Source organism: Passer montanus, unplaced genomic scaffold (genome assembly GCF_014805655.1).
Source record: "Passer montanus isolate IOZ18808 unplaced genomic scaffold, ASM1480565v1 scaffold3, whole genome shotgun sequence".
In the NCBI taxonomy this organism is placed as follows: domain Eukaryota; kingdom Metazoa; phylum Chordata; class Aves; order Passeriformes; family Passeridae; genus Passer; species Passer montanus.
The window spans coordinates 21,142,449-21,383,163 of record NW_024367707.1 but is presented as its reverse complement, the minus strand read 5'-3'; the positions used below and the strand labels follow the sequence as shown (position 1 = coordinate 21,383,163).

The 240,715-nt window shown below is 40.9% G+C and overlaps 10 protein-coding genes across 25 annotated transcripts in view; 3 read left to right on the top strand and 7 right to left on the bottom strand.

Moving 5' to 3' along the window:
* The first annotated feature begins 5,673 nt into the window (after window positions 1-5,673).
* Window positions 5,674-7,418, top strand: LIPT1 (lipoyltransferase 1). The gene is made up of 2 exons (XM_039714244.1): window positions 5,674-5,770; window positions 5,972-7,418. The coding sequence occupies exon 2, from the start codon at window positions 6,189-6,191 to the stop codon at window positions 7,305-7,307; it is 1,119 nt and encodes a 372-aa protein (XP_039570178.1). The 5' UTR covers window positions 5,674-5,770; window positions 5,972-6,188; the 3' UTR covers window positions 7,308-7,418.
* Window positions 7,419-8,840: 1,422 nt separating this feature from the next.
* On the bottom strand, window positions 8,841-13,057 carry MITD1 (microtubule interacting and trafficking domain containing 1). Of its 3 annotated transcripts, none has more exons than XM_039714247.1 (7): window positions 12,872-13,057; window positions 12,588-12,683; window positions 12,005-12,141; window positions 11,836-11,922; window positions 11,117-11,232; window positions 10,755-10,815; window positions 8,841-10,667 (listed from the first exon to the last, which is right to left on the bottom strand). In XM_039714247.1, exons 1-7 carry the CDS (start codon window positions 13,023-13,025, stop codon window positions 10,572-10,574), a joined length of 747 nt encoding a protein of 248 aa, XP_039570181.1. In that variant the 5' UTR covers window positions 13,026-13,057; the 3' UTR covers window positions 8,841-10,571. The 3 variants fall into 3 exon arrangements, with proteins under 3 accessions (XP_039570181.1, XP_039570179.1, XP_039570180.1); XM_039714245.1 differs by having other exon boundaries at window positions 12,918-13,051; XM_039714246.1 differs by having other exon boundaries at window positions 12,882-13,006.
* Window positions 13,058-13,170: 113 nt separating this feature from the next.
* MRPL30 (mitochondrial ribosomal protein L30) lies at window positions 13,171-15,265 on the top strand. The gene is made up of 5 exons (XM_039714248.1): window positions 13,171-13,232; window positions 13,441-13,521; window positions 13,977-14,123; window positions 14,907-14,980; window positions 15,080-15,265. Exons 1-5 carry the CDS (start codon window positions 13,182-13,184, stop codon window positions 15,210-15,212), a joined length of 486 nt encoding a protein of 161 aa, XP_039570182.1. The 5' UTR covers window positions 13,171-13,181; the 3' UTR covers window positions 15,213-15,265.
* Window positions 15,266-18,106: 2,841 nt separating this feature from the next.
* Window positions 18,107-29,602, bottom strand: LOC120504692 (lysozyme g-like). Its single transcript, XM_039714433.1, is given in 7 exon segments — window positions 18,107-18,237; window positions 18,721-18,731; window positions 18,843-18,907; window positions 19,698-19,880; window positions 20,487-20,594; window positions 24,550-24,628; window positions 29,433-29,602. Coding segments are annotated over 7 exon segments (747 nt in total).
* On the bottom strand, window positions 28,750-41,178 carry LOC120504720 (lysozyme g-like). 5 transcript variants are annotated; one of them, XM_039714505.1, is made up of 8 exons: window positions 39,895-41,178; window positions 37,078-37,395; window positions 34,235-34,455; window positions 32,953-33,027; window positions 32,065-32,154; window positions 30,937-31,136; window positions 30,572-30,710; window positions 28,750-29,855 (listed from the first exon to the last, which is right to left on the bottom strand). In XM_039714505.1, the coding sequence occupies exons 4-8, from the start codon at window positions 32,993-32,995 to the stop codon at window positions 29,725-29,727; spliced, it is 603 nt and encodes a 200-aa protein (XP_039570439.1). In that variant the 5' UTR covers window positions 32,996-33,027; window positions 34,235-34,455; window positions 37,078-37,395; window positions 39,895-41,178; the 3' UTR covers window positions 28,750-29,724. The 5 variants fall into 5 exon arrangements, with proteins under 5 accessions (XP_039570439.1, XP_039570438.1, XP_039570437.1 ...); XM_039714504.1 differs by having other exon boundaries at window positions 34,235-34,474; window positions 37,078-41,178; XM_039714503.1 differs by having other exon boundaries at window positions 37,078-41,178.
* Window positions 41,179-41,967: 789 nt separating this feature from the next.
* On the bottom strand, window positions 41,968-52,050 carry TXNDC9 (thioredoxin domain containing 9). The gene is made up of 5 exons (XM_039714161.1): window positions 51,623-52,050; window positions 50,315-50,531; window positions 48,065-48,183; window positions 45,713-45,967; window positions 41,968-43,510 (listed from the first exon to the last, which is right to left on the bottom strand). The coding sequence occupies exons 2-5, from the start codon at window positions 50,501-50,503 to the stop codon at window positions 43,393-43,395; spliced, it is 681 nt and encodes a 226-aa protein (XP_039570095.1). The 5' UTR covers window positions 50,504-50,531; window positions 51,623-52,050; the 3' UTR covers window positions 41,968-43,392.
* Window positions 51,973-53,030, bottom strand: LOC120504691 (mucin-1-like). Its single transcript, XM_039714432.1, has 2 exons — window positions 52,658-53,030; window positions 51,973-52,396 (listed from the first exon to the last, which is right to left on the bottom strand). Exons 1-2 carry the CDS (start codon window positions 52,798-52,800, stop codon window positions 51,973-51,975), a joined length of 567 nt encoding a protein of 188 aa, XP_039570366.1. The 5' UTR covers window positions 52,801-53,030.
* An 854-nt stretch (window positions 53,031-53,884) lies between these two features.
* EIF5B (eukaryotic translation initiation factor 5B) lies at window positions 53,885-89,487 on the top strand. Its single transcript, XM_039714160.1, has 24 exons — window positions 53,885-54,016; window positions 66,316-66,441; window positions 66,532-66,619; window positions 66,988-67,639; window positions 68,101-68,321; window positions 68,498-68,648; window positions 70,223-70,318; window positions 71,238-71,324; window positions 72,728-72,811; window positions 74,989-75,284; window positions 75,890-75,997; window positions 76,142-76,252; window positions 77,115-77,182; window positions 78,324-78,465; window positions 80,023-80,154; window positions 80,783-80,965; window positions 81,088-81,249; window positions 82,841-82,972; window positions 84,285-84,416; window positions 84,514-84,590; window positions 84,697-84,861; window positions 86,113-86,251; window positions 86,753-86,914; window positions 87,739-89,487. Exons 1-24 carry the CDS (start codon window positions 53,982-53,984, stop codon window positions 87,844-87,846), a joined length of 3,657 nt encoding a protein of 1,218 aa, XP_039570094.1. The 5' UTR covers window positions 53,885-53,981; the 3' UTR covers window positions 87,847-89,487.
* Window positions 89,488-91,559: 2,072 nt separating this feature from the next.
* REV1 (REV1 DNA directed polymerase) lies at window positions 91,560-145,473 on the bottom strand. 7 transcript variants are annotated; one of them, XM_039714152.1, is made up of 23 exons: window positions 145,237-145,473; window positions 131,444-131,510; window positions 130,518-130,650; window positions 128,585-128,753; window positions 122,937-123,086; window positions 119,713-120,425; window positions 117,825-117,932; window positions 116,152-116,268; window positions 111,411-111,543; window positions 110,813-110,941; window positions 109,990-110,144; window positions 108,956-109,075; window positions 107,319-107,539; window positions 106,172-106,344; window positions 103,297-103,399; window positions 101,610-101,766; window positions 101,027-101,229; window positions 99,091-99,324; window positions 96,080-96,188; window positions 94,827-95,038; window positions 94,500-94,692; window positions 93,517-93,619; window positions 91,560-91,982 (listed from the first exon to the last, which is right to left on the bottom strand). In XM_039714152.1, the coding sequence occupies exons 2-23, from the start codon at window positions 131,498-131,500 to the stop codon at window positions 91,871-91,873; spliced, it is 3,804 nt and encodes a 1,267-aa protein (XP_039570086.1). In that variant the 5' UTR covers window positions 131,501-131,510; window positions 145,237-145,473; the 3' UTR covers window positions 91,560-91,870. The 7 variants fall into 7 exon arrangements, with proteins under 7 accessions (XP_039570086.1, XP_039570088.1, XP_039570087.1 ...); XM_039714154.1 differs by having other exon boundaries at window positions 94,500-94,659; XM_039714153.1 differs by having other exon boundaries at window positions 111,411-111,540.
* An 18,409-nt stretch (window positions 145,474-163,882) lies between these two features.
* The window catches only part of AFF3 (AF4/FMR2 family member 3), a 323,532-nt gene continuing 246,699 nt past the window's right edge, over window positions 163,883-240,715 (bottom strand). For 2 of the 4 annotated variants that reach the window (XM_039714376.1, XM_039714377.1), the window contains exons 10-21: window positions 215,729-215,894; window positions 207,544-208,584; window positions 206,193-206,317; window positions 202,343-202,544; window positions 199,679-199,806; window positions 187,690-187,753; window positions 184,956-185,092; window positions 182,803-182,874; window positions 180,317-180,410; window positions 176,487-176,536; window positions 176,142-176,356; window positions 163,883-174,715 (exon numbers count right to left, since the gene is read on the bottom strand). In XM_039714376.1, the coding sequence (XP_039570310.1) occupies window positions 174,594-174,715; window positions 176,142-176,356; window positions 176,487-176,536; window positions 180,317-180,410; window positions 182,803-182,874; window positions 184,956-185,092; window positions 187,690-187,753; window positions 199,679-199,806; window positions 202,343-202,544; window positions 206,193-206,317; window positions 207,544-208,584; window positions 215,729-215,894 (2,416 nt within the window). In that variant the 3' untranslated portion in view covers window positions 163,883-174,593. Of the gene's footprint in view, window positions 174,716-176,141; window positions 176,357-176,486; window positions 176,537-180,316; window positions 180,411-182,802; window positions 182,875-184,955; window positions 185,093-187,689; window positions 187,754-198,425; window positions 198,565-199,678; window positions 199,807-202,342; window positions 202,545-206,192; window positions 206,318-207,543; window positions 208,585-215,728; window positions 215,895-240,715 lie in introns of those variants that run through there. The other 2 variants (XM_039714378.1, XM_039714379.1) reach the window with 2 other exon arrangements.

The following is a 240,715-nucleotide window of genomic DNA, read 5'->3' as shown; positions in this document are numbered from 1 at the left end:
ATATCTCTGTTCAAAACTAAGGGTAGATTTGTACTGGAATATTTAATGAATTTTTAAATATGATAGAAAGTAGGCCACCATGTTTGTTTAAGGTCCACAAAAGGTGAAATTTTGCAATGGAAATAATGTGCAAGTAAGTATTGTTGAAATCCAGAAAGTCACATAAGAGCCTAAAACAGATTCTGAAGATAAACTGCAATTCTGAAATTCAAAATTGCACATCAAATCCCATTTGTTAAATAGTAAATTAATGTAATTTTGAGTCACTACAAAGAGTAATTTCTAGAAAGTGATTCTTACAATTGATTTTGGCATTCATACTAAAATTAATCATGTCCTAGGAGTACCTCTAATGAAAAAGACAGCCTCGATATCTGTTACAGTCATCATCACTGTTGACATATCATGTAGATAAGGTGAATCCCATCCAAACATACTGTTCTCTCTGAAAGAGGAACTCTCAAGTTCTGCAGTTATATGCATTTCCCTAATCCTAGGAAAGGGAACAGATCACAGCAATCAAGAATTGGCACCTTCAGTACCCCACTGAACATTGAAGACTCAAATTTACACACAGAATTTACACACAGTATTTGCTCACTCACAATACTTTTAGCAACTAGTGAAAGAGCACTTTTTGGAAAACATTATACTATTTATATGTCCTAAAATAAATACTTATACTACACTTACCATACAGTGGTAAGAAATTACTGCTGTGACACATTTCACCACTGATTTGGACAGAAATATGGAAGACCCAGGGAAATACAGGTCAGTAATTCTTGCCTCAGTACCTGTCAAGATCATGGAGCAGATCCCCCTGGAAACTATCTTATGGCATATGGGAAATAAGGAGATAATTAGGGGCAGTCAACATGATTTCACCATGGCAAATCATGCCTGACAAATCTGGTGGCCTTCTACAAGGGGGTTACAGCAGTGGTGTAAAGTGGTGAGGAAAAAGCAACTGCTATCATCGACCTGGGCTCGTGCAAGGCATTTGACACTGTCCTGCACAACGTCCTTGTCTCTAATCAGGAGAGACATGGACTTCACAGATGGACCATTCTGTGGATAAAGAATTAGATGGATGGTTGCACTCAAACTGGCCAATGACTCCACGTCCAGGTGGAGACCAGGGGTTGATACTGGGCTGGTGCTGTTTGACATCTGTCAGTGACATGGACACAAGTTGGGAGGAGAATGGATGGACAGCAGCCGTGGGGAGAAGGACTTCAGGGTGCTGGTGGACAAGAAGTTCAACATGGGCGGGCAATGTGGCCTTGCAGAGCAGAAGGCCAACCACATCCTGGGCTGCAGCAAAGAAGGCATGCCCAGCAGGGTGAAGGAGGTGATGATCCCTCTCTACTCTGCCCTCATGAGACCCCACCTGGAGTGCTGCATCCAGCTCCAGAGCCCCCAGTTCAAGAAAGACACTGATCTGTTGGAGTAAGTCCAGAGGAGGGCCACTAAGGTAATCAGAGGGCTGGAGCCCTCTCCCTTCTCCTATGAAGACAGGCTGAGAGAGCTGGGATTGTTCAGCTGGAGAAGAGAAGGCTCCAGGGAGACTCCAGTACCTAAACGGAGCTTACAAGAAGGCTGGCAAGGGACTTTTCATAAGGGACTTTTCATAAGGACTTTGAATCAAGCATGACATCTCTGCACTTTTCTTTACTCTTGCTTTCCAAGATGATCATAGTATCTGTTGTCCCTACAGGTGTATATGACTGAAATTCTATAGGCAAAACAAAATGAGAGTTAGAAATATTCCTAAAAATAGTTTTTAAAAAGATGGATTGTAAATATTATACAAAATTATCAGTAAACCCCTTTTCCCATTAATGCTGATATAAATATTTATGACCACTGCTTTCATAGAAATTTTAATTATTTCTCTACTTGGTTACATCTTGGAAGGTTTTTGAATAACTCTTATCTATGAAAATTCAACTTTCTCTATCAGGCTTATGATGTAGAGCATAGTTTCTCAATAAACATTACTAAAGTCAAGGAAAGGTGCTCATATTTATTTCTGATTTTAAGTACAAATGAATACCGAGTGACCAGTTGCTGCTACATCTTTTTGAAGAGCTTTTCTGCTGGGGGAGGGAGTTAAGCCAAGCTTCTCCTCAAGTGACACAACACTTTCTCCACACCTTGACTGATAAAAAGATTACTTCCTCAGAAAATAGTTAAATTCTTCATAGTTATTTGGGGATGTAAAGAGGACGATGGATCATAAATTGGCACACTCAGACACATGCAATACTTCCATCCACTGTTGTTTTGAGTGAAATTCTTTTAAAGAATTCCTTTAAAGCACCTTTAACCCAAACCTCCTGGGCCCACACATGGAGCATAGGCCTTGGCTGTGATTAATGCAAAAGCTTCAGCAAAAGGCAGGGAAAAGCAGTATGAGCAATGCTTACAGGTCACAAGATTTCAGAGACAAAGCCAAGCAGCCAAGTCAAGTCAATCCAGCCCCAGGAGAGAGATGGGTATCCTGAAACTGCCACAGCTGATCAGGCAGGAGTGACAGTGAACTCAGGGAGCTCTGCTGAACACCTCTACTCTAATTAGGTTCATCTCTTCCAGAAACTAACATCCAAGGAGACACTTTCACAGATGAAAACTCCAGCAATTGCCACACAATCTCTCAGGCCCGACAAGAACAAAGCAAGTGTTAGATAAGACTGACTTAATCTTGTGATAATAGCTTCCTTTAATTAAACCTTATCTTCTCTCCAAAACTCATCTAATTTATGTATCTATTTGTAAGACCATGTGCCAGTTGTATCATCCAGAATAAATATTATTCTTTGCACTATACTTGTTCCTTGACAGCGTCAAACATTAGCTTCACACATATGATAAACTCCAGCCTGAACTCACTCCTGATTTTTAATGCCAGGACTAACATATTACTGGTTTACAAACATCATGAAGTTAAAACATCAGAGTATTACGAGGCTAATTAAGCTTTACTTTATTGCACCAACAAAATCATTTCAGAGAAATTACATCTTATGTTTCCTTATATCCCAAGATAGGAGTTCTTATTTACAGTACCACTGGCTGCACATATCTTCTTCTTGGAACAGCACAGACAGGGACAAGCAGACTGGTGCCTTCCAAGAAAGTGATGCAAAAAGGGTAAGGAGGCCATGTGAACCCTGTGACTCCTATTGCCTGCTCACGGCAAGGATATGAACAGCCCTTGTAAGAGGCTGCTTTAGGTAGCCCCAAAGTCAAGCAGAGAAAATAGACAAAATGCCCTCTCTTCCCTGCTAGCCACTAGCACAGGTTTTATATTCTGGAGACAGTGCAGGGTCAGTAACGGGGTTTTTTGGCAAGCAGCCACTATTAAGCACTCATGGATACAGTTCACATTTTCAGACATCAGGAGTGAGTAACACCTCTGAAGTACAATCCCCACCTAAAGCCAGAAAAGAAATTGGAAGATTTTAATTTCCAGAAACAGAGCTAGGGAAACAAGCCTTATTCTTTTCCCTTTCCCCATCCTGGCTTTCTTGTAAATCTAACTTTCAGATTTTGGCATGGTGGAAGTGGAGATTCTGTATTATCATATTTATCTCCAAAAAATATATGAAAAGGGCATTTCATGTTTTCACAACTTTAACAAAATTATTCTTCATGAAAATTCATTTTAGGAGTGAAATGGTTTTGTTCTGATATGTCTAAGGTATCCTCTAAGGGACATATGGCGAGTTGTTTTTTATATCTTAATTCTGGTTAATGTTGTGCAGAGCAGTTGCACTGCTTTTTTAATATCAAACAATGCTTTGTTGATCAAAAAAATAAATCAATATATAGGGTTGTTTTCAAAAGTGAAAATAATATTTGGTGTATTTTACAGGTATGTGATTTATACAATGGTAGTTGACACATAAAAAATTTTAAACGTCCAATCCAGAAGAGATAAATAAATAATGGTGTGCATTTACAAATTCATACTTTTTGCTCATTGTCAGAATATTTCTAATTCTCTAGCTGGATTTATCTTCAACAATAGGAAGGCATTTATTGTTGCATGTGTTATTTCCTCCTTCAGCTTATCAGAAACAGACCCATGACATTTTTATCTGTCCACCTACTACTCTGCACACTTTATGTTTTTCAGCAAATAATGGTTCTAACTATGAAAACAGTTTTTGAGTAGAAAAACACTGCAACATCTCACAGTAGGTTTTTAGGGACACCCCGTGGCAAAATGACACACTGCAAACATTCAAGAATCAAGCGCCAAAATGGAGACAAGTGGTCCCACATTTTTTTGAGGTTTTAGTAACATCAGTTGTCTCACAAGATGCATTTCCATACTTCTGACCAGCGCTAGAATGCACAGGTTTGTGTTCGCATTTTGTCAACTGCCTTCAACATTGAATTCCAGCACATTTTTATGGGCAAAGTCCACATGCTTTTTACCTTTTTTTACCTGTGCATTATAGAATAGTTCACCGCAGTAAAAAATTGTTACCAGTCTAATTCAGCAAAAAGTTATGTCCATTTCAAACTGCCTAAAAAAACTCCTTTTATTTTTTTTAATGTGACAGTACAACATTAAAGGTGCTGGCACACACATCACATCAAGCTCCTTTTAGAGTCTGTTTCTCTCACTAATCACCACCAGCACACATGTTGTGATGGTTTCTTACTTGCCCTACTACACCCACACAGTTCTTTTACGGCAGAATGGAAGACAAAGGTGTGTAATGTACCTTTTAGAAATACACATCCAGGAACAAGAGAAATACAGCACGTATTTGCCCATAGGGATACTACTGTGGATAAAAAACTTCAGCTAGCACTGAACATTGTCCCACGGTGTAAGCTTAAGCACAGACAATAGCTTTTGATGGAGAATTATAGCTAAGGTCGGCTAGACTTTAAGAATGGCTTAAATGCAAATCTGAAGACAATCTGCTGCCGGCAATACATCTAGTCTTTGATCACTTTCCAGCTTGTTAATGAATTATGCTACTGACATTTAGCTTCTGTATCTTCATGAGCACCATAGAGAGTGTATTTCACAAGTCTCAGCATTTGCATGAACTCTGTCTCCTTGTGAACTCATAAAAGCTTCTAGCATCCAGAATATCCTGCAGAGAGGAACTGCACATCTGGGTCTCGCAAGAAAAATCATCCATTTTATGCATTGTGCACTGGCCCTATGTTGCCCTGTAAATATTGTGGGAAATGCTCAAAATTATCTGAAGCGAAGGTGTGAAGAGGATGAAGTCAGGCTCTTCTTGGAGGTGCCAAACAATAGGATGAGAAGCAACAGCCAGAAATTGAGGCACAGGAAATTCTTCCTGAACATGAGGAAGGCCTTTACCATGCAGGTGACCGAGCACTGGAACAGGTTGCCCAGAGAGGGCGTGGAGTCCCCCTCACTGGGGATATTCAAGAACCGCCTGGACACAATCCTGTGCCATGTGCTCTGGGATGACCATGCTTGAGCAGGAATGTCCCACTGTGGTCCCTTCCAACCCGACCGGCTCTATGTGACCTGGTCGTTCCCGCTCTCCCCAGCTCCATCCCCCGCCAGTGCCGTGGCTGCGCTGGGACAGGCGGGACCCGGCGCCCACCGAGCACCAGGCCGCGCTCAGCCCTCCCCGGCGCACGGCAGGCGCAGCGCCCGCCCCCAGCACCTCTCACCCGGGAAGCGGAAGGCGCTCCCGATGCCGCCGGTTCCAAGGAGTCCACGGGAGCACGGACGAGCGCTGGAATCGCTCCGCTCCCCGCCGTGAGTAGCGCGGGGCGCCCGGCGGGGCTGTGCGGGCGGAGACGCGGCGCCGGGGGCTGAGGGGACGCCGCGCCGGGAGCCCCATGGAAAAGAAGGCAGAAAACCCTGACAAAGCTGGACTGCGCAAAGTGAAACCCAGTTAGCAAGGCGGCGTTGAGTGAGGGGAAAGTACGCGTTCCGTTTCTTCCTTTGGTCTTTCAGGCACCAGGGAGTGCGAGGAGCAGCTGCTGTGACGCCCCCGATGTCCCGGGAGGCTCCCGCCGTGCCTGGGACCGGCCGTGCTGCTGCGGGAAGAGCATGACTGCATCACGCCCGCCACTGGCATTTCTGCTCTGTCACAGGAGCCGGCTGCGCTCCTGCCGCATTCAGCATTAGCAGAGCAGGCATTCCTTCCATCCGCTGTGCAGTTATTAAAAACATGGTGCTCCAGCCATTTAAAAACTGCCTTTGGCTGGCCTGTGTCCTCAGGACTCCAAAAGCTTGCTTCTGGAGCACAGCCGGTGGAGGCCTCATTATCCAGTCTGTTTCTAATGATGTTTACCAAAACCTAGCTGTGGAAGATTGGATCCATGACCACATGGATTTAGAGAAGCAACAGGTCCTTTTCCTTTGGAGAAATTCCCCTGCCGTGGTAATAGGCAGACATCAGAATCCCTGGCAGGAATGCAACCTCAGGCTGTTGAGGCAAAAAAATATAAAACTAGCCAGGAGAAGAAGTGGAGGAGGGACAGTTTACCACGACTTAGGTAATATCAATTTGACTTTCTTCACAACCAGAAAAAAATATGAACGAATGGAAAACCTGAAGCTCGTTGTGAAGGCACTGAAAGCCTTGCGACCCCAGTTGGATGTACATGTCACTGACAGATATGACATCTTGCTGGACAGGAAATACAAAATCTCAGGCACTGCTGCAAAGCTGGGAAGGACAAGTGCTTATCACCACTGTACCTTACTCTGTAATGCAGATAAGTTTGTTTTATCTTCTGTGCTAAAAAGTCCTTTTCAAGGGATAAAGAGCAATGCCACTCCTAGTGTGCCTGCCTTGGTGAAAAATCTCTTTGAAGAGGATCCTAGTTTAACTTCTGAGATGCTCCTGGATGCCATTGCTAAAGAATATGCTGTGCAACACCAGATAGATCACCATATCACCTTAATAAATCCAGCTGATGAGACTCTGCTTCCTGGAATTAGCGACAAAACTAAAGAACTACAAACCTGGGAATGGGTGTATGGAAAGACACCAAAGTTCAGCGTTAGCACATGTCTTAACATGGCCTATAAAGATTCTGTTCTTGACGTTAAAGTAAATATGGATGTAAAGCATGGAAGAATTGAAGTCTGTAACATTGATCTGCCAGAGCAGTGGCTGCCACCAGGACTGCACAGTGAACTGGTCAAGAGTCTTACAGGCAGTAAGTTTTGCCCAAATGAGACCACTACGCTTGTGACAACATTGCTAAGAGTGTGTCCACAAGACAATGAGTTGCACAGTAGGTGGAGTCTGCTGTGTGAGAATATGATAAGATTAATGTGACTTGCATTTTGAAAGTGTAAGTTAAACTTCTGCTGCTTTTTTATTTAATGTATTGAAAACAAAATTAAAACAATCACTAGTAAGAGAAAAATTCAGCTTGTAGAAAACAAACTGTTCAATCTTGTGCTTTTATTTAATGTTACAATTAAATTTCACACTGCCTGCACCTGATGTTCCCAAAATAGAGAATTGAAACCACTGCTGACAAGACATCATTCCTGCTTGAACAAGGGAAAATGCTGGGAATATCCCAAACTGGCTCTGTAGCAGAGAAGGTACAAATGGCTGACACAGATGGAATGGGGTAGGTGTAAAACTGGTGGTGTGCTGCTGCACTGGATGCCCCAGCCTGCATCCTTCTCCTTGTGGACAGTAGCCTAAAGGCTGTGTCACACCTCCTGAGCTGTGTGGAGAGGGATGTTCCCTGGTTTCTGATTCAGAGTCCCTTCTTGCAGAGTGCTGCTGCCCCTGTGCCTCTGCTGTAAGCTCAGCTCACTGCTGGGTGGTGAATCACTGTAGGTCCAGCCTGGGTTAGGGCTTTTGTCCATGCATGTGCAAGAGCAGAGGAAGATAGGAGTTCAGTGTGGGGGTTTATGTGATGAGGACAGAAGAGGCTAACTGGGAGGCCACATGTGCCTCCTCTGTTCTTGTGCCTGGCACAAAGCTGCGAGTCCCTCCTGCCATGGGTAATGGTATCAAAGCTAAACACTCGTAAATGCAAATACAGATCTAGGATAAAGAGGTTCCTTATGTTACCACCTAGCAGATTTTCCCCTAAAAGGCAACAATAAACTGTAAGTACCAGTTTTATTGTTAAATAATACCTGTATATATAGTAAAATTATGAAAGAAAGGTGTATTTCACTGTTGTTGAAGAAAAAGTGTAATGCAATTTTGATTAGGTCAGATACAAGCACTGCAGTGAGTTCAGCTCACTGTACTCAGTACCAGTTTTATTGTTAAATAATACCTGTATATATAGTAAAATTATGAAAGAAAGGTGTATTTCACTGTTGTTGAAGAAAAAGTGTAATGCAATTTTGATTAGGTCAGAACAGGTACCTGAAAGGAGGCTGTGGCCAGGTGAAGTTTGGGCTCTTCTCCCAGGTAACCAGTGACAGGGCAAGAGGACGGAGCCTCAAGCAGCACCAGGGAAAGTTTAGGCTGGGCATTAGGAAATAATTGTTCACAGAAAGAGTGATTGGGCATTGGAAAGGCTGCCCAGGGAGGTGGTGGAGTCACCTTCCCTGGAGATGTTTAAGAAGACTGGATGTGGCACTCAGTGCCATGCTCTAGTTGATGCTAAGTCATAGGTTGGACTCGATGATCTCAAAGGTCTTCTCCAGCCTAGTTAATTCTGTGATTCTCTATGTTTGAAACTGCTGGATTAGGTGAAAAGACACAAAACTTCACATTTGGGAAATCACTGTATTTACAGTGAGGCTCCTTCAAAACATGACTGGATCTCTGAGGCATTACACAGCTTCCGTGAATTTCCTGATGTTGTGAAGAAATCAAACAGATGACTGAAGCTACAAATAATAAAAAATAACCTTTATTCCCATTAAAAATAGGCATATATTATACACAACTGAATAAAATTCACAAGTGACTAGAAACTTTTTATCACAGCAGCAAACCAGGGAGCTCCTATGGAATGTTTGGGGGAATGACTAATAGCATACAGCTCTGTGGCTTATTCATTTTGCTGATGCAGCAGTGCAAAGCTGAAACATTATTATGAGAAAGGATAAAGAATGCACACCACTGGCAAATTGTGACCCAGAAAACAAGGCAAAGACCAGCTCCATTTCTTATTGATTGTTGTGGAACAGATTTTTTGTTAGAAATCTATTTAGATTTAGAAATAAGAGGAAAAGAATAGCAGCATTCATTAGATGGCAGAAGATGAAAATAAAGTACATTAAGGGAAAAAAAAAAGATAATGGAATACAACAACCATCAGGAAAAATAAATATAGGAAATAAAAAAAGTTCTCACAATAAACATGATACTAGAACACAGAGGCCTATTGTGTTACAAGGCAGAAAGTGTAAGGCACGTGTCAGTCCTGAGGCTGAAAAGTTTTTCATGGGACCTGAAAAAGAGGCCACTGCCTGTTTTTTATGTCAGACTGTATGACTTAGGCAGATCCTTGCTAACAGAACTCTTGTATAAGACTAAAAAAAAAATTTAAAAAGCAGTACCTCTGGTAATACCTTCTGGTTTCCAAAGGCTGCAGGAATGACAAGGGAAGACTTTTGTCTTTATTCTAAATAGCATATTGCTTAGAATTGCAGAATATTTTGAGTTGCAAGGACCCACAAGAATCAAGTCCAGCTCTTAAGTGAATGGCCCTTACAGGGATAAAACACATAACCTTGGCATCACTCACACCATGCTCTGACCAACTGAGATACTCAGGGCACCCAACTTCTGACAAAACTTACATTTATTCATTTTAGGGGACTACCTTAGTAGTAGCAAAATACTGAAGTTGAGAGTGGCATGAAAAGCCAGTCTTTGGGCTTGAAAGGCAGAGAGTAGGACTGGGAGAGGATCATACATCCTTTCCACACTTAATGCAAAGGATGGATGTGGTCATGTATCATGGAATAAAAGAACACACAGGAGTGCCAAGGAAGATTGCAGCTGTTTGCAAATAAAACAACCCTAAAATGACTGTGTACTGAACACTACCACATTCCTAGGCAAAGAGTTTGGAAAATGGAATGTGAAAATTGGGATTACTAGTAAAGTCTGGGAAATAAAGTATTACAGGAATGACAAAAACCCAGCAAAATAGTAGTCATGACTACAATACAGGAATTAAAGGAAATAAATAAGACTGCTTATAAAAGAGGACATGTGTCAGCCCAGCTTCCAATGATTTTGAGGTGATCAGTTAAAGACAAAAAATCCAAAACAGGCTCAAGATGAAATCAGCAATAAAAATACAAATGGCAGTAAAGAGGCTTTTGAAAGACACTACTGAGGGTCTGTTACAAAATCAAGATAAAATTTAGACATGGATTGTAAGATCCATGTCTGAAGATTACAGAAGAAGTCCAATGAAGGAATCATGCAGTTTTGTTTTCTCAGACTGGAAAACAAACATTCTAAAACACACAGATTATAAAAGCTGTGCTGCACTAAATACTTAGAAGAGTTGCTTCTGTGGGCAACCAGCTGGACTCAAGCAACATCTTTCAGTCTTACATTTTTATGCTTATGAAAACACTTATTAAAAGCAGACATTTCTGATCACATTTTCTTTGTGTGCTTAGCATGAAAGACATCCACTGTTGTTTCACGACAAGGTCTCAAGTCAAAGTCACAGTATCCAATGCTGAAACAACCCTGCAGAAATGAACAAAACTGACATGGTGAGCATATCCTGTAGAAGAGCTCATTTTAACTTTATTAAAGAAGTCAAAGCATCCTTACCCGTGGCTTCTTAAAATAATCAAGACCCCTTCCAATCTTAATTATCCAGCCATTGTCGAATCTGTTTTAAAAATGCACAATAAAAAGGTTACATCCACATGATGCACAAACTCCTTGTTTCAATCACAGTTATTTCCTAGCATCACCAATACCTGTGTGAACCACAGAAGACACCATTCTGTATAGAGACAACTAATATTATATTCACAATTAGAAAATATAGACCTAGAGAAAGCTGATTTCATCCAGTGAGGGCCAGTGCCTTTTACTTTGTTAACCACAGCTGTAATTATCTCAAAAGTTAGGGTTAAATAGTTCTGAGTTCAAATAACTGCTGTTTGGTAATTTTTCATATCACCCACCTGATTTCTCGATCATGTATTGAAGACGAGAAGTCAATACTCAGTGTTACTCCATAATTACTCAATGACTGTTTTATTTCTTCCAAGGCAGTCATCTGCTGGCTCCTCCCACCACCCTATCGAAAGTAAAAGTAATCTCATGGGGTTTCATTTTCTTTTTTTGACTATATATTCTATTTCTGGTCACCACTTCTTAAACTCACACACCTTTAAACTCAAAATCTTTTCAGTATCAAAGCAAACCGAAAGAAAGTAACTTGGATGAAGGCAAATTTACAGTTTCAAGGACAGGATAAAAAGCATACAGAATACAGGTATATTTGCTGAGGGATGTGGAGGAGGAGCTCACTCTCAGCCCTTTAAAACTAGATAGGTACTATTTGAGCCAAAATAAGTGCAGTAATAATTTAATAAGCACAGTGGTAGTTTGGGAAATTTCAGCTCATGAAAGCCTCTAAAATGACAAATACAGCTGCTGGAAGAGCAAAAAACCCCTTGTCTCAACAGATGCTTGGTTTTTATGACATTTTCCACAACAAAACTTTCAGAGAAATTTCAATTTAAGATTCTGCTTACTCAAATTTGTTAACCAGAAAAATCTAAACTTACAAAATTACTTATGTTCAACTACCTAGGAACAAGTCTGTATTTTTATATTTTGTTTTGCATGTGGCATCATCTGAGTACAGGGAAAGAGAACTCAAAATCTAGATCCTTACCTCATCATAGGAAGTGAGGAGGTGGATTGTTTTCACCTTGCACGGCCCCTTAACTAGCATCTCGCAGAATCGTAGGAAGTTATACAACTGAAAAAGTTTTATTTACTTTAGTAGCTTGGAATTTCTCTAGTGGCTACATCTGTAGCAGTTACAGCAAATATCTACTTGCCTGATGAACCTGCCGAATGTAGGGGTCCTGCACCCAAACTTCAGAAACACTCTCAGTGAGGTACTCGTGGAAAAGCTTTTCATAACCAAAACCTGTTGCATTTTCCTCTATCCTGATTTGCTTATGGTATTTGCCATCTGAAAGGAAAGTTAATCTCTGTTTAAGTAAAGGTCAGGACATAATTTTCATGTTAAACCACCTCATCCATCAAACATTTATGTAACAACAGACATTTTAAAGTAAACGGGTACGTCGGGTACATCCCAGCTCATGGAATCACAGAGTGGGTCAGGCTGGAAGGGACCACAGTGGGACATCTGATCCAACCCCCTGCTCAAGCAGCGTCATCCCAGAGCACATGGACAGGGTTGTGTCCAGACAGTGCTTGAGTATCTCCAGAGAGAGAGATTCCAGAGCCTTTCAGGAAAATCTGTTCCAGTGCTCGGTGACCCCACGGTGAAGAAGTTCTTCCTCATGAACTTCCTGTGATCAGTCTCTGCTCCTCGCCTCGTGTCCTGGCGATTGGCACCACCGGGCAGGGCCTGACTCCCTCCCCCCGGTACCCCCATTTAGCTGCTTATACCTTGTCTCTTAATGTGTTCTTTAATGTCCTCGGCTCTGGTCATGTACTCGGATATCTTCTGCCGGTAGCGGAGCTTTTTGGCCTCATCGGTGGTGGCTGTGAATCACAGAAAGTCACGGAACACAGCACAGGGCCGGCCCTCCCCGCCCTGCCCGGCCCGGCCCGGCTCTCCCGGGAGGAGACCTCCGGCTCCCCCTCCCTGCCTCCCTGCCTCCCCGGGCTCCAGCACTGCTCGCGTGTCCCCGGGGCCACACCGAGCCCGGCGGCCGTGCCCAGCCCGGTACCTTTCACCACCTGCAGCAGGAGGTCGATGCCCTCCTGGTAACACACCAGCGACTCCTGGAACCGGGACGCCACGTCCAGCTGCACCGCCCGCTTCATCGCCTCCGCCCCGGCCCGCTCCAGCGCGGCGATGCCATCGTTCCCCGCCCGCGACATGGACAGGGACGGGGACGGGGACACGAACCGGGAAGGCGACGGGAGCGGGACGGGGCGGGGAGCGGAGGAGAGGTGTCGCACCGTTGTCCTTCCGCCCGCCCGGAACTGAAGTGCTGCGGCACCGCTGTCCGCCCGGGACGAAGGGCGCACACGGAGATGGCGATGGCGGCGGGCCGGGCGGGCCTGGGGCTTGCGGGCCCCGGGAAGGTGGGGATTGGGATTGGGGGTGTTGGGCAACCCAGGGGGAACCGGGGAACGGGAACCTAGCTGGGGATCTGGGCTGCGGCTGAGACTTGCAGCCTCCGGGAGAATGGGGGTGCGGCTGGGGCTGGGACTCGCACCTGTGTCGTGTGTTCGCAGGTGGTTCCTCGCTGTAAGGAAAGTGCACACAAGTTATGCCCTCCTCTCCCTGCAGGTGCTGGGGAAGAGGATGGAGGGGATGGCGTCCCCGCTGTGGGTTCGTTGTCTCTTTACCAGGTCGAATATTCCAGACTCGGTATGTGCTTGACTTGCACTTTACATGTTTTACATTCATCGTTTTAGTTTATTTTTGCGAGATACCATCTGGTGTCAGTTGACTCTTTCCCCTAAAAGCATTCCTAAAGCCTGTGGAAAAACGTGCCGTCCAGAGGCTGAGCCCAGGCTCCCTGATGAAATGCACGTGAATTAGGTGTTGTGCTGGTACAGGGTGTTGTCTGTGTATTTCTGTGCCATTCTGTGGCTAAACTCAAGAGTTACTACACTTATCAGCAAACCACTATAGAAATATGTTTGACTTCATGTTGTAAAAGCTCAGTTTGAGGTCATTTGGTTGGTGCTTTGACTGCCTGAAAAGAAAAATATGTAAGAATTTTTAGCAAGGTTGAAGTATGTTTTGGGCAGTAGTTAACTGCAGCACTGATGACCAAATATTTAGGGAAAAAACCTGGTTTTGTGAACTTTTTATTCTAGGTATTTCAGCCACAGCCTGGAGATCATGAAAAGTATGGAGGGAACCCTGAGGAGCCCCACAAAATCCACGTTATTACTAGAATAAAAAGTGTCATTGGTCGCCCCTATTGGGAGAAGAAGATAATACGTGACCTGGGACTGGATAAAGTATGGTTGTTGTTTTTTTTATACTTGTGTTTGTCAGAAATGTAGCGCCAAGTTGGGTTTTATAAAGATCTCCATTTTGCAGTCACAAACCAGAATTACATTTATATCAGCCATAAAGCAATCTGAGAAGGTGATGATGATGTGCTCAGGAGCTGAGGGGAATGTTTGTGGCAAATGGGAATAGTGGGAATTCAGAGAATCTCTGTATGGTATTGTGTTGCATTGCCTGAGGAGAACTTTACCTTGAGAATTCTTCTAAAATAATAGAAATAAGTTTGTAAATACTTTGGATTCAGGTCTCTGTGGGTCATATTATTCAGAAATTGTAGCAAGGCAAATAAAACTCATCAGTGAAAAACTTCCAAATTCAAGACTTTAAAAGTTTGTGTCAAAGATATGTTTTTCTGAGTTTTTTTTACACATTATGCAAAGATTTGTCTAGTCAGTGTTATATTACAGAGAAAAAATGTGTGCTTGATCAATTTAAGATACAACCGAAGAAAGCAGTTTTGCCCCTAGACTCTTGTACTTTCATTTACAATATTTTTAACAGTTGGAAGAAAAATGCATTTACAGTGAAGTAGGAATAAAGCTGAAATTGTCTTTTTACTGGAATCCAGTTGTGATTGCATATTTTTATGTCTGTTCTTGATGCATGGCACTTCTCTAAATCTTACATTTGCAAATGTGGTTTATTTTCGTACTGGTAGCGTGCAAAGTTTAGAGAACAAAGATTTGGGATTTGGCAACACATTTGTAAAACTTGTTTTATCCCTTATGTAGGCACATCAGCCAAGACTGCACAAAAATATCCCTTCTGTGAATTCCAGACTGAAAGTTGTTAAACATCTGATAAGGTTTGTTAACTATTTGTTTATTTATTTGTTTATTTGGAACATTTAGTGTAACTCCCTTCTAGTCACAGGATTTCACTAAGCAAACTCTTTTGCCTGTAGAATCCAGCCACTGAAACTGCCCCACGGGCTGCCAACAGAAGAGGAAGTGTCCAGCACTGTTCTGACAACCAGGGGAGAGCTTATCATTAAAAAGCGCCTGAAACCTGTGGAGCAGAAAGAAATTAAGGCATAAGGTGTGCTGGTTGGATTTAGATTTTATAAAATAAATACTTTAAATCCCCAGTTGAGAGTTGGTGTATGAAAAGTAAAAATTCTTACTCTGGTATGAATGGCAAAGGTGATACTGATGCTTAAAGCAGGTGTACAGATACAGAATTGAATGTTGTTAATAGTTATCTGAAATATTAAATTACTTGTACGCTCTCTGTCTTTGTGCTTTAATTTTGTGGCTAGATTGCTGAAGTTTTTGGCTAACTGTAAGTTCTCCTACAGTTTGACTTTATTGGTAAAGTCAAGCAGAGAAGTGAGTAGAATAGTTCTAGCTAATGATGGTGGGGACATGTCACAGATAGCAGTAAAGATTTACAGCAATACTGCAGGACTTTGTCTGCACAGAGGAAGGAATTGGAATTGAAAAGCCCTCAGTTTAGTTGTCCCATGAGAATTGACTGGCTGTCCACAGAGGGTGATTACCATGGTTATCCAGATCTCACACTTCTTCCCTAGCAAACAGTCTGTCCTCTGACTTGTGTGCCATGAGAATTGACTGCCTGTCCAGAGGGTGATTACCATGGCTATCCAGATCTCACACTTCTTCCCTAGCAAACAGTCTGTCCTCTGACTTGTGTAGCTTACAAAGCATGTAAATCTCCATTTGGGAGTCACAGGAGTACTCACCTCTTGATTGGTTGTCTAATTTGTCTTTCAGGAAACCTGCTGTGTCTTCTGTAGCTTACAAAGCATGTGAACTCTCCATTTGGGAGTTATTCACCTCTTGATTGGTTGTCTAATTTGTCTTTCAGGAAACCTGCTGTGTTCATATGTATCCCTTGATCCTAAGTATTCAGTAAGAACAGCTTAAGAGCTGCAGTTTATGTGAAAGTTAATGCTTTTCCTTCTCTAAAATGGCAGATGTTAGAAATGTGGAGGCCCTGAAGCAAACCTCTGATGTGAGTTAGAATTATAGGCTGCAAGCTTATAAAATACTATTGTGTGTGTAATTTTATTTACAGTCTTAAGAACTGTGGCCAAAGTTAGCAAGCTGCTGCTGTATCAAATGATAAAGTAGTTTGCACTCCAGTCAGGATAAATTCTGTAATTTAACACGCTGTGAGCTACTCCCACAGCAGACACAGTGAAGAGGAGTTAATCTTAATGACTGCATGTTGTGAGAACATCAGAGTGATGCAGTCCCTGAGAATTAGTGTTTATCCTTTCTGCCTGCTTGCAGAGAAGAGTAAACACCTGTAGGAGTTCAAAGGAAGAGATTTATCAGGACAGGGACATAAGAGCTGGAGCACCGTGCAGAGGGAAAAGGACAGGCTGTGGTAGTGGCACTGAGGAGTGTGATGACCCCTATGGGCAGGCTGAAGGCAGAAATTTGAGCTGAAATAAAATAGCATGGGAAAAGTGATGAATTAATCACTTTTTAGATTAATAATTTTTCAGATAAATAAATGTTGCTTTTCTCACCTCCCTCCTTTCTTCCAGCATCTGCACAGCATCTTGTGTTGCAGTGTGTTATAACTGCAGTCTCTGCAAGGTGTTGGTCATATTCCCACAGGGAGGTACAAGCTGGAATTTGAGCCCTTTTAAAGGACATGTATAGTGCATCCAAGGCACAGGGCATTTTTAAAAGAGATGGTACAAGTACTAGGACACAAAAAATGAGGCGAATGGATCTTGCTGCTGGTGGATAGCAAATAATAAGACTTGTGGCTGGATGGGTGTCCCAGAGCACCAGGGCCAGGCTGGCTCAGCCTTGCCCGGGATGTTTGGGATTCACATCGGTGGCACTGCAGCCCGGGGAGCTTCCAGCAGAGGGCTCTGCCAGCTCCATCCCACACTCTCAGTATGGATCTCTGGCACTGCAGCCTACAGAAGTGCTGCAGGGTATCCCGGAGGGCCTGTGTTAATGAAAAGGTTTGGTACCGTTCACAGTTAAAGAAGTGTCTGATAAACTATCAACACTGCAGGCTCCCACACAGAGAGAAGGGGAAATACATAGTACCTGTTATTTCTAAGTAAGATGCAGCTGCAAGAGATGTTTGATTGACAAGCTGATAGTTCCAATGAAAAAGAGAATTGTTTTGTTTTTTTTTAACTTTTTAATATATGTGGTTGTTTGGGTGTTGCTGTAATGGTATTTCCCCCAAGGGCCCCCACTCTCACACAGTCTGCTATCCCAAACCTTCTCTGTATGAGCATACATTCTCTCAAGATTTGCTCTCAAACCCTAAAATCTGAACCAGCAGTGTGCACAAACACAGTGTGTGTCCACACCCTTTCAGTAATGGAGCTTTGTAATGCTCCATGTAGATCTTTGTGAAGCACAGGTAAGAGACATTGCCTTTTTGTGTAGGGAGCAAACAGACTGATGCTGCAAAATTCAGATTGGAAAGTACATTTCTGGTCTCCAGTCCAACCTTCTGCTCAACACAGGCCCAGTACTGAGGCCAGATGAGGTTGCTCAGTGGGTCTTGAAAGCCTCTGACAGGGACAACTCAGCCTCTCTCCACAGCTGGCACTGCAGTTTTGTACAGCTGTTAGATGTGTATTGACAGATAAAACATAAAGTGGGTAAAATCTTATTAAGGAGTGTTACAACTTCCTTGCAGCATTAATCTGCTGCTTGAGAAACTGCAGGCACAGATGAAATCTCTGGATATTCTCATGATGTGAGATGAAAATTAAAAGCAAAAGGTTAGTTACATTTTGGACTATTAGCTGTGTTTTAAGTTATTTTTTTAGCCTTAGCTGGAAAAAACCCTATTGTAAGTTTGTTCTTGTTCCTGGCTTCATTGTCCTGCCCCAATCTTATTGTTTCTGGAGGAAAAATTCAGAATGTTTTTAGTTAGAAGCAAAGTATGCAATCAGGGCCTCAAGTCTAATCATTATTCAGAGATCTCAATATCCATTTTTCTTATAAAACCTGGCTCTCGCATCCACATTATTGGCATAGTTGTGTGTTTTGCCAGTATCCATTTTGTCCTAAGTCTGGATGGTGTTCACTCCTGCATTATAGGCTGAGATCCCACCTGGAAAGAGGTGAAAGAAACATGTAAACAGAGGTGCTACTTCATCTGTAAATGATACTGCAGCTTTGCCAGGATAGGTAACCAGGAAAGGTTACTTTTTGTAGGTGGGTATAGAACCACAAAACAAATGGAATGGAGAGGAAGGGGAGTGCCCACCCTTACTCCTTGCAACTGGAAATGTCATGGTATTTGCCAGGTTTCAAAAGAATCCTGCTGGAAGACTAATCTTATTCCTCTATTCCTTTTAGTGCATACTAAGGAATATTATTCCACATGAGCATAGGGACTGGGATGTCTTTGGCTTTCTGCAGTGCTTACAGCATTATCATGCTTGAGTTTTTATATGTGAAGTGTTTCAAAGCTGACAAAACTCAACCTCTGAGTCCAAGATGGAGATTTTTTTCTGGATTTATCATAATGTGTAAAATCTCAGTGTTTTATGTTAAGTGCTTTTCAGTGTCCCATGGCTCACCAATTCAGTACTGTTTGCCAGCCTGAAAGTGAGACAGCAACATCACCACACCACATACCCCACTACTTATCCAGAGCTCTTTGTTGCCTACAGGCTGCTTGTGTTCATTTTGATCCTTAATCTCAGGATTTACCTCTTTTGTGACTGTATGGAGAGGACACAAGCACTTCTCATGGCACAGGCAAAGCCAGCCAGTGTCTGAAGGGCAGACATTTGGACACAGAAGAGGAATGCCAGGCCTACTTCCTTGTTTGTCAGAGCCTTAAAAAACAGCCCAGCTGCTGTTGTAAAGGTGACAGTATGCAGAAAGCAGGATTGCTGCTGCTTCACAGGGTTACCAGGTGCAAGGTGACTGCCCCTCTCCTCCCCAGCTGAATCAAGGCTGGGAAAATCCATTTCCTATAGGGATCTCTCCTTAATCCTTTACTTGTAGTAAAGCACAAGTCTGAGGGGGCTGGAGCTGTTACAAAAGCAGATCCCATGCAAGCAGCAAATGTTTAGGATTTTACAGATAAGGCTACAACTTGGCAAACAAGCTAGGCACAAATGTAGGCATGAATAATGAAGCAAGATCCCCCACAACCCAGGCCGCTGTGGTGCATAAAGTGTAATTAACCTGATGATAGTAGCTGCAGCCCACAGCATGCTCAGTTTTAAAAGGTGCTTTTTGAAACAAGACTTCTTATCTGAATGTGAAATAAGAACAATTAATCTCTTCAATCCCACGGGAGTGCTGGAAAACAATCATGAGTTTCACAGTGTAAAAGCAGTCTGCTCATGCGCTGATGCTCACCCAGGTCCTTCCCTGGTGCTGGGAGCTGACAGCCTGGTCAGCATTGGCTTTAGCCTTGTCAGCATCAGCTTTAGCCTGGCCAAAGATTTAGTTGAAAAGGTTTATTTGGTTGCCTTTGGAAAAGGTTCCTGCCACTTTTCTAACTCTGCTTCAAAGGAAGGATGAAATTTATGATTTTAAGAAGGTTGCCCATACCTGCATTGAGCCAAATGCATTCTCATGGTCACCCAGGCCCTCCTTCACTTCTGTCCCTGCCCTTGAAAGATAATACCAGCAATCAATCACAGCTGCAGCAAGACCCTCACCATTGCCACCTTTTGCCATCTTGGCCTGGTATTTCTCCATGTTCTTCTGCTGTCTTCTCTGGGGCAGGGACTTCTACAGCATGACGTGCATGACTTTGCCTTTCATTTTAGAATCCAAACCCTGTTTTTCTAAAGGTCATTATGGCTGAACTGACATTTTGAATCCTTTTGAATCTGTTTAGAGTGAAACAAAGATAGAATTGACTAATTTTACTGAAGGGTACCTTAGAAATCAATACACAGATTATATAAAATACTTTGTTCTTCAGATTCAAAGGGTATTGTCTGGCATGCAGATTGAAAGTGAGGTGAGTCTTGTTTTAAATTTAAGCCTTTGTGTGGATTAGTCCCAGATTTAGTCCCTTTTAATTTAGGACTATAGTAGAGAAATGTTCAGAAGTTCAGGTTTTCAGGGAAATTCTCAGTGGAGAGAGAAAAGTAGGTTCAGAGGTTGGATGCATCAGCAGACTTTCATTTTTTCTGTGATGGTCTTAAATGTTCCCTTAAAGTCAACCCTATTCCCAACATAAACTTACGTGCCTAAGTAGGATCTTTGTTGGTTGTGAAAATATCTGCTTGCTTGGGAACAACTGAGAGTCAGCGACCAGGATCCATAACAGGCATGAGCTTGTGGATGGCTGCAGGGGGGGAATGAACAGCTGAATTAGTGCCTACCTGCCCAGCTCAGACCGTCTGGTTTCACAGCTGCCCCCAAAGCTCCAGTTGTGTCAACATTCAGTGTATTCCCACAACGCCCTGAACAGCCTGAGAACACGTGCTGGTTCAGCTGAAGCCAGCACAGAGCAGTCTTTACAACCAGATGTCAGGCCACTGCAATGTGTGACTCATGCTTTTAAAACGCTTTCAGATCCCTGACTGAAACCCATGGCATCCTTTTGATTCTAGTGCAGGTGTTTGTGCTAGCAGGTGCAGCCATGGCCTGCTCTGGAGGGGATTACCTCTTAGTCATGCTAGCTCATGAACCTTGTGAACTGGTGCTTTGTGCCCAGTTCATCTCCCCTAATTACCTAAAACTTAGCTGTCTTAGTCTAAGCTTGTGACTTGGGCTGCCTGCATGGCCAGTGGAAGAAGGCATCTCAAAAAGAGGCATCTCAAAATCTCTTTTCTATTCCAAAATTGTTTTAAAAGTAAAGAAAATAAGATGAGAGTCAATTGAAATAATACACTATTTATTGGCTCCAGCTTGCTTTTCCATAGCTCCAAGAAAATCAAACAGAAACATCCTTCAATTACACCCATTACGATTTATCTGACTTGCAGATTGTTTGACTTGCAATTTATCTGCATTTATCTGTTGTCTTAACACACCATTGCAGGAGGGAAAACACACAAACATCAGCTGAGAGGAACAATTCACCTAATGGAATACAAACTTTGGTACAGTGAATCATTTACAAGAATATTAGACAAAGACCACAGACCTGACATGTTTGCTGTAGGATGTCTCCCCATATTCTCAATGCACTTCCTGGAGACAAATGGGCTTTGTGTCTGCTGGCAGTGTTCTGGAACAGCTGGCTCAGTGCCCTTCCCACCCCCGCTGGTCTTACAAGAAACAGAAACACCTAACAACTTGTGCATCCTCCCAGACACAACAGGGATTCTGTTCTTCAGCAAAAACACAATTAGAATTTAAAAAAAAAGAAATAGCTTTTAATTTAATTTTAAGTCCCATTGCTAGGAACTGTGGAGGAGCCTTGTCTGAAAACGGCTGCTCCCCCTCAGTTCTTGGAAGCAGTAACATGCTGACAATGGGAAAATGCGCTTCTGGATTTAATGACATTTTTGCAGGCAAAGATCCAGGAACAACAACATGACCAGAGCTGCAACTGCTCAGCACTCGGATATGCAGAGGCTACGCCAGGCCCCTGTTGTTATCCCCTCTTGCAGAGGAACAACAAAGGTCAACAACCCCAAATTAGCAGGCGGTGCGGATTTCAAAGCTACTGCAGCAGTGAGGAAAGCAGCCACTGGATGGCAGAACTCCCGCGGCACAACCTGTCCTGGCCCCCCTCTCCCCCGCGGAAGATTTTTGGGTGTGAAATGCCGTTTTGCTCTTTCAGCAGCTCTTTTACATTTTTATCGGGGGAATTCGTCCCGTGTCATTGCACTGAGAGATTCTGTAAGTTTTTTGCTGTACTGTTGATACTTTCCATAAAGAACCAGCTGCAAAAAGTCACAGCAGCTCATGCATGGAGCTCTTCATGTTCGCAATTATGACTGAGTGTAAAGAAGGTTGAAACAGGAGAGGAGAAGACAGGAAGGAGAATAGAACAGATGTGGCTCAAAACAAGTGACATTTTAAAAATTTAAAAAACTCCAAAAGTGATTCACAAGCAAGTAATCTCCAAATGGTCTGTGCTACCTTTATTTCTGGGGCAGAAACATAAAGGATGCACTAGTTTGCTTCTGCTAATCACAGTACTTGAGACACTCCTACCATAAATAACTTTATTCCCTGCACATATTCTCTATAAAAACCTCCTTTGCCACACCTGGACAGTTTCATCTGAATTCCCTGGAACTTTATTTATATTCAGCTAGCTCTTCAGGCTCCAGCTAGAGCAACCTGACAGCTCTGCTACTGAAATATTTTGTGCATGTGGTAAATGTAGGACATCCACCTGTAGTACATATAACAAGAGCCACAGTAATCTGTTCAGTATCAGTATCCATGATTGATTAACAACCAGCTCTTTATTGATCACAAGAGTTGCAGGGGAGGGACAATTTGGTTTACCCAGAAGCCAGGCTGCAGGGCACTGGACCAGATCTAGTACCAGCTACTCTTCACTCTTCTTTCATGTGTCTGGCAGGAAGGAAGAATTGCCTCTGGCAATTAAATGGTTCAGGGCAAACATCTGTGGGCTAATCTGGTCCTGTATTATGGCATTTATGGCTTAGGCATGCAGCTGTGCCTTTTTAGAGTTTGTCTTAATTTCTAGAGGAAAGGTACAAAAATATGCTGCCAGGATTTTTATTATTATGACAGGAATCTATAAACCTGGTTTCTGTAACTATGAACACATCCAACACATCCTTTTAAAACTTTGTGAGTTTCTTGATCTGGATCAGGGGTGGCTGAATAAGCAGGGAATTAATAAAATAAAACCTGATTTAAAGGACAAAAATGAGTCAAATTTCTCCTTGCCTGTTTTGGAACAAGAAACCTTTCCAGTTCTTGGAAACTGAGTGTTTGTGGAAGACTGAGGGCTGCAGCAGTAGAGTCTCAGGTCAGCCACATCCTCCCCGCGTGGGGTTTTCATGCTTTGGAACATTTCTTCTAATTGCTAATTAGCTTAATAAGAGGTGGGTAAGAAATGAGTGATCCTAGTTATGCTTTCAGGGGAGAGACTAGGCTGACACAAGCTTCCCAAGGCAATCAAGCCCATTTAAGCTGTGGGAGGTTACCCAGCCCCTGTTGGGAAGGCACGGTGCTCTGGATGCTGGGGGAAAGTCTCTGTCCCAAGGCTGCAAGATGGCCTCATGGGGAAATGCAGGGATTTGTAGATGGGTGAGACGTGAGGAACTGGCAGAACATGGATGAGAGGTGCAGCATAGAAGGGACAGGCTGCACCTGAGCTGTAGCATAGACAGCCAGTGTCACTGGAAACTGAAGAGCTTAAAGAGGAACATTTCCACTAGAAGCTGGGGAAAGCTGACAAATACAGAGGAGTATCTCGCTTGAACTCATGTGATCTGCTAGGTGGACAGATTTAGTTTGTTCAGTTTACCTCTGAAAAAAACATGAGGGAAATAAACAGCACGATCACAGTACGTGAGAAAGACAAAGTAAAATGCAGTGGCAAGGATTTGGCCCATGCAGTGTTAACCAACAAGGCAAAGACAAACTTGCAAGTGTTTTTGTATGGTTGCTAGAGACTTCAAAATCAAGCCAGAACCCAAATGCCTGGACCAAATGACAGCCCTCACAGGGAAGGTGTCTCAGAGACTTGGAGGAGGCTAGAAAACCAGTGAGCACTGCCAGCCTCACAGGAACCACTGAGGAGGATGTGGAGGTGTGATGCTGTATGTGGAGCGATGCTGTATGTGAAGAATAAAAGTGTTACAGCATAAAAATATTACAGAAAAAGAAAAGCACCCTAAAAACCTGTGGGTGGAAATCCCAGTTGCTACTGATAAAAATGCTGTATGCTTGAACTCATGTGATCTGCTAAGTGGACAAGGCTGATGTTCAGTTTACCTCTGAAAAAAACATGAGGGAAATAAACAGCACGATCACAGTACATGAGAAAGACAAAGTAGAATGCAGTGGCAAGGATTTGGCACATGCAGTGTTAACCAACAAAGCAAAGACAAACTTGCAAGTGTTTTTGTATGGTTGCTAGAGACTTCAAAATCAAGCCAGAACCCAAATGCCTGGACCAAATGACAGCCCTCACAGGGAAGGTGTCTCAGAGACTTGGAGGAGGCTAGAAAACCAGTGAGCACTGCCAGCCTCACAGGAACCACTGAGGAGGATGTGGAGGTGTGATGCTGTATGTGGAGCGATGCTGTATGTGAAGAATAAAAGTGTTACAGCATAAAAATATTACAGAAAAAGAAAAGCACCCTAAAAACCTGTGGGTGGAAATCCCAGTTGCTACTGATAAAAATGCTGTAGTAGGACTGTACTCTCCTTTTTGAGTTCTGTGAGAGTGGTCAGTGAGGCCAGAGGAGCAGTAAATGTGGGATGGTGGCATGAGTGGGAGCCTGCATACTGGCTGGATCAGTGCCTCATCAGCATGAGGTGCAGAAGCAGAATTCTTGGTTGTAATGAATCCCTGCTTCCAGGACGACCTGGTTGAGGAACCCAAGGAAACAAATGCTAGAGAGGCACAAGGATTTTGTTTGAGGGATGATGGTGGGAAACTTCTCTGAGGTTGCAATCCTGCAACGTGATCTCTTTTAATGCTGAAGTGGGAAAAAGCAGGCTGTGTGCATCCAATATGGGAGTATTCAGTTTCAAAGAAGGCAGTTAAATAAACTGAGGCAAACAGAAACAGTTACCCCCAGCTGCATCCTCAGCTCCATAGGGGTCCCTGGGACCACAGGCTGGTGCCTGTCCTGGTCAGTGTAAGAGGCATCGTCCTGGGGACAAATTGCTGGCTAGGAAATCCCAGCCCGGTTTTGCAATGAGTAACAAAGCAGAATAAACACAGTTATTCAGCACTGCACTGATGTGCTGGTGTTTCTCTTTGTTTTCTGCATATCTCAGGGAGACAGACATGGACATGTGGCTCAAACAGACCCAGCTGCAGCATTCGGAATCAGCCATCGGAACAATCTGTTCTCCCATGTAGCTTAGGGCTCTGACCCAACAGGGACTTGGTTTTGACAGTGTTTTCCTGCTGCTTCAGTTACTGCTGAGGGAAGTTGTTTAATTGGTCCCTCTGCCTGGTTTCTATGAAAGCCAGTCATTGCAGCTCCAGTCTCCAGACAGATCCCTGCCTGAGCCACGGAGGGATCAGCCGATGCCACCTGCAGCTTAACAAGTTGATGAGAGAGAAAGACTCCACCTCACACTTACTCTCTGCTGTAGGAAGCACATTTAAATAAATTTCCCAGTAGTAACTTCAGTTGTGAAACCAAATCACAGGACCCCAACAGAGAAGGTTTTTCTTCCCTATCTGCAATTTGTTTTCCATTTACTGACTGCTGATTCTGATTCAGCAGCGTTAGCTTGGAAAGGTCCTTAAACAACACCTATTGCATTTCCCCTCTCTACAAAACATGACTGCAAAGAAAGCAGGTTTAGATTAGATATTAGGAAGAAATTCTTTACTGTGAGTGTGGTGAGGCCCTGGAACAGGTTGCGCAGAGAAGTTGTGGATGCCCCATCCCTGGAAGTGTTCAAGGCCAGGTTGGATAGAGCTCTAAGCAACCTGGTCTAGTGGAAGATGTTCCTACCTATGGCATGGGAGCTGGAATTTGGTGGTCTTTTAGGTGATCTTAGGTCCTTTGAAGCTCAAACCATGTTGTGATTATATATGATGTACAGCTACTTTTACATGTTGGTCTTGAATGTTGTTTAAAACACCCAGGAAATGTTGCATTGCTTCATTATCCTAAAAGTTTTTTAAGTATCCAACAAATCTGCTGCTAAACTCACTGCTATTTGTCTTACCCTCAAGGGGAATGGAAGCATGTAGGTCCTTGTCCTTAATTTCTTTTGCATTTTAGAAAATCATAACTGTGTGCTTTCTCTCTCTCCTTTTTTTTTTTTTTAATTTGTGGGAGAATCTAAGATGTTCCTACCTATGTCATGGGAGCTAGAATTTGGTGGTCTTTTAGATGATCTTAGGTCCTTTGAAGCTCAAACCATGTTGTGATTATATATGATGTACAGCTACTTTTACATGTTGGTCTTGAATGTTGTTTAAAACACCCAGGAAATGTTGCATTGCTTCATTATCCTAAAAGTTTTTTAAGTATCCAACAAATCTGCTGCTAAACTCACTGCTATTTGTCTTACCCTCAAGGGGAATGGAAGCATGTAGGTCCTTGTCCTTAATTTCTTTTGCATTTTAGAAAATCATAACTGTGTGCTTTCTCTCTCTCCTTTTTTTTTTTTTTTAATTTGAGGGAGAATCGGGGTAAGATCTAATTCCTTGTTTCCACAGGCTGTACTTTTCAGCAGGGTTATGATTGTCCTGAGCATATTGTGTGTAACACCTGGGAAGTTACCCCAGGTGCTTCACACAATGTGCTGTAACAAAGATAACCCCCCAAATGAGATATTCCTTTTTTGCCCCCAGCCCTTTCCGTGGGATGGTTGCCCACCTGCTACACTGCTGCTTGACCTCATCGAATGTTTTGTGTTTAATTGATTCCTGTGCTTTGGTTCCTGACAGGTTTTCACAGTTCCTAACCACAATGGAAGTGCTCATGTTCCCTTTCCATGTAGCCCACGGTTTGATAGCTCACATCCTTAGTTCATTTTCTAACTGCAAATTTTAGAGAAACTGCTGTAGGACAGATTTGTGTATCTGCACCTGAAAATCTCACCAGTTTGGCCAGAAGCTGCTGCTTTTTGCACTTATTTTAAAGCCCTTCACATAGGAGGGCACTTTATATTTCTGCTCAAAATGTTATCAACCTCATGATATGGCACAACCATGGCTTCTCTCTTACCCAGTTAGATAAAGGTTTTAATTGATCTGAGATGGTTTTTCCCTGCCAAGCCAGGCTGCCAGCACCCTCCTGACAGTTTCATGCTGCTTTGTTGTCCCACAGGATCTCTCGAAGAACCATTCAATCCTTTACTCTAGCACCTTCCTCAACCTTTCAGGCAGGTGTCTTGATCTTTAATTCCCTGGAACTTTCTTTCCCCTCTGGTTTGGTTTTTTTTCTTTCCTTGCCTGTACTCCTGCTTTTTCTGATATGTTACTTGGTATTAGATAATTTGCTTTGCAAGATGTCTGTTGTTTTTGGATTTTTTTCAATAGGCCATGGGTCAAAAGGGTGACCAAGAGTGCAACTGCAGCTGCTCTGTCTACATCAGGCAGAAAAGGAACTTCCAGTAAAATGGACAGAGGTGACCAGAAAAAGATCAGAGAGGACAACAATCTGAACTCATTATTTGTCAGGAAACCTTTAGCTCAAATCTTAAGGCAGCATGCTACTCTTAAACTTTCCTTGTATATTTGCTCCTTCTTACCAATTTATCAAGCTTCAAATCATTTTCTGCAGAGATTTTCTGTATTTGCTGCAAAGTGATGATACCCTAAAACAAAATTTGGAACAAAATATGGAATTTCCATAACCTGGAATTTTAAATAGACTTTAAAATATAAATAATTCTTTGTGGTGATGCTGCACAGCTCAGCAGACAGGTCTGCAGGCCCTTGGGTGTTGCTACCACAACATGAAGCAGCAGCTTCATAGCTTCAAATTGGACTCCTGAGGAGCTCAGAGATCTGCAGGGCTGGCAGCACCAATAGTGGTTACAAGGAGCTTGCTGGCAGCAAGTGAGGATGACATGAAGGCAACCAGAGAGCTCCACTCTTGTTCACCCTTGGAACTCAAGCCCCAACTTTGTACACACAGGCAGCAGTGAGATTCCCTGCCCCATGAGAAGTTTATACTGATCTACCAAAAATTCATTCATAGGCTTTATATAAGAGGTTTATGTAATGCAGTTTTACATAACATAATGCACCAAAGGCTTCATCCTATGAATTTTACATAAGTAATGTTAAGTAGACAACCATGTGATGCATTTCATAAGTTTGTATTACAAGGTAATTATTTTAGTAAAATTATATTAATATAGTGAAGAATTCATTAAAGATAATATCAATATCTGTGGTTGCTCAACACTGAATTGTTTATGGTAGTCTTAAGAAAAAAATCAGTCACATTTGAGACAACCTAGGGTTCCTCTGGTCTCCAGAGGTGATAAAATTAGTTTGCTTGTAACATATGTTAATCATGCAGAGTCTTTGCCATGATGGTAAGCAGATGAGTGACTGGCAAGACAAGGGGCACAGTGTTAGAAGTCTGCTTTTGCTCTGTTGGCAAAAGCTGTCTCCAACCCAGCTCTCATGCTGCCTGTGTTGACCCTGCCTGGCAGCCCAGGCACGTGCACAGCACTGCTCTTTCCTGCCAGGCAAGGACTGCCAGGAACATCAGCAATGGTGGCAGCTGGAAGAAAAGTACCCTGACACCTCCAAAATGGTTGTTTGAAAGGCTAAATGTGAACATTCCTATTACCATGTTCACAAGTTTGGGTCAGCAGCCAGGCTCAGGCCCAGCTCTTCTGACATACCCAGTCTGCAGCTCCATTATCCTCTGTTCTCAAACTGAGTTTTAGACCCCTTCCAAGAGTACTGAATGGGGTTATTTACTCAAGCTGTAGATTGCTACCCACTGAACCCCATGAAAAAAAAACAAAAACAAAAACAAAAAGACCATTGGGATTTAACTTTTTCTTTATTTCTATGTTATTTTCATTATTGTTCTCTAATTAATAAATTGGCACCAAGAGACCCATCCCTTTCAAACAGACCAGAGCTCATTTACTTCTATCAGAAACTGGGATTCCTGGCAGAGAGACTGATGCTGAAATGCTTTTGAATTTGGAGGAAACTCAGCATAAATGTGCCAAAGCTAAAGCAGGAAAAGTTGTGGGTTTTTTTACCAAAACTATTGCTGTGATACAGCTCCCGGCGTGGGTACGTGTGGGGCTGACTCCTGCTCCAAGGGCTGCTCTCTGATGGAAAGGCATTTTGCCTGCTGTGGCACTTGCAGTATTTTCCATATAGATGCCCTGATGAGGTCCCCAGTTGCACCATGGCCATGGATTCAGGAGACCAACCAAAGCAAGTTTAGTGTTGTTCCCCTGAAGGCTGGCTACAGAACACTCAGCTACTGCAGAGACCAAAGGCTCACTGAGAAGTCTCTTCATTGCTCCTTAGCCAGCAGAACCAAGGCAAGGAAAACAGGGCATTCATCCCCTGCATTGGCCATGGAGAGGAAAGAAGATGGATGCAGATGGGAAGAGCACAGCTGATGCCCAGGGAGAGCTGTTTGTGTCCATGTCTGGGAGATGCACAAACAGCCCCGGGGTGCAGCTTTGAACAGGAAGCGTCACCTTCCTCACTCAAAATTTAGGCATTGCTGGTCTGTCCCCATCTGCCTGTCAAAGGCTCGAGCTTGTGGGATCTCATCCCTGGGGATCTCTTGGAAGTCAGTGCTGAGCTTGCCCATCAGCGAGCGGGGGGCTGGGATTTGCTGGAGCGAGCAAGGTGGCATTGGCAACGCCACCAGCATCGGTCCTGCCAGGAGACCTGAGGAACTGCTCTGGGTACTACAGCACTGGGCTGTGGTGGGTACTACATCACTGCTGGGCCAGTCTGCAGAGGGGAGGCTCCATGGTGGGGTGGGTTTAAGACCTAGAACCCATTTCTCTTAAAGAACTGGGCTCGCCTAATCACGCTGTTGACGTAGTTGTAGTCTCTGCTGCATGGGTCCGCCTCGTAGACCTGGACATTGCCCATTTTTGCATGGTAGGTGCAGATTCCCCCTGGAAAGAGTTAAGAATAAGTTGTTAAGGGCTTGTAAGTAAGAAATAGAGATTGAAGAGCAAAAATTTGTAGCAAAAAATGCCATGCATGTCACCTAACAGGAACTGCTTGACAAAGTGCCAATTGTGCATGATTGTTGAAAAGTGACTGATTTTGTAAAATCTTTGTTGCTGTAGTGAAGGACACCACGACTCTCCCCAAATGCAGGTGGAAATGGAACACTGTTACCAGAAAAGGGTGTAATCACAGCAAAGGAAGGGCAGTAGCAGAGTAAGGAAGGGAGAGTAGAAAATAGCATAGGGTGAACAAACCAGCACACAGATAGCACAGGCTACAAGGAAACCTGGATCGCAGTCTTCCTGGATGAAACCTAACAGGCTGCCACAATAATCCTGTTGTGTTGTGATGCCTCAGTTTCTGCATTCTCCAGTGACTTTTCTTTAGATGCTTTCTGATTTATTTATCCACCTAACAGTCATTGCTAGTCTGCTGATCTAGTACTGCTTCTGTTAAACTAGAAAACTCTGGTTCTGGCTGTTATTTCAGGGCTTTGGGGTTTCTTTTGTTTGTTTGGCGTTTTTGGTGGGGTTTTTTGTAAGAGGTCCTGTAAAATCTGCCAGACTGATGATTTTTTTCCCTTAAAAGTGACACCAACAAGCACACAGCATTCCCATCAGTCAGTCTGTCCCTCCCTAGCACAAAGCCCATGCCGTACCTCTCAGCTGCCGGTCCCAGGTCCAGGTAGGATGTCTTGCCCGTACTTCATTAATGGAAAGAACCAGGATATTTGAGCACTGATTTATGTGTTCTTCACTATCCCACGTCACAGAAGGTTCCAGTTGCTGCCTGCTGATCTAGGAAAGACAAACAAGAAAATGGGGTTCCCTCTGAATGCCACTCCCTCTTCATTGCACTCCCAGGCTTTGACTCATTGAAGTGACCTTATTGAGGACTGCCTTTGATACAGAGGCATTGCAATAAAGCTCTCTCTCAAACACAGAACAGTCATTTGCTAAGATAAAGCCCTGGGGCAGGCACTACATGACTGTGCTGTTGGTCTTGCTTATCACCCTGGAGTACCTGCATCAGGCCGTACTTCTGCTGCCCGCGGTCCCAGCCGTTGTCCAGGAGCAGGCCCACACGGCTCTCCTGGGATATGATGGCGCCGATGAGCGCTGGGTCCAAGCACAGGTTTCTGGCTACTCTCTTGATTGGGATCTCGTATCTTCTCAGGCGTGGGAGGTCTGCCTCAGCAGTCCTTCGTATCATGGCATACCCTGCTGTATAGGAAAAGGGAGACTTACACACAGCCCCGTCCAAACCCCTTGCTTCCCCCTTGAGCGGGTGTATCAAAGGAGTAACTCAAGTTTTTAAGAAATTGGGCAGTGGGGTTTGAGGAACAAGCACAGCTCTATTGGCTCTGACCATGGCCAGGGAGCTGCTTTTCCACTACCCGAGGATGACCAGGGGAACAGGGAGGCTTCTTAGGAGGTGGAATACATGGTCCTTATCTTCTGCTGCACTTCTGGAGTAAGAAAAGTGAAGTTTCAAAATGGATTTGAAAAAATTGAGGGGTATGTTACTACAGATTGTCCACACTGCAATAACAGCTATGTTCCATTTCTAGAGAGTGGGGGTTTTTTGAAAGCAAATTTGGAACATTTTGGAAACAAGCAAGCAGGTTCAGATCTTGAACACTCACAGTCAGGTGTCTGCCCTGGAAGAGCCTACATCCCAGGAACATGGTAAAATCCCTGGAGATATCAGCAGTATGAATGTGACACAGTCAGCTGTGTGCTCACACCAGGCAAGAAAGAGAGAGACATGAAGCACTGGCCAGCTCAGCCAACATGGAGGCACTCAGGACCTGTCTGTGTGTATCTTACCCTGGGAGCAGACAAGCCCTGGGGCTCAGTGAGGAAGCTGATGCTGAAGTCCTGGCTGATGAAGAGGCTGTTTTAACTGAAAAGAGGTGGTACTATTTCCTTTTGCTTTGAGGCCAAAGATCCTGACTATGGGACATGAAGTTTGTCCTTCCACTTCCCATCAGGTCTAGAGGCTTCACCTGCTATTTTGAGAGAAGTGTTGCTTTCTCCCCTTTAGCTGATTGGGTAGCTGCACCACATTTAATTTGGCAATGACAGGAGGCAAGGCATCTCTCTGTCAGGTACAAACATGTTGACAAATCAAGCAACAAATGATACATACCACAGTCAGAGGCTCTTGCAGGTGTACAGGACATCGTGGGGGCTTGAAGAGCACTTATATCTCCATAGCAACTGTAACTCACGGATGGAGCTGAAATATTAAACGGAGCTGTTTGAGCACATAAGATCTCAGAGCAGTATTGTTCAAGTCCTGCAAGTGCATACAAGTCAAGCATGAGGGAGTCCAGACCTGCAATCCACATCCCCTTGTGCTGGCCCTGCTTGTACAGTGGCCACTGGTCTCCATCAGTAATGTTATCAAAGAAAGGTAGAGAACGGGTTCTTTTTCCAACTTTTCTGACTATTGAAGCAAATGGATGTAATGACTGTTTAGATGAATGTGCACCTGCCCTGTTAGGTCTAAAGGCTGGTGTGGGAGAGGAGAACCAAAGGTGTGGAGGGCAGTTCCCATCCAATGCCCCCCAGTGTTTGGAAGCACTCAGATGATGGCTGGCAGTAGCTGCACACCCTGTCTGGGATTGTCTGCTGTGTCCCTCGATAACTTGGTGAGGAATTAATTCAGGAGAATGCTTGCCTCAGTCTGGGAAAATTACCCTGTTTCCCCAGTAACTGAAGAACAAGTAGCCTCCATCAAATAGATTGCTACATTTGTGAGACCATTTCTGAGAAGACAGGGGTGACTGGATAAGGTTAGCTGGGAAAACCAAGAGGAAACATGGCTGTGACTCCCTTGGTTTCAGTCCCGTCCTCCAGACGAGCTGGTTTAAAAAGCAGCAAGCAGCCTCATCCAGCAGTGAGGACCTGCAGCCACACAGGACCTTACAGAGCCATGCAGGAAGGGAACCTCAGGCCTACTGCACACTTCCTCTCCAAGGTCCTTCTGCAAACAAACCCATGTGCTTTTGACAGCAACTCAAGCCTGTCTTACCAACAAGGGCGGAAAGGCCCAGCAACAGCAGTGCGGGGATCATGGTGACGGCTCTCCTCAGCTGTCCTGGGAGACCTGGAAACACAGTGGTTTGCAAAACATGAAGAAATTACTGCTGACTTTCAACAACACTCTAGCAAAGTTGGCATGCCAAAAGCTTCCACCCTGAGGCACCAGACAGGGATGGCATTAGCTGAAGAGGGGTTGGGTGACAGAGGAACTCTCTCCCCTTAGGGAGGTTGGGGCCAGGGAGGTCCCTGTTGGCAGCCTGGACTAGCAGGGGCCTTTTTAGCCCCAGTCAGTTGTCATTGCTTGCTCACACGGCCCCTCCTGAAGGCCCATAGTGTGTCTTTATGGTGAACAGGTCCACTAGCTTTGCTTTAGTTTTATAGGTGTTCGAAGTCTAATGTGCTATAAAGTGCACACAACCCCTCCCTCCCTGCTCAAAAAGGGTTTTTCCTTGGCTCTTGGAAAAACTTGTTTTCAAAAATCAAGAACTCTGATCCTTAATACTCTGCTAAGAGCATGCAAGGCAACTCCAACATATGTTTGGTGAAATAATACTTCTCTGTGTGATACTGGCAGATAACCACTTTAATAATAAATGTGTGTTGTGCCTATTAATAAAATTCCAAAATATCATCAGATGATAGCTATCAAATGCAAAAAAAAAGACTGTATTTACCTTGCTGATGAACACATTTAAACTGAGCAGCTTTTATGTCTTACAATTTTTTTTCCCAAGCAGATTTCAAACACAAAATACACCATGAGTCTTGTAGACAATTAACACTAATGCTGTTAACACTTGAAAACACATTATCAGTTTTAATAGCATGTGGCCATTTCTCTAGCCTGCATTTCTACTGCAAACCAGATTATATGGATGCAGAAACACAAATAATCCACCAGTATCATTGGAAAGGCTCTGTTGTCCTGACTGAGCTTTTTCAGACCAGCAGTGCCCATGGCCAGATCAGGGTACACCCAGCAGCTCTGTTTGAGCTCTAACGCTGAGACTAAGTATTCACAAGCCCAGATCAATACAGCTTGACCCAACACCTATGAATTTAATGGCAAATCTACCTGTATCCCTATTGAAAGCTACAGGATGTAGCTCTTTCCATCTGCAGGAATTTTTTTTCTCTCCACTCCATCACAAAAACCTCACAGGCCTTATATAGAAACACCATAGCAATCACAATATTGGCAAAATGCTAAATCAAAACAAATCAAGGCTTCTGGTTCTAAATAAATATTCTGTAAGTGAATTCAGACTCACCTGTATTCAGTTGTCCTTCCTCTGAGGCAGGTCACTTGATGACTTTATATATATATGTAGGAAAAGGTATCCACCCCATGGGGTTTGGAATGTTAATTCCTACCTATTGTGATGACTGTTTTAAAGAACACTAAGTAATATATATTAAGAGCTTATAACTCCAATGATTTCTTTCATCCAAAGATCTGCACAAAGAGTGGTTAGTCAGACTCAGGACAACTCTGTGAAAGGAAATAAACACTGTTTTTCCTCCATCAATAAGCACATTGATGCACAGTAAATGACTTGCAGAAATTATTGAAATGAATCAGTGGCAGAGGCCAGGCAAAAACCAGATCCCTGGGTAACCCTCTCCTTGCTTTGCATCTGGACATATTTCTGGAAGGATTGTTTTTGTCTTGTTTCCTCAATGGTTTCAGATAGGCAAGCTTTTAATTAAGTATCATACTTAATTAAGTATCACACTTTAATTAAGTACTATATTAATTTTAACAAGGACAATTAAAGAAAATCATCCCACTGCTTCATTGTTTACAACAAACCTAATTCAGGATGAGCACTTGAGTACCTTGAGAGCAGAGGCAGAATCTGAGTTTAAAATGTGGGGAGGCAAAGGTTGCAGCAGAAATTAGGAGGAAGAAACTGATCTCTCAGCAACTGGAGTCAGTGGGGACACACAGAGGGGCTCTGAAAGACTTGCACTTTGCAGCCAAGATACTTTTCACATATCTAAAACAACTGAGTCATTTGGAGAAGGAAAGACAGTCTGGGAGGCCAGTGCCCTTCAATCCTGCTTGTTTGCCACATTTTTCTCTTCCCTAGACTGTGCCCAGCATGCATGGAGGTAAGGAAGGCCAAGATTTTGTTCTGGTGGCTTTCTCTTCATTATTTAATGCATCAAAAATCCATCTAGTCCCATTGCTCTTTTGGGAGTGATGTGGCAGGTAGGAAATGCTGTTTTGGCAAGTTACTAATTAACCAGGCATTGTTACAGGAGGTTTAGTATAAGGGTTATGGTGAGTCTTAAATACAGAACTCCTACTGAAACCTTCCCAGAGATTACAACAAAGCTAGGCAATTATTCTTCATGCTCAAACCTGATATCTTCTGTGGTATCTCAGACTAGACTACCATGTTATCCTTTTACTGGGTTTTAACATTTAGAGCAGCAGAAGGTAAAGTTTGACATAATGTAAGGGGCACATCTTTGTGGTGTTGTTATGGTCTAAAACTTAGAAAATAGGAACATCACATGTGCAGTGTGCTTTAGTCTTTTCAAAGGCAATAGCTACTGATGAAATGCTGGAGGGAAGGACAACAAGAAGAAATGATCTGGGAAAAGCTCATAGTGCACAGCTTGATGGCAGCAAAGCCAGTAGGTGTATTCATTTATCCACAGAACAAGACAATAATTTTGTATTAGAAAGAGATGTATTCTCTAAAATAGACTGTAACAATTTAGTATTAACATCTGGGTATCCTTTATAAAAACAGCATCATGCTAGTGACAAAAAACTAATGTTCCTCTGTCACTGAGCCTGTGTTCATGCTGAAGACTTGGGACCTTCCTTGAGCAGCAGCCTATAACCTTAGATAAGATTTGTTTCCTAGTATGTTGTCCACTTGCTGATGGTCCTTAAGATAAAATTTTGAATTGAAATACTGTTTGTCTTTGCTACATATTTTTCTCTTTCATTTGTTACCATGTAATCACATTTTTCTATATTTCACAATAGTCATATGAATTCGTAATGCCTATTCTGCATTGCATTGCTCCTTATATACTCATTGAGTAGTGGATGTTATGTTTTAAATGCAAGGTTTTTTATCTATGCTGCTATAAGCTCTTAGGTCCCTGGGACAGATTCCTTGTATTCATACAAATTCCACTGTAAGCCCAAATAAGAGGATACTTTTTCAGCAGGGTTATGGATTTTTTCTTGCTCAAACTCTATCCACACAAATTTTTCCAACTGCCTTTTAGAGTAAAAGCCAAAAGCAAGCACCCTCTATGGAAACATGATCATATACACTGAAAGGAGCAGGGCTCTCAGCGAGTGCATTTGTTCAAGGCACCACCACCTAATGAGAGCTGCACAATGTTAAAAAACACCATCTTCTGCTAAAAGGTCTTTGTGGGGCTGTGTAAACACAGAGCATTGAGTGTAGGTGAGCCACTTAATGAGAGTGGGCTGCATCTGGCACAAGTACAGCACATTTTTTTCATTTTTATGATAGATTTAATTTGGAAATTTTCATCAGGAGGAGTGTCAATACCTATTGTCCTTGTGCTGGGTTTGCTCAGCACAGCATGTGACTGGGAGGGAAGGGATGGGAAGTCAAGGAAAGAGGAGGAGTTCACTCATCAAATAGTATCTGCATCTTCTTAAATTTAAGAAGTAGGAAAGATTCCTGGTATTCATGGGCATCCTGGCATTAAGCTGCAGTCAGTGACCACAGACACGCTTTCTCCGTGATCTGTCAGTGACACTGTTGGTTACATTCAGGTAAAGGGAGAGCAGTGTGGACAAAAATGTTACCTGACACAACAGCATTCTCCACTTGTCTTACACAAACTAGAAGGGACCACTCCCGAGATCTAAAGCACGCCAATGTTCAGTACCAATAGCTCTTTCCTATTCACAGATTTTCACTTTATATTTTTTGCCTCTCATGCCAAGGGAAGTTTTTTACATTCTGCTTGATGGAGAAGGGATGAAAATGGAGCATCATTTTGAAAAGGACTACATGCTGTACATGTTCTCCTTCAGGTTGCAGGTTTTAGCATCACATGTCACTGGGTGGTGAGAATACCATCTAAAATTACTTGGAATGATACTCACATTAATTATTGTCTCCACTGTGAGTTTCAACTTGTTTCATAACATCGACAGGCAGATGAATTTCTCATGTTGTTCCTTTTGTCTCAGATGTAATTACAGGTAACACCAGGTATTCTCAGACTTTGTAACTGCTTTATAGGGAAGCTGCCCATCACTGCTGACGTAGGTTGGATACCTACCACTAGCTGACCACTTAAAGATGTATCTGCAGCATCATCTCAGACAAATTCTCTACAGTTGTCCTTCCCAGCTTTTAAAGGGACACACCCAATTTAATGATTGATTTCCATAGTTTTTTCTTTCTAACATCTCGAATACCTGGAAGTAATCACAGAATCATTTAGGTTGGAAAACACCTCTAAGATCATCGAGTCCAGCCATTAATACAGCACTGTTAACACAATTCCATCACTAAACCACACCCCTAAGCACCACATCTACACATCTTCAAAAGTCCTCAAACTTGTAAGACATGAGGCTGTCAGTTTTCACTCTATTCAGAAGTGAACAATCTTTTCCTTTACCTTGCCTTTTTAAAGAATGAAGATGAGCATTGAAGTAACATTGCACTCTGCATCTCTCTGGCCTTCACATAAAGTGTCTAAGGCCAGAGGTGTTTATGAGGGAGGGAAACAAGTATTTTCCTTCTGTTCTCTAAAATGAAGTTTTTAATTTCACTGTAGGAAAGGTGTCCTAGCAAAAAGGTCATTGGATTGGATTCTATAGAGCTTGTTCACATCCCATCTTAAACACAGATCTATCACCTAAAGCAAGTAATTCAAAGTTTGAGGCAAGTTAGGGTCTTGCTCATGGGTCAGGGCAATCCCAAGCACAGATACAGGCAGGGGGATGAATGGATTGAGAGCAGCCCTGAGAAGGACTTGGGGCGTTGGTTGACAAGAAGTTCAATATCACCCAGCCATGTGCACTCACAGACCAGAAAGGCAACTGTGTCTGGGCTGCAGCAAAGGCAGCTGTGGCCAGCAGGCCGAGGGAGGGGATTCTGCCCCTCCACTACAGTCTCATAGGATCTGGGCTCCCAAAGAAAGAAGGATGTACAAATGCTGGAGCAAGTCCAGAGGAGGGTCACCAAGGTGATCAGAAGGCTGGAGCACCTCTGCTATGAAGACAAGCTAGAATTAGGAAAAGGAAATACTCTGAGGATACCTCATAGCACATTCCACTACCTAGAGGGGCCAAACAAGAGAGTTGTGGAGGAACTTTGTACAAGGGCATGTAGTGATAGGACAAGGGGGAATGGCTTCAAACTGACAGAGGGTAGGTTTGGATTTGATACAAGGAAGAAAGTCTTTGTGTGAGGCACTGAAACAGGTTGCCCAGAGACGTTGTGGGTGCCCCATCCCTGGAAGTGTTGAAGGCCACACTGTATAGGGCTTTGAGCAACCTGGTTTCATGGAAGATGTCCCTTTCCATTGGGCTTGGAACTCAATGATGTTTAAGGTCGTTTCAACCCAAACCATTCTGTGTTTTCATGATAACTATTAAGGACATTTCTGTGTGCTTGGACTTAATGATACAAAGAATTGAGGACTGTTAACATTCTAGAAAACAAACAGGAAAGCATTTCAGGCTTTTTTCTAGGGTGGTGCACAACAAAAGCAATAATTAGCAAGGAGGAAGTAGATCAGGAAGGTAATTAATGTCATTCTATGTATTACAATCATCTGATTTTCACACAATGTCATCTTGGGAAAAGCCAATCATTACTGGATATCGCATGGTTTGCAAAGAAGGTAAGTTAATTTTTAACCCTTTTTTATAAGAGTCACATGTTGAAGTCATACCACCAGGTGGGTGATGCTTGAACAGGCTGTGGTCCAAAATGCAAATTATATTAACACAGATTCAACATTGAGCTGACATAGCTTTGTGGCTACTAGACCAGTATTGGCTTAGTTTAGGCAGCTCAAGCCATGGCTGTAACAATTAATCAAAACCCAAAAAGTAGCTTTAGATTATGCATCTTATGAGCTCTCTAAAAGTAAGTTTTCTTGACTACTTCCTTTCCATCAGCAAGCACCCAGTATTTCTCAGTGTACATGCACTTAAAATTAATTAACCAAATTTGAACAAGGTATTTTTGGGTGATGCTCTGGGGTGTTATGTACTGCTTTAGCCAGTCTGATACATTACCTTAAATTGATGAAGAAGGTATGAGCATAAGTTCCCTTCTTTAGCATATGATACAAGAATGATGCTCTGCAGAGGGACAGGGAACAAGGAGCATCTGGCAGACCACAATGTCGTGGATCACCACAGTCATACTGGACTGGCTGAACGCTGAAGGCTCCCAAGCATGATCCAAGAGCAAAAGGTCAGAGTAGACCTTTTTTGTGTCAATTGTGGTGGAACCTGCCTCTATTTATCCTTTAAATGTGGCTCAGGAGCAACATACCCCTCAGAGGAGTTCTCAAGCAGTCTACTGTAACATCAAGCACCTTCTGACTCTTAGAGGCTTTTCTTCAGAGCATAACTCTCACTCTCAAACTGTCACATACAGCTGTTCTAAAGAGACAGATCAGTCACTACTGACAGAAATTTCCTTTCAAAAAGTGGGTTACACAGCTATTGTATATGCAATGAGTAAAAAAGCCATGTTATTTCTGCATCAGCTAGTGCTTGTTTGTGTATATGTGAAGATTCTCACACTAATTTGAGAACAGGTTTACTCATGGGGAAGACAAAGGCTTGTCTTAGAAACTGTACTGGTCAAAGCCCAAATTTCTACAGGAATTTCTGTAGAAAAGCCTTCATTTTAGTATTTCTAGGCGGGGAATATAAAAAAAAGGGGATTACTTGTAACATAGGATTGACAGCACCAATTCATTTTTTGAGTTGGCCTCCCTCCACTCCTGTGACACTTGCAGGTAATCCAGCCTTAGTGGGGTCTGAGAGCAGCTACTCAGTTGATGCCCTCTCCAGAATTTGTTTCTCATCCTGCCTCTTTCTTGGACCAGACTTCTTTACACTCTCAGATCCCAAAGCTCAGCTCAGCACTTTGGGGTAGATTTCTAGAAACAGAGCAAAACCCAGGATCAGTCAGTGATCAAGGAATGTCCAGTTGTGTCCACATAATTCAGCATCAAGAGATCTTTGGTTATTATTACTGCATTTATCTTTTTTTTGTTATTTCATACCAAGCATCAGGCACAGACTTAAGCACTAATCATTACTAAAGTTATACGCTGAGTTCAGGCATCAGCCCCATCACTTGCAAAGCTATACCTGAACATTTCTCATCTCTTGGTTGTCTAACAACCTTTCATGGCTGACACATGCCAGACCAGGTACCATTTTGTGATTGGTCTAGGCTCAGGAACCTTAGTCAGTCATGTCCTGACATATCTCATCCATCTGTAGTAAGCAATTAATCACATAAAACCTGCGTGTCTTCTGCATATTGCACATCATCATCATCATCTCATCTATCAGCCAAGTGGTCACTAGATTGTTGTTGACAAAGTTAATCTTTCTGCTTTTCAAGTCTGTACAGCTGACATTTATTTGAGCTGGTGTTCTCTGTATTGTGACACTTCTAGCTTGCTGTCCCAGGTTTTGTATCACGGACAATTCATTAATTTAACCTGCACAGCAAAATCATTAAACTCTACCACAGAGGAGTAATTTGTTCCTCACTACTCAAACTAGATGAATTTCCCATTTCTTAAAGAACTTCTAGGTTTCAGCAAAAATAAATTTTTTGGGTTTGAATTGTTCATCTCAAAGTAATATGCAGGATGGAGGTGTAACCAAGAGGACTGTTCAGTAACAGTTTTAATGTTCATTCAAGACAGAATATGCAGAAACCAGAAAAGTTTCCATGAAAGCAAGGACTTGAAGGAGCAAATCTGTGAGATTGCTACTTTCAAAATAAATCTGAATTTATAGTATGAACAGTCTCAACTTCCCTTGTTACCCATGTCCACGGCAGGGGCATTGGAACTGATGATTTCTAGGGTCCCTTGCAACCCAGGCAATTCCCTGAGCCTCATTCTACCCAAGCCACACATTCCTGCAAACTCCTTACATCAGCATTAGAGTATGTGTGGTCATGTTACAAGCCTGATGAAGGAAGAGGTCCCAGGAAGATTAACCCAGAAAAAAAAATCATCAGCTTAAAGTGACATGAAAACAGTGGGGTTGGAACTGATGATCTCTAGGGTCCCTTGCAACCCAGGCAATTCCCTGAGCCTCATTCTACCCAAGCCACACATTCCTGCAAACTCCTTACATCAGCATTAGAGTATGTGTGGTCATGTTACAAGCCTGATGAAGGAAGAGGTCCCAGGAAGATTAACCCAGAAAAAAAAATCATCAGCTTAAAGTGACATGAAAGCACAGACTCCAAGTAGGATTTGCACTGAGTGTGTAATGAGGCTATTCACGTGTGGAACTGAGTAACCTCCAACAACGCACCGTGCTGGAATCCTGACAAGCCCACGTGTTTCCACACAGCACGCAACTACATTAGAGGTGATTTTATATTTACACAGCTTCTTCCCCACAATTAGAGCTCAGTGATGAGTCCTGCTAAGATACTTGTAAAAATACTCTTGGAACATTGGTTTCCTGAATTTCATGTAACTGGATGCAGGGGAAAAAAAGGAGCACTTTCTAATGCATTTAAAGAGTTTGTGCATTAAAAAAGGATCAATGCAAAGCAAGTCTCCTTTATGCTTCCCCTAGATCAAGAGGCAGCTGTGTACATCTTGATTGTGTTCTCAAAGTGATCCTGTACGTTAGGACAGAACTGTATATCACCTATTAGAAATCTAGAAAGGGCTCAAACAAACTTTCTGATGGACTTTATTAATAGAGAAATTATTCCACAGCACCTAGATCTTCTTTGAAAGGATACAGTAGTCAACATTAGAATTAAAATAATTTTATTTCAATGTACATGAACAGAAATAAAATATAATTTTTTTAACTTAAAGAGATATATTGCTGGGCTGGCCCAATCACAAGTGTTGTCTACTACAAGGCAGCAAGACTGGCTAGACCCACTTCACTGCTATTTGGACCAACTGGGTTCAAAGTACCACCTCAAAAGGGTCCCTCAGCACAAAGCAAACAATTTTTCTGAAAATGAAAAGAAAACTCATCAATGGTTCACCTAGCCAGGAATTTTACATTGTGTCCAAGGAAGATCTCTCAAAAATTCTGTCCATCACTGAAGAACAGTACACAGTATGCGGCACTATATCTAAACTTAACGATCAAGGTTTCTCCCAAATACTTTTCTCTATTCTACTCTCTTGTACAAAGCATCTGCTATAAAATCCACACATTCACAACCACAGAAAGATACAAACCCGTGAACAAGGCTGTTTTCAATAGCTTCAATTGCTATGTGCTATTGCCTGCTGTATCAGCTCTGACATGCAGCATTCATAGATGGTAAAAGGGCATTTCTCTTGGCCATCTATTTCAGAATTCACAGAAGTTATGACTGTTTTTACAACTTACAGTGCAATGCAGTTAATTTATTCAATGGCATGATATGGCACCATAAGAAAAGCAATTATTTGTTAAAATGCACAATTTCTTTACTAATAATTTTGTGGTGCTTTACTGATAATGTAAGTAATAATAAATATAAAAAGACAATTGGAAAAGGAACTTATAAAGAACAATCTTTTTTAGAAGTGTATGTTAACTCCTTTAATAATGAAAAACAGGAAAAAAAACCTTTTCAGATTCAATGAAAAAAATAGGAAGTAGCTCCTCACACAGCACAGTTAAACTGTGACCTCCTTGCCACATGATGAGGATGTCTGGGTACCATGAGGATTTAAAGAGATTTTTCTTCTATTGTTTTAAGCAGCAAATGCTCTCAGATACGGTGTTCCCCAAGCCACAGATTGCTTAAAGTAGACTGTGGGGAAGCATTGCCATCTGGTCACCCTGTTTTCATTCTTCCTTGTGCATCTCCTTTTAGCCACTGAGACCGGATCCTGGGCCAGAGGGACCTTTGGTCTGACTTCATACAGCTGTTTCTAAGTTACTTCAAAACATTTCATAAACTTATACTTAAGACAAAGGGCTCAAGTTCATCATTTGCCATGTCATTTAGTTAGAAGGACTAAGATTTTCAAATTACAAATGACTTCCAAAAGAGAAAAAAAAAATCCTTAAGCTTTTTTCCTGCTGTGACTCAGTTGTATAAAATTGTATAGAAAAATGAGAATTATGTGCAGATGTAATGAAAAGCAGTAAGCTTTATAAAAAACATTCTTAGAAATGTACCACGCATAAACAAAAGATGATTTACAAATATATTTAGCGGCTCTTCTAGTCATCATCAGAATCTGAATCATATAGCTTTCCTCTGATGGTCTTCTTGTCCAGCTTTGTAAAGCTTGTTCCGTATTTCTTTTGACTTTGAAAAGGTGGCTCCATCAAGTTTCCACTACAGAAAAAGGGTAAGACAAGTTGATTAAAGCCTTATTCATACAGACAGTATCATCTCTAATGACCTGTTTCTCCAGAAAAACACATTCTAAGAGAACACAATGCCTACTTGCTACAGCCACCCTAAGCAGCACTGCGGTGTTGCTAGCATAGCACATCCTGGTCAAAATGGCCTGGAGAGCTGGAGTTAAGACAGGAGTGTGAAAGTAAACAGCACCTGTAAGTGGAGCCCTAAACTGAAAAGGCTTTTCCTGCAAACTCATCATGCTAAAGACAACAATCTGTCAGATCAAACTGTAACTAGGGAATTAGAGAGACTTTTCAAAACAGGTGAGCAACCACCTACACAAAAGAAACTAAAATGTTGTTAACAGGGACTTTGGAGTCAGAACTGGGGTTTGCCAGAAGCCACCTTGTGCTGTCTCTGCTATCTCTTCCCTGCAGGACTGCACATCTTCTACAGGACCGCGGGGGAACGCGCACCTCAGAGTGCCCCCATGATCCTGCAGGGGCTCTCTCACCACCATGTGCATCCATGGGAATTGGTTTAGGCAGCTTTAGGAACAGCAGGTTTCCACATAAAGCTGGAGCACCTGCGTCTCTTCCAGCAGGGTTGTGCAAGGAAGGGAATTCCCTGTGGCTGCTCAGAAAAGGGTGTGCCCTGCTTTTGCTCACATGACTTGTGAGGGGTTTGCATCCAAGTGGCAGTGAGTGAGTGAGCAATTACAACAGTTACAACCTTCTGGTGTTAGCTATAAATGGCTGTTTAGAAATTTGTAGTTCTTTATAAAATGTTAATACTATTTTACTGGTATTAATCCTAAATACACAGTTCACTGATTGCGATTTAATGTTACGTTAACATACCATTTGAATCCTGATTTTGGCCAAATCATCTGACCTGAACAGTTTTTCCCCTAAATAAAGTATACCCTTTTACCATCTGCTATCCCACAGGCTGAAGGAAAAGAACTATTTCTAAGCTCTGAGGAGGCCTATGCCCTTTTCAGGAACTCCAGAGAGTGGGAGGTTATTTTCAGAGCAGTGAGGAAATGTGGCTTGCATTGCAAACCCAGGGTCTGCAAAAAAGAATGAAGAACAAAATTCCCCCACTCCACGAGGAGCTAAGAACAACTACACAGTACTAGTAGAGCCAAGTAGAAGCAAAACTATGCCATAAGCCAATGTATCAATGTTTAGCAAATTCAGTGGTGCTTGATACAACTCCAGTGAAGGATTTTTCCCATGAAAGGCTGTTGCTGTCTAGAATATGCATCCAAGCTGTCTCTGCATATTTGCTTTTTACTGAACTGGGAAATACCAGTTGTTTTAAAATTGTAAGTTTCAGTCATTTCACTCAAAGTTCAACAGCTAATAAGACAAATTGAGTAATAGTTTTTTTGGCTTTAAGATACAATACTTCTTGACAAAATTTTACCTCATTAGACATTTAAATAAATTCAGGTAATGAAATTTAAAATTTAAAGTGCACTAAAGACATTCAAACCAAAAGAGCAAAATCAACCTAAAAAGAAAAATCACATTTGAACCACATTGGAAAGAAAAGCAGAATTTTGGTAAATAATTCTCCTGTAAAGTCAGGCTATTGTGGTGACAGGTATGTTCTACTGCCTTTTGTTCTGTAGTCTTTAACAAGGTACTTACAATGATTATATTGTACTGTTACACAGTTTATTTACACTTATTCTAATAATTTTCCATTTTCAGTACAGAAATTTGAAGAAAAAAGTATATTCATGTATGCAATACTGATTTAGATGCAGTTAAGGATGACTTGCTGAGTTTTCTCTGAAGTGGATGAAAAATGCTCAGACTTTACTGCATTGCAACTGTGACATGAAGCATCTATAGATGCTATAGGATTACATGAGATGCATAACACTGAAGCCATATCAGAGCATCACTGCTACTCCATACACCTCATGACAAGAACTGGGTTTATTTTTATTGCTCTACAAAAAGAACAACTCAACACTCATTACAAAGACTCAATACTTTGCCAAAGAGATTATCTTCTTTCCCTTGATGAAGCACACAGATTAAGTAACTAGATTAAACTCTTACATGTCTTTTTTAGCATACAACATATTAAAGTTACAACCTTTCACATTCTCCTGTCTGCAAGCTCATTCTCTCTGTACTTAATCTGAAATTAAAGAATCACAAAATACTTAATTACCTGTAATTAATTACATCTGCGCAGCCTAATCTCCATTCCAAGGTTTCTGTAGTGAAGTCATCAGTGTTACCGAGGTCAGTAAAGCCCACGACGTAGTCTTGTGTTTTTCCATCTTTTATTAGTGCTAGAGTGGGAATTACTTTGATGCGCAGTCTCTCGCACAAGAAAGGAGATTTTTCAGCATTTAATTTCAAGAATTTTGTCTCAATGTGCTTTTTTGCCAATACAGTCAAATGTTTGTCCATTATTTGGCACCTGTGGAAAAATTAACCCAAAATACATAAAGTGTTAGAAATAATAAGTTGACAAATATGTATTTGAGAGGAAGTTTAAAAGGACCAGTAAAGAGCTAGATCTATCATGTTAATACTTAGACATTACCTCTGTAATAGAGAATTTAGTTTCAAGAGAAACTATGTTTCAGAGGTAGCTGGATTTAATGACTAATAGTGGAGCAGCTGTATAATTATACCATCCCTTTCTCTAATTTATTCCTAATTACCTTCCATAGACCTGGAAGCCTTGCGCTCATTTCTGGAGGCCTGCACTTACTGATGACATTTCTTTCTATTCTTCCAGCTCTAGCTCACTACCTGTCAGCTGGAAAAATTTCTTTATGGAAGATTTCTTCAGAGAAGTACTCTCAACGTGTTACAGTGCTCTGGGGATTTTTGCAGTCACTACCTTCACAGCTGAGATGCAGTAACTCAGTGTAAGCAAAAAACAAGTGATTTGGACAGACTGCTTTGCACAGTAGTGCAACAGGCAAAAATACTTTGCTTCTCTGTTGCCACGGAATAGGAGTGAGCATATAACTACTGTTTCTTAGCCACGGGACAGTGATGTGAACTGTCCAAAATACTTGTCAGATCACAGAGATTTGTGGACTCGTCACCTGCAATCTCCAGCTTTCTGTATTGTCTTCCATAAGTGGTTTGTCTTAGCTGCATGAACTCTGTGATGTGACTGTCCTTAAACTCAAGAGCAGAGCTGAACAGATCAAAAAATGCTGGACTGGGCAAAGATGAAAGCAACCTGATATGGTGGTTGGTAAACCCAACACACAAGCTTCAACCTGTCTGTCAGCATGACGCACTTTACAAAGCCCTTTCTTGGAAATTCCTTCTCCTGTCTCAGCCTACAGACTTTGCAGATTCAGGAAACAAGAACCCAAACCTGTCCTAAGCTACTTCATTTGCAGTGATAGCCTTTCACCCTCTTTAGTGAAAGCTAGCCAAACACAACTGCTTTAAACACTTAGAAAATGTAGGACACGGATATCTCACCACAAAATCCAGCCTTGACTTTTTCAATTTCTCACATGGAGGCTGTTTCAGTTTATATTCTACAAGCCAGGGAGAACATAACACCTTTGGGGGGGAAAAAAAAACCCCAAAGAACCAAAACCAGGACAACTGGCTCCTCCTTCAATAAACTACTCTAGTTTGAGACTGCATTTTAACAGAACACATTGAGAGAGACCCAGTGAGGAACAGCCTACAACCCAGAACTTCTGAAATTCTTCCAAGGAAGTGGGACATCTTAGTTTGGGTTCCTATTCTGAGTCACCACATATTCTCAGAACTAGGTGTCTCACACTCTAAAAAAAGTGACAGAATCACAAAGGCACAGGCACAAAGGGAAAGCAGCTGCAACTGACCCTTTCAAAGTAAAAGGTTAAATTCTCAAGATGCCTATACAAGATTCTGTTGGTTTTTTTGTGGGTTTTTTTTTCCTGTTTGCCAGAACCACCCAGATTATCTCCATCTGGACTAACCAAGTTTTTTTTTTTCCCTGTTTGCCAGAACCACCCAGATTATCTCTATCTGGACTAACCAAAGCATCCTTTTGAAACACTGCTCTTGTATGGTTTACATTTACAGACCTAACTGCCTCAAACTAAATCAATAATGAAACACAACAGTCTCTCAAATATTGTCAAAGAAGTTATACATCTATGTTCTAATCAACGATCATCTGGACTAACCAAAGCATCCTTTTCATACACTGCTCTTGTATGTTCTACATTTACTAGACCTAACTACCTCAAACTAAATCCATAATGAAACACAGCAATCTCTCAAATATTGTCAAAGAAGTTATACATCTATGTTCTAATCAACGATGTAGCAGAATATTAATTGTTGTCCAATCATGTTCAGATTAACTGTAGTGGAAAAATACATTAAAAAAAATCAAATGTCTTGAAAAGTGACTGAGATTTATAATGAAGCAATGTGAATACTTCTAAAAGTGTCTGTTCATGAGTGGGATTTGAAAGAAAAAAAAACACACCAGTTTTTGTAGACATCTTTAAACAAAAGTTTCTTCAGCACAGCTTAGTTACTATACCTGAACGTTGTATCTCTATAGAAATGGCAAACCACATTTTTACTTTCTTTGACTTCTTGGAAAAAGTCTCTCTCACTTGGGATTTCTCTGTATTCTCCATGTCCTTTTGAAAGCCACTCCTTGAAAAACATAAAAGCAAATAATTAGTATGGAGGTTGTTAGTCTCTCTGTTGTGCAAACTCTGCAGCTTTTAGAAAATGGAAGAGGAGGCCTGCAGTGAAAACCCATTTCATACAGTAGTGGAGAAACAAATTACTTCCTTCCCTTTAGTTTTATTTTAAAAATACATAGGTAAGATCACCTTACTTATTTGGAAATACAAATCTTCTACAGAGCTACATAAAATTCTGCAATGCAGCTTCTCAGTAAGACAAAAGTAGTTCAAAGAATACAAAAAAAACTCTTGGCATTTGAAAATTTTTATGTACACTCAAAGAACTCATCTAAACTAAACCAAGTAATTAAATGAATTAAATAAATTTATTTTAATTTTTTACTCCATGGAAAAAATCAGTGAGAGAAAAGCCTACTAACTCATCTGCAATAGATGTTTACGTGTCAAATATACACTGCAGGGATCTTAATATGAACCAGGCTCACAGAAAATCATGCAGAAAACACATGTGCACCACTGTCATAACATCAGTGGTAGAGGTAACTTCAAAAACTGATTAAGTGTGCAAACAGTTTCCAAAGAGCTGATCTTCCACATTTTCAACAAACGCACTTAAAGGAAAAAACCCACCACCTCTACATTACTAAAAGATAATTGCAGTGTATTTAAACAAGTACAGACTAGTCTAAATGATTAGAAGTAGTGCAGTATGACAAAATTTGAAAAAAACCCTTGATTTTCCAATGGGGGAAAAAAAATTCAGATAAATCACTGTTCTTAATCTTGCAGTTTTGTGTTTGGAGGGTGAAAGAAAATAAAGGTTTCCAAGCACACCAAAGATATCCTGTAAGCTAAATTAGGATAGAACAAAGACTCTCCTGAACAGAGTATACATTAAAAATTCATGGAAGTATGAGCATATGAAGAAGTCATCATGATGCAAATCAAGAACTCACTTATCCCTCAACCATGATTATGCATTAATTCCCCTCTCCACAGATTTATTCTGGAAGAGTGTGACAGCACACTCCTTTTCCTGAGCAGTATCCTATTTCACATTTACATTTGAAAGTGTGTGAGAACAGTGACTAAAGACCAAATGACATGAAAAAGTTTTTGCATGAGACCTATCACATGTTCACATCCAAGGACATCTAAGTGTTATGACTTCTGAAAAAGGAAGACACGAGAATCAAATTTAAACTGAACTTCTGGAGACAAGTGACCAGTGTGCCCCTTTCTCTACTTCTGTGTTTACAGAACCAAAGCTGCTGGTGCTGCCTGTCCTCCAGCATCCCAGCCATGCCATGAAATTTCACTGCATTCCTATTTCAAAGTCTGGCATCGGCTTTTAAGGACTCCATCACAGCCAGGAATCTCCTTTCAGCCAAGCCACTTCTCCCCCACCACAATAAATTTTTTTTGTTTAGGTTAGCTCAGATGGAATAAGCTGAGAAACCTACAGCTTCCTTACTTATAATTCAGGTCTCACACCATATGTTACCAAAATTATGGTGTAAACTATTGCTCAAAAAGAGCTCTGAGGGATCATAAAGACCTCATTTGACATGAGGTGTCAGGTCCCAAGGGAGTATTTCCTTCCTGTGAGAGGAAATGAGCAGTCATACAAAGACAACATTTCTTTGGCTCAGAAGGAGTGTGACAAATGATTCCAGCCTAGGAACAAGGAGAAATCCTGTTTCACCCTTCTACAAAACACTTTAACAGGAGGGCACATATCACATGCTGTAAGTAAAAATCCAGAAGCTTCAGAAGGAAGACACTTCAGAAGGAGCCCAAAGCCTTATGGTTAGGTTGCCTACAGGACTTATGTTTCCAGATAGCAATGTTCAGCAATGTTTGACACACTCAAATCTCTGTATGAGACTCTTATCCTATCCATATTGTAACAATCACAGAGGTGCTTCTCTCCTCCTGTTAAAAAACACAAAGCATGCACACGTGGACAGACACTAACTTTCCTGGATAATTTAAAACTAATAAACACAGAAGGGAGAGAAAGAGGGGAAATGCACAAAACCAACAAAAGCACCCCAAAACACTCAGTTCACACATACAATTCCCAAAAAGTCTGTTACACTCCACACATAAAGAGTCTGTACTACAGAAATTACTTGTTTCTGCTGCTGGCTCTTTTTTAGGGCCTCAAGCCTCCTCTGTTTAAGGCGTTCCAATTCATCTTCATCCATCTGGTCCAGCTTCTGTATTTCAGCATCCAGATGTTCTTCCACAACCTTGGTTGTCTGAAGTATTTCATTCTCCAGAACCTTTTGAAGGATATCAACAGGAGTATCAGCAGCCATCTTTAGCTGGAAAGTGGTCTCTTCAGAGCTGTGGAAACAGTGATACAAGGAATTAACATTAACACAAACAATTAAAACTTTGATCTCTCTTTGCTTGCAGTTCACACCATAGAAAAACAAAGTTCTCTGCTATTTGAAGACAGGAGTAGTTAGCATACAGTTATTTTCTTTACTGCAACCCACTTTGGAGAATGCCATCTGTGTTCATCATGAAAGTAAAGACACAAATCAAGTCCTATTGTTTCAGCCCCAAAGGCAGCTATTGAAAGTGCACAGGAACCTAAAACTGCTTGTTTATATAAAGAAGAAAAATGCATCCATTCCAAAAGGACACTCATCCTGAGCCAGATGTACCTACTTTAACAAATACTCTGAAACAAGAAGATTCAGTTGGAAAGCTCCAAGCTGCTGGGAGGAGGTATAAGATGCCTCAGAACAAGTCTAAGCAACGCTCAATATGTAAGTTTGTGCCAGTAGTTTAAATGCAATTACTTTAAGCCCCTCAGGCACACTAACATATATAAATCTGAATTAACACTCCTCTCCTCAGCTACAAGAAAGACAAGGTGCTCAACAACAAATGCTCTAGGCCAATACACTGCTTTAATTAGTTCCAGAAAATTGTTATTGCAAGCAGCAACCTATGGCAGCCAGCAAGAGGATTTAAAAGCCACTACCTAATTGCTGTGTGAAGAAACACAGCCAAAATAATTTTCTGTAAAGTTCTCCCTGCCCAAACACATCAAAAGACACAGAACACTAACCAGAGTGCATGAAGAGTTGTAACAACAGAACCGACTGCTCTCCCCGATAAACTTACACTACAGCAAATTATCAGCGCAGTGACTGACAGCTCTGAAACAGCGACAGTGCACAGTCACCCTGACTCTCACCCTGCTGACCACGGATCTGAGGTGCTGAATTCGCGTTCCAGGGCACTCCTGGCTGTATTTCAAAGCAGGCGAGCTGCCAGCGCCACTGGCTCTGCGAACACCTTGCACACACACCCAGGCAAGAGAAACATTTTAAGCATGGACGGAAAAGCAGATGCGGGCAGCGGCCACCGAGTCACTGCCAGGCCGCTGTGCCCCGCTCTGCCGGCCCTTCCCGAGCGCTCACCCCACAGCCTGCTCGCCCCCGCCTCGCCTCTACTTCCACAGGGAACATGACCCTGCCGGCGGAGCTCGGAGGCCAGCAGGTCTGCCGGCGGCGGAGCGGCCCCGCTCTGCTGCTCCAGGCGATGGGGCACCCCGCCAGTCCCCACTGCAACCCCAGGTGCCCAGCGGCATCCCGGCTCCCCACTCGCGGAACCCCGCCTGCCAAGAGGCTTTTCCTGCGCAGCCCGGGCGCCGCCGGCGGGGTCGCGGTTCGGGCCCTGGGCCGGGCAGCGGCGCCGGGGTCCGGGGCGAGCGGGGCGGCACACGGCGGGGGCACTGCGCAGGCGCCGCGCGCCTCCCCCCGCGGCATCGCTACACACGGACCATCCACGCACCCGGCTCGGGAGGGCTCCCCAGGGGCGCCGCGGCGCCCGCCCTGCCCGGGCTCGGTGCTGCAGGCGGCGCCGCCCGCGGCCGCAACCGCAACCGCAACCGCACCCCGGACCCGGGGGCCTGCCCGCGGTGGCCGCCCCGCCTCCGCCAGCGCCCGCCCGCTGGGGCGCTGCGGATCCCGCTCCAGCCGTGCCTGCAAGGGGCAGGGCTTGGCCGCGAGGGGCGGGGCAGGGCACGCCCCCTGCTTCCAAAGCGGGCTCCCGCCGCGCAGGCGGCGCTGGCGGCTGCGGAGGGGTCGGGCAGCGCCCGCCGCCGCTCTTTGGGGCATTCCTGCTCGGGGTTGGGCGTGAGCCGAGGCCAGTCCCGGCGGGGGTGTGGCGGTGGGGAGCGGCGGGGCCGTGAGGTAAGTCGGGCTGCGGGAGCCCCAGAACCGGCCGTGTCGAGCCGCCGCGGGCTCGCCGGCTCTTTGCTTCTTCCACTAAGTGCGCTGGAAGAGCCGCTCATATAATTCATGGGATAATAAAGCGTGGGGTTTTTTTAGAAAAGCAAGCAGCAACAACAAAAAAAACACCAACCCCCCCCCCCCAAAAAAAAAAAAAAAAAAACAAACCAAAAACCCAAACCCCAACACACGTGTTCTGCTTTCTCCTTTCTCGGAAATCTGGCTCCCCGGTACCGAAGCGTGCTGACGGGGAAGGCGCGGTGGGAAGATAAACTCCTTATCTGCAGTGGGCTGGGAGCCCGGGTGGGAGAGACTGATAAGGGGCTACAGCTGTGTAAAGGCAAAGGGCAGTAAGAAGTCGGCATGCTGGGAGCGAGGTGATATGGAGGTGGTGATGCTGAGGCTGAAAAGTGTAGTGAACAGCGAGCCTTGCTCCGTCGACCGAAGGAGTTACTGTGGCAGCGTGATGACAACAACAGACCACGAGCAGCTCTCAAAGCCTGTTAAATAAATACATGAAATGATGTCTGTGCTGCTGTGAGCGTTGTTATTTCTGCTCCATCTTGCTGTGCTCCGGAGGAGAGTGGGACAAGAAGGTGAGGTCGCACCTGAGAGCCCCCGTGCTTGCTGCCTCGCTGCCTCCTCCTGCCCGCAGCAGCAACTGCTCCCTGGGCTCCTGGGAGGGGAGTGGGAGGGAGAGCTTTTACACTGAGAAGGTGCTTGCTGCCTCTCCTCGGGTCGGCTGCCTCCTCCTGCCCGCAGCAGCACCTGCTCCCTGGGCTCCTGGGAGGGGAGTGGGAGGGAGAGCTTTTACACTGAGAAAATCTGGCAGCGGGCAGGGAATTGCCGTGCTTTAAATGCCTCCCCCTCCTGGAGCTCCATTAGGTCACTGCCATAAACTCAGTGCTGCCTCCCCCGTGTGAGGCCCCCGTGTGAGGAAGAGGGCCCGTCACCTCGGGGGAGGTGGTGCACTGGTCACACTTCGCCTACAAGGTAGGCGGGGAGGCGCTGCGGGTGACGAGCAGAGCCCCGGAAGGGCTGCGGGGGTGTCCCGGGCATGTCCCGCACCAAAATGACTTCATGGTCACTGTACTGCTGCCCCGCTCCGTAAAAACTTCCCCCGCAGCCTCTTCACCCCCCCACTTTGGCTTAGCTATCCCATTTGCCTCCGGGTAAAACTTTGCAAACGTGTTTATTTTGACTACCAGGCAGGTTTCATGGCCAAACGGGCCACAATCCTGCCAGGACATCCTGGGGCCCCTGGAAAGGCAGGAGGGCTGGAGGGAAACTACAGACTGGGGGCGTCATTTAGACATTTCCCGGGGCTGCCTGCGGAGGGAAGCTGCAAGGTTCGGGGCGTCCCTTGTACGTTTCCCGGGGCTGCCCAAACCGAGCCGGGCAACGCCGGTTCCGTGAGGCCGCTCGGGCCCCTTCCCCCTCCGGCCGGCAGGGGGCGCTCGCCCCGCGGGGCGGGGCCGGGGGCGGGGCGGNGCGCGGGGCGGCGCGCGGTCAGCGCTGAGGGGTCGCGCGCGCCGGTGCCGCCGCCATGGGCAAGAAGCAGAAGAACCGGAGCGAGGAGAGGTGAGGGATGCAGGGAACCCCCTCCCATTCCCTCGTCTCGCCGCAGGGACCCCCGCGCCGGGCCGCCCGCGGCGGCGTGACACGGCCCACACGGCGCTGAGTCAGGCGCCGGGCCCGGCCGGGGCTCGCGGCCTCATCGCAGGCGGGGCGCGCCCGGCCCGGCTCGGCCTGGCCGTGCGTGTGTTTGGCCGTGAAGGGGCAGGCAGCTCGATTTCCAGCTGAAAAATAGCTGCTTAGTGCAATTGAAGTGATTCAAATGTGGGTTTTTGAATTATTTTTTATCTCTTACTGGGCCTTAGTGCTATAGATCGTGCTCTGACACTGATATCTTCGTGCGCTTGCCTAATAAATGCAAACGTTGGATATTTTAGTGGTTGGGCGATAAGAGAGTCTCCTCTGTCGCTATATTCATATCGTCGTAGACAATGCCCCATCTGCGAACTTTTTTGTGTGGAAGGGTTTCTTGTAAAGGCAGCTGTATTAACCATATGGAATGCTGACCGAATGACACTAGCAGGAGAGAATGTATTTTTACTTGTCACTATAAAGTAATAATACAAAGAAACAACCAATTCAAAGAGTGTTTTTGGTTTTTAATAGTGCAGGTGAAATGAAAACTGATGTCTTGAAACGTGTATGGACTAGAAACTACAACATTTTTTCCTTGAGCCATTAAGTGTTTCTCCTCTGGAAGTTCTCCCCATGACAGCTATGTCACAAAATACTATTTCATTTCTAAGAACTTATTGCTTAAGTATGTATTGATGCTTACTTAAGACTATTAATCTGTATCAGGTTAAGGTATGAACTGTTTCAGTTTCACCGGTCCTTTCTGGGCAAGGAGTGTTTTCTCAGTGAGGTATTTTCCTGGTCTGTCTGTTTTTCCTGATGCCTTTTGCCATGCCATGTGTGCTGCTTTTTAATGTCACTATCAACTTTTTTTCATGGGCTGTATTTCACAGGAATAGCTTGGGAGCAGCTCTGGTGAGGAGGTGAGTTGAGTGTGACTTGAGAAAGAAGAGTGAAGGGTTGGACATCAGTGCTCTGAAGGAGAGAAGACCTAGGGCCCGTCTTTGTACACAGTGTGGTACATGCCAAATGCATGGACAAGCCTTTGAGTACTGAAACTCTGCTTCTTGGGGCTCTTTCGGGGTAGTGGCTGCTGTGCAGGAAACACTTTGAGAGTCCTGGATACTTTGTTCCCTCTGTGTATCTTTGCACATATATCTCTGTAAATTACTGAACCCAGGCCTCTGGTGTGCTACTCACAAAGTGTTGTCTGTGTCTAAAAATGGAAGCTTACCTTAAAGGAAAGGTCAAGAATTTCTTGTTAGAATAGTTGAAATTTTGAGAGCCTAATTATTATTACATCAGATCTTCATGTTGCAAAAAAAAAAAGAAAGAATAATAGTGCAGTTACAGTAGTTGTGCTCCCTGTTGCCAAGTCCTAAGGTCAGTGGTTTCATCCTGGTGTGAGCTGATACTGAGAGCTGTCAGCATCAGGTGTCCTTCACCGGGTGTGTGAGATTGCTCATGGTTGTGGTTTCATCTTCCTCGCTCTGGGATCCACTTGAGATCGTTTTTGTGTGCTTGGTAATGTGACTGCTCTTCACTGATTCTTCCATGGAGCTCTGTGGTTGGCTGCCTCCACTGGTTAGCTCCACAGTGCATCCAAATAAGAAAAGGCACTGTGTATTAAATACTATTTCTTTCTTGTTTATTGCCCCGAAAACCAATTTTGTTCAGGTCTGTGTTTCTTTTAGCCAGCGTCTCTCAAGTTGTGGGCATCCTGAGCCGAGTCTGTAGAAGCCATCCCTGTTTATGCCATGTGCCTGTGCCCTGCTGTGTCCTGTCCCTTCCCTTCCCAAGGGCCCTGCTCCCGCACCAGGCCTGTATTCCTCTGCACTGCATTATTGTTGTGGACTTGTGATTATCTCCTTCTGTGCAGTGACTGTTTGTCACTGATTATGTATGAACCCATGCTTGCAGCGTGCCCAGGTAAACAGAAGCAGAACCAAAGAGGCATAGGCACCTGGCTAACTAGAGAAATTGCTGTCCCAGCTAAATCAAGGAGCAGTTGCAGGAGGTCAGGAGTTCAGCCAGAGTAAGCCTTGACAGGCTTTAGTCCCGAGGTCTTGCCAGTGTGGTACCGAGCTTAGTGCTTGCTCCTAGCAGTGACAGTGCTGTCACAGGGCTGCACAGTTGTATGGCAGGGAGAGGGATGATGTGGAAGAAGAATACAAGCAGGCATGTGTTTGAGAAAGGAGGAACAGGATGGGTACAGTGGCTGTATTTTGTAGCAGGGGCTTTAAGGGATGGAAGTGAGGATGACCTGGAAGGCTAGTCATGTTTTGGAACAGGTGTTACCTGTAGAGGTAACTTTCATTTTCTGATGGTCTTGGTTCTAGGTGACATCCTTGTGAATGTCATGTTCCCTGAGAGAGAGGATGCACTGCATGTTTGCATCTGTGGCTTGAATTTGGAGTTCCAAAATCCCCCATCAGTCTCCCCTCCATTTCCAGTAAAGTGAGAGAGGAATGGCACTGTGTAATCAAAGGCTTCCAGTTGGATTTGCTTGCTGCATCTTCAGTTCTGTGCCATATAGTGCTGTACTATTTATTCCCTCCTTTTCCCTTCTTTTTTTCCCCAACAGTTATGTTACAGGTACAATCCCTTATATCCTTTTTGGCTGTAGCTCCCAAAGCATGTGCCAGCTCACGGGCACAACTTGTAGTGCAGAGGAAGCATGTGGGAAGGTGCAGGTGGTTATGTTTATGCTGTGTATATTTGTTTGAGAATTGGTGTGGTGACATGAAGGAGGTTTTCTGCTTGACACACTGAGACAAATTATGTAAGGTACAAGTAATCTTTACTCTGCTTTTCTCTCCTCAGCCCCATAGCTTTGACTTCTGTAGTGGAGTTTCCTCCTCCCGACTGATGTGTGTGGGGAAATGAGGATGAATTTTGTCCCTGTGTACATATACCATGTTTGTATCATAAGACCCTGAGTGAGGTGTTAGCTGTGATGAGCAGGAAAAGAATGAAAATGCAAGACTGTAGCCTGTTATGAAAACACTACAAATCTATACCAGCACCTCTGTTATGCTCTTCTGGAACTCTGTTAGTGACTCCTGCTGCTGTGCATCTGCCAGTGAAGAACATATTTATCTAGAATGGTCCAATACATGGTGACTTTGTAGTGTGTTAGGTACTTCAAAAAGGAGGAGAGTGTTTTGGGTAAAAATAGCTCCTAAGCCTGAATAGGGAAGTTGCTTTAATTGTTTCTTCTTCAAAATGTTTGTGTTTGTGGTGATCACTCATTTTCAAATGAAATTTCCTGGCAAATATTTTAATAAAAATATGAGAGATCTGAGTTTTCAAGCTTTTCTAATTGAAGAGCAAGTTCTTTGATGTATAGTCTAGCTCCTTTTGGGAGGAGTGTTATGCTTTGGTTCTTTGATATGCTTGTAATGGCAGAAGGTATGTCAAGGTTCTATCCTACTATCTTTGGAATTTAGTTAGGAATTTTTTTAATGTTTGTGAAGAAAGGCTGTTGTAAACTACAGAACTCTGCTTTGAATCTGAGCCTCAAATTGCTGCTGTAGACTTGCTAGTGAGTGTGCTATGTACTCTGTTACAGCTTATTGCTTGCCTAGAATATGGATCTTTCCCTTTGAAGGTGTTAGCTTTTCATGTGTTTGTCCTCTTCTTCCAGCTTTGTCACCTTCTTTTTCTCTTAATAGGTTTTCTTAGCTTCCAGTAGGTAGTATTTAGCTGTGTTTATTCTTCTGCCCTTTAATAATGTGACCTGTTGCCTAGGCATTCCACTCTGATCATTCATGCTTATTGCTTTGGAAATTACAGGTGCTGGCTGTGATTCTGCAGCCAAGAGTGAACACAGCTGCTAAAATAAGACTTACTGACATCTTACTGATGCTGTGTATTGCTTTTTATCTGGTATTGTCTACTAGTCAGTCTCTTTCATTCCTTCTCTATTAGTGTGTGAAGTGAAATCTTCTCAGTGTTGTGTAGGAAAGTTCTGTGAAGGTTAGAACAGAGTTTGGAAACATTCTGTACACCAGAGTGTCATTGTAAGTTATCTGCTTCCCAAAAATATTTCCACAAGGAAAGGTTTCTGCAGCTCCATCAAGGACAATAGCTGATAAACCCTTGAAATCCCTGTTTTTCCAAGCTCATCTGGAAGATGGAAGATTTTGTACTGAAAGATGGAGTAAAATAACGCAAAATAAATTCACCATTACAGAAATTTGTTGTGCTGTTCTATGCGTATGTATATTTCTGTTCCCCCAAACTTACAGTTTTTCATATGTACAAGAAAGCTATATACACTTGTTGGATTTTATTTTACAGCAAAGCATCATTGTAAAAAGTCTATAAAGATCATGTAATATTTACAGTAAGGGCAGCATAAACAAAAAAAACCACTGCACTACACTAGGGAGATTTTAAGAAGAAACTTTTTTGTGGAAATCTTTATTCTTTTCGTTATCTTCATGGTGGCATCTAAATCTCATGTGTGACTACTGTTCATGAAAAGTATGACAACAGTATAATGCAAGCCTTTGGAATTGCAGAACCTGTTGTTTCAGTTCTCTGAAGACTTCTGAAAGCCTGAAATATGCTTCTTTAAATGCATGCTGTAAGAAGTATTGGCTTTAATTACAGTTCATGTAGGTGGGCGTCATTTGCTCTTCAGGATTATGGCCAATGTAAAGTGTAGTTCTGAAGTTGTGTTAAATGGTGCTTTTGTGATGTATTTTGATTTTATACAAGATATGTAGGATATGGAAGTGAAACACTGAACTTGATAGTAGTTTCTGTTGTCTTTGCACTTTTCTTAAACAAAAGAAAGCCCCAAAAAACTTGTTTAGGGAAGACTGAATACTAGTTTTTTACTTAATGTTTCATATTCCATGCTTTTAGTCATCTTAGACTCTTGAGATGAAAACACATAAATGGAACCATGAAGAGAAGCTTTTTATCTTGGAGTCTTGCTATATCTTTGTTTAAATGGGAATTTTAGGTTGTAGGGTTATGGTTTATGGTTTTTTTTTTTTCCTTTGGTGATTTTTTTTCTTCCTTTTTTGGTTGATTGCTCATTTGGTTTGGTGTTTTTTCTTTTTTTAAATCTAGGTTATACAAAGGAGACTTATTATTTTTCTAGAATCTGTTTGGGTTAAAGGTGTAATTCTCTCAGAAGGTTGTGCTTAGCTGATAGTTATGCCACTCTTTTTCCCCAGCCAAACTTGAAAGAGAAGGCATGACTCTTGAATATTAATAATGGAATCATTGTCTTGGGAGCTTGAATGAAAAGCAATTGCCCTTTTAGTCAGATTTTACTTCCTTGCTCTCTCATGTAATCAGGCAGCTTCACCAGCTTCCTTCATCTATGAAAAACCACCAAGGTGTAGTTCCGAGTAAAACTCATTTCAGCTGAGCTGCTGGACATTTGGAGCCCTGTGCTGTTCCTCTTGCTGTCCCCAGCTGCACCTGCTTCCATTGCAGTGCTCAGTGCTCATGGGCCCGCAGTGCAAACCAGGTGTGTGTTTTCATCTGCTGCCCAAAAAGGGTTTTCTGCATGGACTTGTGGCCACAGGCTTGCCTGAGCTGATAAGAGGGGAAAATGTGGCTGGGAAGGGGCAAGGAAGTCAATTCTTCCCTCCCCTACAGTTTGAGGAAAAGGCAAGAGGAAGGTGCCCTATTTCTGGGGCTGAGATTTTATTTTTATTCTTTACGCAGCAGTGGTGGGTTGCATAGCTGGCACTCACGTGGGCACCCCTTCATTTTCTGGGCTGAGAATGGAGCACAGTTCTTTCTTTCCTGAATTTCAAACTGTCTCAGTCATGTGTAAGTTAAATGTTTTCAGTGGAGGAAAAAACAAAACCAAAAAAAGAAGCTTGTGGTGTTGATGTACTTTGATAGGCCAAAATGAGAAAAAGGCTAGGGCTTTGTTTTCATGTTTTGAATAGCCTTGCTGAGCCAGCAAATGCCTGCATTTCTCATTTCATAACCCACTTAAAGATCAAGTTGGTGATGTGGGGTTTTGAACAATTAAAGGATTACTTCCAAAATGGCTCATGTTTTGGCACTGTTTAAGCCAGTTGCTCTAGAAGAACTTGAACTAGCATTCTGTCTTTCAAACAATCTTAATACTACAGGTGAAAACAACTACAAGTATGTCATTCAGCATTGGTAACTTGCTGGTTTTGGATAATCTTTTATTTAGAAATGCATTTTATTACTGGGTTTACAACTCGCATATGTGGAGGATGGATAAGGTGCTCTAGGGAAACAATGATAAAGATCTGTCTAGAGGTATTCGTTTTACTTGGTCTAAAACTACTGCAAAACCAAACACAGGGAAAGAGGTGGTTCAGCTTCTCTTCAGTCTTTTTGAAGGTCAAGGACTTTTTTTTCTTAAGCAAAGAAAATTACTTAATGACCGTGACGTTCTTTTGAAGGTGGTTAGAAGAGCTGGTGTAATGTAACTGATGAAATATCTCCAAGGTTGCCTCAGCAAAAATGAGTCGTCTGATTATGCAGGAATGTGGGCAGTGAGCTCAACAGTGATGCAACTTTCCTGCTGTGTCAACTTGCTGACTCTTCTGCCCCTTGCACATGAAAGTTTAGTTTCTTTGTTTCAGTCTGTTTTTAATTGTACAGTGGTTTCTTGTGTTTCAGCTTCACCTTAAAAAAGACGGCTGAAAACCAATCCCAAGATTTTTAGCATGATTTGAGTTAGCCTGTTCACTGTAAGATGAAGGCAAACATAAGTAATCATATTTGTGTTGCTCAGTGCAGTGGATCAAAAAGTGCTTGTAATATTTTAGTCTGTGTGTACACTTTAGTTTTGGTTTCAGCAGGACAATGTTATCCTGTCAACTTTGATTGCAGAACTGGAAGTTGTATTTCCAGTAGTTTAGGACTTGTCTCATTTTAAGGTGAATTCTTCAATTTATTTTCTGCAGTTTCATTTACCTAATTTCAACAGAGTCCAATTGATATGAATGAAGGCAACTCAACTCCTTTGTATAATCTGTTGCTCCACTTTTTCCATCCTTGAATGGATTAGTAGCTTTTCTTTGCCCTTTATCTCTCTGCTGCCTAGTCAGGATGCCATCTCTGTCACGTGCAGCTGCATGGTGCCTGTTTGTAGGGAAGTTTTTCCTCTGTTTGGGGATATGCATTGTAGGTACTGTAATAAGTGTACTGCAAGTCCTAATTGTGTGTGGCTTTTAGAAAGCATAGGAGGAAAACATGCGTGTTTGCTGGTGGTCTTGCTATTGTAATGAGCTTGTGTGTTATTAGAGTCTGTGAAGTGCTCTTGGTCAGGCTTTCCTTCACTAGAACCAGCAGGGAAAGCTGGAGGAGCTTGTTTGGCAAGGAAAGGCAATTACTCCTTTTAGCTGCAAAAGTTCACTGAGCAAAGAAAAATGATAAAAGCTTATTGACTCTTATTTCAATAGCTGTAGTACTGTCTTCCTGCATTTGGCTTTGTTTTCCTGGGCAATGCTGAGGAAGTCTTTCAAATTTCCATGCCTACATTTGTTTGTTAGAGAGATTCTATTGTGGACAATATCTGTCCTTAGTATGGCAGGTTCACACTATGAAATCCCTTAATGATGAATATATTAACTATGTCAGTACTTGAAGTAAGTTTTTAACCTTCCATGGAAGAGAGAAGTGATAAATAGTTGAAGTGTACTTGTAATTGTTCTGATGTACTTTATTAGGGAGCATTGATACTTTTTCTTATTTGAGAATTGTGGGTTTAAATCTTCATTTGGAGCATGACAGCTTCTGTTCTGGTGAGTGGTGCACTGACCATCACCTGTAATATTGTTGACTGAAAGAAACGGTGGAACTTCAGAACTGAAAAATAAATCTTGCTAGTTGTGAAAGTATTAGAAACTGTCAGCTTCACTGTGTGAGGGGGTTTTTAACCAAAATGGGAAGGCATGCCTGTAAAAGGCTAGAGTAAACCCTAGAATGCAAAAACTAGGATTAACGTTAATTTCAGTATCTGTAAATCAGAGTTTGAGTTAAGGTCAACTCTGGTATCCAGATGGCTTCCCCAGGGAATTTCTAGGTTCTGGTTGTTGCAGGCTATTGCATCAGAAAAAGAACTTCATCCAAAACTGTGCTTGTTTCTCAAGTTTGGAAAAAAACCACATCCCCTCAAATAAAATAAACCAAACACCTTAAGGTGTTTTTAGTATTTTTTGGCAGATGTGATGTATTAGCTGAGGGGTTGGTTGGTTTGTTTTTAAAGTGTTCCTAGTGTTTAATACTGTTTCCTTGCTGTAACAGCAAGAGAAACAGCAGAGGTTTTTGGGTTTTTTTCTACAGATTGTGCATCTATCAGTCACAAGATTTTTTTTTTCCCTTTTCTGACTCAATAGCTTGCAACTGTGTGGGATCTTATAAATAGCAGAGCTACTGGATGTCTTTGGACATCTGACTGAGCAGCGGTAGGTGACAGCTCTTTTATTTCCTAGCTCTTTTAATCTTTCCACTGAAAGAAATTTAATACTTTCTCTTATAGGCAGGATTTGGAATTGTAGCTTTATTTGTTGTTGAACGTTTTTGTTTAACATGAGCAACTCAGGCTGTGTTTTGGGTATCAGTTTCTGTTACTGGTCTGATCTGATGCTTTGTTTGTGTAAGTGAGGTTACTGAACTTCTTTTGTTGCCTATGTCCATCTTAAAAATCTCCAAGACTTGGGATGGTCTGGGGATATTTGATCCTGGCTCTGTACAGAATGTTGTTTTAGCACAGCTTTTAACTTGTGAGCCAGTGAATATTCAGGAATCTATCCTTACGTGGCTTCTCCCATGTAATACAGGTGTTCATTAGTCTGTGCAGACAACTCGTACTGAAACCCTTTTGGGAAACAGTAGAGTTCTTAATGTAACTTCTAGGGCATTAAGGTAAATGTTTTTTCAGTATAAAGTATGTAAATGTTTCTATGTGCTATTTTAAAGATTTACATTACTGTACTGTTGCTTAAATGGCAAAAGGCAGTGAAATTGTGTAGGGAAAATGACTAGCACTTTTTTTGATTAATGATTTTAATTAATTCTAAAGAAAAAATATTTTGCTTGATATATGAAATATAGTGATCTCTGTGTACATGTTATTGATTACTGCACTCTCCTTTAATTAACGTGACTTGTCTTTTCCCACTGCAGAGTTTTTCCCTATCTTAGGCAAAGACCTCTGTGGACAAATGTCTGCAGCCATTTTTTTGAAACCTGCCTGTTTAGGTTTGAGTGAAGTACACACACCTAATTCCTGCTGTAACTTAATGCATTGAGACACTATTTTAGCAGTATCAAAACTTCTTATATCTGGTAGCAAAAATAGAAGCTGAAATCAAAGTGTGTGAATAACAGAGGTGGCTTAGGCTTCACCTGTGAAACAAAGACAAAGGAAAATCAGGGAAGTAACTCCATCTCTGAAGTGCAGTAGTACTTTGTTTTCCAGATCTCCTTGAGCCTCTTGTTTTGGGGGAAGTGTGAGGGTTTTTTCAAGTGCCAAAGCATTATGGCTTGACTGGTCTGAGGTAGTGAGGCTGAGAAATCTGTTTATAAAGTCTTCATGCAAAAGCAGTTTGAGGTCAAAATTGAAAACCTCATGAGTATTCCAGTCCTTTCAGGTTCCTGTATCAAACCCTCTTAGGGTTGGACCCTGGTAAAGGGTGAATGGAGACCTTTTGGAGATCTTGGAGAAGGAGGCTCCTGAAAGAATGTTTGGGTTTCTGAAATGTGTGTTGGGGGACTGGTTAAAAACCTTTACAAGAAAAAGTTCCATGGTGTATGTAACAATGCCCTTAGGAAATGTGATACGTGTTCTGTGTCTGAGTGCAGTGGGTTCCTTATAAAAAGGAATAAGAATCTCCCAGGAGTGAAGGGGGGCACGTTCTTAATTTTCTTTTCAGCTTTCTTATGAAATCCTAGTGGAATATTATTAGAGTTTTAAAAGCTAAGGAAATTCAAGATCAGTATGGGAATAAACTTATAGTAATGGAAACCAATGTTTGAATTCCTTGGGTTTCCAATGATATTCTTACTTGTTAGTTCTTATGAATTATAACTGTATGTATAATTGCATGCAGCCTTAATTTTACTTCTTACTTCACTGAGGCTCAAATACTTGAGGCTTGCTCTGTCACTTCTTAGCAAATGAAAGTGTACAGGATTTTTTGTTGGTTTGTTTGTTTGCTTGGTTTTTTTTTTTGTCAGAAACCATTGACCATTTTTTCAGAAACTGAACAGTGAAAGACAAGTTTAGAAAGGCTTTTGTATTGATGCTGCTATTGTGACAGCTGGGCAATCTTTATTATTATTATTATTCCTCCTAAACTGTTCTTGCTGGTGGATGTTAAATCTTCATGTCTGTCAAATAGATTTTTCAGTGTTTGAGGTTTTTTTTCCCCTAAAGTTCTTCTTCAAAGTTCGGCTGAAGTGAGTTGATTTAACAGCAAATAAAACCTTACCCTCTTAAAGCCTATACCCTGGAAACATGAGATACCACTGACATCTTTGCTTGTAGCAAAAAACCCATCTGCTTTATGGTTGGACATAACTTTCTGCTGAACTGCATTGTGCAAAGTCAGCCTTGGTAATATCCATGTAAACTATGAGCTGTTTAAAGGCCTGGTGCTTTGGTATCTGAACAACCACATGGCTTAGATCCTGTAGTAAGGGGAGCAGTACAGCCTTGGAAGAAGTAGTAGTAGAGCTTTGTGTGTTTTGGTGTTTTCAATCTACTTCAAGCTTGGATATGACTCAGTCTCCTCCGTTAACTCCTAGAGGAAAAGAAGGTAAGCAAGTGTGCTTAATAAACTTGATATTCAACAATTAATGCAAAAACATGTTCGAAGGCCTATGTGTAGGCCTGAATATGATGTAGTTAGCCTGACATCAGGGCTTTAATTCTAGATATGGAAGTGAGTGGCATTTTTATTTCAGCTGTTACCCCTGATATACAGCCAGTTAAACTGCTTATAAAAACGGCACTTTAATTGCTGAAACATCAAATCATCTTAGAGTGAGAATGGCCAAAAGGTGTATTTTCTCTTGAGGGAGGTGAGGTTTACTTTAGAGATCTTGCATTGACTATTTGAGAGATACATTTCTTTTGGCAAATGTATTACAAATCAGCACATGAGGAAGTGTTACTAGGTGTATTTTAGATGCATTTTTTCTTATCTTGAGTAAAAGTACCTCTGGCAGTACAGGTGCTGTACTGTGAGGTACTTTGTTGTGCTGCTTTTTATTTGGTTTGTCCAGTCTACCCAGCAGAGAAGATCCTAAAAATATAAATAATGAATCTTGGCCTTTAAAGAAATTACATACTTTGTTGCTTAATTGTGCTGTTGTCATATATAGACAGTTTTTGGTGACTTGCATATTCCCAATATATTGGATAAAATGTTTGTTAATGTCAGCATTCACTGGCAGAAGAACCCAGCCCTTTCCTTTTTGCAAAGAGAATTGCAACTTAGACTTACTGCATTTTAGAATCTGTAGCTGAATAATTAAATACTTTGTTTTCTTTATTAAGATTCAACTTCTGGATTTCTAAATTGGCACAACTGATGCTCTGGTAGTTTAGAATTTGCTGATATCTTGAAAGTCCTGAATCTGGAAGAAATTTATTTCCTTTATTTTCTGGATATAGTTTTGGGTATTTGGTGAGTCAGCCTTTGGCTGATTTGTCTTGAGTGGGTGCTAATAAATGAGACAGTGAAATTGTAACTTTCACTTTTTTGCTGAATAAAAATACAGCAGTTTTGTTTGTTTGCTAAAGGGTGTTTGAAGAAGCAGATAAATATCTCTTAGTAGGATCCCCTGGTTGTGAATTTGTGCTTCATTTTTACACTTTGATTGTGGTGGCTGCTTTTTTATCAATGACACCTGTGAATTCAAGGGCCTAACAACTTATCTTTTATCAAACAGTCTAGTTACATTCTTCCAAGAAGCTACATCAAATTGCACAACTAAACTTTTAAATCTGGGGTTGCAAGAACTGAATGTGTTTTATTGTTCCATCTCCCTTCAAGCAGACCAAACATGTGAAGGTTTTTTTCTTCCCTTCCTACTGAGTGGAGTAAGGTAACAGGGCATAATCGTTTGTTAAACATGGAGCATTTTTTCCTGCATTGAAGATGTTTTGGGACTGATTTTGCATTTCGAAACTTTTTTTTTTATTCAAATGGCTTCTACTTATGTGAACTTAATGTTTGAACTAGTACTTTCCTTCTTCATTTTAGTGCAAAAGATGATATTGATATTGATGCCCTTGCTGCTGAGATAGAAGGTGCAGGAGCTGCGAAGGATCAAGAGCCTCAAAAATCCAAAGGCAAAAAGAAAAAAGAGAAGAAGAAACAAGATTTTGAGTAAGCTAGGGGTTTTTTCCACCTGCCTGATCATATTCCATTGTCCAAAAACTCAGTTATTTAAGTGCCCTAACTTCTTTCTTATTTTAGTGAAGATGATATCCTGAAGGAGCTGGAGGAACTGTCAATAGAGGCGCAAGGAGGGAAAGTTGACAGGGAACAACCTTCTACAGGAAAGGTGAACACTGAGAGGGAAGTGGGCTTTTTAATAGGAAATAATTAAAATATGAGACACTTCTGTCCCAGAGAACTTCTAGTGTTGTAGTGTAGTGGAAATCCAGCTAGCATGTTCTTCTAATTATATTTGATCATATTTTCATAGTAAAAATTCAATCACGAAAAAACCATATATTCATGCTGATAATTATTCAAAGCCAATCAGAATAAATCTTGCTTCTGGGCTGAAGTATGGTACACTCAGCAGGAGTAGGTATTGCTTTCAAACTTTGTGTTCAATAAGAGAGGTTTTTCTTGATGTATCTCAATGCTTAGCTCATGATGGCAAGTAATTTTTCATGGCTGACTATTGAATTGTTTAATTACCAGGTTGAAAATGACAATGAAGAAAGCATATCAAAGCAAGATAAAAAAAGAAAAGGAAAGAATAAAAAAGCCAATCTGGAAAATGACTATGACAGTGAGGAAGTGGAAGATAAGGATAAAAAATCTAAAAAAACTCAGAAAGCAAAACAAGACATACTTTCTGGCAGTGATGATGATGATCATGAGACACAGCTTAAGAAAAGCAAAGGGAAAACTCAGAAGTCAAATAAAAAACGCGATTTGTCAGAAGAAGATGAAAGTAACATTAAGAAAAGCAAAGAACATGGGGGAGGAGTGTCTGCAGGCGAGAGTGGTGATGAATCAGATGAGGTTTCCCAGTCTAGAAAAGGACAGAAGAAAAACCAAAAGCCAAAGTCTGCTCCTGCTGCAGAGAGTGGGGATGATGAAGAAGAGCCTTCATTCAAAGTAAAAACAGTGGCTCAGAAGAAGGCAGAAAAAAAAGAACGTGAAAGAAAAAAACGTGAAGAAGAAAAAGCCAAATTGAGGAAGCAGAAAGAGAAGGAAGAATTAGAAGGTGGTAAAGAACCAGCAAAGCCAAAGGAATCTCTAAAAAAAACTGAAGAGAAGGCTTCTTCTGAAGTTACAGCAATCCCTGGCCCTGGGGAGAAGGGAGAGACTGCTGCAGGAACAGAAGGTTTGTAACATGGTTTCTTAAACTTTAATTTAAATACTGTAGGTTTTATAAGGCCAGAGAGGTGCCAGGCAGTGAGGATAGTGTGTTGGTTTATTTTGAATTGTGAGTACTAGAAATTTGGTACCTTGTCTGCCTCTGTGTTGGCTCACAGGTGGCTGTGTTTTCTGGGCTGCAGTTTATTCAGGTATACGAGAAAACAAGCTAAATAGTGAGTTCTCATTACAGTATATGATTACAGTTCTGTATTGAGAGTACTTTTTCACTTCCCTGTTATTCTGACACTTTAAGACTTCAGGCCATGACTTAAGAGAGTTTAATTGTTTTTATTATGAAGTGCTTGTATAGTAGCCAGTGAAAATATTCCTCATTTGATGTTATTTATCATATTTGAAAAATAAACTGTACTTAGAGTATCTTTGAAATTTCTGGGGTCTTTGAAAACATGCCTCTTCTTTCTATAGCTGATGACAATGAGGGGGACAAAAAGAAAAAAGACAAGAAAAAAAAGAAAGGTGAGAAAGAAGAAAAAGAGAAAGAGAAGAAGAAGGGTCCCAGTAAAGCCACAGTTAAAGCCATGCAAGAGGCCTTGGCTAAAATGAAAGAGGAGGAGGAAAGGGCAAAAAGAGAGGAGGAAGAACGCATAAGACGACTGGAAGAACTTGAAGCAAAACGCAAAGAGGAGGTACTGTATATCTCACTCCAAGGATAAGTAAAGAAGAGAACAACTTTAATCTGTCTGCTTGCTGGTGCAGTTAGTGAATTAATCCTTAATATGTTTCTCGTAAATAGAATATACTTGGGCAGCTTTTGTGTAAAGCATGCTTTAGAGTTTCTGCATGTTTATTTATCTTTTTCTAGGAACGATTAGAGCAAGAGAGGAAAGAAAGGAAGAAACAGAAGGAAAAAGAGAGGAAGGAGCGTTTGAAGAAAGAGGGAAAGCTTTTAACAAAAGCTCAGCGAGAAGCCAGAGCCAGAGCAGAGGCTACTCTTAAACTACTCCAAGCTCAGGGTAAGCAGTAATAATTAAAACCAAACCAAAAAATGAAACTTTATATCCATTATGGCTCTGTGTTTATTTTTTTTCCCTATCTGGAGCTAGGAGAGCAAGTAGTGAGTGATTCCATGTAAAGCTGCTCTGTTGTCAAGGGAGGCAGTGTGTGCCCTCCCTTCCCCTTTATTTAAGTAGATTTAAGTGCCTGTATTTTTATCTTAGACTTTGAATGTCCAGCTTTTTAATACAGTCTACTTGCAGTTTAAAGATGTTACTTGTGGAACTTAGGAAAAAGCTGTTAAGGAAGTGGTGTAGTCTAAAGGCCAGGAAAAGCACATGGGCTGTGCTGAAGGTCTTGTAAGACAGGTGATCTGGGTCTTGTTGAATTAATTCACATGCTTAGTTAGGCAAGTGCACTGTTTTGCTTCAAAAACAATGGGAAAGTCCCTGGAGAGATATGTTTTTCTCTGGGATTCGCCAGGAGTACGTAAGAGCTTTCCTGCTTTTCTGTGAAATATAATCTGTCTCCATTGGAATGAAGTAAAATTGTCCAATATGTTGTAAGTAAAATGGCCTAAATTGTTCTTGTTGACTGGTTTGTGACTAAAAAAAGAAAGTAATTTGTGGGAGCTGAGTGTATTTGTCGAGCACACTATGTGACACTTCACAGGCAGGTGGATGTATAAATGTAGGAATCTTTGTAGCTAGTAAAATGTTTGGAGCTCTTAAGCATATTGAAGGCTGTTTCTCCTTGGTTGTTGCTGTAGCTATTAGAATCTTTCTATTTATGTGCCCCTACAACTGGATTTTTATCAAATCTGCAACATAAATCTCTTGGTACTTAAAAAAATTTGAATGTGCAGGAGTAATTCAGTTTTTAGTTTGTCTTTGCACCAAATTTCTGGTTTTGATGGAATCCCTTCATGTGTTACAGCACCCACTTCCTGGTGAGGCAAAGATGAAGGTTGTGAATTGAACCTGGCATTTTTTTCATACCTGAAACTGTCAGTATTGTAAAATTAAAAAAAACCCACTTGAAACAGCAACAAACCAAAACCGAAAATCCAGAACAAACAAAATGAAACAAAAACCACAAGCCTTCCCACACAGAGGAAGAGGGAAAATGTTATCTGCTGAACAACCTTAAGCATTTAAAAGAGGTCTGCCTGTGAACTACTCCAAATTGTCTGAAACTAGGACAGGTTTTAAGCGATTTTTTGCATAGCAGACCTTAAATTGTTAATCACGATGTATGTGTTCGTGGTGTTTTATGCAGTTTTGTGATAACTTCAAGCCTGCAGTTGTAGAATCCGATTGTTTTGTTTGTATTTTGTTTCATTGCCATCACCTTCCTCCAGTTATCTGACTTCTTTTTGAGAGCAGGCAGGAACATCTGAGGAACTATACTTCTCTTAGGTTTTTTAGCTTTTGAATTTAGACTTTTAAAACAGATAAAATATGCATTGAACCTACTTTCTGCTCTTTCTTCCTCCATCTTCCAATTTTGGAAAACATATTCTCATTTAAACCAAAGCTTATGTTTATTAATTACCTGGCTTTTCTTTTCAACAGTTTTTTTGTTTGTTTTGCAGGTGTTGAAGTGCCATCAAAAGACTCTGTGCCAAAGAAGAGGCCAATATATGAAGACAAAAAGAGAAAGAAGCAGCAGCAGCCAGAAAATAAAGAAGGTGTAGTTTGCATATAGGGATACCTAATTGATCAGTCACATTTCTGGAAGTATTTCTAAAATAAATCAGCTAATCTTAAGCGAATTTCATTTTGGGGTTTAGATTTTCTAAATGTTGGGGATGTACAGGGTTTAAAGGCCTTTTACAAATGTGATGTTGAATGCTTTGTGTGCATATGTACATCAAATACAAAGTAGTTTAAGTAATAGTGACTTATAATTAAGTCTGAGTTTGTCCCAGGGTGAAAGTACATTGATCCTAGTTTTAGCGCTTTTAAATTGGAGACAGTTTGTTTATTTGCTTTCTGGTATATACAACAAATTTTCAGCTCCTGGGTGCAAGTTGTTCAGAGCAGTTCAAAGAGCTTGCATTTTTGAAACCTTAGAATTCATTGCAATGGTAGATGTAGGTTGAATGCGTCAGTTTTTTATTTTTGTGGTTTGTTAGTTTCCTCCAGGGGATTACTGTGGCTTTTCTCAAGACCACCCCTTAGTTTAAAAATTTCAGATGTATTTCTTACTTAGCTGTTTTTTCTTTTTCTTTCATTCTTTCTTTCTTTCTTTTTTTTTTTTTTGACATTAGTTATATGCCTGCTTATCATTTGTGGAGTGTGTATAAAGAATTGAAAATGTTGCTTGTCTGAATTGTATCAGTATTTTTTTTCTTTTTTTGTAGTTTTCATTTTTAATGGAACAGTAGGGGAGGTGTGAATAGTTCACTAGTATTGCTTCATTTTCTTTTGTCTTTTAAAGAAAGTGAGAAGTTTTTAATGTCAGTAACTGACCTATCTTATAAATGTGTTTAACTGCTTAGAAAGCCAAGTGTTTTGCAAATAAGATGGGGTGGAGCTGTATGTCTTAGTTTGTCAGTTTGCACTTTGAAAGTATGTAGCAACAAACTTCCTGTCTTGCAATTTCAGAAAGTGTGGAAGTAACTTCACCAGCTGAAGATGCTGTAGAACTGGAAGCACCAGTGAAAGAAGAGGCTCCTCTTGCCGTAGATCCAGGTTGGTGGTAATGCTCATAAATTTCAATCATTTAAGCTTGTGTGTCAGTGCTGCATGATACCTTGCTGGATGGGGCTGAACGGCCATTCTTTCTTGAGGTAGTTGTCTTTTTTATTCCTCTCCTTTCTTAAGGGAGGAACTGATGAAATTTTATGGAGTAAAAGGCATGAAGCTTCAAAATGAGTGTGTAAAGGTTCCTTATTCTGGGTGGACTCCAGTGTTCACCTGGCTTGGTCAGTTATCTCAAATGAGCACGTTCAGTGTCTTATTCGCTCCTTTGACTTTTCACTTGCTTTTACAAGTCTATTTTGTCAACAGTTGGGTGGAGGTAAGGAGGAAATATGCTGCTTCTAGAATTGATAATGCAATATTCATAGTGCTTGTATTCTTTATGCCAGATGTTTTGCTTTCACAAGTGCTGAATGAAGAGGATACGTGTTAGCTTGTGAAACTGAGTTATCAGCACATTTGCTGATCAGATTGTTGCCCTCATCTTTGCCTACACACAGTACTTGCTTGGTCAAAATCACATTGTACTGGACTTCTTTCTCTGCAAGGAGACTGTTTCAGTTTTTACTCTTCTTAAGTCAGACAAACACTGACAAAATGTGCAGCTTTTGAAAACAAAGCTGAATGTCCTGCATTTCTAGCTTGACTTATCTCATGATTGCCATTCCAATGCCTTAGGAGAAGGCCTCACTGGCAGAACATTAGTTCCTAGCTAATATTTAGCAGTGTGGAACTTAGTCTTCCTTTCATAGAGCTGAAATTTATGACACATGTGCTGCAGCAAATATATATTGTGTAATGCCTCTTTTGGAGAGGGTTGTATGTTTGCATTTTTCCATTCGTCTCTTACTAAGAGCTGCAGTCTTTTCATAAATCTAACTGAATTCCTGCTGAATTAATAGGTTTAATGCTTCTGGAATATGTGGTATATTTATGTTAAGGCACCTGGTGTCCTTTTTACAGACAATTTTTATATTCTCACTAGTTAAAATTCTACTGTAACTTGTTCTTGTTTCTCTGCCACTTTGTTACACGTGGTGACTGTTAATTGCGCAGCTCTGTGCAAGGATCATGATTGTGTTACAGGTTTGTGTGGCAGGCATTATGCATGATATGCAGACAGGAACTAGATGAGTAGATTTTCTGTGTCTTCCACAAAAGTTTCTCTAGGCAAAGATGCTAGCACTACATGATTTTTGTGGTGAGAATCGGAAATTATTTTTAAAGTATGCAGCATCTTCTTTTTATGGAACATGGAGATACTTCAATAGAATTATGGTAACAGCAAACTTGCAAGTTGCAGCTGTCAGTATGTCAAAAAGAGGGGCATCTAAAAATGTTATATGTTGCTGGACTGACTTTTTTAACTTCAGTGTTGGGTTTCTTGGTTTCAGAAGAAAAGGAGGAAGAAGATGAAACAGAAGATGCAGGTCTGGATGACTGGGAAGCTATGGTTAGTGATGAAGATGGAGAGAAAGGTGGGCATGTAAATACTACGTGTATGTTTTTTCTGGTTAAGAGGCTTTGGGCTAAGTTTTCTCTTTCTACAGAAAACAATATTTTGCTTAGGTTTTTCCTCTGCTCTGTCAGATAAATTGGGAGGTAAGTATGATGATAAATACATACAAGAATCTCTTCTTAAAAGCAGAGCTTTCAGAAGCCATGCAAATACTGTTTAAGACAGCCCTTTGGAAATACTCTTATATGGAGGTACCATCTAAAATTGGTTGTATTTTTTTTGTCCTTTGTTATGGGAGTAAAAATCCTAATATGTACATCTCTGTGAGTTTAGGGAAACCTTTTACCTGGTATTGTATTTCTCTAGTAATCATTTCAAAGCTGTAGTATTTTTATTACGTGAATCTGGCAGCATCTAGCACAGTACCCTTGTGAGAAGTTTTCAAAGAAGTGGGGGAATAAAATGGTGTGAAGGTTAAGTGTGCATGTGTTATAGTAAGCTCTGCTCTACAAGGAGAGGCTGAAAGAATTGGCATTGCTCAGCCTGGAATAGAGAAGGCTTTGGGGTGACCTAATTGCAGACTTCCAGTACCTGAAGGGAGCCTACAGGAAAGATGGAGAGAGACTATTTACAAGACCATGTAGTGACAGGACAAGGAGAAATTGATTCAAACTGAGAGTATGCTTAGTTGAGATAGTAGGAAGAGCTTCTTTACTGTGAGGGTGGTGAGACACTGGAAGAGGTTGCCCAGAGAAGCTGTGGATCCCCATCCCTGGAAGTGTTCAAGGCACGGTTGGATGGGGCTTTGAGCAATCTGCTCTAGTGGAAGGTGTCCCTGTCCTTGGCAGGGAGGCTGTAACTAGATGGTCTTTGAGGTCCCATTCAGCCCAAACCATTCTGTGATTCTATGATATACTTCTTTGAGAGGCAGATTTAGAAGAAAGCAAAGAAATGCCAGAACATAAATATTCCTGTGCATGTATGCTGAGGCCGTATTCTGTTTGTATTCAACAGCAATGTTTATGGGAAACTTAGGGCTGTGCTACAGTGCAGGGATACTCACATCCCCTTGTAACTTCTCAGATACTTTCTTCCAGTGGTGGAATAAAGTGTATTTCTGTGAGCCGTCCTGAACAGGAGTTGATTACTGGACTTGGGCTTTCTTAATGTCTTGTTTCTTATGCTTAAAGACTATTTATTCATCAAATGCACTTCTGACACCTGTACTTTTGAGTGTAATACTTGGCATTCAGATGCATCCACCAGAATGGATTTAATTCCAGCACAGGCGTGTTCCTCTGGTGCTTTTGAGTTCTAAGGGCTGCTCACCTTCTTGAGTGTTTGTTTTAATCTGGCACCACTGTCCAGGAGAGGACATAGCACTTCTTACTGTTTGGATTTGAAGGCTGTGCCAATGGGATACAGAAAAAGAGCCTTCCTTGGAATTAGATATAGTGTATTGCTAAGCTGTTGGACTGTGAGTGTAGCAAGGAAACATTACTAATCTCTAAGGGCAATTAGCCTGCCAGCAGTGTTGTAAGGAGAAGAATCCATGGTTTTAAAGTCATCATCACTTGCCTTTTATAATTTTACAGGTGATTATAAGTGGGAAGCTTTCAAAGAAAGAAAAATACTTATTGATAATTCTTTTTGTTTGTTTATTGAAGAATTCCTATGAAAAATGCTAATCTTCTCTGAACCATCTAAGAAAACCTGAAGATGAATTTTTCTTTTTAATGGGTGTAAAAGAGTGTTCTGATTATTATGTCTGCTTAAATGTGCCTTCTTGATCAGTTGTGTACACAATCCATATAGCAATGATTTGGAGTATTTTGGCTTTATTAAAAAGGTGTTGGTGAATTATTCCTTTATGAACTGCACATGACTTTAAAGAATGTCTGAATGTTTGCAAATAATGTTAAACATAAATTTGCTGATAATATCATTCTTCACTCCACCCTAAACTTGCTTTCTTTCTGGATTTGGAACACAAGCCAACAACTCTGAACATGAAACACTTTTTTCCCCTCTTTTTTTACATTGGAAGTTGAAAAATGATCTTGACAAGCACTTATTGTAGAACCTACTCTCAGTCCTCATTCTTCTCTGGTAGTCTCTTTTGCTTTTTGTTGCCATCTCCCCCAGAAGTGTGAAATTTAATAGAAACTTTTTACTTTACTCTTTTTTGTTTTTTAGAGAGCAAACCTGTCCATATTGAAGTCAAAGAACAAAATGAAGTGGATGATGAAGAGGAGGAGGAAGAGGAAGAGGAGGAAGAGGAAGAAGAGAGTGAAGAATCTGAAGACAGTGAAGGCAGTGAAGATGAGGATGAAAAGACTTCAGATGAGAGAGAGCCAGACTCCCAAGCTATTGGAAAACAATCTATGGAAAAAAAGCCTAGCAAGGAAATCAGCTCTGATTCTGAGTATGACTCTGACGATGACCGCACCAAGGAGGAGCGTGCTTATGACAAAGCTAAACGGAGAATTGAGGTATTGACATACACTTGGATTCTTGTGGTGTATAACAACAGATTAATTTGCAGTTAATTTTGTCAAATTTGTCAAAATGGTGGTTGTGTCAGGGCTAATATTTAAGCAGGTTCAGAAATTGTATTAATTAAGAAGAAATCCCCTTGGTTTTGTGTGCAGATAAAGTATTTGTTTTTAGGTAACTTGACTATAAAGATGGCAACTTCAGTGTTGTTCCCCTCCACCTCTATATCCCTTCTGGAAAAGAGTTTTACAGATAGATATTTTCAGGTTCTAAAAGATGTGTCTAAACTGTTCAGTGCTTTCATGGCTGCTAACATTCTTGATTTCCTCACCCAAGGTGCTTGTTCAGAATGCACCTTCAGCAAAGCTACTGTAAGTGGATATAACAACTTAGCCTACTAGACTGTTAGAAGAACCAACCAAACAAAAAAGTAACTGTTAATCAAAAATTTTTGATTTACATAAAGAGGGATGACAGACTTTAAATTGCCTTGAAAATATAAGTCCCACAGCTAACTCTGTTTGTATGTATGTCATCAAGTCAAGAGGTGAGCTGTGCTTTTTGGTTTATACTCACCAATTTTTACATGTCTTTTACATAGAAACGACGAGCTGAAAACAGCAAAAATATGAACACTGAAAAGCTCAGAGCACCAGTTATCTGTGTCCTGGGGCATGTAGACACAGGCAAGACCAAAATTTTAGATAAGGTAAGGTTTGGAGTGTGAAAGCACTGCCTGTGCCTCATGTTTTTAAGTATTTATTTTCTTGGTTGAAGACAAAAAGAATTAGAGTGTGCTCAGACATGGCTTTAGTTTCTTCTGTGTAAGTATTTCTGGTTTTTTTGCCTTTAGCTCCGCCATACTCATGTGCAGGACAGTGAAGCTGGTGGTATCACTCAGCAGATTGGTGCAACTAATGTTCCTCTTGAAGCTATTAATGAACAAACCAAGATGGTGAAAAATGTAAGTTACAGTACTTCAGTGACTGCATCTTAAAAAATGTGGACTGTAGAGTAATGAAGGCCTTGTGAGATTTCCTGACAGGGACAGATGTGCTTCACCCCTCCTCCTCCAATGTTGTGGTCAATTGTTTTTTAATTCCTATCATTCCCCCAAGAAAGGGGAGGTTGTCTCATTTTTCATGCATTTGACTTCAGTTAATGCATTGCTATTTCTGTTTCTTCAGAAAAATATGCAGATACTGTTTGCTCTGTTCTGGACAGTGCACATATGTACACAGACTGCTTACTTGTCAGTGTTTTGATTGTAAATTGAGACTCTCGAAACCTCTTGAGTATATTTGTGTTAAAAGCTTACCCTTTGCTGTGTGTGCTGAAATTTGGCCAGTTTCTGGGTGATGAATTTTATCATGTTACAGAAATTGTAAGGTAACTGTATCATTTCTTTTGGAAACTGTATACTATTTTGCTTGTGGAAGCAGCTGGCTGAAAAGCCTTGGTGTGGTAATGGCTTTTTCCAAGATTTAACTCAACTTTGTAAACCTGTAAACTTAGGGGAGAGGAGAAAATGATCAAGACAAGGATGGTACATCTCACTGCCCTGAAATGGTTTTTCTTCTGTGGGCTGCCTTGTCTTACAGATTTTAGCTTATCTTGTGGTCAGTTAGCACCTGGAGGAATGTGCTGCATGATTTCTTTTAATGTTGAAGTGATTGTAGATTGATTTGGTTGATAGGGGGTGCTGGCCTTAAAACATGTATCTGGATTTTTGAAGTGCAGACTGTCAGTAATGTTGCCAGCTCTTATTTTGTTCTTTTTTCTTCTTGTGTAATCTCTACAAGATGGCTAATATTTTGAAATGTTAGTTTGACAGAGAGAACATAAAAATTCCAGGCATGCTGATAATCGACACTCCAGGACATGAGTCTTTCAGGTAACATTTTCTCACAATGTTGTACTTTTCAGAACTGATGGCAAAAGCATCTGGAGATATTCTTAGCAATGTGGTCTTTGCTTAATTCATTGTTTTAGTTCTCACTTCAAAAAAAAGTCCGACAAAACCAACTTAAAGTAGAGGAATTAAGTGGATTTGCTTCATTTGCAGGTGCTTTTTATATCTGGTTAATTGCTGGCCTTTTATAGCTGATTATTTTTCTGTCTTCGTGCCAATTGAGCCATGAATATCTGAAAAAGCATGTAAATAAATAGTTAGTGTAAGAGGAAAGATGGAAGCAGGAAGCTAGCTGGAGGAAAAAAGGTGAGGATTTCAGGTGACCTAAGTACTCGAAAAATTAAAACTTTTTCCCTAGTCTCTCATTCATAGTGTCCCAGTTAAGGTAACTGAGTTTGTAAGACTGGAAGTTACTAATTACACAAATCATCTGAGTCTTAGCAGAGATCAAATGCATTCTAGGAGCACCAGTGGCTTACAGGCAAGCCACTAAATCTGCTCTTAAGAGTAAAACATGACAAGCATAACTAAACTCACTGAGGTGAGATCTTGGATGAAATCTTAAAACAGAAGGATTAAGACTTGGATGTGACATTTTTCAGTAAAAACCTTTGTAAGCATTGAAATGCTGTGTTGTGGAGCACTTGGTAATGTTCAGATCAGTACCTTGGTATGGTACCTCTTACAGCTCTCCATCTTCTAGCCAGGTTTTGTTTGCCAACAATGATGTGATAGTCTCTTTACCTTGTAATGTATAAAATCATGATAGTTTTAGTGTTTTTGCAGTATATAAAAAAAGTCTTGTTCAGGTTCTACACTCCTGCATTTCACTTTAATTTGCTCAGAAAATGATCAGAACATATCTTGCATTGTAAAAATATAAAATAATGTGAAAACTTTCAGGATAATAATAATTTCTTAGTTTTGCTTAATACATTCTTTAATGTATTTTATTAAATGAAAATTACAAAGTGTCATTTGAACGGTTTACATTTTTGAGGGAAATAACTGATGAGCTTCAGCTTTTTGTTTGTCAGTGTAAGTTTGACATTGTACTTGGTGTTTTTATAAAGGTTCTGTTGCTAAATGACTGATTTTTTTTTTCTGTCTTCTAATGTCACAGCAATCTAAGAAATAGAGGAAGCTCACTTTGTGATATTGCTATACTTGTAGTTGACATCATGCATGGTTTGGAACCACAGACAATTGAATCAATAAATCTGTTGAAATCAAAGAAATGCCCCTTTATAGTAGCTCTCAATAAGGTAGGCTAGATTTTTATTCTAATAGTATATTTCTCCACTCTAATATTGCATTTGGCAATTGTCTGTTTTCTTCCTTGAACTGGAATTGTTTTGTGTAAAATCTGAAGGGGTGGTTCTTGGGTCCTGTGTGTTGCATTTTTCTGTGTCCTTGATACCACAATGGCTCTACAGGAGCTTTGCAGAGCAATCAGTTCTTGGAGTCCTGACTGGTGAATTTTGTTGCCTTATGTAACTTCTCTATATTCACACTTCTGGAAGTTGTACTTCTGTTATGGGTTTTTTTTCCTTGTGCCTACTTACATGGATTTCTGTGCACTTTCTGATAAAATTCCAACACAAGCTTCATGTTGATGAGTCATACTTTAGCCACTGATACTGGTCAGTTTGACTTGAAGACAAGCTGACTTTAGGCCATGGAGCAGTAATGTTGATGACTGGTGGGAAAGTGTTTTGGGCTTTACAATATTAGATGGAAAATCAGCCAGTTATTTTCTGCCCAGTTTTTAGAAATACTGTGCATGAGAAATTATGCTGCCTGTTTGTGACTCAATGAATTATTTTATATGTATGGAAGTTACTCATGTCCAATGGCTTTGGAAGCCATCTGATATGCTGAGGGAGAGCTGTCAGAAGGCTATTCATGTGCAGTGTAAAAATTGCAATATACTTCAAAAATGAAAGGAGCATTAAGATTGAAAGTGGTTGGAAGTGAGGAGGCCATTATCTCATTGCCAAAACCAGCAAGAGAGAGGTGTCCAGGCCTTATGGCAGAGTAGTAAAGAGTTCCCTCTAGGTGAGACCCTAAGACCTGACTGACATTGTTGGCATCAAAGGCCCACAGTGAGCCTGAAATTAAATAGTTAAGAGTTCTTGCATTTTAAGTTATATTTGACCAGGTTATAATATACATTTGTATTATTGTTATAATGTATATTTATATTATTTGACCAGGTTATAATAATTTTTTTTAAGATGTAATTTTGATTTTTGGACTAAGTCTGATTTTTGTAGATTTTTGGGCTAAGTTTGTCCTGTTTTGGCAGCTATTGTGGGGAAGTGTTTCTGAAATACAGCTGTGTCTTGTGAACAATCCCACTCTGGTCCTTTCTGTGTAGCATCATGGGAAAGGGTCCATATTTACCAGCAAATTTTAGAAGTGCTTTGTAAAACTAATGTAGTTTCTTTTCAGGAAAAATCACAAACACCTCTGTGGTTTCGGGGTTTTTTGTGTGTATGTGAATCTATAAACAGGTCTCTTCTAATGTTTTATTTTAACCCTGGTGTAACTTATGTGCATAAATCTTTTCCATATTAGAAATATTACTATAGCTTGAATTCTTAAAATCCAAAGTAATATTGCTATCCTGTAATACTGCCTGATATAAACAGAGCTAAATATAGCAGCCAAAGCAAATAAGAACACCTTAATTTGATTACTGGAGCAGATAGATGGCTGGCTAAGTTGGTTGATAAAGTATTTCTCACTGATGATGTGGCAGAAGCATAAAGACACCCTTTAGTAAGCTGCATAAGATGACATACTGTTGTATTTTCAAGATTGATAGGTTATATGACTGGAAAAAAAGTCCAGATACAGATGTAGCTGTCACCTTAAAGAAGCAGAAAAAGAATACAAAAGATGAATTCGAAGAACGTGCAAAAGCTATCATAGTGGAATTTGCAAAACAGGTGGGTTGGAATAAAAGTGGTAGGTTGCTTAAAAGTGGTAATGAAGAGGGGTGGGTGTGTGATGTGGTTTGTTTTGGATTAGTGGATGGTTGTTTTGTTTTTTCGCCTTTCTTCAAAATAACTTGGAATATCAAGGAAATTGTTGCACCTTACACATTGGTGTTAACCTCTTGTAAAACAAATTTTGCATAATTTTAACTGCTCCATCTTTACTGCTGGGTTGGAGAAAAATAGCTGTATTCTGTGCTAATGGTCAGTGGAGTCATGAATAGCAGTTGAAGTTTTCTGTCACTTTCTCTTTCTCTTTGGGAACAGCCTGAGAGATTCTGTCTTTTTCTCTTGGATGCTGGCAGGGTATGAATCACCTCAGTTCTGGGAACTTCTTCTGTTGGTGACATACAATGATGTCTAGGAGCTAGATGGGGTAATTAGCTTTCTAGAATTATCCCACACTGCTTCCAAGTGTGGATTGAGGCTTCCTGTTCCATAGCACACTGTCAGTAACAGTGTTGGCTTTTTAAATTGGGCTTTTAAAAAATGCAGTGGTACTTGCCTGGGGTTGAATGTTACTGTCAATACTGATGTGTATATGTGCTTTTCCCTATGTAACTGTTAATCCTGATTGCAGGGCTTGAACGCTGCCTTGTTTTATGAGAATAAGGATCCCCGCACTTTTGTTTCTCTTGTACCTACCTCTGCTCACACAGGGGATGGCATGGGAAGTCTGATAGCTCTTCTTGTTGAGCTCACACAAACCATGCTGACCAAGAGACTGGCTGAGTGTCAGGAGCTGAGAGCTCAAGTCATGGAGGTAATACAGAACTCTTTCTTGAAATTCATATCGAAATTTTGCCCTTCCCTGCATCCTTCCTTCTGGTAAAAAATGTTTGCAGTGCTTAAATAGGAAGTGAATTTTTTTCCCCTTTCATTCAGGTTAAAGCACTGCCAGGCATGGGCACTACCATAGATGTTATTCTGATTAATGGACGTCTGAGAGAAGGAGACACCATTATTGTTCCTGGGGTAGAAGGTCCTATCGTGACTCAGATCAGAGGTCTGCTGCTGCCTCCTCCTATGAAGGAGCTACGAGTTAAGGTATGGCAGCTGCTTACTGACATTTAGAGCCAGGAAAAAATAAATCAGGCTTTATAAAAAGAGAATGTAGTAGAATGTCATTATATTGATGGTATCTAAAGGGGGCTTCAAGGGGAATGCAGGGGAGATCTGGTGTCTTTTTTGAAAATGTACTTGTATGTTCATGTTGGGGTCTGTGTTGTCACAGCAGTGGCAAAGAGAATGATCAAGGAATTACCTTGCAGTGAGGATTTGGGTGTGTATACTTTAACAAGGGATTCAAGTATGTGATTACATGTAAGAGGGAGATACCCATCTCAAATGGAAACTGGAGTGTACTGGTACAGTAACTTCTGAGTTAAAGTTATGATATTTGTAGAAGTGGTTTTTAAGTAACAAAAAACATACACACATTTGAGAAAAATGAACACATGAGTTTCTAGGGCTGGTTGGTGAGTGACAGTGACCAGGACTTCTGCAGAATCTGCAGCCTCTTGGCATTTTCAAGGGTGGTAGGTTCTGCTGCCCTAGTCTTATTAGCCTGAGGAGAGGCCCTGAATTTGAAATCCTTCCTTCATGGCTTTCCTTGAAATGAGGAGGAGACGCAGAATCAAAAGGCTGTAAATAAATACATATATTAAGATTAATGCATGCAGTTCAAAGATGATGAAAATAACTGCTTTGATGTTTCCTGTTTAAAAGGGAGGGAAGAAATGTCTGCACAGACTTGTTTTAAGGCAAAGAAAACCATGTAGATAACCTAGGTGAATGTAATAGGATAGGCCTTTCAGGTTTGGGAACCTTGAGCTGGGGAAGGAAACCTAGGGTAGCTGTTGGGCTTTTTTGACACAGACAGTGAGGGTGCATTTTAATTCAGATTCTTCATGTGGAATTGTCATCCTTGAAATAAGACCCAGATTCTTGGTGTGGAGGGCTAAAGGATAGAGGTTTGCAGGAACATAGTGCTTATTGAGGAAGGAAGCTGCTTTGCAGTTCTAAGAAAAGGATGGGACATCTAAATAAAAGAAACTGGGAAACGAACCAGAAAATCCTTCCAACATAAATTTAAAGATCTTCAGAAATAACTGGTTTTGTTATGTCTTAGAGCCAAGCCCTGAATGTGACATCTTCTGAGGGTTTCCCTGGATGGGGAGAGAACCTGGAAAATTGTACATGGAATTAAGTAAATGAGAAGGCTGGATGGCCTCCAGTGGGAGAGTGAGGCAGCCCCTCCTGCAGAGAGGCTTGGGCTGTGTGTCAGCTAAGCTTTAGTGTTTTTGTTAAGCTGTTGGCATCTTCCCATCACTTGCCTGTGGGGCTGAATTTGTGGGTTTTATTAGTGAGTAGATGCCTATTGTTGGTTGCTTTTTTTTACTATCGATTCCTTTTGGCCCTCTTCTTTGCTTTTGGAAGATTGCCCTGTGCCCTGCCCACCTTGGCAGGGGTGCAGGGGGTATCTGAAGGGAGAGGAGCAGGAGGACTGGAAGGTGCAAGTGCAAAGCAAAGACAATCATGATGAAACTTGGGAGCTGCTGCACTTCACTGCTCCCCGCTGTGTTCTTCAGCTGCTCAGCACAGAACTCTTTGCTAGTGTGTATATTCTCTTTTTCAGAACCAGTATGAAAAGCACAAAGAGGTTGTTGCTGCTCAAGGTGTGAAGATTCTTGGGAAAGACTTGGAAAAAACATTGGCTGGTTTGCCATTGCTTGTAGCTCATAAAGAGGATGAAGTCCCAGTCCTGAAGGTGAGGTGGCTGATGCTGAAGTAAAACACACTGAGGTGACTTTAGCTCTCTGAGGATGAAACTCAAATGTTGAGAGCCCAGTTTGCAAATAACTGGGATTTTGGTTGTTTTAAAAACTGTTCCAGTGACATGTTTTAGCCTTGTGCCCATGTGAAACTTCGGTGATATGATGTTTTTAGTATCTTGACCATTAGTTTTTTCCCCTGATATTTTGCTGGGGTGTCTCTGCTGCTAGAATAAGGTTTGAAAACAAATATGTCATAGTTTGACTCTGTTAATTACTGATTTGGTATTTGTAGTAATTTATGGATATATTCTAATCAAATTATATTAGGTACATATCTACTAGTGGAGTTCTGCAAACTCTCATAATTGCAAAATTAATTTAAGGCTTTCACAACAAATTTCTTTTGTGACTTACATGTTAAGAATGGTAGAGGAAAGGATGTAGCTATCCTAAACACAAAACTGCTCTGTTTTGCCTTCTCCAAAAGCAGGAAGTTAGTTTGCTAACTTAAGTTACATGTTCCAATTTACACATTGCTAAATTACTTTTAATCATAGTCTTCCTTTAGTCTTCTGTCTACTTCTTTGTGCCTTTGAAGGGAGGTTAAACTTTTGGGATGTCCAAACACAGACCTTGTTGCTGGGTCTGTTATGAGTATTTACTTCAAGTGTACTACTGGTAGTAGATACACAATGGCTACAAGTCAATGGCAAAACCCATTCATCTGCCAGAGGAAGAGACTTAAGTGTTTGAGATTAGAAGGCATAGGCTCTAAAAAAATGTGGTTTTTTCACTTCTCTAAAAGCAACAAATTGGCTTTGCTGCTCTTGCATCTTGTTTGGTACCCAGGCCTAAAGAGTGTTCAGGATCCTTTCCAGCTCATGTTTTAGTTATCAGCTTTTGTCATTGATCCCCAGGCAGCTGAGGCCATGGCCACAACAATGTGGGCCATGTGTTTGCTCAGCCCTGCCAGCAGAAACTTGAACTGCTGGGGAAAGTGATGTGTAGTCTGCAGAGAAATGTTACCAGCTCTGAAGGTGGGCATCTGCTCAGTTTTATTTCATCATCTTCCCACAAGATCCTCAGGTCTAGTTCAGCTCAGGCGTTTCTAATGCCATAAACAGTCAGTATCTCACAGGCTGTGTATGATTTACACTGCAGCTCTGTCTCTTGGGACCTATCACCATGGCTGTTGCCTGTTTTCAGCAGCTCATGAACAGGAAGATTTTGTACCCTGAGGCATAAATAGCAAGAGAACTAAAACTTGCTTTTTTCTCTCCTGTTTTGTTTTTTTTTTTCCTAAAGGATGAACTAATACATGAACTGAAGCAAACACTGAATGCAATCAAATTAGAAGAGAAAGGTGTTTATGTCCAGGCTTCTACTTTAGGCTCTTTAGAGGCATTACTTGAATTTCTTAAAACATCAGAAGTGCCAGTAAGTACTACTGTGCCATTGATTCCGTGTTTAGTCAGTAAATGTTTCCTTTTCCCTCAGAGATTAGTGACTTGATTTTTGTGTCTTTCTTCGACAGTATTCAGGAATTAATATAGGTCCTGTCCATAAAAAAGATGTTATGAAGGCCTCGGTTATGTTGGAGCATGACCCACAGTGAGTACCTTGCTGGCTGCGCCGCTGGGCGCGCGGCGGTGCTGCGGCGGGCCCGGCCCGCGCTGGTGCTGCCGAGCTGCTGAACCGCTGGGCTCGCTGTTCCCAGGTACGCCGTCATCCTGGCCTTCGACGTGAGGATCGAACGGGACGCGCAGGAGATGGCCGACAGCCTCGGAGTGCGCATCTTCAGTGCTGAAATAATTTATCACTTGTTCGATGCCTTCACAAAATACAGACAAGATTACAAAAAACAGAAACAAGAGGAATTCAAGTAAGTATGAGCAGTTGTATTCTGGGTGTTTCCCAAATAAATGTCTCTCTGATTTTAGTATAAACGAAGCTGTATTTAACTACGTGTTTCCTTATTACTTAGCTTATGGTTCTGATGGAATGGGAGGAGAGGAGGAAGATGGTAGGACAATAAATTGATAGTTTTCAAGAATTCAGGGCTCCAGTCTAATTGTTTGGATCTGGATTAGGCCTAGTAGGGTGAGAGCTGTGAAAGCTGTGCAGTAGATGCAGGATTCAGCTGGAACAGTTGTGTAATATGGAGTGTTTTTATTATAGTTTGCTTTCTATACTTGGCTTCTCTTCCTAGATTGTGGCAGATGGGTTAGTCTTGCAGAGTTAAAAAAACAAAACTAAAAGGATTTGGATTCTATTGTTTCATATTCATGTGATCCCAGTGTAGAGGGCTTAATTCCAACTGCAGTAACAGGAATATGTAATCATTCAAGGATTTATAGGGACCCAAAATTAATTTTTGGAATCATGTCATTGGGTGGCCTTCAGTAAAATAAGGACAGTGAAAATAAATGAAAATGTATTTAGTTTCATATTGACCCCTGCTTGAGTTTGTTTAGGTCAGCTTTTAAATGTATTTGTTCACTTGATAAAAAAAAACGCTTGAAATTCTGGAGGCAGCAATATTTCTATTTTGTGTTCTTGTGAGGCTGTAATTACACTGTAAAAGTACTACTCCTTTGGTCTTGGTCAAAGTTGAGCTCTCAAGCCTGTCAAATTAAAATCCATGCCAGGCATGAATGATTATTACTCCCTGTAGTTCTTGAAGAACAGGTATGGACTAGAAGTGGCAAATTGGAAAAGAGGTTTTTCCCTGCTTGAGTTTGTTTAGGTCAGCTTTTAAATGTATTTGTTCACTTGATAAACAAAAAAAAACCCTTGAAATTCTGGAGTTCAGGCAGCAATATTTCTATTCCGTGTTCTTGTGAGGCTGTAATTACACTGTAAAATTACTACTCCTTTGGTCTTGGTCAAAGTTGAGCTCTCAAGCCTGTCAAATTAAAATCCATGCCAGGCATGAATGATTATTACTCCCTGTAGTTCTTGAAGAACAGGTATGGACTAGAAGTGGCAAATTGGAAAAGAGGTTTTTCCCTGCTTTCCTCCAAGTAACACTCCTAGAATGAATGCCCATGAAGTGTGGGAGAAGGCAGAACTGTTAATGTTACATCCACTGTTCAGTGTATCTTTCTAAGTGCCTTTTCTTGTCATCTTCCAGGCATATAGCAGTGTTTCCATGCAAGTTGAAAATACTCCCTCAGTTCATTTTCAACTCTCGTGACCCAATAGTGATGGGTGTTGTGGTGGAGGCTGGCCAGGTGAAGCAGGGGACTCCCATGTGTGTACCTAGCAAAAATGTAAGTAAGGGTCTCCTACACTGCATGTCTGATCCAGCTGGTAGTTCCTGGGATGATGCACCATGGAGTGCTTGCATGCTTTTCCTCAGTGCACAGATTACTGGTGGGAGGTGAGGGTCAAACTTGCAGATCAAGTCTTCTGGTGCTTAAATATCTCACTGCTGTCTGCCAGAAGAGTTGAGCTCTGGAGCAGGGCACAGGAAGTGTGGCTGGGGGGCACCTGCCAGTTCTGTGCTGCGGTATTGAGTAACGGGCAAAATTGTCCTACCTGGAAGGTAAAAAGGGGAGAACCAAGGGCTAACAGCTGATATCCCAGATGAGCTGTGGGAGGTTGGTGTCCCAGCACTTGCTGTGCTGTACATTTTGCCTGCCTGTGCTGAGGCAGCAGCTCTGCCAGTGCCGCTCTTCCTGCAGCAAGTCTGTGCCTACAAACAGGACTTTAGAGAAGGGTGCATGCACAGAGGTTTGGTGGATGTGTTACAGCTGCTTCATTTATTACAGTTTGTTGAAATTGGAATAGTTACAAGTATTGAAATAAACCACAAACCAGTGGATGTTGCAAAGAAAGGCCAAGAAGTTTGTGTTAAAATAGAACCTATTCCTGGGGAATCACCTAAAATGTATGGACGACATTTTGAAGCAACAGATATCCTCGTCAGCAAGGTAAGAGCAGTCTGCATTTGTGGAGAGGGCTTAGGACAGACTGGCAGCTTGCTTGAAGTGGAAATGTAGCATGAAGCCTCAAAACCAGGGGAGGAGCCTTCTGTCACAGGGAGCCCAGGTCTCTGGAGCCATGGTTTGAGGATGGAGTGGTGCCCCTGCAGAGGCCTAAAGGAAGGAGGTGCTGTGGGCTGCAAAGACCTTGGAGCTCGGAGCACCTGAGAGGGCAAAATGCCACCCTCACACTTTGCCAACTGCTTGTACACAGAGCTCAGCAGTCCCCCAGGGCACCACAGCCTGTGCTTGAAATTGCACAATGAATAGCAATCCTTCAGTTGCTCTGGCTGTGGGACACTGGGTTTGAATGAGGACGTGATCCTTTGCTCCATCTTTTGCTGTTGGAAGTAAAGCCCCAGCTCTCGACCTTCCCAACTGCTTTATTCACCATGCCATAGGACACTCCTGCCACACACGTGCCGGGGCGTGTGCCCACAAGTGAAGGGCGAGTAGGGCCTGGGATAGGGACAGGCTGGGCTGCTGGTCCTGTAGGCCCTGGTGGCAGGAGACCTCTCCAGTCCTTGCCTTTTGCATAAGGAGTGGGATGGTCTGTCCAGCTGCAGCCCCTCTAGACCAGATAGGGGACATGGTGTGAGGAGAAATGAAGGGAAAAAACCAGGATGGGTCATTCAGCTGATCAGCAGCAACTGGGGGCTTAGAATGAGTTCAGCTGGCGTGCAGACTGCCCTTTCTTCAGAATAATTTTCCAGTGTGCTGAAAGCTGCTGCTATTTCCTGTGTGTTTCTGATGGTTTGTGTTGTGTGTTGCAGATCAGCCGTCAGTCCATCGATGCTCTGAAGGACTGGTTCAGGGATGAGATGCAGAAGTCTGACTGGCAGCTTATAGTAGAACTGAAGAAAGTGTTTGAAATCATCTAGATAACTTTTACAGCAATGGGGAGGCAGGAATAAACGCACTCTTCCTGTTACTAAAAAAGTTACCAACAAAGTCCTATATTGAAGACAGTGTTGGATATATGTTTGGGAGGAAAATATGTGGATAAAATGTTTTCCATGAGAAACCAAGAAATTTACACTGGTTTGACAGTGCTCAATTTACATGTTCCCATGGTTCCAATGTGCCTGTTCACCTCTCCTGCTACCCTTCCTAATACTGGCTGCTGTTTTAAAGTTTGCCCTTCCTTCTCTTACACCTTCTTTCCACCCTTTTTCCCTCCTTCTCTCCAAAATAAAATAAATTGAATTTTTATTACAGAACTAAAGCTCTTTCACTTTTATACTGATGAGAGCAGTACTGCAGTATTTGATTAACCAAGCTTCTGCAGACTTTGTGATTCTCGGGACATTTTTGATGTAAGAAATACTTCTTTATTTATGCATACCTCTTTCCTTGACTTTCTTTTCCAACATTCTTCTGCTTTGTGCCTATAGTTTTTTTAAATAGAAAATTAGGCAATTGGGTATCTCTGTATTTGCTTTGTGTGAAACAATGTTGTAAAAGCATAGCTGCCCACCTTTTACTGCTTGTACAGTTCATGGAAGTCAACCTGTAATCATTATAATGCAGAGCCACAAATAAAGGAGATGGACATAGCAGCCCATTTGTTTTACAGTTGCTTCAGTAATCACAATTTCACTTCATGGGCTGTGGCAAATGTGGAAAGGCCAGGCAGGGGCCTCTTGCCTCCCTCTGCTTGGCAGAAGGGTGGAGGCTGTTCCAGAAAAGGCGTTTCCTCCTCAGAATGCACTTCTTGTGTGCTCAGGGTGGTGACGCCAGCGTTCCCGAGGCACGGGAGGGGCAGGCCGGGTGTTCAGCAGGCACAGCTCCGGAGGAGGTGAGGATCTCTTCTCCAGCTGCTGCTCAGGGCTGGGAGCACCTGCCAACAGCTGCCGGCTGGGAGCTGTGACTTTGGATGCTGCATCACAGCTGTGGAGTCACCTGGCAGCGAGGGACTGAACCAGCTCCAGCGTGGATGTTTGTGATGACCAGGAGTCAGTCTGTAATCCCAGCATTCTCCTTCCCCCCGTTACCTTCTGCCTCCCTGCCTGGGATGACAGCTTGATGTATTCTTTCTGAAGCTGTAACTCACAGCTCATGCTGCTGGGAGCAAGACAAACATTCTTCAAAAGCACAAGCTGAAACAAAATCAAGGATTGTTTATGCAGCTGAGATTTTTAGCATTTGAGATCCTTACAAGAGTTTAACATTCAACACACAGTTTGATCAGATTTCTTCTGTCACTTGAATTACTTTTTTTTTGTTGGAAAAATCTGAATGTTAGGATTGAGACTATGTGGACTCAATTACAAAGGAACATTTAGTAACTCGCCTCCTTTGCAAATGGAATTTAATTTGCTGGATTTTTTTTGTTAGACTTTAAACTTGCCATTGGAAAGGACCTTTTCACTATGGTTAGTGTGTGGTGCAACTTCCCATCAGTGGGTGAACACAATGAGCAGAGGGAGGAGACTGACTTTAATTGTTAAAATTTTCTTTTGCAAACTATGCAATCATGAAAATTACACTAATAAAAAGTTCTTAAGAACACAGATGTCAAAGAGTGTGGTCAACGTATTTTTTGTTCTCTCAAATGTGTAAGGGTGTTTTTCCCATAGGTAAAAACCCCAGGAAACAGATACACTGTTGTGGAACTTACAGTTCATTAATGCTGAGTCCTTTTGAAGATGTCAATTGTTCATCTGTCTGTTGTCAGTTCCAAAAGCAGGGCTGTACCTGAAACCTCACTGGTAAAACACCTGCTTGAGTTTCAGCAATGCCTGCCTGGCTGTGAGCAGCTGAGGTGCTGGCTTATCTAAACCAAGGCGAAGAGAAAAAGGCAGGAACTGAAGGGGCTCCAAAAGACCCAACCTACAACCCAAGAGGTCTTGTTCAGACAATGTCCATCTCTCTAGAGATGCTGGATCACTAGAGGGAAGGAAATGAGCACTGTCAGGAGTTAATCCACATGGCTCAGACTCCCCCAGCCTGCTCAAGCTCTGGCTGTCTCAGCCCTGGTGCTCACTCCCCTTGGCACCGCTGGGCCTGTGTCTGGGAGTTGCCCTGTGCCTCTCTCGTAGGGATGGGCCCAGCAGTGCAGCTGCCCCTCACCAGGGCTGAGCAGAGGGAACAAGCTCCTGCCTTGACTCCTGGGGATCTTCCTCCTGCCCTGGCCTTACTGCAGAGCTGGCCCCTCCCTCCCTGGGAGCAGAACCGAACCTGGCACCTCTGTGCTCCAGGGAGTTCCCAGCACCGGCTGGGTCCCTGGAAGCAGCACCCCCAGCCTCTCAGCCCCCCTATGCCATCAGAAACGTGCTGAGGCTGCACCAGCCCTCGCCCAGGTCCATCCAAAGGGATGAATGGGACTGGACCTGGTACTGGCTCTGGGTTCCACTTGGGCCTGGCCCCTAACAGCACTTTGTACCACTGACCACCAGGGCCTGCCTGCCCAGTTTTCAGTGAACTTCTGTCTCCAGCCTGTACTTCATCAGCTTCTCCGTGAGGATGGCACAGGTTTAATGAGAAGCCATACTGAAGTCAAGGGAAGTGACATCTCCTGCCCTTTCCTCATCCATCCCCTGGCTGTAGAGGTTGGTACCTCTGCCAGTGTGTGGCAGGAGGAAGCCACGGTCACACGTGAAGCTAAAGCCCTGCTGTCACTGCTGCAAGCTGTGCTGCAGATGTACCACGCAGCCTTCTCTGCCCCAGCTGTACTGGCAGCAGCTGCAGCTGCTCTCGGTGCAGCAGCACCTGCCCTATGCTAGGCAAGGTGCTTCCACTTAAGCTAGTGGTGCAAATACTGCTCCAGGGTTCACTCCAGCTTGCATTCCTGCAATTCTATGCCCAGCATTATGTGGGATACTTCTCACCTTCCCCCATCATTTCTTCAGCAGAGATTTTTCTTACCAACTGGGTTTTTGTCAAGTGCTCTTCATTCTCTCCAGGTCCCTGAACAGCCTTGTTCAACATATTGGGCCAAGTACAACTGCGTGAGGCTGGTGCACACCTGCAAAAAGCAGACTTGCCCAGCACATGAACTGCAGGGATGCAAGCTCACCCTCCCAAGCAGGGACACAGTGATGGGATGGTTTATTTTGTCTCAGCTGCTCCCAACAATCTATTTTGTTATGCTGCATGAAGGAAATGCGTGCCACAGGCTGGGGAGAACGGTGGTGTTTTACACGGGGCTCTAGCTTGAGTAGGAGCAATGCAGAGGATGGATGCAGGCTCGACCAGTGCTCCGTGCTGGCTACTCCCCCCTCCTTTGCAGTGCCACTTTGGGGTACTTGCCTTCCTCCAGAAGCAAGTGAGAGGGGACAGGACACCCAAGGTCAGACAGCACCCAGGCTTCAGCTGACATCCTGTGTGCTTCAGGAGCAGCTGGGCCACCCTGGCTTGAATCTTTGAAGGATGAAACTGAAAATGAACTAATATTCTTCCCTCAGCTTAAAATCTGAATAAAGTTAGTGAAGAAGAAACAAAAAGTAGCCAGGTGCCTGTAGCGCAGCCTCCTCCATGTGCTGAGGCAGTGCCACTGTGTAAAACTTTGTGAAATGAATCAAAGCTGCAGCTTTAGTAAAAGGGGTTCACTATATTCAAACTGAAGCATCACAAAATAGAATCAGTACAAAAATATACATACAGTTCTTTATTAAACAACTGTAAACACTTCACTGTAAAAATCCATAAAACTTTATAAACAAACATTTTGTAAATAGATTCTATACTACAATAAAAGAATTTTAACACAATTATTTACATGCAATACTGACAAATTTGGCACTTTCTGAAAAGAAATGTACAAAACACTTTGTTGTTTAAAAAGAAATCTGAAATTATAAAAACTCAGGGCATTACTATCATGCACTTTGCAAATACCTCACAAGCACTTATGGCACAGCTAGCAGAGAGCTCCAGGCTCTCATCAAGCTTTTTACTACATGTTCAGATAACTTTTAATGTGCTTCCGTAAGTTTGTTGTAAAACTACCTGAACATTGTCAAGAATGAAGTCAAATGCCATATTCCAAACTGACTCCACAGATGACTGCATCAACCTGAGGGGGAAAAGGAAGAAGAGGCTGAAAATTACCATTACAGAACCAGTCCTTCTTACAATCACTTTTGGTCTTCACACTGGAAAACAAGATCACAACAGTTCCTCACGAATGGAATTTTGATTCAGTCCTGGTAAAGCCCTCCCTCTCTACTGAAACGCACCAAGCCTTACTTAACAGCACCAATTCCTGGTGTGAGCAGTGTCACAGCAGCTTGTGAATGCTGGCACTGGGCAGTGGTGTGAGCCTGTGAATTAAGTGGTGGGTGACCTTCCACCAACTGCATACTGAAGAACAGAAATAGCAAGCTTCTGAATCCTGATCTTTACTTCCTCATCCCAAGACAGAGATGCTGTTTCTCCATTTCCAATAAATGCCAAGTGCAATCAACACATTTAAGTAATAGGGTTTGGGGCACTATATTATTTTTATATATTCATTATTTTTTTTTATTTATTGCTAAAAACAAAATCCACAGAGAACTAGGAGTTCCCCCTATGATGGGAGTTACTCTTATGATCAGCAGCTACAAGAAGTAAATGAAGGAATTGCCCAAAGAAAACAAAGCAGCTCTGCACTCTCAGTCTCCCTTCTAGATCCCTGTATTGCAGGAGAGCAGAGGGTTCCTACACTCAGAGCTTTGGAAGGTATAACATCATGAGTGAGTGTGAACCCTTTGGACACTGCCATCAACGCAGATCCAACACACAGGGACCAGAAATGGGGCATTCTGACAACTCTGAAGAGTTTTATAAACAATTTACTACACAGATTTCATTAAATAGTTCATTGCACTGTGTATTTTGCATTTTTCAAGACCTTAAGATATCCCATAATACAAAAGCCCAGTGAACTTCCTACACTTCTGTAGTCTTTTTGGTTTTGATTCATTTTGTGAAACTTATTTTGCAGATCTAAAACATAGAAAGCTGAGCCCTCATGCTTAAGCTTTAGTTAGTAAGCAAGTCATAAATGGATTAAAACCTCATAAACCCATGGGAAAACTAATAGGAGCACAATAACAAAGTAACAGGAATGGATTTAAAGGCTGGATGTGAGACAGAACCTGGATACAGCAAGAGAATGAAATTGGTCTAGAGGGGCCATGAAAAAACGAGCAAAAACAGGATGAAGAAAAGGGACAATGCTGATGAAAACTACCATCTTCTTCTAGAAATTGTTGCCCAGAGAAGCTATGAATTCCCCATCCCTGGAAGCGTTCAAGGCCAGGCTGGATGGAGCTCTGAGCAACCTGGTCTAGTGGAAGAAGTCCCTGCCCATGACAGGGGATTTGGGCCTGGGTGATCTTTAGGCTCCCTTTCAACCCAAACCATGAATTACTACTAAATATTACTCTTAATTTTTCCCAAATTACCTATTTTAACACTCCAACTCCTTCCCTCAACCCCAGTTTTCAAGCTTAAAACCACTCATCAGTGAAATGTCTAATGGGTTAAAGGGCTCACAATGCAGCATCTAGTGTATAAATTCTAACAAAAACAATCTAAAGTTCACAATACAGCAATTAAGTTACCTTTTCATGTACTTAACAACCAGATCTAACTTTTCCAAGTCTTTTTCTTCTATTAGATCAGTACAGTATTTCACAACCTGTAGAATGTCTTCTTCCATAGGATCTGTAATAAAAAAAAAATAAAATGAGGTCTTTTCTTTAAGTATACTTAGACTATAATCACAGAACAATGGGAATACAATAGAAGAAATTCTGCAGTGTCAGCATATCAGGGGCCACCTTGACAATTTCTGTACTCTCATACATCTTCCTGACATCAGAAGCTGTGCACATAACAGGACTGCAGGGTCCTGACATACCTGTCTTGTAGCCATCTTTTTTTTCAGTAAGAACAACAGACAGCAAAGCTAGCAGTAACCAAAGGGCAAAGAACCTGGGTTTTAGAATGCAATGGCTGTTTTGAAACTCGTAGGAGAATAATAATGTCTAGGGCAGGCAGGTCAAATTTCCCAAGGTTTTAAGGAGTTGCTATTTGTTTGACCTAAATCAAATCACAATTTAGCAAGAGTGTCAGAGTTGCACAATTCGGGTTTTAGTTTTTTTTTAATCTAGTGCTCTTCCCAGCATTTATTTTGACAAAACCCCCAAACCCTGCACTCCTTTGCCTCTAAGAAGAGATCTTCAGAGAAGAAATTAATTCCCTTTCAAGAACTTTCATCTTAGGGGTTGCAATATGTTGGAAAAAGGCAGTAAACCTCAGACAGAAGTAACATCAAGGTACAGGACAATGGCCAGACACATGGCTTGAAGAAGATCATGTTACTTTTCATGATGTTAAGCAAGAGGAGCTGGCAAAGCCACAGAGTAACAACTGGCAGAAAGAATCAAGTTCTTGCAAGACTGCCAAAGCAGTAAGACTTCAAGAGTACTGTGAAAAATAAGCAGCAAAAGGAAGAGTGAAGGAGAAAGGAAGTACAAAAAGCCTACTGAAAGCAGTTTTCTTTGTGATGCACTGCAGGATCACCCAGTGTGACATCCCTCACCTGAGATAGTTGTGATCCACTCTTTCAACAATGTCTTCACATCGTTGAATTCCACAGCTCCAGCGAGGTTTGGGGCCTGTGGCCTGAAGGAGCCCGGCTGCTGCTCCGCCTGCACAGCTGATGGGCCTGGGGAACCCGAAGTTGATGGAACTGCTTCTGCCTGTTCCAGACATGGAAGTGGGAAATGCTCAGTCTGACAAACATGGGAACACCATATACATATAGAGGTAGGTGTCAGTGAAGAATCTTGTAAAGAAGAATAGCAACCTGAACTCAGTCTAAAGAAGCAGACACAGCTTTACCAAAAACTGTTCATGTTAAAAGTACCTGAGCAGCTGTTCCTTCTTGTTTCAAAAAGCCATCTATTAGCTTCTGTGGGCTTCCAGATGCAGCTGGCATGTTTTTCACAGGACTACCAATAAGTTTGTTTTTTAAAGGACTCTGAATCTTTTTTGCAGGACTGACTGGATTTTTTTTCCGTATTTTTTTCTTGTTTTTCATAGTTGTATGCTTCAGGTGTAGGAAAGGATTTTTTGACACTGAAAAACACAGGAATAGTCAGAGGTTGATACATTTAAAATTTAATACTTCTCCATTGAAAGGGGACTCTATCTCTCACAAAAATCTAATGATCACTTAAGAAAACACAGCCTAGATAAAGCAACTTTAACACACACACCATTGCATATTTGAAAAACACTGTTAGATTTTCAGTGTACACCGAGGACACTCAGCTATTCATAATCTTTTTAATGTGAGCATTTCAGTACTTGAATGCTCACATTAAGCAGCTGGTGAAATCTGAATCTCCTGGACAAATTGCCTCACCTCAGTCAGAGCACTGTCCCACCAATGTTAGCAGCAAAGCCAGCAGTGTAAAGCCCCCACAAGGATTTTATCACAGTTTATGAAGGAAATGTGTCTCATTCCATCATTCTAACCTATCTGCATTAGTCCACTGGCTATGAAATCAGGGTGTGATTATAATTACAATGCAGTGTTTAACTGGCAATCAAACCAATAACATTTACAACCTACTTTTATGACAAAGCATGTCCACAGGGAATTAGTCTTATTTCTTTCTGCTGATTATAAAAAGGAGACCTGGGTGATCAGCTCAGAGTGAACCCAGCTGACTGTCAGACATTCAGTGAGGTGTAGTGTATCTTTCTCTAGCTGCCCCAAAACCCTGCCAGTGCTATGGGTTTCAGGGAACCATGAGAAAGCTCCCTGAAAAGAGTTTAATTAACTTAAGAAAGTGCAATACTTTAAATCACAAGACACATCAAGTTTGGATTCCATTTGGCAAACATATGGATGTGGGGAAGCTTAGTGCCACAGTCCCCACGAACTGAATTAATCACTCATTTGAGTAAAGCTGGGCACCTGTTTGCAAACTGAAACCACAGCTGGTTGTAACTGACAATCTGTCAAAAATAAATACAGAAATTCAGTTCAGCACAGCATCTTCAGAGAAGCTTTGGTTGTATTTTCCAGTTTGTTACTTAGGGTTGCATAGCTGTTTGGAGAGCAAACAACCTCCTATACCAGAAGATTACTACACAACTACATGTTCTCACCTAAAGTGTTAGCAGGCTGCTGCTCTGATTGCTTCTGCCTTTGATCATATGCATCTTTCAGCTCTGCTTGTAACTCAGCAGGTAGTGCAGAAAAAACCTCAGGGTCCACCTGAACAGTAACAAAAGATTCATTTGATTATTTTAGCAGTGAGCAGCACCATTTCCTTCTTTCTAGGTCACTCACATGAGAAAGGTATTTACATTTTATGCCAAGCAAAAATAAAGGAGATATAACTGAAATACTGCAAAGCACTTTGTACATTATCTTTGTATATTTTAGTTTGTAAAACCAATAAAATGGACATTTAATATTACTCTGTTTATTAAAATTACTATTATGAGCATATAATGCAGTAACCATCTTTCCCCACCTACTGATACCCAGTACAGCTGCGTTAAGAGCAAGATTAAGCCTAACCCAGAGAGCATTCCCTTCAAATTTCAAAACACAAACATTGTGACCACCACACTTTTGTTCCTCCTTTTCTTTTGACACTTCTATTTCCTGCAAGGTGCTATATAACTCAGAATATTCTTGGAAGTTGTCTCAGTTCTTTAAGGACAGGAAAAGCCAAGTCCAGCTATGTCATATTTTGAATTAGTACAAAAGGGTTTTATCTTTCTCCCACAGTTGTCCACCACTTGCTTGACTGATAAAAACACAGTTCCTTGCAACTGTCCCAGGGACTTGGATACTAGACAGGAAATAATTTGATGCCAATTGCCAGACATGCTCATATGGACAAAATAAAATTTCTTGTATTATCAGTTATTTTTTCTCATTGCATGTCAGAAGTAGCCCAGCAGTGACAGACTCATCTTGTATTTGGAGTTTCCCATTATAACTAGACAGTGTTTTCAGCTCATAATCTTCAAAATCTAATTCAAAGCAAAGCTATCATTTAGTGGATTAAATCTGTCAGTGGGAGAGTGCCCTTCATTTCACTGGTAAAATTCAGAGATGAGCAGAAACAACAAAAAATTGGTCAAAACTACAATTACTATGCTAAGAGTACAATGCAATTTCTATCATTATCTGAGATACTGTATTTATTACATGTCAGTCTGCAAAGGTATTAAAATTTATCTCTTATTTTCAATAGAGGTTTATTTTTTTTAAAACCAAAACATGTATGCTATGACAGGGAGGTACAGCATGCTATTCACACACGATGTCTAAATAATACAGATCATAAACATGACTGTGCTCTTACAGGTTAGAATTCATCAATTTAGCACAAATTTGTTCCTTTTTCAGAACTCCATGAGTCAACTTGAATTTTTCACCACACAGAATATGCACTAATTGAAGGAGGAAACAGGAACAGCTCTGACCTCAACTACCATATGCATTGTGCAGAACAAAGCACTATAGTGAAATGCAGCCAATTACATCACAGGTGTAAGTTATCTTTTTAAGTACAAATTTCACTTCATAAAACTTTTTATAAAAGTTTAGTGCTCTGTGGTAAAGCATTTGACAGTCAAGGATTTGGAATGCTCTGAATTGACACTGTTTTTTGTGTACACCACTTAATTAATGCAGAAATAATGCTGTACATGAACTGGATGCATTTTTTATTATCCGCCCATCGCTGCTCTCTCAGATGTAACATGGAAAAATTCAATTAAAGGAGCCATCAGTTGAATTCACATGAATTGTCCAATATAACTGGAGTTTCAAGTAACTTTTGTACTATGTCCTAACATTGTCATACAGGTATCTGAAAGCTTTCACATTTTGGAGAACCTTGGTTTTACAGAGTTATGGGTGACCTCAGCATATACAGTTACCAGTATTTCTGATGTGCTTGTATCAATTTCCTTAGGAGGAATCTGTACCACGTGAAGGCACTGTAAGGATTAAATGAAAACTTGCCACCACTAATTAACACCATGATTACAAATGTCATGCATTTCTAGGCATCTGTAATTAAAGATTACAGATGTTTTGCATCCTATGCCTCTGCAGGATCCAGGCTACAGAGACATACAGCTATTCTGAATTCTAAGATTACTTCAGCAACTGATGGAAAGGAATGCAACCTATCTGGATTCCTTTCACAGGACGACTTTACCTAACAAAGGAAATTTTCCACGTTTTCTAATGAATAAATCACTGTCAGCCAATTAGCTTTGCACCTGATCATAAAACTCAGCTCAGACAAAAGGAATGAAGAGCTGCAAAACAAACCTTATTAAGCTATGAAAAGATGGCAGGGTGTAATCTATATCTGATGTAGATAAAGTACTCATTCTGGAGTGGTTGGCAGCATTTCTATACCCAAAACCTATTACTACTCATTTCCCTGCTTCATGGGCCACGAGGCAGATTTAAATGTTTGTGTGCAGTCATAGCACATACACTACCACAAAGACTTCAAGAGAAAAAATGCATCAAACTGTATTTAGAGTAAGATGGTATTTTTGAATCAAGTTCATGTTTGATTTTAACACTGAAAAAATTCCTCCTGTATTAACCAACTGAGTTTAGCCTTTTTTTTTCCCACGAAGCTTACAGGGAAGCTTTTCAACCATACTGTTCTAGATATTAAACGAGGACCTAACTCACAAAATAAAAATGGTAAATATTAGACTCTTTTCGCCAGTAAAGAAAGCAGAATGGCTTTCAGAAAAAAAAAATTGAGTATGAGCATAAGGCACTCTCATGTAGATAGTATAGATACCCTTCATAAATAAATAGGAAGTACTCAATTCTTCTTGAACTACATCTTCAAAACAACAAGGCTGCCCTATTAAGTTGCATTTTTGGATCAAGTAACTGGGTCACAAAATACATTAGTAGATAGAGACAAAAAAACAGTGCAAAAAACTAGTGCAAACTAGGTCCTTTGAAGGAAACTTCAAAAAGTAATGCTGTTTTAAAAACAACAATCGATTTTCCACTACCTAATTATTAGACATATAAAGCATACACAAACTAAAAGGAATTCTTCTAACTTCCTACAGATGAAAAGTAATTATTAATTGATGCCATGCAAACATCCTACCTGTGAGAAAGCTGGCAAGGCTATTACATTGATTCCCATGTTGGTATTTGGTTCTTGGAGCTCTGGTATTTGTAGAAGTACTGTTCCAACTGGCTGTGACAGAAGTGCAGTGTTACATCCATTTATTGGCTCTTTTTTGCTCTCTCCATAACTCTCTCCTTGCTGAATGGTGCATATTTGCTCTACTTGCTCTCGGAGATCAGGTGGCAGAGCTTCTAGCACAGACTTATCTAGCTACAAGTACATAAAAACTTTTAGATTTTTCTAAGGAATAGGTAACAGACCTATCTTAGTCAGTACATCAGTTATACAGTTCTGAATTTTACAAAACCCACTACGTATTACCCCGTGTATGCAAACATCATTAGCAACCTGAGAGTTACACTCTGCAGCAGTAAAATATCATTTAAGACTAAGCAGCTCAGTAAATATGAATGCTCAGTTTTATCTTTTCACAATGTTCAGTCTTCTTACCAAAAAACATAGATAGGGTTTCCTCTACAGCTAGCTAATGATAAAGTAAAACCTGAATTCTGAGTTCAAATTATACAGGCAACAGGTTGGTATGAATACTAAATTGGCATCCAGCACAAAGCTGTAAGCAATTGATTTATTTTTTTATAGAGTTCTAGGGTGCATGTTACTGTTTTACTTTACTGGTATTATGTATGTTTGCATACTGTCAGACTTGCCAGAGTTGGATGATGAAATAAGCTTTTACTTACTATCAATTATTCACTTGAAACAACTGAGATAGCCCCTCAGTGTCCAGAAGCTGCTGGGTACAATGACAGCTGCACAAGTGACTGAATGAATGCAACTGACGAGCAGATGTACAGCATCATTTTTCTCACAAGTAAAATTTGAATATGTAGAGAAATGCCAATGTTTGCATCTTAAGTTCTGCTGAGTAAGACTTCAGCTGTGTTAGAATAATTTATCTTTTAAGAAGAAAATTTGGAGCTTATGACCACATTCTGGTTTTACAGAAAAGAACCACAAATATCTATGAAAATTTACTTGGCTTGGTAAGTGAGAGGTTCTGATGAAAGCTGTATGTATTGTTAATCACTTAAGTTACTCTTCCATGTTCTGTTTGTATTCACTCATTCCAAATTTGCTGCATATGTAACTCTAATAAATTCCTGGGAATCCCAGGTGTAAAACACCCAGGATTGCTGTTACTTTCCTAGTACAGTATACAAACAGCAGTGTGGCACTAACTCTCACCACTCCTTCCCAGCACTGAACTTTTTAATTACATTCCATATTATAATATGATTAAAAGCAGAAATAAAGATATTGTGCCATTGTTCCTACCAAAGCAGGAACTCTGCTGAAGAGCTAGTGCATTTTTCACTTGTTTATACATATTAATCCTACGGCAGCATCTGAATGTACAGCGCTTTTGATTGCTCAGTCAAGTTGCTTTTAGATCCTGAGCTGGCTTGGATATTGCATTATAGGAACACATTTCCTGCCAAAAGCATAATTTGCTTCTTAAAATGGATAAATATTTGAGAAAGCTGTTAAAAAAACCACAGAAATGCTTTTACAGATTTAAATTACAGACATTTAAATGACACATTTTTACAGAAGAGCAAGTAAGTCTGCTTATATCTAAAATACCTGCACAAGTCTGTGCAGCTGTTTCATAGCAAACCTTTCTAGCAGAGTCGACTTGAACAGCATGTGGGGCAGAAATAATGAAGGCTGTCCCTTTCATCTAAATAGTGGTGTCCTGTACAAATGTTAAGTGTGCATCCTAACGTCAACATTATTTATTTAAGGCAAAATATTTTTGCATCAATAAGAGTTACTTACTGTGCACTATACTTTACTAGAACTCTTTTTATTTAAAAAGAACTCCTTTTTATAGACAGACAATCCCAAGTTATTACAATATACTGCAGATATTTCACATTCTCAGGTTTACCTGGGAAGCAGATGGAACCTCAATACTCAAATTGAGTCTGGATTTTACACTGATAGGAGAATGCACACCATTCCACTTGACAGCAGGCTCGGTGTTGTTGGCATTAGAATTGACACCAGGTGTGACACTGGTACCACGAGATGGAAGTAAAGTGCAAGTTCTTGAATTAGAGGATATTTCAAGGTCCATAGCAGCCACAAATACTATACATATAGAAACAAAATACAGAATGATCACCTATTAGTAAAAAATACTCTGAAGATTCAAGACACAGTAAAAAGTATTTTCTAGCATTATTTGAAGAATTTACACAATAAATGTAGCACCATCATAACACTTTTTATTTCAAAGTATCCTCTGTTATTATTAACCAAAAAACTACAAAAACACCCTAATTAGACTAATCCTATACAAAGTTTTATTAGTAGCATTTTCATTTACAGCAGCAAAGCCCACTTTCAGAATTTTTACGTTGCACAATTTACACTGGTATAATACTGAAAAAGTCTTCCAAAAGGTGATCTATGTTAGGGTCCTTCAGAACTGATCACTATCACACATGCCAAGTACAATGCTTACTGACCTTCCTTAGGTTCCTCTTCTGAGTGCTTTTTTGCTTTCTGAACATGAAAAAGATCAATAACCGAATGTGATGCACCAGGTAAATGTCCAGATTGTACTGCTGAGAGAGCTGAAGTTGTTTTACTGATGGGAACTAGCTGCTGTACCTGAATTCCAACCTAAATCCAAAACATAAATGCATTAATTCAATGAAGTTCTTTGAAATAAATAAAATTAATTTTAAAATATGTAATTATATAATAATAACATTTCCTTCTTTGGAATTGACTGCCTGTTGTGGGTGGGAGGGAGGACAAATAAAATTATATTGAAATACACATAAACAGTCACTAAAAACAAATCCCAGGATTACCCACCATAATCCAACAACTAAGAAATTACAAAGGTACTCCCATTTTAACTTCTCTGATATAAAAAAGTGCCATCAACAGAATCATGAAGCAATGTGTTTTCTATGAAATTTCTTAGACGCTAACAAATACAGAAATACTGACAAGAATGTGGTTAGTATTAAATGTGGGTACCCAGCAATGCTTTTCCCCAAGGACAATCTGCACTAAATGCATCACTTATGTCTACAATTGAGAGAAGTACTATTGTTTCACTTGTAAACACTGTTTTTACAAAGTCTCAATGGAAGAAAGTACTTTGGTAGAAGTAGTCTTTTTTTAGATTTGTCATTTTTCAAGACATCCTAGATTTTCATTTCACTTTTAAATACCAAATCAGCAGTGGTTCAAAATGTGTCTAATTAACAATGCACTGGTGCACTGTACGAGATTTTTGCCAATCCTCCATAATTTTAAAGGAAAAAACCTGACACTTAGAAAAAGTTGTATATGGGACTCAGGAAGCATGAAGGAGCCACTGTATATATTTCCACCAGGTTTTCTTCCATAATTAATTACATAGTAAGGATTTTGTTTATTAACACCTTCTTAGCTGCAATAATGGAATATGACATATAAATTAAATATTTCCTCAACTCCAAGTCAGGGAGCTAACTCTGAAAGCAACATTGTGAATCAAAACCCTACTTCTATATCCAGATGATGAATTAATGCACGTTTGTTTTAGAAATCCTCTGTGTTCTATTGTAACAAATGGCTGATGTCAAAACAGCAGCATCACGGGGTCACATTGCTATGACAAAACCATTGAGATGAGCAGGAGTTCTAAAATAAGACATGAATCAAAATAGCCAGAAAACCACCTTCAAACAAAGGCCAAAACATGGGCTGGCAACTTTTCTTGCTCTAAGATTTGCATTCTAGAACAAAAGCTCCTTTTATCTCTAATGGTTGGCATTACAAACAGTTATATATTAGTTTATATTAGTTACACAATTATTGTATGGCAAAAGTTTACAGAAAATTCTAAGACAAAATAAAACTTACACATGCTTATAGAACTGTACAAGATACACTCTTACTTTGTCACCTCTGGACGTTTTAAGTTGTGCATTCATTTATATCACAAAAAATAATTTTTTACATTTATGGCTTTGTAACCATATTTTTCAAAGGTTAGAAAATATAATATAATTGCATACACTAATTTACATAAGCTTTGTATTACCTACACTTTTGAATAAGTTTGGTTAACATCTACCATAGGGAACTGAAAATCCACAAAAGACAGAAACAGGTTGATAAAGAGAATGAATTTTAGTTTTCCCATTAACTCACCCCTCGCATATCAGATATGTTCAGTTTCATTGTGTGAAACATGTTCAGAGTTTCCTTCCCAATTATTTTTGCACTGTCTGTTGCATGGTCTAGAGTCACAGTCCTAAAAAGAATAAACAAGTATGGTTAAAAAAAGAAACTGTTTCACAAATCCTGAAGACAAAAATTCTGTATTTATTCCAGAGAGGATATGAAATAAAGACAGATCATAATTCCTTGGCATATAGAAACTGAACACTTTTTATTTGTTCTGTGGTTTCTTTTTAAAGGTAACTAAAACTAAACATGATCTACAGAAAAAGTAAGAAAAGCAGAATACTTACCAACTGAACATTCTCAGTGTGCAGTCCACACACTAAAAGGTCAAGTTTAGGATATATATATATATATGCACACACATGCAATCTATTGAAGCCAGCCAAAAAGTTTCACAAGAAGTTAACAGTTTGCACAAAAACACACTCCTGCATTTTTGTCTTTCACTCAAGCTTGGTTCATAGAAAGTTTGGTCACTATTACTTCAATTGTCAACAGCAAGAGTTTCAAAAGGAACTCAGAGAGGAAGCAGATGTAGGCAATGTGCATGGGATTACAAGCAAAAGGAATTAAAATTAATGGCAATTAACTTTAAACAACATTCCAAATTATCTTAAGCTATGGGCATTTTTTTGCAACAAGACTCACAAAACAATCTGGCTGTGAGTTTTACAGATTACCACTTGAGAGTACGGCAGGGCAGCAGCAGTGCTTGGATAGCTCTCGATTCTCTAATGGCCTAACCTTTGACAAAATTTCAAGTGGCTCATCAAATGCATGTGGGTGATGTGAAGTCTTCTCACTGAAATAAATGATGCAGTTTTAGCTCTGATGGAGTGGGCTCTGTCAAGAAAATGAAGTTTGGTGTTTTTACAGGGTGCCATCCTGACAACTTACTAAACATGATGGTGTTACTCTGCTTTTGAATCTGTCGGAAACCACCATGAACAGCCAAGTGCTCTTTGGAAAGGTCTAGTTCTGCCAATATGAAAACTAAAAATCCTCAGACTGTAAACAACATAAAGATCATTAAGCTTTACATGTTAGTATTCTTAAGAAAAAGGGGATCAGTATCACTAAAGGTACACAACATTTAAGAAAAATATTTTAAAAAGGTCTGTGCTGAACTATCATGACTAGGTTTCAGAAATGCAGTAAAAATACCATTTAATCTCAAAAACTGAGTTTGATTTGAAGTGTGTCTGCAAGTCTGAATCCTTTGTAGTACTATGGTTATCATCCTAGGGGATCTTGACCTGTAGGATAACAAAGCACAGCAAGCCATTCAACTGTGAGGTAAAGGAGCAAGAAATGAGTCATGAGCTATAGGTACAGACAAAATCTTAAACTGAAGAGAGAAACTGGTCACTTGGGGGAACACTGAGATTCTAATCCATTTGCTTGGATTCAACTTTTGGAGTTCACCCTTCCACTGCTAAAAAGCTTTTTACTGGGCTGAACAGAAATGCTCTAACAAAAACAGAAACACACCACGTACAGCATAACCTGGATTGACTGGGGTTGACAAGGTCACTGGAAAGCCAGAAGCAGAAAGAGACACCACCAAACAAAATCCTGGCATCTGAACTGCTTTAGCAATGTGTGAACAATTTTCCATTCTTGGGTGACCCCCGACCTTACTGAAGACTTCAAGAATTAGGGAAATTTCAGGGCATGTGTACATTATGCTTGACCACAGAAAAGGGGTCCAAAGCACTGATATGTTCATGAAAAAGCACTCTGACAAGAGTTAAAATATGGGAGGAATAAAGCTCTATCTCAATGCACATTCAATACTAAGAAATGTTCTTAGGCTGTTAAGAATAAATCTTCAGGTCAAACAATTCAGGATAGCCAGAAGACAAAAGTATAGACTGAGGGATTTTCTTCTTGGTATATATACCAATTCTAGAAAGTGACGAGCTTCTTATAGCGAAACATGAATTTTGTAGTTTCTGCTTTTATTACAGCTGAATTCTATGTAACAAGATCACAAGCATGACAGGCTCTATGCATGCAAGTGCTACTGAACTCTTAACCCACTGAAAGAACTTCTGGGCACGTGGATAGTGCTATGCAGGGCCAGCACCTGGACTTGATGATCCCTGCGGGTCCCTTCCAACTCAGCATATTCTGTGATCTGTGAACTCCACCACCTCTTCTGCTACCAGCAACACCCACCAAATGACCCCCCAGTTCAGGAGGGATTAGTCTGTTACAATCACCTGAGATGGAAGGAAAAGTAGAAAGACCTATCGTCTCTCAAAAGCCAGGATCATCCTGTACTGAAGAACAGCTGCTTTGATGAAGAAGTGTATGCCTGAAGAATATATGTGTATGTAGGTTCCATGACAATCTTGCATGAAACAGCATATGATATTGTATGCCTAGATTACATCCCTGTGTTTTTTGTATGCAAGGACATAAATAATATTCAGATTAAAAAAATATTTAATCAACATCATCCAGTTTATCAATAAGGAACAAAGAACTGGAGTAACAAACAGGAGGCTGGTTACTGAAAGAAATCACTGCTGCTTGCATGTATGTCACAGTGCAGGACACAAATATGTCTTCTTCAAACACTCTAACAAAACCCTCATTTCCAATACTGAGCAAGCTGGAGAAAGGTACACCAACAATACATAAGCATATATGTATTACTGATAACCACCACACATGTACAACCCAAACACAGAGGAGTTTTGATAACAATACTCTACTTATTTTGGTGAAAGATTTATATGTAGACCAAGACGTACCAGGCACTTCAAAATTTCTGTCTTGTCTTCCTATAAATTTTAGGCCCTGCAGAAGTGTGTTCATGCCTAGTACTCACCTGGCAATATTATCACAGATTCCATGACCTCCATACTTTGCAGGCTCTACTGGTGCTCCAGCCTTTCTGACCATAATTTTAAGGGTCAATCGTTTACCCTTCATACCAGCAGCCTCAAGTCTACGCTGGATTTCTTCTGAGAGGCTCAGAAGGAAAGCTTCTGCTTCCTTAGGCTGAAGGGGAAAAACAACATGTTTAGATAATTATTACTTTTCAAATACTGAAAGTAAATCATTAAGGATTAATACAATCCAGATTGCACAAACTGAAAAGAGCAAGCTGACTCACAAGCAATTGTCTCATTTAACTTCAAGTGGTTTGTTTTCACTGTAGGTCACTTAATTTTAGGACACGAAATGGTAGATTCGTGTCCTAATGTTGAAAGAAGTCTTTTAAAAATATATTTAGAAACCCCAACACAGAATTGCAAGTCTAAGCACAAACCTAGAAGATGAAGAGCACAGGACTTAAAATCTTTTTCACTATGAGGAAAGTCAAGCAATGGAACATGTTGCTCAGGAAGTTTGCAGTCTTCATTCTTGGAGATTTCTGATGCCGGACTGGATAAAGTGCTGAGCAACTGGTCTGATTTATTAGCTTCCCGTGCTCTGAGCAAAGGTCTGGACTACAGAACACTGTCAGGTCTCTTCAAACTCCTTTTTTCCCCTATCATTTCTATATATACTCAAGATCTCAAAAAAGTGCTGAGTTACTTTTAAAATACAATTTTGTTAATAACATTCCCCCCCAGACTAAAAATAATTGCAAAAAAATCTAATAAAAATGTTGTACGGGAGCAGCTGGTGATAGTTTCAGGCACTGGCATCTTTGAATAATCAGCATTTAAATGAAAGAGAATGCTAGGTGCTGACAAACCTACTGCAGTTCTCTTTTTCTGTACCAGACTTGTATAACGAATGCAGAATAGCCAGCTAATTTTGTGCAAGCTTCTTTTCAGTCCAATACTTTTGCAGTCTCTCCTCCCATTTTATCGTTTGGTCTCCTACTTCTTCATTTTCCTCATTTCTATTTCGTGGCTAAGATGGTGCTCTAACAGATCAAAGTGTAAGTGAAAATAATCAGAATATGAGAAGATTCTGCTACAGCTGAAAGAAGTCACTGGAAAAAAGAAGCAAGTTTAATTTACCTGTGTAAACCTTATTCCATAGTTGATTTCTGCTGAAACAGATTTTCTTTCTTTTTCTGTACGAACAGGTCGGTCATCCAAACCACGACAAAATCTGTAGAGCATTTGCCCTGTTTTTGGACCAAATTCTTTTTGTAGTTTTGACATTGAAGCACACTGCAGATCTCCACAGGTTTTAATTCCCAAAGAAGCCAGCTTAGATTCCATTGTCCTGCCAACTCCTAACAGCAAAGCAATTAGTTCTGTTAATCTTATACAATTCAAAGCCAGTTAGGTTATGATTACATTAAAAAAAATATTTTTAAACGTATATTAAGGCATATCAAATTAGCAAATAAATATATATAAAATAAATTCTGCTCCATAAAACATGGTTTGAACAGAAACTTTTGCTGTCATCAGCAGTGTATCTTTAATCTGTTTCATATATTTAGTTTAAGATGTCACACTACAGCATGTTTGTTTATTTTTGGGTAAAATATGAATGAATCCTGCTTGGAAATTGTCTGCCTGTTACAGATTATATAGATCTGAATCCCCCCAACAACTCAGTCCAAAATGAGTGTCCAACAAGTAATATGTTTTCCCCTCATATATAAGTGATCTAATCTAAATGAAAACTAACAAATATTTTGACCATTGTTGCACTGCTTCCTAGGTAGAAAAATAATATTTCAGGTAGAAGTGATAGCATACCTGTATCACTTGTGCTTTGAATTACCAAGCACTGGAAATTGTAGGTATCCATGGCAACAGCACATATGTAAGTGTGATAAACTGAAGTATATTTCTGGGTTTTGGAGAGGTGGCCTGTTACCTCCAGAAAATATTAATCCAATGAGTTCACACTACCAAAGTCAGCAAAAATTGGAAATCTTAGGTAATCAGATTCTATTCTTGATAATCTGTTTCTCTGTCTGGGGGTATTATTAACACAAGCATGCTTCTACTATGAACATTCAAATGAGTTCTGAAAACTTTAAAACGTTAAAGTCAAAGCACAGTACTATATGAGTAATATTCTGGAGGAAAAATATTTCCTTTAAGTTATGCCAAAGAGAAATTACAGCACAACTGTGCTGTAAATAGTGTTTGGCCACTCAGTGTTGCATAATGACAATTTCTGGCAAACCTGCACCTGTCTATGGATGCTATTTCTACCACTCTTCTATTTCAGTGTCCATTTTTTAGACACTGCCTGTTTTTTACTGCCCCTCCCTCCTTTTTTAATCTTCAAAAGATAAAGATACTATTTTTTATACCTAACACTAAATATATGTGTATACATGCAGGCTGAGGTCAGCTGATCACTGAGAGCATAAATGAGTGCTTACTCAGCACTTCTTGGACTATGCCTGTGTCACACTACACTATCTATGTGTACTAAGTAACAATACAGAGTTACATGCCAGGAAATACTTTATGTTACAAACCTTTAAAGTATTCTTCTGAAACAATAAAAATATATAATAAAGCCTGTTTTCAATACAGGTGGATGCCATATGTCTTCACTGTCTATCACATTTTGGATCATAAACATGGAATAGCAGCTAATCCTGTTTGATCTAGAAAGCAAATTTGTAGCTGAAACTGGTTTAATATCAGGAGGCAAAATGTCCTCTAAAAGATAGGAATACCTGGAAGACTGGTAACAAGTTGTCCTCTGATGAAATCATCCACTTCTTCAGGTTTTAAGTGATACTGTCCATCTGGTTTTGCTTTGCGAGTTGCCATTCTGGCCAGCAGAATATTGGAACCTGTAAAAACAACAAAATAAAGTATGTCTGTGGTAACTTCTGTTGATCCTCAAGCAGAATGCCACAGTGCAACACTCAAGGAAAAATGCAGAAAGTACAGTCAAATTCTTTAACTTTTACCAAGAATTTAATGAAATCTACGCATATATATTTGCAGTGTCCACCTTCAAATGAGCAGCCAGCACTTATTTGCTATAACAGCAGTGACACTGTAGTGCTAACTGCAATTGCAAAGTTAATAAGGGAAGAATTCTCCTTGGAGTCATGAATTTCAGCTTGTCTCACAAGTGGATTTCACACACTTGTATAGACTCAGTACAGGTATGTACAGATACTCAACTCTAATATTAATTAGGAACAAAAAGAAAGGAGAAAAAAATGAGCTGAGAAGAAACAAATCAAGGAAGTATTTTCAGATGTGTGATTTAATATACAATACCTACTACAAATCAGAAATCTTTGCCCTCAACACCTTCTAAGAACTATGCAAAATCATGTCATACTGTAAACTCTTACTGCTATCTCCATTAAGGAACACAATCTGTGCTCCTCCTTCTATTTACCAGAAACATTTTACTGGAAGCACTTCATAAAAATGAACGCAAGAATGAAATTTTAGCATAGTGTCCAGATAAAGAAGAAGTGATAGCTGGACAGAACACTGATTTAAGAGTTGGACTTGATGATCCTTGCTAGTGTCTTCCAATTCAGCATATTCTGTGATCTCTATTATGGAAATTTTATACATTTTTGCTTACAACTTTCCAGTTATGAAAATTCCCTTGCATTTTTATTCACACTAATTTAATGTATATGGCAGCATATTCCACAAACACGAGTTTTAGCAAACTTACATAGCTTTGATACATTGACAAAAGCAGTCAGTGCTTGTAAACATAAATGCAGATACTTACCCATCCCAACAGAAGCTGTGCATTTAGTTTGATCTTTGATTTCAGTGCGAATAGCGTTTGCAAATTCATCAGGAGTCAGTCTGGTCTCTGTAAGGATGTCAGTGATATCTACTAGTGCTTCATCACAACTGACTGCTTCGATGTTGTGAGTATAGCTATCAACACAAAGTAAAGGAGGTGAAACACCAGCAACAGCTCACCATCTGTTAAAACAAATATGTAGCAAATAAAGTCTTCCTTTTGTGGTGGCATTTCCCTGCCTATTTTGTATCACACATCACTTAGATATCAAAAATGCTGAAACAGCAAATTACAGTAATATTACTAATGTAAGACTAATTTCAACATCCATCTTTGTTTTAAAGGAACAGCTGGAGAGGGAGCTGAATATTTGTTTTTCATTGACAGTAACAAATTTCCAGTTTTATTTCAAGTGAATTTTAGACCAGAAAGTAGTTTCTAATAGATGTTACACTAATAACCCATTCTTAAATTACACAAAAAACATCTCTTGGAAGAATCTCCCTTCTAAGCAGGGATCTGCTTCTCACTATGTGAATCAGTAGAAAAAATTAACAGTAACTCATTTGGAAGTCAGATGTTGATTGTTTACAGCATTTGGCTTCAGGATAAAAGAATGCTCAGAAGCATGGTGCTTAAAGTAACAAAAGTACTACAAAGGAAGTCTTCAAACAGGAATACCTTCACTGAAGCTGAAGAGTGTGAGATGAAAATACAAAATGAGTAATAGCATTCAGTAGTGGCAAAGAAAATATACTTGATAACCTTACCATGAAGATGATGCAAACAAACAGCACATTACCTTGCTAGTATTTCATATACTGTCCGTGCAACTTCTTTGTATGCATCAAAATCATATGAAACTGCTTGAAGATTTGGACACAACTTTTTTGCTTGGCCAAAAAACATTCCATTCTTTATGCCAACTTGTCTAAAATTAAATAATAGAATAAATGCCAAGTAAGCACAGTGCAAACTTTTCCACAAATTATCAGGGAGTACTTTCAATTTAATTATTTGTCTTTTCCTACAAAAATGGGAATAGGAATTCGGTCAACAGGTGGAAATTTAACAGGTTAAAAAAATAACTGCAACTAGAGTATTTGAATTAGCTGTGTATTATTAAGCCATGGCACATGAGAAAGGCACCAGGTTTTTTTTTCACAGGCTTTATTTCAACTTATAAGTAGGTTGGGTTGAGAGCTACTGAGCAGCATCTACCAAGCAGCAGCATCCACAGGGAGGAGCTTCTGTTAAATTCTAACAACCTATATAACTGCAACTTTTGAACAGAAACTTTCTATAGATAAATTTAAATACACTAATAACTAGTATTTTTGGACATCTTATGCCTATCTGTAGGGGATTTTCAAGCAAACTACTGGGTAGCTTTTACCTACCTGGCTTCATAACTGCAAGAAGCTATTTCAGCCATGGACAGAACAGTGAGATTGAAGTCAGCTCCGTTCACATGTGTGGAACCTGTTTGCTCCCAGACAGATGAGTCCAAGTGATCAGGTACTCTAATTTCTGCTTAAAAAAATAAAATTTGTCTACATTACTCTTCCTAAGAGTTCAACAGAATCAATGTCAATAAAATAAAAATTATGGATTTTATATTATACAATTTCTATACTGTTATCTTTTGACAAAGACATTCTTAGTAATACTGATTCATATTGTGGTCCAGAAAAAAACTCAGACCCCTTCTCCAGTAATGTCTCTCTGGATAGGCCTGTACATACTACTGAGAACAATATTAATAGAAAAATGGTGTTTCCCCCAAAATTACTAGACAGCAGCTCACTGGTGACTACATATACCAGACTGAAAAAGAAGAATTATCTTTTTTATGGTCTTTACTGACCATAAAAATTATCAAACACATGTGGCTAACTGTTAGAATCACATCCTGCCAACAAATACAAGACACTAAAAATTATTTAACAACTGCTCAGCTAAACAAGAAGACACTTAGCTATGTTCCTTTTTACAAAATGCACTCCTGATATCAAAACACTGAAATTTTACATAGAATATAAATCTACTTCATATTGTACTTGAAACCATTTTTCTGATAGTCTAGATACCACAAAGTGATTTTTAAGAAGTGAAAACCAGAATGACAATTAGTTGAAATAAAAAACACTAGCAATAAATTTCTATTTTCTTTAACACTCTCACAGGGATATTAATGAAATAACTTCTGCTTTTGCTTAGGAATAATTCTCTTATTAGGATGTGTCCAGTTCTTTCAAATATCACCATAAAATTATCTTGGATCAAAATTATACTATTATAAGTACTGCAACCTCAGACTTAAAATGAGACAGACCTTCTCTAATTCTATAAAACTTTACTACATATTCTTACATAAATTTTAAAGGATCCTCCAGGCCCACTGGGTACTATGTACTAGACAGAATGGAAACAAGCAAAAGATTTCTAGTTCTATTTGGGTTTTCGCAGTATGTAAACCTTGAAATATGTGCTAGACTCTAAATATGAATCAGCTTGAAAAAAATCACTAGATGCAAAAACTACTAGACCTGTCCAAACTCCCATCAGATTCAAAACAACAAGGTATCATATAGATAAAATGCTTCTATTTATTTAAAATGAAATCCACTACCCAGTTCTTTTTCATTACTGTAGTCTATTTAATACCATACACCTTTGTAATATAATGAATGGGAGTTTATTATAGTCCCACAATGAATATAGAGTGCCACAATGCCTAATTATATTCCATAGTACTAACAACTTACACACCAACAATCTGACTGAAAGGAAACCTGGTGCTGTGTGCACATATCAGTAGCTATCAAACCAGAGAAAGTGGTGTAATGAGTGAGTGGAGATACCAGGGGTAGAGCCTAACTCATGTGGAAAACTGCTTTTGTTCAGAATTTCTGCTAAATTTGTGCACTTTTTAATTTCTTAAATATTTTAGTTTATGATGAGCTCAATAAGTTACCTAAGATGTCTGCAATTGAAAACTAGAGCAAAATTATGCCCCAAATAAAGATAAGAATGACAAGAACAACTTCTTTAGTCCATGCCTTCCTGTGCCCTGGCCTGAGATGATGCTGTCATCTTGTCTATCTTCACTGGATTCGTCGACTTTTTCCACATCGCAGCAGAGCAGATCCCCCCATGAGCTGATGGAGTCACTTCATGTGAAATTCAGGGCAATGCAGAACACATTGTCCTCAATGGAAGGCAAGGTAGAGAACCTCTCATCAAAAGCTGGGAAACTAGACAGGCACATGGTGAATGTGGAGCAACGGATGGAGAAATCAGAGGCCAGGACCCAAGTCTGTGAAAAAGAAATCGCTGAGAATAAATCTGTGACTAATATGATGGTTAAAATCTGCTGCTCTTTAGAATGAAAAGGGAGATTCTAGGGTTGAGGGAAAGGAAGTCTAGAAAACATTCACATCTTGGGCATCCTGGCCATGGAAGAGACCCCAAACTATGAATCCTGATTAACATACGTTAATCTTGTATCTTTAGAACATGAATGTTAAAGATGGCATGTATGCAGAGAAGTAATTCTACTATCTAGAAAGCCTATCTCCAATTTGGGGATTTAGGGTGAGAATAGTGTCAAGTTTTTTAATTTAAAAGTTATGCATTTTTAGATGAATTAATACAAGAAAAAGAAAGTATTTCATAAAAGACTGAAGATTCTGTTGACACTAGATTTTGTCTAGCAATGCAGATCAAAGTCAGGAACCAGTATCACTAAAGAAGTAATTAATAAAAAAAAGATGTAAATGAAGCAGCAGAATTCAGTATTTGGTCAGAAGTGATTCACAAGCGTTTGGGGGTTTATGTTTGGTTTTTTTTGGTTGTATTTTTGTTGGGGCTCTTTTTGAGGGGGTGAGGTGCTCTGTTTCCCTGGTTTTGGTTGGTTTGTAATTTAGAATCTTTTTTCAAATAAGCAAGATCTAGAGAAGGCAGTATCAGAGAACAGCCTGGAAAGTATGAAGCACCAAAAAGTGAAGTGGATTCCATGGTGAAGCATGGATGTAAAAATATGCTCATGTTCTAAGCTCCTCCCAACTACCTTTCTATTTCATTTATATAACATGTCCCCATTGTGTCTGTTTTAACAGCCTAATGTACTATTCCGTATTTTTGACGTTTTTGTAAAAGCATTTCTGCATGTAATGCTTGTGCCTACTGCAGTGTTTTTCCCTCTGGCATGGCACAATTAAACACATGCTGTGAAGTGTGTCACTTTCTAAGATACTATGATGTCTGAGAAGCCTAATCAGCAATTCCACCTTTACATCTAAGACCATAACTAACTATAATTTCATTACCCCAAAAGGAAGACAAACCCTGAGAAAAAGCAAGCGAAACAACAGGTTGGGTTTTTTTTTAATTGGCAAAATGATTGCACATGGAGATAAAATAAACAGAGACTCAAAAATATTGTGAACTGCAGCTAATGAAACAGAGACTATAAAAAGAGTGTTTGGAAAACATCCTTTCACCAAAACAATAGGCTGCACAATCAGCCTAAGTGTCAAGAAAGAAAGAGCTAGCTGCCTGCCTGCATGCAAGCCAGTTGAGACTGGATGCTGAAGTTAAAGAAATGAATGTGTGATATCCAGAAAAAAGCTGCCACAGTAAGAAACTGAGCTTGTTATACAATAAGGTTGAAAGCTGCTGTACACTTAAGCAATCAATACAGCACAAGAGATACTACTGCATTTGTGAATCAAAAGAACATGCTAGGTATCAGCTAAACTGTAATTCAACCATCTAACTCTCCAAACCACTCAGTTGTATAGTCACATCCTTACCCAGTTCAAGGCCCTAATAAAAGTTAACAAGTCACTGTATAAACTGAACTACCAATAAATACTTCATACACAAGCCCTACTACAGAAAATCCAACTCCATAAAAACCACAGCTATCTCTGTCTGGAGCATACTGGAAAGTCCTTAAAAGCTTATGGGTTCCACAAACATATATTCTACCTCAGTTTTGAAGTCTTCTTAAACTACAGCAAAAAAGACAAATGAAATAGCATCAGCTCCAGTAATACCTTGGTTCTATAAATGTCTTCAAAAACCCCCAACAACCTGCCAGTTTCCAAAGTACTAATGTTTCATAAACAACCATGGAAGAACAACCTTTTACCCCATCTCGTCCCACCTAAATGAAACACTGACGTGTAAACTTTATAACAACAGCACTTAGGACCACGGATTTGGTAAAAACTGCATATGTAACAGGGCAAAGGAAAAACTCAAATTCCAAGTCAAAACTAAACTTAAATAGCAACTACCCCTTGTATATGCACTTTTTAACAACTTTGTGGCAAGGACTATGCTTCTAGATGATTAAATAAGACTGTTACTGGCTGCTTAAGTTGCCAATGTTTAGCAAAAATAAAGTTCAGGCAGTATAATAAAACCTATTAATAAAACTCCGGTCTATATTAGCACACTACTACTTGAGGACACACAAAATAACACATTTCTAAATTATTGCAGGCAAGTACGGTATTCTCAAACAACAACAGACAACCTGGTTTTCAAAAAACAAAATCTTGAATGAACAGAATCCATGAAAATTGCACAGACTTTCCAGAGACCTAAAATGCTCTATGGACCACCCAAATTAACTCATTGTACAGAGATATTCTACATATGCAACTCAAAAGCCAGCTCCAAACAATCAGTTTCTCACTGGCCATGTGCTGTTGTTACTACTTTTACAGAAAAAAAACAACAAAAACCTCTGTGGTAGACTTTGAAAATTTACTTTGCATAATATACTATACTTGACTTCCTGAGAAAAAAGTGATCCTGGACAACCTGTATTTGTTTTTGATTTTAAATAACTACTAACACTCTATCTTACACTCAACATCAAGAAAGTGAGTAAAACCTAAAATTACTCTAAAATAATTTACCCATACTGAGCAAAGCTATTTAAGAAGAAGCCACAGTGTCCTGCTATTACTGAGCACTGTGCTGTCCAAAAGTATTTATTTTCTGAAATCTCCCACATGCAAGAAATAAATTTATCCATGGTACACTTTCTGAATAATTTTAAAGAAAAAGTCTTCCATAACAACAGTTAAAAACACACATACATACATACAGACTTATCTGTACCTGCTTTGCCATTCAATAGCTTTTTCTGGTAATATTGCTGTTCAAGCTGGGGGTTTGCACCAGGGCGCAGCAGTGCCTTCCCTGTACCTCTGTTACTAGTAACAGCTACTGGCTTTCCTGTGGAGAAAAAATGCATATACTTATAGGTCAATGCCTATAATAGCTTACCTTTTAATAGAAGCACAATTAGGATAAGATCATAAGGATTTATAATTTACTTTCTCTAATTTCTTTCAAGCTTAGGTGCTCTCAAGGCACTAAAGAAGGAACAGCTATGAAATGGCCTTGGAATTGTGACAATGAATCTGTCTTAACTGCAGTCACATGTAAAGAAGAAAAGCTTTTCACAAGTGAGAATACAGCTAACACTAGTTTGTCTTTAATAACAAATATAAATGGAAGCTGTGAAATGTCACCAATAACCTAATCATTCATTAGTTTAAGATACAGCAAACACTGGACTAATTTTACTTCAACATGTTTATTAGCTTAAGTAAATCAGAAAAATATACACATTTGGCCAAAGCACTTAGTTCCACTTAGTTTAACTGTGCAAACCAAAATTTTTAGTAAACTTTTGACTTTTCTGCAATATCAACACTTCCATGGTGTTTCTAAAGCAAGCTAATTTATGCACTGAAAAGTCTGGCAAACTTCCGTGGAACTGAAAAAGCATTTGCAGAAAAGTCCTACATTCTTTATGTTCCAGTCATGGAATTTGAAACTTGACAGGAAATCAAGTTTTAAAGAACCAAACATAGCAGAATAATCTTTGATATAGCTGCTCCTGCCTTTGGACAGAAGAGAGCAATGAAACCACATCTTACTCTTTTCCCAAGGTCTGTGATAGCTGGGAATGAGAGATGGTCACCACTGCAACAGGTCTTCAAACTTGTGCACCCCTGAAGTTCAGTGTTTGCACAGAACTAGGACCTCCACTGCTGAATGGCACACTTGTAGAAAACAAACCCACCAAAGTTTGCTAAGGTGCTCCACTAACTCTCCTGTGTCTAAATGCCAACTGAATTGTTCCTGAATCCTCCAGGTCTTATAATATCTCATAAGTAATAGCTTAGAGAGGAAAAGAAAGGAGAAGCAAACTCCTCTTGAAACTCCTGAATCCTCCAGGTCTTATCTCATATGTAATAGCTTAGAGAGGAAAAGAAAGGAGAAGCAAACTCCTCTTGAAAAATATGGATCAGGTAGAGACAATTAATTCTCAACCCTGACCTTTCCACTCTTCTAGTTAAACATAGCTGCTTAAAATGCTTCAGGAAGAATATTAGGCTATCCCATTTTTTTAATTTATCTCTTTTTCTTTTAATAGACATACCCCACTTCTAGAATAACTGAAATTTGATTTTCCATTTCTAATATGGTAGATTAAAATCTGAGTAAGTTTATGTACAATGCCACAGAGAATAGTTACTACAGATTTAACTTCTGTCTTCTTACTTTAGATACTGAAAGGAGATAGCAAGGAGAATTCCAGTTCTCTCTTCACTTGGTTTTGGATTGTGAGAAAATAAACAGGAATGTGAAGTTGCATGGCCTAACTACTGAAGATGCAAGAAAAAAGATTAATACACCAAATTAATTTTATAACTGTGCAGGTTTGTTTTTTTTAAAAGCTTAACTGAGTAAACTGTAACACACATACTTAAAATACTGACCTTTGAGATCTGGTCTATTTCGGATAGCCACAGACACAAAGAAGCAATCCATATCCACGTGCATTATACAGCTCTGTGGCTTGGCTGAGCTCGCAACAGACACATTACCTAGTATGAAGATACACCAATAGAAAACTTGAACCCTAATTTACACACTTTGGTACTACTCACAGGTCTATTTGGTAATACATCAAGGTCTATTATCAAGTTTTTACCACCTCTAAACAATATTTTTGTTTCCTCTCACCAAGAAGGTATTATTCTGAGAAAGGTAAACATAAGCAGCAGACAAACAGCCTAAACAATTAATTAACCTAAGGGTTTCTGGTTTTTATTTTCTTATAATTACCACCTTTTACCCTAACAAAGTTCCCCAAATCCAAGGAGATTAATGCATGTTGTTGGCACTGGATCTTACTTGTGCTACGTTAACACTGAATCAGAAGAGCATTTTACTCCTTTTTGTTCATCAATCAGAAGACTGCTTCAAAAGATAATAATGTAAGTTTAGCTGCACTATGAGCTATTATTATTCATGAAACACACCACAATTAGTTTTGAAAGTCCCTTGCAACTGGATTTTGTCACTGTTGTACTCAGACGCATGCTAACATTCAGGGAAGATGAGCAAGGTAACTCCTCACTGAAAACCGTACGTGCCTAAAACACTAGAAATGCTTTCTGCAAGTTCAAGTCTGCATGTCTGTGTTGCTGACCTACCAGAAGTGGCAATATTGAACAAAAAAAAATTTACCTTGCATAACGCGTAAAGTGTAACAGGGAAAAAATACTTCAATACATCAAGTGAACTGTTCCACTTAACATCTGAGTTAATCACTGAATAATCAGAAAAATATCCTCTTGGTTTTAATAATTTACATTCTGAGCTCATTTGAAAAATAGGGACTGTCTTATAATGGGCATATTCACAAATCAAGCCATCAAGTTAAGGAGCTGCTACTCACAAGCATTAACTATTTGAATACTCTAGGCCAAATCAAAGAGAAAATAAAAATATATTAGCTTATACCACATTTTGATTTAAAAAATACACATTAAGTAATTCATAAACTAACATGTTTGATAACTGGGGTGTCCTAACACAAACACAGAATCAATAAATTTATTATCTAACAATTTTTTTGATGTAGCAATTTCTCAAGCATATTTTCATGTGATTACAAGTGAATAATTTTACAGCACAGGACTCAGAATCTCTTTAATGGTACAGAGCTAACTTTTTAATTAAAAAAGACTGTAAACAAGAGATTCTAAAGATGCAAAGTATTTTATCTGTAACACTTTGATTCTAATGAATTCTAGATTTTTTCACTTTGGCCCTTGATGCAATTACATTAAATATTTGTCTTCAAGCCAGGTTTAAAAGTCTCTTATAACACTACTACCCACTTTTAACAGATGCAGAGCTATGTAAAACTCTAACTAACAAAAAAAAATTTAGATTTTAACTCACGACCAAATGTTACTCATCTTTTAAATGCTCATGCTGAACAGTAAGGATTTTTTCTTCTCTTTTTTCCCCCTGCAGATTTTCACACAGCAACTACAGATTTGTGTATTAGATATACATAGTATTTTTCTCCCTTATGAATCCATGTATCTCGGTAAAGTCAGAAATACTATTTCTACAAGGAAGAATTGAATATAGACCAGAGCATCACATTAACATTTTAAGTTTAAAAAACCCAACAAAGCCAAAAGCACTTGCATCCATTAGTGTTCACTGCACCAAAGTCATCAAGTTTTTCCAGATAGTCTGACTATAACATCAATACTCAATACTAAACTATGTAGTCTCATTTGGACATTTAATGTATGAAGATATAAGGCATCTTCTTAACATAAACCTTCTTAAACGAGTATCTACCTGTGTCAGTTTTAAGTGCAGACCTGCCTGCTTTCCATTTTTTAATTTTTTCCCTTCCTGGAAACACACCGCTGTTTTTTCTCTGCAGGCTGTTGACAAACTCTGTCAATTCACACTTCCATGTTGATATATGATGCAGTCTTGAATGCGAATAAAAGTCAGAAATAAAACTACAATCTGAAGGTTTGGACACAGTTAAGGAAGCTGCCTTGCTAGGAGCAGGTCCAGAAGTGCTTTTTGTGCTTGAAGGCCCCTGAACAGTTGAGTGGTGAGCACCATTTATTTTAGCATTACTGTGCAAAAATGAAGATGAGGATGAGTTACTCATAGTCCTGTGTGGACTCCATGGAAAGTCTGTATTTTTGTTGCTGTGCTGCAACTGCTGCATTGTGCAGTCTCTAAAGTCAACCATGCCTTTGTCAGTCTTCCCCTCCTCCTGCACAGGGCCTGGAGACAACCTGCCTGCAACACCGTTGCTGGAGGGCACCAAGCAATCCTGTGTCTTTAAGGCACTGGTAGAAGTGTGTGTGTGTCCATTAAAAAGGGCAGTGCTGTCTTTATGAGATTGAATCCCGTTTTGTTTCCGTATGGGAAGAATCTCCTCCAGCTCTGTAAATCCAAAATCGACGCTTTCTTCTTCCTCTTCCTCATTCCAGCTGTTTATTCCATTGGGTGTGATTTCATTTTCCATTTCGCACTTTTTAATATGATTTCTGAAACAGATATAATAATTAAATACCATTTCTTTTATAAATAAAGGCACATTTATATGTAATTTCAAGCTTTTTCTTCTTAACTGTTCTCAATTTATACTGCAGTTACATTCCCAAGACAATTATCTCAAATTCTGAGCCACATCCTCTCAACAGCACAAAATATAATGCCATACCAAAGACTTTACAGATTTCATGTAATATTAACTGGAGTTTACATGGGAGTGACCATGCTCACATTAGAAAAGCTATTTCCAAAGCCTTTAATCTGGCAGGCAGTCTCCCACTGAATTATAGTAATTATTTGTTTGTTAACAGAACTGTACTGCCACACACAGCATGAATGTTGCAGGAATACACAAACCATCAGAAGGAGCTGCCCTTTTATCAAGGACAGCTCCTTAACTAGTTATAAACAAACAAAAAGAAATGAGAAAGCATACAAAGAGAACTATTTTTTAGGAAATTATTTTAGGTTAATGTTAGATCCATTTTATTTTGTCATAATGAAAAAAATCTGTTCAAGCTCCAGAAATCACTTAGCTTTGATAAAAACCACAAACAAACTAATTTTCAGCTTTTAAGCATATAAACCAAAGTATTCTGCCACGAGCACGCTAGCACAAAGACAAAGCTTCCATTCAAAAAATTAACTCTGAAAATGAAAACCAAAGTCTTCAAGAGTTCTACACACCCTTGATCTGCTGCAAAAACCCAACAAACCCAACCATCACTCCCAGCTCCCAAAGCCAGCAATTCAAGTACACAAAAACAGGTGGGGAAAAAATTAGCTATTCAGTATGCTACTGAAACCAGAAACTCAATTAGGCATGAAAACAATTTGGTTAAGACTATCCAAATATGAATTGCAGTAAAGTTAGTATTTTTGAAGAGTTGTGTGGTTGAAAATGGTATATTAAGTGCACATACTTAGTGGATAGGCAGGCTTTTAAAGTCATGTTTTTCAGACCACACTGACATTTTTGGAAGTCTGAATATTCTTCTTATTTAAAAGATCTTCAACAATGCAATAGTAAGAGGTGATGATGATTGTACCAATCATTGTTTAAAATATGGGTATGAAATACTGCTTAAGATATTAATTTTTTGTGACTGGTTTTATTTTCCTAAGTGTAGACAAATCCCACTCATGTGGTGAAGTCTCCTCACCATTATGCATGACTGGTTAGTAAAAAAATCAGCAGACTGTGGAAGAACTCAGATCACCAGTACAAATCAGAAAGTAGAGTATCTTGCACAGTATCCTTGGCCCTGCTAGAGTAGTAATGTTGAACCAGATGACATCCAGGTATCTTTTCCAACCTCAAAAATTCTATAATGTTATTATTCTTGCCTATAAAAAACAAATATGTATTTCTGAAAAATAAGCAGGAACTTATTAAAAAAAAACTAGAAGAGTTCAGGTGGTATGTTTCTTTCCAAATTCCAATTCCTCTGCCAGTTAAAAAGTTTTACAGGTGCTTTCTCTTCAAGTCTCCTCTCAAGGTCTTAGGTGTCTTAGGATACTTTTTCATATTGTAATTTCATTTTTCAACCCATCTTCTCTCTCAAGCATGACTTAAACCTTGGTGTTAGCATACATAATGCATGCCGAGACTTCCTTTTTTTTTTAAGAGGCTAAAGAAAGATTAACAACCAGTATGCATTTATATTCATTCCTAGGCACCTCTAGCAAAAGCAGTCACCAGCTTTTTATTTTTGAATCTGATAGGTCACTTTTCAGTGTGACCTATCAGAATCCTTCAATGCATGTCTGTTGCTTCCATACAGATATATTACATCCTAGGACTCCTAGGTCATATTATCAAACAAACTGTGGTCCAAAGATGAGAGACAAGGCTTGGAGTCAAGGTAACAACTATACCTTGAATTATTGTGTTTTCTGCCGGGCTGTTGGGGTCCACTCTGGCTAGCTACAGACCCTTGCCCACACGATGATAATTCACAGACAAAAGTAAAAGATTTCTCATGTGGAGAAGTGCTCTTCTCCACATGAGAAACATTCTCTCTTTATTCCAAGAGACACACTAGGTGGACAAACCCATGGGAGAGAAGAGGGTGTTCCCTGGTAGCAGGGAACTTTTATACCCTGGGGGAATGGGGACAGAGGAAGAGGTCCACAGCCAATGGGATACCAGGGAGGAGCGGTGAGGGGAGGGTCTCTCCATCCAGGAAGAGACCACCCGGGGTACTGGGGTGGGTGAGGGAAAAGCCATGTGATGGGGGAAGGGATAACAAATGATGTGATATAACATAAGCTACTTCAGTGCAATATAAAGACTACTCTGTACAAATTTCCAATCACTCAGTGCAAAAAAACCAACTAATTAAACCATTTAGTGCAACACAACAATACCTTACTTTTAAATTTCAGCACCTCAGAGCTTGCCTCTTACAAAGCTGAAATGAACTTTAAAAATGATATTTACAAATGCAAACTCATTGTGGGTGAATGATGAGCATCTGCATTACAAAATCAGAAACACTTACACCCTGTTGAGATCTTTAGCTATATTGCTTGGACCTGGCACAGCATCTTCAGGTTTGTGTATGCTGTTAAAGTTGAGACCTTTCTGAACACTTGACTGCTTGGTGTAAAGCTGATAAGGAATGTGCGAAAGGAGACGTCCAGCTTTAATGCTGAAAAAAAAATAAGAAAAACCAGGTTACTGCTTAAGAAATTTTAAAGAAATCCCAACCTTCTATGCTAGAACTACCCCCTTATTTGTACTTGTAGTGCCTTCCACAACCCCTTTCTCACCCTTAACTGGATTGAACTGATAAGTAATTTGTGATGTGGTGACTGGTGCAACAAAAGGTATCTGCAAATATGTGCTGGTCAGTACTTCTACATCCATTTCTCTTTCCAACTGAGACACACAAACCCCAAATATTTAATTTAAACAAAACAGTCAGAAAACCCTTGCTTAGTGGTCCAGGTTATTCTACCTGAACAACAGTGACTGAGCTCTTTATCATGGAACAAACTAGGGTAGAATTTGAAAGAGGTCAGCTAGGATGTGGTTCAACTGTTAAAAATTAACTACTTTTTCCATTTCACAAGGCTAATTACCTCTTCTTGTAAAAAATTCACTGAGACAAGCTAAACAGAAGAATAATTTCCAAACAGACCTACCATAATTATCTACAGCAATCATTCCAGTTATTCCTGTGTTCCAGTCTATCTCCCTCTTCTTTTTCATCTTCCTTTCTTTCATTGCACTGAAACTGCAATTATACTTGAGTAACTGCTAAATTCCTTAGGGAAGCCACACACTTGGAAGTGAAATAGTCTCAAAAATACACCCCAGGATGACTTAATCTCTCCACCCCAACACCTGCTGCTGGCAGCAGAGATAAGAGCCTTCCAAGCCTACACTTCACCTCTTCTTTGTATACAATTCTTCATACTGAACACTGGCTCAGAGACACTGGGACTTCTTCCAGCAGAGGAACCTCTCCCATATCAAAACAAATTAGTATTAGCATTTAGATTTGAAGATAGAACTGGAGTCAGATTTTAAAGATAATTTAGCTCAGTGTTTTTCAGCACCTGAATGCTTTCTCTTGCTCGAATCTGTACTACTATCAAGGGACCTGGACAGCAGAACAAAAGCCCTTGGGAGCTTTCTGGCTGCAATTAGAGAGAATATAGTAGGAGATCACATTTCCCAATTAGATAAATTAAAATTAGTTAAGCATAACCATATACCTGGTAAGGTTTCTATGGAAATGGAATAGCAAAACAACCCCGAAAATATATCAATTAAATACTGTTTGATAAATGAATATATATAATTCATAAAGGAACATTATTTGTATTAAACATTGCCAAACAAAGTTAAAAATACACCAGGGAGAATTCCAAAGCTTTCTTGTACACAAAGTGGTAATGCAGCAACTGAGTTTTTACAATGCCTGACTTGACTGTTTCTCAAAAGGCAGTAATATTGGTAATATTTCAGAATAATTGCTACAATTTCAAGATGATGAAACAAACCCATATTTAAGAATTTGTTCACAATACAGTTTTAGCTGCTGGAGTAGGTGCATTACTAGATAAACAGTTGTTTTTTTCCAAACTGCATTAACACATAGCAATCGGAATCCTAGTTAAGATGCACCATTCAACATCTTTACCCATTTTATCTTCCCTGTGTCACAGAACTCATAATCATTTAAAAAAACAGGTTTTGAAAGGACCTCTGGAGGTCTCTAGTCCAAACACTGATCAAAGCGCTATCTTTAAACTCATATGAGGTTGCCCAGGACTAAAAGTCCACACAAATTTTGAGTATCTCCAAAGAGAGAAATTCTACAACCCTCTCTAGGCACCTGTTGCACTGCTTACTGTGTACTAATTATGAAAAATAGTTTTCTTATAGTCAAACTTTTTTTTGCTGCAACTTTTGGCTATTGCCTCTTGTCCTCTTGCTATACACCCTGAAGAAAAATCTGGCTCCACTTCCTCTGTAACCTCCATACACGTAATGAAAGATAACAATTAGACCCCATCCTAGTCCTCTCTGCAAGCAGAACTGAACCAGCTTCCTCAGTCTCTGAACCAGCTTCCTCAGCGGAAATCTCCCTATCACATGCTCATATTGGTGGTACTCCTCTGAACTGAACACTGCATTTGTCAGTCCTTCTTGTACTGAAAAGCCCAAAATCTGACACACAACTCCAGATTTAACTTCAGAAGTATTGAACATATTGGAAGAATAACTTGCCTTGATCTGGACTCTGGTCTTGCTAACACAACCAGTAGCTGTTAGCCTTTATCTCCACAAGGGCACAAATGCAGCTTCACAGTTACCTTTTAGGGTAAGACTTGAGGGTCCTGGTGGATGACAAGGGTGTGTCCCTGCCAGTGAATCATCCACAAACTTGCTGAAGCTACTTTCCACTGTATCACCAATGTCCGTGTTGTTAGTGAAGACATAAACTGCATCTGCCCCAGTACAAACCCTTCAGAAATGCCCCTTGTGGCTAATTGCTAGTTTGACTCTGAACTGCTGACCACTATGGTGATGGAGGCAGTTGAGCCAGTACTTACATCCCTCAGCCACCAGCCCACTATCCAATTCCTATGTCCCCAATTTGTCTTCAATAATGCAACAGGGGACTGTGTCAGAAGAGCTACTGTAGTCATAGCAAATGGTATCTACTCCTCTCTTTTGCATGTGAAATCCTCATCAGAAAACTAGGTGCCATACCAGAATAGGATTTTTTAAAAATTATTTTAAACTATTTTCTTCATGTTTGTATTAGATTAACACAGTTCATTAGGAAAAATATTCACCTAATTTGAAAATCAAAATAAGGAATCCACAAATACTGGTACCTCATGTTAGTTATCCTCAGTTTCTGAAAAGTGATTATAAATGTCAAAGAATGTTAAAAGAATAGTCAAACTTGAAAGTCAAGCTCTCAGATCATCTGAATTTTGGCTTTCAGTGCACAACAAGCTTTCCATGCTACATAATGGTAGTATGATGTAATGGTGTATTTTTCAAATAAAGGAATGTATTTTCAAAAAAAGGAATACTGACTTAGGAAGGAGGCCTGCCTGTAATCCTATTCATTTGTTGCAAACATGGAGAGGTAGTAAAAACACAGAATAAGAGGCATGCAGAAAGAATGATTTGTCACTACAGCAACCACACTATTACTCTGCAACACTGGATTTTGCAACTACTGTTACAGAAGATCTCCATGGGATGCTAACTAAACCAAAATTCTAGAGCTACTTCCATTTAACAACGGGTTTATAGGAATCTGACTTTAAACCATAGTTCAGAATATGCAAAGCCTTTAATGCAGCAATAAAGTTCTTCATATGCCTTACTATTCTTTGTGCAAGTAACTGCAGAATCTTATATTGTTTCCATGGCATATTCCAAATGGTGAACATTTCTGGTGTTTTACCTCAATGTCCTTTAGTTGGCTCTCAAAAAAATTAAATTAAATAATAGCCATTGTTACGGTGCTATGTTACATTCATTAATCTTTGCAAAGCAGACAGATGCTATAGTGATAAGCACCAATAAAAGACAGGAATTAATTATTCATTTCATTACCAGCAAAGAATTCAAGTCACATGCAATAAGTAAGGAACAGGACACAAAATTGGAAAAGCCATGTCACTGTATTAGCAGTCTGCAACCTGAACTCAATCTTTTCTGTGCAGAGAATGTGGCAGGTGTCATAGTAAAAAAAGATGGCATGTGATCATGTAATTAAGGACTAAATCATAATATATGCACATGAGAAACAAATCAAAGCTCCACAGACAAACAACTTCCTCATTTTGCAATCTTGGATGACAAGACCAAAGATCTAACAACACTGTTTTACCAGCAGTTTGTGACAGCAACATTTTACGGTAGATTCTTAACCAAACTGAAAAAATTGCAAACCCATCAAATTGCCTACAAGGGAACTGCAGAGAGGCTCTTTACAAGACTGTAGTGAAAGGACAAGGGGGAATACCTTGAAGATGACAGAGGGTGGGTTTTGATCAGATATTAGAAAGAAAGTCTACTGTGAGGATCATGAGGCACCAGAACAGATTGCTCAGAGAAGCTGTGAATGCCCCATCCCTGAATGGATGAGGCTTTGAGCAACTTCATCCAAGGTCTAGTAGAAGGTGACCTAATCCATGGCAAGGAGGTTGAAACTAGATTATCTTTAAGGTCCCTTCCAATTCTATGAAATCGGAAACTCTACATCCACTACACCAATTTTCACCAACTGATCTACTGAGAACATAATTTGGTATTCCATATACAGAGAAGGATTATTTAATCAATGACTATTCTTTAATGCTGTTGAGAAGAAGGGAAACAAAAAAAAGATGTGGTTGTGAAATTAGCTTCTATTCCACATTGTGATATGAACCCTGTTCTGTTGTGACAGTGAATGCCCCCATTTCCTTGTGCTCAAACTGTCTACACTTGTAGCTGTCTACACTTGGTTTTTCTAACTTATTCTTCAGTATAAACTTCCAGAGCCACAAGGCAGAATCTGAACACAAGACACCAGAATAAAAAATTCAGGAGATTTGATATATTAGGTTCTATCAAGTCTCTATTGAATGTACACAAATTGATCTTTCCAATCTGGTCAAAATCATAGCAAGCACTAACGGCACCAATAAAAAACAGTCACATCTTCTGAATAAAACCACACTTGCCATTATTTTTCCAAGACCTTAAACACAGGGGTGAGGCCCTAAAAGTGTTGGGGAAAAAAAAAAACTGAGTAACTTAAACTATCTAACTGAGGTTTAAAAACTGACCATAAAGATTCACTATATGAAACAGCTGAATACAAAGGACTGAAAACCAGCAAACTGCAAATAAGATTTCACACATGCATTGCAGAAGAGTTCCTTGCCTGTTTCCACTGGTTATCTAGGAAAGAGGCTACTTAAGAATGGCATGACACTGGCAGGGTAATTTCTAGAACATGTTCCTGCCTGTTCTATTTCCTGTGAGTTCCTCAGATGGAAGAAGAGAGATACAAGCCACATTAACTGCTCTGAGCTTGGCTACTGTCTTTATCAAGGACAACTTCAGTGGATTCTATATATTCCAGAGCATGGAGAAACCAAAGAACATAAATATTTTGTAAATAAAATGTACTTTTATTTTCCTTTAGTTTTTATTATTTTCTTACAAAGTCACAACACAATAAATGTTTAGATGGGTTAGTTCCAATTTTAAGTGAACACTTTTCAATGGATATCCTTCTTTATATACAAATGACGTGAAACTTATGCAAAATACACAATAGGACAGGAGATTTAAAACAATCACACAGAAGTTATTTAACATCCTGAGATGAAGTCTGGTCAATTGGTTACATATTAAATGGAATTAACAGTGTAATGTTCAGTTTTCTAACATGCTTGAGACTTTCTGAATGTTCTTGATGAAGTTTCTTACAGAACAATCCCTTAGAAGCAAATATTCAGTGTAAAAATGGTATTTCTACTCAGGTGTTCTATGACTTAATTATTTTATGCTAAACCATAATCTCAAAATGCAATCTTTAACTTTTGTTCTCCCCAGATTCTTCTGGGTTTCTTTACCCCCAAAAGCGGAAATCTCCAGATGCAGCAGCCATAAACTTACCTCTCCACGATCCACTCTGGCCGAACTACTTTTTCTCCTTTCAATTCTTTTATTTTGGCATTTGGAAGATTGGTGGCAATAATGTGAGTTGTTTTTGATCTGGAATAGTACACATGGTATTGGCCTCCATGTAACATCATCAGCCGTCTTAATTCATCAGCTGAGGGATCTGTAAAATTAAAACCAGGAATATTCCTGTTTAGTGTCAGTAAATACTGTGAGAAAAGTAACTTTAATTGATAAATATGATGCCATGGTCAGAAAGAGTGCAAACCATTGTTTTACTCTGGGGAAAAAAAAACTTACAAGTTCTTCAAAGAACAAATCAGAAAAACATCTTGCAAAAAAATGCAGAAAATGGTGGTTTTGAAAACACTAATTCAAAATGCAAACATTCTACTTGCTTTAGAGGAGCTTCCCACAATATGTATGGCAGAAGGCAGGAAAAAATACTCAAGTAATGTTAAACTATATCAAAAAAATGCATTACATCAACATAATACAAAATTAGATTATCTTTTCACCAGAGTTCAGAAGAATAGTTTATACCCAGAAGCAACAGAAAATAATTAATATCAAAAGGGTTTAGCAACAGCACTCCTACTCCAACAGAACTCCTACTATGTAATTTCTGATGTACTGAAGCAGTTAACTCACTCCTTCCTTACCAGGTTATTCTTGAGTTGTTACAGGGAACAAATACCCTGTAACCTTAAAATACCTTAAAAACCAACAACTTTTCTGATTTCCTCAATCATTTTAAAAAGAGTACTTATTTTGCAAGCAGAGGTAGGAAAAAAAAAAGAAAAAAGTGTTAGCTATGGAAAATGTTTGCAGTGGCATCACACAGGTACAAAAAGATTTGGGTCAACACTAACACAATGTTTGAATAGTGAATCTAGCAAAAGATGTATTTTTAAAAGAAGTTGAACAATACAAGAACGAGGAAACTTTTTTTCAAGGATACAGTTACAATTCCTTTCTGTCAACTCAAAAGATGTCTAACATTTCATTATTTCTCTAACTTTTGACTAAAAATAGCACACACTTTATCCAAGTGTTACCTTTCCTACTCCAGCCTTTTGGACAACCATCTTCTAGAGCTCTTTTAAGGGACTAGCCGCTTGAAGAATACACAAAGGTGGATTTTCACTAAAGAAAATGCCTGCATTAAACAACCAATCCAGATGTATTAATGGTTTAACATATCCACATTAACTTTTTCAATCCATTTGAGCCCTGGCTTAAACCAGCACTAATCTATCCCACAGAAGCTCTATGCATCAGTTACATAATAATCACAACATTCCTGGCAGAGATCCCTGAATAAGGCTTCTGGGGAGCTTCCAAACAGTTATTAAGCTGCTTTACAGAAATAAGAAGCATGAACATAAGCATGGCAGATTAAAAACCTTACTCCAGCTAACATGCACTATCAGTCCATCACAGATGGTCCCTACAATACATAAATGTCTTATCTCTTGCTCCTCCTTCCACAATCAGTGGTACTGTCTCACACATTATGCCACTCTGAGCAAGAAAACTTTGACATTCTCCCAAATGCAAATTTAAGGCATACAATCTAACCATCACTAATTTGAAAAATTAAAATTTAGTAAGTGTAGGAAGATGGAGGAAATGAAAAGGCTTCATTTCAAATAATAAGATCACAGAAACATGGAAAGATCTACTCCTATTTCTACAAGTCATGTTATGTAAATGATACAGTAAAGCAATATTTATATTCTGAATGTAAATCAGATTTTTTAATTGAAAACCTTAATCATGAAAAACATCAGAATATACAAAACATATACAGTAATTTTCATGTATTTACTTAGCTGCAAATTCATGTGTTTTGTAGTTACTTCCACTCAGGATGGTAAACATGAGAACAACACAATACAGATCCTTAAAAAAATTAAAGGTTTACCTGTCAAGCCATTGACGTAGATGGCGACTCCACTAAAGATACTTGATGAATTTCCATCCCTCTGCTGCTGTATGGCTGAATCTGACCGGAACTGCTCCTCCAATTTCTTAACTTTTGCTGACATGTACCCACCCTAGTTTTTAAATTAAAACAAAACACAACACAACCTATGATGCCAGTCCTATTTCCTAATGTTTATATACAGAAAGTGGTCGATTATAAGAATGGAAGATAATGAACATTCCTCCAAACTGTATTTAGTTGACACAAAAGACATTCGTTTTTCAAATTAAAAACAGCAAATGTTCCACCATAAACTTATATCTACAAGATAACTGCATCTTGTTATCAACATGGCAGAATTTATTTCATACTCCTTAACCATCTTCTTATAGGAAAAGATTCTATATATAGAAAAGATTCTATATATATAAAAAACTCTTAGAGAATAAAATGAAATTAGTAGAAAAAATGGGATGATGCAAAATTGAGTGCTAAATTGGTGACACATTGCTTAACAAAACAATGTGTTTCCATATATTTTCAGTTCTTAAATATACTTGGGACAGTAGTATTTTAAACATTGATGTAAATTAGGAGCCTCAGTTACTGTTTGTCCAACTACAGAAAGTGGTGGAGACAACCATAAATAAGTTTTCAGATTACTTAGTTTATTTTTTAAATGGTAATTTAAAACTATTCAAGGGTCTGCACTTACTAATAATGAAATTTAGTGATTATTGTAAACATAGACTTCAAAACCTGGTAATTAAAAAATTTCTTTCAAACTTAAATTATGTGTTTTCAAGTAAAGCAAAAGGGTTTAATTTATAGCGTCCTCTTAGCATGTAAAACAAATTTGTAACCCCTTTTTAACCACAGTGCCATCTACCTGTTTAAAAAAAGCCACTAGGTTTTGAACATACCCATATTCCCCATCCATCGCCATCGGCAGCTCGTTTCCGCCATCCACCCCGCCTCATACTGAAGCTTCTGCAGAGGAAGAACAACGCTTGATCAATTAAATGCTCAGCAGTGGCACCTCAATGATGGCACTACAGGCCATTTACAGATTATCACAAAGATTCATTTTTTTCAATCAACTTCACTGAAGTATTTGAGTTTCACAGCCAATCTAGAAATGCAAGATCACATAAAAACGTGATTCCTCAGTTTTGTAGCAATGTACACTGTGGTTCCTGCAACATACCAAAAACCACACACACACCTTTTGCTTTATTCATCCTGAATATAAAAACTTCCTTACGATGTTCACTGTTCATTACAATTTATTAAATCCTTTCTGTTCATCATACATCTCCTATTAAAAAAAGAGTAATAAAAGGTTCTTAAATACAACTGCTAACATCCATGCAAACTATTGTCTAGGTCATGAACAATCTTTTATTTCCTATTTGATACCATAGACACGGTGTGATGCAGCCACCTCCTGGTATTAGAGACAGGATTAATTTCACCAATGGATTTACAGCTGATTATAAAACATCCAAGCATATGTTGCTGTAATGCAATACATCACAAATACATCAAAGCAAAAAACCAAAGGTGATCTCATGGTCAAAGAAAAGCCAGCTGTTTAAATGACCTAGTATGATCTATGGTTAGGTTTGTGATTTGATTCTTTGAGGCTTTTTCTTTGCATTAAATAAATAAATAAATAAATAAACAAACACAACCAGCCAAATTTCAGTTTTCCTTTATGCAAGACACTTATCCCCGGACCACAAGTTGAACACAGCTGTGTCCCTAGATGAGCTATTAGCTGGCTAGAACAGAACTCCTGGATAGAAAAGCAATGCTTGGAGTGTGGCCAACAGTTCACTGCACCCAAGTGATTCATATTTACTATAGCTGTTGTAAAAACTGATTTTAGAATATTGATTAATGATGTGGTAAGATCATGAGGTCACTGCCTGCTATTACATCGCTCCCTTTCCAACCAAAATAGTTCTCAAAATAAAAAGACGAAATAGTCTTTTAGGTCTATCAGCTCTTAAGAGGATCAGGACAAGTCCCTGAAACAAGTCTCTGAAATGAAAAAAGGTGACTGTCTTAAATTAAATATTTAATGAAATAGAAGGCTTATGTTCCTTTATTATCCCTAAAAACCATGCAAAGCTACAGTAAATACACAGAAGGAAGTAAACTGTTTTTATTTCCATCCTTGCCTGCTTTTGAGTCTCTGGACTATCCACAGCACTGTCCAGTAACAAGAGCACAGAAGCTTCACTCAGTCTCCAGCTTCCCAGAAAGTACATACGGTTGTGGATGGAGATGACAACACATTCTGGTCATTTTCCTATCCAGGCCTTCTACTGCTTTGCTTTGGAGACTGCCTCATTTATTGTATTCCATTTCTTATGAACCTAGCCAAAAGTGAGTTCTAGCTTTTGTCTCTTAATTCCCTTTTGTCCTAGAGGACTAAGCAGGCATACTCTGATAGCCAGTTAAACCACCCTGGACTGCAAAATAAGACACAGCTACGGCAGAAGTTTTCATAAGTACTATAATTTTCATGGACTACTGCAAATATGCCAAGTTAGGCAACCACAGAATTATAGTCAAAGAAGGTAGCAGGTATTTTGAAAAGGTGAGCATCTGTTTTATGTTTCAGGACCTCCACAAACAAAGACAGATCATGATGCACTTGGTTCTATGCTAATGGTTGCTTCTAACTTGATACACAACCAACTGCATGTTGTTGTATGTGCAATTATGAAGATCAATCACATGTCAAGGAGGTGAGCTCTACACCAACATCCAAAACAAAGCAACCCCTTCTCAGGTACCTGCATTTCTTACCCAGAGACTTGTTTCCAAGACATCAGGCCTGCTGAAATGAATTTTTAGTGGTTTGGATTGCATCTAATAGATACCACAGAACTCTTAAAGAACATTGAGGAAAAAGAGGAGATCAGTCAGATGACCACATAAAATACAAAATTGATACTTTTTTCCTGTAGATAGTGTATAATGAAAATGGCTTGATGACATCTTTCATATAGAAAATTTGTATTTTTCCATTGGCTGAAGTGAAATGCATTTCACATCTATCACTTTTGGCTAAGAAATTCTTTGAAAAACAGAAACGCATAAGTTCATGAAAAAAGAAAAACTATTAATGAAAATGTAATCTAGTTGGTTTTTTTTGATACTGCAGATATCAGTGTATGAGCTCATAAGAGACACCAGGATCTTAACTAATGATTACTCTTTCTCCCTATTACTAAAAGATGACAAAGTCTTAAAAGGTGGCTACAAAGATGCCAGTGGCTCTCTCTTCATAATGAGCCACATGGAGAGCACAAGATGCAACAGACACAAGTTGCACCAGGAAGTTTCATCTTGACATAAGAAAAATAGAGTGAGAACCATCAACACTGGAATGCAGGGACCCAGCAGAGTCCCCATCGCTGGAGATTTTCATGTTGCAATTGGACAGTGCACCAGAGAACCTCAACTAGGCTTCCCTGTCCATGCAAGCTTGGACTAGATACTCTTTTGAGGTCATTTCCAATCTGGGTTGTTCTATGATTCTATAAGTATCAAAGAAAAAACCTCATACAAATATAAACTTTTGCTCTGAAAAAAATGAAGACTGCACAAAATGCATACTCTAAGTCATCACAACTCTAATCACTGAGAAGACAGTGATTAACTGACCCCTATAAAACAACCTTCTGCTTAAACTAAAAGATTTAATGCCTGATAAACTGAAGAACTGCCTTCATAAGAGTGAGCTTTGCTGAAACCTTGAAACACGTTTCATTTTTATTCAGGACACTGGAAGGCGAGAAAGAAAAGATCTCTAGTCTGAAAGTGAAGCCAATTAAAATCAGAATCATGCGCCTAGTTTGACTGAAATTAGAAATCAAAGAAAACTACTTAGGTCAAGGTGCTAAAAACAAGACATATCAGTTGCTCAGAAGTTCTCTTCCTAGAGCCTGAAAAACTAGAGAAACTAGGCTGTAATGCCTACTTAAAACATCTGATAGTGATTTACCATTTCCTTAGCAGATGCAATTTGACTCAGTCCACTTAAGCCAGTTCACTTAAATTCTGAACACACAGGTGAGGAACATGGTCCTTCAGTGATTACTAGATGTCTCTGGCTCAAGTCTTCCCTTTCAGGGTCACGGATTATTTTCTTAATGCTGATATGAATACCTGGGAGACTAGTTTCTCCCTTTATAGTTCCAGCAACTGAATGATGAACCAAGGTTTCTGGACTACAGAGAAACCTCTCTGCTAAAGACTTGCCCTTACAGTGTAAATTTTTCCTTGAAAATGAAGGTAACCTCTTACAGCTGCCTTGCTGAAACCTAAGGAACAAATGAGCATGAGAAATATCTTGCCCAAGATATATTAAACCAGAGGAAAAGGAAGATTTTAAACATGCTCACTGGTTCGTGAAGTAAATCTAAGGATGGTATGATACTCCCCCTATAGGAATCATGATGAAGGGATGAGTAAGCAAACACTTGGTTAAAAGCACATGAGGTGGGAAGTAGATGAGGTGTCGATGAGTAGAAATCAAGACAGAGGACTTTAAACAGCCATCATAAACAAGTCAATTTCAGACAAGAGTTCATCTTTCTTGTAGTTCTTTCTTAAAGCATCTAACTTGTTTCAGAGCAGTTTTCTCTGCACAAATTCGTTAACATGGCTAAGGGACCAACCATGACCAAAACCACAGCTATTACGGGGAAAAACAGTTGGGAGCACAGATCTGTATTCTGCAATGACTCTGCAAGAAGTGAACATGGACTGTCATGAGCTTTTTAATTCCAGTGCAGTACTAGTCCCTGCTTCTGTCACACGTTTCAGCAACCTCTCTGCCAAGCATATACACAGTGCAGAGGCATTTTTGCTACCTCTTCAAGTAGCCAACTTGAATCTGGCAGAATATAAACTTCACAGTTCTGCCCTACAAGAAAACTTATGAACTATTTCCAAAGGCAAAATGAGGCTGCTCTGTGACTCAACAAATAACCCTGACAAAGTTGTGTCTAAACACATCACACAAGTAACGTTCAATCCAGATAATCCAATTTTGGTAACTGAAAGCTGTATGGAAGTATAACACACTGTAACAGCTAGTCTGCATTTCTGACCAGAGTAGACATGCTGCCATTGTCCTCTGATGCAAAAGAACTTGATTTATTTAACATATTCACATGCCACAAGCCTATATAAAATGTGTAACTCCAGCAGAAATATGGGTGTCTTGGGCCACTGCTAATGAGTATCAGAATATTTTCCTTGAACTGTAGATTGAACTCATCCCAGCTCAGCAGGGCTTAGAAGCTTTTTCCATCAAGTGGGCATTCTGTGGCTTGAGTTTCATGCCCCTACATTCCAGCTCCCATATCAAACTCACCACTCTGCTTAGCACTAGTCCTCAAGCTCTTTGAGCAAAGAAATCTTATGTGTTTACACAGTTCTAAGCACAAGAGTCCTATTCTTGGCTGAATCTTCTGGAAAAGAGCTGATGTTACAGCGTAGAAAACTATTTTCTACCACATATTAAGAAGTCTAGAATCCAGCAAAAAGAGCATACACAAAAAAGTCAAAAGCTTTTTTAAAGGTACTATATGCTTAAACACCTGTGATTTCAGACAATTCAGGGTTAGCACTACTATTCCATAAACAGCAAAGCAATTGAATTTTATTCTAGGCGAGAAATAAAAGTCTCAGGGTGAAGTTTCATAAGATGTTTGAGTCAACTTGTTGGCTGACTGATATCAAAAGGGATGATTCTGCTCTTCAGCCTCTGCTGGCCTAACAGGCTTTATCCCTTCTTCCCACCCTCTACAGTACTTCCAAGCTCCCATGACCCTATGCTCACATTGATGCTATGTGCAGTTCAGCTCACTAAATCAACAGAAAATTGACAGAATTTTATGGTTTAGCTTCCCACAAGTTTAGCAAGACAAAGTGACTTACAAAAGCATCAGATACAAAGCAAGGCAAAAAAAGAGGAATGGATGGGATCTTAAAATTATCTTAGCAATTTCTAGAAACCAACTTTTGGGTCATGACTGTAACTAATGGCAGTACAAATGTAGACAGAGTCCCAATGAGCTGGCTACTGTTCACTAAGTAGTGCTGCTTATGCTTTTTCCCCTGCAACAAACCAGCGGGATAGGCTACCTTACCACTTCCATAGGGTAAGGGCTTTAAAAAAAAGTTACAATCAAACAACTCCACATCTTATGACACCCATCCCCACAGGCTAAGCACTACTAACTAACTACAAGCACTTGATGTTACAGGACCAGCCAGCAAGTTCTGTTTTGCAGTTCAATCTTTGATGATGTTTTAAACCAAGAGAAATTAAATTAGCTGAAGGATGCTTGAACCAATAGCTACCCCCAAAAACACCCAACACCACCTCCATGTCCTGTGAGTAAAGATAAGAGTGCAAATTAGGAAACAGCAAACTTCAAAATCTTGGGCAGTTTAAATATTAGAAAAAACAGTATAAGAAATTTAGAAATACAATTTGTCTAAAATATGAGCATCCACGGCATTTCCTAGGAAGGCAAAATATCATAAAACTCACATAAAACAGAAAAACCCCCAAGTCCTTGGGAATCAACTCCTCATGAGCAGGTAACTATTCTAAAACTATGTTCTGTGCGTACTTTCATTTGAGCTTGACAGCAAAGAAATTATAATCTGAGAACTTTGAGTTCAATCAGTCTCCCAGAAAGAGTACTCTGCTAAACTAACCCAGTTTCTAAACTATTTCTGCAATTCAAAATGGTCTCTATTTCAGATCAGTTTTTCATGATCAGTACACTCATGGACTAAATACTTCACACACAAGTAACAAGTAATAGATTTCTTTTGCTAGCTAAACAAGCAGCACAAAAGTTGTACAGCAGATAACTGTTTATAGCAGAGCTGTACAAGTCTTTGTATCTTGTTACAAATAACTTGGGAGTCCGGGACAGACAATTGTTTCAACTGTCACAACTTGAAGCATGAGCATGAGGTCCAGAAACCAGGATCACTGCACAATCCACACCAGCTTTGAACAATCTGTTTTCAATATATCATTTTTGCTTTTATACATGGCGTTTGAGATGGTTAATTCAATTCTTTGAAAATTAGGAAGACAGATTTAACTTGAAACCAACTGTCAATTCCCCTCTAGGAATAACACTCAGTAGCAGCTACAGTCCATTTACAGCTTGTCACAAGCAGTGGTTTAACCTGTTTTTTTCTTCTCCTTACAGAAGACTGGCCTTCAGTTTCAACATTTCTGCATTTTTTGGTTAAGTCATGACCTCCCCAGCCCCTTCAGAGTTCTCCAGTGATGAACAGCTTTTCTTCACAGATGTTCATTGCTATATGTAACCAGGTAGTTCAATTGACTTTTTAGTTCAAGTATCACTTCTTTCACACAAGGGTTCTTAGTGCCACAATACAATGATAAGATTCAGCAAACTTCATCAACTGGCTTAATAATTTCTTTTCTGTGCTTAAATTCTTCTGGGGCTTCAAACCCAAGAGGACTTGGCACATTCATAATCTTTATGCCAGCTTCTAAGTGCCTAGAATCCAGAATAAAAACCATTAAGTAAAATCAGAATAAGAAACACAGTTAGTGAAATTAGGACTCTAAATACCAACACAGTGAAGGCACTATAAATCACCAAGAGGAAATGGTCTCTTGCACTTGAGTATCCAAAACAATAAACAAGATGAGCTTATGAGCTGCATAGCCTTCCTCCAATCCCCTCCATTTAGCTATTTATAATATTTGAGAAGGGAGAATTATATCTCTTTTTTCTTTGAAAATGAAGACTGGGATGTTAGTTTTCTACCTAATAAATCAACAGAAGTTGTTTAGAAGGTTCATGGTTTGTGCACTCATTATGACAATCCAGTCCACAACTCCTGTCTTCCTCAAGCAGTCTATGCTAAGGCATAGGCCAGGAAGTCAGCAGGTACCATAAGTAAACCCATGATCACTACTCCCAAACAAGTAGAAGAGTTGCTATTGCTGAATGATTTAGGACTGTCTAAGACTTTCCAGGTACAACTGAAACATCCCTGCAAAGCTAAAGAAAAACTTAACAAGGCAGCGAAAATGGGTAAGTGGAGGTATAATTATTAAAAAATAACTGCAAAATTTTCATGAGGTGATCAAAGCAAGGAACCTGTGGATGCTCTGAATTTATTAACATCAATTTCAGAGGAACTGTGCTTGTGAAAACCTGACACATACTACTTTCAGCTTCCCCAGACTTCAGCCCAGAAGACGGGTGAAATCCTTCAAAAGAGACTACATCTTTTTGACTGAATTTAGGTATTTGACTGCACATGTGTGTATGGGTATCTGCATGTATGTGCACACACAACAAACTGATCTTTGTTGCTGACCAACGTGAGTGCTGGCTACCCAGACTGATCACTTTGGCAGTGAATGGCACAGAAACAAATCCCAGCGCTCTGGGCCAGCGCTGTGCCCAGTGAAATGAGAGGGTACGTGCAGTTTAACCAGGCCGAGCTCAAGGTGCTGCACCAGGAGAGGGCAATCCCCGGAATCAATACCGGCTGCGAATGAGCAGATGGAGACCAGCCCTGAAGGACTTGGGGGTGCTGGTGGATGAGAGGCTGGGCATGACCCAGAAAGCCAATCATACCCTGGGCTGCATCCAAAGAGTGTGGGCAGCAGGGTGAGGGAGGAGATTCTGCCCCTCGGCTCTGCTCTGCTGAGACCCCACCACGAGTGCTGTGTCCAGCTCTGGGGCTCCCAGCACAGGAAGGACATGGACCTGTTGGAACAAGTCCAGACAAGAGGCACCAAAATGATCAGAGAGATGGATCACCTCTGCTGTGAGGAGAAGCTGAGAGAAATGGGATTATTCATCCTGGAGAAGAGAGGGCTTCAGTGTGATGTAATTGTGGCCTTCCAGTATGTAAAGGGAGAATACAAGAAAAAGAGAGAGAGACTATTACAAGAACATGTAGGGACAGAACAAGCAGGAATGGCTTCAAACTGCCCTGAAGGACTTGGGGGTGCTGGTGGATGAGAGGCTGGGCATGACCCAGAAAGCCAATCATACCCTGGGCTGCATCCAAAGAGTGTGGGCAGCAGGGTGAGGGAGGAGATTCTGCCCCTCGGCTCTGCTCTGCTGAGACCCCACCACGAGTGCTGTGTCCAGCTCTGGGGCTCCCAGCACAGGAAGGACATGGATCTGTTGGAACAAGTCCAGACAAGAGGCACCAAATGATCACAGGGATGGAGCACCTCTGCTATGAGGAGAGGCTGAGAGAAATGGGATTATTCATCCTGGAGAAGAGAGGGCTTCAGTGTGATGTAATTGTGGCCTTCCAGTATGTAAAGGGAGAATACAAGAAAAAGGGAGAGACTATTACAAGAGCATGTAGGGACAGAACAAGCGGGAATGGCTTCAAACTGAGAGTAGGTTTAGATCAGATGTTAGGAAGAAATTCTCTCCTGTAAGGGTGGTCAGGCACTGGAACAAGTTGCCCACAGAAGCTGTGGATGCCCCATCCCTGGAAGTCTTCAAGATCAGGCTGAACAGAGCTCTAAGCAACGCGGCCTAGTGGAAGGTGTCTCTGCCCATGACAGGGAAGCTGGAGCTACATGACCTTTAAGGTTCTGCACAACCCTGACTATTCCATGATGACATTGGGGTTTTTTAGGAGATGTGCCCAAGGCAGTTCTGCTTTATGGGCAACCCAATGTTATCACTGAGCACGTTGATCCTGCCAGGCTTTTCAGGAAAAATGAGAAAGAAGGCATCTACTTTACAAATGGTAGATGATGTCAGATACTGAGGAGGACTCTTTACTCATGTATGGGCAGCAAAACTCTAAGAACTCAACAACTTCACCAGAGAAAGAACTGGTAACTACAGATTCAGTATTGAAATAGGTAGATGTTCTGTTCACAGCAGTGTTTGAATGACATTACTTAATTTCAACTGACACTGCATAGTCAACTTCCCAAAAGCTTTTCTGACATTGCCTTTGAAACTCTCAAAGCTGCACAATCTTTTTTGAAGTAAAATCTTCACAACGTAAGGCTTCTATGCTTAGCCTTGAAGCTTCAAGTTTCTACTCAAATTTTCTACATCTTTCTTTAGTCTACACATACTACTTTTTTTCTATTAACTCAGACCAACAAGACTAGAAAGAATCAGATGAAACTAGCAAACAGAGAGATCAAAAGAAATGGAAATATTTTAAAATCTATAGCCTAGTTTATTTGAAGATTATCTGACACTGGACACCAAGGATGCTAAAAGTCCATATCTGTTCAACAGATAAATAGAATAAAAACACAGTCTATTTTTTTAAAGGCAACAAACTACAGAAGTTCAGAACACAAAGGGAAAGTATTTCAGTGTGTTTGCTTACTGTTAACAAAACACACTTCTGATCTGACCCAACATATTATCAAGTTTCCTCCTAGATTCAGATAAAAATAAGAAGAGCACCATGTTTCTGTATTTTCCTGGAAAAATATAGGGAAAAACAAAAAAAATGCTGTAATCCTTCAAGATCCTTTAATTTAAACTCAAATCTGAATTGTGTTCTCGGCCGGTACTGGTCCTAAGCTGGTATTTTAAGCACCCCTGACATAAAACCAGCAATGTTACACTGCTGCTTAGTGAAGACAGATCAATACAAAATGGCTACAGAGCACAAATGGCCTATCCCAAGCAAATGCTACAATTTTAAAACTTGGGTTAAAAATCACTATAGATGATACAGGAAGGGGCAATGCTTAAAACTTCAAACCAGCCAGAAATTACAGGAAGAAGTCATTACAACCTTACCTCTCCCCTACTATTGGTTTATTAAGCGGATTCTTGGAACTGCTTACCAAATAATGCAATTACAGCATGAAAATCAAGGAATTATGACTGAAAAGGCAGCATTAGAGCAGAGTGCTCTAATGTTTCCTGAAAACAACAATCAGATTCAGTATCCTTTCAATATAAACCATTATTTTAGTCCTTTACTTCAACTGGGAGTTGCATTCAATTCCACAGAATGGTAACATACACTCACACTACTTGGGAAACTGCACTATCATTTACCTTACATGCCATGGGGTCAGGGGCGTTCCTGTTTGTAAGAATTAATAGTGATTCCATTACTTCTTTTAAAAAGCAATGGCTCCTAGGTTTCCAAAATGACCTCAGTGGAGCACAACCATTTGTTCAAGATGCTAATGCCCTGAACAAACACCTGATGTGAGTCAGCTCAAAGAGGTGAAGTCATGAACATGGTGGGCAAAACTTTATTTTACTTTGGATATTCACTGACAACTAGAACCTGACAAAACATACTATCAACAGTCCCCAGGATTTTGCCAAAATTCACTAGAGACCCCACCTTACCAGAAGATTGCTAGTCTCTATGTTAATATAGAAAAACTTTAGAGCAGTTCTTGACCCTGCTATGCACAGCTTCTGCACTGCTTTCTTGCTTTGGCATTCAAACCAATCCACCTGCACCTGCAAGGCACCTGAGCAGTGTCTCCTCATAAGAGAAACCACCTTTCTCTTTTCCAGGGTTATTTACTTTCATAAATCAAGACACTGAAGAGATGTGCATTAATTGAGGCAAACCAAATAAGGAGGTTACAGCCAAGAGTTCCATTACACTGGGACTCGGGTAAAGTATTTATATATAGCTGGTAATGGAAAAGCAAAACCAACAGAAGAGTTAACCACAGCATGGCTAAGCTTTACTTCTGCAAGTAACTGGATTTCAAGCCACCAGTTTCAGCACTACCAAACACGCAGAATACCAGCTGGTAAACCTGAAACTTTGAGATGGGAAAGGAGTTCTTTACCCAAGAGCTAACACTGAAATTCAGGGACCACAGTTTGCCTAAGCATTTAAAGCAAGGAATATGGAATATACAACCCTTGCTATGGATATACCAAACCAAAAGTATCTCCTAATGGAATTTCATAGTTGTGGATTCCTTAGCAGCAGTCCTTAAGTCGATTCTGAAATAAAAGCCACAGGAGTGGAAGTTATCATTACAGCCCAGAATTCAGGGGCTCTCCTCTGAACACTCACGTCTCTTCTGCTAACCAGTGAGAAAGAAGCCTTTCCTAATTCTGACTTCTATGTTATGAGCACCAGATATTCCACGTGAAATACAGAGTGAGGGGATCACAGACGTGGCAGGCCCTCTTCCCTAGAGACATCTGTGTGCCCAATTAAATGCTGTCTGGTTTCCACAACAGAGTAAAAAGCTGCTCTCGGGGCAGAGCACTACAAATACCCAAAGACACTCCCACAAGTACACTGTATGACACGTGTCTAAGAATTCCTCATGATTTTTTGCATCCACTTAAAGTTTGCGCTCTTACTTCCAACGTTTTTAGTTAATTCCACAGACACTCTAATTTCTGTTTGTTTCCAATTTTTCCCTCATTTTGCTATGCTTAGGTAAACACGTGGCACTACCACAAAATTAATCTACATTGTGTTCTTGATGAAGGGTTTCAAAATTTGACTATTTAGCTCCCTTGTTATATATACACACCAGGCAAACCTCCTAAGAGCTGACAGAGATCTCAGTGATAACAATATACCCCTTTAATTAAAAGAGAAAAATGTTGAATTAAAAAACCCCATTCTCTATGAAATAAACAACAGCTAATAAATTAAATGGAAAAAGCACATGGCAGGGTCAGGCCAGTTATTTTTTTCCTGCTTGTCCAGGGTTATTAAAAAAAAGTCTGTGTAATCATATTAATTTTTTCTACCTACTCAAAACCAGATTTAATTCTTACTTTTTTAAAAAAAATCTCTCTAGTAAATGAAAGGGATGGTAGAAAGACTGAAAATTTGCCATAAAAATAATTTTGAGTAGTCATGTGGGTCAAGGGATCAGAAACAACTAATGAAAACTGGCACTCTGCTACAACACACTATCACTGCAACAGAACAAGCTGTACAAGTGTATGTACTATTCACTGGAAAAAGGGACTGGTCTTAGGTTTGAAGGGCTCATTGCTAAATAATGTAGTGAAAAAAACACATACTGTACACAGGAAAAAAATTTACAACCATTTTAAAATTGAGGCTTGAAATATACGAATGAATTTTTCCTATTAGCAATTTGCTTTTTAAAAAAAAAAATCTTTCTTCAAGTAGTTAAACATGAGTGAGTCACAAGGTAGGTGTCTGCACTGTGCCTCTACAACACTGTCCTACCAGTGACCTCCAGTGTGACAGCTTGGGATTATTTACTAACAGGGATTTGGTACATTATCCAGCAGAAGAAATGGACTGAATGAAAGACCAATATGGTGGGAATGGGTAATAACTACATGCTTGAGGCAAGATGGCAAGGAATTTGTCAGAGATTTGGATTTCTGTCTGATCTTGGATTTCATTTGTGCTAAACATCATAAACCTGAGTAAGACAGGACTATTCCAGAAACAAATTTTAGTTGTAAAATCTCACAACTAATGGTTATTAGGTAACTGTTTAAAACAGTTCTATTTGAGAAACAATTGTATTTAAATGAATAAAGAATTCAGATTAAAAAATTAAAGTCCTCTGGTTTTGCTTCTTTGGATTAGGGTGTCAAATTTGAGGCAGGACCTGGATTTTAGATTAAGATGCACAACATAAACATAAACTCATCTTTTCATTAAGACAGTTATTAACACAAGCAGAGTATTCACAGCCCTATCATTCTGAAGACTGTGATCTTAATATTAAAGCACCAGAAATAATGGAATATTACAGCACAGAACACACAGATTATGTACCAAAAAACCCAAACGTGCTGGTGATACTATGCTCCTCTTCCTTTTTAAGGTGAACATGCCACTACAGCTCATTTTCCATCAGGGGCTTTTAGCTCAGTATCACAGGTCAAGCCAATGGTAACTGTATAGCAAAAAGCATCAAAATCAGACGGGGAAGGGGTCAAGACGTGAACACAACTGTCCCTCAGTGCTGGTAAGCACGGGCTTACTCACCAAGCACAGTCCTCCCTCTTCCCTTCAGCACACCAGTTATCCCCAGCACTATTGCTCAGCAAATACAACTTGTGACAAACACCACGGGAAACCGCAGACAAGATACACGCTGCTACAGCGCGGGGAGCGCTCCAGAGGGCACGGCCGCGCCGGGGCTCGGGCTCCCGCTCTCCTCCCCCTCCAACCTATTTCCCTGCAGTGACCCCTCCGCGCTGTGGCACAGCCTCGCTCGCCCGGCTCTGCCTGGGGGACCCGTGTTGTGTCTACAGCGCAGGCCCCATGTGACAGACACAGACAGACAGACAGACGCACAGGTGCGGGAGGGGCGGGTGGCCCGGACACGCGCACACCTGGCGCGCCCCCGCGGCGCCTCGCGGGCGCGCGCCGGGGTCTGTCCCCGTGTCCCCCTCCCGCGCGGGCAGCCCAGGCCCTCAGCGCCGCTTACATAACGCGGCGTTCCCCTCTCCCTTCCCCCCGTTCCCGCGCCGGGAAGAGAACGGGGAAGGCCCAGGCCGCGGGCCCAGGGAGGGGCTGGGCGGCAGGGCAGCGGCTGCGGGCCCCGCGGCTGCCTCCCGCTCCCCTCCCTTCCTCCCTGCCTTCCTTCGCCCCGTCCCCGAGCCGCCCCCCGCACGTCCCTCCCGCCACGGGTCCGCCGCGCCGTGGGGGGGAAGGCGCCCGCTCCGCCAGCGCTCACCTTCTGCCGCGTCCCAGACACACATTCCCGGGAGCGCCGCCGCTGCCTCCTGCCCTGCCGGGCCGTGCGTGTGCGTGTGTGTGTGCGTGGTGTGTGTGTGGGGCTTCACATCGCGGCTCCCCCTCCGGCACGGACGGACGGACGGACGCACGCAACCGCCGCCTCCTGCCCGCCTTCTTCCTCCTCCTCCCCAGCGCCGGCCGCTCTCTCTCTCTCTCCTTCTCCCTCCTCTCTCCGCACCTCGCTCGGTGTCCCCGGCACGGCCCCTCCTCCACCCCCACCCCTTCCCTTCCCGCGAGCGCGTCACGGGAGAGTCTCGCGCCACCAACCCGCCGCCGCCGCGCGGTCAACAAACGGCGCGCGCCGGCCCGGGCAGGGCCCCTGGGCCGCGGCGCCCCCTAGCGGCACGCCCGCAGGGAGAGAAGCGCCTGNCCCCTGGCGGCCCGAGGGGCGCGCCGCAAGCAGGGGCGGGCGGGCGGGAATTCGGTACCGGGACGGGACGGGAGCGGAGCCCGGGCCCGGGCATCGCCCTGCCCAGCACTGCCCGGAGCTCCCGCGCTCGGGGACCGCCCTGCAGCCAGGACGCGGGTGGGGAAGGCCCTGGGCTCCCGCTGCGCCCACCTTCTGGCCCGGGAGCCGGGAGCCGGGTGACCCCCCAGCCCTGTCCCTGAGCAGGCTGGGTTCTCCTGGATGAACTGGAGCTCAGCAGGGTCAGACCTCGCCACCCGCGCTGCAGAAGGGATTTCCTCCACAGAAGAAGGGCCTGCTTGTTCCCCTTGCGTGCTGGATACAGGAATAACACCCACTGGCTCTTCCCAGGTGATTCTGCATTTTTAACTGCAGAAGCACAGACTCTTTTATATTGGCAAAGACTCCCAAGATTGTCAAGTCCAACCTTTAGTGTTACCACCTTGTCAACTAAACCTTAGCACTATGTGCCACATCCAGTTGTTTCTTGAACACCTCCAGGGATGGTGACTCGATCATCTCCCTGGGCAGCCCATTCCAACATTTAACAACTCTTTCCATTAAGAAATTCCCCCTGATGTCCAACCCAGACCTACCCTGGCACAGCTTGTCCTGTCAGTAGTTACCTGGGAGAAGAGAGTGAACTCCCACCTGGTTGCAACCTCCTTTCGGTACACTGGGATACTCTGAAGTGTATCCATGGGCAGGCTGAAAGCAACAGAAGGCCAGTTGTGGGGGAAAATATAGGGTATGTGGAGATTTTTGTACAGGAAAGCAGGTGTACCAGTGGTATGGGAATGTAGGGGAAATAAGAGAGAAATACTTAGAAACACCGGTCTTGTTAACTGTGCTACTTTATGCAATTTACATAAAAATTACTATTGACTTCTTCTGATTCTGGTATATGGAATTTGTTATAGAAATAGCAAATAGCCCCAGTCCTACAATTATGTCCACATAAACAGATGTGCTTGGAGTCCCCAGTGATATTAGGCCAAACTCCAATTTGGTTATAACCACGCCAGTTGGATGGACTCAGACCCATACGGATTTAGTTCCAGGGATGAAGCTGTCACTGTAAGACAAGGGATTGTGGGGAACCTTCTTTTCTCCATCTGCATAGCCACAGTTGTCCTGTTCTGTGAAAAATGTTACCATTTCAAATATTATTTTTCTCTGCTTTGTGTGATAACACCAAAAATTTAATGAATGTCCAGCCTCGCACCCATATCTAGTTGTAGGATAAGGAAAACTCGAGTTCAGGTCTGTCTCTCAGCTGAGCACCAGCTATTTTAGCCAGAGTGGTTGCTGCATTTCACTTTGAGAAATATTTATAGGACAACTCTTAGCACCTTCATGAGAAATACTCAAATGCTTGACTTTCACTCAGTATTTTAATTAAACTTGTCTTCACAAGGGAAGCACTGCCAGAGGGAAGCAATAACTAGAGTTTTGACCAGCTTTAAGTAAAATTTTGGAGACATTGTTGCTGACTGCTTTTAGTCTAATTTTTATCAGCAATTATATTACCTGAAAAAAAAAGTTCTGAAAAATACTGTTTAGAAAATATATGTTATCTAGAATATATCCATTTCACTGGGCCAACATTTTCCAGTTTTGCTAGAAAATTACTCTACCAATCCCAGTCCTTGCCAGTTGAGAGTAAACTAACTGTTAAAAGTATTGCATGACTGGATATGTGCATTATTTTTTTCTTACAGAGCTATTTCTCTAGGGGGCTGTTGTGGAGCAGAAAGGCAGAAAGACAAGTGGAATAGGGATTAATTTAAGTTAGCAAGAACAGCTTTAAAATGGTTAGTCAATGATTGTATTTTATTTTTAAATAGAAACTGACATATAAGCAAATTATAAGAGGAACCAACAATTATTTAGAAAGGCATGTGGGGACAGCTATTTTGTTTTGTGAAATATAGCTGGGGTAAGAGTTACCAGTGAAAAAACCTGAAACAGCCATTCTATACTTTCAGCAAAGAATAGATACAGTTAGTTAAAATAGGCCAATATTAGTTTAGGAAGAAACAGAAAACAGAATTAATGTTAAAAAGAGGTTAAAAAAGGTAAGTCTAGGAAAAGAGCTAAAAAACAACAGCAGTGAGTTATCTTCTGTCTTTTAACACCCTCATGCTGTAACTCATCTTCACCAGCAAGCTCCTGAACTGACAGAGAAACATCTTAGGTTATAGTAGCCAGATTGGGAACTGGGTTTATTGCTTAGTCATTGGTAAATATTTACAGGGTGAAGCCTGGTTCAAGCCTGCTGACTTCAGTAAAAGCATTCTTGCTGTCTTCATTGAGTTTGGAATCAAATCTGAGGATGGGGAGAGAGGCACTAGGTGTTCAGTGGGACTGAGGTTTTAGCTTGGCATCTCAATGAGGTGGTATTGTTGAGCAGCTGTTGCCTATAAATCTCATTTTCTGAGTCAAAATCTGCTCCAGTGTACAGAAAGTATGTCTCATGTAATTTCAGTAACTTCAGCACAAAGGCATTTTCCAGGTGAAACTCGAGAGGCTCAGGGTCATGCTACTTGCAGCCTAATATAGGAGGTGTTACCAAGCAGTGGCTGTGGCTGCTACGGCATCTGAAGGCTTCTGTCGTGACATCTCATATTGTCAGAAAGGGTGCCTAAAGCCACCAAGGCAAGATCCCTCCCCATGCTGATATTTCTATGTATTCTTTCTAGTTTCACGTGTTTCCCAGGGTGATGTTGGGCTGTCAACTACACACCAATACAAGGGCCGACAGAACACCAATCTTCTGCCATTCCACAGAGGAAGGAGAAAACTTGGGCTATGCCATTGCCTGCTGTTTGGCTGGTCTGCAGGTAGTTATGTTTGAAGGGCAGAGCACTTCCAATTGCTTGGCTCTACCAGAGCCAAGTTGACTGTATAGCAGAAGATGTCTTTGCCACCTTCATGCATTTCCAGAGAGGGTCCATGGGGTGAAACTGACAACCAGTTGCTGCTCACCGCTTTACCATGGCAGTCACCGGCCTGCAGCTGCTGTGAGCGGCAGTCGTGATGGACAAATAAACTACTGAGTGGGCAGCAGTGGGCCTTTTCCTTGTCACATGGGAGAAAGGTCCTTACTTCTCACTCTGCAGTTCTCCTGGTCCAGGAGCTCTCGGAAGGATCACCTGTGTCGATTCACGCTGGGTGGGTTCAACTCAGGTTCAGTTCTCAGCCACAAATTCGGAGGTGATTTTTATTCGGGCAGCACAGGGACGAGAATAGGGAACACTGAAGACAGACTGAACTCTGTCTCTGGACCCTTTCATACCAGCAGGTTCAGCCCTGTAATTCATCCAGGTGTTTGTCTCCGCCCAAGGCACAGGAGGCTGTTTCAGCAGCGACGCCTTATCCCCAGCACCGCCAGCACGGCCGCTCGCCAGTGGCTCCGGCTGCGGCCGTCAGTGTGGAGCTGCTCTCCGCGCAAACACGGGTTACACACGCACCTCCTGCGGCAGCCGGCCGGCATCAGGGACCGGCACGGCCAGCGCGGCCCCGGCGGGCCGTGGCCCGGGCAGCCGTGTCCCGGGCGGCCGTGGCCCGGGGGGCCGTGTCCCGGGGGACAGCGCAGCAGGGACGAGAATAGGGAACACTGAAGACAGACTGAACTCTGTCTCTGGACCCTTTCATACCAGCAGGTTCAGCCCTGTAATTCATCCAGGTGTTTGTCTCCGCCCAAGGCACAGGAGGCTGTTTCAGCAGCGACGCCTTATCCCCAGCACCGCCAGCACGGCCGCTCGCCAGTGGCTCCGGCTGCGGCCGTCAGTGTGGAGCTGCTCTCCGCGCAAACACGGGTTACACACGCACCTCCTGCGGCAGCCGGCCGGCATCAGGGACCGGCACGGCCAGCGCGGCCCCGGGCGGCCGTGTCCCGGGCGGCCGTGTCCCGGGCAGCCGTGTCCCGGGGGGCCGTGTCCCGGGCAGCCTGTCCCGGGCGGCCGTGCTCGCGGGGCCGTGTCCCGGGGGGCCGTGTCCCGGGGGACAGCGCAGCGGGGAGCACGGCCGGGGCGGCGGCGGCTCCGGTGAGGCGGTGCTGCATTGCGGGCACAGCCCGCCCCGCCCGGCCCCTCTGCCCTCGGGCCGCCCTCCGGAGAGCCCCGCTCCCGGCCCCGCTCCCGGCCCCGCTCCCAGCTCGACTCCCGGCCCCGCTCCCGGCCCCGCTCCCGGCCCCGCTCCCGCTCCCGCCCCTCAGCAGCAGGCCGCAGAGCCCGGGGAGGGGGCGCCTGCTCCTCTGTAGTTCCGCACGTCTCTCGCAGGGCCGAGGTAATTACGAACGACAGAGCCACATTTCACAACTCCTGCAATGCCGTAGTAACACAGCCTGCTGTAGTAATGCCCTAAATATTGACATGTAAAAGCTGCAGGATTATTGCAGTAGTTTCCTGACCGAGCACTATTGTTTCATGTTAACCAGTGAAAGTGCTGTTGTAAAATCTCATCTGCAGCGTTTGGTTGTGGCATTATTACATGTCACTGCCTACACCTACTTTTTAATCATGATGCCTGTTTTTGTTAGCTTCTAAACCACAATGCAGTCAGATATTTTGAAGTGGAATAAATGTTTTATTACAATTATGATAAATTAGTTCTACTAAGCTGAGCTGCTCTTGCTCTTTCCAGAGTGAAAGAACCTAAGGAAGATTTCTAGCCAGGGATAGAAATCCCTGTTCCTCTGGTAAGGCTTTTAAACATAACAGAAAAAAAAAAACCCAAACAAACAACAAAACCCCACCAAACCTCTAGGATAATTTACACTTGCAAACAATCTGTGCCATGCCCCCCGCCTTTGAAAATTTTTCTCAGTATGTAACTAAGAGCAGTTCTGAAAGAATAAAATAGCATAAAATCAAACCTTGCAGAGAGCAGCACTCTACATTTGGGCCTGGCATTAGGGGAAGTGGCTGTGAGGCTCTTTGCACAGAAGGCATTCTTACAGCAAGAATAAAGACCTAGGTAAAAAATGATGGGAAGCAAAGCAATTATGAAAAACAAACAAACTGGGAAAAGCTGTTGGAAAGAATCAGAGCCAACCTTAGCTTCAGGCATTTTGCTAATGATGGAGCAATATGGTTGCTGACTTACTACTGCAGATCACAGGACCAGTGGCTGACAGGAAAGGTGTCACCAGTATATATTTGTCTCATGTCTTCAAACTGCCCAGCTAAGAAGAGTGAAACATGTTGGCATGTGGCTTTATTTTATGAACCTACTTTACCCCCCAGCAGTCATTTTGGAGAAGTGCACTAAAGTCCAGAATGGAGCAATGCATCAGGCCTCTTTTACATAAGTGTGTAAAATAGACTGAAGAGTCTAAAGATCTCTTGGTTCTGTCTTCCTTTTCCTCATTACCACTGGTGGGTGCAACACTCTTTGCTGGTGCAGACCCTGTGGGCACAGCTGAAGAATCCTCCTCCAGTCACACATCAGGGCTGCATCTGCCCTTGCAACTGGGAATAATACTTAAAAATAAGTTTCATTTTGGCTAATTTTGTGCCGAAGCAGTTTAGGACACTGCAGTAGAATTTATTTTAGATGAAAATTGCACATCTGCAAAGATTTCTACATCATCTCAATAGTGCTCTGGTATCTCCATTTCCGCAGTTCCCTCCATGCAAAATTCTTTGTGTGAAGGGCAAAAATACATGATTGGATTGCCACCTGCAGCCCCATTTTTAATAAATCTGAAACTGTGGCTCTATACTCAAAGATATTAAGTAAGAGTATATTATGCATGTATAGATAGAATGTGTGCCTTTATTCTGTTTACCTTTTATTTTCGTAGTCTTCCTAGGCTCATACTCACTGATTACAAGTTTTGCCTCTCTGTTTCAAACTTGAAGTGGAGACCTTGCTCTCATTTGCTGTGGCTCTTACAGTTTCTTGATTGTTCCCAGCTGAGCTTGGAGCATTGCTGGACACAATGTTGGTACAGGGTTCTGCCTAAAGCAGTTGTTTGCTACAACAAAGTCACTGTTAGACAACTGGAAGAAACCTCAAACCAACAACAAAACCCTGGGCAGGCCTATTGGATCACAATAACAAAGGAGCCTAAAGCTGTGTCTCTCACCCAACTGCTCTGTTCTCCATATTCAGAGACGTGGGTCTTTCTTGACAGTGACCCAGCAGATCAGCTCCCTGCTGACTGCAGGACTTTGCAAGGCCCCTTGCTGACCTGTTTACAAGTTGCACAGGAGGAGAGTTCTTACCCTCTGAAGTCTCTTACTCTGTGAACTCTAGGTAGTCTGTGTTAAGGAAGGGGAAGGATTTTTCCCTTATGAGGCCAGTTACCTCCAGTTCTTTCCCCTTCTTCTGCTTGGAGCCAGTGTTTTCCTTCTCAGAATCATTTGAGATCTCAGTTGTGTGGAAGTTCATATATTTTACTTCCTGGCTAGATTTTTTTTTTGGGGTGGGTATTGTGATCAGACAACATTCAAACAGACTTATATATTCTCTTCTCTCTGCACAGAGGGCCAGGAATTATTGCTGGGGTTCTTTCTCTCTAAAGCCATAGGAGAGCTCAGCTTCTCCATGGTAGAAATTAGTCAGTGTGTTTGTCTCTCAGGGTTCCTGAATAACAGTGAATACCAAACAACTTACAGATTCTATCTCTACTTGCAGTTTACAGGCAGAAAGGATCCTGAGGTACTTTGGAAGACAGAGCTGTACTCTGGCATACTTTTTCATGTGATGGCTTGTGTTATTTTTAAGAAGTATTGAAAAATAGTATTTGCATCAGTGAAGTGGATGTAGTGGATTTAGTGAATGCTGATACAGAAGATGCAATTTGAACCAGAAGTGAAGGATTTAATTAATTTCTCCTAATTTAGATACCCACATCTGAGCAAGCCTTGAATGTACCTGACTATACAGACTCTAGGGTGACTAGCTCATATGTAAATGCCTGGGCTTTGGAATGTTTGATATTAGCCAAGATGAATGTTAGTCACAAAAGTCAGTCTTTCATATTCTTCTCACTTCTCTGCCATGCATCACAGTCTTCTTAACACTTTATCCTTTGGCTGTTCTGAGGCACAGGCAAACTGACAGCTCGTGAGAAAACAGCCTCTTGAATGGATCTGGCCTGTGCTGGCTCTCAGCCCAGTGCGGAGTCCCAGAGAGAGTCAGAATTGCCACAACACTAAAGGAAGGGATAAACAAGTAGAATGTGGATAGTAGAATGGGAAAAATAGGAAAAAAGAGGACAGCATGTCAGCAAGGATGAAATGGCATGAGTGTTATGACCATGCTGGTATTAGAAAGTAGTAGAAAATTTAAAAAATCTGTGCTGAGGCTAGAGGCACAAAAATATCCGGAGTATGTTTGTGAGCCAGAGGAGGAGATTGGTCAGTACAGGTTTGGGGTTTTTTTGTTTGCTTGGGTTGCAGGTAGACAGAGGCCTATGCAGTGTTTTTGGAGAGAATTTCAATTGCTTCATGTTATGACATAGAGCAAATCATAGTGTCATTGAGGGACCATTGGAATCCTTCCCTTTTTGCAAGACTCCTGTCCTATTTTCGTTGTATGTAAATTTGCCAGAAGGGAAACCAGGACTGAGGTGCCAGATGGGGTCTAAATTTATGATAGAGGTTTTGAGAAGTTCCAGTGAATCAAATAATCCTAGAGATTCATGGTTCAATCACACTCCTGAATTCCAGGCAGTTCTGTGAGGCTGTGTGCTGCACAAATGATACAGCTGTGATGTACAGGGACAGGTCTAAACCAGCTTGCAGCAGTTTTGCTGTTTAAAAATGCTGAATATTGGCTGTCACTGTTCTCTCAGAATGCTAACTCTTCAGACATGAAACTAACTGAAGTTCAGCTTGGAGCTTCGTTCTTTTATTAGCAACCTAAGACTAAAAGGAAGACTATGAAAAATCTTTCCACCCAAGACTGTGATGAATTCCTCTGATTTACATATTAATAAAGAATGCCATGAATTTGCAAAACTCCTTTTTTCTAGTGCACGGTTTTAGCAGAACAGAGGATGTGAGTGTAGTAAGGAGTAAATGCTAATTTTCCTATGCTCAATTAGAGTTAAAAATTGTTTTTCAAAAATGCCGAGCATCTAGAGCTCCAGCTGATTTTTAAATGTGAAAAATTTGGGATAAAAAGTAGTATCTCCAGTCACAGGCAAGGACAAGTTAGTTTGGCTGGTTATGCTGACTGCCTGCCCGAGAAAGGCATAGCACAAATTATTTCCTGTGACGTTCATAGCTTATTAAAGATTTATCTATGTTTTGCAGTCCTAACTCAAGTCACCATGTAAAAACACTATAAATGGGAGCAGCAAATGTTTGAAATCAAGCTTGGTCTTTCTGAACTTGGGATTCAGAAAATCAATGAACTGGAAAGAAAAAAATAGATCATTTTACACGTGGACCCTAAAACAGCTGCAAAATGTAACCTTCTGAACAAACCATTCTGTGGTCATTTTCCACATAAATAAATTATTGGAAAATTTGCAAGCAATGCACAGATTGTCTAATTCTCTTACCTGAATATAGCTTGGACAGGCAATTGCTAATGCATCAAGTGTGTGCAATGCTTTCAAGGGAAGACCAAAAAATTGTCCTGAAGATTGCTCATTCTGGGTGATCCAAGACAATTTTTTCATTAAATGACAAAATGCGGTAAAGGCAACAGAACAGCAAGTCAGGCTTCCTATTCCTGAGACAGAAAAGAGTTTCCAAATAGCACATGCTTCAGCACAGTATAAGCCTGCCCATAAACCCTGTTTTAAAAGCATCAGTGCTTAGTCCACACTATCCTCGTTCTCAGAGCCTGGAAAAAGTGTGTGTCCCCAGCTGACCCCTGATTCTTACACATACATCTGGCCTTCCTCACAATAGACATTTCCTGAGGTATTTCAGAACAAGTTCATAAAATCATAGAATAGCCTGGGTTGGAAGGGACCTTAAAGATCATCTGCTGCCAACCCCCTTGCCATGGGCAGGGGCATCATCTTCCACTTGACCAGGTTGCTCAGTCCCTCATCTAACTGGTCTTGAGGGCTTCCAGGAATGGGACATCTACAGCTTCTCTGGACAACCACTCCCAGTGCCTCACCACCTTCACAGTAAAGAATTTATTCCTAGTATTTGATCTAAACCTACTCTCTTTCATGAAGTCATTCCCCCTTTTAATGTCACTACATGCCCTTGCAAATAGTATCTGTCTGTCTTTTTGTATTCTCCCTTTATGTCACTACATGCCCTTGCAAATAGTATCTGTCTGTCTTTTTGTATTCTCCCTTCAGGTACCATAAGGCCACAACTGGGTCGCCCACAGTTAGGTCTTTGTGCTGGATTTTCAGAAATTGCCCTGTTGGGCTGAGGGGAAATTGATACTTTTGCCTGTAGGACTATGATGGTGCTGGTTTCTATATGAGTGAAATCTCATCTTGTTTCCATGTTCATCTTTTCCCCTTTCCCCATGTGCAGATGTGTGCAGACACCCGTGCACACACGAACAGGACACGGTGTGAGCAGATGTGGAATGTGCCTCTTCTTCCAGGACACATTATGGGAGCTGTGAGGTGGGCAGTGGAGTACGTGCTGTATCTTGGTGTGGGCACACCAGATGAGGTCTCTGAAAGCTGCATCCTGTCTTGGATCCCTGGTATAAGAGACTGCCTTGCACTGTCCTCCAGCACAGGGTCTGGGGCTTAAAGCCATCCTTTATCTCAAGCAGGCTGAAGCATATGTGAGCCTAATTTTTTCCAAAGGGAACCCTTCTTTCCTATATTAATGCAGCAAGTGGCAAATGCAGGCAGGATTCTCTGCCCTAGGTGTGAGAAGATCATGTTGTTTCCCATTTCTCTGCTACTGTGCCTCAGGTGAGCACTGTGTACAAGGAATCTCCACTGGTTGGATGGTGAAACTGGAAGCACAGAGAAGCGATAAGGAACAATGCAAGCGGATTCAAAAGGGATTTGGATCATTTAGTTGATGAGCCAGCAGATGGCAAATGCTGCTTGGTGTAGAAAATGAAAAGTAATTAGTCTGGGAACAAAGAGCAAATGTAGGGAATGGGTGTTACATTCAATACACTGATCAGAGAGAGAAAGGGGTTACTGTGGAAAAAAAGCACATAGGAAATGTCACTTCAGTGCACAGCTGCAATAAAAAAGGCAAACAAGACACTAGACCGATGGAACAGTGAGCTATAATGCACCACCAAAGAGGCAATACAGTCCCCTGGAAAATGGTTATTAGGCCTCAGACTACTGCATGGAGCATGGGTCACTGTCTCAGGAAGGTTATGTTTGGAGAAAGGTGCATTATAAAGCAACTAAACTCTAAATGGTTTCAATGATTTCAGTTCTGAGGCAAAGTTAAGAGGCTCATTCTGAGGGGTCAAAGAGACCTTAAAGAGATTTTAAAATTGCAGTAATGATCAGTACAGATACCAGAAAATAGTTGTAGTAATACAAGATTATAAAAATTAAGGAAGTGGTACTGAGCAGAGAGCAGAAACTTCACAAACTGCTGCAGGAGAAAAAGACAGTTACCTTCTGACTCCATTGACTTGGCTGTGGTGAAATACAGCTTCAGGAGCACATAACTCAGTCAAGTGAATGAGGCACAATTACAGTACATGGAGGTGTCCTGTGGAACAAGCAGGAGGAGGACAAATAAAGACACAGATAAAAGTAGAAAAATAATTTAAGGGAAGAATCCCTCCCCAGGGTCTCAGGGTTTGTTTTTATTTGGATTCTGTTTGTGCAGACTTCTAAGCTGTACCTATCTACCTGCTGATAGAAAGAACAACCTTTGCACATGAGCCATACTGAATGTGAGTTCCCCCAAACCACATTCAAAGAGGAGAAAAGGGTAGGGGGAAGGTAAATGTTGCCCTGTCTTCCTTCAGGTCTAGTTAAGATAGAGATTGTTCGGCTGCTACTTGTGAAAAGCTGGGACAGCAACAGGCTGAATTAGAGGTCAACAGGTAGTTTACCAGGCTAGGGAAGGAGGGAAAAACTGGAATCAGATATACCTGAAAAAGGGGATGTAAGCACTAAAACTGCAATTAAATAGGTTTCAGGTACCTATGCCTGTCTAGGAAACTATCTAAGCCTAGAAAAATAGTGCATGGTTGGGCAGGCATTAGAGAGGCACTTGAAGCACATTTACTGACCTGTGCTGTGGTCAGCAGATACAGAATACAGAAATACAGAACTGCTGCCACTGCAGCAGGAGTTGGATGGAGCCTGTATATCCTGCTGAGCCCTGAGGTCCTGAAGCTGGTAGACATGGTTTGGAGCATGCAGATTAACTGCATGGACATTGACTGGAAGCCTGGGCTCCTTCCATTTAGCACCATGGCCAGAGAAGACAGTATTTGGGGTATATTGTCAGGAAATTAGAGGTTCATTTGCACAAGCCTCCCAACAGAGAGCTTGCTACTGGATTGAGCTCAGGTCCTGATCAGGTTTTGCCTCTCCTGTTAGAGGGAATGCAAGACAGTGAAAAGGAGCTGACAAGACTGAGCTTGTCTCTGTGGAGAGGTGAGGGAGGTAGCGAATGCTGTCACTCCATGTCTATGAGGCTACAGCTCCACAGTTGTAGCCACACTATGAAAAAGAAAACTGAGATAAAAACACCTTGTGCTGATTAACTACAGGTGGTGCCATGGCTATATCCCTAGTGAAAAAAGGAGGGTTTGAATTTGCTGACATTATTGCAGCTACACAAAGCTATTCAGTGTCTCTAAAGCTTATGTGGAAGTGGGAAAATAGAAATTGTGTAGTTCTTGCAGACTGATGTTCTGGCCTAAAGAGAACAGCATCAACTTCTTGCAAGGACAGAAGGACCTCCAAGAAAGATGTGGGATAATCTACCCTTATAGAAACCTAATTTTAATTCTCCTGGAGTCAGGTACTGGCTTAAATTCTGAAAGCCTGTCTTTTTTACTTTTTCCAAAGTTTAGCATAATTGTTCTGACTGGATATTCCTGTGATCCATATAGCCATGCAATCCTTCTTTGAATCCAGCACAGTTCTTGACCTCTATGCTTCCTGTGGTGATATCTTCCACTGTCCAATTATGCATTATGTGAAAGAGATTTTCATTTGATCGGCTTTGAATGCATGAGGTCTTCATTTCATTGAAAGTTCCTTTATTCTTGTGTTATGCAGCAAGTTAGAGAAAAATGTCAGATATTTCTTCTCTAGAGTATTTAGTATTTTATCTTACTGTGGGCCTTCCTATCTGCCTCTTTTCTGAGATAAACAAATCTCATTCCTTTCAATCTCTTCTGTGATAGTCTCTGCCTCTACCTTTACACCCTCTCACCCCCAACTCGCTCATTCTCATTCTCACTCTCTGACCTCCACTGGTCTCTGCAGATCTCTTCTGCTTGGGGAGGGACATGGACAGTATGCCAGAGGAGAATTCAGTGCTGACTGAGTAGCTGAATATCTTGTTAGCTGTGTGGGTTGCAGCTGCACCCTGGTCAGATGTCTTGGTTGAGCCGTCTGTACTGTTTTGTAGGCATTTGGTGCTGAGCTTAGCACCTCAGACCTTAATTACTGTAACCAGCTCCTCTCTGGCATCTCTAACATTCATGCTGTCTCATTTCATTTGGCAGATATCTTGCCACCCAGAAAGACTGTATTGTCTGATAACCTGACCTTATCTCCCCTTCCTAAACCCTTTTTTCTACCATATAAAGAAGAAAGGTCTTACCCTTAATTGAAAAAGCCTTTTCAATACTTTCTTTTGCTATCGGTCTGGTTTTATGCCATCCTTAAGCTATTTATGACTTTCTTTTCATGTATTAGTAGATTTGACATGCATTTCCCACACTGTCCATGCTGTCTTCACAGTAAGAGCTTTTCCATGCCAATCTACAAGATTTCCTATTATTACCTCTTTGTAGTAATTCAGAGCATCTTAAAAGTCTAGGTTTCTGGTATTACATCCAAGATGCAATGAAAGGTAGTAAGGCAGAGTCATCTGGAATTCCATGCTATGCCTGGGAGATGTACCTAGATCTGGAAGCATGAGCAGCACAATGAAGGTGGAGCTCCCCTTGATATTTAGCAGGAGGTGTATCCCTTCCAACCCACTCAGCCCAGGTTGGTAGGTGGAGTTGTAGATCTATCAAAGCCAATTTGTGTCTTCCATGTTGAAAGAACCACAACTACTTCACCTTACACGTGTATGTGCTAAATGCCCTGGTATTGAGGCACTCATTTTCTGGCTGTGCTTTCTTGCTTGTGGGAATTGCTCCTTGGAAAGTCACAGATGATTCATGCAGCATTAGACAGTGACCTCCAGGGCTGTCAAGGGCGCCAGGCACTAAGTGGCATCTCAGTTAAATAGATTCTCTTCCTATCCTGTTATGACAGTGCAGAAAGCTTTCTTAGAGTTCTGGAGTTGAAGGTGCCTCTCTTGTGCAGCTCTTGTGGGCCATGGTTTTTGTATGGAGGCCCTGTTTGCATAGTTCTGTCTTCTACAACTAAAACTCCAAACATTCTGGAAGCAGAAAAAGGATTTCACTTTCAAGTGTTTCTTATTTTTTGAGCCTACTTTATACTACAGTGCTATTTTGTTGTGTTGGCTAGATAAACCAAGATGTCTTTCATATTAATACATAATTTTGGAAATGAATATGTTCTCATGGGTGGGAGGTTGTGAGTGAATTGGAAGTTGACTGAATGATATTCAGGAGTAATCTGAAGAATATTATCTGGGAGAATGCTGCTGAGAGGGTTCAGGGTTGGGATACTTTGTGCTGAAATCCACAAAGCTTTTGCTTCTCTGATCTTGTTCAAAAAGGAGCTGTAGTGAAATTAGGATCTGTCTAAGTTGTTTTAGAGAGGGCAACTAGGATGGTGGACAATTTGCAATGCTACTTAAAATTAGGAAGACACCCATTAGTGCAATCTTTTTCTTACTTTAATAATACTTTCATAAATGCAATGTAATCCAAATGTCATTTCTTCATTATGAGCCAGTTGTGCCTGACCCACATGTTTTAAATTTGCACTGGTAAGGCAAATGGAAAGGTGAATAAAACAGCTGAACTGAAGAAGCAAACCCAGTTGGGTCACTTCTGTTTCTTTAGTATAAAATTTTCAGAAAGCATGCATGATAAACGTATAATCAAAAGAGAATTTTGGATTTCTTTCAGCGTTCCAACTGTCTTCTATCATCTCAAAGCACCTATTCATGCTTTTACAGGAGCTTTATGAAAGCAAGTGAAGTGGGTATCAATTTGCCCCTATCTTTTGCTTGGAAACAGACAGGACAGCTTTATCCTCTTCTTGTGGTTTTGTCTGGATGATGATGATTTTTGTGAGCCTGATCTAAAGCAGCCAATACAAAATAAATAGTTGTGTATACCTCATTGACAGTGTTTAAGCTTAAATCCTCCACTCTTGCTGTATTTTAACTCAAATAACTTCATACACAGAAAAGAATACCTTGTTTTGATTAGAAGCTATTAGCTCAAGCTAGATAGAGGACCTAAGCTTAGATATTTAAATCCCTCCCCAGTCAAAATTTGTGTTCTGATGAAACAAGAACAAATTATGTCTGCCTCATCTAAACCTGTTTTTAAGCTTTTTGTCCATTCAGCATCATGAAGAGAGCTATAAAAACAATTCACTGAATCCAGACAGACCAGGTTGCCTTCACTTACAGAAACAGATGACACCTTGTTTATATTTTGTATCCGTGAAGTTTAAAGAACTTCTGTCACTCTTTGCTTCCTCATTCCTTTTTTTTTTTCTGGTTCATCAGTGAGTTTAGGATGCCACTAGAGTAATACTCTGTTAATCACATTAAAGGAACATTAAGCCTAGTTAATTTTTCCCTACTAGCTGCTGCTAGTATTTGACGTGCAAGAATGACATAAAGATGGATCACACCTGGTGTGGTGGAACAGGTCCCAGGCCCTTGGCAGAGGGTGCACTGTGGCTGGCATTGGGACTCTGGAGCCTGTCTTAGGAGTGTGAGCTTCTGCTGATTTGATTTTCTGTGCCCATTTTTCAAACACCAGTATTACAAATAAGTACTTGATCCCTATGGGCAGGTGGAATTGGGGTCTCTTCCTGAGAGAGGGCTTGTTTATGTTAAGGCTTGCTTTCAGGTTGTAACAAAAAACCTTCTGTATTGGCCTGCAAAGAAAGCCCCATAACAAAAGAAAAAAGAACCAACCCAACCTGGAACTATGGCCTGGTTCACTCATTTCCTAAGAGGTTTGCTTGGTATTCTGAGGAACACCTGTAGGAATGTGCTTTTGTTAATCTAGCTGGATGGAAGGTCTTGTCTGGGGCTCTGCATCAGGTACTGATAATTTAGAAGGGGCTGGAGATTATTGCCCTGCTTAGGCACTGCTGTCTGTCTGGATTCAGGAGCTCTTCCCTCAAGTGAAGGTTCATCCAAGTCATCCAGCTCCCAGGCGCCTGAAATGATGTGTCTACTAACAACGCATAAACCATTAAGTAGACATGGCTGCAAAAGCTCGGTTTTAGTGCTTTTTGAGAAGCATGACAGCAGCGAGAGGGCTGGGGAGTATCTCTCAGGGAAATCTTTTAAAGATGGGTATGCTTTCCCTAGTGGCTTTCCAAAATGGAAAGTGCTTAGTGTTCATTCTCTGTGCTTAGTGTTCATTCTCCTGCTTACATGCAAGGATTTGTAAATCATAAGCAGTCCACAGTACTGTGTGACTAATAAATTTTTTTCTAGGGAGCAGGAAAAAAAGAAAATGAAAAGAAAGATCTGTATCTGTAGGACTGTGTTCCCCATTAGTTTAAACTGCATGTAGGCATATGTGCTCTCAAGTCACAGTTCTTGGCATATATAACCTTAGCTTCTTACAGCTGATTTGTAACACTGGTGTTTGAAAAATGACTAGAGAATGTCAAATCAGTTCAAATTTACACTTGTCAGGAGTTGCATAAATGGTCCTAGGACACATTGTAACAGTACACCTCTGCTGATTTATAATTCCTTATAGGATGGGAGATTTCAAGTTAATAATCCCTATGCAGGCAGTTGAATGGCCTGGCTTTCATTTTAAGGGACACTGAGATGTACTGCTAGTTCTTATTTTTAAATTAAAGAAAATTTAAGAATCATGTTAGTGTGAATGTGAGCTTTATGCAAATGTGAAAGTATGATGACAGAGCCTGCATTTCAGCTGGACTTGTTGCAATGTTTCCTTTTGTGTTTTGTCTTGTGGGCTTGCATGTTCAGTGAACAAGATCACAGACTAATTTATTCCAGAATAGCAAATACTAGTGTCTATACATATGTTCCTCAAATTGTGAGCAGAAACTCCCCTAAAATGTTAAGCTTCCCCCTGTATTTTCCCCTTTCAGAACACATATTCCATCTTCAGGTTTTGAGATTTTTCTTCTTGTTGTTGTTTTTTTGTTTTGTGTTTTTTTTTGTTGTTTTTTTTTGGTGGAGTTTTTTGTTTGTTTGTTTGTTTGTTTGTTTGTTGTTGTTGTTCTGTATGACTTTGCACTTAGCTTTGATACCATTGAAAGTGAAACACTGGGGCAGAATTTTTAACAAATAAGAGTTGAAGAGCTGCAGTAAATTCTTCATTGTACTGTGTCTTTAAATTAAGACTGGGTGCCTTAATAAAAGGTTAGGCTTCTTTTCATCAAGTTATTAGCCTTTCACAAAGAAATCCCTTGGTGAAATGTTATGGCCTGTGTTTTCCTGCGTAGTAAGACTAGATCATTGTGATGGGCCCTCCAGGTCTTTAGCTCAGGGGTGCCTAATTTCTTTCCTGACCTTGAATTACACTGAGAAGAGGAAGTTTAAGAGAAACAAGTCAGGAAGTAAAATTCTGCATATTCTGAATATTTTACAGGATTGCGAGCCAAACGCTGAGGTGTTCAGAGGAAGGAGCAGTGCTACAACAAGGAGCTCCATTAACTGGCAGAAGCTGATGAACCTGTGTCTGGTGTGTAGGACTGAAGCAGCACTGGTGTGGGAGATAGCAGAGGGCTCTCTCTGAGCCTTGGTGGGCTTGGAAAGACAGCTACAGGGAACTGTCCCTCTGTGTGTGGTTCATCAGATCCTCAGCTGCTGCAGGCAGTGCCTGGAGAAGTGATCTCCCAGTGCTGGGCAGACCATTCTTTGCCAGTTTTCCTGTCCCAGGAGCAGTCTCCTGGCAGTGATCAGGAGCAGCAATGCCGTGTGTCAGCCCATCATGAGTCATATTCACTTCCTGAAATCCGTTCTCCACCCTCAGGACCAAAGCTCTCCATTTATATGCCTCAACTTGTGATGATTACAGTCCATTGAATGCACAGGTTTGTGTATGGTGGTGACTCATCAAAGTGCAGAACATTGTTTTGTCATTTTTTCTGTGCTGCACCTGAGATGTTCCACCAGTACCTGCCCTGGCTGTCAGATGCTGCCTGCAAAAATATGTCTTCCCCAGTAAGAAGTAAGAAAATGTCCAGCCCTTGACTCCACAGGTATTGATGGTGCAGAAAAGAACCACAAGACTCCACCACTTGCAAATAACCATGTTAAAAAAGCAGCATTTAGGTTTTGGCCCAAGTATGGAATAAGTACTCCTAAGAAATGGCAATCCTGCATGGGAAGAAGCCAGAGGAATTGGGAAATAACTGGTAAACATTGTGTGTGTGTGAGGACAGGGGAAGAAGGCAGGCTGGAGAGTGACTTGTATTTCTTGTGGTTTTATTATAATAGTGGCTGTAAATTGTGAAGTGCTGCTCTGCAATTGCTGAAATCGTGGCTGGCTTTGGCACTACTTACAGATGTTACTGGTCTTAAGGACAGGGGCTTGTTTCCTACATCTGCATAAAGCAAAGTATGGATTGGTGATGTGCTCATCCACTGTCTCTCAATGTAGCAGGGACTGCTCTCCTTTTCCCTGAGAGCTGCCTCTTTTCACATCCTTTTTTTTTCTGCCAGACACCCCGGTTAAAACTGGTGCCCTGCTACTGAGATCTGCTGTAATGAAAGAGCCTTTCCTCCTTCCTTGTACAAGGCTTTCATGAGCTCACTCCCGAAGGGAGGGGGGATGAAGTATGTGATTTAGGCAGGAACACAGGTGATTGTGATGGGATTCAAAAGCGGTGACACAAAACCAGGCAATTGCTTACCTTGGAAAAAGGTTTAAGAAAGAGACAGATGAGGCATAATTGAGACAGAAGGATGTTGATTTCATGGTTTATTGTCACATTAAAAAAGTAATATTACTGATGAATTAATATTTGCTTTTTAATATAAAAGTGCTTATTCTTACAAATCCTTAAGGCTCATTCTGTTACATTACAGTAGGATTTTTCACCATCCCAGAAACTGTGCTACATGAGTTTTACATGAACTGTGGACATAGCAAAATCTCCAAACAGTAAAACAAGTAATTAATAATTTCATTGCCTTTTGTATGCATTATCCTGTTTAATTGTGTAACATAATTTAACATGAAAATAAACAAAAGCAACATTTTCTTTACTTTCTAGTTTGGCTTGGAACTGATCCCCAAAATATTTCTATTTATTTTGAGCAAATAGAACAAGTACAATTGGTTTTAAATCCCAATTTTTTACTTGTAGAGCAGAAGGGAAGGAGTGAGACAGAGGAGCATTACAGATGTAGCATTTACCCTATGTTTCTCACTAAAGAGGAAAGGACTGACTGCAAAGCACAAGTACTGTTTATATGCCATGTATTTATTTTTGTAATGTCCCTATGTTGTACTTAGGTAAATCTCCCACTGAAGCCAATGTGAGTTTTGCCTGAGGGAGGAATAAGACCAGGGCTCTCACAGGGGACATTTTACATTAAGTATTTTATTATATTTTTGTCTCACAATGGAAGAATGAAATAGGTGAAAGTTACTAAAGCTCTTGCTCGTATTGATCACAAGTGGAATATGATTTCTGGCATATACTATGATACACAGATAAGAGTATACCATATTTATTTGTAGTCATAATCAGAGCTATATTAGTTGGATGGGCAGTGATTTTGCTATTTCTACTTAAATTTTAGATATTTATTTATTGTAAAAACTTTTTTTTTTCAATAATTGGGTCAAAATGCAGCAACTAAAAAAATACCTAATGCAAAGATAAAAATAATTTAAAGTATTCTGGAGCAAAGGGAAAAATGCTAGCCAATCTAATAAATAAGGCAGTTTAAAGCATTTGTGACTGCTACTGTGATATATGTACATACTTTACAGCATAAATTACTGTACAGAATACTTCGTTTATTAACCTGTGTAAACAATATTGCCTGCTGTATGGGGACATATTGTGGGATTATGGTCAGCAGAAAGATAAACTGCTGTAGCAGGGTGGGGGAGGCCTCGGGTAGCACGTCCTCAGAGAGCAACACGAGCGTTATTTTATGAGCTGCAAACAAAGCCATCTCGACTTGAGTAATTTTACAAAAAATCTGCTGATGTTTGTTGCTAGAAACGAAATATGGAAATGAACCTCTGTGGTTTGTTACAAACATAATTCTAGTCATAAACTGGTCTCTGCGTAGCTCACCTGGCCAGGGAACCTCGCTCAGGAGTTCGCTGTGTGAAAAGGGAGATGGGGAAGGGTCGCAATGCGCCAGTACCTTGTTGTGTGCTGTCTGCACTGCCAGCCAACAGCTGATCCCACACTGGGACTGCCACACTGCCTTTTCAGCCACTGGTGCTACGTGCAGCATGGGAAATGGGGAGGGAACCCTGTCACTGTTGCGACTGGCAGGAGAAGTAATGACACAGGTAAGCCTCCTGTTAATTCAACCACCCTGTACTGTCTTCCCCACCCATTTATTTCCCTCACCTATGCACAGTGTGGTCTATTTTTGACTTCTGCATGGTGGCAACTCCAAGGAGAGTCTCTGTAGGATGGCTACTGCAACATGGCATTGGCCAGCAGACACTGCTGCAGTCCAGGTTTCCATAAATAATATGCCCAGGAAGGCAGGGAGTTGCCAAAAGCAGTATGTGTGTGCAGCCGTGATTTGTTACTCTGTCTATCATCTCCATCTGCCATGGTCAGCACAGAACAATGCCCCTGCACAGGAGGACCAGGGATCACTGCCCAGAGAGCAATTCTCACACTGCCTGGCTCCTCTGCTTTGGCTCCTGCCCCTCCTGTTGCCATCCATGGAAAGAGACACTGGCATCGCAAGCCCACCGTGACCTGGCTGCTCTGGAGCTCCCAACACACCACTGCTCCTTCTGCTCCACCAACAGCAAGGGAAGCCAGCCCTAGGAGCTGCTGTGGGACTACTGGTCTGCTGGCAGGCCATGAGCTACAGGTGTCTCTGTGTGGCCTACAGGCTGTTCATCACAGATAAAATTCCCATTTGCACATAATGAATTGAAAAACGCTGTTGAATTTCCATAAAAAGAGTAATATTGGCCTCACTTAGGCTCAAAACCAATCTCATATCTTCCATCATCTATAGAAAAACTTTATCCTTTTTTAAAGGAGGCCAGCTCTACTTCCAGGCAACATAAGGAAAAAGTGCCTGCAATTGTTTAGGAAACTGTAAAATGTATTTGATATTTCATTAGTCTTGATAGAAAAAGGTGCACATTCAGTTCTCAAGGATCTACTCTGTATTTAGGCCTAGTAAATTATAGAGTGGTCAAGAGGTGGTCCAAGTCTGAAACATATGCTTGAAATATCTGAGAAATAAATGTATTTAGCACAAGCTTATTTACCTGCATATGTGCTCCCTCCCAATATGATCTCAGCCCCATCCTGCCTCAGCCCACCCTGAGATATTTACCAATTTCATCAGGTATTCCTGTCAGCAACAGGTATGACTGTAAACCTGGGGTGGGATTTATAGCACTTCTGTATCTGAGCTTGTTACCTAAACCCCCTTTTTAGCCAGTGGGGGCAAACAAGAATTTCTAGGGTGAGATTAATTGTGCTTATTTTAGACCTTCAGTATAAGATGAGGTGATTTCCAACTCCTGTGTTTAAATCAGAATCCTTTTTCTCTCTCATTCCACCTTCTTTTCCTGTTTAATCTCAGTGAATTGTTCCAAGGCTGACTGTATCCTCCATGGCCTAAGGAAGGTACAGGTGAGACCACCAGCACCTGCTAGTTCTACTGCAGGGCCATGAAGTGGCAAAGCTCACTCAAGTGGATTGCTAGCACAGTTGGGCCAAGGCATTGGGCCAGGATGGCCCCTTCCAGCAGCACTGCTGTTTCACACAAGGTATTTGACTATTTGAGTTACCAGTTTTTGGTCCCCAGATTACTGGTCCCTCCTATTTGCCTTTCTCTGCAGAGCAGAAGAGATGTCAAAAACTGTCCATGGACTCATTAGCACTCACCGTCCTTCCTCAAGAGGGAACTGAATTCTCTTGCTAGAAATAATGGGAGAAGGTGGATGCCAATCCCACAGATGAGGTGGGAATGAGAAGAAAGCAGGAAGGTCCTGAACTGCTTGGAGAGCTCTGTACTGCCTTTCACCTTTTTCATGTGACCAGTTTCTACTCTGCCTTGTCCTGCATGTTGCAAGCTGGGAGATGGAGTTGAGGAAGAAAATGTCTAGAACTGCAGGAAGGGACCTTGACATCCAGAGTGACCTTGAGAGAGAGAAGACTCTCATGTGAACCTCATGAGGCCCATCAAGGTCCTGTCCCTGTGTTTGCCCAAGCCCCAGTATCAATACAGATGAGGGATGTACTGATTGAGAGCAGTCCTGCTGAGAAGGACCTGGGAGTGCTGGTGGATGACAGGCTGGACATGAGCCAGAAATGTACCCTTGCAACCCAGAAAGCTAAAAAAGCATGACCAGCTGGTTGAGGGAGGTGATTCTCCCCTGTATTCTGCTGTTGTGAGACCCCACCTGGTGTGCAGCGCTCAGCTCTGGGGATTCCGGTACAGGAAGGACACGGACCTGTTGGAGCAGGTTCAGGGGAGGTTGTGAAGATGGGAGGTCAGAGGGATGGGGCACATCTCCTATGAAGACAAGCTGTGAGAGCTGGGATTCATCCTGGAGAAGAGCAGGTTCTGGGGAGATCTTACCGTGTCTGTGGTCTTTCCGTACAAAAAGGGTCTTTCCGTATAAGAATGATGGAAAAGGACTTTACTAGGGCCTGTAGTGACAGGACAAGAGGAATCAGTTTTCAACTGAAAAAGAGTAAATTTAGATTGGATTTAAGGAAGAAATTCTTTACTCTGAGAGTGGTGAGACACAGGAACAGGTTGCCCAGAGAAGAACAGGATGCCCCATCCCTGGAAGTGTTCAAGGCCAGACTGGAGGAGGCTTTGAACAACCTGGTCTAGTGAAAGGTGTCCCTGCCCCTGCAGTGGGGTTGGAACTAGATTATCGTCAATGTCCCTTCCAACTCAAACCCTTCTATTATTCTATGATAAATCTAAACTGCAAAGGAAAATATTATTTTTTTAAATAGAGGTATATTCTAAAATGGAAGTGAGAAAAATAATAAGAAGGGCCGGTCCTTTGGTAAATGTTTTCTATGTCTAGCTTGTTCCTGCAGGAAATGTTTTCTTTCATGTTTGTTGACAGGGTGAGAATTCCATATATAAGAATGCCAAGTGGAGGAGAAAAGGATAACTGCTGCTAAGAAAGGACTTGTTAGTATTGACTGAATAACATGAACCATGTTAGAAACATTTTGTTGATTTGACTGGTGTTCAGTCCTTGGTTGCATTATTGATAACATCTAGGAGTAATGTGTCAGAACAGAGCTAGAAGTCTGCCCTGGGGATACTGTCTAACAATGGTGTGATTTGGGAAGGTCACTCCCACACAGAGTGGGAGAACATTGTGTTCCCAACCAATCTCTGATTTCCCACTTTGGTTACTGGTAATGTGCATCAAAATCAGACACATTTTGTCATGAGAGACTTTTTAAAAAAATGCTTTGTTAGGCAACTAGTTCTCTGCAATGACCTATGCTAAAAGAAAATTTCCATTGATTTGAAGTTATGTGAGGCTGGATTCGGATTAATAAATTATTTGAACACTTGAGGCTCTTTTGAGGAACATACTTTGTACAAATTTCTTTTGCAGAAATACGAAGTGACTGAAAGACGTAAAAAGATATGAAACTCCTAGGATGGCCATGCAGCACTTTGTTAATCTATGCTGTTTGTCCCATTATATACTATTGTGATTCTTGCTCTCTGCCAGGATCAAAGTCATAGATACTCTGGGCATGGCAATTTCACCTAGACTGTGACACCCCTCGGCTCTAAGCACAAGTTTTATACACTCTGGTGCTTACACCAAGAGCTTACATAGTATTTAAGGATTTTGTGGGTCTTGTAGCTCTGGACTCAGGGGTGAAATTCATCCAGTGTACTTAGCAGTTTTTTCCATAGCTCTTTAACAGCACTTTCCTTCTGAGGATACAAAGTGATTTGCAAACATTAATTAATTCTCATAAAGCCCTATGAGGCAGATAAATGTTAAGTATCCCTGTGTTAGTACATATGAGAAACATGAGACCTGAGTGCCTTATCATTCATGCTGTTCACTGTATTTGCTCCCAGAAATGGCTAAGTGCCATGGGGCAGAGGAAATCTCCTTTTTCCTCTCCTAATTCTGTTGTTTTCCTTGGACTTTCTGGAATTCTTTGAGGGCAGAAGGGATAAGGCTGGGCTTCAAGCTGCAGTGTGTGAAATTCAAGCTACACAAATTGCAAAAGTGAAGGAGCCTTGGTGTATTTGTTGTTGGTTTTGGGGGCAAAAGCCAGGCCCTTTATGCAACCTGTGAGTTACTTGCTCCATGTTCCAGCACCCCACTGGAAAGGTAGCTTGGGCTGCCAAAGTAGGAAACACCCCTGAAAGTGAGGCATACCTGTAGGCTACCAAGAGCAACAGGCCTAGACAGCAAATGGAGGCAGAGGAATTACTTGAAGAAATAGCCCCAGCTGGATCTCACCCATCTCACTGAAGAAAACCATAGTCTTTTGAAAGACCAATGGATGCTCTAAATCTTAGTGTTTTCCTGTCTGAAGCTTTAGTCAGGTTAGCACAAACAGGACCTCAAGTGAATTTCTCAGTTTGTTAATTAACCTTAAGAGCAATTTACAGCTTGGGGCCAGTGATACTGCTAAATGGAGGCTTGGCCTTTTTGAGGGCAAACAGCAGCTTTGTGAGAGAGTAAAGTAGCTGAATTTTCAGGCTAACAATATTGGCTCAGAGACAAAGTTCCACATTTTTTGAGACATACCAGACATAAGATCATCCGAATGCTTTTCTGAATACATTCTGACAAATTTATCTATGGTTACATGCCTTCCGAGCCCTTGGTGCACATATCCTAATCTAACAGTTATAATTATGATACTGATCAGATCAACCAGGCATTTTTAAGACATGAAAACTAGACTAATTCTTTAGTTTCAAACACAGTGAGGTCAAATATGTGATGGAAATGATAACCAAAAGATAACAAAATGAGAGGCATGTTAGGTCTGTTGTTACCTTAATAAGTCTGTATACTTCAGTCATTGTTTGTATTTCTATTGTGCCAGGAGATTTTATTCTTTAGTTTGAGGATTCTCACTGAATGGGGGAGGGAAATGTTGCCATTGCTGTGAACAAGAAACATTTCTTTCTGACATATTAAGCATTAAGAGGATTATGTAAAGACAAGGCATATTGCAGAAGGAGATATTCTTAATATAGCTTTTACCAGGAACCAATGACCTGCCAAAAATTTAGGAGAGTTAAAAAATCCTATTGCTTTGACAATCTTTTAATTTTAAAAAAATCGTCTTGAAAAAAGATCAAGGAATTTATCCACTGTTATTTACATAAAATTCAAACTTTCCTGCTAAAAGTCATGAATCATTTGATGTCACATCTGTGGGATATCTAGGCAGATGCCATTAATCCAAGTCATTTTGAAAACTCTAATTTCATTTGGATTAAAACCTACAACTAAGTCGGTGAATAGCATATACTGTACATGCATTAAGGCTGGTGACTACTAAAGTCTCTTGGATAAATAAACTAAGTACAGATTAGCCAGGTCTAAGTATATGTCCTCATCTGGGGAAGAAAAGATATCCTGAAATTTCAGATTTGAATCAGTAGCCATGAAAAATGGTTGAACATTTGTATTACAAAAGAGATACTATGGCACAGTCCCAAAGGTGCATTTCATATAAATTAATTAGCTACACAAATTATTTTGACAACAGCTACTGCACTTCTTAGGTGATATGGCTGCTCAGTGATGAGTACTTGATGATCAATGGTAGGCACTAGTAATATCCTTCATGCTGAGTGACTTTTATTACTATTTAGATTTACAGTATATACATATGAGTTTGTATCTACACTTAGGGCTTGATCCTCTTAACCTCCTTTACCTAAGGTCTTCTGTTCACTAAAATCTCTTCCTTTGGAGCTCTGCTATTTGAACAAAAGAAATAGGCAAACAAGGGGTTTGGGTATCCTGCCACGTGACAGGAAGGACTATGCCTGGCTTTTGACCACACTCGAACCTCTGCATATGCTTTCTTCTTACCTGACACTCATGCCACCATGCCATACTATAAAGCTTTAAGGCCAAGGGCTCTGTATGATCTTGCTGTCTGTGAGGATCCTATAGGCCATTCTGGATTTGTCAAGCCCACCTGCAATACACAGTTCCTTTGCATCCATTCCCATTCCTGTATGAACTCTTACTGATTCAGAAGCCTCTGTTTGTAAGCAAACCTCTTCCTCTGGGCATAATGCTTCTGGATTTGTACAGAATGATTTCTTACTTTCCAAAATTGAACCTGAATGTCGCTATGGCTAAAGAAGCCTGCATGTTCTTGGACTTTTACAGCAGATTAAAATAAGTTAGTGTATTTCATGGAACTGCAAAAAAGGACAGCCTCCTCTGGTCCCATCCAAAACACACAGAGCATCTTTGACTCACAGTGTGATATGCCTAAGACTATTCAGGTTCTTAAAGTGGTGCATATGCTTAACTGGACCAGACCTGAAGTCACATGCACTTTTGCAGACCAGTCCCTAAGAAGATGAAATTAAGCATTTGTTGTCACTGTGCCACATTCAGACATCCAATCAGCAGCAATCCTATAGAGCAAATAGCCTGCACAGAAGAGGATTCTAAATAACCTCGCTAAAATAGTACAGCTGCAAGAAACCCTATGGAGAGAAGGCCAAACCCTTTAATCCACTCATCCTGTTGCACCACCAGAAATTAAGGCTCAGTGTGCTCATCAGACAACACAGATGATGCCAGCACAAAAACTAAAAATCAGTAAGATTTCCATGGAAGCAATAGGTTTTTTAGCTGAAATAACTCAATATAAGAACAATGTACAGGAAAGGACAATCATCTACAGAGATGCTTAGTACTTGGAAATGTTACAACAAAACACCATTAATTCTTGCATTTCTTTGAAGTTTCTTGACATATTATATCCATACAAAGAGTTCATAATGATTAAGAAAAATATCCCGATCTTAGTAAAATAAACATGCTTCAAAGTTCCATATTTGAAACTCAAATGCCACATGTGCAATAAAACTAAACTCCATTTAAGGCAAGTAATATATGTTACTTCTAAAATTTCTCAACATTAAATATCAGAAAGGGCTCCCAAACCCCCAAACTTATCTGAAGATAAACATCATAGGCACCGTCAAAGAAAACAGAAGCTAATCTAGCTGGAGTTTCACTTTCCTGATCTGAGGAGAAATCCTGCAGTACCTGTGGATGGCATTGAAGCAGCTGACAGAATCCGTTGCTGCTAGTCTAGCAAATCCTGACAGACTTCCTTCCACAGCCGGAGATCAGGCAAGGGATAAACAGAAAGGCACCGATCGAGTTCTCCACGATACTTGTGACGAAACAAAGTGTGTTCCTTCTGGGGTGGGTGACAGCCAGGGCTAAGGGTGACGGCAGGACTCAGAGGTCACGTATTTTGTCATTTAAAGGCAAGGACATGTTCTCTCCTAAAGCCAGCCACGTTGTAACACTCAAGTCCATGCTAAGAGGTGGCCACAGCCACAGGCATTCTCCTGGGGGGAAGTATCTGAGCACCGATGGGCACATAAATATTGGCCCAGGATGGCTTGGGGCTGAGCAGTTCCTCAGCGGCTGCTTCAGAGAACACAGTGAATGCTGAGTCTGAGCAATAGCTGGAGTTATGGTGAGCAGCCTCGGCAGAAAAACACAGCTATGCGGGGCTCAGTGTGCTCATAAGCCCACTCTTTACCATGGGGTGCATGGAGTCTGTGCTACCAAAGACATTTGACTGAGAAATTGTGCCATATTGTTTGGTATCTTTTCTTCAAAATGCAGCTCTTCAAAAATGGGGGATGGAAAAATAAAGGCAGCAAGTACCAATTAATCAACCATTTGTATCAGTGGCTACTTCTACTTGTATCTTCTATTGGAAGTCTTTTGTATTCACAATTTCTTAATATGTAAGCAAATTAGATTAGAAAATAACAGTAAAAGGGTTCAACTAATGTCTCAGACAAGAACAGTCAATTGAAAGTCACTGGAGCTGCTGATTTGCTGCCTTAGCTGCTGCTAAAGGCAGCAAATCTGATTGCAAAAGAAAATATTTCCAATATAGGAAAAAACTCTTAAATATGTGAAAACCACTCAAAATGAACAAAAATGCACTGAGTTCAAGCAGATATGAACTGGCCTTGACCTCATCTGACCCAAATTAAACTCCAGTTATTGTGGGATTAATTCTCTGGCATGAAAAACACAGCCTGTCAACAGGAACTGAAAACATCCCATAAATCAAGAAACGTTAAAGCCTAGTTGAGGATTATGCATGAAGAGTGAGAGGATTATGATAGGAAACAGTTCTTAGCCTGATGAGCAGCAAACTCAGCTTCCCAGATAAAGGAAATTGCATGTAATGCTCCCATACAGCCTGGAAGAAAATGTTGCAAGCTTCTGCTAGATGAAAAAGATATGAAAGTCGAAATCTGCAGGATGAAGCCTTCCCATGCAAAGCCAACAACTGTTATAAATATCTGTCTCTCTGTGTGTGCAGCTGAAATTAACACATTTTCCTTCCTAAGTGGATTACTGTTTGCCATATTTTCCCTTATCTGTTTACTGTCAGTAACAGAATGCAATTTTCCACCATCTCTTCTAAGTTCTTCCTATCAGCATATCTGTTTTCAGGCCTTCCTTTTGCTTGATACTGTAGGTTGCACTGTTGGTGAGGAGCTGAACGAGACGTAAAGTTATTTAAAAAGACAGGAGAAAAGAAATGCATGCAATTTGTTGAAACTTATTGCACATGAAGGAATGCTGTCTTTCTCCATCTTAATGTGGAATACACACCTCCTGTCTGTGCTCCAGTGGAGAAGTAACAGGGAGATGGCACATTAATATGGGAACTTCTGTGACGTGTCCATGCTCGCAGTAAAAATTCTCCATGTCTATGATTTGCCCTCATTCATTCCAGTTCAGGAAAGCCCTTGTGTATGTGCTTAAGCTCTGCTGAAATCATTGGGATTTCAGTACAAGCTTAAAGTTAAGAATCTATTGTGAGCTTTCCTGAATAGGGATCTGTGCTTATTGCACTTGGTTCAATCAACCCATAAGATTTTGGTTTCTGAGTTTTTCAGTACAAGAATAGAAAGGGTATATTTGTGCATTAAGATCAGTTCTTTATAGTATTTCTAGTGTATGAAAATGTTTGGAGAGTGATAGAGAACAATTCATTCTGAAGAGACGTCATTGTGTATTGTACCTCTGCGCACGTACACGTCTACACTCAGAAGAATTTTGCTCAATATTGAAGAAATATTCACCTTTGTTTGGATCAATGCTGTAGCTGACTATTTCTGTAGCACAGTGTCCAGAATAACTGAATTATCCATGAAAGGGATACTGTCCGTGTGAATGGCACACAGTCATTATGACAAGTGAGCGCTATTCCGCACCCAGTGCAGTCCTTGTTGGGTGTACTGGACTAAATGCTCCATACTGCTGTGCAAGGTGATAGGTCCCATCAATGCATCCAAGTCGTTAAAAAAATCTGCAGGGACAAAAAAATTGCAGAGATTCAGCATCAGAAGAGTGAATCTTTATTTGCTACTTGTCACCCTTTAACAGATTTTATTCTCTTGCAAATTGAGTCAGGCTGAACATTCCATGGGAATGAAAGTTTAGTGCTGGTGAGATTAATTTTAAAGCCCTATGGTTCATGATGTTACAGGCTGATGCACAACAATTTTCTTTTTAACGAACAAAGCAGTGAGTTCTTCAGCTTTGCTTTTCATTAATTTCCATTGAGTCTTGATAAAGCAAACAGACTCTGGGCAAGATTTATTCTGAGATTGAGGACAAGTAGATCAAAAAGTCCACACACAAGTGTCCAATGACACAATTGTGATATGCTAGATATTTAAGCTACCATGACAGAGAAATAGATGCCTGTACAACATGGCTAACTCAGCCTGAAGAGTAATTTTGCTAACTAGCCAGTCAGGACTTAGAATCACAGAATGGTTTGGGTTGGAAGGGACCTTTAAAGATCAGCCAGTTCCAACCCCTGTGCCATGGATAGGGAGAATTCAGTTGTCTATTCAGAGGCATGTAGTGCCAATTTTAGATGCTCTCAGGGAGTTGATACGTACAGCCTGGACTGGCAGATCTAAGACAGGATGTGCAGAGTTCTGGAGTGGCAGTTTACGTAAGGATACCTCAGTAAATTGTATCCCTGTCTCCCTTTTTGGTACACCCTGAAAGGTGTGCTGTTTAGTACACACCTTTCAGGGTGTACTAAACAGCACTATGAACTGCTGTTTGTAATGAACAAAGCTCCATCAACTGCAATGGGAGATGAGATCCCCAACTCATATCTACATACCTTCACTTAGGTGCCCTTCTCACATGGATGTCAAGAAAAGAGGGCTGTTCTCCTGCACACAAATTAGCCTGAGAACTAAGGAATATTTCACCATCAAGTCAGATGCTGAAGCATTTGCTTGTGGAAACCAGTTCACCTGAGAGAAGTCTGCTGCTGGCACCTTGTTTCAATCTGTGTCTGCTATGGATGGGGGAAAGCTAGGGGCTGTCCATTCCTTCAGCAGAAAGGAGGTGTGCTCCTGCTTTTTGATGTGGTCTGGCTAAACACATCCCATGCAGCTCCATGACTTTGGGGGCAGGAAGCTGTCTTACCTCCCACAAACCTTCCTCTCTAGAATGCACAGATGGCAGGAAGTGCTACTCACAGCCAAGTCTGTGACCTGTCTGTCACAAGTGCTGGCTCAGCTCTTCTGAGCAAGACAGCTATCAAAGTTGCCTTTTTGGGCTGTTTTGGAACAAACTAAGAGCAGACTGAAGAGAGAAATAATCTCTGCAGTCCTACTTTGCAGACAGTTTCATATCAAAATAGTTATTTTCCTGATCCAAATCATGTGACAGTCTTCTAGAACAGTCCATTGCCTTGCCTCGCTCACCTCTGTTTTCCTTGGCCAGGTTGTCAGCCATCTCCCAGTAGTCATAGCTGTGCAGGATGCTGTTGGTGATGCTGACGTGGTTGGCAGCCATCTGATGAATGCGCTGCGGGATGCTGATGATAGGAGATGGGGAAGGGGCCCCTGTGCTCCCCTGGGATCCTACAGAACTGACTGGAGAAGGGCTAGGGGACATAGGTGATGGAGTTCCTGTGCTCCTAGAAACCAGGGTTAATACAGTTATTTTAAAAGTGTTGGGATTAAAAACACAAGAGTATCAGAACATACCACAGGTAAAAATATACAATTTCTAACTGCCAGTCTGATATAAGATTCTGTGCAACTTACTTTCCACTGGCACCCCAAGGAGACGGGTTCTGAGCAGCTTTTGATGAATTCTGGAAAGGAAAGAGCAATTCACAATGTATATAATTTATTTGATACTATAAAATGAAAACATTAAAGAGTATAAAAGTACAGAAATGTAAAGAAAGCATGCAATTGTATCTCATGAAGTAATAAACCCAGTCAGCCTAGTTTGATGTTATGATGAAGCAGTGCTACAGAACAGACTTGAAACATAGCCTTTTCAACACCCTGGCATAGGGACTGATTAGAAAAACATTAGGTGAAATGGAAACTTTTCACAGAAATCCTAGGAATTCAGAAAAAAAATGCTGCAGGACTCTTCGTAAAATTTAGGCTGGAATTTCTTGTGATGAAGAAAATCAGAAAGATTTCCTCCCACTCTCCTGCCCCTAATAACAAATGTCAATCCCCTAGGACTTGCAAGACTGTTCAAATCTGCTCAGCCTGGCATCCACAGGGATGTGAATCTGAGGATCTGCAGCTCAGATGGGTGTTTTAACCACCAGGCTCAAAATTCTTGCTCATGATTGCTCCTTGTGGAGCTGTTCCCCTTGGTCCAAACATGGCAGCATTCACAAGGTCGGAGAGACTGCCCATGAAGATTGGTGGTTTTCATAGCTGAAGAATTCCCCAGAGAACCCCAGAAGGGGCCATTTGATAATTTATTGTGGTCTCTTTTATACCTGTAGTCACTAAGACACTCTCTGGTATACTGTACTTAGGCTAAATAATTTAATTGCTTGAGGAGAGACTACCTTGTGCAAGCACTGTTTTTACAAAGCAGGAGAAATTCAGGTGTCAGCAGTAATGGAGACTGGATAAATGATTTTATAATTTAAAAATTATTTTAGTAGTTAAAATTCCAGGAGCTGAATGGAATTCAGTCACTGGTTCCTGACCATTTGACCTGGGGAAAAACTCCACCCCTCTCCCAAGTGACTGATTTAGTCCTAGGGCTGTGAGAATGAAGTCTAAGAAACCAAGCTTTTCTAGTCCATCCCACCCACAGTTTCACATTCAGAAATGGCCAGCCTGATTCTTCAGAGAAAAGTAACCTCCTTGTGCTCTCCCCTGAAGCTGAACCTGCAAGCAACTGTGTACTGGAGAACAGCCCTCTCTTCTTGACATCCATGTGAGAGCAGACAAAGTCCTGCAGCTTGAGATCTGTTTATGGATACTGCTTTAAATGCAAGGCTGTAGGAGTTGTAAACTGCAGGAGTTACAAGCAGTACCAGCAGTACAAAACCTCTTGGTCTCTCACGGCTTAGGAAGGAAAATGGTAAACAAGGGGCATTAGATGTCATGGATTTCAAGGCCAGGAATAATCCTGCAGTGCATACAATCTGCAATGTCTGTTTTTCACCAATTATGGCACTTCTAAAGGAAACTAAATTACTTTAAAAATTTATCTTATTTTATTCCTTCTAGAAAGGATAGATAGCCATATAGAAATTCTTAGGCACTATTTATCCTCCTTGTTCTTCTGTGTCCTGTTCTACGTTTAGCAGGCCTCACAATTAGGAAAAAAAAAAAAAGAAAGCTGTTTTACAGTTTCAAGATTGAATCTTCCTAACTTCAGTGCTATCTTCTGGATTTTGTTGGTCCAAAGCCAGCAAAACTGCACGTAATCTGCAAATTATCAGCTCTGTTAACATGTACACAATGATCTCTTAACCCATTCGGCACCAAACTGGACACATCCCCTAAGCCTCTCTTTAAAAAAGTTTTTTTTTCTCAGTTTTGATGTGTCTTCTGAACTACGTCTTGGGTTTCTACATCTTTTATGTGCACCCCAGCACTGGCTATATTTTAGCAGTGATCATGCCAGTGTTGTGTGTACCCTGTCATTCTTCCCGCATTTTGACACTGAGTCTTCTATGTCCCAGGTACATGATATGAAAACTAAGCTTTGGAGTGTCACACAAGGGGTTCTTCCTTCAGAGGGTTTTTTTTTTTTTCTACTGAGTGCCTGTTGTCTACTTACAGAGCTGGAAGCAGGAAAATTTGAAAATTGGAGTCAAGGATACTTCCACTGTAAATGTAACCAACCTTTGCCTTACTGTACAACTTCCCACACACTTTTTTTCTCATGTTTTAGGTATATTGCTTCAGTTTCCTCTCAGTTCTGCACCAGAAGGGTGGGGGAAAGGATTCTAAAGAGTATAATGTTGTAAGGGATCTCTTATCCCACTTTCCCTACTGCAACCCATTCTCCTGGTTTCTTTATTCTCTCATATGTGCCTGGCCCCTGAATATCTGGGCCTTCTTTCTAATTCCCAGCTACATTTTTTTTCCTATAACAGAAATAAATTACCTAAAGGAGATTTAAATAGTATTTTTTTCTTTTCTAAAAGAAAAGTATGTCCAATTTTCCCTGCAAATGTGTGATTAAAAATCCTTGTCTGATTGATAATATATGAGGAAGTTCTTAATGCAGTCAGCATTTCATGTCACTTGGTTTTGAAAGCTTTTAGATACCAAATATTAAAGGAGTGGAGAGCTGGCTTGTTTTCCACTGAAAATTATAGAAAATGGATGGTTTTTTCCATTTTTGCTTTTAAAGGTGAGAATACTTTCTAATGTGAAGCTATGCTATCATTGTGTCAGCAGGAGCTCTGCAAAGAAACAAACTCTTCTTAGCTATAGTAGAGTGTAAGTCCATTTTATATTTGCTGTGAAACAGTCTCTGTCTGCTAGCAGGAGAAATTTTATATGGTTGAGAGCTGTTCTTAATACAGCTATTCTCTGAACTGGTCAAGAAAAATGAAGTACTTCAATAGGCACATATTTCTTTCCCCTGAAATCAAGTAATTGTTAGAGAAACATAACGTGTTGAATTATATAATGCTAAATTTTTGAAGCAATTACATTGACTTCAATTTCCATTTGACAATAACAGATCTGTCAATTCCCTTCCCTGTCTTCATGTGTTCAGAATTTGGTCATAAGCATTCGTGCTTGTATTTGAATTTTTTTATTAACAAAATGTCGAAGGATGGATGTTTTTCATTTCAAGGTTCTTCTGTCCAAAAAAAACCCCAACAGATGAGCCCTGTGTTCAAAGACAAATGGCTCTTCAGGTCCTGCAAAGCAATTTGTCTTAAAACACTGGTATGTTAATTTTCTTTTTTTTTTTAAATTTAGGAAGATAAAGGCTAATTTTTGTGTTTGTACATCACATGCTGGATGGATTGAACTGCAAGAAGTTTCACTTTGTCAGAAATGAAAAATGGAAGCAGTAACAGGCAGAAGCAGAAGGGGGAAGCCAAGAGTGCCATGTCAAGTACATGGCAGGTGGTCTGTCTGCCCTCTGATGCTTCTGTGCAACTCCTGCTGAAATCAGTGTGGGCTCTCTGAGAGTTCCCTGGGTAAGATGTCCCACTGCACTGTCCCACCTACTGATGCTGCTGACTGGAAGGCCTGCATCTGAGGACTGATCTAGACCAAAATCTTCAATGCATGGGAAGTGTAATCCGAAAGGGGATTCTTAGAGAAAAATCTGCAAAACTTATTCACAAAAGAGCTTGGATAGCACTAGGCAATGAACCAAAAATAATCTGAAAATACCTGTTTGTTAGTACAACAAATTTATCATCCTTTGTGAAGGGTCACAGTGTGTATTTTTCAAAGAGGGACCCTTGTGAAGATAACTGAACTAACTAGAGCTCAGATGTTGCCATGAGAGTCTATGGTAAAACATCACTGACTTCACAGGGGAAAAACTAATCCCAGCACAGCTACTGCTCTAGTAAGATGCTGTATCTCCTGTAAAGACACATTGATCTAAAAACATGCCATGAAAAATGCACCTTGAAATACTCAATAAGCGCTTTTGAATACTTGACAGCGTGGTCTCTCTTGAGTCGGAACATCCTCCAGTACAGAAGGGCCAGGCAGCGGTAACTGGAACATAAGGGAGAGCAGAAAGTTAAGGGTGACTCCTGAACACAAATCCCACTGAATATCTTAAATCCTCAAACTAATACAGAGTGCAAGGCTGACAGCACCTTGCTTACAGTTTTTATCACCATTTGTTGGCAGTCTTTCACACTTTGCCATGGATCCATGAGCAGACCTAGGTACTACAGCCAGGGCACGTCATGCTGACAAATGCTACCAGTGAGGTACTAAACAAACCATACTCAGAAGGGTCTGGGCTCCCAGGCCTTCATTCTGCCTTGAAGTCTGCACACTTGATCAAAAGCCTCTTCCATGAAAAGAGACCTCCTGGAACTCAACATACACTTTTTTTTTTTTTAAATGTTTTTTTTTTATTATTTTTACTTGAAAATGCATAAACAGCTTTTTGAGATATCTTATCTTGGGACATTATTGCAATAGCCTGGATACAGTGAACTCGAGTTATAGTGGATGTGTTTTGTGTACACCCAGTGGTCTCTTCCAGCAGCTGGAGATGGCTGGGATAAAGAAAAATCTGGCACAGATTTCAGTGGCCAAGAAAACCAGAACAGAGATTGTGCTGGAGCTTGGAGGCTAATCCCAGGCCACTTGCATAATTTGGTCCCCAGAGGAAATCAGCAGTGGGTTGAAATGTGCTGTACTGGTACCGTGCCTGTGCTCCTTGTTAGTCTGCAGAGTGCCACACACCTTTAAAGCTACATAATTAAATGAGAGTAATAGCTATTGACTATAGTTTTGTACCACAACAGTCAGTATTCAGGACACATACACTTTTCTTTGCTAGTGGCTTTAGGTATACCAGTCTATTTTCCAAATTAAGAATTACCACCACCTCTTCCCAGCAAGGTTTTTGGATTGAAAAAGTGCAAAAACTGGGGCATATGTAAAAGTGCCCCACAGTAATGATGCTTTCAAAGCAAAATCTCTGAGTGTTTTGCTTTTCCTCTGGCAGCAGAAACCTTGTTTTTAAAAGCAGTATTTAGTCTTGGAGCCAATCCGGAGCACTAGAAGGTGCCTTGAGTTTGGAAGCGCAGAGTGCTCCCCATCTCCCCAAGGGCTGCCCACACCTCAGCGAATCCTCCGAACCGCAAATTGTCTCTGAACAACGCAGTGCCAGGCCGGGCAGCCGGGCTGCTGTCCGGAGGCGGCGGTGCACTGCCGGCCGCGGCCGCTGGAGGACAGTGTGTGCCCAGGAGAAGCGGCGGCAGCGGGCGGGCTGGCAGCGCGCCCGGCGGGCGCCGGGAGCAGCCGCGGGATGCGGCGGCCGCGCAGCCACGCCATCGCTCTCCCTCTGTCACCTTCACAGGTACAGCACATATGCAAATGGTGTCAGCTCATCTGCTGGCTGGCAGACGGTGAGTTAAGATTGCCATTCATCGCCCAGAGAAGGCTCCGTCTGCTTTCCCTCGCGCTGACCTTTCTCCTGCTGGAACAGATGCAGCGGCTCCCTGAATTTGGATGTGCTTCCGCACGCACCGAAGCGCTCCGGCAGTTCTCAGCAAGCCTTTGTAATATGGCTTTATGTGTCCTTTTTAAACCGTTCTTTAGTCATTTTCCCACCTAAGCATTTTTAAAGCAATCGCCACTAATGCATTCTGTGGGCCTCCCGATGGAACAGAAAACCAGTGACAGAGAAAGGGCATTAAAAAAAAAAAAAGCATCTCTGAATATTTTGTTCCTTTTTATAAAAATGATTAATTAGGACTCCTTCTTTATGGAGGCTAAAGATGCATTTAATTTGGATTTTTAACAGATGGTTAATAGATGTTAAAAACACACTTGCTGATTGTAAATGTCCACTTACTGAGACTCAGTAACCATGTAATAGGCATTTTATGTATTAACTACAATGATATTAAATTAAAAATTGATTTAAATAACATTCTAGTATTTTACTAGCAATCAGAAACTGTCCTTTAGAATCTAAGGTGCTTACATATATGTTTAGAAATCTCAATCTAATAGATAATTCAAGAGGCTTAATTATCCCCATCACCATACTACCCTTCATATAATATAAATAAAATTTATGATTATTGAGCCTAAAATGTCAGCCACAAAAGAACTTACCGAGCTGTTGGTACAGAAGTACATCACTCATAAAAACAACAAACCATCAGGCATTTAAAAATTAATTACACTGACTTACCATAGCCAACCTGTCACAATCAATAAATAAGTAAGGATTGCTTATTTACAGAGACAGAATGCAGACTTAGTACAGTGATACAAGAGCTGGACCTTCCCCGAGAAGAAAGCATTCCCTTAATTTCAATAGAGAACATAATTCTATCTGGCTGCATCCAACATCTGATTTTCAAGAACTGGCTCACTGCAGAAAAGAAGCCTTTTGAGGAAAGCTTGATCTACTAACCATAATGCTGCCAGCTGTTTGTCTTCTGGCGTGGCGTTGGGGCCTGAGTGGGTTTTTAGTCTCACTGCATACCTTAAGCAAGAAGAAAAAAGTCAACGTGAGTTAAATGAGACAGCTTTATATTACTGATCAGAGAGCTGTGCTGGCCAATGTCATTTGATTTGCCCCTTTATACATATTTGTTCAAGTTACCAGCCATACATGTGTTTTTCCTGGTTGTGTTTCAGAGCTGTTTTGCCATTAGCAGGGCATCCCTGCACTCTTTAAACAGTCGTGAACCCCCTTGATCATCCATCAGTCCAGAGGGGAGCCTAGCTGGCAAGGTGACACTGTCCTACCAAAATGACCTCTGCTGCTGCAGAGACCCAGTTTCACAGAGTTCATGCAGAAAGGGGTTTGGAGCTTTTGAAGGCAGACAGCCTGCCTGGAAGCTGGTGCTGACCTCACCCTGCCAGTTCTGAGTGTGTCTACCCAGATTTGCTCCTCCGAGCACAGCACGGCAGAGGGGGAACATGTGGCTCAGAGCTATTTTTGCTCACATGACATTACATTCAAACTCTATAAATATTAAAGATCCACAAAGGTAGCACTGGTGTTTCAAGAGTGTATGTGCTATGCAAACACAAATTGGTTTCTGGAAATCTCAGCTTCCAGCTGAATACCTGAACAACAGACAAGGTTAGAACAACACACAGAGCTTCTGGGCTCACTTCCAGAAAAATACCTGTTCCCCATAATTACCTGATTGTGATTTTTTCTTACCTTTGCTTTCAAACTCTAATTCTGATATCTGTGCAAAGATTCAGTATGAACATTTTGCTTCTACAGGCATACCTAGCAAACCACTTATTTTTCTGAGTTGCAGTGAGATCAACAGCAATTCACATTACAAAACGGCCACAGCTATACACATTATTGAAAGCTATGCATCTGCAAGCAAAATTCATTTCCAGAGTTAGGACCATATATTTACTACCATGAGAAAAGACAGGGCGGACAAAGAAAAAGCGTTCTGCCTTTTGGGAAAAAAAAAAAAAAAAGAAGGGAGGAATTACAGAGATGGGGAAAAAAAAGAAGGAAAAAATTGCAAAGATAGAATGTACTATTCTCTTTCAGAAAAAAAAGTATTTGATTTTGTTCAATGACCTTCCAGTTAGAAGGCTGGCCTCAATCCACTGAAATGCATGAGAAGACAGCCCTAAGTGAAATAAAACGCCAGTGGAATTATTAACATGTGAGAAAATTTTCACATCAACACTAAGTCCAAAAGAATGCTTTTGTTTTAGAAGCTTTGATTCATTATGGATATGATTAAAAATGAAAATGTGTTACTTCCTATGAGCTTAATCCAGACTGGATGGAACTGCATGGCTGACTGTCCTGAGGAATGATCAGTGTCAGTGCAGATTTCTCCACTAGTGTGTCTGGGGTCACTCTCTTGCAGAGTCCCTCAGCTGCTGCAATGGTTTTGACCTTTGTTTTCTCTACAAATGACACTGCCAATAATGTTAATTTTAAGTACCAGCTATAATGGAGAAAAGGACTTATGAGACATACTTCAGAGGGACTGTGGATGGCACTGAATTCTGGACTGCCCTGTTTGGAGAGCCATGAAGGTGACTAAAGGTAGGGGTAGCTGTGGGGTGAGCTGTGCTCTTGACTTCACTGGCTACATTAGGGCATACACATCAAATGGATTTTGAGTGTCCATTTTTCTGTCACTGTTCACATCTTCTTTCTGGTAATCTTCAAACAGCAATCTTACACGTGTTGCAACATTTTTCAAGTTACCACTCCCTGAGAATGTTTTGTTATTATGGATTACTTGTTTCCTCCACTGAGTAGCTCAAGAACTGCATAATGAAATTCTTGGAGGTAATGCAACTCAAGTAATAGGAAAATCTCTGGGGTTTTTTGTTCGTGTTTTTGTTTGTTTCTTTTCTTTTTTCTTTTTTATTTTTTTTTATTCTTCAGTTTCTTGATTTAATTTCCAAAGAAATCACAGATAATACATATACATTACATATGAATAACCAGGCCCTTGTAAGGAGTTCACTTCTACCCTTTTACTGCATGTACAAAAATAGGTGATAATGCAGATGATCATGTTTGCACACAGTAACCTCTGGTTGTGCATGGCCTTCCTTTCCTACCTGATGAGTTCAACTGTTTCTGAATACATGGTATAAGGGGATTTAGATTCCATTGGGCCTTGTTCCATTGCATTTCCACACTCAATGAACGACAGTGCTGCTTCTGCATAATTCAGTGCCTTTCCAAACTTCTCAACCTGGAGAGAAAAAATAAGGACACAGAGATGTAGTGTAATCATCAAGATGTCATTACATTTGATGGGATTTTCTCAACAAATATTGTAAACTTGACACAAGTTGATATATCTTCAGGTGCACAATTTTTCTTGTGAGAAAGCTAATACCCATCAAAGCCTGTGCATCAGTGAAAATCATAAGATACAGAAAATAGATATTATTTGCTCCACACTCTTGTGTCCAAAGAAGGGTCAGCTATGCCTAGGACATTCCCAACAGTGTTTGTTAAAGCTCTTCAAGTGCTGGAAATTCCACAAACTCATGCGGCCTTTTGTTCCAGCCTTTCATCTTTCATTAAAAAGGGTTTCACACATCTTTGCAAGTGTAGTTTTTTATCACTCAGCAAAGAATGGTAACAGATATCATAACTAAGAGAAGAGAATTAAATACTTTGACTACTAACTCTTGTACAAAGGCTCATCTCTGTTCTCCTGTCTTCTTTATCCCTACCATTTTCAGCATTGTTCTCCTCTTGTCAGGAATTTGCTTTCTATATCCTCCTCCTCTTTCAGGGACTGTTCTGCTCCCTCAGCATCTTTTGCCATCCTCCTTCCTTGTCCCATTTCTTCTCCTATTTTTGGTACTTCTTTGTGTGTGTATTTGTGCACTAACATGCATACACATGCATATCCTCAGTAACACTGTATATGCAAATATGAGTCTAATGTTCATACGTGTGTACTTACATGCCACTTATCTGCCCTCAGAATTTCATTTTTGAACTGAAGAGAGAGATGAATCATACTAATACCTCTCTGTCCTGACTGCTCTCTCCTTCAGTCAGAACTCCTGCGGTACATAAAGCCCATTAATGGACTGGATGCATTTGGTTGAAATCTGATGCACACAGTGAAAGGTTAATGGACCTTATTCTTTTCCAAAGGATAAAGATTTTAAATAGTAACTTTGGAATGGCACACTAGCTTCAATCTATTTTAGGTTCTTATATGACTCCCACTGCGATCATACCAGAGAACTTCACAAACTTTTTATTATATTTCTCCCCCTGATGCTCCAGTGCGGGTGGAAGTGCTATTATCCCAATTTCACAGATGGGGGACTGAGGAGCAGAGAGACTTAGAGTAATTTTCAAGCTGCTCACTGTGAGTGCCTGTGTCAGGTAGTACAGTGCCAAAGTAGGAGGTGTTGAGCCCAGCAAGGTGATTCAAAGTGCCTGGAGGCACTTTGGCAATATGGCATTTTCCCCAGGATGCCTACACAGCCAGGGAGGGAGAGGAAGCACCTGCAAAGGGCTGTTTACAAGGTGTAAGTAAGGTGCTAGTCCACTGTGTAGGGAAGCTGAATGTGGAGGATATTTCAACCTGACACTGATAGAAAGCTATTAAAACCATGCCTAGGTGACTTTCATGCAGCAAACTTGTGGCACAGCAGAGAATAATGCTGGCAACTCTGCTTTCTGGGAGTCTACCATAAAAACATTTCTCTCCAGGCTAAGAATTTCCTTTGCATATTAAGTGATCCTTTCCATTCTGTTTAAAGCAACATACTAAAATGCACCATTTGTACTTCTCCACAATATTTTCTGATTTTAAGACTCACTTTAGAGTAATATGGAACTGAATAAACCATAGAAATTTGTGCTAATAAACTCAGGTAGAGTGTAAAACTCGGTGTTAGTGTTCTAAATTAAGGACCTGCTTCTGCTTCCTTGGCCATTCTTCATTCTGCACAGCTGAGAAAAACCTTTCTTCTTTCCTGATGGTATGGCAGCAAAGTGTGTCTGACAGAGCAAGACAGGAATGCAGCTACCCCCACCTGTAAGACAGCCACCCTAATGCAGGGTCCCACTCCATATACTGCCATCCCAAAGACCTCATGTTGTGCTGGCTTATCTGTGGCACTGGACAAACACAGCCCTGGAGAGAACTGAGGGACAGCTAAGCAGAGCTCTGCTGCAGCACTGCATATTTTGTTGCAGCCATCTGTTTGGAAAGACAAGCATCTCTTCAGTGCTCCATATAACCTCAGATTCCTCTTTTTCTTTCTGGCTATATTTTTAGACAGGTCAAAGCCATGGAGAATAATCTGTTTGTTGCAACAGTACTTCGTGTGCTAGGTGTTCCTCTAGGGTTACAAAAATTCTTTGTGTGTTTCTGATTATGTTGGGAAACATCTGCCATGAAACCAGGACTCTTTTGGCACTGAAAAGCCAAAGCTCTTTAAAAAAAAGTGCAAATACCTCAGCTTCCAGACCAAATTTGGAGGGACATGAAATTATAGGACCTAGCCAGCTACTTAAACTGAAAAGATAGGTATGTGGATCCTTTATGCAGCATCCATTACTATAGTTACTAATTAAAGCAAAAGGATAAATGGAAAGTTTTATTTATCCAGGCCTTTATCTCAGTAAGTCATTATTTGTTAAGTCATAGTTTATTGGGCTATGAACATTTGATTATATAAACATTTCTTAATTTAACAAGCCTAGCCATCCTTATAATAGATTTTATAATTACCCCAGGAATACTGCACTGATGAAGAAACTGCATTACAAAAATTATTTGGAGCAATGTAACTGGAAAGAAAATGTTCTCACCATTGCATCTGCTTTATGCTTCTTCCGTTTAGCTTCCTGCATAAAGTAATCTGCATTGCGTGGTCTACCAGGGGAAAATAAGAAAACATTTTATTATTTTCTGAAGTGCAGAATATTTTAAGGTTGTTTTTCTCTTATTTTAAACCTGATTTGCAAACATTTTTTATGAAGAAAATACACTTGTCGTGTAACCATGCATCTTCTATTTTCAAATTGCTGCCTGTGGAGACAATAGCATTTATGGCTGTTCTCATTCTTTAGAAGTCAGTGATTCAAGGAAAGAAAGGCTAATAAAATGCATTTTTATGGATTATATAAACTGCTTCCCAAATTAGTGCAGCTCTGATCTGCAAAATGGATACATGCGTTAAGCAGAACAAGATATTCTGTCCTCTCTTCTCCTCTCCTCTCCCTGGTGCTTGCTTACCTCTTTTTCTATTCCTCTATGTACATTGTTATTTGCCTTGGCTTCTCCCTCCTCTCAAAACAAGTGTGTGTTTAATCTCTCCACTTTGAAAACAGACACTGAACCTGCTTGCCTCCACAGCTACATCTCGCTCTTGTCCCTCTTATCTGTAAGCATGCTGAATACTGTTTACTTTTGCTTCCTGGAGTTCATCTCTGACTCAGTGCTGGGCCACCTGCTGCAATTCCACTGGCATTCCTCGTGCCAATTTCTCCATTGATTTCTCCTCAAACAGATCTGGGAGATTCCTTCCCTTCCTTAACCTACCTGACCCGTTGACTGCAGGGTACAAATTCAACTTCTGTTTCTGTCCTGAAATTCACAAGTGCATTTTTAACCAGATTTACCCACTCTAATTCAAACTGGAAACAAACTGATGTTTCCTTGTCACCACATCAGTGAGCTCCTCATGGTTGAAGTTAATTTCTTCATCTCCTCCCACAAGCTCTCCCTATGGCACCTATATAAGTCTGTGGAGAACAGCCATTTGCTGTGTCATTTCAGACCATAACCTCACATCTCCAATCATTGCCTCTCATAAAAGTCTTCACATTTCCTGACCCTGCAGATTCTTCCTGTATCATGTACGTGGGAGGTGATCTTCTTTCTCTACTCGGCTAAAATATATCCTGATTCTTCTCAGCTTATACTGTGGTTACTACATCCTTGTGCCTCTCAGAGAGGGAAGTTTTGACTTGCAAAATAGTTTTCTTGGTATTCGTTAGAGTGTCATTCCTTTGTCCTCATCTAGAGAAAATGAGATATTCCCGAGTATTTGGAGTATGAATTCTGATGTTTTTACTACTCGTGCTTTTAAGAGCTTGGTGTTGTAAATGATATGTTGTTATTGCCACTCAGCAATCTGTTGTATGTTAACTCCAATAGGCTGCTCAGCTCCCCACACTCACTCACTTCCCTCCCATGGGATGGGGGAGAGAATCAGGAGAGCGAAAGTGTGGAAGAATAAAGTAAGAAAACGTGCACATTTAGATAAAGACAGACTAGCAGATAAAGCAAAGTAGAACAGGGAATTCATCCACTTCATCCCATGGGCAGGCAGGTGTTTAGCCATCACATAGAAAGCAGGGTTTCAACATGATTAACAGTGACTTGGGCAGACAAATGCCATCATTCCAAACATTCACCCCTTGACCCAAAAAGCAAAGCCAAATAGAACAAATCAACAAATCAAGTCTCATCTCTCTGAAATGATGAAAGTGATGAACTTTTACATGAGTCTGTCCAATTCAGGTCATTAAAATACATCGTCTCCAGCATTCCCTCCTGTATATCACCCTGCACTATATGCCTAATTTTCTTGTCTGAAGCATAGTAAGAGGCTGTAAAAACAAAGTGAGATAACACAATGTAATTATGGTGGACTTATTTATACATTAATTATAAAATGGTTTTCAACTTGCAGCAGGATTTATTCTCCTGAGTTATGATTAGCAATGAAGGTATTAGCAGGAGATCCTGAACCAAGAAGACTTTCATTGAGATCCCTGCTACGGGATGGTTAAGCATAACACAGAAACTGAAATCATTGGTTTGCACTAAGCTGCTTGCAAAATCTAATATAAAAAAAGAAGCTATTAAAATGCCATTTTAAAGCAAAGCATAAATATATTCTTCATGTGAACGTTTAAGTATTTCCATAGGAAAAATACAAGATTGATTTAAAAATCAGGGCATGCCTAGCAGAAATTAAGATGCATTGGGAAAAAATGGATAGGGTATCATTTTTATTAGCTTCCTAAACAGAACTTTTTCAGTAGTATTAATAAACATGCCAAGTCAAATTCTGATGTCTTTATGCCACCTATGAAATACTATTCTTCAATTTATTGCTACATGTTAATGACCTTTCTATTCAGAAAACTAATGTGCATGTTAGGTGAAAATGGAAGCTGAAATGCCCAATAGATTCAATGTATGTTTTTGTACCATTTTAGTAACAAAAATTCATGTTCAATTTAATTTTTTACTGGGATTTTTTAATCAGAATTCAAAAGAGAGAGTTAAAAAGAAAGTTAAAGGTTTCAAGTTCAGTTTTGTTTAGGTTCCCACTGCTCATGAACATAATCTGTCTTTTAAAATTCTGTATACTAGTTTAATTTATTATGTCATGGAGTAAAAAAATAAGAAAAACACCCTCTTTTATGGGGTCCTTGAAGATAAGAGGTTGCCCGAGCTCGCAGACATATGCAGACATACGAGAAAACTGATGCATAAATTAATTATTCAGGATAGCTCTTTTGCATACTGCACATTTTTTATCCATGAAGTTTGTTAGGTATATTCTGATTTTACAGATTCTGAAGTTACAGTGACCAAGAACACATGCCTGCTACAAATGTGAAGGTCCATGCAAACCTCCTCTGCAGCTTGACCTATTTAGTTATGTTGGTGATAATCTCAGACTGGAGATTTTACAGGTAATCTCACTGGAGGCTAATTTCAGATACTATATGTTATTGATGAGAGGCATCTCGAGGAAAAGCAAATGTGTTTTCCCACTGATGAGATTCAGAAAGATCTGTGGCTAAAACCCTTTTCAGGTCTTTGGTCTCAGCTTTGCAATCCCCCTGCAGATTACAGCCTTGCTGTAGCTTGAGAAATGAGAGAACAGAAAAAAATTTCAACCCCACCCTGCAGATCACATCCTTGCCACAGCCAGAAAAGAGAAGAAAAAGAATTCTGGTACCAGGCTACTGGTAGCAGAAGCAGCACTGGAGACTCTATGTTTACTGGTCATGAATGTGAACTGAAGTCGCAAGGAAACTTATTCAGTGACTTCTGCTTTTCAGACAACTGGGTCAGATTCTCCTCTTAAGTTAGTTACAACTTTATGAATCTATAGGTATCAGCACTTTCACTCCAGATTTACAAACAGAATTCAGACCTCTTGTTAAAAAAAAAAAAATTAAAATGAACTCTGACTTAAAATTAACAGGTAGAAACAAATGTTTTATCTCTATTAAACTACACAAGTCTTTTGTTTCTGAATATCTGATTGTTGGTACTTTTAGAAATATAGTCCTCTTCAACAAAGCCAAAAAGGAGTTCTAATACACTGCTCTAATGCATCTCATATATCTCTGAATGGCAAGAGAAAGAGCATAAAGCATTAGAGCCAACTAAGTCAGGCCGCTGGTGAATTCTCCCTGGGATCAAGTGTCATTATGTGAAACTGGCTGCTCTCGAGGAGAATTTACCCTACTCTGTTGATTGGGGAAAGCAATCAAGTACCGCTGGAACGATTTCAACGCATTCTCAGTCAACACTAGGCAGTCACCTAGGCACTGCAACAGAATCCAGCCTTTTACAGAACAACCCCCCCACGGCTAGATCTGATAGTACAAACAAGGCCAGGCTTCCTTTTCAGCAGTGGCATTCAAACCATTTATGACTTTGACAAGGGCAGCCTCAGTAGCATGGCTGTGGCTGAATCCAGGCTGAAATTTATCAAACAATCCACTACTGTCCAGTATTTCTCTCACTCGCCTTGGCACCGCTTTCCCTGGGAGCTTGTTGAAAACCAGCAGGAAGGACAGCATATCCATTGCTTGTTATGTTGCGCGGGATCCCAGCGTGAGGTGAGATGGCTGCGGGCATTGTAATTACTCCTCTGCCAGAAGCAGCCTTTCAGAATTTCCAGGCTGCTGAGCTCCTAAGAGTGGTGTCACCACTACCCAGGTGAATGCCTGTCTGTGTATGTTTCTCTCATCCTATTTAGCTCCATGCCATCACAGTGCATCTCCGTCACCTTTGTCTTTTGCGAGCCCCTCTGAATTTAATTTACTCCAGTTTAGCGGATAATTGCAAAAATGTAAACTCATGCAATAAAAAAAAGGGAAGAGAATCAAATAAAACGAATCAATAAAAGCTTTACTTTGTACAGTAATTTATCAGCATCTACTGCAAAATCTCCTTGGAACTCAGAGCAGCCACTGGTATTTACAGAGTATGGTGCAGCTTAGACTCCAATATACAATTTTAATTATACTGCATTCAAACCCACATTTTTCATCTAATTTTTATATTTTATATGAACTAAATACTAAACTATAGCATTTTCTGCTTCATTTACATAATCAACCACTTGTACATTATTTCTTACTGTTGTATGGTGCTTTATGAGGATACATTAAAAAAAACTAATAAAAGTTCAATTAAACACCATAAATGTAGCCAAGTGCATATTTTAATACTCTTCAGAGATAATACTGCTGAAGTGTTGTAAAGAAACAAGCTAGTGCTTCCTCAGTGTACAACAATTGCATATAGTAAAAGCAGCTTAAATCATCATTCTAAATATAGGAGCAATTTCACAACTTTAGTAATCTAAACCCTAAAAAAATGAATGTGTTGGTAAGAAGTAGAACAGCAAAATGAGCAACTTTAAAATATGATCAGAGCTAGGGGCAAATCAGAAGAAATACGCTAGACAGGGTGAACCCATGAGCAGTTTTGAAGCTGTGCCAGTATGCCGTGAACTTTCAGTCTAGGAGGAGAAGAAAATCCTGTAAGAGCAGGAAAACCACATGAGGTGAAAGACAGGTGTACACAGGTGTTTTCTGTCTCGTAACAGGATGTGTGAGGAGCTTGTTTGACATGCTGGGTCATGGATAAGGGTGTTCATCTTTGGGGTGAATGACAGAGCTCAGCAGGTGTTACTATACAAAACAGCGCTCTCCCCTGATGGATCATAGCCTCCTGCCCATTCCACCACTTGAAATAAATGCTGTTTTATGGGACGTGGCACTGCTGTGTCTGAGGCAAGGCAGACATAGTGGCACACAGGCTGGGGGAGTGCCCAAGGCATGGCCAAAGTGGGTACCCAGCTCTATGGAAGTCTCATGGTCACTCTGGCAGACGCAGCAAGCCTGTAAGTTCAGCAGAGGAGCATGCAAATGGAGAGGGCCAGGAGATAAATATTGAGCCATTTAAATGACAGTACTATGGGCATTTCAGAAAGACAGGAACAAAGAATCTGATTGAAGTTGGGCCAAAATGTGAGAAAAATTTACCCAATCACACAACTACACAACTACTATCTTGTTGGGTTTAGTGCAACAAGGTCAGTAGCTTAGATAAGATGAATAGTACAGATACCTAGAGAGGGAGTTTCTGTTGCAAAAAATGGCAGACAAAATTAAAGCCTGGTGTCTAATGGAAATGAAATGCAGAAGGATAAAAGTAAGTGGGGACTCCTACTTTGACAAAAATGCAAATTCTCCCTGACTAACCACATCAGTGCAGTGAAATACAGGAGAACACGAGAAAGAGTCAAAATCTACTACAAATTTCTGTGTACGACCCAGATTCATGACTTAAAGATATCCATGTGAAATCAATATCTAGATTAAAATACACAAGGACAAAGTATACAAGTGAAAAGAGAGGAATGAAACAAGTATTCACAATAGGGATTTGAATAAACTTTCCTGTTTTAAAAGTAGAGACAGAAAACACTAAGTGCTTCCAGATAAACTACAATTTAGTCTCTTTTGAAGTACGTTAAATAGATGTTCTGAATGAAGCTCATTTCAGTTAGAATGACAGCCTTTATAATCAGTCCTACAGAGACAAGGCGGGACCACAGCAGTCCAGATCTATTTTGTTTTAAAATGCCACAGAATGACACCTTGAATTCTCAAGAAGCATCTGTAAAGCAAAGGCAGAAAGACCTTTCTGGGAGAGGGTCCACCTGGCAGGCAGCTCTGATGTTTCCAGCTCTTATGATGAGGAAGACAAGGCATGGGTGAAACTGCTGAGTGAGAGTACATGTGAAGACTGAGTGAGTGAATGGGGTGTCTACACTGAAAGAAGCCTGAAACAAAGACCCTATTCCAGGGATCCTGTCCTGTGGAGACTAAGACACTTCAGTAATCACAGGATTTGAAAGAAATCATAGGCACTGAAGACCAGGAAGACATCTGAAAAGGATTTTGGGAATTGATGTTCCTCATGTGTGTTAAATTATCACAGCCCCTCTCCAGCTCCATGACTTGTTGCTGGTTCTCAAAATGAACAGGGCATTCCCAGAGTAAAAATCAGTTTGAATGGTCTACCTGTGATTTTCTAAAGAGATTATGATTATTGCCAGTGTGGTCTGTCATCGCTGAAAGATGAAAATATCCTTTATATCTTGAAAGAATGATCAGGAAAGCTCTAATGCATCCTTGAGGAATCACAGCCTTTGCACCCTAGGGCAATTGCAGTGAGCTTTCTCATCTAAAAGGGAAACTTCTGGGTAACTATATTGTTAAAAATGGACTTGAAGCACATTCTTCAAATATATGTAAAGTTGTTTTCCACTGCCACAAGGACAGCAAAGCTGTCTTGGGAATTAAACCTCAGATAGAGGCATTAGACTATCTTTTCCACATCCCATCCATGAATCCTGGCATCATTGTGATGAAAGCCCACACCATTCTGTGATCCAGCACAAGCAGAAAAACCCCCAGTTAAACTGTGATGGACTTGTAGATATTAGTAGAGAAACAAAACCTAAGGAAAACAAGCTCTGACAAGAACCAGAGATGTGGCAGAACAGCAAAAACAATGGGAAGTTAGATGAGACTTCCTCATATTCAGTGTGAGACTTAGACTACTCAAAGAGCTGCAGGGTTTGGACTGTCTTTGTTATGCACTGCAGACATCTGCTCATGGCTCACCATGCACAGGTGAGGAAAGACTGGGAGGGACTGGTGGAAGAGACTGTTTTCTCCCATCTGTGAAATTCAGTTCTGCTTTTGGAACCTGTGTTTGCTTAATCTAATTAGAAGACCCTTGTCTTGCTTACTGTTATGATTTACAGTGGACTGAAGATATTTTCTAGTCAATCTGTAGAGTAAGAAAGAGCTACATTAAAATTAATTGATACAAAAAAATTCTATTTCATAAGTAGCAAAATATTCAGAGACTATTTCAGACCTGAGTCCATCAATAGAACCATTTGCCATGTCTGTGCAAATGAAATAAGGAGGGCAAGGACACCAGCTTTATCATTTGATCATCCATGCAGTATAATTGCTACTATTCTCTCTGGCATAGTTTTGAGCTCAGACAATGCCTGGGCACAGCTTGGGGACAGAACAGGCTAGGGACTATTCTCAGGAGACAGTGAATGCGGTTTGTTTGGGGGAGTGAAGACAGTTTAATCATATAAACATAAGCCTGCTGAACTACTTGCCTATAGGAGCAGGGGAGGGACATGGATGTAGCTAAGTTCAAAAGAGGTCCACAGCTCTGGCTTTCATTTGATGACAGGCAGTAGTGGCTAAAAATTCTATACCCTGTGAAAACCTCCTGCTAGAGCTGATGAAGCTTCTGCTTCCTACAAGCCCTCATAAAGTGTCCCTTTAAAGGTGACCCATGGTCTTGCAGAGAGCAGGCAGCAAAATTATCTAATCATGGCAGGCAGTGTCTGGCATGTCTAATGTTATTTTCTCATGGTCAGCACACATGTGAGAAATTCAGTGCCATGAGTAAGAAGGGAAGAAGAGGAAGACTGGGAGGGTCAGACAAAGTCCTGAAATCCCCTAAAGCAAAGAAACTCAGAGCAGTCCACAGTAAGCACATGAATTTGTGAGGAATGTAGTGTCATAGGTGTTGGTCTGACTAGTTATTTTCAAGATTGCTGATGAGAAAAAAGAGGAGCCACTCTCTATTCCTGAACTGTGCTCCTCAGGATGTGTTAAATAGTACAGAAGTACCTCTAAATACTCCAGGAATCCTTAAGGCACTTTGAACAATTCAAGTAAGATCACTTCCAGATGTATGAGTCACAACCTAAGAGCACTTTTTCCTTTCCACTTTAAGGAGGAATAACAAGGAAGAGAAGACTGAAAATGAGACACTTGTAGTTCAAGTCAAAACAAAAAGATGTGCCAGGAAGTTATTTTCATAAGCTCTATGTGTAACACCTTTACAGGTGAATATTTTCTGGGTATATGGTTTATTGTTTGGCAAACAAACACAGGAATTCTATTTCACTGCAGAATATGTCCCTTGGACAATGTATAGCTGATGGGTGTCTGTAGCACCTAAACCCATAAAGGTGGAAGAGACATTCAACTAAATATGAAATTATAAAAAAATTCTGTAGCAAATGTATTATCTTGCTCCTATAAGGCAAGAAAAAAAAATTAATGTAAGTGAAGAAAAAGCACACCCCAAGTTTGAAATTATAAGTCAAAATTCAAGCAAAAAATCCCGAAGAGCATGTTCCGATTTAGTTATAAGGAAAGATGGGAAGCTGGGTACACTGCTATATTTTTATACCACACAAGAGTATTTTGAGGGTGTCCTTGGGCACCCACAGGATGTCTATGCCTAGCACTTCAAGGACAACAGACTTTGATCCTAAATGCAGTTATTGGGAATTCTGTTATTCAGTGAAATTACAGGACTCAGTATGGCTTGAAGCATTATTATGTAGCCTTGAAAATGTTCTCTTCATGGAGTCAGAAGTCACCAAAAATCCAGGAAATCTTACTAAAAATTAGTAAGTAATTAGTAAGTAATTACTAATTTAGTAATTAGTAAGTAATTAGTAAATAATTAGTAAGTAATTACTACTGGACACAGCATTGATGTCATTGACACCTGTGGCATGCTGGGTACCTCTAAATATATTCAGATTCGTCAGCAAACAATGGCAAACCAGGGGAAGGAGACTTTTGCCTGTCTTTTGAAGACTGTTAGCTGTATTTACTGTTATACTGCAGTATATGTGTATACAGCACTCTGCCGAGCAAGATATACTTTTTACTGACCTACTTGTGTTCCAATTTATTGCTAGAGACAGCTGTTGTCAATGACCTGGAGAAAATAAATTGAGAATACAGTAAAGAGACACTGACTGGTCAAAAAAATTAGTTGTTGTTTTAAATCAAATATAAGGGATTTAGTCTCTTTAAAACTTTAGAGTCTGATTAAAATTAAGACTTTAAAGCCATGGCTGGATTACAGTAATTCAGAACTTCATGGATTATGAGATGAAATACTTCATAGGCATCATTTAGGACAAATGCTGCCATTAGGATTACTACATAATTTAGACCTACTGTATTGCATTCCTTCAAATCCTCTGCTGTGGTGCTATACAAATTTTAAAGGCACTGGCTGCCATATTTAATTTGATCCTTCTAACATGTGAGTCAAATTTGTTGACATTTAACATTTGCAGCTAGTCTAATCTGCTACATTTCAGTGACTCCTCTGAACAGGAATTTCAAAATGAATATCCAGTGTAGCTGGTATTCTGGTGGTGCATCCCAGCTACAAGTTGTGGATGACAGCTGCAGTACTTGACAAGCTCCTTCCTCTAGCTAGCACAACTGGCATTTAACTGTTTCTGGCTTTTAAGGCCAAATTAGAACATATTTGCTTCTGCGTTTTATCTTTTTTTGCCTTTTTAGACATAGTTTTAGTGGTCTACAAGTTGCTTAGGGACATTCTACATGGAAGGCACTACACATGAACAGTTTAATTGTATCTCTGTGAGAAGATGAAACACTTTTATTGGAGATGCTTGCCAGAGGAATCACTCGTAACACTAATGGAGAAAGTTGGTGATAAAAGCCTCAGATGATAGAGATGGTGACCAAAGCAGATCTCCTATAACTATATCCTAGGGGAAAAACAAAACAAACCAGTCCTCCCCCCCCCTTTTTTTTTTGTCAGCAGCTTGAGGGAAAATCAGATGAAGACACAATAGTTTTGTTGTAACTGTTTCTATGTTTTTTCTAATCCAGAGATGAGCACATCCTACAATTTTGACTTTTATCAGACACTCTGACACATTTCTGCCTTGTACGTACATGTTTAAACTGCAGACAAAATTGAGCAGTTGTAAGTAAATGATAGATGACAGAGTATTTTAAGAGATACGAAGAGTTAGGTAGTACTTATAAACAGTTTCATGTTTCCTCAATGGAGATTGTAGAATAAGTGTACCAGGAGAGTTAAAAACATGGAGGGAGGTGGAGAAAGAGGGTGAATAAGGATGTATACACAGGGAGTTTTCTCCAAAAGAGGCGGAAAAACTGATTACATTTATTCAGCTTACATCTGCTTATGATTGCTGTGAATATGCACAAAAATTAATCTCACTAGTCCTCTTTTCTTGACATACAAACCAGTTACATCCTTTTGAAGTCCACAGGAATTATTTATAGCTTACAGTAGGAAAAACATGGTTTCTTTTTACGAGAGGCTACTGTCTCTCTAGTTAACATTTAGACAAGATAGTGTGAACAAGCATAACAACAGCAGTAATAATAATTAAAAAAAAAAATCACAATTTTGGTAGAAAGCAGTTCCTAAGGAAACCGGGTTGTTTGTTATCCCAGGATTTCCTTTGGTATAAAGGAGTTTGAGCTGTCATGGTTGAAAGTCTGGAAATATGAAAAAATATGAAAATATGAAAAATATGTCAAGGTCACACAGCTCAGAGCTTCAGGCAGTTTGAGGCATACCTTGAACAGAACTTCTTCTACACTACCCAGAAACAAATATCAGTATTTGCAGGCCATAACATTACCAGTCAAAAATAATCTGGGTTTTCTAGATACTAGGATTTCAACCTTCAGTTTCACCATTATATTCACTAAATACTACTATGTCCTAAATGACCTTGGGGAAAAACCAGCTTTTTTTAATTTACCAAAAATAAAGACAGTTAGAAGCTTAAATTATTTTAGGAGAAGGAGAGCGAGGGATGTGTGAAGAATGAAGTGGAAGTGGGGAGGCCCAGATATCCCTCCAGATACTCAGACTAACCACTGCTGCTTCCTATTCCCCTGCATCTGTGATACCTTTAGCTGAGCAGAGGTAGCTGTGACAGCAACAGCTGTCAAGGCTCAGGGAGGCAGGGATGACTCCAGCCCCAGGCTTGCCCTGCTCACTTTGCTTGGGTGTTGTGGGACTGGACCCCTGCCAGCTGCATTCTGCATCCTGGCTCTTGGCTCCCTGTCCTTTAGGGAACAGCTACTCCCCACTGCTCCCTGATGCTCAGGGACTTTTGACAAGGGCTTGCAGTGACAGGACAAGTGGGAGTGACTCAAAACTGAAAGATGGCAGGTTTAGATGAGCTTTTAGGAAGAAATTTTTCACCGTGAGGTGAAGTATGGGAACAGATTTCCCAAAGAAGTTGTGGAGTTACCCATACCTGTAAGTGTTCCAGGACAGGTTGAGTGGGCTTTGAGCAACCTGGTCTAGTGGGTGGCAGCCCTTCCCATGGAGTGGAATTGGAACTCAGTGATCTCTAAGGTACCTTTAAACTCAAGCCATTCTATGACTCCATGATTCTCTACATTCTACTATTCTATGGTTAGAAAATTTATGATGAAAAATTAAGTATAATTTATATAGTATTTCTCATTCATTTCCCAATACACAGTAAGTATTACTGTAATACTGCAGGCAATGTCTCAGTTCCTGTTGGACAAATTGTATTTTTCTCTCTTTAAATGCCATTGTTTTCTTTATTTTAAAGTTATATGTACTCACATATCATCAAAGATAAGCTTTGTTCTTCTGCAGTCCCTGGGTGTGGTGGATAGAGGTGACCAAGGCTCTGTTTGGAACTGTGGCTTATTGCAGAGAAGAACATTTTCAGAATTGATGTGAATTGCTTTCTAGACAACAAACAGTAGATAAGACATTTAGAAATTGGCTAATAACTTTAAAAAAACCAAGTAACAAAAACCAGAGAGTCTTTGCATTGTGTTGTAAATTGGAAGTTAATTTTCCTGCTATTTCAGCAGGGAGTATGTGTAAGTGTCCTGACACAGATGGCCACAAATTCACAGACATTTCTCAGAGCACTAAAAAGGGTAAAAGGTTTGAGTTTCAATATTATATACAGCAGAAACTGAGCTAAAATATTAGTAACTATCAAAATACTCTGAAACACAGTAAGCAAAATTATTAAAAGAATAGATGTGTTGTCACTTAGAAGATTAAGTTATACCTCTGGCCTTCAGCTTCCAACCAAGCATTGTACTTTGCTTAGGAGAGCACGGCTCATGTTTGACTTGTTTCACACTACACTGGTGATGTGCCTGTGCTGTATGAATTTGTAGTCCAGGTTTCTTTGTGCTCCAGAGCTCCCCTGATCAGCTTGAAAGATCACTTCTCTGTGCTGCAGTGGGAGCACATGTCTTTTGGCAGGGTCTCAGGCACTCCCTCAGCTGCAGCCCTGTTCTTCATGTGGCCTCCTGAGCACCTTCATCCCACCAAGTGATCTGCTGTGGGGGTCACTGTGCACTGGTATGGAGCAAAACAGAGCCCCAGGTGGTTTTTAGTTGATAACCACTGCCCAAAAATGCTGTTCCAATGTCAGGTGACAGGCAGAAAGGCACCAGGGACATGGGGGGAAAAGCTCAAATGGATAAATGCCCACTGTGGGCAAGCTTTGCTTGCAGCTTCTCACAGATATTTGAAGGACCACCTGGGCCTGCCAATTGGATGCAAGATGGGAAGATGGGATAAAACAAAGGTAAGTTTAACATTTATAGTTCATGAGCTCTCATCTTCTCTATGGCACATCCAGATCAGCTCATCAGGCTAAAGTTTTCAGATGAATACCCAGTACATAAGAATTTTATTGCAAAGGTTGTTAAATGTTGACCAAATGGTGCATTGCTAGGCTATGCAGAAAATCTTAGTGAAATGCATTTGCTAAGGGTGTGGATCATAAAGCAATCACCTTTTACTTTTGATTTCCAGCACATTTGCCCGTGAAGAAATTTAAATTATTTTCAAGATACCCAGTGAAGAATCATAATTATAATTCTGGATGGGTTATAAACTTCTAAATTTATGTTTGGGAAGTTAAAATGTTTAAAACTTTACATCTAATTAATGAAAAATAAATGAATAACTATAATATGTTAAGGAACTTTTTACTAGAATATTTTATATAATTGGTTTTTATCAATTTACCAAAAGCATCTGTGAGATATTCTTGGAAAACACAATTTATGGTAAGTTGGTTTTGAAAACGTGTCCAAAATTAAGATTATAGTTACTACTTCCTCCTCTGTTCTCAAAAAAAAAAAAAAAAAAAAAAGGAACTATAAACATACATGCTTAACAGATACAAGGGGGTCACTTATCCCCACAGACAAAATTGCTGGAAGAGACCACTGCTACAATTCAGGTAGCTTGTTTCCTAGTTGCTTAAGCACTAGGGTTTAGGGTTGTGAAGCCTCTTGTTCATCAAATAACAAATACAGCAAAGACATACAGAATAAAAAACATTAATAGCTCTTGTAGCAAGGAGAGGAGCATGGGCAGCAGAGTGCCTTAACAGCTTCTTTAGATGCTACAGCAGTGGGCATCAAGGTGATGGTATCCAAATTGCTTCTAGGAATTTCTCACAAAGCAGAACAGTGTCATGGGGAGGAGGTGACAGTAGTCTGCCCTTGATCATCTACTCTCAGTGTCTGTAGGCTGGAGGGTAGGGTATGATTTTGAAAGATGAGATGAGAGAGAGATGGAAATTCCTCAATTAAAAGAGCTATCAGGCTCTTCACTCCAGCATTCTAATCACAGACCTCATGCAGAAATGGCAGAAGCATCTACTCCTCTCTCTCTGTGCTCCAAAGGCAGAGGCCACAATGCAGAGATGTAGTACAGCCTTAAGTGCTCTGGGCACACTTAGTGTGAGCAAGAGTCTCTGACAGGGATATGAACACAAGTCTGATGGAACTCAGTTGTGAGGCTGGTGCTAAGAAGTCACTGGTATAAGCAGAATCTGAAGAAGTTTGTTCTAAGACAGATAGAAGAATTTTTCTGCAGGCACACCCATGGTTAGGGAGTGGCTGAGTGAGCCCTTATACAGAAGGGGCTTTATGCACCATGAATGTAGGGGGCTTGCATCATGCCCAAGCAATGCTCTGGAGGCCTAAAGCCATTCGTTTTGGACCATTAGCTTTTACCTTTTGCTTATGTAGCCTTTGCTATTTGCTTGTTTTACAGCCTGCCCTCTTTCCTTTCTTCTATGCCTTGCTAAACTCAAAACCAGAAAAGCTGAACTTAGAAAATAACATTCATTATTACAACTTTTTTATTTTTTTGCATAACATTCTGCAAAACTATCACAGACTGCAATACAAAGTGGAAAATACACTGCTAAGCTTTATATTGTGAACAACAGCATACACTTACATTGAAGTCCCCGGGATGTGGCTGTGACTGGATTTCACCCTTATGTTTTTTGCTGGAGGAGATTGAAGGTAATAGACTGCTGCCATTAGGTCTGCTGGAGGAAGTTAAATCATCGTTGGAATATTTGTGTTTTGATGCATCAGAGAGGGGAGAGACGGGTGACCGAAGCATTTTCTCATTTTTATTTATTGGTATTGCCAAGCTGGAAATGGAAATTACAGTAATGGAGTGTCACAAAGCTGGCTTTGAGAAAGGTAAATGTTTTATATATTACCAAAACTTTGAATTTAAAACCTGCTGGCAGGATTAAGTCTATTGGTATCTGGAAACGAGCTAACAGTATTGGGACCAAGAGTTCATTTACAAATTTGTATCATGTTTCTTCTCTTTCCCTTCAAGGCAAATTGTCATTCTGGAGTTAATATAAAGTCTGTATCAGAGTACTTGGAAAAAAATACAGAGATAAATGGCTACTTGCCCACCATTTCTTAAGGGATAGCTGGAGATGAAGATTAGGCTCTGAAGTGTAAGTTCAGGTTATGGAGCCCTATTTCACCATTACAGGTGACAATTTATAAGCCATGGCAATAAAACCATATGTGAACTAAAACAGGAAATGTGTTTAAAGATGACTGGTTTGTCTTTGTGCTCAGTGCCTAGCCTTTGGTAGCAGTGCTTATACTAATCTAATACAGATTTTGAAGGCAAAGAAAGATAGGCTGATAATGCAGACAAAAGGAAACATATGCAAACAGTAGACACAGAGAAATGGGAGCTGCTCTATCTTCTAAAGCAGAAAGCTGTAACAGTATTTTCAGCTTTCATTTATTTGGGAGAAGTTTTGGATGAGAAGTCAGAAACCATATAAATATGCCTAGAAATAAACTTCAGATGCACTAATTTGAAGAAAATGTTTAGCTGAAAATCTTAAAACAACACACAAAAAACTCAAGTTTTTTTAAGAAGATAGTTGGCATTAAGACTAAAACTGCAATTAAGGTCAGAAAGACAATTTTAACACTAAATCTTTCCCTGTCATATTCCCCTTTATTCAGCCTATTACTTTTTATGGACAATTCTAATTTCTTTATAGTTACTGTATCAGACAATATACACTTAATGGAATCACAAAAAAGAATACAGTAAAAACTATACTTCATTCTGCACATAATTTTAGGGAACAGAGCTAATTAAATGTGCTCTTATCATATATTTGTCCATTTATCTGGCAAGTCTTTAAAAAGTAGCTGTAAAAGAAGAAGCCATGAATTGTAATTCAGAACCTTTACTGTTTCACATGGCATAGTACCTTTAAAACACCATGTCAACTGTTTTATTTTAATGAACAATTGGTGTTTATGAAAGCAAGACTCAGAGTGTGAAATATAGACAACTGTGCCCTTCTTCTCCTCCTAGGAAAAACAACATCTTTAGCACTATGTTGAATGTGCAGGCTGATCCTGTAATTTCTTCTCCTCTTTTCAAACATAAACTCATGCATTGGCCTCCATGTTTATACCCTGTGGGCTGAAAGCATCCAAGGGAAGCCACGGCTTTTTGGAAGTATAACCAACCCTCAAAAACTTAGCCCTGAACTTGTGAGGAGTAGCTGAAATTTCTAATTGTGCTGCACACATGGCCTTTGGTCACTGAGTAGGGCCCACCTAAACATAGCGTGAGCAGGCAAAGCACAGCAGCAAATCTTATACTGAGAGGCCATGCAGGACAACTCGCAGCAACTCGAGGACTGTCAGAGCTGTGATCTGCTGGGAATGGGCAGGCTGTGGATCTGATATAGGTGCAAGAGATTTGGGGTATCTCTGAGCCTGCAGCCTTTCTTGTCACACAGGATCTTACTTAGTCTGCCTCTCAGACTGTAATTCCACAATAGAAAATGCTTATGGCTGAAGGTGGTCTTGCTCCTCTCATTGCTACCAGCCCTCAGCTGTGCTACCAAAACTGTCTGGGTGGCTTTACTGGGAGATAAATAATACTACTCTGTCAAAAAAAAAACCAAAATAAAAGAAGGAAAAAAAACAGAGAAAAAGAAAGATAAAATAGAAATAGAAAAAGGGTAAGTAAAAGAGACAGGAGGAGAAAAAGAAAGAAGAAAAGGAAAAGAGAAAGGAAAAGCAAAAGAAGAAAAAGAAGAAGATGAAGAAGAAGAAGAAAAAAAAGAAGAAAAATAAGAAAAAGAAGAAGAAAAAGAAGAAAAAGGAAAAGGTAAAGAAGAAGGAAAAGGAAAAGGAAAAGGAAAAGGAAAAGGAAAAGGAAAAGGAAAAGGAAGGAAGAATTTTGGTTTCGAACATGTTTCTTGAGTATATTTACAGGAGAACCTCAGAGGCATGGTGTAACTGGAGAGGGGATGTGCCAGCATGAGCAGATGCTGGTTTCAAGACGACCAGGAGGTCCTGATATCTGCACTGCTGGTTTAGCTACAGCCTTGGTAGCCTTTCCTCAGCTGTGGAAATATCAGCACTTGATATCATGTCCTACACTGTGGCACAAACCACAGAAACATCTTGGAGGCAGAGCGCACCAGGAGGGAACTGTAGGAACTAGGAGGCAACTGCACATTTCAGAAACTCTTTGTTCCTCTAATACACAGTTGCTACTGGAAGTACTGAATACAATGTCAAGGAAAACACAAATTGTTGTCTTGGTTCCAGGAAGCACAGAATTAACCCTGTGACACAGCAATCTATGACAGCCATGCTAGTCTCTGAAAATTAATGCAACATAAAACATATGACACTGGGGTAACGGGAACAGCATGTTTGCATGCAGCCACCCACAAGAAAGGAACTGTTCTGGGCCTTGTTTTCACTTCATGAAACGTATGTGACATGTCAAGACAAAGAAATTGAATGCATATTTTTGAATAAACACTATATATATTAGTTTTCTTTGAGATTTTTTTCCAGTATTAATGACAAGAACTGCTCAGTCTCATCAAAGATGTGCACAACAGAAAAGTCTACTACAATAAACACAAATATTTTCTTTCTTATTTTGTAGCAGTTTCAACCCAAGAAGTACCCTGATACTACCAGAAAAATAATTTTTAAAAAATACTGATAACCAGCATGTACCAAGCAGCATGCAGCTGAACTCTGAAACCATGCATGTCTAAGTGTGACTGCTGTAAGCCCCCAGAGAAACTCAAGTGTGATTGCTCTGACATTGATAGGGCTCTGTGTGCATAAACCATGCTAGCAAATGCTAAATATTCATTTTTTGTTTCATGCCCTATATCCTTCGAAAATCTCGATTTTTAAAAAGTCTTAAATTCCTTGTCCTGGAATACTTACTAATTACACAGAATGGAATGCTTATAATCTCAAAAATACTGATTCTCAAATATATTCTGGAGCTGAGTATTGCAGGCATTGTTATGAATATTTTTTCTATCTTTTCCACAGAGCTGATACATAATTCTTTTTATACAGCCAAACTTAAAGCTTGAAACTTGTAAGTAAAGAAAGTAAAGAAAGTCTAAGTAAAGAAAGGGCTATAAGATGGTTGTATATGTGAATTGCTGTCTACAACACAGTGTTAGGGAATATGTCTTGGACAATCACACTAGTTCTAGCTAAAATTACTTCTTCCATGAGCTTCACACTTGAGCTCACAACTTCTTTGTGCAAGAGGATGAAAATGCAAGTACATGAATGTGTCAGGAGCTACTAATTTCATCATTAAACCAGAAGAACAGAGACCTCAGTGGTTAATTTTTCAACATAAAATGCAATAATTAAAAAATAAGTCCTAGTAAAGGAAAAAAATAACACCTGACAATAAACTGCAACTAGTTGTATGATTCAGTGGTAACTAAAAGGAAAAAGCTTACCTATTTTCATTCATATTGCAGTGATTTGCTGTTGTGATGCTTTGGGCAGAGGCAGCTAATCGTGAAGAACTCTCTCGTTCTAAGTGAGTCTTCTTGATGTCTCTGCACTCTTCCTCATTCTCACACTGAGTGAAGAAAAAAGTAATAATTTCTTGTGGTTTGGATTTACTACAGATCCAAAAATATTTCAGCAAGTCAGGGATTGGTATTTTCTGTCATTTTGTTACAAATGATGATACTTAGTTTGAGTATACAGCTAACATGGATCAGAAACAATTGGTCCGTGTCTTAAAAAATAAAATCTAAAGAGGCAGCATGTAAAGAAAGGGATACAATATAAAACTTGGTTTCCACCACTTTCCCACTTGAATCAGGGTTGCCACCTTTCAGATACTAATAAAAGGACAAAAAACAAAAAAAAAAGAAGAAAGATAAAACAATATGGAAGACTGCTTTAGATAAATGGTACTCAAAAAATATGCAGATTTCTCTGCACACATACAGTAGCTTAGAGGGCAATAGATGATTGGTTGCACAGCAAAACTGTTCAGAAATTGAGCAGATGGTGATTCCAGCACAGAATGACTTTTGGATCAGAGTGGTACAAACAGCTTGGTGGACAGCTTTGGCCATGGAGTGGAGGGGCTTTCCCCTTGGCACCAGAAGTGAGTGGGAGAAGCAGGGCAGAAGGGTGGATGTGAGCAGAGGGCTTGTGTCACCCAAGCACGGTGACAGTGCTGCTGAGGCAGCTAATGGACTGTGGTCCTACACCTATAGCCCCAAGGGCAAATGTGGCCACCAGGGTGTGAGGGAGCCAGGATCCAGGATCCAGAACCAGTCTGTGAATGCATCCCTCACAAAGCCAGGGCTCGCTGCTGGGACTGAGGGGCTTGCCTCTTGCTGACAGACAGAAGGGAAAAAAGATGCTGCCTCTTTTACCATACACGCAATGATACTGTGTCGACTAGGACAAGGCAGCAGACAGTTGTCCCTTCGCTGACCTGAGCATCATTTCCAAAGGCTCAGGTTTTGAGAGAAGCCTCAGGAGAGAAAATTATGCTACTATAAAGGCAGTGCCTTCGCTAAGGCACGCAAAGGCACACACACAGCAGTCAACGCGGTCTCCAAGGAGCTGTGATCCCTCGAGGCCAGGAATTTCATCACCTTCAGGGCTGGCATTTCCTCTGGGGTTTGGCCAGTCCCTGCGTGGAAAGCAGGGACAAATCCCAGCTCTGAAAGGCCAGCCTGGAGAAGATGCTGCCATCGAACACTGGACGTGGGCGCAAGCGGTGTTAGCCTCCCACTTGCTGGAGGCTCCCTTACCCCTCTGGTCGGTTCCCCAGCAGCTCACCTTGCGTTTCCTTCTAGATTTCGGTAAACCCTTCTCTGCGGGGGGTTCAGCACTACTACCCTGCGGGAAGCTGGCCGCCTGGTTTGCTCCGGCGCTCATGGCCAGCGGTTCTTCGGGCAAACGCTCTGGAATCCTGGACAAAAGAGCCAAGTCAATGTTGACCCACAGCGACTTTACCTCATCACTGTCTTTCAGAGGAGACAGGAGCTCATTCCTACCGAAAGGAACCAGGGTGTAAAACTGTTCCTCCAGCTCCTTTGCTATTTCACTACTAGTCCTGGCATTAATAGAGCCAAAGGCACTGCAGCCGCCGTGGGGTTTGCTGGCGGGGCCGGTCCCCGCGTCCCTGGCACCCCGCGGCTCAGGCCCGGCTGCCGCTGGCGCCTTGGGCAGCGGGCGCTCCTCCCGCTCCGACTCAGAGCCTGAGTCAGAGGAGGATGATGAGGATGAAGACTCGGTCTCGATGAACTCCTTGGATTTGGGCGCCGTTTTGCTCGGCCCTCGGGCCCGACGCTTCTCACCAGCTGCAGCTGAGCGGGGCTCCCGGCGGTGCCCCGCTCTGCAGCCGCCGCCGCCGGGCCGGGCCCTGGGCGCCTCGCCAGCGGCGCTCTCAGGGAAGCCGTGGCTCCGGGGCGGCTCCTCTGCGCCGGGGCAGGGCGGCCCGTCTCCGGCGGAGCTCCTCTCGGCTCGCCGCGGTGCCTTCTTCCCTGCTGCCCGCCTCGGCGGCCCGCCGTCGGCAGCGAGGGGGGACTTCTGCCGGCTGCCCTTGCTGCCTGGCGCTTTGTTGGCGGTCCTGGGCCGCGGCCCGTCCCCGGCGGCGGCGGCGGCGGCGGCGGCGGTGCGGCTCTCCTCACTGCGATGCTCGGCCGGGCCCTCAGCCGGGGTCTTCTGCCCTTCCTGCCGCTCTACCTTCACGCGGCCGTAGTAGGGATGGGCTTCCAGCGCCGGACCATCGGGGTGGGCTAGGATAGGTGCTTTGTGAGGGGTGACTTTGTTCAGCCACTTGTCCAGCTGCCACTTGTTGGACGAGGGCGGCTCAGGCTGAAAGGGAAACAGACGGCAAAGAGCTTAGTGCCGAGGCCCTGCTGCCCCCAGCCCGGCATCCCTCCGGGACAGCGAAACGTCGCATCCCTCCGGGCACCGCAGAGTTTTCCTTCGGTCCCAGAGCCGCCCCAACCTATGGCAACCCCTTGGCACTGGCCCTGCGTTGCAGGACAAGGCTCATGCCTTGCATTCTGGGATGTTTTTGGTTTCAGAATGGGGTTTGGAGATGGAAAGGAGGAGGGCTTCTATCATGCATCATTTCCGAGGGTGATTCTCAACAGCAGTGCTGCCATTAGCTCTATTGGGAAACGCTTCCAAGTTTCCAAATAGAAAAAAATGCAATGGTGACAGGAAGGGAGGAAAACAAGGCAGGGTACAGCTGAGGCTAGGGGAGAATAGCTATCAGGAAAGGTAGGGGTGTGCATTTTGTGTCCTGTGCCACTGCAGTAAATACAGAAAGCATTTAAGAAGCATACAAAGTGGCACGTGGTGGGGAGCTGGAGGGCTAGCCAGGCACTTCATGTAAACTGCCTGGTATTGACATTATAATCCACACACATTTGTTGTGTGGTGGTGCTGTCAAGGGTTCATTTTGTGAGTATTGTGTGGCTGTTAGTTTTTCTTTTAATGTCTGTCACAACACTATCAAGTTATAAGAGCACATCTAAAACATAATGGTGTTAGGACAGGGAAGAAGTGGGATAATCATGATTTCATATGTAACCACAGCTGAGACAATGTTATTTCAGAACAATGTGTGACTGTTTTCTAATGCTTCTTGCAATCAGTAATTTGAATGTGATAAAATGAAGAGGAAAGGCAAAGAACCCAGAAAGAAATAGATGATGGAGTAGATGGCTAGCCATAACCTAACCCCAGAAAAGCCAAAGCGAAAAATTTCCTAATTTCCTCAGATGGAACCAATATTTGGTTCACTGGGCTATTGCATGTGAATAATCACAAACTGTGTCATGAGTCGAACATGAAAACCATCAGTGCTCTGGAAGAAAGTTTGCTCAAGAGAGAATATCCACAGTCTCTAACTTAAAAGAGTATCTTATTTCTTATTTAAAGTAGGTGCCTGAGGGCAACACAAGTTTCTTGTACAGCCAAAGGCGCCTTCAGAATCACCCACTGAGGATTGTATGCACTCTACATGGAGCAAAGGCTCCTAAAATAAGCAGAAAAATTAGACATTGGAATTCATATGATAAAAATATTCCTTCTAGCTAAAGTGTCTAATTTACTCATTACTGAGCTAGCCCAGACCTATGGGAAGTTTGCAGGACTGACTTACATTTTTGTTTTTTAAAGCATACTCCCTAATATCTTACATGAAGAATTTCTTTCCTGAGCTGTAAATCTTGAAAATGGATAGTCAATATTTCTCTTGGATGAAGCTGTATTTTTACAGCCCTTAACTCTTTATCTAAAAATGAACCGCATTTTTTTTATTGCTGTTGAAAATACAGATAGATTTGTTCGGTGCCATTCACTGTGCACCTACTGAATTTACTGGATATATAATAAAAGGTTCACTATACATGGAAGTCTTTCCACTGTTCAGAAGTATTTCAGAAAAGGAGACACATCAGAAGCATGTGAGGGAAAATACACCTCTGCCCATAAGGATAGGTCAGAGTGAGTGGTGCTTGGAAGTTCAAAAAAACTTCCAATTCATCTGTTACATCCCATTCTGCCTCTTTATGTATCTTGTAATTCTTCAAAACGGTGGCTCATGGATTTCAAGGGATCATAGTAACCATCAGGAAAAAGTGATCACATGCTGCAGCGTCATAACCTGCCAGTGCAGGACTTTCCTAGAGTAGCCTCTCTGCTGTTTAGGCATAATACCTGTGGTCCTACCAACCTATCCACCAACTATGAAGTTTATTCAAAAGGATCAACAGTGTTACCAACTTTACTGGTTTTGTCTGGAGTTTCAGGTGCACTTTTGAGATTTAGTTAAATAAAAATGCAAATCCTTGTGGCTTCTGAAAAAACCTCCTAAGATATGTCTGCTAAAAAAGTCCTTTAAGATTCATCTGATAAAAGTAAAATGTCTGCAGCCTATCAGGTAAATTAAAAGAATCCAAACTTTAAAAATTGGAATTTTAAAACTTTTCTCACTAATTTTGGGCCCTGATGCCATTTCTGAATATTTGAGATTCTTAGTGCACACAAGTGATTCCAGTTCATTTTTGGAAGTAATTTATGCAATTTATTGTTCTAACTGAAAATTACTGTACTTTGAGATCACATTGAAAAAAAAAAAAAAAAAAGAAGGTACCTTGCAAGAGAACAAATCATGACAGCCAAGAATAGATGGCAGGACTGGTAAAAAAATGGACTGGTAAAATGCAATTGAAAATTTTTGCCCATCTATTATACATGCCTAATTGTAATTATTTGAGGGAGAAAGAGAAAACCCCTAATTTCGGCTCCATACACCATTCTATAGAAGAAAAGTTTGTTTGCTTGAATTGGAAGTTTTTCAGCAGCACATAAGGATAGAAACACATATGAATGCAGAGTATTCTGATACCAAAACGCTCTCTGCCCATTGGTTTTGATGTCATGGAAATATGCTGCCCCTAGGGCCTTTTAGAGAACTGTGCTGTTTTCAACTGGGGTAAAGCCAGTGCTGTCCAGATGGGCACTGGTAAGAGGAATAACAGTCTGTGATCAGCTGATTTGCACTTAAATATAGGTTGGTCAGCTGACTTGCAATTAAATATAGGTTTGGCATGAAAACTCAAGCCAGGAAACTTAACAGAACTAAGATACTTTCAGGGATCAACATACCACAGACATACACATGTGCCAGGCTTCATGAAGAAACAGGATGTGATACATTTCCTTAAATATTGTGGGTGGATTCATCTGTACAATATAGACACCTCTATCTCAGCTAGTCAACAAGTTCCTTCTCCAGTCAGTGAACTACCCTTCTAGGGTGTGAAAAAATCCCTCTTGAAATAGACATATGAAATAGGCCAGATGAGCTGGGCCCTAAAAACGTCTTTTCCTCTCCACAGACTGTAAAGGGGAGGCTGAGGTGGTAGCAGATGTAGGTATCTACAGGAGAAGTGTGTAAATTTAGGTGGGATGATTACCACGCAGCATGTCTATATATCTCAGATCTCTTCAAGGCTGCAAGTGCAACCAGAGGCATGAATGGCATGCATCCAAAAAGACACTTGTGAAAATGTTATCCAGAAACACTTTCTAGGATAAAGGGCTGTTAAACAATGCCAGTGTAATGAGGTCACTCTATGCTTGTTACTACAAAGAAGGACCTAAGGTGTGGCTAATGTGTGGCAAACTTGAAGTACAACATCACTTTCACTGAGAGATATGAGAGGCCATAACATGTGCATGGACTTAGCCCGCCATCCCTACAAGCTACTCTGTCTATTGTAAATCCATATACTAATTTACCCTTGTGGTAACTTGCTTGTGCTGCCCTGTTATCAAATATTTCACTTAGGGCAATGCCCATACAAATGTGGTGCTTTCTCGTTATGTTTAAGGCACAGACGGCAACGATGATGATAATTATTATTATTATTGGATTATATTGCTACTATTAGCACTGCTGCTAGTGCTTTAACAAATTAGAACTGGGCATTCCCATGTGTTAGGCACAGCAAACATATACTGTAAGGGATATGTGTGCTGTGCTTAACACAAGGGAATGGCACAAAGAGTTTTCTGGAGGGAAGGGAGAGTGTAGTTTGCAGTCTTTGTCAATAATAGTCTGCAGGACAGCCAAAACCCGTGAATGCTATTTGAAAAGGTACCGATAGTGTCTACAGATGGTCTAGTGGTAAAATTCCAGTATGTGACTCCTTAAAAAGGAGGAAGAAACAAATGGTTGTGAACTAGTCAGAGCAGCGAAATCTGTAAAGGCCATTGCATCTGGTATGTGTGGCTGGTGAGGGTCAGAAAGGGGCATCTTTCTCCTCTGGACTGGTTACTGTTGGTGAAGCCAGTGATCCTTTGTCCCATGGGATAGATTCTCTGCTTCCTTCCTGCCCATTCCCCACGCTTATCCTCCCTCACAGCAGGAATTTGTGGTTGTCTAACCAAAGACAGCTTTAGTAAAGGCCCGCAGGACCGCAGGATAATTCAATGGAACGAAGAACAAACAAACCAAATTTTTAGCTTTAGAAATGTAGCTTTTTCTATATACTTGACACCCAAATTTTTTTCAACCACCTGATAAAGGATAAGACGTCATTGTTTTCCAGATTCCTCATTTATTACATTAATTAAGGTCATTCAAAGAATTCATTACTTCAGCAAAGAAACAGGAGATAGAAGTCTCAGTTCCTTGTTCATAATTTTAGGTTTGGCAGTCCACAAAACTTTAACTACTCCCATTAATGTCTGAGGCACCTTAATTTGTCCACATCACTGAAACCAGTCTGAATGTTGTCTCCTGTTCTAGTTCAGCCATTATTCTTAGTTTACTGCAGACATAAAGTGAAGACAGCTGAGCTAGTCACTACTGGCTCTAAATAGTCAGTGGAAAGAAACAGACACTTTTAGGGTGCAATTCATCTAATCTACTTTATATGTATGCTTTACAATGAGCTGCTTTTTCACTCCAGGCAACTGCATTTAGACACCTGAGGACAACTTGAAAATCCCAAAATGAGATGAGGAAAAAATTACAGAAGACATGAAACAGCACTTGAATTGTTATATAACCTCAAATGCAGAAGATACACTGTCCCAGAAATAAAAATCTTTGAGTATGTGCATATAATGTTTCACATTAATGGGCAGGGGAGGGAAAAGAATGAAGGCATCATAATGGTTTGCAGATTTCTACACTCAGTTCCTCCCAACCTTTAAATATGGACTACTGGACTACTCAAATTCATTGAACCTGAAAGCACTGGTTAATATTAAATAAAAAACCAAGATGTATTTACATTTTTTTTTGTCTTTGCCAATAGATTACATTAATTTTAAGACTAAATCTAGAACTGAGTCCACTACTTAAACTTAGGTGGACATGGCCTCCCTTTAGTGAACTTCCAAGGACCTGTCTCTTTCCATTTATTGGGTAAGAAACTGGCATATACTTTACAAGATGGCTTCACTGGATGCATAAATGCAAGTTAAAACATTTATTCAAAGCTAAAAGGACTTCCAGTCAGAGATATCACTTGAGCACATTTGAACTGGTTCCATCAGTCATATGATAGCCCTGGGAAAGCATTTCCCCTTGGGGAAAACACAAGTATTCTACTTCCTTGGGACACCCATACCCTATCTGTGTGTGCTATCTCCTAGATCCCATCAAGGGATGAAAACTGCCTGTGAAAATCACTGCAGCCATCACATTTGTGAGTCACTTACATTTTTGTGTAGGCATGTTTCATACAGCATGTCCTAGAAGGCAAACCACACAAATATAATGCAAAGAGACAACCAATCTGTTTGAGTGGGGCAGCTGTTTCGTGACAATGATCACTGACAGCTCAGGCTCTGTACAAAAGCAGTTCCTCAGATCTCGAGAGGATATGTATAAAATGCTGAAGAGGAGCCACTTCCTCCATGTTTCCATGACTTAGTTCTCTGCTGGACTTCATGAAATCCAAGACCTGCCTCAGTTAATTAGCTTTGTGCATTCTCTGAGGAATTTCTGCTCTTGGACCCAAGCAGCATGGGTATCTGCCTAGATAGTAACCACTCCTCTCTTCCTGTGCTTCTCCTCCTTTCATCTCATATTTCCTTCCCCTTTCTTTATTCTCTTTGCCCCTTTTCTTCCTTCTTTTGAGATTCCATAGGGAGAGAAGAGACCAAGAATGAGACCTTGCACTAATTCCAGCAGGGAATTAAGTAGTCAGAGAACAAGGTCTTAACAGGTCAGATGAGAAAGCTTAGAATGGGAAACAAGACATGAGGTACTGCAGGGAGAGCAACAAGAGACTGGAAAGAAGAGAGAGATGTAGGAAGTGGACAAAGTGAGAGGAGATTTAACTGGAAATGGGTCTGAAAGTACAGTGAAGGAAAAACAGAAAGTAAGTGTTAAAAAAGGAACAAAAGTGACAGAATCTGAGAAAAATATATTAAGGATGTTTGTGTGAGTACTGCATTTTGCTCAGTAGGAAATATGTCTCCAAATAATCAAGGCAAATATGAGGAAAGGTTTGCTGTTTTTACAGCATTATTTTTTTTTCAGGGTGAGAGAATAGGTAAGACATAGTTTGGGGGGAGGATTGGATGGTTTATGTGGAGTAGGAAAATAGACAGACTGTATTTCATGTGTATTTACAATCTTGCCGCTAGATTTTTGAATATTTTTACATACATTAATGTGTGTGATGTGGCTGTGGAGTTCATAGTTTAATTCTAAATGTGTGTATTGACCAAAACATGTAAAAATGTCAATCCTGGTAGAAAAGCAGAGCAGAAAAAGCAGCTTTGTTGTGTCTGTTGAGCTTTCTGCAGAGGTGAAAGCAGAAGGTGTCACAGCACTGGCAGCTTAATTGTAGTTTGGCTAGGGCTTGTCTACATGTGGAAATTTTCAGTGCTAGCTTTCCAGATGACTAGTTTGGGCTCAGTGTTTTGCACCATGAGTAATTCAGTTTAGTCCATTTTGGAGGTGAATTGAAAGAAATCACATAAAGGCAGCAGTAGCAGAGAATAATTCACTTAGAGAGTGAGGCAAGGGAAGTGCATGAGTGAACAACTGGTTTCTTTTAAAAATCTGCCCTCAAACTGATTTTATAATAGCTTCCCTGTGTAGAGAAGCCTTTAGTTCCCTTGCAGTTCTGGGAGCCCACATCAAGACTTACACACTAAGCAAGACATTGCTATGGAGGCAGAGTTGCATAAACTTCAAGCAAGCTGTGAGACTTGCAAGGTGCTCCTCTCATCTCCAATTTGAGGAAAATGTACGAGGGTTATTTCTTTCTTCAGTTTTGTTTCAAATGCTTTAATCTGCCTCAAGATCCACCACCACTTACATTTCACAGCATGCCAGGAGGAGGATCCTTGGCCTTTTCTCTTCCATTTTTTTTTCATGCATCTCCTCACAGCCTGTTTGTGTTGGTTTGGCTGGGAAAAGGTGTGAGTGTGTGCAGTAATGGAGTGGCACCCTAAACCAGAGAGAAGCCCTTACCTCTGGGCTGGAGTAGTGCGAGGGCTTGCTGCCGTCGCTCTCGCTGGAGCTGCTCTCGCTCTCGGAGTCAGACTCTGAGCTGGTCTCGGATTCACTGGAGCTGCTGCTGCTCGTCCCCTTGCTGGAGAGTCCCGAGGCGCGGGCATTGGACTGCGGCACCACCAGGCTGCCCGCCCAACACACAGCCCATCGGGTGTGGGACAGGGAGGCAAGAGAAGAAAACAGGAACATAAAGATAAAACCCCCACGTGTAAGAACAGTGCTGTTTTAGGGAGCATACTCTTTGAATGCCTGTGAGCTTGTCTCTGCTGCTAATGAATAGTGAAGCGACTTCAACATTACATTGCTATAATTGGGGGGAAAATATGGGGTTACTCTCATATCCATTTAAATCTATAGCCTTTGCCATATTTTTCATCTGGGGGAGAGTCAAGTTTTCACTTCACCTTGTCTTGTTTCCCATTCCACAAATATTTTAGGATATATAAAAAATACTGAGTGTTAAAAAGCAGTATAGAAAGCAGTTTTATGCTGTCTAATGAACACTCAGCCCAGAGGTGAAAGCAGGAGACCAAAAAGGTGAACAACTAAGAAACAGTGTTGAACCCCACACTACCAGTCATAAGTAATAATAGCATTAACCATAAAAATAACAATAATGATACATCTTCACTGGAGCTTCCAACTCACATCTTCCATTTTGCAGACTTCTTTACCTACCCATAAATACTGTGGTTACCTATAAATACCATCTTGATATTGACAATTCAAGATCTAAGACTCAGCCTGAAAAACTTGAAGAGCTCAGGCTTGTGTTTTTGCATGTCAGCAATGCAGTGCTGTCAGCAGAGCTACTTGCCTTCTTTAAAGTTATGTTTGCATGCAAGTGTTTGTATTATCAGGCCTGACAGCAGAAGAAATGTGTATTTTCCTGAAACAGTTGACCATGCATATTAAAAATATCACAGTCATAAAGACTTGAGTGTGAAATATCATATTAAGTCATCCAGCTTATTCCCTAGGCAATGCAATATTGCTCCCTATAGCAGGGTCCATTTTCTAGTGAGTTGTCCAATTTGATTTTAAATGACTCGAATGCAGCTTTTATTTTTACCCCTGGGAAACTTCTCTGCAAACTAACCCAAATTCCACTGTCAGAAATTTCTTCCTACATTCAACCAGAAGTTGCCCTTTTAGAATTTATAGTTGTTACTTATTATTTCATCGTATTACTAATAGTTACTATGATAAATTATCCTCCTCCCTTTTTTGCTCTCACATTTTTGCAGATTGTTTTCCTGTCCTTCTTCAGTCATCTTTCAGACAAGGCCTTACACATTTACTTCTTCTGATCTTTCTTCATAAGTCATTATCTCCAGGGATATGGGATCATTTTTATGGCTCTTTTCTGAACTCATTCCAATTTGTCTATATCTCTCTGATAACAGGGTGCCCAAAACAGAGTGCAGCATTATAGATGGCTTCTCACTACAACCCTGCAGTGAAGGGCTATTACCTTCCTGCTCCTTGATGTGTTGCTTCTGTAAACATATATCCGAGCTGTGAGGGAATGTATAGTCCATTAACATCCCTACCTCTCTTTCAACACTGCTTTCTTCAGAATTCCTCTACTGATAGCTACATGATTATTTGCTACAGAGAGATTAGCTCACTTTTTTTCCTTCATACCAGATCTCATTTTCCTCTTATACCTTGCAAGCTTCTAGCTCCTTTTGATTTATTTTGCTGCCCTCAGAGGTGTCTGCAGCAACTTCTAATTTAGTATCAAATGCAAACTTAATTAAATGGTTATTCACTTCCTTTTCCAGATCATTAATGAGACTGTTAAATAAACCCCACATGAAACACACTGGTACCCTGATAACCATCTTTTCCCAATTCCATTCACTGGTGTTTATCATTACCCTTGTTTATGCTCCATCAGTCCAATATTGTGGCTAATGCAATGTGATCTTGGAGATGCTTTTTGTGAGAAATAATATCTAATAATTAATTACAGTTCTGCTATGTTGCACCTAATCAATTGTCTTTACGTGGTAATGGTGTTTTTCATTATGGAAAACTGATACCTGACACCTTGCACAAGCCACATACAACAGGCAATTCCTGAGTCTTTGAAAAGGGGCCAGGCCTTCAGAGAGGAAGTTTCAACATCACAATTCACCATGGCTGCACAATTTCTGGCCGTCTACCTGCCTCCCCTAACATATGCCAGCCTTTCCCCTCTGGAGCACCTGTCTTGCACAAGCCAGTACTCCCACCACATTGCCTTTACTTGCAGCATCCCCGCTGCCTTTTGCTAGGAAGTGGCACAGCTGCCCATGGCTTTCTTGCTCCAGAGAATTTGTGGTTGCTTGGGAAATCCTGACATTGTTGGAGAGCTTTCCGCACCCTTCAAAGCACAGTTGGGCCAAGCAGTGGAAAAAATCTCAGCTGTGATCTCACCTTACTAATTAGAAGCAAGTAAAATAATCAGGAGAGGGAGGAGCTGACATCCATTTATATTTTTGATCTTTATTTCCATCCTTGCAACTACTACTGGACAGTAGAGAGGGGGGGGGCAGTGAAAGCTTGTGCTCTGTCAGGATGGCTTGGTGCTACACGTGTGGTCACAGTCTGCCAGCTCCTGGGTGGCAGGAGGTCTGTCTTCATGCACAGGCATTAAATGTACCAGTTACAAGGAGTGCCTCTAAAAACTTGGTTTTTTGTCTAGCCATGTAGGTGCAGTAAAGACAAGATTTTCAGGCAGCCATTTGTATAACTTCATTAAGGCACAGGTGACAGAAACAGCTGGGAAGCTTACAAAAAAATTTCCTGCTTGAAGAAGGAAAATGGATATTTTGTAAACAGTTTCAGGACAATGCAGCTGTCCTGGCTGGTACAGGTTGCCCAGTGAACTCTACATTTAAATTGCTCACTTATATTAACAGATTGCAGTTAATCCCATGCTAATAAAATAGAGAGAGCTATATACAAGCCATTATGAATAGGTTTTGTGGTTTTGATTGTTTTTCCTTAAGAAAATGTGGAAAGAATATGAAAAGTTAACTGCCTTTTCAGACAGTGTAGCTCAGGGAATGCCTTTGACAGTATCTGACTCTGATGGATTTCCAGTCCTCTCTACAACAGCATTGTGACTGAAAAGTTCTTGAGCATCACAAAACATCTGCATATTTATGTCCTGCCCTTAGTGACTGTGGTTTTAATTTTTAAACCATCATTTTTATTTGTCATTGACTGAAAAATTCAGAAATTGCTATATAGGGGATGAGGGGGAAAAAACCCATGGTAATATTTCTTTCCTGTTGTGACATGAAATGTTTTTCTAGGCTGCTGAATAGAAATTGTTACTACAGCCCTAGATATAAAATATAACTGTGGGACTTTTCACAAACATCTGGAAATCTATGTTTGCTGCTCTAATGGTAGCCAATATACTACAAAAATTAAACTTCACAATATTTTCCCATTTATGCTGATACTGCTGAAGTCTCCTGTCCCCCTTTTACTTTTTCAATTTTGAAATATAGCATATTCTTATAAGGATCTGCATTATGTTATAGTGACCAGGGTAATAACAGTTACATCTGTCTTCATGTATTCTTATTAAAAAACAACCTTTTTTAAAAATTGGTAACTTTTATTTTGGATTGCTCTTTCTAAGGGATGTAAGCAAGATCATGCAGTTAGACTGATCCACATTTTAATGACTGTGGCATATAACATTTAAGCATATTTTGCTACTGGTTTTTGCCCCAGAGTTAATTACCACATCACAGAATTTCTATTTTTATTTTAAGGAATTAAACAATGATTGGGTAAGACACACTTTTCTTTAAAGCCCTTAATCATAGCTTGCACTCTCTGACTTAATAGAGAGAGAGTAAATACCTTGTAAATTTGCCAGAAGTTCAGCAAAAAGACCATTTAAAAACCAACACACCATCTGAAGTTTCTGATCAGGTATCTTCCATTACCCTGGATACAGGGGACCTGGGCACCTAATTTCCATGCAAGTCTCCAACGACCTGTTTTCCTGCACTGTCTAGTGGTCTTTGACCCTTCTAAAAAGAACTGCTGGATTCCTTGTAGCCTCAATTCTTCTCATATGTGCCGGTCCAGAAATCCAGTGATTTGGGGAGATAAATACTTCTTCCCCACTCAAACTAACTTGTGATCCAAGTTGAAAGGTGGAGCCATGTCAATCCCTGAACCAGGCCTAGAGGTCATTTGTGTGGGACCAGTTGTTAGCCCCATCAGGCTGCATGGCCATGGCCAGCCTTTGAGTGGCACCAAGGTGGTTTGAACAGTTATGCAGGAAAGGTGCTAGAGTTGGCTATTCAGTCAGTGGAGACAGATTCCCAAATGAGATTGCTTTGGTGGCCCTCAGGAGACCTCTTCAGGTTAATCACGCTGGGTCTGAGTCCTGCTCTATGCTCCATATTAAGCTGCTGCTTACAGCTGCACTACTTGCCATGATAATAAATCATTCAGCACTGGCCACAAGAATTTCCCAGGCTAGGCATATGCTGCATTGCAGGAATTCAAGCTCAAAGACATGCAGAATTGGATCAAGATACAGGTAAAACTGATGCAGTTCTTTACCAAACTGCTAGTATTCAGTGACAATATAAAAAGAAAATCCCTCTGATGCTGAAGAATTTGCCATCCCAGTTCTTCACTGTGTTACAATATGAAGGCACTTTATACCTTCTTTACACAGGTGTGAATGATTATCAAGAATGCAATGCAAGGGAGAATCAGGCCTTGGAGAAATGACTCAGCCAAAGGAACATATCAGTGAGCCTCTCAAATACTTTTCCAGCCACAACAAAGGCTCTGCAAATGCTCATAGAATCACAGAATTCAATTAAGGTTGGAAAAGACCTCCAAGATCATCAAGTCTAACCTTTGACCAAATACCACCAGGCCCTCTAAACCATTTTACAAAGTGCCATGTTTACTCATTTTTGAACACTTTAGGTATGGTGACTCTACCATTTCCCTTTACCACTCTTTCAGTGAAGAATTTTTTCCTAATATCCAACCTGAACATCTCTTGGTCCAGCTTGAGGCCATTTCCTCTTGTCCTTCCTTGGTTGCATGGAAGACAAGGCTGACACCCACCTCACCACAACCTCCTAGTTGTAGAGAGCAATAAGGTCTACCCTAAGCCTTCTTTTCTTCTAAAACATTTTACAATGTTCCATGTCTACTCATTTTTTGAACACTTTAGGCATGGTGACTCTACCACTTCCCTTTACCACTCTTTCAGTGAAGAATTTTTTCCTAATATCCAACCTGAACATCTCTTGGCCCAACTTGAGGCCATTTCCTCTTGTCTTTTCTTGGCTGCATGGAACACAAGGCTGACACCCACCTCACCACAACCTCCTTTAAGGTAGTTGTAGAGAGCAATAAGGTCTACCCTAAGCCTTCTTTTCTTCAGTGTAAACAAGCCCAGTTTCCTCAGCTGCTCCTCATGGGACTTATGTCCCAGAACTTTCACTAGCATTGTTGCCCTGCACTGGACATGCTCCAGCACCTCAATGTCCTTCTTGTAGTGAGATGCCCAAAACTGAATACAGTACTTGAAGTGTGGCCTCAGCAGTACTGAGCAGGGGAAAAATGCATCATATTTTAGAGTCCAGTTGGTCTGTATAATTTCACTTTGCAAGAATTGTATCCAAAGCTTTCTTACCAAAAAGGTCACTAACACTATCAGACATTATCTGCTGCATTTTTTTTTTTGTGTCTAGAGATAGGACACTATTTATCCAGTGTCATCTGCACAGCTGTGATCATCTAAAGTATTTTTCTTCTAAATCTCATTCTGGTGTGCAACTGGTAAATGGCTGTGACGTCCCAAAAGAGAGAGAAATGCAATAACTAGTGAGAACAGCTTATTTGAATAAACAAGTGACATTGTTAGGGATCACATTGTCAATATTGAGAGGTAAGTGTGGAAAAGGTGATCCAAATTTATATATCACAGACTTTTGATAAAATCCTATGAAAGGCTGTAAGACTACTTAGAGTACTTGGGATACCCAGAAAAAAGTCTATCACTGTCTAGAAATCAAGACCAATTGTGGGAAACCAATACTCTGAAACAGACACTAGCCCCCTAGCTGGTATAAATCATCATAGCTCCATTGACTTCAATTAGGCTACAGTGGTTTAAATCCAACAGTAAATCTGACCAAGACTCTGAAACAGTATTTCAAATTCAGTGATGAAAACATATTCCATGGTTTAAAGGAGCTCTGTTGGCAGAGCCTCTATTTTGATTCCAGATTAAAGTATCTGAAACACCACTTCCCTCTTCCCTCAGAGCCAACCCATTGAAGGTCTTTTATGGAAAACTCTTTATCCCTTTATTGCAAGAAGCAAATTCCACATGGTGCTTCCTCAAAGCACAGACTGAGATCGTTGTGCCAAGATCTGTATAAATATTTCTGCTGCCTGGCACTGAAGATATTGCATGTCTCTCATGCACACAGTAGGGAATTCCTGTCTCAGTAATTGTGAATGGATCACAGAAGCCATGAAAATGCCCACTTCTCACTGCTGCCCCTGTGTATTTTTCAAATTCTCTTCCAGAAAAGACCTCTGAAGCATGGGAATTATAAGGACTTGGAGATCAGGCCATCCCAATATTGTAACAGAACATATGGGGATGCTGTTGTCCCTGTGTATTTTTCAAATTCTTTCCAGCAAAGACCTCTGAAGCATGGGAATTGTAAGGACTTGGAGATCAGGCCATCCCAATATTGTAACAGAACATATGGGGATATCTTCTGAGGCAACTGTAGAATGCCAAGAAATAGCACCATAAGGACAGCCCATGGAATGGAGGTGGACCTCATCCATTTGTTTCAGGACAAAATCATGCTGAGAAAAGGGAAATGATGCCATAAACTCTAGAACATGCACAGACAACAGCCAGATACCACCATGGCTTAAAATACCAGTACAAAGACTGGTTGTGTACTTGACATTCAAAGATGAGTACAATCACAAAGTCCTAGAAAAGCTTGGGTTGGAAGGCACCTTAAAGATCATCCAGTTTCAACTCCCCTGATCTTTAGGGTCTGTTCTAACCCAAGCCTTTCCATTCCTCTATGATTCTGTGACAGAAAGGCTCTAGTTTTAGGTCTGTCCCATTGTGTCTGAATGACCAAATCAAATGATCCTTCCAGGGCTCCAGCCACCATCCCCACCATGGCTGTGACTGAACTTCCCACAGTTGGTGAGTTAGGAAATGTCTTTCACTATTCTTTAAAAAGCACTTGGGTATCCTTTTTCTGAAGTCAGTATGGAAGTGACACAAATTTATGGTTTTGTGCCTTTGCTAACTATAAGCATTAAACCAATTAAATGTCTGAATTCTTTCCAGTTACCAATTGCAAAAACCTATCGTTCACTAACAGGAAAAGACAGCCCTGCCATGGCTTGCTGTTTCAGCCTGAACGCAAAAAAATGAGGCTCAACACTTTCCTTTCTCCCTTTCTCCAGGTAAACGATTTCCCAGGAGTCTGTTAATATCTTTAGGAAACAGAGAAATGTTTTCATACCTCATTCCTGTAATGGATGAGGTATGAAATGGGAGTCACGATGAGTGAGAGTCCTGGAGGTTGTTCGGCTTGTCACAATATATAATGCTTCTGTGAAAGCACTGCATTACCTTAGCTGCACCACCTTTGCACAGCTCAGCTAATAAAGCACAGCTGCCAAGAACAGAGTTCACAGGCCCCACCTATATTTTAACACTTTCCCTGGGAGCTTCTTAAATAGTTTGTGCTGACAAGACTACAAGTATCATCTGATAATGCAAACTGAAGGCAAGCCAGATCTCTCTGAAGAGAGTCAGGTGTGTACTGTGCAATTGCAGCTTGTCAGAATAGTCACTAAAGAAAAGGAAATTTATAGGAAAGGCTGCTTAAAAGGACAAGCAATGAAGCTCAGGCACAAAATACACAAAAACCATGAAGAAAATACATTCTGGCAAGGGGCATCTATTTAAGGTCTAGCTGGTACTGTAGGCAGTCAAATCACAGCTCCCATTGTGAAGGAATATGGTGGAAAAGAGAAAGCCTCTAGAAAAAAAACCCACCTTGAGTTAAAAATTCTCCTAAAATAAAATGCTATGTAACAATTAATGGTGACACCTCTGTATAAATTGGTCTATCAAGAGGAGCATGTGCTGGGGTATCTGAGATGAAAGGGTCCAGTAGACCTGGAGCAGCATTAACGTGGGGGTGAAGTGATTATTCAGCAGGCTGACAGCTGTTCTGGGAGCCTGGTGCCAGATTCCAGCGTCTGCTTTCCACTGCTGCCAAGTGTATGCTTGTCGCTCCAGATAAATGGAGCATCAGCAATGTTTTATTTGACCTGCTCACAAGAAAAATAAAGCAACTCTGACTTCCTTGGTGTGTTTGTCATTGACCTTGCATCAGCTGAATATGAGTGGAGAGAATCCCTGGTCTGGGCAATTTAACTCTTTAGTAGAAGAGGGCTGATAGTGTCTTTTTACCTTGGTAGATTAATTAGTCTCTTAATGTCTCAAAGTACAGTGACTTGAAGAAATGACTGGCATAGTCTATTTGTCCTACATTGTCCTTGGAACATGGCCTTGGACCAATGGCCTGGAGAATGATGAACAGCTTTGAGAATAGTCCATGAACAGCACCCTTCTGCATTCCCTGTGAAATCAGGAAGCAATCTCTATAGAGACATTTTTTGAGGGAGAGGGAGGGTGGGCCAGAAATAAATTGGAACTGGATAAAGTTGTTGAGAAGATTCAGTCATAGAACATTGCTTCTGATTTCCCCCTGAGACCAAGGGCAATGGCTTTTGTATGTTTTCCTTCATATGCACCCCAGAACTTTTAATGTTTCTTTTTTCACTATTTTGGCCATGTTAGGAACTTTCTATTTGAGATCCCTCTATTGTCTGGTCAAGGCCAGTTTGTGCCCTCTGGAGATTCCTACCTCTCTCGATGGACTTAGAAAGAATCTAAGATCCTAAGGATTGCTTAAATTGTGTGCTTGGTATGCCCAGCACCTTGTGCATTGCAATCTGTATGGGAAGCCAGGGAGGTTTGGTTCAGATTCCTCTTCTTAATCCTCTTTTCAGGGCTCAGTCACCTCTCTCCATTTTTCCTAAGATGGGGTTGGTATCCAATATGAAGACCTATATCTACTCCCAACCCAGTACTCTCCTATTTCATTACACCACTATCAAAAGCTCTGTCAGATTCAATTATATCAGTACCAGGAACAATTATATCTGTCTCAGGAACAGATCCTCCACTAACATTTTGTAGGTGATTCTAGCAGTCTGGTTGGCTTCAACCCGCCAAGAGACACGTTAGAAAAATAAAGGTAATTAAGCACTGGAACCAGTAATCAGTGAAGATAAGGAACATCTTCACTGGTAATGGTAATGACACTTTCACTGCAATACTAATTGCAGAAACTAGGCAAAGGAGCAATGCAATATATTCTGTAGAGTGGCTTTGACACACCATTTTCAATACGTCTCATCAGGAGATTTTGATACAGTTTCACTGGATATTAGACTGGGTGTTGCTATTTTTGCCCATTTATTTCCTAAAATGTGAAGTGTAAATGTACTTCTATCCAAGAGAACAGCCATTTTTGCTTGTGAGTGACAGCTTCATCAAGACTCAGAAGAAAACCAAAGTAGTGTAGACTAGAAAATCCTCATCTGCACTGGCCTGCCATCACCTTATTTCAGAATGTTAATGCTGTGGCTGGCCATCAAAACAAACAGCCTTTCGTAGTCTTCAGACAGTCACACCTTGCCTCAGCACAGAAATCATTTGCCTCAGTCAGCAGCCCTGGATATGGTTCTGCCTTGCAAGACCTCTCACTAGGCTCTGAGAGTCCAAATACAGATGAACTTGTGCAGATAAAATTACTAACTACCATAATGGCTGTCCAAATGGGTGCAATAAATTTCAGCATGAGACAAACTCTCTCAGGTTTCACTGACTCTTAATGTTGCTGCTGCCAGCTTTAGTGTTACTCTTTGACTCAAGCCATATTCTGTTGTCTCCCAAAGGTCTTTTTGGCCCGTCAGCTCTAATCAATATGCTGCCTTGAGAAGAAGCTTGTTTTAAGGAGGTTTGCTCACCATAAAGAACCATAAAAAGAACATTTGACTTCTAGTCCTTGTCAGCATATATCACTCCCTATGCAGAACAGCATTTAGATGGTCTGTTATTTGAATCCAAGTGCTCTCTTTTATATGTTTCAAGAAATGACAAATGCTTGAAAAAAAATGCATAGTTGTTCTACAGAAGACATTAGGCAGGCTCAGGAATGGCAAGCAGAACAGCTAATAAAGCCCAGAATTGTAGCAGAGAGGATGTTAAAAGCTAATTAGTTTGAGATTATTTGAAGACTTGTACAAGGTTCTTCTGTTCTCCTTTCTGTTATAGGCACAGCCTGTTTTCCATCATCAGGCAAAAATACTTTGATATGTTAGTTAGAAAGAGTTGCCCAGGATATGCTGTTTACCTAGTATTGACATGTTAGTTGGAAATAAAGAATGTTTAAAATGAACTTTTAGCTGTTGAGCATTTGCTCATGATGCAGCCTTAGGTTTTCAGGGGTCTGAGCCACTGGCAAAAGAACTTTTCCCATTCTGACCAGGCTCAGATTCTTGACCCCTTATTCTGGCTTAGTAATATTATACTTTACAGCTTGGATAAGAGCAGGAATGGTCTGTCTAGTGGGGATGTCAGGATCTGACCCACTGTAACCCAGCAAACACAGTGTAAAGATAATTGACGAAGGGTTTTGAAGCAGAGAGCAGTGTCTACAAGTAACCTTTGCTGTGCCTTCCTCAGGTATAATGTGATATGTGAAAAACTATGAAGAAGCATGATATGCACAAATATATAAATGTTACAAAGAGTTATATAAATTGTCCTTTACAATTCAAAGGAAAAATTGAATGTGAATTGCGTCTTTTTGTTAGATGTTATCCATGGAAAGTAAACTTGAGGTTTACACATGCACACACAGATGATGAGGGGAGGCAGAAATAAATTTCAAAGTAAATATAATTTTATTTGCGTTATTAATCTACAATGTGGTACCAATGTGCCTGGACTCAGTGGTTCCCCAGCTGCAACCTCCTGCAGGATGTTATCAATCCTTTATTTCTGTGAAATGTGCTACCAACTACTACGAAAAACACTAGATCTGTATGACATTTTAATTAAAAAAAAAAATTGGTCTTATACCATGCTGTGTTCTGATGTAGTTAAACATATATCTTCCAATATACCTTTCAATCCGTATCTCACATGTTTTGCTGTTCATTAACCACCATGCATCTTTTTAGGTTTCCTGTGAATTTACAATATCACTAAAGCATGTGGAGATGCCCTTGCCTATTCTTCAATGCATGTTTTGTTGTCCCTGCCTTTCCCAGTGGGGCAGAAAGGAAATGCACACATGACAGTGGGGAGAGGGCACAGGGACAGGGAGGAATATTGCTGGTTGGTGCTGCTTCCCCCTCCCAGTGGCACAACAAGCTGTTGCTGTCTTTTTCCTCTCTCTGCCCCCAGGCCAAGAGTCCCTTTCTGGCACCAATCTTACTGCAGTGCCTCAAACATGCCCCTGCCTGCCTGAGCTCCTGCATGGTCTAGGCTGTGCTGTGTCAGGTGGTGAGCCTCTTCAGAGCAGGAATGTGTGTTCAGCACTGTGACCCAGCATGGAGACTGCTAAAGGTGTAGGAGTCAACATGTGTTGCTGCTGGGAGTTCAGTGCCCAGCTGTGAGGATATACATCCAGTGCTTCTTTAAAAGGGTATCACATCACCTGCCTGCAGCTGGGAAACAGCTGGGGGAAAGTTGGAGAGTCTGCACAAGAGCTTTGCTAAGATGAGACATCCATCTCTCTTTCCAGGAGAGTATGATTTTCCATAGTCAGTGCAGCATGAAAGTCACTCTTGGGGATTTTTTTTTACCACCCCAACACGACCCTAAGTGCAGCTAGGCAAGCTTCAGCTTGGGGAGAAAGATCAAGTGCTGGGTCTTTGCCATTATCTTAGGCACTAGGGGAGAATGCTAGATGACTTTGTTGATAACTACTAGCTTGAAGACCCCAGCAGGCCTTCAGACAGTTTTATTAATCATAAAAGTCATTAAAAATGGCCAATTCCTCAGGGGCAAAGTAAAAACAAAACCTTGGAAGAATGAATCAGAGCAGGCATCTCCCATTCCTAAGAGCACTTCGTTCAACATTCTCTGCAGGAAACTGAAACAGAATATTTAGGACTGATACTCCCAAGCAATATAATCTAATGCTTTCTCAGGGAAGGGGCAAGCTTCCTTATGGATTTAGATTGCAACAAAGAAAAACATTGATGGACTTTGTGTACAGCTGGGAGGCAATGAACTCTCAGTCAGTTGACTCAGAGGTTTGCATGTCACATCCAGATTCAGCAAGACAGTTTTCCCTTTTGCCTTTGAACTTAGCCTTTCCTCTTTTACTTTTCTGCTTTCCCCTGGCCTCTCCCTGGATCCAGATCTGGGCTCTGCAGTACAGAAGAGACATGGAGACCAGCAAAGTACCATGAAGATGATTAAAGGATTAAAACTTCTTTCTTTTTTTTTTTTTTTTTTTAATTAAGGGATTAGAACTTCTTTTACATGAGGAGACTGATATGACTGAGAAGGATAAATATCTGACAGGAGGAAGTAAAGAAGACAGAGCTAGGCTCTTCACAGTGGTGCCCAGCCACAGGACAAGAAGCAAAGACCAAAAATCAAAACACAGGGAGTTCCTTTTTTTTTTTTTTCTTTTTTTTCTTTTTTTTTTTTTTTTTTTTGTCTGTGAAGATCGTCAAACTTTTGAAAGGTTACACAGAGAGGCTGTGGAGTCTCCATCCTGGGAGATATTCAAGACCCAGCTTTGGCCCTGAGCAACTCTTTTAGCTGATGCTGCTGTGAGTGGGGGCGGGACTGGATGATCCCTGGAAGTGCCTTCCAGCTTCAGTCAGTCTGTGACCCTGTTGGGACTAGCTGAAGTACCACAAACTATGGTGCTAACTAATGTGATAATGTGACAACTACATGGTTCCTGAGCTCCATCTGGCCATGAGTGTCCCCCTGTTTTGTGTTTAAAGCTCACTCAGATGACGAGTAAGTCACTGCCCCAGCTAGACTGAAACGTAGAGTTGGCCTCAGGCACCAAACCTACAGCTGAAACATGTCAGCTGCCTATCACATGTTCACAGCTTCACCCCCTACTCCATCCTTTTGCAGGCTGCTCCATACTTGATAGAGTAAAATGGACTCAGGGGGTGTTTATGAGGTTCATTTGCTGCATTTGGTGTATTTTACACTAAGTGAAACATGCAACAGCAGCAGCCACAAGCTGGAAAACTTCTTCGAACATTTCTGGATCTGTTTCTGAATGTGACCAGCAGTGTCTGAGGCAGCCCATCAGATTAAGCTTTATTTATTGAGCTGTAGTTTACAGCACCTCTCTTCTAGAAAAATGTGCTGTTAGGAGACTGCTTTACATTTTTTTGGGAGTATCTCTCCAGTGCAGTTGTCTAGCATCATTGCCCAGAGCAGCTGCTGACAATGCCAATGCACTGACAGCTACAAAATCCCTTCTTTCTGAAATCAGGAGTAGAAAAGATCATCATGAAATAATGGACTAATGTGGCCATTCTATCTATGCTGCTCATAAATTACATTTTGAACCTGGCAATTGCAGGGTAATTAGGAGGAGAGTAGCTTTCCTGCAGGAACATATATTTCCTATTCTCCTTGCCTGACACACTCCAGTTTAATTTTTCCTTTGTTCGCTCAGCTCAGAGAATGGCAATTACCAGAGGTGATAGCCCAGTGGCAATTTTTGAATCATGAAGAGACTTAGCACAGAAATGAGGAAAAAAAAAAGGACAGGTATCACTAGTAATTAAAATAATTTTGAATTAAAGGGACCATTTCAATAATTGCTTTTGTCCTATACTTGTTACCACATAACCTATCGTTATGAATTACTAATACAGTGAAATAACACCACAGAGGAGAATGAGCTTAAAAAGACAGGTTTCCTTAATATGTTGCTTCAGCAGTGAGAGGTAAGTAATATTTGGGTAGACATTTTGAAATGGTAGGTGATGCCACAGCTCTGATCACTAACAGCCCTACAATTTTTAAGCTCTCCTTCCCCTTTTGGCCATGACAGAGAGGCACAGGAAACAGGGCAGGAATTCCCATCTCAAGTAGCCAGAAGAAGGTTTCACATTATTAAAACAGATGATTTCCTTCATCTAAAAGCCTCTGAGGAGCATAAATTACAAACAACATCAAAGCAAGTGAAAATTTTTAGAGCAGACTGTCAAAGAGGCTGCTGGGGTTTCCTTGGTAGATTTCCATTTTTAAGGAGTCTCAGCAATTTGCTTTCTTTCTCAAAACAATTCCATATGTCTATGGATTATTTATGGTTGTTGTAATTTTTGTTGTCAAGGGTTTTAAAGAAACAATATCACAATTATTTAACATAGGGAACTAAAGTTAGACAGACAGTGCCTGCAGTAAGAAATTACCAGGATGATCTCATGGACTAAAACTTTGCAGACTTCTCTGTACTCTCCAGGGGTAGACTAGATACAAAGAAAAGCAGTATAGACAACTGGAAAATAACTGTAAGTCTGATGCTGTATAAGTACAGCAACTAATTATTCATGTTGCCATCACTGATTTTACAGGATGGCAGGATTTTACCAGTGTTGCACAGGAGTAAGGTCTGGAAGATATGTTGGGCCAGACCTAAAGCAGAACTGAGAAAACTTTGTTTAATGATTATTGGAATTCATCTGATGAAAAGCGCAAAGGCCAGCTGTGGTCTTAGATTAAAAGTCATCAGGGCAAGCTGTGAACTGATTCATATTAGCTTCCTAATTTAGGGTAAAGAAGTGATTATTATTAGAAAGACATGGAGACACTATGTGACTCTAAGGTTATTAGCTTGTCCTGAGGAGGTGGCACCTGCTGAGTGTAGGTTTTAAGTGCTTTCCCTGCAGGAAAAGGTCATCATTACTTGCTGGAACACACACCATGCAGGAGGCTGCTGTGTCACACCTCAGCCTGTTGTTCCTGCCTGTGGGGCCATGGGTATATTCAGCAGTGATCTACAGCCAGGCACCAGGCTGTACTGACCACATCCAGGAAACCAGGCTCCATCTGTGCAGTGGAGTAAGCAGGAAAAAGCATGGATCTGTGAGAAGCATTGCCACCTCTTGCTTAAAGCAGGAGATGATCACCAAGCAGGAGATGTCAGTTTTAAAGTCTGTCATTATCCTGGCCAAAGCTTCTGCTGTGTTTCCTGGCAGCCAGAACCCATGTGAAATAAAAATCCTTAGGAAGAAAGGATGAGGCTGAGCACTTTCTTTTCCTTTAAGGGAAGGATCCCACTTTATTTCACATAGATGTATAGCCGTTTGGCCAAAAAGGGAAAAAATCGAAAAGGCACATATTAATTGCTTGCCGGCCTAGCAGCAAATGCCAGATTCTTAGATCCATAATTTTCTGCTGGTGAATTATTCCAGAAGTTATTCATAGTCCTTACCTAGTAATTACGCAAGAAATATTTTCATAAATGTTACATCAATAATTTAAAAGCTGCAAGAGCATGTGATTTTCAGAGTGACCACTCACTTGAGTTTGATGGCCAAGAGACAAGAGCAGAAGAATAATCATACATGATAACTATATGACAGTGCTTGTGTTGACTTGAACATTTGTGAGGAGCTTGGTTGAAATATGAACTGTTTTCTCTTCAGCTTTTCCTGATGTGAAACTAACTGAATGTAGTTCCAGCTCATGTCAAGCTTATAATGTAAAGCTGTTTACCTCCTTCATGGAATGTGTCTGTTTGAAAACTCAGAGCTCTGATTCATTGGTTCAGATCTTGATTGTGACCTTGATTTGATGACTCTGCTGTCCACCGTTAATCAGTGTGTTGTGGTTCTGCTAATATGGTGATATGTTTTACATTTGTTTGCTTATTTTTAGTATACAGGCCCGGTTTATTCATTTCAATTGTAACAGGAGTCATGTCAACTGAAGAGGTATGTAATTTAAATAACGTAATTGCCATGCATGTGGGCCTGCAACCAAATAAATAACCCTGACAAGACCATATCAACATTAAAGCAAAGATATTAAAATATGTCTAAGTAGGAAATTAAACATAGAAAATCTCAGGGTTGCACTATTGCCTTTAACAAGCTATTTACCAGCTGCAAGACAAACCTAGTGCAATTACTTCCTAACTAAGCAAACCCTTGTCATGGCTTAGCTTTGGACACATACTGGTAATTTTAGAGTCATCACGGCCACATGAATTAAATGTCACTTCTGGAAAAAAAGAAGTGCAACTTTTGAGAGTAATTATTCTTTTCAGCACAAGTGCAGAAAGTATATTTGAACACCCCAAATATTCTCAGAAGCTAGGCCTTGACTCAACCAAACTGCAGCCCATGACAAACTGTAAACAGTGTCAGAAAATCTGTTCTTTCAGGTATGGTATGGCCTTAATAAAAAGTAGTGAAGAATCTCTTAACAGAGGCTTATCTTTTCCCCTTCCAGATTTTACCTTCTTTCTATGATGTCCCTTTTTGTACTGGACAGACTACCCAAGTTGCACCCTTGCAGCTGTTCATTAACAAGAGGAGTGACTGGCAGGTCCATACAGTTAGAGAGTTTGCAGTTACCAGTTCTCCCAGTTCAGCAGATGAACACTGGTGCATGATATCCCTGTGCAGCTTGACTCCAAAGCAGACAAGGAGTGCATTGTGGAGAAGAGTATGTCTTCTCCATGTGGGACAGTGGGAATTTGCCATGCATTCCCTCATTTAATCAGAGAGTGTTTTCAGAGTTTGCTGTAATATATTTAAAAAGCTGGAGTGGTAAATGACTGACACATGAACAATTCAAACCAGATCCACAATTTACTGCTGCTCCACAGCGATACCAGATTTTGGTCATAAAAACAGCCCTAATGATTTGGGTAGGGCAACTCTGTCATAATTACCAGTCCATCCAATCTGTGAGACTTTACAAAGGCAGAGGACAGCAACATACAGTAGTCAATGACAGAAATTTGTCATGGCTTTTGTTAAGTGGCTAATGCTGCATTTTGACCAAATGGAAGAAAATAATACAATACATTTCTTAGAAACCAATGTGGTGTTGGCTCAGATTAGCTAATGACATCAAATGCTGAGGCACTCATCTGCTTCAATGGTGCCCTTTGTCTGCACACATAAAGAATATGTGTGGGGATAATTCAAGGCTCCAGGAGGGGGCCAGTGTACTTCCAACACAAGGGAAAAAATCCTGGATAATCAGGTGTCAACCTGCTGCTTTTCATCAACATTAAATCCTTTACAATAATTTAGGAAATATATATATGTACACTTTTATATAATACTCATAAAACATCAGCAATCTGAAGTTAAAATTTGGATGCACTTGACAAGCACATGATATGCTAATATCAAAAACGGTGTAAAAAGAGAAGTTGAAACAGCAGTACATCTGAACCAGCACATCTCTATCAATTAGAGAGTGATAATCTCAAAGGAGTGTTTAGCTTTTGCTGTCTTCTCAGACTGTTCTCTGGGTTTGCATAAATGATGTTGCAGTAGTTGCTTTCCTCTTCATCTTTAACAGAGAGAGGTGCTGTGCTGTGAGTCCCTCTAGCAGAAGGAGAAGTAGGAAAACTGAGGGTGATCTGAAAGCTGGAGAAGCCCCAAATTAGGTTCTTCTCAGAGCTCCACTTTTCAACACCATTATTTCAAAAAATGTAGGCTACAGCGTTCATGTCAGAATACCAGCACTCTTATTTTTCTATACACTGGCACTCTTCCCACAAGTCCCATGGGAGATATTTGCACTAGGGGTTTTTGCACCAAAAAGTTTCAAACTGGAAAAATGAGTGTGCTTCATATTGGGTTCAGCAGACTAGGAATCTGCCAGGCTTTTATAAAATTGCTCATTTTCTGAGTCTTAGCTCTTTCACAACTTTTTTTTTTTTTTTTTAATTGAGCACAGGACAAGCTCTATCTTATTAAGTGAAAACAAAAGAGTGAGAAGTTGGAAATTGCCAGGAAGCCTGGGAAAGACCAATATTCAGCTGAGATTTCATTCCATGTTTTCCTGTTGACCTCACAGGCTCTCGACACAAGAGCTCTGAGTACATTAAAGAAAGGCCACAGTCTCATTTGGTCCTGTGAACATTGGCAATATGTTATGGGGACAATATACAAGCTTGAAAGGGAAAAACCGCAGCAATGTCCCCATGCCCTGGAGGTTTTGTCTGGTGCAATGCTGTTTAACCAGAGCACTGTGAGGTTTTAAATGGCCGTATGAGATTTATAGTAGGTCATGACCAGATCTCTTTTCAGGGCAAAGTTTGAAAAGTCCATTTGTCTCAAAATTTAAAAAAAGAGTCTGGTAATTCTCCAAGGTTTTTCCTCTTCCTTCAGGCAACTATTTTTGCCTGACCAGAGTTCCTAAACCCTTCCCAAGAGCCTTTTTAATGTGGGAATTATTGTCCTAGTGTTTGCTATCAAAGAAATAATACTGAAGATACAAATATTTACAAACCCACTCTAACTCCGCATGGTCAGTATCAAGCCTATTAAGTTTTAGAAAAAGGGACGTCAAGACCTTAAGAGAAGTGGCTTCAGGAAGTCAGTATTTGAGGGCATTACTAGCAGGGAAGTGATGGTTACTGCGGGGAGTTGAATGCAAGGGCTCGAGGTGCAGGCAGAGCCCCCCTGTCCAGCCGATGGCATGGCTGTCCCGCCGGGGGTGACAGTGAGGACAGCCCTGGCTGGGCGGGTGGCAGTGCCAGCCCCCCGGGCTGTGCCCCACCCTGGCTCGGCCAAAGGAGGCTGCTGGTGTCCCTGGGGCTGCCAACAAGGCAAAACAGGGCTGCTCCTCTCTGCAGCTGTTTCTCCACTGTCCCCCTCCAATGGTGGGGGCCACGTGAAGCTTTCAGCAGTGGGTGATGCTTGGGTACCCTGCACTGGGCGTCGCTGGTGACACTGCAGAGCAGGGGGCTCGGCTCCTGCGCGGCCCTGGGACTGGGGCGGCTGGGGGAGACTGCTGGGGGCTCCAGGGGAGGTTCCAGGCACCCCTGGGAGGTCATGGTGGTTTTGAGGAATGGGGAAAGGGCAGCCTGAGCAAGAAACACAGCAAGGGTCCATGATGGGCACACAGAGAAGCTCTGGGACAAGGTTGCCTTGGGAAACAGCCAAAATTATGGAGATCTGAGGCCATGTAGGGGAAGGTGCATGTGACAGAGGCTGAAAGTCTGGTTTTCCTCTTCTCCCTCTAAAGGCAGTGTAGGAAAGAAGAGAAGGAAGATGGAAATGGCAAACCAAGTCCCTTAGGGCTGCTGGGAAGCAGGGTCTAGCTGTCCCCTAACCAGAACCTTCTCCACCAGCAGGCATCATCTTCCTGGGCATGAAACAACACAAACCTCCCTGGGTATGCATGACACCAGGGCCACAGCAGAGCCTCAAAAAAGCATATTAAAGTGTCTTAAAGGACCATTGCAAAGCAATACATTTACTTGGCAGGTCTTTATGATTTTTTGAGGAGGTATTTTTATCTGTTAAATCAGAATCAGGGGATTCTTTAACCCCATTCCCCTGGTTTTTGTGTTTTGTTGTTGTTGTTGTTGGGTTTTTTTGGTTGTTTTTGTTGTTGTTTTTAATTTTATTTGACAAACCATTCATTTAGAGCAGTTATGTTTGATTGTGCCAGTAAGTGATAGGTGAGAGATACTTGTGAATTATTTGTCTTCTAAATTTTCACGGAGAAGGGCCTATTCTCTTCTGTGTGAATATGTGGGTGAGAGGCAGTGTCTCAGCCTGAAAAAGACTTCTGTGCCTGAGTCAAGAATGAAAGAACCTTTTAAAATCTTGATAACAATCTAACACAGACTCTGTGCCTGAGTCAAGATGAAAAAACCTTTTAAAATCTTGATAACAATCTAACACAGAAGATACACTGCAATGCAAAGTATATTTTGTAGGACATAAATTACCTACCTTTAAAATAAACAACTTTCTTTTTGGCTAAAATGGTAGAAGATTGTAGACCATATTAAAGATAGCATGTGTCATGTTTAAATCATACATAGAAAAATACCTAATTTAATTTTAGCAATTTCTATTTATTTCTGCCTTTCAAAATGATAATATTTTCAGGTTATAAAAATGTAATGTCTGAACATAGGCTTTTTACACCCAGTTTCAATCCAGGCCTAATTTTTCTTCTCAGATAAAAGCATTAGAGCAAACAGTCATAATATGATCTGGCTCCTCTCTGACTGCAAAAAGGGCAGCCTACTATAAATACAGTCCTTGAGAAAAGGAAGGTCTTCCATTTGGAGAAGGAATTTGAAATTTCATGCCATTCCAGTTTGGAACAAAGCCCTCCAATTTTGAATTTACCCATGAAACAGAACCTCAAAAGAAAGCAATAATAATGAAAAATAAAGCAGAAAGTGTTTGGTCTGGTAATTTGTAAAGAAAATGTCACCAGACAGACTCCCTGGAAATGTTGAGTGAGCAAATAAAAACCAACCTTGTAACTTTTGAAAATGAGCCATTTGAGATTTTTGGATCTCAGTTTACATCAAAAAAGCTTCAATGGTTCCAGAGCCTGAATACTTTCCCTGCTCATCAGGTTGCCAGTGAGGGTGTTGGGGGAGGCAGTGGTGCCCTACTGGACTGCTTCTGTACCTTCCCACCAGCATATGTGAAATAGCTGTGGTAAAAAGCTGTTCCACCATAGAATTTTGTTTAATTTTGCAAATGCTCCTGTTTTTCTTTGGGAGAAAAGCCAGGCTGTTCAAAGATCACACATTTCCTTTCACTGAAATGCAAGAAACCTAGAACAGTATGAACCATTCCTCAGTGGTAGATTAAATCCAATACTTTTTCAAGAGAGAGGAAAGAATAAAAATTTTCCTGCAACCTACATCAAAACTGAGGCAGTCATGAAAAAACGGAGAAGACATCTGGATGGGACTGCATAGGGCAGCAAAGTATCTCAGATCACAACAATGTGACACCTTCCAGGAGCATTTCAGACCTGATCAGCCACAACTAATCCCCATGGAGAAATCACAGGGTACCTCATTCTTTGTACTAACTCATCCTATTGCTTTTTTGCCTGCAAAGAAAATGGACAGAGTTCTGCATCTGTGTAGTATTCTCTTCATCCCTCAGAGAACAAAGGGCCAGCCAAAGCACAGACTTGTGGCACGGTGTTGTTCCCACTGGGGCCTCATGAAGACCCTGTTCTGAGAAATCCCTTGCCCATCCTGAGCACAAGCATGTCTTTTTCATGGGACAGGCCTCCTGCAGAACCTGACTGTTCTCTCCTGAGCAAGCCAGTCTCCCCTCTCCTTTCTGCCTCCATTGTTGCCAGGGTCAGAACAAAAGCAAGAGCAAGGAGAAAGTGCTCTTGAATCTAAAATTAAAAACTACAGACAGAGAATGGAAGTGAGATAAGGCAAACTCAGAAATTTAACTAAGATTTCTAAACTATCTTTTCAGGAAGGCAGGAAAAACTGACTGGAGCAAGCATGTCATCATCCATGGCGCTGGTGCCAGAAAGCCCTGTTGTGCCTGGCTGATCACCGAACCATTAAAGCTTGAAGGAGGGATCTCCTTCCATCTGCTGCATGGACTGCTGCCTCATTCAAAGGGAACTGAGATTTCTCCTTTGCATTGCTGCACCTGCTCTGGAGACTCCCCGAGCTACAGCTAGGATGCGATCCACGAGCACACAGGAGTCAAAATTCCAAACTCATGTAACTGGACCAGGATGAGGTGTTGCTGCTCGCTATGAATTTTCACCTTTTCTTAAAAGGAAGTGGTAATGAAAGTGGTGATTTGTGTGAACAGAGCGGCTGCCGATTTCCTGCTTTTGGTGCTGTGTAAACCTGAGCTCTCTTTCATCAAACTGCCAAGAAACAGATACAAATTTATTTATAACATTTCACTTTTTGCAGCCTGGCACTAAAAATAGCACAACATATTACTCCTAGTATAGGGCTTTCTGTTCTCTTATCCCACTGCTGAAGTAAGAAAGGCATAATGTTATCAGCTAACTGTCCTCTTACCTGTTTGAAGAAAGCAAGTTTTAGCTACCAGAATTATTATCAGGGTTAAAATCCCTTTTGTTTTACAACATGTTCATTGCCTACGGGGACTTTTATTGCCCAGATGTTCACTGGGCAATATCATATGTAGTATCAATAATAAGGAAAACAGAATTTATTAACAAACTTGTTGCCTATAGTTGAGCACTCAGGATATATCTAAGCAGTGTTCAGAACATCAATTCCACAAAACATTAGGTCACTGCTCCTTTGATCCACATTTATGAAGATGGACAGACAGGTTAGACAGATTATGCCTCCAAGGGTCATAAAAATGTAGAAGTTTCCCAACTGCGAACTGATTTTTCAAAGAAAATTATGTGCACAATTTAACTGGATGGCCATATATGCCTTCCAGGTTTTATATTGTTAATGTTTGTTTCCTCTTGAATTGTTGCTGTTCTAATACTCACACTTTTTATTTTTTGCCTCAGATACACACATTGAAAAAACACTCTCACACTTCTTGTCCTATTTGATTTATTCCAAAGAAATTAAATTACATTTTTATAAGCCTGTGTTACCACAAATGATAGCTGAAGATTTGCTGAAAAAATTAATTCCTGATCTGTTGCCGTGAAGCGTCCTCGCTAGCACTGTACTGACTCCGTCTTTCAAAACCAGATGGAAGCAGTCCAACAGTATGATTAACTTCTTAGTCCCTGCAATTTCCTATTGCTCTACTTGCCCTAGATTTCAGGATTGACCTCCTGCTTCACTGCAAAATGCACAGTTGCTCAGTTTGATAAATCACATGAATACTTTTTTGATCACAGTTATCTACTATTTACTACATACCCAGTGAGGTTAATCATATGCTGAGGCACTTCATATGCTGCACACATATACACTCTTCTTCCCAATAGCACTTTGCATATTCTTCATGCTGCCAGCCAGCAACGGGACCTGTTTTCTCTTCACTAATATATGAAAGACCACAGACCTACACCTTGCCTTTTTACCTTCCACATTCATGCTGTAATTATCCTCACACTGTTTCTTAAAAGACCAAGGAAGTCAAATATGTGAGAAGTTACTAGTCAGATCTTTCTTCTAGCAGATTAATATTTTTCAAAATGCAGATGTTTCTGGGAACTAGAAATGACTGATTTCCCCCAGATATCTTTGGAGAGCAAATGCATGAGATTGAGCAGAGGGAGATGGGAAATCTTTGGCTATCATCATAGCAAAACACTATCACTTCCTTGAAGAGAAAAACACATCTTAACTTTTCTTTTTCTGTCTTTAAGCATCAAATGAATTCCAGTATTTAGTAGGGCTCAAAGTTGTTACAGATCCCTAGGACAGCTCTGCTCCACCTTCTCACGCAACAATACATCCACATCACATCTTTGGAGCTATGGTAGAACATTTCTAAATATACATCAGCAATTGTCAAGGTGTAAGAAAACATCCAGAAGCAAAAAGGTGAGTGCTACAGGTCTTGCTCACACATTAAACAGAGGCAATTTTACAGAGATAGCTATTTCTTTTCACTCCAAGATGTCTACACAGGCTCTTCTTCTAAAGCCCCTTTTCACTAATTCACAACATTCTCCAGTACTGGAAAACCTATCCTATATACAATATGTGCCATTACTCTTCCACCTTCACATTCTGTAACTAGCAAGACTGAGAAACTCCAGGCCATTTTAAGGAGCAGCTGCCCTTTGCTACCCGATATTGGGGCAGGGACCAGGGAGGGTGTAAATGTGAGACACCAGCATTTCCAAACAGCATAAGCCATACAGCCATGCAGGACATAATTGATAAATCCATATATTCCCTCAAAGGTATTCTCTTTTTCCTCCCAAAGATAATCCAGAAAGTTAAGCAATGTGCTAATGCTGAGAGCTGCATGCCTGCCTCTGTGGCAGCGAGCACCGTGCGTGTACGCTTTTCTCTGGCCAACATCTTTGACTCCTGTGGAGCCTGTGATCTCAGTTCCGTCCCTCTCTGCCGGGTCCCAGATCAGCTGTCCCAAGCCAAGGCTTCCCCTCAGTGTCACTGATTGCACAATGCTGCCACATGAAGCTTTTCTGGCCAGCCAGCTAGCTGAGTCACACACTGATAAGCTGACCATGTAGCTTCTCCTGTGGAGAGCTCTCCTGGTGTGAAAGGCGATGTTATCAAAAACATCATTCCAACACAAACATGAAGTATGTGAGTGACATGAAGCACATGAGTGTTTTTGCTAGCTGTCACTGGACTCTTTACTTACTTTAGGGCATCACAAGTTTAACTGCTTTGCATAATCACAGCTCAAGCAGATACCTGACAACAAGAAAACTTTGTCTCTTTTCACAAAAAGTTTTAAGGCTGCTTGGACAGCTGCCTTGTCTGCCTTAAGTGATCTATTAAAAAATCTAAATGGCCTCCTATTGTTGCTTTAATATTTCACAGGCAGTGCCTCCCCAGGCCTCCTAGCACAAATAGTGTATCTCAATGCAGCTTTGTCTGAAGATGAGGTGTGCTGCACATCCTGCTGGACTAATCATCAATTCTGTATCTGCTTACAATATCAGGGCAAGGGACTGGGTTGTCCAGGGACAAACTTTTTGATTTTTCTTGCACCTGAGTGCTAAATGCATGGACGCAGCCATGAGAGGCAGTGCAGCAGCATCTCTGCTTCCAAATGTCTCTCCCCCACAGATGTGAGGCTCCAATGCTTCTCAGCTGCCCAAACTCTTCACTTCTCCCATGGGGAAAGGGGGAAATT

Bases quoted from the DNA above. Each gene is read 5' to 3' on its own strand.
- MITD1 (XM_039714247.1), bottom strand. From the start codon at position 13,025: ATGTCGCGGGCGGGGAACGATGGCATCGCCGCGCTGGAGCGGGCCGGG. The intron at 12,684-12,871 runs GTACCGGGCTGG...TGTGATTCACAG, and splicing joins CCTGCTGCAGGTGGTGAAAG to CCACCACCGATGAGGCCAAA. The intron at 11,233-11,835 runs GTAAGGATCTAG...TACTTTCGATAG, and splicing joins TCCTCACTTCCTATGATGAG to GGTGGTGGGAGGAGCCAGCA.
- LOC120504720 (XM_039714502.1), bottom strand. From the start codon at position 32,266: ATGTGGATTGCAGGTCTGGACTCCCTCATGCTTGACTTGTATGCACTT. The intron at 30,711-30,936 runs GTACTCCAGGGT...TGTCTTTCCTAG, and splicing joins AGAAGTACGGCCTGATGCAG to ATCAGCAGGCAGCAACTGGA. The intron at 29,856-30,571 runs GTACGGCATGGG...AACTCTTTCCAG, and splicing joins CTGGGACCGGCAGCTGAGAG to GGGGAATCTGCACCTACCAT.
- LIPT1 (XM_039714244.1), top strand. From the start codon at position 6,189: ATGGTGCTCCAGCCATTTAAAAACTGCCTTTGGCTGGCCTGTGTCCTC.
- EIF5B (XM_039714160.1), top strand. From the start codon at position 53,982: ATGGGCAAGAAGCAGAAGAACCGGAGCGAGGAGAG. The intron at 54,017-66,315 runs GTGAGGGATGCA...TCTTCATTTTAG, and splicing joins AAGAACCGGAGCGAGGAGAG to TGCAAAAGATGATATTGATA. The intron at 84,417-84,513 runs GTAAGTACTACT...TTTCTTCGACAG, and splicing joins TTAAAACATCAGAAGTGCCA to TATTCAGGAATTAATATAGG.
- TXNDC9 (XM_039714161.1), bottom strand. From the start codon at position 50,503: ATGGCTGCTGATACTCCTGTTGATATCCTTCAAAAGGTTCTGGAGAAT. The intron at 48,184-50,314 runs GTAATTTCTGTA...ATGTTTTTCAAG, and splicing joins AGAGCCAGCAGCAGAAACAA to GAGTGGCTTTCAAAAGGACA. The intron at 45,968-48,064 runs GTATAGTAACTA...ATTTTTCCACAG, and splicing joins TATAGAGATACAACGTTCAG to GTGCCAAATAATGGACAAAC.
- REV1 (XM_039714152.1), bottom strand. From the start codon at position 131,500: ATGAGGCGGGGTGGATGGCGGAAACGAGCTGCCGATGGCGATGGATGG. The intron at 110,145-110,812 runs GTAATGTGCTGT...TTGTGTTGATAG, and splicing joins GTATATGAAATACTAGCAAG to CTATACTCACAACATCGAAG. The intron at 96,189-99,090 runs GTAGGATGTTTG...GTTACTGTTCAG, and splicing joins CCTTGCCAGCTTTCTCACAG to GTGGACCCTGAGGTTTTTTC.
- LOC120504691 (XM_039714432.1), bottom strand. From the start codon at position 52,800: ATGCCGACTTCTTACTGCCCTTTGCCTTTACACAGCTGTAGCCCCTTA. The intron at 52,397-52,657 runs CAGATTTCCGAG...AGCCCGACTTAC, and splicing joins ACGCTTCGGTACCGGGGAGC to CTCACGGCCCCGCCGCTCCC.
- MRPL30 (XM_039714248.1), top strand. From the start codon at position 13,182: ATGGCGATGGCGGCGGGCCGGGCGGGCCTGGGGCTTGCGGGCCCCGGG. The intron at 13,522-13,976 runs GTATGTGCTTGA...TTTTTATTCTAG, and splicing joins GGTCGAATATTCCAGACTCG to GTATTTCAGCCACAGCCTGG. The intron at 14,124-14,906 runs GTATGGTTGTTG...TCCCTTATGTAG, and splicing joins GTGACCTGGGACTGGATAAA to GCACATCAGCCAAGACTGCA.